Source organism: Caretta caretta, chromosome 4, assembly GCF_965140235.1.
Source record: "Caretta caretta isolate rCarCar2 chromosome 4, rCarCar1.hap1, whole genome shotgun sequence".
NCBI classification, from domain to species: Eukaryota; Metazoa; Chordata; order Testudines; family Cheloniidae; genus Caretta; species Caretta caretta.
Window position 1 is genome coordinate 34668177 of NC_134209.1, and position 233918 is coordinate 34902094.

General features: G+C 40.7%; 1 protein-coding gene, 1 long non-coding RNA gene and 1 other non-coding gene across 24 annotated transcripts; 2 read left to right on the forward strand and 1 right to left on the reverse strand.

Annotated features, from left to right (window-relative positions):
• Nucleotides 1-36313: 36313 nt before the first annotated feature.
• Nucleotides 36314-42780, reverse strand: LOC142071843 (uncharacterized). Its single transcript, XR_012668037.1, has 2 exons — nucleotides 42580-42780; nucleotides 36314-37146 (listed from the first exon to the last, which is right to left on the reverse strand). It is a non-coding gene; the product is annotated as an uncharacterized LOC142071843 (long non-coding RNA).
• Nucleotides 41781-224952, forward strand: PDLIM5 (PDZ and LIM domain 5). Of its 22 annotated transcripts, none has more exons than XM_048847050.2 (22): nucleotides 44307-44357; nucleotides 46017-46149; nucleotides 96570-96721; nucleotides 140536-140578; nucleotides 142518-142633; nucleotides 149150-149167; nucleotides 149521-149693; nucleotides 150652-150688; nucleotides 152967-152996; nucleotides 155142-155198; nucleotides 156615-156746; nucleotides 157599-157700; nucleotides 165052-165180; nucleotides 165582-165788; nucleotides 167327-167476; nucleotides 168049-168183; nucleotides 186788-186972; nucleotides 209728-209902; nucleotides 216214-216394; nucleotides 217767-217887; nucleotides 221385-221500; nucleotides 222442-224952. In XM_048847050.2, exons 1-22 carry the CDS (start codon nucleotides 44329-44331, stop codon nucleotides 222529-222531), a joined length of 2511 nt encoding a protein of 836 aa, XP_048703007.2. In that variant the 5' UTR covers nucleotides 44307-44328; the 3' UTR covers nucleotides 222532-224952. The 22 variants fall into 22 exon arrangements, with proteins under 22 accessions (XP_048702998.2, XP_048703007.2, XP_048702995.2 ...); XM_048847052.2 differs by lacking the exon at nucleotides 142518-142633 and adding an exon at nucleotides 146706-146722 and having other exon boundaries at nucleotides 44308-44357; XM_048847041.2 differs by lacking the exons at nucleotides 44307-44357; nucleotides 149150-149167 and adding an exon at nucleotides 41781-41959 and having other exon boundaries at nucleotides 142191-142633.
• Nucleotides 98899-99001, forward strand: LOC125636307 (U6 spliceosomal RNA). The gene has a single exon (XR_007356545.1). It is a non-coding gene; the product is annotated as a U6 spliceosomal RNA (small nuclear RNA).
• Nucleotides 224953-233918: the final 8966 nt, after the last annotated feature.

Here is a 233918-nt window from a genome sequence, read left to right on the forward strand (position 1 = left end):
GCAGTGTTTTCGGAAACAGCCAAACCCTATTGTCTAAAACTTCCAAATAAAAAAAAATCAGCCTTGGGCAGACAGCAGTGTGGCAAATGTCAGATGGAATGGTTAAAGTTTAATAACTCTCTAAGCAACCAAACCAGGAGTCTACAATGGAAAGTGTTAGGCAACCTTAATTGTAGGTGTCGAGGGTGACTCCACCTCTAATGGGAGACTTGAACAGTAGGCATTCTGTTTGAAGATTCAAGTATGATAAAACTTCTTGTGGTTTCGGAATGAATTTATATCAAGTTATCTGATCAGTCGACTCTGAATGTATAAAGGAAGCTTCTTGATTCTGTTTGATACCTATCATAGTTTAATCTTCAAAGTGGTGAAGATCCCTGCCACAACCAGTAGAATGTGCTGATTACAAACTAATTTCTCCTTTAAATGCTGGAATTGAAATCCTTTCTAAAATGCTCCACAGAGGCTGCAACTTCCCTTGTAAATTAAACTGAGAGAGGGATTAATGAAAGGGACATCAAACAGTGGATAATCTTGGACAGTTGGCACAATAATAAAACAAAACAAAAAATCCCCAAGTAATCCTGCTGCTAGACTCAAAGTTTTGAGCTGAATGAGTTATTGGGAGTTTCAAATACTTTTTGGAGGTTTCTGAGCCTAAATTAGTGGTTGAGTAAAACAATAGGCAGATGTTCTATCATCTGATCTAATAGGATGTCGTGAATTTCTTTCTTAACAAGAAGCACACATCAAACATGTCTAGTTACTAAGGTCCAGATACACCAAGGTATTTAGATGCCTAATTCCCATTGATTTCAATGGGAGTTTGGTGTCTAAATACCTTTGAGGATCTGGAGCCTAACTTCCAGAGATAGTTGGGGAATGGACAGAAGCTCTGTCATTCTTTCCACATGGTAATTTTATGGAAATGAGTTTGAACATCATCATTAAAACAGAGTTCTCTTCATGAAGAGAATTCCTCTCGTGCAATGGATTTTGTAAGGTGGAGAGGGTTCTGCTGCAGCTGATTCTGAAGACTCAGCTCATCTTCTGCTTTTATGTGTGGCTGCCTCTTGCCCACAGGAACTATGTGTAAACCACGTACACGTTGCTAGGTAGGACAAATATTTGTCACGCCACAAAGGCTCCCTCAAGGCTGCAAAATAAAATAACTGCATTGTCTATTAATGGTCTGGTTTGTCTTTCTCCTGAGTCTTAAACTCCTCAGCCTCACTGGCTTTGAGTGATGATCTGTTAGGCCAAGGCAGTTCGGCAAGCAGAGGGTGGTACTGTATTGTTTTATTAGGCTGCCCACTCTGGGAGTGGCTGCGGTGGTTCTTTAAGATGCTCTGGCATGTGTCCCTTCTGGCACAGGCTGCTTCCTCAGGGAGCCATTGTTTTTGTGCTGGGCTGGATTTATTTTCTTGCATGATTATTTTTTCCTGGCACAGCTTCTAAGCACTGTTTTGAAGGTGTTTCGCAGACAGTCTTTCACCATTTGGTGGTAATAGCACATTCGGGTACTGTTGAGACAATGATGTATTTCTTGTTGGGTGAAGTTTACAGGCCACATTGTTCCTGTCAGGCCGGGATAGCAATTGAGCTAGTAGGATATCCAGATAAGAAACTCCCACAGGCCTTTCCCCCACCCCCACCCCGGCCCCGTTTTTGATGGTAGTGGCGTTTCTAAACTGTACTGAAAGAGAAGGGTTCAGGCCACAAAATTTGGAAGCAGATTTTGAACACAGTGTAGTTGAGTGCAGGGAAAAGGGGAGCATAGGTTGAATCTAGCAAGATTAAAAAAATGAGAGTAAAAAAAAATACGCTTTTATTTGCCTTCTGTTTTAGAGCCATCAGGGATCATGTTTTCATGCTGTTCTCTGCGATCAAGAGGGCTAGAAACATCCTGTTCTTGAACTGAAAGGTGAAATTTTCACATTATCACCTGACTCTAGGAGTTGAGGCTTTAAGAAAACCACCCAACAGACACATGATAAAGTTGCAAGAATTGGCAATACTGTAGGTTACTTGGGAAACTTTGTGAATTTAACCATGCAGAGTTCCTGGGTACAGGGGCGGTAGATTTGTATAATTTTTGCTGGTGCCCAGAACAGGTCCAAGTCCCCACGCCCCCCCCCCCCACCACACAAACATACACACACACCTGCCTAAGGCTCTGGGGGGGAGTTTGGGTGTGGGAGGGGTTGGGCTCTGGGAGGGCATTTGGGTACAGGCTCTGGGCTGGGGCAGTGCAGGGGGTGGGCTCTGGGAGGGAGTTTGGGTGCGGGGTCTGGGCTGGGGCCAGGGGGTGGGCTCTGGGAGGAAGTTTCGGTGCGGGATCTGGGCTTGGGCAGCGGGGTGGGGTGCTGGAGAGGGTGAGGGGTGCAGCGCTTACCTTGGGCGACTCACGAAAGCGACCCACAGCCCCCTCTGGCAGCAGCTCCTAGGCAGAGGGCCAGAGGAGTCTCCGCACATCACTGCCCGCATGCACCGCCCCCCTAGCTCCCATTGGCCGCAGTTGGCAGAGTCGGCGTTCCCCCCTGGGGCAGCAGGGACCTGCCGGCCACTTCCGGAAGCGGAGCAGGCGGGCAGGAAGCCACCTTAGCCCTGTTGCGCTGCTGCTGGTGGTGGTGGGGGCCCAGACCCTTTTAAATTTCCCGTCGGCAGTAAGCGGGGCCGAAGAGGATGCTCCAGGGGAGGCAGGCTGAGGTGGCAGATGGGGCTGGGGGAGAGACTGGGCCCCAAACTTTGGTGGAGGCAGGCCCCTGTGCTCTCATATTGGTGGAGCACGGGCACCATGGGCCCATACAACTCGCGGCTCCTGCCTGGGTATTATTTCTCTGGAGGAGGAGTTTTCCATCATCCAGAGTACACAATCACATGTCCCAGGTTCCAGATAGAATCATGGAAGATTAGGGTTGGAGGAGACCTCAGGAGGTCATCTAGTCCAATCCCCTGCTCAAAGCAGGACCAACCCCAACTAAATCATCCCAGCCAGGGCTTTGTCAAGCCTGACCTTAAAAACCTCTAAGGAGGGAGATTCCACCACCTCCCTAGGTAACCCGTTTCCTAATATCCAACCTAGACCTCCCCCACTGCAACTTGAGACCATTGTTTCTTGTTCTGTCATCTGCTACCACTGAGAACAGCCTAGCTCCATCCTCTTTGGAACCCTCCTTCAGGTAGTTGAAGGCTGCTATCAAATCCCCCCTCACGCTTCTCTTCTGCAGACTAAATAAGCCCAGTTCCCTCAGCCTCTCCTCATAAGTCATGTGCCCCAGCCCCCTTATCATCTGCCCTCCGCTAGACTCGCTCCAATTTGTCCACATCCAATTTCCTTTCTGTAGCGGGGGGGCCCAAAACTGCATGCAATACTCCAGATGTGGCCTCACCAGTGTCAAATAGAGGGGAACAATCACTTCTCTCGATCTGCTGGCAATGCTCCTACTTATGCAGCCCAATGTGCCGTTAGCTTTCTTGACAACAAGGGCACACTGTTGACTCATATCCAGCTTCTTGTCCACTGTAATCCCCAGGTCCTTTTCTGCAGAACTGCTGCTTAGCCAGTCGGTCCCCAGCCTGTAGCAGTGCATGGGATTCTTAGTTCCTAAGTGCAGGACTCTACACTTGTCTTTGTTGAACCTCATCAGATTTCTTTTGACGCAATCCTTCAATTTGTCTAGGTAACTCTGGACCCTATCCCTACCGTCCAGCGTACGTGCCTCTCCCCGCAGCTTAGTGTCATCCACGAACTCGCTGAGGGTGCAATCCATTCCATCCTCCAGATCATTAATGAAGATCTTGAACAAAACTGGCCCCAGGACAGACCCCTGGGTACTCTGCTTGATACTGGCTGCCAACTAGACATCGAGCCATTGATCGCTACCCATTGAGCCCGACGAACTAGCCAGCTTTCTATCCACCTTATAATCCATTCATCCAAGCCATCCTTTTTTAACTTGCTGGCAAGAATACTGTGGGAGACCGTATCAAAAGCTTTGCTAAAGTCAAGATATATCACGTCCACTGCTTTCCCCCCATATCCAAGAGCCAGTTATCTCATCATAGAAGGCAATCAGATTGGTCAGGCATAACTTGCCCTTGGTGAATCCATGCTGACTGTTCCTGATCACCTTCCTCTCCGACAAGTGCTTCAAAATGGATTCCTTGAGGACCTGCTCCATGTTTTTTCCAGGGACTGAGGTGAGGCTGACTGGTCTGTCGTTCCCCGGATTCGCCTTCTTCCCTTTTTTAAAGATGGGCACTATATTTGCCTTTTTCAATCGTCCGGGACCTCCACCAATCGCCATGAGTTTTCAAAGATAATGGCCAATGGCTCTGCAATCACATCAGCCAACGCCCTCAACACCCTTGGATGCATTAGATCCAGCCCCATGGACTTGTGCATGTCCAGCTTTTCTAAACAGTCCTTAACCTGTTCTTTCACCACTGAGGGCTGCTCACCTCTTCCCCGTACTGTGCTGCCCAGTGCAGCAATCTGGGAGCTGACCTTGTCTGTGAAGACCAAGGTCAAAAAAGCATTGGGTACTTCAGCTTTTTCCACATTATCTGTCACAAGATGCCTCCCCCATTCAGTAAGGGTTCCACGCTTTCCCTGCTAACTTTCTTGTTGCTCACATACCTGTAGAAACCCTTCTTGTTACCCTTCACATCCCTTGCTCGCTGCAACTCCAATTGTGCTTTGGCCTTCCTGATTACACCCCTGCATGCTCCAGCAATATTTTTATACTCCTCCCGAGTCATCTGTCCAAGTTTCCACTTCTTGTCAGCTTCCTTTCGGTGTTTAAGCTCACCGAAGATTTCTCTGTTAAGCCAAGCTGCTCGCCTGCCTTATTTGCTATTCTTTCTGCACATCAGGATAGTTTGTTCCGGCGCCACTACTGAGGCTTCTTTAAAATACAGCCAGCTCTTCTGGACTCCTTTCCCCCTCATATTAGCCTCCCAGGGGATCCTGCCCATCAGTTCCCTGATGGAGACAAAGTCTGCTTTTCTGAAATCCAGGTCCATATTCTGCTGCTCTCCTTTCTTCCAAATGGGTCTAGAGCATTCGGAAAAAGGGCATAGATTTACGTGAAGGGGCACCCACCCCAGTGCTGCATTCTTATTTTTCCTTCCCTCCTGGCAGTAAGGTTCTCTGACCATGGAGGTGCAAAGCCCATCTCCTTCCATCCCTGAGACAGAAGTGCAGAAGTTAAAACTGCTCATTATAGTTATTAACATGGGAAATTCTGCTGGTGTGGCAGAGGGGGATGGTGTGTAGAGGAGCAATCCCCTGGCTCCAGCCATGCTCTCCTTCCCCTCAAGCAATCCCTCCACAAAAGCTGCAGAGCCCCAAAGGCACCGTGTGTACAAAGGACCTTCAGCAGGATATCAGAAAGATGGATGAAGTGGGCTTCTCTTTCTCCTCGCGGTATATGGGTCTATTCTCTCTATAATGTTTAATAAATGATTAGGAGGCTATTGCTGAGCCCAAGATTCAAAATCTCCAAAACATAAGTCAGGCCCTCCCAATCATGAGACTGGCTTAAAATCATGGTGTTGTAAAAACAGTAGAGTTGGGGTCCTTTTTATTTGCCTTCTACTTCTGAACCCTTAGTGTTCACGTTTTCAGACTCTGTATCCAGAAGGGCTACACCTAGAATTTTGTTATGAAAACTGAGATTCTCCTGTAAGAACTCAACTCCAGGCATTGGAGCTTTAAGAAAAACACCATATATCATGGGCCTTGTGATAAAAGCATGGTAGTTGGCAAAACCTCAGTTCATTCACGAAAGAAGGCCTGACTGTGTTCAACTGTATAAACTTATAGCTCAGTGAGTAGTCACTCCCACATTTAAAACATGCTACCTATCCTTACAATCCCCTCTATGCTATAAAGGTGAGAAAGCAAAGGGAAGTGTCTTTTAATATCTGAATAGAGGACAGAGGTTGGACACATTCACAGATTCTAAAAAGTAAGTTCTAGTATTTACAAGAGAAACGGGCAGAAAACATTTAAAGTATCAGATTTTAAACGAAGGTAGGATTAATACCAAAAAATCTATTATTTTATTCCTAAAGCAGTTTAATTAAATTGCAAAGGAAAGACCTGTTTGTTCCACTACCTTAGCTAGATAATTACAAGGAAATATATATTTGCTGAGGGTAAGATTGTCCTGGACACCAATAAGCTTTTATTCAGGACCTGGAAGAGCTGACTTATGCTGCCTATATCCAGGCATTACCACTGATTCTACCTTCATGCCTTTAATCCTGTGTGATTTATAAAGGTTGTAATAAAAAAATTGTATTTTAAAATCAGGGATGTCTGCCATAACATTTGACATGTTTTATAATTAATTTTAAAAGGGGGGCAGGGATTGTTCATACGTATGTTCAGATCTAGTTAATGTACTTTTTTAAACCAAACTTTCCCTGATTTTGTCCCACTTGCTTTTTTTTTGTTACTACCCACAGCTGAGTAAGTATTCCGCAGCCCCTATTTTAAAATGACAGTATTGTACAGAACTAGTCCCAAGCCTCTTAGCAGCAAATGTAAGCTGTCGTTTTTGGAAATCATAAATAGTGCCATCCTAAACATAGGGAAATATGCCCTCTCGATAAGGTGGCTGAGTTGATAATAGGACAGTAAAAATTCCTGATCCTCCAGTCGGCATATCTTGCACTCTCCACCAGAATATGCTGGCAATTTTGAAAGTCACCACACAATTAAAACTAGTGCAGTGCTTCAGACCATATTTTGACTTTCATGCTGCATGTTTGCTGTACATGGTGCTTGGAATATCTCCAAAACTTTCTGTCCCTCCTCTTACAAAGTTGGCTTGTACTTGTACCTAGAGAGCAAGGTATTTAAAACCATGCAATCTGTTGTTCACATACCTGAAATTCACTGACTATCAATAAGTACCAGTATAATAATGTTTCCACCAACCAACCGTGGCATCAGGATAATGATGATGATGATGATTACCTGCACTGATGTCCTCTGACTGACCTGGGGAAAGCATAAGAATTATCAGAGTTTGCTTACTAGCCTTTAATTTTATGCCACACAGACCAATACTAGCTGACCCTGACACTCTGAGAACAGATGTAGGATAAAAAGTGCTAAAATGTAATCAGGCTAGGAAAGGAACCTCCTCCACTTGGTATTACATCCAGTTTCACTTACCTAAGAAAAGTCCTGTTCCATCCAGAACGTAACACTTTTTGAATTACAAAATGATGGGGTGTATGCCACACACTAGCCCCAAGAGGGCTGAATTGGGCCCAATCAGCCAATTAGGCTGCCAATGGGAGAGAGCTAAGCTGCAGGAAGCTAATTAGAAGAAGGTTCACCTGTGAGGGAACAGGTGGGGTTTCTATAAAGCAAGGAGGCAGGCCCCAAACAGGAAGCTTGCAGTTTTTCTTTCTGAGGTAAGGGAGAAGAAGTCTAGTAAGATGGAATCCAGGGGCAAAAGCAGTAAGTGCTGAAGATGTAGACTTTAATTATTACCTACAAGGCCCTGGACTGGAACCCAGAGAAGAGGGTGGACCCGGATTTCCCCTAATGACCACGGCAGAGTGGCACTGTTTGGGGGTAGTGGACAAGAAGACTACCTGGAGAAATGCTGAAACTCTATTTCAGAAGAGTAACTCCCTTAATGACCTGGGCAGAGGGCTAAGTCATGAAGAGTGGGCAGCAGTTCCTGGAGCAAGAGAGGGATTGCAGGCAAAGATGGAGAGAGTGATGGAGCACAGCTGAAGGAAGGGGCATTGACCATGCAGAGCTACTCCCTAGAAAGACCAGAAGAAAACACCACCTCTGGTGAGTAGAGGTATCCCCACCCCTTTCTGTCATAAGCGAAAAGAAAAGTCACACAAGAATTGCGAAGTGTCTCCTTGGTTTATAAAGATGTTTTTTTCTATCTAGGGAAGCTGGGTCGCAATCCTGGTGGATGGGTCTTGCAAGAAGGCAAGAATGGGATGTCCTGTAGAACACCTTGGGGGCTGCAGAAAGAGATGTAGGCGGAACTCCTCTTCTGACCCACTATTCAGACTAGTACCCCAGCACTGTGATAGAAGGAACTGTACTGTTTTAGGTGCTGTTTGTCTGGTGAGACTTGAGGCCTGACTACTTGTGGCCATTTAAGTTCCCCTGGCACCTCCTGCAAAAATAGGGCCAAAAATTAATTTGGCGAACTACCCTTGCAGCATAAGGGCTTATCTATATGGTGCATTAGTCTACACTAAAGGGTATAAATTCTCATACACATTGGCGTGTCTTGTCCTAACTGACCTTTATGGACCCTGCTGGCCTGCACTAAAGATTCCCTAGTGTGTATTAATGTGGAACTGTTTGAAACCTCACTAGTGCAGACTACAGCACCATGTAGACTAGCCCAGAGGATATAGTATTTCTTTTACATCAGTAATCTTTCTTTTCCTTCTTCAATAATAAACTCTTCTCACACACACTCACAAACATAAGCAAATGAATCAAGCAATTTCTTCTACAGGCTGGAAAGGAAGAAATGGAGGGGAGGTGGTGGTCCTGTTTCTATTTTTAAATACTTTAGAGACATTCAGATACCACAGTGATGGAGACCAGACAAATACCTAGATATAAAATATTACATATTAAGTACATCTGGTCTCTCTGTTATCTCAAGGGTTATAGTAACAGTTCCCAGTGCGAACAGCAGCTATCAAAACAACAGGCATATTTTCCTGGAATTGATTACATGAAATATTAATCCATGTAATGTCTCATCCATATGTTGTCCTCTGTCATAGAACTTCTGCTGTAGGGTACTGCTGTTCTGCATGTAGATTGTGGTTAGCTTTGTGAAACCTGACAGACAAGAAGACTATGGGCAGGGAGGACTCGTCGTCAAATGCTTGTAATGTTTGATTTCTTCAGAATGCACACCCATAATCATCATTCACCGCTCCATAGCAGAATAGTATTCTGAACAATTTAGGTTTCAGAGGAACAGCCGTGTTAGTCTGTATTTGCAAAAAGAAAAGGAGTACTTGTGGCACCTTAGAGACTAACCAATTTATTTGAGCATGAGCTTTCGTGAGCCACAGCTCACTTCGCTGTGGCTCACGAAAGCTCATGCTCAAATAAATTGGTTAGTCTCTAAGGTGCCACAAGTACTCCTTTTCTTTGAACAATTTAGCTTTCTTGTGAGCCCATAATGCCCCACTGAATCATATGCAGCACTTAAAGCTGACAGCCCATGCTTTTCCTGTCTTCAAAGGCATCTTCATTGTTTTGCTAAGAGGTGGGTTGCCTTAATCATAAGCTATTGACAACAAGAAAATTTGCCGGCTTATAAAGCTTTTGTCAGATTTATAAAACTGAAAAAAAAAAAAAAAAACAGGCAATGACTCTTAGGACTCTGTCTGTGTTCTGGTTTCTGATTAAATGTTTTATTCCACAGGTTGAGGATTCTTTGTCCTTTTTTTGGATGTTTTTAATCTAAAAGATGGGAGTTTTCCTCCAGATAATGGAGGCCTAGCAGGATGACAGCAGGGCTGCTAAGGTGAAGAGAAGTGACTGAGGTGGTGATCAGGAGAGCTGCTCTAATGCAAAAACTAATCTATTGATCTTTGTGGCTGCAAAGTCAAAATATAGCTTGGGGGATGAGAGCAGGATTCTGCTAAATTCTTTCTTTCTGTGGGGATCTCTCAAGGTACCTCCATTTTTAATAGCCTTTATGACTGGTTCAACATCCTTAGCACGCTTGAGACTCTGACTGTGGCCCACTGATTCTCTCTTGTGCTCCACAGCATTTTTCATTTTTCTTTGTGTGTAAATAAAAATACAAACGTGGTCACAACCACCTTTATTGATCATCTGTAGCAGGATCTGGTGGGAATTCTTCTAAATACTTGTGGTTTTCCTGTTCCAAGAACAAAGGGACACCATTAGTGGATGGTAGCAACCTGTTTTATAGACTAAAACAAAGGCCTGTGAGAGTTGGAAGGCCACATATGTTAATGTATTCTGAAGTGGTGAGTGGTGATGCTGCTACACTGCACCACATGTGACAGTTGCTCTCTTGCATTTCAGATGGCACACTGCCTATATCTAATGCCTCAATACTGAAGGGAATGAGAATGCATGAGCTTCTAGTCTCTAATGGCATCATTAATGGATGAATTAACCAATCTTCCAGTCACAGGCAATTGGCTGGTAGTCTGATGGAAAAGCAGAAACCCTTTCAGTAAAGGTTTCAGCTAGACCACATATCAATTGCAGTAGTGGAAAAAACAGATGAGGCAAAGGTCTCTCTATTTTTACATGCAACAGGGAAAGTATTAGATATCTACAACAATTTTTAGTTTGAAGGAAGGTGAAACTTGAATCAGGCTGACATAATGAGTGTCTGAGGCATAGTGTGTTCCAACAAGGAATGCAGTCAAGGTTCACGGCAACTTATTTGTATATAGGATCTTGTATTTAAAAAAAAAAAAGCCATAATCATGGCTTTGAATTTAGAGATTTGAGTATGCCATTGGCAACTTTCTACTATAAAAATATGAAGTTTAGAGACCAAGAAAGCAGAGAGATTCAACAGCATGAGCTGACCATTCAAAAAGCAATATGCACTTGCAGAGCTGTGATCAGTCAACAAGAACACAAAGGAGTGCATTAAGTGCAGAAGAAAGTGAAGCAGAATTTAAGTGCTACTCCTTCATGGTACTCAGAGCTCTCAAACCAGGGTGCAGACTCTAAGGGTTTGTCTAAGCTGCCATAAAACAGCTGCAGCTGACTCGGGCTCATGGAGCTTGGGCTGGAGCATGGGCTCTGTGACCTTCTCTTCTCCCCCACCTCCTCCCCTTGTGCAGTCCCAGAGCCCGGGCTCTAGCTATAGCTCAAATGTCTACGCCACACTTTTACAGTCTTGTAACCTGAGCCAGTGATACAGGCCAGCAATCGCCATGTAGACATACCCCAAAGCTGTTCATAGAAATGCAGGTTCCCTGGGTGAAATAATCCTTATGTCAAATGTTTGACCTCTTCTTACAGGTGCAACATAATAACCGAATTTATCTGCTACTGTTAGAAAACGGGATGGATTGCTGAGGCTGGGGCAAGGAAGGTCCTGCATGGAACCCTACCAATAGCCATGCTTCGGGGGGACAGACCTTAGGCAGAGGTTATATATGTGAGTTACCAAAAAAACTACACCCCTAGGAGGAGCTAAGTTTTGAGTGTGACTATTCTGTTTGGAGGAAGAATAAGAACTCCACAGCAGTACAGCTAGATTCTCATTCTACAGAGACCCAGAGGAGAGAAGTAGAAGGGCCAGGAAACTTAGCAAGGCAGACGATGTTGAGCTTGTTCACAGCTGTCCCTTTAGATGGGAGCAGTTTTGAGGAGTGCATAGGGAGTGGGCTCCTAGCCCTGTGTTTCCTGGGGCTCCTTGGAGCAGAGACAATCTAGTCTTATGAAGTCTTGGGTATCCATATGGAGGGCTGGTTTCTCCACACTGCTCTGGTGGCTCCACCTGTCCCTTAGCAGCACTTCTCCTAAGCAGTACTGCCATGGGTGGACTCCTTTTGCTGCTGCCCAGTAGCAGTCATGAATGGGACCTGGAGGGAGTTAATACTTCATGAGAGTCTCTGAGGTCAGCAAGACATGATTACGCAGTGGGTGGCTTGCCCTATGCTCTGCCTAGGTTGACCGGGTGTCTGTTTTTTGACCAGAACACCTGGTCAAAAAGAGATCCTGGAGGCTTGGGTCAGCACTGCTGACTGGGCCATTGACCGGCCGGTTGGTGGCACTGTGCAGTGGGGCTGGCAGGCTCCTTTCTAGCCTCCATGCTGCATAGCTTCTGGGAAGCAGCTGGCATGTCCCCCCTCTGGCTCTTACATATAGGGGCAGAAAGGGCCTCTGTGTGCTGCCCGACAAGCACTGCCCCTGCAGCTCCCATTGGCCAGGAACCACAAGGAGGTTCATGCTGGCCGGAGGCGGGAGATGCTACCGCTTCCAGGAGCTGCTTGAAGTAAGCACTGCTTGGAGCTTGCACCCCCTGCCCCAGCCCTGATACCCTTCCAGCCACCTCAGTCACAGCCTGGAGTACCCTCCTGCACCCCACACTCCTCAGCCCCACCCCAGAACCTGCACCCAGAGCCCATACCTCCTCCCACACCCCAGCCCCCTCACATGCTCCAAACTCCTCAGCTCCACCCCAGCTCAGAGCCCCTTCCTGCACCCAAGTCCCTCATTTCTGGCCCCAGCCAGAGCCCTCACCCCGTCCCACACCCCAGCCCTCTGAGCCAGCCCGATGACCGTGAGCATGTGAATGTTACTTGCTTTCCCCACCCTCAGAGGGATGGGGGGGCATGGAGTGATGCCTTGGAGAAGGGGCGGTGCGCTTCACTTGCAATAATTGGCCTCAATATCAGAGGCTGAGACGAAGGTCTGCAAGTAGGGCCTCTAAGCCTATGATTGCTCTCTTTGGCTGAAGGAAGTGACAAATAAGGAGGATAGAAATGTCTTGACTGCTCTAGCAAACGGTTGCTGTGAGGTGGGTCAGGAGACATCACAGTTAAAATCCCTAATTTAAAGGGGGAAAAAATCAACTGCTGCATTTTCTGTGGTGGCTTCAAAGGTCACTTGGGGAGCATATATTCGAGCATGTGATCACACCCCAAGAAATCGATAAAAGGCTACCTGTTACAGGTGTACATCGGGGCAAGGATGTGTTAACTTCCACCTTGCTGTCCTACTCTGCCTGACACCCACCAAGGTAATGTGTTGATGCTGCATTCATAGGCAGTGAGTTTTATGGGTCTGTGGTACCCATGCTCCACCAATATTCAGGAACATGGGCCTGGCTTCACCAATGTTTGGGCTTAAATTTTCAGAGCCATCCCATCCATAGGATGGACCAGGGCAACTGCCCTGGGCCCACACTTTGGGGGAGGGGTCCATTCTTCAAGGGAGCGCAGGGCCCAGGGTGGCCTGGGGGATTAGCAGGGGGCCTGGCGGCAGCAGCAAGTGACCCAGCTTGCCCCACCTCTTCCCACCCCTGCTTTGCCCTCTGCCCCACCTCTTTCTGGCTTCTGCACCCTCCCGTGAGTGATGCAGGGAGCTGGTGGGGCAGGCTGGGGCCGGGTTGCCCCGAAGTGGCTGCCCCAGCCCATCTGACGAATGGGATGGCTCTGCTTTGACCCATTCTGGGAGCACCAAAAATTATACAAACCTGGCACCCATGGCTGCATTGCCACCTCAATACACTGCTGTCATCACCATCTTGCTGATGATTTCTGGTCACAGCCTTATGCAGGTCTGAGGTGGAAGACATTCTGAGAGTTGATGGAGTGGGGGGGGGGGCAAAGAGTGGTGAAGGAGCGTAATGGGCTTTAGGAAAGTGGATACACTTGGGGGGGGGGGGGGGGTTCTGTGTGTTTTTTTTTTTTAAATGCCCATCCATTTTTCATTACTAGACCTGTTTGTTCAGTGTACTTGAGTCGTAAGGGGACTAGAAGAATGTTCTGTCAGGACAACTAGGTCTAACCAGACGTTAGTGGACAAGAAGTAGCAAGGAATGGCTTTTGGAACAGGAGGTGTGTGAAACATAACTATTAATAGTCATATAACATTTCAGTTCATCTTTTTCAGCACCTCTTTTGTCTGGTACAGGCTGTAATTCATCATTCATCTTGCTGAAAGATGGACCAGAATGTCAAGAAAAGTAATGTGTGAGCAGAAGAGAAATGGGGCGGGGAGGTGGGAACCTTATTTCAATCGGTTTTATATTCACTGGTTCAGAAAAGAACCACCAACTCCTGTGTGTGCTTTAGAAATACAGCAAACAAAAGCAAGGAACGGTTGAAACCCAAAAAGTAATTTTTCGATTAAACACTCGTTTAAGGATGAATCTTTCAACATAAACTGAACATAAATGCTGTGTCAAAATAAGTTGCATTCCCATAGTCACTATAAGCCTCTTATTTAGCGACTTGTTTAATATGTGAAGAAGGGAGCCATTGCCCTAAGAGCATCTGAGGAGCCAGTGTTACCCAGGGCTGAGAGATGGAGGACCTAGAAGTCTCTGTTTAAATTCTGTGTCCTATGTAGAGCTGCAGGGGAGGGGAGGAAGGAAAACAAACACAATAAATGTCCAACTTTTTTCTGTTTTGCCTGCTACAATTTCAATATATTTTGAATGGTTTTCCCCAGTTTCCCTTTTTGTCAAGGAGTTTGATAAAAGGACTGATAGCTGCACCACCTCCCAGATCAATGGTAGCTGTGTCCACGTTACACTCTTCTGTTGGCATGGTTGCATCTAAATTGGGGAGGGTGGGGGGTGTTGGCTAGGAGGTGTGGGTTTATTTTTAATTAATCCTCCTTTTCTCCTCCCTCCCCCCGCCAGACATAGCTGTACTGGCAAAACCTTGTAGTGTAGACCAGGCCCCAGTTCATGTTTGATGTGGAAGCCAAACATCAAACCCTGCAGTATCACTTTTATAGTAACTTTTGCTCGGAGAACAGCACTTTAAATCAGCTCACTTGTCAACCTTATGTCACGGCTAGGCTGCAAATACTCAGTCCTCCCTTCGCTTATGGGTATGGAGTGCTGGTGAGAGAAATATGCTGCCAGATGGTATGACGTTGCAGTCGATAATGTTTTGTGGAAATATGTTTGAGTGTAAATATGATGTAATTGAAATATGCTTCATGCAAAAGGTCTCTTGTAAGGTGTCATTACAAAGCATATGATGTTCTGAGTGTGTTCATCCTTTTCTATGAATCATTCTTGTATCTGAAGCTAGAAATATCAAGTATAACTGAGGTCGTATCGTAATTATACAAAATGTGGGCCATTGATGGTTTAGAATCTTGATGGCTCCCATTGACTCTGACAATTTGGTTGTAAATGGCTGTTTACTTGCAAGCCTTCCCATGTATGTGTAAGCCAGTCCAGGAAGAATGGTGGAATCCATCTTAAATCTGGTCCTTTTCCATTTAGAAGGAGGGGTGGGGATCCAGAGAGACAAGATTCCCACCTTGTGCCAAAGCTATAAGAGGGGGTGGAAGAGAACAAAGGAGGGTCCCAGTCATGAGAGAGCCCCTGCTTTTCACCTAAGATGCCTACTGGAACTAATAAAACTGTACCGGGGAAAGGATTGGGCCCAGACTAGGAAGGAGTCTAGTCTGTGAAATAATCTTATTGGAACACCTGAGATTTACCTGTAAACAGTTTCTTAATGTATTAGGCTTAGACTTGTGTGTGTTTTATTTTGCTTGGTAACTTACTTTGTTCTGTCTCTTATTACTTGAAACCACTTAAAACCTACTTTTTATACTTACTAAAAGACAAAAGTGATTTTATTAAACCCAGAGTAAGTGATTAATACCTGGGGGAGCAAAGAGCTGTACATACCTCTGTGTTATAGAGGGCAGACAACTTATGAGTTTACTCTGTATAAAGCTAATACAGGGTAAACAACGGATTTATTTGGAGTTTGGATCCCACTGGGAGCTGGAGATAGGAAACCTGCTCAGCAGGTTTCCTGGTTAGTCTGCAGCTTTGGGGGCATGATTCAGATCCTGGGTGTCTGTTGCAGCAGGGTAGCATGTCTGGCTCAACAGGGCGGGGTTCTGGAGTCCCAAGCTGGCAGGGAAAATGGGCTCAGAGGTAGTTTCAGCACCATCAGGTGACAGTCCCAAGGGATTCTCTGTGACCAAACCTATCACAGACGGATTCATCCATCAGGCATAAAGGGCCAGTGTGTTGCTGTGCCAGTCTTGTGCTTCTATTGAAATGTATCCATAGGCCATGTGACCTCCTGCATATGCCTTCTGTCTTTTCATCTTCACCCAGTATAGGTCTATTCATGGTCTGAGGTCAAGTTAGAGAGGACAGCCATGTAACTGCACCATGGGAAGACCAAGGAATCTGGCATGAACTGAAAATAGGGCCTTATTCTGCATGCCTCTGACAACTCCATAGGCATAATGGAAAATGCTAAACGGGGCCAAAAGACACACTTTCAGGAGGTATGCAGGAAAAAAAGGAAAGATGACAGGATTGCTTAGGCTAAGCCTTGCGATGAAGTTTTTTGCTGGCCTAGTTATGTTTGGCAGGAGTGTGAAAATTCACAAACCCCTCTCTGACATAATTATGCCATCAAAACCTCTGGTGTTAATGGAACTATGTCCACAGAAGAGTCCTTTTTGTCAGCAGAGCTAATATTTGGGGAGATGGTTTAGATATGCCAGCTGAACTCCTGTCATCTTACACCACATCTCTGCTATGGGGCCCCGTAAGCTATACCTGTACAGCTATGCCATGTCAGCAAAGCATCTGTAATGTAGACACACCCTCACTTGCCTATTCTTCCTCCTCTTGGCTTAGTTTCATCTTCTCCTGCTGCACTTTACAAGTGTTTTCAGCTGACCTTGTGTTAAAACCAATTTGGTGGACCTCATCTGATACCCTACAAAGTCACAAGTATCATGTATTGGCCTGGATACTTTGCACTTTAAATACATATTCCACTCCTATTAGTTGTGTGGGGGTTTTTTTGGTTTGTTTTTTTAACCTGTGTGAGAGGTCCAGTGTCTAGGGAGAAAGTTAGAGGCTTTGTACATTATTTCACACTCTTCCTGCTTCTCCCCAAACATCTGAAAGCATAAAAAAAGGTGGTGGAAGCACATTGATTTTTTTGGAATCCTTTTTATCAGAGAACTAATAGAATCTGCTCCATAACTTCCAGCAAGAATCAGTGGGATTCTAATATTATGGATTGTGCATAGATTTTCTAGTTTCTGGTTTTTTCCTCTCCTAATAGGGGCCTTTCAACAATACTTCATGGCTCTTTATAGCTGCGCAAAAGTCTGGCCACCTTTATGTTACATTAATTATCTCTAGCAACAGGCATAAAGCAGCATCCTCTCACAGAGGCTGACTACCAGTGAGAAAATAATGTACATTAATTTTAGCTGATTTTTTTCTTCAAAACAGCAAACAGGGAAGAGTTGTTTTATGCTCATGTAGCCACAATGACAAGCCTGTTTCCTTTCTGATCTTTAGTAGTGGTGGTCTCTGCACTTTTGTAGTGCTTTTCATTACAGTGTATTTACTAGCATTAATAAATGTAATCTCGCAGAGCTTCTGGTACAACAGTGCTAGTTCATTACAATTTCACAGATGAAGAAACTGAGGCACGAGGGCCAACATTATCAAAGGTGGGTGGGTGCCTGAAGACTGAATACCTGCATGCCCCAGAGGGACTTGTAAGTGTTCAGAACTTCTGAAAATGGGGCTGCACTTATTGACGTGCCTAAAAGTGGATTTAGGAGGCCAACCGTGGGCAACCAGCTTTGAAAATTTTGATCTGAGCATGATTTGCCCATGATCAAACCGTGATTCAGTGACTGATCTGGGAATACAAACCAGGTGTCTTGATTTCCAGTCTGTTCTAGCACCGTTATCACATTAGTGCTGCGACGAATAGTAAACTTTTGCCTATTTTTGCATGCTTCTCTTCCACACACATACTCTGTAAAAACTTTTATTATGAAGTAATTGGCTTGTAAATTCTGTGAAATGCTATACTTTGTGCTACGTTTGCTCCCTACACAGGGGAACTCTCTTGTATGCATACCCTTCGTTCTTAGGGCATGTTTACACTGCTGTTGGAGGTGTGATTGCAGCACATCTAGATCATAGATTCGGGTTGGAAGAGACCTCAGGAGGTTCTCTAGTCCAATTCCCTGCTAAAAGCAGGACCAACCCCAACTAAATCAGCCCAGCCAGGGCTTTGTCAAGTATGACCTTAAAAATTTCTAAGGAAGGAGATTCACTACTTCCTTAGGTAACCCATTCCAGTACTTCACCACCCTCCTAGTGAAATAGCATTTCCTAATATCCTTGTTCTGTCATCTGCCACCACTGAGAACAGCCCAGCTCCATCCTCTCTGGAACCCCCAACAGGTAGTTGAAGGCTGCTGTCAAATCCCACCCACCCCCCGCCCACTCTTCTCTTTCTTGCAGACTAAACAAGCCCAGTTCCCTCCGCTTCCCCTCGTAAGTCATGCGCCCCAGCCCCCTGATCATATATCTGAGCTAGCTTGATCTAGACCTCATGAGTACCAGTGGCAGTGAAGGACTTCAGGACAGGCTAGCCACTCAAGTACATACCCCACAGTCTCAGGAGGGCTTGTACAGTTCATTCTACTGCTTTTGGTAACCAAAGCAACTAGATTAAAGCTCGTTTAGGTATGTGTGCATGTACTGTAGTCACACCCCTCAATTACAGCATAGCCCTATGGAGGAAAAGAGAGTTATTCTATCACAATATTCACCAGCCATGCTAGCTGACCTGAGGCATGGGTAACTACCATGATAACCTTTAGTTGAGAGTCTGAGGGGAATATTTTGGGCAAACTTTGGGTCTTGGAATGGGGCTGCGCTGTCACATATGAATCAGCATGAAAATATGTAACTTGTTTTAACATTATCTCCACCGGCACATTCTAAATCTCTCATAATTCCCCTGAAACTTAAAATGTATGTGATTCATAATCTATTTCAGGGCTCATAGATTTGATAAGCTGCCTTCTGGGAAACTGGCAATGCTTGTACTGTGCTCATTTTTTTGTTTGCAGTGCCAGCGGTTCTTAACTCTCTGACCCTTGTTTTCTTTGCCCACTGATTCTACACTTGTGTGTGTGACTCCATTGATTTCAATAGTTACTCCTGAGTTTCACAATGGTAAGAGTGAGGAGTCTTCATGCCTTACTCATGTGAGCTGTCATCTCTGTTGGCTTCCCTTTGGAACACGTACGCTTAGAAAACCCTGAAATTAACAACACAGTGATTATAAAGCCCACCAGCTTTCATACAGAGCTTGGAAGATCTGTGAGCCCCGAAAAATCTGTCATGTCCAGAGCAGGGAGCTGTAAGTTAGGGCTGGTCCCACGTCTGCTACTGACTGATCATGGACAAGTCAGTGCACTTCTCTGAATCCATTTCCTCAGCTGTAAGAGAGATAATACTTATCTCCTGGAGGCTTAGGGACAGATTTTGCTTCACAGACACAGCCCTGCGTTGGTGGTGCAGAGGGACTGTGCCAGGGGAACTACAGAAGGGAACATATTGGCCTTTAGTTCCACTTTTACTACTATCTCCTGTTCTACTTCAATTCCTTTGTTTTCTTTCCTGTTCTTTAATGTTTAGGGGGACTATTTCTTATATTTCAATAGTGCCCCGCATTTGACATGTGCTGTACAGATAGTATTTTGTCTTACTGCACTCCTTTTCTTTGAAACAGCTCCTGTTATCTTGGTAGAAAGAGTAAAAAGACCTCCTGACAGAGCCACTGAGAGAGTTTTTTTTCCAACTCTCATCTTGTTGCTCCAAAGAGGCCGAACTTGCCATGAAAATTTGCAGGCTTTGGCACGGGAAACCATGGACCAGGTCCTTCGCCCCTGCTCCAAATTCTCTGTGCCACTGTGGAAGTTCACCTAAACAGCCAATTCGGGCCTTTTCTATGTCTGGGAATCCTCCTTTAGTGCACAACTGGCTCTATGGCCTCTACTCTGGACCACCCCTGGCATAAGGGGTGTTTTGAGGCAGGAGGGTGAATGGCCAAAGCTTACTGCATTTCAACAATCCTGGGCCACCAAATAGCCTCTTGGGAACCATTTCTGTGGTGCAAGTTTGAGCAGCCTTAGAACTCCTTACCTGCCCCCTCCAGGAATGCAGGAGGGCGAGGGGAAAACCACCTAAATATGCCTTTAGATGCCCTGGGTACAGCTCCAACCCTGTGTGGCTACTGTGAGAATTAAACATGATAAAACCTTATTGTACTTTAGTGAAACACTAGGTGTCATCAGTGAGGCTTCATTTTAGCAGTAACATCTGAATTTAGAATGCACTGTACAAACTTTCCTGTTAGTCGTTGACTGAGCATTCTTGAGGCAAGAAAACTTTCTGAAATCCCTATCCCAGACAGTCTACTCAAGAATTCAAGTTATCCAGTAAAAATCATGTCCAGACCAGACTGCATGTTTTAAGTGCTGCTTGTGCATGCTTGCGTTCTCTCTTATATGTATGTACTTCCGGGGGAAAAAACGGTCCAACTCATGAAAACCTCTTTCAGATAGCGAGGCAGGAATTGCTTGCTGCAGATTCATTTTCTTTGTCCACCTTTCTGTCCCAGCTCTGTCTCCCTAACAAAAGGGAATGTGCGCCCTCAAAATCAGGAACATCCTTTTCAGGGCCTGTCCCTGTTGGTTTTTCAGCTTTGGGGTGAAGGTAAAAGGGGTGTGTAAACAGGGGGGTGTGAACAGGGATGTGTGGGTGAAGGAGAGGGGACCGGAGCGCACACTAGCCTGTGTGCCCTGAGGCAGCATCACTGGGAAGGTTCCCAATGGCTTCATGACATACTGAGGAAACACTGCTGTGAAGTGCAAGCAGAAATGCTGATACCAGGGACTGGACTCCTCCTCATTCCACCCAGCCTTAGAGGAAGGGCCGCTCAATCCCCCATATACTTTAATACCTATTTGGCACTCTAGATTGCTGAGCTGATGGCCCATCAGAGACCTCTCTGAAGTCACTGGCTTGTTATCTGCTCTTACGGCACAGATGTTTGAAGTAACTGGGTACGTGCCTTCGCCTTGCTTTAGTCATCTCAAGCTCTTAGCTCAGCATTTCTACTTTTGCTGGGCTGATACCAAAGGACCAGTATCTACCTGTAGCTTTTCTGTCTGGTGTGAGGGTCAGGCTGTTGTGACACAACCGCCTCAGCATCTCTGACACTGGCTCAGCAACTTTAGCTTGGGGGGCTGATGTCGGAGACTTTGGGCTTCTGTGGAAATAATTTGCTCAGCAGGTTGAGCAAGAGATGAAGCAGCAGATAGGGCAGGCTGCTCTTCTGGCTCCTGAATGGAGGAAGATATTCAGCAGGGGAAGACCTCCCGGCAGGGAGGAGATTGGTTGGTGAGGCTGGACACAGAGATGGGGTGTCCGGGGGTGCTGAGAGGAGTCTAGTGTTTTTGAAGCCAGTTGATAGAATGGGAACTCAACTGACCATTACAGTCCAGAGGACCTCGTGCTTACAGTCAAGTGCCAGAGACACTCTGAGTACGTGGCCCACAGAGGAGATGGGTGTACCACTGCACTTCAGCCATCCCACAACAAGAGGGTGACTACAAGCACACTGGGCTGATGTCAAGACATCTGCTCTGTTGTTGTCATGGGCTCAGCGCCTCTGTACCTTGTTGGCCTGCTATAAAGGCACAAGAGAGGGCGATCTGGAAGCATCAGACTCTTTCAGCCTCTGCATTTCAGAAGGGAGGGGAACCAGCAGGACAGACATTCCTGAAAAGGATTCCCAACCTGGACACCCTTTTTCCCATCAAGTGGTGCTGGAGAAGGTTCTAAACTGGGGAAGATAGGCCCCCAGCTAGCCAAGAGTTCCCTTTGCTGCTACTCCCAATTCAGTGTTTCCTGCAGAACTCCTCCAAGTACAGGGGAGAGACAGCGTTTTAGCAGAGGAGGTGCTCCATTTTTGGTTCTAGTCCAGTGAAGTCCTTTCTTGCAACCGAGTAAGGACTAAACTGTGCTTATCAATTATGCTAGAAGTACAAGGGTGAGGGAGGCACCTACCCAGGGCTAGGCACAGTACAGAAGTATCAATGTCTCTGCTTTTTCTTTTTCATTCCCAGCTTGCTGTGCGCATGCCCTTGTTACAGTAGCAAATAATTGTCTTTGTTCAGTACTCTAGTAAATGAAACATCTCTCCAGTCAGTGATTAGTTTTGAGTAGTCATAATTGAAAGTGTTAAGAATGGATGAGTCTCATTCATTTTATATTAGCGGATTGCAGTCTCCAAAGGCTTTTTTCATCCTAAATTAAGTTTCTGTGGGTGTCAGCAGGGAAGGCACCAGAGATTGCGATGACTTGGTACCCATAGTTTCCCGTCTTAATATGGGTTCACAAATTCCCTTGGGTGTTTGGACTCTAGGCTACAACAGAGCCCTCCTCACCCCCCCCCCCCCCACCTTCTGACTGGCCTAGAGTCTCAGGTCATGCTTATACGAGGAATGTGTCTTTTAGTGATGCTGTCAGTAGAAGTAAAATGGAGTATTGAGTCTCACAGGAACCATGCTGGTGGGGGGAGGAAAGGTGTGTGTGTTTTTGTTTGTTTGTTTGTTTTTTCTTTTTTTGTGGCTGGCAGGCACTGATCTTTGGTCGGACTAATCTGAGTCTGGGAAAGCCTTTCAGTAGAAACTAGGCCAAGGAATCTCCAAAAGATAACTCTGATCAAAGTCATGATCCAGTCACTTGATTAGGGAGGCCTGTAGAAATTTAAAACCAAGGAAGAAAAGCTGAGATCTTTGGAGACCTGACTCAATCTTTATGAGAGAGGACCTCAGGATTGCAGCCCCATACCAAATAGTGATGTGACTGCCACCAAGGAGACATAGCATTTCACTCACCTTCAATTTTTGTCTTCAAAGATTACAGAATAAATTTAAAAGTGTAAGAAAATCAACAGTAAAGAATGAGGTGAAAATTGTGCAGGAAATTACAGTAGCTAAGGAATAAAATGTCCATAAAGGAAATGGCAGCACCTGCAAGATACGTAAATAAAGTATTCTTAACCTAAGGTGACAATGGGCAAAGAAAGAATAACTTCTTGCCTCAGCCATGTCACTAGTCAGTGCTTTGGACTCCAGGGTCTCTACGATAGCATGGTTCCACTATTAAGGCTCTAAAGATTAGCGCTAGACCTTTAATTGGTCCAGGGAGCAAATAAAGGCAAAGAAGAGCACTAGCATGGTATGCGCTGTGCAGCTACTCCTAGCCAAGAGGTGGGCTATTAGGTTTTGTAGCTGTTTCATAACTAAACTGTTCTGAAGTGCCGTTTCACTGCACCCCACAGTCTCTTTTCCTGTATTCTGTTTCATTTCCCTAGCATGAATGACTATCACATAATTCTCTGATGCTTGTGTCAATGGTTGATTCTTGGAAGCTTCTATCAGAAGAACCTTCAAAATGCCAAACAGCTCGTAGCCCGGCCCTAAGGAAAGGCCACCCAGTCCAATATGTCTGTCCTTGACCGTTTATTTGAATCTCACTTTCCTGCTTTTCTTTTCAATAACTCAGTCCTTTTCCCCAGAAAGTAATCTCCTGAATTAATTTCAGCTCTCTTGCTGCAATCACCTTCAGTAACTAGTTCCATATGTTTTCTACCCTTGGCTTTTAGAAGCCAGCATAACTCTTTCTAGTTACCCCGGATACGTAATACCTACATGGTTTTTTGTCTTTTGTGTTGGTTTTTTGTTTTAGTTTTTGAATCCTTTGCCCATCTCCTCCTTTGATTCAGTCCTCAATACTGTCATGAACCAATATGGTGGGCTTGACCCTGAAAGCCCTCCTGCCATATCTGTAAAAATGCAATTGTCCTCTTAGAAACATTGCACACGTAGATATTAGCTCAGATACATATCTGTTGTTCACATCTAAACCGAGTCAAGATTACAGGAATGTAATTCCCTCCCATTATCGCTCTAATTTTCCAAACTTGAATTTGTCCAAAGGAGGCTGACTCATATCTCCACCCATTCCTGAAAAAAACGCTTCACCCATAACCCCTGAAATGGCCATTAGCTGCTTATCCATTTCAGAAGCTGTTAGTTGGTCCCACAGAAATCCATGGCAAAACACTTATTGACTTGAGGGGGAGCAGGGTTTGATTGCTCAGCCAGTGTTTATTAAGTATAGGTAGGTACATAGCAATCTGGGGAACAGGTTTGCTGCTCATCTTCTGTTTTCAAAGAATGAACTCAATCTTGCCCTTTTATACCTCGCTTATCTACAGCAGATGGACAGTTGCTAAATTCTACCTCGTTAGCACAAACCTTTCATCCTCTCCCTTACTGAGCATTCATGTTTGCTTTTTTCGAAGTATACAGAATATATACTCCAATTGTTTCTAACCCCTGCACCAAGTACTACTTTATCTACTCAAGGACATCTGTATGCAATATTCCAATTATTTCTAGAAGACCAATATTGTTTATCTGGCATTACTTCTAAAAATTTCTGCATACAAAGGTGATGTACAGTTTACTGTAAGCTTGATGTGAGTGCCAAGCAGATGGGTAGCTGGGTTCATAATTAGCATTAAGGGTGGCAGGGTAAGGGGGGAGGAATTATTATATATGAAGGAGATCATTCAGTCTCTCTGATCTCATTTCCTTTTCTGCACCCTAACCCCTTTACTTTACTTCTCTGTACCTCTTCCCTTTCTCTCCAGTCTGTTTCTTACATCCTTGTCCCTTGTTATTTCCATCATCTGAAGTAGCCTTGCTTTGTCTAACAAATCTTTCTCAAGGCCCATCTCTTCTTCTGGCCTGCTGTCTAGTAAAACTAGTCCACTTCTGCTTTGAGCCCCCGCCCTTGCATGGTTAGTCATTCTCCCTGCAATCTGGCCCTTGTCCACCCCCATGACTGCAGATGTATTGGTATAATAATGTAACCATTGTCATTTTCTATATATGTCCATAGAGAGAATGCAATTGCCTGTGGAACGTTCTGTGGCCATTTTATATGAAAGAGCTTCAGAAAAGTGAACTCTGTTGTGATTTTCATCTTCACCCTGACCACGCCAGCAGGCCATTGCTCTGAGAGGCAGTCTAAAAGATGCTGACGTTCTAAAATTTAAAGCATGTTTGAATTGCAGCACATAGGAACTTTTTATTCCCAAAGCACAAACATCCTTTAGCTAGGTGTCTGATAAGTCACCTTCTTGATTATGACCCGCTTATTATCTGAATAACAGTAAATATAGCCCTTTGCACCCTTCACAGAAAACTGCTAATATAACCATCTCCTCCTGCCTTGCTAACCCCTATGAAGTTTCTCTCAAGGCCCAATTCGACGTTTGCCCTGCACCTCGGTCCTTTGCAGCAGTGCAAAGTGAGTGTAAAATGCTACCCTTCTGGTGTAATACAATTTTACCTTCACTTTGCACTGGTGTTAATGACTCCATAACATGCAAGCCAATGGATAATTGAGTCTTCGGCCTAGACACCCCCTCAGACCAAGTATCAAAATCCTGGCTCCAATCCATAGATGAATAAAATTGCGTCAAACCTTAGCTTACGCAAATTGTTTGCCAATCCTTCTAAAAATTCTTTCCAAGCTAAATCCTCTTCCATAAACCTCTGAGATAATCAGAACATAGCTTGTGGTCATTTTATTCCTGACCCCAATCAAAGCGTCTGCAAAAGGACTCTGCCCAAAGCAACTACTCTATTTGCAGACTATGTTCCAGAAAGCTTGTGCACCCGATGCAATGTTACTTTTTTAATACACATTGCTTCATTCAATCTTTTTAATTTAGCCAGAGATAATCTAGATTTCCAAATCCATGTAATCAAGTTTAATGCTAAGAAAGGTCACTACTGGAATGATATCTTGTGCCTCATCCTTAACTAGCGAAATTAATCTACCCCAAAGACCTACATGAAAGTCATCAGATTTTTTTTTTACAATATCTGAAATGTTTATGCACTGAGCTAAAGCTGATGCTTAATACGCTTCCATTTTTAAAACAAATGGAAAACACGGAGCAATGTAAAATAGCTCTGGGCACACCCCTGTGAAAATAACTGTCCTCTAAAACAGTAATTCTCAACCAGGGGTCCAGGAACAAGGAATTAAATTGAGTTCAGCTCTCCCCTTGCCCTGTATAAGTCCTCTGAGCTAGCTTTAATCAAGGTAGGTTGGTTACCCATAGTAGTGACGCCGGCAGTAGAGGCTGTACAAGTTGCCCAGGACCCTGGATACATAGTCAAGTGGCTAGCCGCTTGACTCAAGTCCATGCTCCTGCAGCTTCACTGCTGTTGGTACCTGAGTTAGCTAGATGTGCTGCAATCACACCTCCAGCTACTCTCAGCGAAGGTCTACATTGTGGCTGCTTGGGAGGAAAGAAAAGGGATAATGACTTGGAGAAGGCCAGGCTCCATACCCAGGCCTGAGCTGAACACCAGCTTGAGTTGTTTTTCAGGATGGGGACTCTACTGTGTTAGGTGCTATACAAACACATGGTAAGATGCAGTCCCTGCCCTAAAGAGATCTAGAAGGAGTGTACCACTCTGTCATGAGCTCTAATAGAATCTCAGGTTTATTCTAACCTGAATCACAGTGTTGAGATGATAAAATATGTTTTTTAGGTGCTCAGATACGATGATGATGGGAGATATATAAGTAGACCAAGAAATACTCATTCTGCTATTCCGTGGACCACATCCTGAGTCCTTCTCCAGCAGCATAAATCATCTATAAATGCTGGTGTATTCACTTTGCTAAGGATTTGCCCTCTCAAAGCATCCCCATGCCCTGCCAACCCCAAGCTGCCAAAACAGACACTTCAGTGAAACATACAAATGTTCTAAGATGCTTAAACTTCAGAGTAAGCTTTTGGGGAAAATATAAGGTTTGCTGGGATTTCTCCCTTTCCCCAGAGTTTCTTCCTTAAAGGCCCATTCCGACACAGGAGGATTGGATATGACCCTCTTCGGAGCGCATGAAGGTTACATCTGTGCCAAGTGGAAGGAGTCACTTCTGAACACAAAGTGAAGCTTTACTGCTATCTTTCCTGCCTGGAGGGCAGAAACTACAGTTCTTCCAGGTTCTAGCTATAGAAGCCACATCCCACTTGTGCCCTTTCTTACTGGTTTTGCAAACACCCAACTTTGGGTTGATTTGGCGTCTAGGTCTTGTATATCTGAACCCTAAAACTCAGCCTGGGGAGGGAGCTCAGCTAAATGGTCCTTCTGATTCCTTCTGTGTTACAAACATAGATCTGGGGAAAAAACGGGTATGACTTTTGGTTTTACAAAGCAACATTAGTCTAGAGCTATTTTGAAAAATCAAATCCTTTGAGCATCTTGGGTTTCTCTAGATCCACCCTTTCCTCCTTGCCCCTCCCTACCCTCCCCCCTGCCGGCCACCCAAAATCCATATAACTAGTTCTGGATTTGAGCTATCACTCTTTTTAGCAGAGAAGCACAGCAGAGGCACAATTGACACACAGATATTCATCACATATATGATCCCTTCCGCCTTTTGTATAGTTGAAACAATATTCCAGTTGTGTAAGTCCCCAGTCTAGCTTTAAATCTAAGACTGGTAACTCTTCACTTAAGAAGAAAAAAGCTGGTTGCCTTCACACACCCCAGAAGACGACAGAAATTATCCCCTTACTATTTAGTTTTAGGAAAGAGAAAATAAAGGCCCAGCAGAAGAGCCAGTGTGTTCCATGGAACCCACGTAGCATGTGTATTATTAGAACACATGTCGCCTCCATAGGACTCTGGTGGAATGCTTCTCATTCCCGAGCTCTTTGGCTACCCTTTTCTCAAAACAGAATGAGTGACATTGCTACTGCTACCAGGCTGACTGATTTCATACAGGAAACAGCTAACACTACAACTCCCACTATCCTTCAATTCACTAGCTAGCTTCAAAGGGCAAACAGGCTGAAAGGCCCACAAACTTGATTCAGTGAATCAATGCCAAAATTCTTTCTATACGAACAACGTTCACTGGAATAGGCACAGATGACAAATGTTCTTGAGAGGCATAGAAACCATCTTGGCTACTGCGACAAGGGATATCAAGCTACAGGGTTGGGGAAGATTCTAAATGCAAGATAGAAGTGAATGCCAATTTTAAATTTAGATGCTGGAACTGTAGAAGGGGCCTGCCTGGTTCTAAAAGGCTTCAAAGCCTCAGCCAGGTTAATGGTCCATTTGGGCATGTCAGGCAATACTACATATGATTCAACCCCAACATGCAGTTGCCATGTAGATTGCCAGTGAACACCACCTTCGTATGCTCAGCACTTGTTGTTTGCAACATTCTGTGTCACGCTGAATCGAAGTCCTAGAAAGAATACATGTTGCTGTGCCAACTTTGCCAATAGGGGGTGCTGTTCTGTCTAGTAATTCTCTTTTGCTAGAAGACCCCTCCTCCTTTCTTCTCCAGCTTTAATTCTCAGTGCTCAGACCTCTGATGTACATTTGTCTTAAAACATGGACAGATGCCTGATGTTGTCATGTAACTTGAGTTAATATGTCCTATATACAGAGCCAAAGAAGAGCAGCTTAATGCCACCTTTCTGGCACTGTTACACTTTAAGTTACAAGCTTAGAAAATGTTGTCCAACCCTTTGTATCGCTATGTATCAAAGCTTTCTTCTTGAGCAGGGCACGGAGGGTTAGAGAAAAGAGCTGGAGGCAGAGGCCCAATTTCTATTGTGCTCCAGCCCATTTGTGCCACTCCAAAGTATCTAGGGCTGTAGCAGAGATTTATTTTTTTTTAAAAATAAATGCTTTGCCTCATTTTAGAATTATATTATAACCACCCATATTCCAATATCCTTGTGTCTCATTGCACTCCCTTTGCAAGACCAATTACCGATCACCATGGATCCTGATAAATACTAGACTTAGGTTTCTTGACCAAAGTCAATGTTGGGTAACACTTGGCAGCCACTAAACTTTTCCCAGGTTCAAGAGCTCTTTCCCCAGTGTGTGGGGCAGCAGTGGGGGCCAGTTAATGATATAGATCATGGAAAGCTATTTTTTTTTAACCAGAACTTGCTGAAATACAACTTCTGAAAAACAGAAACTACCCATCATTGGAAATCCGTGTTATAATGTATCAGAATAAATGACTGATAATGAATGTGGAGGTTCAAGCTCACTATCGGGTTTTTAGAAGAAAATATACCCCAGAAGTAACTTAGTGACTATTTATATAGTCCATCAGACCCTGAAATAGATCTCTAGCTCCATGATTCTTTGAAAACTCTCCTGTTCTATTTTATATAAAATTGTGCGTGAATTCAACTCTCCAATCCATACCCTGCACAGGGTAGCACTCTTTCCTCCACTCTTTGTCTATCTTTCACCTTTCTCCCTCTCCTAGGATCCAGTCTTGTCATCACTTACACATATGAATAATTTTACATTGCCATGCCCCTCTCCTCTCTGCTACTCCCTGCCTTTCCCACTTCCTTTGTTCTTCCCTTCCGTGATTGTTGTCTTCAGACAGATTTGCACTCGTTGCCTACTTTGGAAACCTCTTGTGCCAGATCCTTAGCCAGTGTAAACTAATAGAGCTCTACTGACTCCAATGGAGCTACTCCAATGTATGCCAGTTAAGGAGCTGGCCTTGTCTGTTCATTGCCACAGCATCTTCCCTAGTTCTGAAGGCCTGGATAGAATGACAGAGCAAATCTCCTACATTACAGGTGCGAAACTACACCCACACATTACGAGGTTTTTTGTTTTTTTTTTAACTTTAGTTGAATCCTGGAGTTGAGAGAGAGAGAGAGAATTAGAGATGTGCCTGAACCAAACACCCTCGTGCTATGGGAGTTGTTTACAATCTCAAAAATAATTTGGATCTAAATTTTTCAAGTGGATGCTGTTTTTATAATAGGTTGAACTAGACACCTAGGATCTGAACACCTGCTCAGCTTCTGAGGTGGTGATAGTGAGATCTAAATTCTGCAGCTTGAGCCCATCTCTAATGACAATATTGTAATGAACTGGCTCGTGTATATGTATACCCCTTCCTTCTGCTGAATGGAATGAGAACAGCTAAACTGTGTACTGGAGATCCTCCTTCTACTCAATATGGAGGCCTGGTTTTGGAGCAGAGATTTCCTTCCCTGATGATCCTACTGTACAGTCATGCATGGCCACAAATTAGCTCTAATAAGGTATTTCTGTTGAACAGTTCAGTAAGCAAATAAAGAACTAACACATTTTAGTGCAGTCCTCAATATTGAGGCTGGACAAAGCTTTCGGTGAAAAATCAAAAAGACTCAGAGCTTCGGTTACAAAATGAACAGATGCTAGAACAGTCATCAGGAAAACATTTGGCAAACAACTCAACAAATGTTAATGTGTTACTTGTAGAAGACACAATAATGTGAGACTTGATTTCAGATCTGGGCACCTGGACAGGACATCTGAGTTCTGCATTTGGATGTTCAGGTAAACACTGCAGACATGTCAATTCCATGTTGTGCACTGATGTGGTTCCAGCTGCCAATATGGCAGTATAAAGGTCTGCTCAGATTTTCTGTGAGGTAGATTGATGCATAACTCTGTATTTCCCACCTTTAATTGGAAAAGCTGTGCAAATGTGTTTAAAAATGTAAGACTGTCCTCTAAACAGTGGCAACCATGTATAATGGCTCTTTCAAAACAGGGCATGTGTATCTTAACAAAGTCTCATTGCTATATATATATATAGCAATTTGTGACATTTTCAGATTGGAGGTAAGAAAGGAAAAGCTGCTATTAAAAGTGAGCATGTGACCAATAGCACCAGGACCCTTGCATATAGAGGACTTTGAATGAAGCCAGTACAAAAGGAAAAGCCGTGCTTATGGACAGACAGACATGCATGCGCTCACTCTGTCAGGCAAGTGGTTTGGGTAGTAATCTTAGTTGGCCTAGTTCAGCCATGTTTGTGTCTGCCAAACCCAGCAAAAACATGAGTTTAGTTTGGCAGACACAGTATATCAACCCGTCATCACTGGGTCACGCTGGCCCAGAAGTCGTGTAATCTGAAAACCCATTCCCCGAGCACTGCTGGTCGGCAAGGAGCGGCTGTTTTTTCCCAAGCTCTGAAAGATCACTCAAAAGATGGAGGACCGCATCTGATTCACCAAATTCCTGTAGTCAAAAGCAGAACTGAGATCCATGAGCTAACCCCCAACTAAGATATGTTGGAGGAAGGATGTGTGTGTTGGAGAGGGGCTTCCTTCTTTATAAACTATATCCTGAGAACAAAGTGCAGCCACAAAAAAGTCTCTTGTGCTGAAATTTTCCCTTAGTTAGCCTGAGTTTCAGGGGACTCATCACCCCCCACCCCCCCCCACACACACACACACGAGAAATTCCTCACAGGCTGGTCAGCAGGTTAAGCTCTTAAAATTACCTCCTCTAAATGCCGATGCTAGTTCTGTCAATTCTCATTTTACTTAGAGCTCTGTGTGGCATTTGACATGGTGTGACTCAAGCTAGAGCCCACTAGTCTCTGCTTGCAATTTTGATTTTAATATTTTTCTGGGACAGTTTTAAACTGGTTTGACAAGTCTGTGCATCCAGTATGCAACAGTATGGCTCTATGAGCCCTTCCTGCCCTAATGTTAGAGCTGGATGTCCTTGGTGCTACAGATTGAATTTCAGGCTTTGCTATTACCCATTATTTATGTACACTGTCTTTGGGCCAGAAATATTGGCACAATACTAGGTTTTGTTTCTCTGCTGATTCACAGATATATTTGACGATTAACTCAATAAATCTAACTGTACAATAAGTGTTTTGACAAATAGTCTGGCTAGATATAAATCAATCTAATCTAATCTTGGTGCTTGTAATATGTTCATCACTTGTGTATGGAAGCATTGTACAAATTTGAAAAGTATTAAGATAAGCTTCTGTTTCTCTCCATCCTCTCCCCTGCCCCAGTCCAATAGGGTTTCTGTTTTATTTATAGCAGGAATGCAGTTGTTGGGGTGTGGGGTTTTTTTGTGTTTGGTTTTTTTTCCAGTGGCTGCTCCCAGCTGTGAAACAAGAAATCTCTCATGTGAGCTCACAAGTCTCACTGTTCTGATCGATGGTTCCATTTTTTCCAGAGACACACAACGGCCATGGCCATGAAGAGTGAGTGAGAAGGAGCACCTTGGAAGGCCTTGCACGACCGAGACCTTGAACTTAACCTGGTATTTGACCTAGTGCCACACAGGTGGCAGTGGCTTCTTCAAGTGACAGTTTTGATACAGAGGTTATGAAGCACTCCCCTTCCATCTTTCACACTCACAAAACCCTGTTAAAACTTCCACTCCCTTAGATATCCATCCATCTGGTGGTATTCCCGACATAGCTGGCGATCTTTCTTTTTCCCCCCCTCCTTTCTGATTTTTCCTAAAATTTTACCTAATGGTATGAATGCTTGAATGGAGTCGCTCTGCAATCGGCCACCAATGTGTCCACAGAAAGCTGCTGTTCTCACCCAGGGTATCAAATGGTGGTGCTCTTTTTAGAATCGCCCTCTTCAACTAACATACGAACGATGAGGTGATATCTGGCTAACTTTTTAACCTTCTTCCACAACATCAAAACTTAAATGCCCTGAGTCACTTGTGTCCTTTCTAAGCGTCCAGCTCTCACATCCATATTGGAGGATTGACCATATGTGGCGTTTCAGCAATGTGGTGCGGATGTGCAATTTTAACTTCCGACAACACAGAAGTCTTTGGAAGCACAGGCATAGCTGGTGGTGGTAAGGTCAGTGGCTGCTCTCCAAACCTAAAGGAGCTTTAACTAGGAATGGAAACACCCACTTCAGAGTGCACTTCAGTCATCTTTGCATGTCACAAATGAGGAACACCATGGCCAAGTTTGAGTCTAACAGGAGGCGGTACAGTCTTCTGGCCAGCTATTGTTGGAATAGGATATTTTTCATAGTCCTAGCTAGTTAGGGGTATCACACTGAGGAATTGGGAAGAACCTCAAGACAGTCAAGATCATGGGGTGCTGGCAAGTTCATTGAAGTGCTTCCCATTCCCCAGAGCATGACCTCTGCCTTATGCTGGGAGAGCTTAAGATAGTGGCTCTTTTTCTCCAGGTGCCAATGCCTCCTTGGCATTGGCAGATGGTATCTTGTGCATTTGAAGTAGGTATAGAGCTGGGCAGTGTCTGTGTAGTCTCAATTAGTAGCATCACATAATTGATAAACAGAATGGGAAATCTGTGTCTCGTGGTGGAAAAACAGTTGTGTGCTGTGATGCTTCTCACAAGTAACGCAGAGGAAGATCAGCACTATCTCTGAATCTTCTTGTCAGCGGAGAACCCAATTCTTACCAACTCCTGCTATAGCTCTAAGGTGGGAGAACAGCCATCCGTGTATCAAGGCTCCACAGTATCCAGTACAGCAGAGAGATCCACCAAGATGAGTGTGGAAATATGCACCTTCTCACATTACAAGAATGTCTACCCGTGCAACAAGTGACAACTCTATTGTGTCCCAGCTAGAAATGCTTTTTAGAGGGATCCAGGATATTGAGAGTAAAGCCACATGCCTTTCAATGTAACTCTTTGCCAGCTTCTTAGTTGGCGAGCTCTGAAATAGATCAGGTATCCTAGTCATTTTTACAGCTCAAGTCAGTCAAATGAAGGTGTGCATGAGTAAATTCAAATGCTTTGAGTTCAGCCTAAAAAGTTTGCCTTTTAAGTGCATGTTTGACTTATCAGCACTACCAATACCTCTGTCAGTAATGCCAATTTACACCTCTCCTTTGTCTATCGCTTTCAGCTTGTATCTTTTTCTAAGCTGGCCCTGAGGTATGGAAGAACTTTCAGGTTGCAGAAGAGGGTAAGGATATGATAGACTAATTCAAACCCCTCTTAAAGGACACTTCTTCCACAAGACCTTTGCACATACCCAGAAAACCTCCAAAACTAACAGATTAAGGATTTTTAAAAAAAAATTATCCAAAGTAATTTCTTCCTTGGAATAAACAAGTACATCTTGTCTTTCTGAGTCTATGATAAGCTCTCCAAGATGAGGACAGTAGAGTCCTAGAAATGTAAGGCTGCAAAGGACCTTGAAGTCCACAATCCAGCCCCTCAGTTGAGGAAGGACCAATTAACCTAGACAGTCTGACAAGTTTTCTTCAACTTCCAGTGATGGGGATTCTACAGCCTCTTGGAAGCCTGTCTTTATAGTTAAAAAGAGAATGACGATCAATTACTCTCCATGCTCATTGGAGATGGGCACAAGTAGTGATGGGCTTTGATTGCAGAAAGGGACAATTAGGTTAGATATTAGGAAATAATTTCTAACAGCCCTTAACATATTTGAAGACTCAGTTCCCCCTGCAGCTGGCTTTTCTCAATTATAAATATGCCCAGTTTTTTTTTTAAGCCTTTCTTCCTAGGTCAGGTTTTCTAAACCTTTTATCATTTCTTTGCTTTCCTCAGGACGCTTCTCAATTTGTCCACATCTTTCCTGAAGTGTGGCATCCAGAATTGAACACAGTGCTCCAGGTGAGGCCTCACCAGGGCCAAGTAGAGTGGGACCACTACCTTTCATGTATTTTTATATACGACACTTTTGTGTTTATGCACACCAAGAATATTAGCTTTTTTTTTCTTTGCAGCTGATCACCTTGACTCAGTCATTTTGTGATCCACTATAACCCCCATTCTTTTTCTGCAGTACTACCACCTAACCATTTATTCCCTATTTTAGCTGTGCATTAGACTTCTTTTTTCCTTCCAGAGAAGTACTTTGCACTTGGATTTCAGACAAATTTCTCTAGTTCATTAAGGTCACTTTGAATTCTAAGCATGTCCTCCAAGTGCTTAAAACCCTCCCAGCTTGGTGTCATTGGCAGATTTTAGAAGTATACTCTCCACTCCATTATCCAAGTCATTAAGGAAAATATTGAACATACCAGACCCAGGACTGACCCCTCAGGATCCCACTAGATACATCCTCCCAGTTTTAGAGTGAACCATAACTACTCTTGAGTATTGTCTTTCAACAATGTTTGCACCTACGTTTATGGCAATTTAGTCTAGACCACATTTCCCTAGTTTGCTTGTGAGCACATCCGAGACTGTCAGAAGCATTAATAAAAACAAAGCATATCGGATTTACTGCTTCCCCAATCCACTAGGCCAGTAACCCTGCCAAAGAAGGAAATTAGGTTAGTTTGGCATGATTTGTTCTTGGCTACGCCTTACCTTATTATCCTCCAAGTATTTAAAAACTGATTGTTTAATTTGTTCTAGTATTTTTCCAGGAACTAAAGTTAGGCTGACTGGTCTACAATTCCCAGGTCATCTTTTCCCTTTCTTTTTAAAAAAAAAAAAAATTGGAGAATGGCAAAAATGCTACCTGTCTGCTGGGACCTCACCGATCCTCCAGGACTTCTCGCAGATAATTGCTTCAGGTAGTTCCTTAAGTACCCTACCATCAGGCCCTACTGCCTCTAATACATCTACCTTATCTAAATAATTTTAGTCTGTTTTTCCCTGTTTTGGCTTCTGTTCCTTCATTGTTACTTCTGTTAGTTCTTTATTTCCTTTTCTGTCCCTGTGCTTTCATCATGCTTATACAGCGCTGTGCATGCTGATGCTGCTGGTTCATAAATTACAACATTTTTTCAAACTATTGTCATTCTTCATCCATGTTCATCCCTTCTCTGACTGAGAAATTCATCTCAACTTGTATCTACTCTAAACCATGTTAAGTTAGTGTTTGTCTATTTGCAAGCAGAGTGGTTTTCATGTTACAGCTCGTACATTTTCTCTCTTGCCAGGGCAGTATATTATGTAAAGAACTATAAGCAAAGCTTCACCTTATCTCAATAGGAAAATTCTGATGTTGATCTACAAGACCCTTCATGATCAGTGTTCTCAGTATATGGCAGGTTTAACATTCAAGTACAAGTTGTAACAAACCCATCCTAAACTGGTGGGATTATAATTATAACGCACAAATAGATATGTATTAAACTACTCCCTGTTTCCAAGGGAAAGGAAGTTCAAACAAACCAGCTGGCATTATGATTCGGAAAAGAGGATGGAGGTACTCACTCTTGTTACTTGTGGGGCCCTGATAAGAATGCTATATGATTAACTCTGGAATAGTATTCCTTGGCTCAGCATATTCTAAAAAACAAATAGAACAGAACTATGCCTCAGTGAGAGACTGGATGGTTCAGTGGTTAGGGTGCTAGCCTGGGACTTGAGAGACCTAGGGTCAGTTCCCTCTTCTGCCAGACTCCCTGTGTGGCCTTGGACAAGTTACTTACTCAGTTCCCCACCTATAAAATGGGAATCATACCTCCGGGGGGTTGTGAGGTGTTCAGGTACTTGAGTGATTGGACGGGAGGGGCTCATAAATCTTATGACAGGTTATATAACTTGACGGACAAAAAATCTAGTTTGAAGCAGTTCATCACAGCATGCCTGCTGGATTCTCTAAGATTACAAGCTGCAATTATTTCACTCATTTGGATGAGAAAAATATCTGTCCTTTTGCCCTAGGCTTATGTACCATATAAATATTAAAAATATAGGTTGAAATCCTGATTTCATTGAAGTTAGTGGCAAAACTTCAGTGGGGCCAGGATTTCACTAATCCTAGAATGTGGCTTCAGTATTACAGGTTGCAGAGGAGCAGCCGTGTTAGTCTGTATTCGCAAAAAGAAAAGGACGACTTGTGGTACCTTAGAGACTAACCAATTTATTTGAGCATAAGCTTTCGTGAGCTACAGCTCACTTCATCGGATGCATTCAGTAGAAATTACAGTAGTCAGTGCCCTACAGTTACCTGAGGAGGGAACAAAGAGGCTACAACATCGCATATAACACTGAGTGAGCATTGCTCTTGGAGTATGGCCACTGATGGATTACAGGTGAGTGTTGGCAGCCAAGAAGCAGAGAGAGGAGACAAGTCAAACTTATTCATTAATTTGGTTTATGGCAACTGTCTTCCTCTCTATCAATGTGAACTTCACTGCTGCTCACTGGACACAGTGATTGACTAGTGAATGGGAGATGTTGAATTTTGAGGGAAAAGTCAAAAATGAAAAACCCCTTTTTAAAAAGGGTGCAGGTACGAAGGCTGTGTCTGCCTTGGCAATTGAAAATCAACTTTTCTTTTGGTGATATTAACTTTTTGTCTTTTTGGGGGTGGGGATGTGTGCCATGAGCAAGTGCTAGAAAGGGATGGTGTTCCCATGGGGGGGGGGGAACAGTATGCAGAAAAGGCAGATAAGAGACAGGAACATAAAGGCAAGTAGAACAGTTCTGACACTGACTTCGTCAGAAACAGGAATAAAGTGTCTACCCCTTCATAAGTGGATTGTGTGGGCCAAACTGAAGGGTCAGATCCTGGCACTTTCTATAATTGTTTTGTACCAGACCACTTCATCAGCTGCCCTAAATTTCTTCAGGCATCAGGAAATCCCTGCTTCACCAGTGACTATTGTAGTTTGATGGTGTGTACAAATATTCTTAATTCAGCAGTGAATACTTTCAAAAACAGCTGCATTTCCTTTAAAAAAAAAAAGGAAAAGAAAATGTCAGTGATTCAAAGTCAAACAAGTTTTACTATTTGCCATGGCACAAGTGCATCAAATTAACTTCAGTATCTCAAACACTTTGAACTTGCCCAGTTGATCTCAAGGTTTGACCACATAATTTTGCTCCAGCCACACACATGCTATATCTGAGGCGGACTGGACATGTTTGATAGGTTTTAGGCGGATTGGGCAAAATTAGATTTATAATGGAAATATGTCACAACTTGAAGTACAGAGACAGCTCTCTGGTCTACAAAACAATATATTGGCTATTTCATGGTGTCGTCGTCTTTACTGATTTTTTTTTTAAAAAAAAAAGTATTCCAGGATACAGCTGGTATGAAACTTTATACACAGTAAAATGTCTTTTGTTATATTGAATTTTCCCTATTTAACTATGCGAACACAGACCTGCAAAACTCACTCTTACAATGTTGCCAACTAGCAATTTTATTGCTAGTTTTCTGATATTAGGTTTTCTCTAAAAGACCCAGTGTCATGGGATTGCATGAGGACCTCAGCTTACTTTTTCTTGGAAAATGAAAGTTTCTAGCCTTCAGGGTTGTGGAGAAAAGCTTGGAAAAACCTAAGGCTCAAAAAACAAAAGGCAAATTCAACAACAAGCTTTAAATTTTTAAAGCTCTACTGATTTTTAAGCAAATGTTATGATTTGAGGGCCTGACTTGTGATTTTTGAATGCTTGGGATTGGCAACAGTACTGTTAAGTCAGAAGTTCTTTAAAGAGAGGTTCTTCCTGGATTGAAAGTCAACTCTACCGTATGACTTTAAATAATTGCATCAAACATAGTTTCAGAAATAGAAACTAAAACTGAAAGTGCTGATCTGGTACAGATAAAGCCTGTATCGCTGAAATCATAATGATTTGCTAGTATGTATTCTACAGTGCATCATGTCTGTATGTATGCTACTTGATCATTTCACAACCAGAGCTAATATTCTGTCAGAGTTTTCTATTGCAGTTCTCAACCAGGGGTCTAACAACCTGTGGGGGGCTATCAAACAGGACTACCGGTAGACTCTCTGGGGCTCCGGGCAGAAAGACTAAGCCCCACCAAATGGGGCTGAAAACCTGAGTCCTGCCACCTGGAGCTGAAGCAGATGCCTGAGAAACTTAGCTTCTCATTGCCCCCTGTGGTTAGTGGCCCTGGGCAATTGCCCTGTTTACTACCCCTTAATGCCTGCCCTGGCTTTTATATGCAGAAAACCAGATCTTGTGGCACAGGTGGGCTGTGGAGTTTTGAGTAGCATGTTGGGGGGGTGGGGAGGGTGATGGGGCTCAAAGAAAAAGGTTTAGAACCTTTGTTCTATTGCACCATCATTCTGATGTCTAAGTACTTCCCAGGTAAAGGTCAATGGCATTGGTGACCAGCTACTCATTACAATTTATGATAATAAAAAGGGGGAAGGAATGCATGTCAAAATAGGGAGAACAGGTTAACAAATGTCTTAAAAAGTTAGATTATTCAAGGCAGCAGGGCCTGATGAAATTCATCCTTGGGTAGTTAAGTAATCTTGGAACTGTTGGCAATTAGCTTTGAGAACTCTTGGAGGACAGGTGGGGTCCTAAAAGATCAGAGAAGGGCAAAAATAAGCTTAAAAAGGGTACCAGAGAGCCCAGGGAATTTGGACAGCTGGTCTATAACATTGATACCTGGGAAAGGTACTGCAACAAATGATTAAAAAATCCATTTGTAAGCAGCTGGAGAATAAGAGAGTTATAAGGAATAGCCAGCATGGATTTGTCAAGAACACTTCATATCCAACCACTCTAATTTCCTTCAGTGAGAGGCTTGCTGGCCTAGTGGTTGGAGGGAAGCAGATGTGCTATATCTTGATTTTTAGTAAGGCTTTTTGACACTTACATGACATTCTTATAAGCAAACTAGGGAAATATGGTCTAAATGAAATTACTATGAGGTAGGTGCGCAACTGGTTGAAAGACCTACTCCATAAACCAATGGTTTGCTGTTATACTCTCTGTTTATGGAGTGGGGTTCCACAGGGGCCAGTCCTTGGTCTGGTACTATTAAATATTTTCATTAATGACTTGGATAATGGGGTGGAGAGTATACTTATAAAATGTACAAATGACACCAAGCTGGGCCGAGTTGTAAGAGAAATCTGCAGCAAGAGAGATCTGTTAGATATTAGGAAAAACTATCAAACGAGGGTAGTTAAGCTTTAGACTAGGCTTCTGTGAGAGGTTGCGGCATCCCCATGACAAGAGGTTAAGAACAGCTTGGACAAACGCCTCTCTGGACAAGGATCATGTGATTCTAGCAGCACCTCTGAGGAGGCAGACTCTCATTGTGTAACAGCAACAGCCTCGTGTAACTTTGCCCTGCAGGCCCAAGCTATGCTCTTCTAATAATTCCAGGTGGAAGTGATGAATGCATGGATTGTTGGGGCAATATTCTCCTCAGGGAGGAAAGGCTGAAGTTTCCAAGTAAACTGCAAATGGACAAGGGGTATTTCTCATTAATGAGGCTACATGCTATTGTAGGCTAAGTGCAAAGTCAAACAGGACCCTCAGGCTTTGCACTATTTTGATATATTTCAGAGCTGGATGGGACCTCGTGTGCCTGGGGCTGTAATGAGTGACATTTGCAGGAGGCGTAGTGCCAAGCTCCTTTCAAGCTTATAAATAAAACAGCATGAAATTGACCTAAAAACCTTGTGACAGAATGAAAAATAGTTAGGGGGAACTTTTACCTCCCTGAACTAACAATCATGTGATGGAGCTTGTCTCGGCCTGCAAGGGTGATTTTTCTTTTTAGCTTGAGTAGAGATGCTTGGGGGGGAGGGTATGAGAGGAACTATTACCAAAAAAATACATATCTTTATGTATTAAAAACAGTTTCAGTAGAGGAAAAAAATCAAGATTATCAATAGTCAAGTTAAACAAGACCCAGAGCACACTTAAAGCTCTGTGCCACAGCTCTTACTCACAAGTGGCTTTACTGGAGCTAATGGTATTAGGTGCTGGGACCCTTGCATGCCAAAGTAAAAAGCTCTGAAGGTGGGGAGTGGGAGACCAAGGTTACAATCTTGCAAGTTACTCTGTGTCCAAGCCGAGCCCCATTAAAGTTAATAAGGCTCCATTTGAATGCAGGTCACCTTGCAGCATCAGGGCTAAGTTAACTCGAATTGATATTATTTAGTGTAACTGTTTAATTAGATAAATCTTTTCTTTTGCAAGTCATTTTTCACTATAATTCTCTTCATTTTTAACAAATATATTTTAAAAGTGCCTACCCCAGGCTCTAGGTGCTTTTGCCTTAAAAAAAATCAAAGCAAATAAAAAAAAACAAAAAATATTAAAACCCTCCCAACAGCTTCTCCTCACCTCCATGCTAGGAAATAACTAGAGATTAACTTAGTACCCCAGCCCCCACCCTAAAATCCTAGCCTTTCTGAGACTTTTCCTTCCCTGAAAGTTTGGTAGATGGTTGAGCAATGCAATACGCTCTGGGAAAAAAAGCAGTTCTGTCCTGTTTCAGACCAGGATAGGCAGTGAGTTCTAAAGCTGATAGCCCCCATGGACCATACCTACTCTCTTACAGCGAGGGGACTTTAGCTCCAGTGTCACTGCTAACTATAGTGGAGGATGTAAGGTACAAAGTTTACATTCAAACAGGGGGGAAATTATTACACATCTGTGAATACAAGAACTGATGGTCTGTGGACACACACACATCCTCCAGAGGCATATGTCCAGGGGTTGAAACATGGGTCTGACAACCAGAACTTTTCCAGTGACTTTATCAATAACTTCTCTTGCATCCTAGACTTAATCACGTAACTTGTCTGACTCAGTTTCTCCTGCTGTAAAATAGAGAGGCTAATTCTTAATCAGAAATATTGTGTTAATTAGCTTATGTGTACAGTGCTTTGAAGATGAAAAGAACTGTATTAATTTTTCTTTCGAGTCAACGCACACTCATTGGACTAGATCTTAGCCCTTTGTTCTGCCTGGCAGAGAAGAATTTCAGGGTGGGTGTCTGGAACTAGCTGTGGCCCTAGCTCTAGGGTTGAGGGCATGACAGGGGCAGGGAAGCAGGGCTGGAACAATTTCTGGTGATCTTTGGCTGCCCCTATAGCGTGTTCCAGTATTGGGAGAGGATGGGGCACACCTGGCCCGATCACTTGTGCGCCTTCACCCTGCTGTGCCCAGCACAACTTAAGTCGCATGCCTGAGCATTCCAGCCTAAGCGTTACAGCTGCTACTGCAGTACAGATGTGGATATTGATTCTGTTCCTGGTCTTATTACCACTGGCTCTTTCTCCAGGGTAGTTATTGTATCTCATTTAAATGATTGTATCCTAAGGGGAACTCTGCTTTTTAATCCTTCAAGGTCCTGGCAGGTGTCCAGGATCTCTGTGGCGGAGAGGTGTCGGGCAGGGGAACGTGCACTGGGCTGTTAACAACGACTCTGCATCCCCTGCGCCTCCTTAATTAGGCGCTGGCTGCCCTTTCTTGGAGGCCTGGGCCTTTGTCTGTGCGCGTGCAATCTTTTGGGTCAGCTGTCCCGGCCTTTAACCCTCCCCGCGGGTGCCCCCCCGGTGCAGGCTGCCAGGGCTTCCTTCTCTCTCGGCTGGAGCGCGGAGAACTTCCCCATCCCCCCTGGGCCGCGGGGGAGGAGCAGAGCGAGGCGGAAGTGAGAACGAGCCCCGCGGGACGCAGCCCCAGCCTCTCACACGAGCTGCGAGCTCCGTGCCTCTCGCCTGGGCGTCCGGCTCCGCGCGGCGGCTGCAGCCTCCCAGGTGAGCAGGTGCCGAGCGCGGCGGCCCGGGAAAGGGGCCGCCCGCCCGGCCGGGCGCGGCGAGGCATTTGCCGCTGAGCCCCGTCTCCCGGCCGAGGGGGCTGGTCGCTCAGGTGCTGAGAACTAGCCGGGCGGCACCTGCGAGAGGAGCCGGGGGGCGGCGGGGGGCAGCTCTGTGCTGCGGCGTGCCTCCTCCCGGGGCTCAGTGCATGGGGTAGGGGGTGCTCGGGGCAGCGCCGGGCTCGGGGGCGGAGAGCAGCGGAGAGCAGCACCCCCGGTGCCTGAGCGAGACATCCACCCCCGCCCCCGTGCCCGGCGGGAGAAGGCGCTTGGCGCAGCGCGGGGTGGGGTGGGCTGCGGTGGCTTGCCCTCTGGAGCCTCCAGGAGGCTGGGCAGGTCAGAAACGCCCCCGGGGAAGTGGGGAGAGGAGAGTCACGCGGGAGGGGAAAGCGGCGGTGTCGAAACGAGGGTCCCGTTGAGTTGATCAGAATTGCTATTGGCTTCGCGACTGACTTCGATGGGTTTGCCCCCCCCCCGGCCATTGAAAGCCCTTTTTGCCATCTATACCGCGGCGTTTGTTTTAAGGGAAACATCACACAGCGCGCTCTTAATAATATTTACCGTGTTCCCGATTTGTTTTTTCTTTCGAGAACTCGACTCAGAGAACCAAAGAGAATGGACGCCAGAGTCAATCTGGTTTTGTAGGTCCCAGCGCTGCAAGCCTGTGTGTGTCGCTCGGTGCGTGTGCCCGCGCCGGCGTGTGCCCGCCCCAGAGTCTCTGTTTTGGTGTTTAGATGCAACTGCTGCACAAAGTAGTACCAAAAATGGTCAAGAGGGAGAAAAAGGATTTGAAAAGGAAAATTCATAGCTGAGCTGGGTTGGGCAGGTTTAGGGCGTGTAATTGTTTGATCATCATGGCCATGCATTTCCTCCTGCCTGTGGGGACTTTTGTAATCAGATAGCTACACCAACAGTAAAGCCAGCAGTTTCACTTGTATGCCAAGGCATACTTTTTTTTTTTTTTAATGATGTGGTGTTTAATGCTGCCTTTTCTGCGTTCTATGGATGACTTGGGACTGCACATATAAAACCAAACTGACTTTGATGGTTTCATACTGAAACAAATATGTCTCAGATGTCACCTTTGTCACTTTTCTGCACACTGGGAACACTGGAGTCTTCACTGCAGCAGAACACCAGATTTCCCCAGAATCATAGGCCCTGACCACTTTAGCGGAAATATCATCTCGGTAATGTTATCTATTAGCACTGTTGGAGGTATGACCTACGGTTGAGCAATTCTGATTCTGTCCAACAGAGGGCGATGGTATATATACTTATTTATGATTAGATGGGGAAATGCATTGTTGAGCACTTACACAAAAGGCTCACTGAACGCTCATCAACATGAGTGAGAGTTTCACAATTTAGCCTTTAGCTAGTGCATTGCACAATGTTTTCTTTGAGACAAAGTCAATTCATAGACCCCTGCGCAGACACAAAATGTATATCCATATCCGATATGCAAACATGGGCCGTGGATTTGGGCTCTAGATATAAAATTTGGATCCGCACCCATCTGCTTATCTGCAAACATGTCTGCTGATATTTGCATCCACGAATATAAAGCGGGCATCCATGGATTTGCAGGGCTCTGTCTATTCACGTGGTGATACCTCTCCTTCATACCAGATACAGTATCTTTAACGGTGACATAAACAGATCAGTAAATCTGTCTTCTTAGGGTGTTTCTTTAGTTTTCTTTCCCCACATCCCAATAAGTTCTCTAGTTTATAAGATGCAGATGTTTTACTGCAAGCTCGGGGCTGGGGCTGGGGCTGGGGGGGCGGAGGGAAGAGCACATTATACCTTACCATGCCAAATGCCTTCCTTTGCAGTTAGTTACCAAAAAAAAAAAAAAAATTACAGTATCTTTTTTTTTTTTTTTTACGCATACAAGAAAAATTATTCACACGCTTAACTTTTGCTCCGAGTTAGGAAAAAAAATCTTGTCAATTTACTGATCAATCTGGTCTTGGTGTGTCCCAGCAGCTTAGATAAGGTTCCTTTTCCCACAGTCATTAATTTGTGATCGCTTATAATTTTAGTGCGATTACTTTAAGGAGAACAAAATATGTTTATCTGGTAGTATAATCTTTAGTAAACTAAAGTGCATATTTATATGGGATTCAGTGTTTAGTACATAGAATAATTCTTGCTTGAACTAGTGCGTAGGTCCTATAAGGATCATATCTCAAACTCTGTGGACATTCCCTTTCATGTGGGTGAGTGAGGGGGAGGGAGGGAAGGAAGGAACCTTGAACTAGGGAGACATTGGCCTTCTGGGCCTGTGTTTGGTCAGATGTGTGTATGCGGAGGGGGGCACAGGAGATGGAAATGTAAGTGAGCCAGATTCTGTCCTCATAGAATTCAGTGGGAGCAATGGTCCTTTCGTGGCTTCTGGCATGAGGGTGTAAGTAGTTCAGGAACTGCTTCAGTTCTGAAACAATCTCTGTTGTTGGCTTGGAGTAATACTGTAGTTCCTAAAGGTTATCTTGTTAGCCTGCCTTACCCGAATACTCTTTATTTCGTTAAATGGACCTACTGGTGTGAATAAGACTGTTACAGTTTGGCCCTTATTAGGGAAACAAGGCTGTACAGCTTGAGTCTTTTTTGATGAGGTGTATCTGGAAATCTATATAATTACATTATTTTTCCTCAAGCAATTACTTTAGTGCATTGTTAAACTTCTGGTGAGAGATTTTTGTAGAATTTCCCAGGTAGTAGGTTCCCCATAGAAATGAAATTGCTTTAGTCGTACAGTATCCCTAAATCTGTTGCTTCAAAAATAAGTCACCTGTAGTGTAAGTATAGTGAGAAATCATTCTTGCCGTACTTGATAATATTTGAAACACGCTTTCTTCTACTTGACTGAAGTTCCACCTTAAATCTCTTGTATTAAGTAACTATGGAATCTTACAGTGATTTGGTGTAGTCTTACAGTAATCCAGCCCTTAGTGTGTGCACTCTCTCTCCCTCCCCACTTCAAATATATAAAAATAGAAGGCAGCAACTACCTAAGTCGTCATTGTAATATTGCCTATATGTGGTGCAGCTGAAGCTGTTATCGTTGACACTGAGCAACAAAATTAAGTGCACAGCGTGCTTTTTAAAGGTAATCCTTAATCCTTTTTTGGGGAGGAGGGGAAATCATCTTGGGATTCTCTTAAAATGCTTTTTCTTAGTTTAAAGAAGTTGCCTTGCTGTTTGGTACACAACTGTCTCTGGTGATACATTTTTGCATTTCTTTTTGATTTCTTCTGTAACGCCTTTTATGTGCCTAATAGGGAATTGGAATTGGATGTTGGATGTACGTTAAACTGTAGGTAAAAATGCCAAGAAGAAAAAACATCTTTCCCTCTGAGTAACTTGGACATTTAAAATTTGTAGTTTTTGATATTTGAATGTGTTACCAAAATATGCACACTCCTTGGGAATGAGATTTTATGTCGTAAACATACCTGTGTACCTGTGACTAAATACATAATACCACAGGAAATAGATTTTGTGGGAAATTAATGTGCCGACATCTCTTACATGAACTATTAAAGTTTGTATGTACTTAAGAAATTTTTAGGACCACTGTCCATTTAAATTTGGTCCACTGCTTGCATTTTGTAAAAAGCAGCTTAAATAACTTCCAAACAAAAGCCTAGAGGAAATAGTTCCATGTTTTTTTCTGAAGAAAACAATTGTTAAAAAATTATTGCATGCAGTGTGTGAAAACGAAATATTGCAGTGCTAAGAATCAGAAAGTAAAACTAAATTATTTTTTTTTCTTAGCTGACAGGCCAAAAAGCACAAATGGTGGCAAACTAGACTTTTTCAAGTCCATTCACTTTTACTCATATAAGGTGTTACAGAACAGAAAAACATTGTTTGTAACATATATTTAAATGGACAGGGCCCCTTTAAAAAGTTAACGGTGTGCATTTCCATTTCACTGAGTATATATCCTGTTAAGATTTACATTAAAAATTTAATCCTCTCTTCCACAGACACTTACCTGGAATTAGACCTTCAGCATCCAACACCATGAGCAACTACAGTGTGTCTTTGGTCGGCCCTGCTCCTTGGGGTTTTAGGCTTCAAGGTGGAAAAGACTTCAACATGCCTTTGACCATCTCTAGGGTGAGCCATATTTGCCTTTATAGACTTTACAAAAATGTCTGCTCCGTCATGTGGTACCTGAAACCTGCAAAGATGCGTATTTCTGCAATATGATCATCTTGCTGAATGTGAGGGCCGCTCACTTGTACAGCTGGTGTCACCTTGTCCCTTAGGATGATGGAACGACTATTTTCTTTTAAACCTGTTGGGAAAATTAATTTTCTTGAACGTTTGAGGCCTGCCACCGTGTTTCCTTGGGGAGAACAAATGTTTGTAACAGTGTTTTGCTTTTTTTTTATAAGCATCAGGTAGAAGTATTTCCTTTCATCCTTGCTTCCGTAGATGTGTGTGTAAGAAGCCGAGGTGGAAAGTTGCTGACATAAGTTCGATTGTGTCTTGCGCTAAAGTTAGCTTTTGAGCAGCAGGATGCTTAACCCTCCCCCCCTGGTGATGGAGGGCAGAAGTGGACACATCTCTCTCAAGCGGGAGGGGGCATGGATCTTTAATGAGAAAATAGCTCATGTTGCCTCTGTGTATCCACCATATATTAACTGAGTTTATGGTCTTTAAGTATCTATTCTTGCAAAATCCTCCTATTTACAATTAAAAAAAAAAAGGTAGTTAAACTATGTGCAGTACAATATTCCCTCTAACTTTTTACATCCATGTGCAGAATGAATTTTGTTATGTGCACCAATATGGAGGTGATGTTTGGTGGGGGTGGGGCCGAAGGGTTCAGAGTGTGGGAAGGGGCTCAGGGCTGGGGCAGAAGGATAGGGTGCAGGGGTGGTGGTGCGAGCTGGGGGTGCAGGCTCTGGGGTGGGGCCAGTGATGAGGGGCTTGTGGTGCAGGAGGGGGCTCCGGGATGGGACAGAGGAATCGGGTGTAGGGGAGATGAGGGGTTTGTGGTGCAGGCTGCCCTGGGGGTGGGACTGGGGCCAGGGAGAGAGGACACCCTCCAGCCCTCTCTCGCTGCAGCGGCCTGGGGGAGAGGCACCTCACCAGAGCAACTCTGGGGCTGGGGGAGAGGCGCCTCTCCCTACCTTGGTAGCCTTCTGAGTGACCGCGCAGCTTAGAGGGAACTTGGGTGCCTTAGTTGTGAATGGTGTTTCATTAAAATGTGCCTGAATGAACATGCCAGTTTCTCATGGGTCTTGTATAGTGTATTGATCTTAACTGCTATTATTCAAAGGATTTGAAGAGCTCAGTCAAAAGAGAGAAAATCTTTGTACAAATAGCAATGTAGTGTCTAGCTAGAGTTCACGACCCTCAAATAGTGTTTAATGGATATTTTTCTTTGGATCTAGGCTGAGTTTCAAAACCTTCCTCAAATGTCTGAAACTGTTCTATTTGGCGTGTATGACATATTTATACCAACTTTGCAATATTGAGGCTTTCAGAATATTAGGAATCCTAGTTAGAGAAGAGTTCATTTTACTTCTCTAATATGTGTTTCCTCCGTGTCAGCCATTTTTTTTGAAGGGCAATTCTACTATAAAAGTATTTATGTAAAAATGGGATCTTATTTAACAGATTCTCTCACCCTCACTCCCCCAACACTTTCCCTACACCACCCTATTTACTTCAGTGACACAGATAAGTTACTTTTTACACCTGTTGAGTGCAGTGTCTGTACGCCCTGTGAGAGGGATTTGGTTTCTGTTGCATCATCAAACTTCGCTTTTTCAATTGCAGGTCCAAATACTGCTGGTTCATTTAGACTTAGGTAACCTTATTCAGCTGTGGGTTACACTGTTGAGATAAAGGTGACATTTTGGTCCTGTGGCCTATTTTATTTAAATAATACCGAATGGAGTGCTAGAGAAATGACCTCAAATAAATAACAAACTTACGACAGTTGATGCCTGAACCAGAGTGTGTACTGCATACTTTTTTAAACCTAGGCAGAGGTTTGCATGACTGACAGGAGAATCTCAATAAATGATTTTGAGTTACTGATACAGAATAAACATGGAATCTCGGAAGGTTGTTTTTACAGTCACTTTTCAAAGAACCACCACATTTCTTAAAGTCTGGGTTATATTCATGTGCCCCAAGATCCTTCAGCATGGTTGGCTTGCTTTTGAATGGATCAAACTTGTTGTCACTTGAGGCTTTGGATTTTTTCAAACTAGGTCTCAGTTGGGCTTCTAATTTGATGGCTATCAGTTTACGTGGGCAAGAACTATGCTTGTGATTAAACCAGGGGTGCAGCTGGTTGCACCTAGAGATTTAACCTTTTGAGTTGCAGATATGAACTGCTCACGTGGAGAGGAATGATTGTAAAGCTGTTGAAACATAGGTGCTAGACATTTTTCAGTCAGGACCTCTTATTTGGTACACATCCCAAAACCTATCAAACCATGGTAAATGATAGAAAATACTACTTCTGTTCCTGGTGTGTTTGAGAACCAGAGTGCAGCTCTAGCATGAGTGGGTGGGTTTAAACCAGGCGCTTTGCAGAGAGAGGGAACGATATTTTAAGATTATGTACTACACTTATCCTTGACTAGCGTTGCTTAATCCATGTGGTACATACATACACGTGCTGTTGTACTGGGATGAGCTAAAGAAATACGCAAATTGGTCTAAACAATTGAATCTGAAATCCCCAGTCTTCTGATCCCGTGCCAGCTGGCCTAAGACTCCATCTGAGTAGCTCATGTTACAGGATTGGGGCCATAATAATCTCTCTGAGCCAAAATTAAAAAAAATAAGTAAAATCTGGCACTTCTACCTGAGCTCCGCCCCTTCTGGGTTTTTTCTTTTCACTGTAAGTGGGACTGTGTGTGTGTGTTTGGTCTGGAATTAAAATGTACTGAGGAGGATGATTTGCATACCAAAACTATCTGATGATTTGAAGAGTTCTGTCGTGTGTCCCTTATACACTAGCACAGCATGTACAACACGCCATCCTTCTCTTCCTAGTGAAGCATAAATGCCTTTCCTCTGTAGTTAGCCTGCTAATTAAAGAGTTTTGAACATACTGATTTAATAAAAAAGGTAACCAAGCAGCAGAGTTATTTTTGTTCCCTTACAAAGGTCCTGCTGTCTCTCATGACCTTCTTGGGTTTTGTGCAGTCATGCCTGGAATTCATTCTGGGCTGTGATGGTGAATCTTGGTGATTGTGTTGACAACTAATCTCTTGCTGTAGCTTTGTTTTAACTCCTTGCATTAAGTTTAAACAATACTTAACACAACAATATTCTCTGTAGTTGACAAATAGTAAGTTGGTCTCCTGACAGTATTGAAATAACCTGTCAAATTCTTAAGTAAAAGGCTTTAATTTAACAAACTTGCATCTCCCATGACTGTCTCAAGAAAGTTTTTCTTAAAGTTCATTCATATTGCTATTTTAATGGAATTAATCAGTGGTGCTATTACTAGAAAAATAATAGTAGACTGAGTTCTTCCATTGAAATTTTTGCAGTGGCAAGTGTGAATTTAGGGTTTTTTTAGTTTGAGTGCAAATGTTTGAGACCTATTTGACATGATACACTTGTACACTGTGTATTGAAATTCGAATCCCATAAAGCATTTGTAGTGCTTGCCATGACTGAGTGACATTGTTAAAGTAATACCGAAATGTTACTATTCAAAAAAGAGTTTATATATACAATGTTAATCAAGAGTCTGCTCTGAATCTAAAGGGTGACACACAACCACGCAAAAATACAGGGATGGGTGGAAAAGATCCAGGGAGTAGTTGGCAGAGAAATTTGGGTGGAGTATAGGAAGTTTTGAGGGTTTTGGGAGGAGACACACGTTTGCAGGATGTGAGCTTTGGGATACTTTCAAAGTGAGAAGGTTGAACTACGGCTTTGATGCTTCAAGATGTTGCACACTCTGGCTCCCATCCAGCAATGCACTTAAGCACGTGTTTAACTTTAATCTGATGGGGCTGCTCCAAATACTGAAGTTAAGGATCAAACCTGGTATGCGGAAGAAGAAAAGTACAGGTGCTCTGATTTGTTGTTCTGTGTTGTGGCTGCAACCCCTAATAAAGACTGATATATGGGCTTGATCCCGCTTCTTGTGGGCCTCATTGGCAGCAGGAGACTGGGCTGATAGATAAAAAAGAGAGTTTAACAGTGAGTCACACAAATGATATGGCAGTACTTTCATATGGAGAGAATGCAAAAACTATTTGGCTTGAAATAAATGAAAATGGAGATTACTTGATTGGGGATCTTCAAAGATTGGACACATCTCAGTATAACCTAACTAGTTCCATTTGGCAAAATAAACAAACAGATCAAAATAAAGTAAACAAAACTGAGAAGATTAGGAGAATGTAAATTGCCTTTTACCTTGTTGTATAATCCAAAAACAAGACACATGTTACAACTTAAGAGCAGTAAAGTTAGAGCAAATAAAAGCAAATAACATTAGATGCAAGGTATCTGGAAGCTACTGCCATAGGAAACAAAGACTCCTACTTTTGCTGTATTTAAAATAAAAAAGAGTACCTGACTTCATGTTCATCAACAACGTTGGTAGTTAGGCAGACTGACTATATAGCCATAATGAAATCTGTTTCAAGCTTATAAACTGTTTTGTCTCTGAATCAATATACAGCGGTGTACATGTTAGTGTGTACTATTTTCTGAAACGTAAAGAACTGGCTGCTGCCAGATTCAGGATACTGGATGATATGGCCCAGTGCTTTGGCTGTGTTTATGCTTGATAACATCAAAATCTACAATGCTACTTTTGCAGTCATACTTACTGTCTCAATTATTTTTATATAAAATTTCCTCTACTTAAGAAAAATATCTTTTTATAAGTACCAGCCTAGCAAACTCCTCTTGGACTATGACGATCAAGCTGGTTATTTTTAATTTATTTTACTAATCACCAGTAGTAAAGTATCTGCAGGACAAATTAGCCATCACTGATGCGTAGTTAAGGCCATGCTCTCAGGCAGTCTGGTTGACTGACTGAGTGGACAGCTTGGGAATGACATTGATAGATACCATTTAGCCTTTGCCAGCTGGATCATTCCTTTTGGTTGTGGACTTAAGGACAGGTTTCTCTCACCACCACCTGCATTCAGAATTTAAAAGAAAAATAAGAAATTGATGCAATTTTAAGGATGTACAGTTGAATCTAAAGAGGTTAGGTAAGGTTTCTACAGTAGCACTAACTCAAACATCGTCCACATCATGCATAACATGCTTAACAAGGTAAACGTGTATAAGCAATATTTATAACAAAGAAAACACAATATGCTGCATTTGTGCAATGTGGTTAATATTAATATTCATTAATTAATATTGCTGTAGAAATGGCAACTCTTCTATATTCTGACTTCTTTAGATGTTGCATTAATTTATTTGCGTGAAACTTCTGATCGTTCGTTAGAGCTCTATACTTGACTAACAAAACCAGGATAAAACTCAGTAAATACAACTGTAACGTCAGAGTTGTCAAAATTGCTGTCCCCTGCAGGATGTAATGAACAGCAGTGTTTGGTGTCAATGTTGCATTCATTGTGTTATGGTAACCTGAGAGAGCTTCAACCATCTACGCTAAATGTAAGCGTGATATGTTTGTAATGTGCCAAAATAGGGACTGTAAGCTTTCGAAGGTGACAGGATTTTTCAGGCTTTTCTTGTTTAGTGTTGCTATAGAACAACATTAAGCAAAGTTAGAAAAGGATTTTATAGCTTTTTAATATTTAAGCCAATTTTAAAGTTACTTGATAAAGCAGCCCCTTTATGGGAAAAATATAAAATTAATTGTTAGAAAATACTGGTCAAGGGGGTTCTTTCAAGAGAAATGTTTCTGTCTGGCTTGATTCTCCTCAGCTTGTAGGTAACACTGTTTTTGAAGAACAATCTTCTTTATACTTTTTACTTACACTGATAGGTTCTGTGTAAATCTTCCGGCTGGCAGATTCCCAGCTTCTCGCAGTGCCTGAATTGCCTGATTCTGGCAAAGTGTATGAAAGAAGTCAGTGTCTCTCTCTCTCTTCCCCACCCCCTTGCTCCCCCCCACTGTTCCTCCCCCATCCTGCCCATTCAAAAAAAACAAAAACACCCATCCCTACTTATGACACAATGTTCGTGATGTTGCTAAATCAGAATAAAGATACCAAAGAGATGATCAGCACAGTATATACCTAGATAGCATATGATGATATTAACATGGGCTCTAAAGATGTACCCAAGAACACTGGTTTTTCATGGTGCTGCGGTTAACGAGAGTCTTGGGAGGTTTGGGTTCAATTCCCAGCCGTGCCTTCAACTTCCTGTGAGAGGCTGGGAGAACTGAGAGACTGAGAATAATCGAGTCATCCATCTGTAAAATGATGGTAATAATACTTCCCTCTGTCTGTTGTGCATATTTACGTTGTAAGATGTTCAGAGTAGAATCTCTGTGTTTGAGCTACATTGTGCTTGGTCCTATACAGCCTTGTTGGGGCCTGTAAGTGCTACTAGTATATAAATAATAATGCCTATATTTTATAAATGGAGCAAAGAACCCATTCCCCCATGCCTGTAGAGTCAGTGTCAGAGGGTCTTTGTTAGGAAATTCATGCCTCCCCTTTAATCTTGGGCTTTTTTTCCCTCTGTTGACATCTATAAAGACATAACCTTATCCTGTAAGCTGTATCTATGATTGGATGCCTGTAATTTTTTTTTCTGCACAAAGCTTGTGTTTCTGCAGCATCTTTGCTCTTTAAAAACAAACTCCTCTCTCCACCTTTTGTATTGTTAATGTAACTTTGACTCAGGATCTGCATAGGTTGTGCCACTTGTATTCCAAGGTGTGGCATTAGGATTTCTTGGAAGCTATCTATTTTAAAAAAAATAATGCTAACATCTGTGAAAATAATTGTAAAAGAAGGGAATGAAGCAGCAAGACACTTTAAATGTTGACTGAGCTGACGCTTGGGTCTTGGGATTGTCAGTTCCCACTGGGTTGAGTCTGTTTGATTTATTTATTTTAGGCCACATGTATTCTGTCTGGTTTAAAAACAAACAAACCATGATTGGGATGTGGGGCAATCAAAGCAAATAAAGTGGAATTTCACTCATACGAGTAAACCCTGAGAGAAACAGAAGAATAACTTTTGATTCCTCCTGGCAAATACATCAAGAGTAGTGCTGGTAACTATGTGCACTATCCTGCAAGATGTTGAGTTATGAACCTGGGACAGGGCTCTTACTGGCAGCTTCTGGCATTGGAGACCTGGGTTGATTGGCCAGTGAGTTGGGAGACACCTTACCTTCCTCCCCCGAGAACGCTATTCTGAAACACATTTCATTGTATGGTAGCTTGCATTTGAGTGTCCTACTACCACTGTGTAAAACAATGTATATAAAATATTTGGAAGCCATGTCTTTTGCTTTTATAGATGTCCTGTGAAGTCATAAGAGGCAGGGGAACAGGGCTGTTAACTTCCCTTGGAAACATGCAAAGGTAGGGGAGTAGCAGGCCAAGGGTCAGGTTGTGTCACTAGGCTCAAAATGTAGCAGAAGGGTAGACATTTACAGGGGATTAAAAAAAAATAGAAATTTCCTTGCGCAGGCCATAAAGTGGGACTTTCTTTTGAATATGAATAGGAAAGAAATTAGACTTATTTGCTTTCTCTGTATTTGAGCCTGGTGGCCTGCCAACCCCTGTGAACTTCCTGCCATTTCAAGAATCTATTTTTAGTGGAACTGCTTTTTCTCACTATTCATTCCTGATAGTTATCTTTGAGGGCATTGTGAGAAGAGACATAGCCTTCAAAGGTTTGTTTGTTTTGGTACAGAGCCAGGAGGAGATAACATTGGTCTTAGGATTTTAAGAACAAATCTCATATTATCAGGCTATCTGTTTTAAGAGAAAGTGTGACAGAAAACTGTCCCTCGTGTTTCAGGCGATGTGAGTATTGAAAGGGTGACATTACCACAATCATTAGACACAAACTGATTAATATTATAGCTTATATTTTATGTCAAAGTAAGCTACTTTTGTAGGCAAGGAAACATGCTCTCAATCAGTCTTCACCTCTGTAAGGAGATTGTACAAATTGGCTCTCTGGTTGGCAGTCTCTGAAGAGAGGTGAATGGTTGAATGGCCATGAAAACTAAAACATGTTTTGATACTGAGAAGGGATTGTGCTGACGTTGCTTATGTGAAAAGGACCTAAGTCTCCAGGGCTGTCAAACCAGAACCATTTTTATGAGCAATAAAGGTGGATGAAACATGTTCTCACACTCGCACACATCCTGCTCTGCGGCCTCCTATACTGGAGGTAAAATAGAAGTCTCTCTCCTCACGGTCCTTTATCTTGTGTGATCGAGTTTCAGCGGTGATTAGCAAAGATAGGGCAATATTGCATTCTCTGGACTGCAAGAAGCTGTACCAGTCAGTTTTTTGGGGCAAAGAAAGGACTGAGACTGAACCCCTACCAAGAAAACTTTGGACTACCATTACACAGCAGAGCGGAAAGTTAAGCAGAAAGTAACTGATGTTCAGTGGTGCAAGTATGGTGGTACAGTCCGGTATGCCATACCAATAAGATATTTATAGCTGGTATGGAGTACTGGAAAGACACAGGAGGCGCCCGCCCCCAGCCCTTCCACGCAGCTGTGTCTCCTGACTGGGGGGTCTCCTGACAGCAGCTCCACCGGCGGACAGGGCGGGCTGGCAGTAGTACAGCATCCTCGTTGGAGGAGATGCTGGTGTTGGTCTGCCCGGGGCCCCACGTTCCACTCCTTTTCCCCATTGCGGTTCCCAGGAATCGCAGAAGGAAAAGGAGCAGAATGTGCAGCGCCTCCAGTGAGGCTGCTGTACAGACCCCAGGCAGGAGGACTCGGCTGTGTGGCGGGGCCAGAGGCACATTCCGCTGCAGTTCTGGAAAGCCCTGATCTGCTGGGAACCGCAGTGGCGAAAGGATCAGAACATGGGGCCACCGGGCAGCCCAGTGCCGGCCACTCCTCCGGCACGACTGTACCTCCCCCAGCCCTTCCACACAGATGCATCTCCTGAGTCCTCCTGCCTGGGGTCTGTACAGCAGAAGTCTCCAGTGCAGCGGGAGGAGGACAAAGTTGTCCGCCACCCCACGGTAACATGGATGGATGTGGACCATGGGGAGGGGACGGGGAGAGCTCGGGGGACTCTGAGCTGGGGGCAGGGCCTGGAGGAGTCATGTGAGGAGGTCACATGCCCTCCTCCTTTGTGTCGCTCCCATGAGTGCAGCGTATGGACAAGAAATTATTTCTGCTTGCACCATTGCATGTGTCAGTCTGTCTGTAGCTGCTTAATCCAAGATGGACATTTCTTGTTTCTCATCCCTTGTGTTTTCCCACAAACTGGGGCAGTACAGGAAAGTTTCAGCAGACAAATAGACCTGTTACTTTAGTACAGGGGCGGGCAAACTTTTCAACCCCTCTGTTCTCCGCCCTGACCCCATCCACACACCTCCCCGATCCCCCCGCCCTCTATCCAGCCCCCTCGCCCCCTTACCGTGCTGCCTGGAGCACCAGTGGCTGGTGGTGGTGCTATAGCCGTGCCACCCAAAGCACCAAGACAGGCAGCCGTGCCGCCCAGAAGCCAGCCACGCCACCGCGCAGCAAGAGCCCTGCCACCCAGAGCATTGCGCCAGTGGCAACCCTGGGGGAATTTTAGATTTTAGGGGTAACAGTAGTGGAGGGGCCGAGGGCTAGCCTCCTGGGCCAGGAGCTCAGGGGCTGGGCAGGAGGGTCCTGTGGGCCGTAGTTTGCCCACCTCTTCTTTAGTAAATGATAGCTAAAATAGTGATGTGTTTTGTTTTTGTTGTTTGTTTTTTTTTAAACATACGTTGGCTTAATTTAGGTGAGCTCAAATGCATCATCAGGTTTTCAGTGAGCGTTCAGCTCTACATATTTGTGTAGCAAAAATAGTAGGTAGGCGTGGTGTGTTCATTGCACCTCTGAATAGATTTGGGGTTTAACTGCACTTGTTTGGATGATCCTATTTAGCCGCTGCTGGATTAGTAAATGAAGAAAATGGTGCTGGTGGCCACCAGTGAAAAATTTGGTTTGAGTGACTTGTATCTGCCACAGACTTCCTGTGTGATCTTAAGCAAGGATAGAATCCAATTCTCCAAAACTGTATTCTCCATGAGACTCTTCATTCTTTTCCTGTAGCCCCCTGCATCATTAACTACAGAATTTGAAAGGTGTGTCGTGAATGAACCATTGGTCTTACAAACAGCCTCATTGACTACACAATCCTGATTGATTCCCAGAATGCAGTCTGTCCTGTGCACTGAATGAGGCAGTGTACTTGTGGCAAAAAAAAGTATGTGGTCATGTAATTAAAGACTGTATCGTACTGTGTATTCACGAGAGGGCTGAATTAAGATTGCATGGATGGAGCATACTGTATTTGGTGTAGACAGCATAATCAGTAGAAATGGAACGTTGAGAGAATTTTATTGTCAACTCTAACAGACCTCTACTGAGCATGTGGAAACAGCAATTTTCAGAGGCTTATAACTCAGACAAATCTGGGTGGGTTTTTTCTTCTCAAGCAAAAGCTGTCCCCAAAAACGATTAGCAAAACTCTGCTCCAGCGTATGAAAGTGCTAGAGCTGCTCGGCAAAACAGTTGTCAACATTTTTCTTTTAACATTGCCCCCCCCCCATTGTGGTCTCTAAAACAGCTGAACTTCTTTTTGCTAAAACTGTCCTAAAATGTTAACTTGAGGCAGACACCCATAAAGGAAAATTTTGACCTAAACAGTGAAACGTTTAGCGAAGTTAGGAGCAATAGAAAACAGTGTCTTAGAATGGAAAGTGTTCGGCAACCCTAGCTATAGCTGTTGTTCTCAGCTTTGCCTATATTGACACACTCAGATGAATATAATCCATTATTTGAAATCCCAGTAAGCTAAAATATGAATCTTGCTTCCAAATCTCTCTCATTGCTCTGCTGAAAAGGTCAAATGACTCAACTTACTATGGAGGGAGTCTGGCTTAACCTGTTTTATATTAAGGGATATCCTAATGTGGTATCCAGTCCTGTCTCTAACTTTCATGGGTGACCATCACAATTTGATGCATTTATCCTGGAGAGAGAGTGTGTAGTTTATTTTTCATTAGTTATTTCATATTTGTTTTGATAGTTTGAAAAAAAGCTAAAATGAGATGTAATGAGTAGTAACTATTTTTTGAGTGCAAGATTGCCAGCTGAGCTAAAATATGTACACACATACTGCATTTCATGGCAAGCTGATGCCTGGGTTGGGTAAAGAGATCCCATAACCCCAAAGAAATGCAGTGAGGTTGGAAAAAATTGAATGTCTATACTCAGCAGAAGCTCCTATTGCGGAATGTGGTATGATTCATTTGGGCTTCTTTAATAATGTTTTTCAGAGCAAAGGCAGAATCTTCCAGTTATGTAACTTACTTACTTATTTTGACTTACGCACTCCTTCTTCATCCTTTGGTTTAGTGGGCACTTGAGTTACATGGTGTTCTTGTTCGGAGGCTCTTGCAGGAGAGTGGAGCTCTTTTGGTACCTCCTTGGTGAGGTAGGATAGCTTGCTAACTAAGGGTAGTTAGCACAGGTGATGATTTTTTAAAAAAAAAGTGAGGTTCTTTCTTAATCGTGTTTATATTTTGATCATTTTGTGCATATCTGCGTGTTAAAAGTGGGCCTACAACTGGGCCAATATATCTGACAAGACCCTTCCTCTCTCTTGAAGCAAGTTGGACCCTGGCAGCCTAGGCTCTGCTCTCAGCAGGTGCCCCATCTTCACTTTTGACGTGTGGGCTGAGTCACTCATTAAAAATGAAGATGTACAGAGATGGTCTTGTGTGGTTGCAGGGGAAATAAGCTTGTCACAGTGCTGGTGTGTCTAACAATTCCATGTTCCTGCTGACTGCGGACGCTGCTTCCTATCGTCGCCTATATTGTGGTACAGCTTCCATCACTGCAGGAGAGCATCTGTGCTCGACTGGCGCTGAGAGGATTCTGTCAAAATGAGGAATCTACCAGAAGGTGGTTCTGAGGTCAAGGGCATGAAGGTGGGGAAGAGCTATCTCTTTAAGATCTTTGTCCAGGATGCTTGTAGGAGATTCTCTCTCCTCCTCTCTGTCCTGGCCGTAGGGACTCCTGCCTATATGTGGTGATTGAGATAATGCTGTTTTTTTCTGTGTTGGGACATAGTTGACATTGAGAGCAGAATTCCAAGGGGAACACATGGTGTATGTGAAGATTGCATCCAAGTCTGTAGTTGGGGAATGGTGAAAATGCTGATTGCCAAGAGCTGAGGAGGCTCTGTCCAACCATAAGGCCTAGATACTTAATTTTTTAAAATCTAAGTGGAAGTGTAGATGGGGTTCAGAAAAGCTGGTAAAGTTATAACTTTCAACCTGAAATTTATTTTTCTCTCTCAGAATTTTTGTCATTTGGGAGTAGTCTAAAAAGCAAGCTTTGAAAGGCTAGTGATCTGTTTAAAGTATTCAACCACAATGAGTCTATAATTATAACATCTGACATGTTTAAAAATTTTCATATGCAATGGTTAAATTGTAGCAATTCCTTTTAGAAAATGAACTTTTTAAAAATGAGTCGCACCGTGCAATGTATTTCTGGGTCCATTTCTTCTTGAAAGTGGCAGTGTAATTATGATAAAATTACTTGACTAGACTTATTGTATTAAAACTGTAACTAAATTCTTTCTTTCTTCAGGCCTCTATCATCTGTAAGAGGATTCTTCACTCCCTTCACTGAAGGAAAAGAGGCCTTGTGGAAGAACTGGCTGACTTTTATTAGACTAATTGGGAAGTTCTAGGCTTGTAAACATTTCACCATCAACATTGTGTGTGGTAAATCATATGGTTTCCTTCTGGTTTTCTCAACTACTTAGCATATCTCAGTGTTGTGTATTCATCCCAAATAAGGATTTTTTTTTCTTACAGTGCCTGAAGGTATTTTTACTAGCATTTATTCAGGAATGAACAGATATCTACTGGCATCTCAGTCCAAATTGTAAACCGCAAGTAGTGCGTCTATCAGATGATAGTGTAATAGCACTTTAGGGTGGGTTTTTGATTTTTGATTTTTTTGGGGTCTTAAATTTTATCGGAAAAGAGTGCTGATTGGGGAACGGTAATATTTATTTGCACTCAGCCACTTAGCAAAGAAAACAGTAAACATTACACTGAGTACTTAACGGTTATCACAAGTGGCAATCTATCTGCGTTTTGGTTCTAATACAACTAGATTCTGTTGTGTAATATCTGCACTCGTGGGTGCAAGCTTTTATCATGAGCTATTTTCTTCGGTTGGATGCTTTTTGAAGGCACGAGCCAAACATGTTAATATTACAAACAAACTAAATATTTTGAACATCCAGTACTACTGGTCGGCTTATACAAACTCTCTATTCTGTCTCGGCTATAGATAACGGGATTCTCTCTCTCCCATTCTAGCTATCAGACTTCTTGGCAGCTGTTGTCAAATGTGAGGAAAAAGTCATAAGCAGTAGTAGCAGTTTGTTTTAGGCAGACTCAAGAACACGTTCGGCCCGTAAGTTAAAATATTTTGTGTGTGTGTACTAGGTGTGATTCTGCAAGTTGCTGAACACGCTGACCATCATCCTGTAAAGCACTTAAGCATATGCTTAATTTTGAGAAACAGAACACTTCTGTGTAGCTCAAAATCTTGTCTCTTTCAGCAAAGAAGTTGGTCCAATAAACAAAATATTAACTCACTCATTTTGTCTCCTCAATTTTAAGCATGAGTGTCCTCCCCCTGAGAAAAGGAGTACTTGTGGCACCTTAGAGACTAATCAATTTATTTGAGCATAAGCTTTTGTGAGCTACAGCTCACTTCATCGGATGCTTACGAAAGCATATGCTCAAATAAATTGATTAGTCTCTAAGGTGCCACAAGTACTCCTTTTCCTTTTGCGAATACAGATTAACACGGCTGCTATGCTGAAACCTCCCCCTGAGACTACTTAACATGCTTAATATTAAGCATCTCCTTAAGTGTTTCACTGCTCATCCCTTTGCAGGATCAAGTCTATATTCTTACTCATTTGGTTACTCAAGTTTGCAAGAAGAGAGTGGGTTTTTTGCAGGGGGACATGGCCCATGTTCCTAGCTGTGTTGTTTTCAACTCAACTTGGATGGCCTTTTGATTATGTACTGCGTGACCAGCTAATTCTTCTGTATCGCTGAAAATACAGTAGGGGAGAATGCAGTAAATGAAATGGTTTGGGGAGCCTTCTGGATGAGAAAAGTGGCATTCATAGAATCATAGAATATCAGGATTGGAAGGGACCTCAGGAAGTCATGTAGTCCAACCCCCTGCTCAAAGCAGGACCAATCCCCAATTTTTGGCCCAGATCCCTAAATAGCCCCCCTCAAGGATTGAACACTCAACCCTGAGTTTAGCAGGCCAATGCTCAAACCACTGAGCTATTTGTTTAAAGGAGTGTGGTAAACAGTTATTTACTTGTTTGCTTTACTCAGCTATAGTCCTGTGAACACAGTTGAAATGCTCTCATTTACCTTGGTAACTATTTTTTGTAGTATGTGCTCTCAAGTGGCAGACTGGTATCTATCAAGAAGACATTTCCTTTTTTGGTATTGTGTGAAAGTCTCTCCTATCTGGGGCTACAGACCAAATAGTTGAACCAAACAGTGATAGCTGACATTTTTGGCTAAAGCTGGCATATTTTTGAAGAGTCGTGGAATTTGCTGTTTAGAAGAGGAATCTGATGTCTGGAAGCAGAAATCACATTCAATCTCTAGAGTTAACAACAGTTTCTTTGAACTGTTGCTGAAGATCTTAAGTGCTTTTAAAATTCGTTATAGATCTGAACTTTCAAAAACCTTAAATCCCTTTTCACTAGATAATCAGAGGAGACTTTATTCTGTCTCCGGCCTGTTGAACTGTGCACCTTTTCTGGGAGTGTTCCCTTTATCAGTTGGTGTACATTTGAACTTAGAAACTGCTGATCCTTACAAATTTGAGTGTCATGAATTTGTTTTGATACGTGACTGGATGAAAACTGCTACTGTCACAGTATTAAGAGAACAGCCTTGGTCAGCTCCATAACTCTGCTGGATGGTTTGGGATTAAATAAGGGCTCATGGACATCATTGTAACGACTACAATAGTCTGCTAAAATAAAAGATTAAGGAACCATGGAGTGTAGTGACTTGTTGCTTTGACAGATTCCTCTGTTGGATGGGAACAGCGGGTGTCTTCTCCCTGCTCTTCTTGGCAGTGAGAAAGTGCCACTCTCTCACCACAGCGGTAGATGCAACAGGGCATAAGTGTACAATTTTAGAGTACTTGGCTGGTGATGTTGCCAAGTCTCAGCCCTCCACATCATCAGTGCCTATAACGTTCTTATGGGCTCGCCACTATGTAACTCTCTTGTGCAGTAATTAACTCTCTCTGCATTTTTTAAAAATGTGTTCTGTAACTTGTTCTCTGCTGAGACAGTTAGCATCTCAGTTGCATGCCTTCAGCTACCATATTATACTGAAAACTTGAATATTTACCTTTATTCCCAGCGTAACTTCTTCAGTTTAATCCCACAACCTTGCTTGTCTCTCTGACGACATCTTGGAATGCCTTGCCATCAACTCAAACCTGATGTTGTCATAACTGAACTCCTTGATCTTATCTCCACTATTCCTCCTCACCTTTTTCTGTTGCTTTTCACAAGGCCACCACCCTCTCAGTCATTCGGGCCCATTACCAGTGTTTTCTGCCATACATGTCTCAGGCATATCTAAAATCTGCTGCTGCTTCCTCTCTAATCTTTCCAAGAGCCAACCTTTACTCTTAGTCCACATTTGAAACTTTACTGCAGGCCCTTATCTTGACTTCTGCATTACCATCCTCTTAGGTTTCCTGACATTATTAGTCTGTGTTATACACATTTTAAGTAAACAATCTTGCCAGCTGTATACAGCTAGTTTCAACAGCCAAGTAAACACAACGTTACCCTCCTCCTTCCTGCTTTTGTTTGTGTATGTCTACACCGCTTTTTGGAGTGAGCTTCCCAGCTGGGGCTAGCTTGGCTCACGCTAGCACTCGAAACATAGCTGTATAGATGGCCCTTTGAAGTTGCAGTTCGGTTTGGAATCTGGGCTCTGAAGCCTAGGCTTGGGGTTGACTTCACAGCCTGAGCTGCCACTTCAGAGCACTGTTTGTCCAGTTATTTTTAGAGTGCTAGTGTGGACCTCCTAACCCCCCACATCTGTTGACCTGGGCTGGGAGGCTCACTCCACAATGCTGTGTAGACATACCCTCCTACTGTCATTGGATATTTTTTTAACTTTGGGGACAGAACCAAGCTCTTACTATGTGTTCGCTCGGTGCCTAAAACGATGGCGCCCTTCCTGACTTGAGTCTCTCGGTGCTGTTGTCATAAGTACTAATGATATTTTGGTAAATAATGGCTGCTTCACTTTTAAAAAAATATTTTACATTCTTTTATACTTAAAAGGAACTACTTAAGTATTGTTAAATGTTTGTTGTTACATTGTTACTCCCAATGCACTAAGCGAAGTGCATGTAGAAACACGATTAACCCAAAATAATAAATAACTAAATTAAAAGCCCACTTTTAGCAAGTGTGTATTTACTGCACATCTTATTCAAGCCCTTAGAATACATTTCCATTGTACTAAACAAAATTGGGGAAGAGGGGAGATTTGAAGAAAAGTTAATGGTTTTTAACTTTCAAAAGAGAAAATATTATTTTCTAAATTCTGTGGTTTTTCTTTTTAATTTCTTATCAAATTGAAGCAGCTACTTTTGAGTAGGTTGTATTTACAGTAATTGAGGTAGAGTTGCAGGAAATACTCCCATTGGCAAATGAAATGATCTTATGATAAACTTTATGTAATATGAGCATCCTATCTGGGCGAGAATGCAGAAAAACGGAAATCTTAAAATGGGGGAAAAAAACATAAACAGGCAAATACTTAATTTTGCATTTAAAGTGGTCCGTGTAATCCAGTCAAGTGAAATAAGGTTTGGATTAAACTATTCAATGTAAAATTTCAAATAGGAACTTTTTGTTCGTTTTTGTTTTTGACAAGTACAGTCCATTGCTTTCAACTTGGGGACTTGCATCTGGTCCGGCAGGGAGAAGAGGCTAGTCTGAGAGGGACACAATTTGTACTGCTTTAATTTAATTAGCCCCCTGGCTAAAAATGTCTTGCTATCAAAATGAAATCTACCAGGTGTGTTTTTGTTGTTGTTGCTAGCTCTCTTCAGAAGCCGCAATTACTCTGCCTTAGCAGAGTGGAAAGACAGGGACAGTGTACGACAGGACAGGCATAAGGGAAATTGTGAGAGCCCACTATCAAATCACGTTTTTATTAACAAAGATAATTGGCAAAAAGTTTCAGATGGCAACGAATGAAAGCTTAGAGTTATCTGCATAGCAGGTGCTGTGAGAGCGTATCTTTATAGGGCTGATTTATTAAAAGCACTTGCCACTCTAGATCAATAAACTCTTGTCCCCAAGTAGGAATCTAAGTATTCCATTCTCCTTTAGACATCCTTTTTTACTTCCTAAGTCTCTCCCTTTTCTCTTCTAGTCTTTGCAAAAGCATTGCACATATAGGACCAGATCCTCAACTGAGATAAAATCAACATAGCTCCATTGACTTAGGCTAGTGGTTCTCAACCAGTTTACCACTGTGGTCCACAGCTGTGTGCTGACTGGGCTGCAGGTTGAGAACCACTGACTATTGGGCTAGTCTACACTGGCAACGCTAAAGCGCAGAACTCTCTTCCAGCGCTCTAAAAAACCCATCTCCACGAGGGGTGTAGTTACCAGCGCTGGTGTACTGTCTACACAGGCGCTTTACAGCGCTGAAACTTGCTGCTCTCAGGAGGGTGTTTTTTTCACACCCCTAAGTGAGAAAGTTGCAGCGCTGTAAATTGCCAGTGTAGACAAGCCCTAAGATCATCTGAGGATCTGGCCTATGTTTTCATCATTAGGTGACTGTCATCCTGAAGAAACTTCAGCTCTTAGTATTTTGTGTCCTCTTTCCTTTTTTAATCCTTCTATCCCAATTATCTACCTGGTGAAACATGAAGCCCGTTGGGTTTTTTGTTTGGTTGGGAGAAGGAGGCTATAGTACTGAGAAGATGGTTTACACAGTAATCATGGGATGTTATTAAAGCTCAAGTCGACACACCTGAGCTAGCTTTAATCTAGCCTGCTCGGATGGTGAAGCCATGGCAGCATGTGTGTTCAGTGTGGATTAGTCCTGCAAGTGATTACCCCAGGTTATGGGTGGGCTCATACACCCTCTGCAGAAGCAGGCGTTCCCATGTTTTCACAGTTCTGGGACCTGCCTATCTTGAGAAAAGCGAGCTCAGGTATGTCTACTTGAGCTGCAGTGACATCCTGTGATAGCAGTATAGACATAACCCGAGTGTTGCATTTCTTGCAAACAGACCAAAAATTCTGCATTGGGAAACTAATTGTTGGTCTACATATGGGAACTTAACCTTGTTGCCTCGATTTTTTTTATGCTGATTCAAAACATCAATTGACAAAACTAGGATTTCAGGCTTTCTCGTATGCATACTTCTGTTCTGAGTGAAATTTTGTGGCTTGTGTTATGCAGGAGGTCAGTTTAGATGAGCCTAATGATCCCTTCTGCCTTTAAAATCTGTTAAGACAGTTTGACAGGCATTCTTTTTATGATGTTGTGTTGCATTTGTTCTCTAACACTTAGCAAACAGAGGTAACCTACAGACTCTGGCAAGATCTCAGCAACACTTCAAAGCTCACTTTGTAAAACCATTCCGGTTTTTTGCTTGGGCATAGATTTATTTCATTCTTGGTTCAATAGAAAATTTAACTTTTTTGAATTTCATTCACCCTTTATGAAAAGATACTATTCTGCCAAAGTATAGATATGTTGCCTTTTCCGGAAGGTAAGATCTTCTGTGGCAATCTGTGCTTTTAAAAAAAAACAACCTCTTAGATAGTGTTAATTGAGTTGGAAGTAAAAATCTCAAAGTTACCAGTTGAGCATGTCAGTTCCCAGTCCACTCAGTTTGTCAGTTTTGGAAGGGGGATTGGAACTTTGTTTAATAGGTTTGATCTAAGCAAGATTAAAAATATATGCTGGGTCCAGTCAAGAGGCTGCATTGAAGAGCTGAGTTCATTTTACAGGCTAGCTGACTCTTGGAATGTGATGGAAGTAAAACAGTCCCAAAAAAGGCGTAGTTCAATTTACTCAACTTCCTGGGTTTAAAAATCTCCTTTGACTGCCTTTGAAGGGGGGGAATCAGAGGGAAGACAAAATCCTTTCCCAGCCTCCTTGAATAGGTGGGAGGTGCCTAAACTGTGGATCCTTGAAAGGAAAGTCAATGCAGTGACATATTCAGTTCATAAATACAACAGCAATCAATGTTAACTCTTCTGACTTTATTACCAGTTTCACAGCATTTGATGGGGGTCTTTTTTTGGTGTGTTTTAAAAGTCCTAACTCCTGGGACTAGTACAGTTCACGTAAACAGTTTCTCAATTTAAAATAAATAAGCTGACATAATTGGGGAGAAAATCTTGAAAAATGAGTCCTAAAGGCTCAAAAACCAGAAAGCAAGTGAAAAGTCAAAATATATTTGGCTGTAAAATTGTGAGATTAAAAAAATCTCAACTTTTGAGGCCTATCTTGTGATTTTTCTTTCGATGCATGGCCATAGCAATACCAAGTACCATAGTTGGACAGCGTTATAAATATTGCCTGGCTTTAAGTTACAGCCATGGCCTGCCTTGTTATACGTGTGTGCGCGGGGAGGGGGTGTGGTATTTCTTAAAGAACTGCTTGTGATGTTTTAGGTACACATATACATTTAGATGTAAATGGGCAAATTGTTAACATAAGTGTATCTTCAGAGCTCTATCAGAGTTAAATTCATTTCAGTGTGTGTTGGATTAAAATACATCAATTTACTCTTTAAAATGATCAGAACATACTTAATAAAAACAGAAATTGATCAACTGTGATACATGTTATGATTTACTGTATATTGCTGAGAGTAAAATACATTGTGCAGCAGCTGGTTTTTTTTAAGACATTGAGAAATAGTATGTGGTAGAATTTGACCCTGACAGAAAAACAAACCGGGCAAAGTGTCTGGTTGTTGACTCTGCCTTTAGCTTCCCATGACTATATAGCAGAAGAGGAAGCATTTTTTAAAAAGGGGGGAGGGTGGTGTTTGAATGCTCCTTCCTGTCTGTTAGAATTTGATTTGCTGTTAGACAGATTGAACTGCAGTGCCCTGAAACTTGTTTCAGTCAAATCATTTCAGAGGAGCTCTTTTGCTATTTGTTTGCACATCAAGCTAAAACTTGGTTCTGAATCATACTTTGTATGTAATGTATAGGGACTTCTAAGGCGATGTCTACACTAGAGAGATTACAACAGGGTAGCTGTATCGATGGAGCTGCGCCGCTCTTGTGTAGCCATTCTATGCCAGTGGGAGAGTGCTGTCTTGTCAACATAATTAAAATCACTGCAAATGAGCAGCAATAGCTATGTGGGTGGGAGAAGCTCTACCGCTGACATAGCGCTGTGCATACTACGCCGGTATAATTTACGTTGCTCAGGGGTATGGGCTTTTCCCAGTGACATGTTCCCAACATGAGAGGTAGTGTAGACATAGCCTTAATCACTGTATTAAGGTTAGAAACTTACTTCCGAATAGTCCCACTCCCTGCCCTTCAAACAAAATCTCTTCATCTGAATTCTAGTATAAGTAAGAATAAAAGAACAGAGTGGATGGTGCTGAAGAGCTTACTGGACACTGTGTATAAATAAAATACTGCTATTTTCATAATAAGATAGTGCAAATAGAAAAGTGCACATCCTGTGTTTCTAGAGCTGATTTTAGCATCAGGATATTCACCTGTGAAACCATCCTGATTAGTAAATATACGGTTGGTTTTATTTTAAACTAGAGTTAATGCCTTTAAATATTTAAGGGTGAGCTAGATTTATGTCCTCTGTGCTCCAAGAAATCTAGGAAGGATTTGTTTCCTGATGTTTCTAATTCTAGGGGGACAGATCCTCAGCTAGTATAAATCAGTATGGCTTTGTTGTCTTGACTTGTGCTAGCTGAGCATCTGGCCCAAGGTTTTTCTTTTGTTTGCCTTAACAAGGCAAAAAGAAAAGGAGTACTTCTGGCACCTTAGAGGCTAACAGATTTATTTGAGCATCAGCTTTCGTGCCATCCGATGAAGTGAGCTGTAGCTCACGAAAGCTTATGCTCAAATAAATCTGTTTAGTCTCTAAGGTGCCACAAATACTCCTTTTCTTTTTGTGGATACAGACTTAACACGGCTGCTACTCTGAAACTTAACAAGGCAGTTTCTCACGTTTGGGGAATCTGGGGAGTTAGGAAATGAGCCTGGTGGGGAATCCCTGCACATAAACTCAAATTCCTCTAAATAAACTGCTGATAATGAGCAGAGAGGCTATTAAGACTTGCACAAAAGCAGAGCTCTCACCATATTATTTACCGAAGATTAATAAAAAGTAATATTTAAAATGCAGTAAAATTTAAACCTACGGATGTAGAAAATCCCAGTTACAATATACCTTTCCTGAATTTACAGAAAATAGTTTGTGGGTTGGGTTGGTTATGGCAGGTTGTTTTTTGGATTATGGTGTAAGTAAACTACCTGTGTTTATCACTCACAGACAAAAAGACTAGCGAATGTGATATCTTGCACTCCAACCCTTTTTATAAAATGAGGAGGAATGTAAATGAGTCAGTGCAGGCATAAAGCAATATAAGTTCAATATATCATAATGGATAATTATGTTCTAATCGTGTTTGCTTATATACAGATTTATCTGTATGATATGCATAAACCTTTTAAAGTGACGAATTGTGGTAAAGGAATTAAATGAATACGTTTTCCATAAGCTGAAGCACTGAATTTAATAACTTTCCCATTGCTCAGTTTAACTTGGTTAGCTTTCTATAAATGAGGATATGACAGTTGGCATGATGCCCAATTATTTTTTTCTGAATTGTGTAATTTGGCAGTTCTGGCGGCTCTATATGTATGCAAGACTGTAAAGTGACATGAATGTTTTTCATACCTTTTGTGGTCTGTTTTTCATCAGCTAGAAAATTTTTAGCACCCACTACACTTTTTCCCCTTCTCCGGCTCAACCACACCATAATTTACTGTAGCACTGTGTGTTCATTTTCTCCTCCATACGTCAAATTTATATTTTTCTACATTTTTATTTGTTGCAGTGGCCCATTCAGGTACTGTATGGACTATAATGCTCTTTAAGGCATTTCTAACAAAATCTCAACATTCCAAACTAGGTTTTTAATTTTGATTGTATTGTTGGGTTTTCTTTCATCTGGGACGCATTCATTTTTTGTCAATAGAATATAGTTTAATTGGCCTTTAGACAGGGGATTTTTACCTTAAGTTGTTCAAAATTAGGCTCTTGTATTGAATAGCTATTCTAAATAATATTCCAGTATTAAAAGAATATCATTTTATTAACTCTAAATTACATTTATTCTTTAAAAATGTTTTGAGAGTATACAAATCTTATACTGTCTGACCTCTTTCTAAAAAATGTGTTTTCTCTAGTTTACTTGATAAGGGAGACTGAAAACTTATATATTTTTGTTGCTAATTTAACATATATAACAAAAATAATTACTTTCTTTTTATACACCAAAAGACAAATCTTCTGAGAGAGCTCCATGACTGCATCACAGCTTTCCCAACCAAACAGAATTAACTATAGCCTGTCTTTAAACGTTTGTTTAGGCAATGTTTTATGTGGACTCTGGTAGGTAAATTTAAGTGAGTTTCAGAGCCTTCTGAAGACTGACCTTCGTATAATCCATATTTCAAAATAACACCTAAAATATTTTGCTTATATGTGAACAAAAGGTTCATATATTTTCAGGATTTTTAAATTCAGTTTTATTAGTGTCTTTTTGGCTTCAAAGGCTTTTAGATGAATGAAAAGAATGGAATAGAATTGCCGTGGCTCCTGAGTGAAGTTCTGTAGCCCTTGAGGCTAAATGAGTAACACTTGTTCGTGCACCAAGATCCGTATCGATTCAACTCTTGCAACAGTAATTTCCTGCCTACTCCTGGAGGAATTCTGCACCCAAAAATGTAAAAACTCTGCACAGAATATATTCAAATTCTACGTATTTTATTTGTCAAAATAATCATGTCAGATTCAATTATTTGGTAATTTATTTCAAAATGCCTGTCAGCAAGTATGTCTGTAATAATAAAGACCAAAAAAAGGTTCAGGAATTTTTTTTACAAATAGATTATCATGCAAATTAATACAGAACTTTGAGTCATTCATTTAAACTACTATACAGAAATGTATTTCTGACACCCCTCAGTGCAAAGGTTTAGGGGAGTCAGGGGTAACGGAGGGAGCTGAGGAAGAGGGAAGGAACTTGGGAGAAGTATGGAACAATTTTATTTTTTTGGAGGGGAGGGATTGTTAGGGACTGGGGAAGTCTCCCCCATGCAGACACTGGCTGACCCCAGGCCTCTCCCATTCAGACAGGCACATCAGCCCCCATCCCTGACTTGCCTTCTTTCCAACTGTTTTGCCTCCCTTTTGGTCTTTCTCACTTCTCCCTCCCCCAAAGAGCTTCTTTTAAAAAAACAAAACAAAACCCCTGAAATAATCAAGTTGTTTTAAGTTCTCAAACACATTTTTCTCATTCTTTTGGAACACTGCATAAACTGCAAATGTTAAACGTTAAATTGCTCTTCTCCCTATTTCCTCTTATTCTCCTAAGTCTTGGAATCCTTCTCAGACTTCAAATATTTTATGAAAAAAAAAAAAATCTTAGCTATTAAGCCAAACTTAAAAAAATAAATCCAAGGGCCAAAATAAAAACATCCACACCCTGTAGGGAAGATTAAATGTTACATGTTTTAACAGAGCTCTTCCTCACAAGCAGATAAAACATTTTGGTTGTAAAAAATTAAGCTACTAAAGGACGTTGAAACCTTGTGTAGGCGAATGCCCTTTCTCTTTTACTAAGGTGGTTGTGTGACTATCCCAGTTACTGCTTTTCAAAATACATGGTGTGAATAAAAAAAGACAGATTGTTCTACAAGTTTACTATAAACAAAGATTATCAAAAGAGTAAGTCAGTAGACTAATGCTAACATAGAAAATGGTATACCTCGTTTTCTGCCTTTGAAGGTAACCTGGAGAGAGATGCCCTAGTTGCAAACAAGTTTCCAGTCTGGTAACAGTTGTGGAGGGTGTGGCCCTTGCTCATAAACTTCCCGTGGAAGGCAAAAGTGATGTCAGAGTATGGGCATATTTGTAGTGTAACTAGTTTTATTTACGTATTTATACACCAGTCTTGGAACAGAGGTGGTCATAAACAGTGTGCAGGCAATCCTTTCTTTCCAAACTCTCAGCCAAACACCAGTTCCCAGGGAGCTTTAATCTCTCTAACTTTAGCATCAATTCTTGAGACAAACTCCCTTACTGCCTGCTACAGTTTCCCAAAGAACCTGCCTCAGAAATACAACACAGTATTTCTTTCAAAACTAAAAACTTGTTCTCATACTACAAAAAAGAGTGTGTGTAACAGCACCATCTGGAAACTTTTGCCATAACACTCGTGCACAAACAACACGACAAAAAATTTGCACATGGGCAATTAACATGTAAGTGACTATACTTTACTTTGGGCAAATAGAAGCAATTTTGGGGCTTAAGGTGGCCTTCTAGTGTGCACGTGGAGGCTTCAGGGGATCAAGAGGCACCAAGATGTTTTGTCATACTATGCTCTTAAAGATGAACTGCAAAGCCCCTCCATCTTTTCCTTACTCTTCCCCCCCGCACCCAAATAAACTGATTCTTCAGTGCTTTCTTAAGATGCAGTATGAAAACCCTTCCTTTGTTGGTTAGATTCACAGGTCTTCGCTTCCCTCTCTTAGCGGGAGGACACAATGCTGAACTACAAAGTGCGATCTGAGCTGTGTAGCAATACCTTCCTATCCCAAAGGAAACTATTTCTGTTACCTCAAATTAAAAACATGAGCAAGCAGAGAAAAAGCATGGGATGACTTTTATAAGAGAATAAAGCAGCAGAGAACGCTGAATTTGTTTTTGCTTTGCTCTTGTGAAGTTTAGATACTGGTAATCTCAGTGTGAAACATTCCGTTCCTAGTTCTGGGGTTGTCCATGACTGATGTTGGATTATGTACCCAACTCTGTGTACACCATTTTGGAATCTAGGTTCCAGGGTCCGCAAAGAACATTGCAATCGATATGCCATGCAACCTCTCTGCTTCTGTTTGGTTTTATATGTTACTGTTTGTGTCTTGTCTCCGTTTGTTTAAGCAAAAAGCACTTCCGTTCATTGCTAAGTAAAGTGATGTTAATTATGTGGCTGGCATTTACTGGTTTCTTATTTAAAACTGGACTCTTGCTTAACAGCAGAAAAGATGTAAAACTTAAGTTGCAAACCAGAAGGAGCGTTAACCTACTTTACAAAAATGCTAGATTGTTTGCAGATATTCATTTAAAAATGTAATCTTTCCTGTCTAAATAGAAAGCTGCTGCAAATGATGTATTTGAGGGAAAACCTGGCTCTGTTCATTTTATTGTATGATGTACAGTGTACCTTTTATATCCATTCAGTGTAAAACCCTGAGCTGCCAAGCAACTGTTGCCATTTTTCACTTCCTTGGAATAATTTTTGAACATCTGGATTTGGCAGAAGCTTTACATAAATCCCAGGTCTCTTAAAAATATAAGCTGTAGCACTTTGTCTACCATGTTTTGCCAGAGAGCTAGAGATGAATCTAAATGTTCATTGTAAAGCAGAACTGTAATTTAATATGCAAGGCTATGTATTAAAGTGACATGCTACCTTAGTGTGCCAAGGTTTTAAATAACATATGCTCACTCTCCCAAGAGTATTATGTGAAAGTTTTTAGTCTTCCCAAGTTTTAATAACTTATTACTGAAATTAGAGCTCGCTGCTTAACACACAAGTTCTGTGTATAGGTGTGTGTACAACTTTGCAGGGTCTCCTTTTGCATTAGTTCTTTCCTTTCCTCTCTCTTCCCCCTTCTCTTCTCCCGCCCCCCCCCCCCCCCTTCAGTGGAATTTTGTGTTCTTGAATATAACTTAGCTGACACTGGAGACTGAAGTGTCTCATTTTTTACAGAACACGCTGCATGGGAAACAAATGTAGGCTTATTCAGTTACACTGACAGAATTGTACCCATTACTTTCCTCTCTGCCTGTTTTTGTGTCCTCTGCAATCTTGATTTGGCAATGACTATGTATTTTTTTTCCCCAGATCTTAGATAAATATATTGAATAGCATTGGTCTGAGAACAGATCCCTGTGGGAACCACTAGAAAAACTCCCATTTAATGGCTATTGCCCACTTTTGCGACCTATCTTTAACCAGTTTTTTAATACATTTAATCAGGGATATATTGATCTTAATTCCTTTTTTTGTATCAGAACATCATTCAGGACTAAGTCAAATGCCTTACAGAATTCTAAGTCTACAGTTAAGACAATTACCTAAATCAGCCAGTCTTGTGATCTTGTCAAACTTGATATCATTTTTTGATAAGACCTATTTTTCATAAAACAATGTTGATAGATATTGGTATGATGTTCCTGTCTTTTTTTAATTCTTTACTTATTGTGTCCCATATCAGCTTTCTATGATGGTTGTCCAGGATCAATGTCAGGCTAACCATCCTATGATTACCTGTGTCATCCTGTTTACCCTTTGAGAACATTTGTGTGGCATTAGTATTTTCTCCACTCCTGGTACTTCCCCAGTGTTCCAAGATCTGTTTAAAAATCAGCATTAATGTTGCAAAGAGGTCCTCAGCCAATTCTTTTAATGCTCTTTGTATAGGTTACACAGTCCTGCAGATTTAAAAATGTTTAACTTTAGTAGTTGATGTTTAACATCTCTCTAGTTAGTGGTAGAATACAGTGTTAATGAAATACTTTAAGACATGAATACACAATCCCATTTATTTCCAAATATAGAAGAGAAATGTTTTTGTATGTCTGCCTTTTGTCCCTCATGACTGATCGTTTTACCATTCTTATCTAGTTTCAGACCTGTAATCTTTCTAGGATTTAATATGTCCCTGAAATATTTAAATAATTCCTCCTTATTTTCTTTAACACTACTGGCCATAAGCTTTTCATTGACACATTTTAGCTTTCCTTACCAAATGATTACGTTTCCTAACTGCTCATGTCTGTTCATTGCTATCAGTTTCCCCACTTCTTGCATTTGTTATATATTGGGTTTCTTTTATTGCTGTCTTCACTCCCCTCTTAATTGGGAGATTATTTAACCAAGATGCCTTCATTTATGATGACAGAATTAGGTTTTTTGGGGGGCACCTAATAAAGCATTCTTAAACAATTCCCAACTATCATTCACATTGAGATGTAGATACCAGTTCCCACTCAGTTTTCCTCAGCGTTGTTTTCCCACTTTGGAAAATGAGCCCTTTTTAAAGCTTCAGGTATAATATATCAGTCAGGAATACATTCTGTTTCTACACAGAGAATAAAACTGGATCGTGATTAGTTGCACCTAGGCAACCATCAATTTTTAATGATTAGTTCATGTTTATCCATTAGAATGAGGTCTAGGATAACATTAGCCTGAGTTGGTTGCTGTATTTTTTGTGTTAGAAATTCCCTATAAATTTTTAGAAACTAGAAGTTAGTGCCAATAGCTAGTGTGTTTTTTTTATTCTTTTGTGATGTGGATGCCTCTCACGACTGGACAAGGTTTTTCCAACACACTTGATGCTGGGCAGAAAACAGCCTTCCTGGCAAAACTACTTTCACTTCCCGCTGACCTGGGCTGGATTTAAATCAATGGATGACTGGTAAAAGGCTCAGTAACACAGAGTGGTGTTCCCTGTCGCCATGTGCATACACTGACAAGTCTGGTTAGCGGAGATTTGTTTAGGAAGAATGGCTTCTTCTGAGAAGCTGGTCTTTTTCCTCCCCACTTCCTGCTCACGCCCTCACCTACATTCGTTTGTAATGTATAGGAATGCTTCCTTCTTCCCCATCCCCCCACATTAGTATCTAGAAACAAAATTAGTTCCTTACCAGGTTGTACCTAACTGCTGTATTCAGCCTGCCTCTGAAGTTGTTGATTTGCTACTAAAATTTCGATATTCAAAATTGAAAAGAAGCATCTGTCCCTTTTTTTTTTTTAAGCCATTTGTGAGAGGAGTGACAGCATTGTGCTTTCAAGGAGTAATGCATTTAATATATCGTACTTGCTGATAACACTACAAAGAAACAAAGGCCAAATATTGCCCAGGGCAGATAAACCACTTTAAATCTTGACGTTATATTAGCATTATTTTTGTATGTCCAGTTTGTAGCTATCTTTTTATACTTCTGTGCAAAGGTAGTCTTGAAGAAAGAAAGATCATGTTCGGCTTTAAGCTTCAGTTTGTTGAAAAAGTGGGTAGTTTCCTCACATTAAGAGGAATGTGCAGGAAATGCTCTATGCCGCCACACATCACTATATGCATACTCTGCTGTCACTGTTCGTTGACTTGGTATGTTTGAGAGTTTTAGCTTCTTGACTTCAGTTAACCACCATGGGTCAGAAGGCTAAACCTCACATGCCTTAAAAATTTGTCATAGAATCTCAAGGACTTACGCATAGTGTTTAACCTTTTAAATATGATTGATTGTTAAAATGATTTGATGATTATAATTCATTATAATTGACATACAAAACAAAGTATTTTACAGTCATGCCTAAACACTCTTTTGTGAATGTGATTTTAGTTGAAAGGTGTCATAATGCTCTCATTGGAGGCTGAAATGCTTAGTCCACTGGGTGGGCATCGTAGCCAGAGGTTCAGCAAATAGTTCAGTCCTGCTCCTCAGATCACGAGCAAAGGTGCCGTTTGTGGTGCAGGCTCTTCTTCTGATGTGGCCTACTGACACTGAGACTGTCAATTCTTTTCACAGAAGCGACTGAGCAGACGTTAAATAATAAATGATATTTTTCACTGTTGCCACGAGGTTGGGTTTTGACCAGTGGATGTAAAACTTGACAACCAATGCCCTGAATTTTTCAGTAAACATAATTGCTTCAAATTAATATTCTGCTGTGAAGTTCATTTCTGTACTGAGACGATGGATGCTTAAAGGCAGTTCTCTAATTGTTAGTGATTTTTTTCATAGCTGTACTATGAAACTGCTGAAGTGCATACGTACCCCGCGTGCGTTTACTGCAGTGTTCTTCTCCCTTTCCCCTCAAAAGTCCTTATTTAGATCTGGGTCTCTTCCATTCTGTAAGTACAGCAGCAGGCTTTTCTCAAACAAGTACCTTGAAGGGAGGGTCTTGTCGTCTGCCTTTTTTGGAATGAATATGTTTGAAGTACCCCTGTCTTTTATGTTGCTTATCATGGTGGTGAAGTTTCCTAACCACTACACTGACCGTTAGCATAATAGCGCTCTCTGTTCTGCGTGCAGGTAGGTTTTTTCCCCTTTAAATTATGAAAATAAGTAATAACTTCTATAGTATCCACAGAAATATTTTTGATTTTGTATGAGCTGGGGCTGTACAAGTTTTTCCATGCGGATCTACTAATTATAACTCCATTTTGACTTGCCATTCCAAACCCAGAACCCCTGAGTTCAGGTTGCCAGTTATGACATCTCTGTGTCATGGAGAAGCAAAGGCTAGAATGAGACTATCGGTGTCATTTATGCCTGTGACCTAGTAGAACTTGAACCCACATATTCTGAGGTGGAGGGTCAGCTTATTAAGCCACTGTGCTACTGCCAGCTCTTGCTTTATGTGAAGGATTTCTCTTGCCCTTTCCTCTCTGTTCCTTGGAAAGAACGTGGTAGTTTGGGGGGGGAGGAGTAGGGAGTAAAGGTGTGGGGTTTTTTGAGAGGTGTCTGTATTTAAGGTTCCCAGTCCTTATTTATCTTGGCTGCTCATCTCTTAAATAAAACTCATTGATTTCTGTCATTTTTGCCATCTTCATTCAGGGGAGCAGAGCATGAGTAGTGCACCTTAAATGTTAATCTGTCGTCTTCTCTATGTACAAAAGCAAGTATGTTGAATACAGTTTTGTTGCCGATAACCAGACTCGAATAACAGAAAGGGTTATAGCCTTCGTTGTCTTATTTCTTTGAGAGAAGCAGTATTTGAATTCACTATGAAATCCTGCCCCTGTTAATGTCAATGGAAATTTTGCCAATGACTTCAGTAGGGCCAGGATTTCACCCTTGAATTATTGTTGGTTTTGGTGAAAGGAGAGGACCAGGAGTACTATTCGCTACAGGACTGTAGAGCTCTGAGGGCCCACGTTAGGCCTAATGCATGGCAAAAGGGTCCATCAATGCTAATCTACACCACATCTCATTATCTTTATACAGTTCTACTGTCTTGTCATGTAGTATGCAAAGAAGAAAATAGTACACAGCGTGAATAAAGTACAGCAACATCTTCCAATCCACTGTCTGTGAAGACTTGTGGACAACTGTATCTGAAAGGAGGAAAAAACAATATTGGAGAAAAGAAGTATTTGTTTAGAATTATGCAAAAGTAGGTCCAGCTCCCATTAAAATCAATTGCAGACTTCCCACAGATGTCAATGAAATTAGGATTGAATCTCTAATTTGCATATGGTAGTTCCAAGAAAGCTCAGATCTGTTTGTGTAAATGTAATGAAAACTTGAACATGTTGAAATAATTTCTATAATAAGATCAAGAAAGAACAGATCTTCACTCTAAATACTGTTTTCATAACTTGGTCAATATTTAAGCATTCCTTCCAAAGCCTCTAGACAGTATTGGGTTTTATTAGTGTGTAAAAATGTTCCTTTCCAAATGGGGCCTTAAATATTTATTTTGATATGCTGCCTTTTGCAGAGGTTTGGCATTTAACTGCAGTGTGTAAAAAATACGGAGTAGGTTTGGGGAGATACAGACTACTCAAGCTCCAATAAAAAACACTGGACCAGTTCAGTCTCTCTTCTTAAACATTAGAATCCCTCCTACTCATGCCCAACACCAGCACACTTCTGACAGATGTTCAGTAATTTAAGCTGTTTGAGCCCATCTCACGAATACAGTGAAACATCTGTGAAGGCATTTGACTTGGTACCACACAACATTTTGATTAAAAAACAAAACACCTAAATCAACATAAAATTAACGTGGCACTCATTACATAGGTTAAAGGCTGGCTAATTGATAGGTCTCAAAGTGTAACTGTAAACAGGGAAGCAACATCGAGCAGGTCTGTTTCCAGAGGAGTCCAGCAGGTATCAATTCTTAGCCTTAGGCTATTGAACTTCTTTCTTTTTTCATCAATGACCAGGAAGAAAAATAAAATCCATGACTGAAAAAGTTTGTTGATGACACCCCTCCCCCCCTCCCAAAAAAAATTGGGGGAGTGATCAACACTGATTTAGAGTGATCTGGATTGCTTGGTAATCTGGGCACAAGCAAACAATAAGGGTTGTAATATGGCAAAATGTAAATGTATTCATCTAGGAATGAAGAATGTAGGCCATACTTAGAGAATGGGGGATTCTATCCTGGGAAGTAGTGAGCCCAAAAGAGATTTGGGGGTCATGAGGGATAATCAGCTGGACATGATCTCTCAGGGTGCTGCTGTGGCTAGAAGAGCTAATGTAATCCTGGGATGGATGAACAGTCATTTCGAGTAGGAAGGGTTACTTTACTTCTATATTTGGCATTGTTGTGACTGCTACTGGAATACTGTGTCCAGTTCTGGTGCCCACAGTTTAAGAAGAATGTTGATAAATTGGTCAGGGGTCAGAGAAGCACCACAAAAATGATTAAAGGATTAGAAAACATGCCTTACAGGAGTGGACTAGAGGAGCTCAATCTATTTAGCATGACAGAAGGTTAAGGAGTGACTGGATCACAGTTTGTAAGTACCAACTTGGGGAAGGAATATTTAATAATGAGCTCTTCATCTAGCAGAGGAAGGTATAACACAATCCAGTGGCTGGAAATTGAAGCTAGATGAATTCAGACTGTAAATAAGGCATACATTTTTAACAGTGACAGCAATTAACCATGGAACAATTTACTAAGGGTCTGGGATGGATGCTCCATCACTCACCATTTTAAAATCAAGATTGGATGCTCTTTTGAAGAGAGATGCTCTAGGAATTATTTTGAGGAAGTTCTATGGTTTGTGTTGTGCAGGAGGTCAGATTAGATGATCACAGTGGTTGGACTTCTAAAGTACAACAGCTGTGTTGGAATAGAAGTTCTATCTAGCTTTCCTGTGTGTCAGTGCTGAGCATTACAACTAAGAGCTTGTCTAATCTTGGAAATTTACTGAAAAGACATTTGAGTATAGCATAGACAAGCCCTAAGCCACCAAGCTTACCCAGTCCTTTTCTATTCTACTTTTTAAGTTTTAACTATCTTTGTCCATTTTTATGAGATGTTTTGCCACATCCAAATGACTGAATACTGTTGTAGTGGTATTCCTTTGAGTTTGGCTTCTTTCAAGGCACTTTTTTCGTTGCGGGTTAGATTTTTTCAGGTGGACATCGTTACAAATGTCTGCTGAATACCACCCTTACTTTTGGTGCTTCTATCCCATTTCCTGAACTACCTTACCTTTCTTGCCCTGAACCTTTGTTTGAGAGATGCCTTGATCCCTAACATCTTCAGGTTGCTATTATATGCCCCAAATAAAGGTTTCTCCTCCAGATTGAGGCACGCTTCTTGAACTATTATGAGCCAGTGACTTGACTGCATCTATCTACAATGCCACATGCCTACAATTACTCTGTGAAGTGGCTTGCAGAAACTGCAAGTGTATGGGAGCTTTGGAGAAATGGCATTCTCCTGTAAGCTGCAGGTACGGGTAGATCACCACCGTGGTACAGGAGGAAACGGGATGGCTACCCAAGGAGGAGACTAGGTACACATGAGACCAGAGCGTAGGAAAACCTTCAAATGCAGTCCTGCTGTCTGGCTAAAGAAGCATAATTCCTAAGCATATTTCTATAATTGTGATCAAACAGGGGAATTGCACAGAGTTGAGACTTTTCTGACTTGCTGCTGTTAATTTGATGTGATTGTAATATAATGGATTGAAATGTAAAACAAGTAGAAATACTTTACTTGGCACTGAGTTGTCATAGTCCCCGTTTTTCCCCCATCTAGCTTATTTCTTTTAGTGCTTTAGTACTTGCATATGTAAATGTAATATATTAAGGTTAATTTTAAGTCCTAGCTTAGGCTATTTATTCTTGAAGTGCAACCTGTATGTAAACTTCAAGGGTACCCAAAATAGCTGATTAAAAATGTAACTGCCCTGTTGTAGCAGGAATTAAGCAGATTTTTTAACCTGTTGTGTATCTATCTGTTCCATGGCTCATGCTTCTGTATGTGCTTTTAGTCAGCCTTTGTTGCTGAATAGCTTCAGAGATATATGTGGTTATATACAGACTCAAGAGGTTGTACAAGGAAAAGAAACTGTGTAAAGGTCAGTATCTATTTGTGGTCAGTATCTATTTGTAAAAGTGTTGAATATTGTAATATTGCCCAGTATAAAAATGAATGTGAAACATCTGTAAATATTAGGTCCAGATCCAGTTTGGGAGATAACCAGGTTCTTTCTCGATGTAATGATGCCATATTTAATTTGAAAGACATGAATAATTAATAGAATGTGTTTCCCAGTTTTGTCTTTGGATGTGGGTGCATCTTCTTATCCTGTCCTAGTGATAGGACTAAAATCAAGTATTGTACACACAATCTGGAACTTGGAGATTGCTTTCGATTTTTTGATTTCCTTTGGTTAGAAACTTGAAAAGAAGGTTATAAGGAATGTTTTTAAAAATAAAAAGGTCTTTCCTGCTCTTTTTTTTTTAAATTTTCCTCGTGATTCATAGCATGTTTAAAATAAAATACCCATAACTTTAAAAAAAACAAAAAACTCCCCAGAATGTCACCTTGAAATCTTACCAGACTTTTTGATTTGTAACCTTCATTTTTGGTAATATAGGAATGGGAATCATTTGTAACTTTAAAAAGGGCAGGTATAAGTGAAATGGATGGTTGCTGTGCATCGGTACAGTTGCCCTGATATTAAATACAGCCTAATTGTTTCTCCACTGTAAGGGCTTGTCTCCACTAGAAAAGGTTTGCCAATATAGCTATACTGGCAGATCCTCCGAGTGGAGATGCAGCTTGAAGCTACAAAAGCCATAATGAAATACGTTATGCAGGCAAAAGGCCTTTTTTTTTTTTTTTTGCTTCTGTAACTGCATCTGCATTAGGCTTTTGCCAGCACAGCTGTTAGTTAGGGGTGCAATCTGATTTCTCCCCCCTACATATACACCTAAATGGCATAGCTGTGCTAGAAAAACTTTAAGTGTAGACCAGGCCTAGGACATTTTCCTTCCCCCCAGGAACCCAAGGACTGTGGTATGAAATTCCTACCTATTAGGAATAAAAAGTATGGTGCAAGTCTTTGTCAGATCTATAGATGCTTGGAGCTTCGAAAAAGGTATCTTCTTATCGCATTTCAGCTTCATGCTTTTTTCACCTTAGCTTATAATTGGAGGAGAATCCTCCAGAAGCTGGCCTGAGAGATGCTCAGGTTGCTGGGCTCAGACCAAACCTAGCCAGACCACTATGATATTCCAGTGTAGAGGATTCTTCTGTAAGGGCAGACTTCTTATATAGCATGGCAGTCTGTCTCTCAGACAGGGCATACTCATAGTGCATTATAAAGCAAAAATTTACTATTATAGGCAAGTAAGTCCTTGGACTCAGTCCTTTTTTGGTGGCTCATCAGAAACTATTATAATTTGAATCTATATATGTCATACCATGTTGGACATCTAACTTTCCTCAGAGTATTTAGGTATGTGTTTTGAGTTTTGGCTCTCCCAATGTCCAAGTAACAGTAATAGGAAATAGATAATTTTAACATATCAAGCTGATTCTTTTCCATTTTAACATATCAAGTTGATTCTTTTCAGTGTGATTGCTGCCTGCAGGATTTTGAATTGCAGCAGTGACAACAATAAAACTCCGGTTAGGTTTCTTGGTGCTGTAATTTGACAAGGCTATGAGCAGGGGCTTGGGAGTTCACTATCTGCCGACTCAGTAAGAAAAAGCACTACATCAGTTTCCACTTGTGTCATCCTTGTTGAAGGTCATCCTGTCAATCATAAGGGCATGGAACATTATTTTTACTAAGATTTCAGTTCTGTCGAAGATAATGTCATTACTCTTGGAAAGCTTCCTACTTGCTGCAGGCAAATGGATTTTTTCATGTTTCTGCCTAAATTAAAAAATGGTTAAAACCTTCAGCGTGCTTGTCATGGGGACAATACTTATGAGTACTGTTTGTATTGTATGTTTATAAAAAATAAACAGCATTTAATCTGGAACTAGGAAAGTAAACTAAACTCATGTTTCATATTGTACCTTTAGAAATGCAAAAATCAGTGGGCAGTTCCTGTATTTTGCTGAGCTTGGGTTGAAATGTTTCATGTGTTAACTGTAAATAGCTGGGATGAATTTATTAAATAATCTGTAGCTCCTTTAAAATGTTACTCTGTGGTTTCTGTACTTCAGGTATTCAAGCCAATATGTCCATTTTAAAATAAATGTCTGCTAGTATCCCCTTGGCACACAAAAGGTGAGAGGTCCACCAAGAGTTAGCATCTAATTCGCGCTCTCCTCTCCCCACCCAAAAAAAACTTTCTGCTCAAAAGCTTGTACTTGGTTAGTAATAAAGAATTCTGTAGCCATGATTTTAAATGGAAAACATACATATCTATTCTTGTTAACATAGTTAATGAATACAGAATGATGGGCTCTGCAGCATATTTAGTGTGCATAATTGAGTTAAGTGTTACGTTCCATGTGTTTGGAAGCACTTCTCTATCTGTGTTTTATCTCCATTGTTTTATCTTGCTTTACGTGTAACCATTTTTCGTCTGAACGAAGGAATGTGCTAGTCATTAGTGCTTCTCTGCTTAAATAAGTTTGAGAGTAAACTCCAAAGTGGATATATTGCAATTTAATAGAAGTTCCTGCCTCTTGGCTTTTCTTTCTGACACATCCTTGTGGATACCCTGCTGCCAGCTCAAATGAAATTTGAGAGAACTGAGCTCCTCTTTTTCAGCTTCCTGCATGTTTGGTCACTGCTGATGCCAACATTGTCCTCCCAGCCACTCAGGCCTGTAATCTAGATATTGGTTTTTAACTCCATCCTCCTGATGGGTCCTTGTATTGAGGCTATATTCATGTCTTGCTGCCTTTCCCTGCAAGATCTGGTCTTTATTCTCTAACCAGCTTGCAAAAGCTCTCCCAGTCCCTTATTATATTGCTCATCAATGACTGTAATTTCTTCCTCCCTTGACAAGTGCAGCCTTGCTATATGTTGAGTTCTGCTAGGAATGTAAAAGTGAAATAGCCATTAGTGTGTAATAAGAAATTTCTATCCGTAATGAGTTATAAAATGTTCTTGCTGCTAATCTATGTGCTATGAAATTGTCAGATGAGTTTTTAAGAACATAAAAATGGCCCTACTGGGTCAGACCAAAGGTCCATCTAGCCCAGTATCCTGTCTTCCAATAGTGGCCAGTACCAGGTGCCCCAGAGGGAATGAACAGAACAGGTAATCATCAAGTGATCCATCCTCTGTCACTCATTCCCAGCTTCTGACAAACAGAGACAAGGAACACCATTTCTGCCCATCCTGGCTAATAGCCATTGATGGACCTATCCTCCATGAATTTATCTGGTTCTTTTTTGAACCCTTTTATGATCTTGGCCTTCACAACATCCTCTGGCAAGGAGTTCCACAGGTGGGCTGTGCGTTGTGTGAAGAAATACTTCCTTGTATTTGTTTTATACCCGCTGCCTATTAATTTAATTTGGTGATCCCTAGTTCCTGTGTTCTGTGAAGTAGTAAACAACACTTCCTTATCTACTTTCTCTACACCAATCATGATTTTGTAGACCTCAATCATATCTCCCCTTACCCATCTCTTTTCCAAGCTGAAAAGTCCCCATCTTATTAATCTCTACTCATATGGAAGCCATTTCATAGCCTTAATCATTTTTATTGCCCCTTTCTGAACCTTTTCCAATTCCAATGTATCTTTTTTTGAGATAGGGCGACAACATCTGCACGCAGTCTTCAAAATGTGGGCGTACCATGGATTTATATAGAAGCAACATGATATTTTCTGTCCTGTTATCTATCCCTTTCTTAATTATTCCCAGCATTCTGTATGCATTTTTGACTGACGCTGCACACTGAGTGGATGTTTTTCAGAGAACTATCCACAATGACTCCAAGATCTTTCTTGAGTGGTAATAACTACTTTAAACTCCATCATTTTCTATGTATAGTATCCTGTTTTTTCCCTCTCTGCTCACTTTGCCTTCTCATGTCAGACTTTTCGATAAGACATACCATTTCCCCCATGGACGGGGGCAGGGAGGAGAACCTTGTTACACACCCCAAATCCTCCAGAGCTTCTGTCTCTATTCCACTCTGAGGCAGGCAGGTGGCTGGGCATGAAGAAGAGCTCTGAGAGCCAGTGGGGTTCATGCATAAGAGTTGGAGAAGCACTGTCATAAATCATCCTTGGTAACTGTTGAGCTGAACATTTGGTGCCCCTCTAGTGCTGTCAATTCCACAACCACTGAATAATGAGCTTTTGGTTAAATATTAGGGAAAATGTGATAAAATTTACCAGCTGCAGCTTAATCCTACTGCTATTTATTCTGTCTCTGTCTCTGTCTGTCTTATTTTGTCAAACAAGACAAATGCATTTATGTCTTTTAGCTTACCTTTTTACATATTTGTAAACTCTATTTCTGAAGTCCTGAAGTCAACTGTTTCTCCAGATTGAACATGCCCAGTTGTTTAACTTTTCTTCATGGGCCTTCTTTTCAAAGTCTTCTGTCACTTTTATGGATCTCCTTTTGTCCTCTAGCCAACTGTTCTATTAATGGGAATTTATTAAAAATGAGTTGATTTTTTTTTCCAACCTGTGTTCTGGAAACATGTGAAATGGAGGTGGGCAACTTTTTTTCTTTCCAAAATAAGAGAGCAAAGGTATCACTCAGGGTGGGGACAGCTTGGTGAGATAGCAACATGTCGGGCGTACAAAGGTCAAAGTGAAGAGCCTACTCGATTGATGGAGAGATGTTCCTCAAGTCATATCCCCTCAGAATTGGCAAGGCAGGGTGGCACATATTAGGCTAATTAACAAACTGCATCATAGAATCCACATGGGCATTTGCTCAGTTGAATTAGGTTTATCATCTTTAGGGAAAAAAAAAAAAGAGAGAGAATCCTGCAGAGGAAGACAGGAAAATGTGTATTTCCTGCTTACACAATCTTAAACTGGCCTGAGGAGAACACAAGGTGGATCTGTTTGGTTTCAGAGAATAAGTGACTATACCTATACTCCGTTTCCTCTTTTCACACTTGAATTAAATGTCATTGGAGAACAGTAATTACGTTAATTGCATGTCTCTTTTTTCTTTATTTTTGTTAGGAATGTTTATGTATTTCTACTTATGCATATGTTCTTGTTTACAGATAAATATTTCATCTCTCAGATGGAAGATAGATGGTGGATGGAGGGCAGGAAAATAAACCCCCAGGAATAATTTGCTTTTGTAACTTAATAAGCTATTTGTTGGAACATTCCAAATTGCTAAAACCAACAAAAATTTTGGTCTTGCAGATGTTATGCAGCTGCTTGTGGCGATAGCCAGATGATGGTTGAATGGATGCTGCCTGCCAAGTGCATGTTAGATTCTCAGCAGCACTTGTTGCGCTTTCTGCAATAAAAGTGACAGACGTGAAACTTTTTTCATGAAAATTGTTTGTGTTGTAAAGTGATGCCTCTGTAGCAATTCCAAGTAGTTGCATGCTTAGATGTTGAAGTAATTTGTGCTGGCTGTGAAAAAAGATCTGGGGGAGAGAGAGAGAAAGAGAGAGTACCCATGTACATGCACCTCACAAACTCGAGGTGCTGTAGAAAGGTTAGGTTTATTTGATTTTTAGCTTGGTTTTCATTCCACTCTCTTTGCATCATTCCAAGAAATAAACTAGGCAGTCGTCTTTTACCACTTGCATATAGTATCTCAGGCCAGATTAATTGTAAAGAGGGATAGCTCTGTGGTTTGAGCGTTGGCCTGCTAAACCCTGGGTTGTGAGTTCAATCCTTGAGGGGGTCATTTAGGGATCTGGGGCAAAAATAAGGGACGATACTTGGTCCTGCTGTGAAGGCAGGGGACTGAATTCGATAACCTTTCAAGGTCCCTTCCAGTTCTATGAGATAAGTATATCTCCAAATTAAATTACAAAAAAATTAAATTAAATTGGTCACATCAGCAGTCCTGTGGACTTCAGCAGGAATATATCCCTAAGTAAAACAAAAGTTTTGTCTAATTCCAATTTGTCTAATTCTGTCCAATTCACTGAAATGGAGGTTAAAAGTGCTTCTATCTGTAAAGCACGCTAACTGCGTTGCAATTTACAGTTCATAAAGGAATAGTGTGCTGCTCTTAATTTTGTTACACTGAAGTTAACTAAAAAGGATTACTCTGTTTTCTAAACCTATGTTGCTGAAGTTGCAAATAACGGAAGAATCTCGGCCTTATTTTGACACTAACAAACCTAAAATCGATCCTTTGGGAAAACTTGTATGCATCTTTGCTTGCCCCCTCCCACCTCACAGATTGAGTGGTGCCAGGTGAGCTGCTTGATGCCTGTCAGAGTGGGACACACCACTGAAGGGAATCCCTTCAATCAGTGAAATAATTGCAAAGGGTATGTTGTCTGAGAGCCAGTCCAACCTGTTGTTGACCTTGTTCAGCAGGGAACAGTGCTATCCCAAGAACTCATTCTAAGACCAGCACACTGTACAAATGTCTGATTGTCCAACAGCCTATTCTAGGACTGTCCAGTTCAGCTTTCCTTTTCCGCCTCCTTGGATTTGCAGCTGTTAAATAGGGGTGGTGTTGAATTGTAAAGTGACAAAGAAGGCTAAGCGATAGCATACCCGGAAGATCTACTGTGTCCCTATAAAGTTGATCTTCATGTCCAAGCATTAGCTTTGATGTGACAAGTCTGAACACTAGTAAAGACGAGTATACTTTGGGCTGTTAGCAGGTGGCTGTTTTCATTCAGTTTGGGCGACTGGTTATCTTCGGCCCTGATCGTGAAAAGACTTGCGTGCCTGGTTTACGAAAGGAGACGCCCTGCTAGCTTTGTGGTGCATGAAGTGAAGCTCAGGAGTCAGTCTTTGGTACTTTTGACCTCCTAGAGAGCAGAATTATGTTCATATTTCGCTTTCCGCGGAAATGAAACTGACACATATAGAATCTGATTAAAAGAAGTGCTCTTGCTTTTGGGCTTCATACATGGTCACTAATAATCCCATTGCATTCTTCGTAAGAACAGCGGTTTTAACCTGTGCTTCCTGGCCAAATTACAGCTGGGGCAACAACATTCTGCCTTATGTTTTTCTCCTTCTGTTTCAGTGACATACAGTAGAGCCCTGCGCGGGACTATTGTTTTAATCCCGCTCCCATCCTGCCCCGCAATTCCCCCTGCCATTCCCACCTGTTCCCGCATTGTTTGTTGAATTTTTTGTCCTGCTATTATGGCAGTGGGTCCTGGGCTCTACCCTGCAGCAGGACTGGAGTCCCAAGGATCCTGCAGAACCTGCTGCCATAACAGTAGGATGAAAATTCCTTCCTGCATTGTTTGTTGAATGGGAGTAGGTATTGTGGAGTGGGACAGAAGCAGGATTAAGAAAATAGCGTTCATGAAAGTTCATGTTGTGTTTTGATGCAGGAGGCCTGGGGTTTTTTTTTTTAATCCTGCTCACTCATTGTTTGTTGAATTTTTATCCCGCTGTGATGGCAGTGGGTCCTGGATCCCAGTCCTACTGCAGGGCTCTAATACACAGTTTTTTCCTTTCCTCTAGCCTGCTGTGTTAATGTTGCTGTATCTCAGCCCAGAGGTTCCTGGATGTGGCTGGTGAACAAAAGGAATATGATTCCTATGGTCAGTGGGGTTGGTAAAGCTCTTTGGATGAAATGCGTTGCGTAAATGCCAGATGGCTACTTTGGGCATTGACGTCTCAACATTTGCGTGAGCACGGTATATTAGTGGGTGTTTATTTTTAAAGAGCCCCTGTGAATCCTGTTTCTCATAGTCCAATGAGAAAAAGAGCCTGACATTTGCAGGTATTTTAAATGTCATTTGACAGATGCCTTGCTGCACTACGTCAGCTTTCAGCAATAAGGATTTCGGAATACTGTTTTCATGTGTTTGCCAATTGCCTGGGTGCACAAGAAGAAAACAGATTTACAATACAATAAAAGCTAAGCTTTGCAAGGGTGAACTTCCCTCTGAAGTTAGTTTCCAGCCATGAGTTATTCGTGAAAGTGAAGGTGCTTATAAGAGGTCACATAAATAGTTTAATTTGACTGCAACATCACAATATTAATTAAGTGTATGATCTAATGTGGGCTTAAAATGTGCTTGAGTTGACTTTGTGGAGGCAGCAGATGTTGGTTAATGTTTCCCTTCAGTGTTGCATTGAACCTGTCATGTTCTTTGAAGTTAAACTGGGCAATTGGCTGTCAAATGATTTATTAGTGTATCCCTGCCCTCTCCTAGAAGTGCATAGGCAGTGCTTTCTTTAGCAGTGGGACACGAGTAAAAAATATATTACTGTTAGTTTGCCAGCAGCCACATAAACTTAGGCTATGTTCTCATTAGCTCTCTCAAACAAAGCAGAATCCAGGTCAAATGCTTGAATAGGATTCACCAAGGAAAACCCAGGTGCTGCAGGAACTTGTTTGTGGCTGCGTGAGTCACTTGCTATTAGACTATTGCTCTAGTATTGCATAGCATACGATTGACAGGCACTCAATAGTGCCTCTCTTTTAGATGAGCCATTAAATACAGGTCCTGAAATCTAGTGGCCCTTACAGTTAATGGGAGAAATTCAGAGGTGAAGTTCAAAGTTTACCCAGTGATGAGCTGCCAAAAATCTTAACAACAGGTTTCCCCCTCACCCCACGAGGGGGTCGTTGCCCACCCCCAACCCCGGGACCCCTGCCCCATCCACCTCCCTCCCCAGTCCCCTGACTGCCCCCAGAACCAGGAGGAGGGTCTCGTGGGCCACCGTAGTGGGTGCCCATCCCACCCCTAAGAGCCAGAGGCACCTGCCGGGGGGTGAGGTGGGGAGTCCTGGCGGTGCTTACCTGGGGCAGCTCCCAGGAAGCATCCGGCAGGTTCCTCTGGGCAGGGGAGTGAAACTAGGTGGGGAGCAGGGGGAGCGGCCGCTCCCCCACTGATCACATCAAAAGTGGCACGTTAGGTGCCGATTCCCTGGGTGCTCCGGGGCTGGAGCACCCACGGGGAAAATTTGGTGGGTGCAGAGCACCCACCGGCAGCTCCTCACCCCGTGCCTGGCCCCAGCTCACCTCCGCTCCACCTCCGCCTCCTCCCCTGAACCCACCGCCCGGCTCTGCTTCTCCGCGCCAGCTTCCCGCGAATCAGCTGTTCGGCGGGAAGCCTGGGAGGACTGAGAAGCAGGCGGCGGCTTCCCACTCAGGCCGAGGGTGGTGGAGGCGAGCTGGGGCGGGGAGCGGTTCCCCTGCGCGCCCCGGGTTACTTGCTGCGGCACGGGCAGCCCTCCTCGCCACCCCCACCCCCCTGCCCGAGCTCACCTCCACTCTGCCTCCCTGGGCCTGAGCGGGAAGCTGCCGCCTGCTTCTCAGCCTGCCCCGGCTTCCCGCGCCAACAGCTGATTTGTGGGAAGCCTCAGGGGGCGGAGAAGCCGAGCAGGGCGGCGCGTTCAGGGGAGGAGGCGGAGCGGAGGCGAGGTGAGCTGGGGCCGGGGGTGGGGCAGGGAGCTGCCAGTGGGTGCTCTGTATCCACCAAATTTTCCCCTTGGGTGCTCCAGGGCTGGAGCACCCATGGAGTCAGCGCCTAAGGTGCCACTTTTGGCCGGTTAAGTTTAGAAGCCCTTTTAAACTGGTTGTCCCTCGCGGAACAACCGGTTCTAAAAGGGCTTCTAAATTTAACAACCGGTTCTAGCGAACCGGCTCCAGCTCACCACTGGGTTTACCCATGAGTGAGTATGACAAAGGGAATCTGAGTTTTACACTTTGAAAAGCTAAGAAAAGAGAGTAGCAGGAAAAGCAACTAACAGGAGGGTGGAAGAAGTTGTTAAATTCCCTCCTGCCCGCCCACTTCCATTAGTATTGCTTTCTGGGCCCTGCTTGAAGAGTGTCTACTAGCTCAAATGCCTTACATTCACTTACAGGTGTGTAACTTATACCACCTTGTGCATCCCTCCTACAGCTGGCCCATCAAGTGGTGCTTGATTAATACACATTTATAACCAAGTATAGCTCAAAATTCAAGTGCAAAGTGAGTTGAAATCCTTAGGTGTGAAAGGTACTTCATGTCAGATACTGAGGTACGGTAATAGTCAGAAAAGGGAAGGCAGTAAGAAGGTGGTGCCATTCTCATCTTGGGGGCATTTAGTGTCACATTGGCTGAGATCAGAAGGGAAAAGATAAGGCTCTGCTGCTGGTTCTAGCACTGCAGAGCTGACACAACTCCGGAGAGAGAGTTGGTTTCTTTTCTGGTTATGACACGTACAGAATAAACAAGCAAGGTACAACTGCGAAATGTATGTTGGTAGGTGTACCAAGATTTCCAACTCAAGGCTGATCTACCCTGGGAACATCTATCTGCATAGCTATGTCTCTCAGGAGTGTGAAAAAGCCACAACCTTGAGAGATGGGGCTGGTGGGATAGGCAGGAAGGGATAGGAGGAACCTCACTAAATGAAGCACATGATGTTGGGGGGCTGAAATGGGTTTGTAAATCTCTCTTCAGCAGTTCTGGATCCAGCCTGAATCCAGAATCTTAGAGAGTGGTTTGTATCCAAACAGTCGCAAAGTTGGGGTGTTGTGACCTAGAGTTCCGGTTTGAACCTGACTCTGAGCCAATTTGATATGGGGTCAGTGATAGCTAAACTTCACAAATCCTTTTTTGTAAAGTCACTTTTTCTGAGTAAAATCAAAAGACCGGTAACTTGCCAGGAACACACTTAACTTTCAAATTCAGGTTTCGAGGTGTGTGGGGTCGCTCTTGCAGTTGGCCAGCAGGTGGGAGAGAGCCACTGCGTGCACGATGCAAGAGGATGTTGACAGAGCAGGGCCCCAAAAGCACAAGGCCTTTGGGTACATCTACAGAGCAACAGAAACACCTGCATCTGGCCTGGGCCAGCTGACTCAGGCTGCGGGGCGGTAAAATTGCTGTGTAGATGCCTGAGCTCTGGGACCAGTTGTCTTCCAGTATAAATGTATACTTGTCTTCCAGTATACTTGTCTTCCAGTATAAATGTAGCCTGTGGGCTTGTATACACTTAGTTAGAACTTCACCCATTGGTGTAGGTACTCCACCCCCCTGAGAGGCAGTAGCTCTGTTGGGGGCACAAGCCCTCCTGGCGACATAGCACTGTCTACACCGGGGATTAGGTTAATATAATATTCCACACCCCTGAGTGTCGCAGTTATACTGACATAAGTTGATCGTGTAGACCAAGCCGAAGAGAGTGCAGGCTTGGCAAATGCCCAAGCCAAAACTGAGTTGCAAATTATATTGCATTGTATTGTATGGAAAAAATTGTTGACTGTTGAATTTCACATCCAATATAGAAATTTAAGGGTGAGTTCAAGTCTATATAGTTATAAAGGTTACAGTACCATTATATTGTTTTATAAAAACTCGCCAACACAGAAAATAAGCTACTCCTATTCATTTCCAAATGCAGTATTCATCCAAAAGTATCAGTTTATTGGTGTTTTTTTACAGAACTTTAAGAACAATACAATTCACATCAATTTTTAAAACTATCTTTTGTCTGTTAACTGTCTCTCTAACTTGACTTGAAGCATTTATTCCTTATACGTTGTCTGCCACTATTATTTTGTGCATTGTTTACATCTTTAAGGTTGTTTCAGCTCTTCTCAGATTTTGAGAGTAAATTGGTTTCTAAAGACCACTAAAAGTGTAGGCAAAAATGCAGGCCGTTAAACACGTGTAGGTCATAGCTGCATGTGGAAGTAGAAAGTGTTTGAGTTTTATGGCAGTTCCACAGCTGATGAGACAGTGTGTACGTTAATGAATGCACAGCAGAATAAAACCCTTTAGTAACCGCCAGTGCTTTGACCTAAACTCTTACAATCCTGTTTAGATGTGAGGCCAGGGGAAACCTTGAATTTATTTACAGAGCTGCCGCATAACACCTTTTGGCGGTTGGTTGTGTCAGCATTTCCATTATAAACCCCATATTAGAGTTCTTATAACTCAGCTGTATAAATGTGAGCTGGACTTAAATTTGGAATAAAATATCTTGGTTTGGAAGTGAGCATTAAGGCTGGCGAGCTAGCCTGCTGGCCGTGCCAATAATATTGCTGTGTGAAGGGCTATAATAATGATTTGGCTCTTTGCTTCCAAAAAGTGCCTACAAGAAGCTTATTTAGCAAAGATCTGTTGTTTGCATATGTATCTTGCAGTGACTTTTTATTCCTGCAAAAGTAATGGGCCAGATCCTGAGCTGCACCAGAGCCTGTGTGACTCCTATGCACTGCTGTTTTGAGGAGGAGGGAGTGGGTAACACAAAGGTGATTTTAAATAGCTTTTCTTTGGTTCTGGGACTGGCTAGGTGCAACCTCAGTTCTGCTCTAAATGACTCCAGATACAACAGTCCCCAAAGGCCATTCCAGTAGCAGAAGATTTCTGGAGCATAGATGTATCCTAACTAAACATTGGGATGAGGTAGGTGTTAATGATGGTGGGTTATATTGGCCTTACACTGCCTATGGATTTTCCTACACCTGGAGAGTCCCAGAAGAGCTGGATACAATAGATGTCAACTTGAGTGGTACAAAGCAGATGGAAGGGAACAGTGACTTGAACCCAGGTCTCCTTCCTCCCAGGTGAGTGCACTAACTACCAAGCTCTAAGGTGGCCTAGAAGTGGGCTGTGTCTCTCTCCTGTTGAAATTGTTTCCAACTTGTGTAAATAACTAAAGTTGAACACCTTCAACAGGAGAGGCTAAGAGAGAACCAACCCAGGATTCCCCAGCCTGGTGGTTTCTGGGCTCATGTCCCTTCTCCAGGGCAGGGATTTGAACTTTAATCTCCTACATCCCGGGCAAATGCCCTAACCACTACTCTATTAGGTATAAGGGGGAATTGCTGTCCACCTACTATTTTGTGAATGGCAATCCCCTGTGAATTTAACCTGAACTTTCATCTGTTGTCAAATTTGCAAATAGCTTTGGCTGACCCAAAACTGCAAATAAAACTATAGGTCTGAAAAACTTGGCCCGGCTTTAGTTGTAGATGGAGGGGAAGCACATTACTGAGCAGACAGGAGATTGCTCATTCTGTGGCGCTGCTGAGCCCTTGCTTATTTTACATAATGCTCAGGGCCCCTGAATGTAAGGGCGTTTCTGGACAGTTTGTCGTGCGCTCGCTGGGGTGTAAATCTACCCTAACCTAGCCTGCCACTCATTAAGTGCCCATGTGGACCATGCTGCCATCCACTAAAAGTTGCTTTCTGCACATTGACCTACTCCGCTTAGAAATGGGAGTAGGTCAGTGCACACTAGTGAACTTTTGTTCCACGATTGTAAGCTCCACATAGGCAGTTGTGCAGCACAGTAGTGCATGGTAAATTTACACACTGGCTTGCCCCATGCTAACAGTTCATCTAGACGAGCCCTCAGATGAAAACTGAAGAAAATTCAGGGAAGAGCGGTAAATGGTTAAAGAAATATGGAGAGAGCTAAAACTCATGTAGCCTGTCCACTGTCAAAAGTACTTGAGGGGTAGAAGTCAAGGAGGAAGAGGAGTTTAGGGTAGACCAGTGAGTTAGGCTTGGTCTGTTGTACATACTTAATTGAAAAATCCACACTCCTGAGAGACCTAGTTATACCGACCTTCACCTCCCATGTAGACCGTGCTATTTCAGTGGGAGAGCTTCTCCCGCCTGTGTAGTTACTGCCTCTTGTGGAGGTGGAGTTAAGCCAATGGGGATCTCTCTCCTGTCGCCTTAGGGCATCTTCACCAGATGCGGCACAGTTGCACTGATGTAAATTTGTAGTGGAGACCTACCCTTAAAAGTAGGAGTAATGGTAGAAATTGTGAGCAATGGAAACTTTAGGCTGAATATTGTGTATTGGGGGACGGGGGTGGGGGGCAGAGGGTGTTAGACTGTGGCATAGTTTTCTAGGAAAAGGAGTAAAATTCATTACACAAGTCATTTGAAACTAGACTGGGCAAAATATTCAAGAATATACTATAGGGAACAATCCCACATTGACAGGGAGGATGGAAACGATAACAGGTATTTTCCATCTCTATTTTCTATTTTGCTTTTTTGTCTTCTCAATAACTTCCAATTACATATTTCAGTCTCTAATTCACTTGTTATTTCATGAATGCTGCCTGTCTGTCCTTATCTATTTGAAGGAGGAGACATTGGCCTGATTCTGATCACACTGGTGGACAATAAATGATTACATTATTAACTAACCCTTTTTTACTGATTAATCGGTAAAAATCATTGAGGCAAATCTGATCCACTGCCACTGATATATACACTTTATCTAGAAAGAGTCATCTATCTAGGAAAATGTTTTTTTTAAAACACACAATACGGAGATGACGAGAGACTTTTCTCTTGCAAATTTAGCATATTGCATGTTGCAAAATGAATAGGGTACCCGATAGTCTATATAAACTTTAAGAAAGCAAAACAAACGTTTAGCTTCTGTTGTGATGGTTTTGATTTGTTGGTTTAAAAAAAACTGTACTGAAGACATTTTCTGTAATGTTACTTATGAAGTTGGTCCCAAATCAAGAACTAGTTTTTGTTAAATCTGGACTTAGAAAACATTTTAGAGCAATATTCTTACTTCTGGGAAAATTGGCATTATGTTGGATTTAAAAAAAATCGCCTCCCTCTTTAAATACTTGTTTTAGTCTTTTAGGAATCAAACAGTAGCTAAATCTGAAATTTGATGCACGATTTTGCTGTACATGTTAGAAAGTTCTCTGAACACCCCTGTTTGGCAAAGACTAGATCTTTCCTGCAAGCCATGAAGTTAGTCTCTGTTGAGGGGCCAAAGAAAGATTTGCTGATGGGGGGCTGGTGTCAGCAATGATTGGCCTCAGCAGCTGATGGATCTCTCTCTCTCTCCAGTCCTAGATTAAATGACCTATCCAGACTATATGTGGTGTTCTAAGTCTAAGTGGTGGGACATTTTCACTTTTTTCTGTTTCAGATCCTTTCTGCAGTTTGTGATCAGTATGCTTTTTATTAAACGTAATATGGAATGGGAAATATAACTTGGTTTAACAGCTGCAATTCAGAGTTGGTGGAAACGTGCTCTGTATTGTAAATACAGCACTGAAACTAGTAACCCAAGGTTTCAGAGAGAGATTTATGGAAGTACCTAGCTTGATCTGTTGTTTCAATTCCACATACTCTTTCTTCTATGCATTTACATATGGCGTGGGTGCGATTGCACTTATAAAAGCAATGCTTTTAAAACAAAACGAAACAAAAACATTACACGGCTTGGGTTAGGGTTTCCTTCCTCCTAAGGTCTTCGAGTTTCTTGCATTGTTTTCCGTTTCCCTTGCTGATCAGCTCTATTGTATAGCTGATAATTAGTCTTCTGTCATGTAACTATAAATTAGGTACGTTCTGGTTTGACTCTGTATTTAGGGTTGAGAGCTGTACATATTATATACAGCTATAGCCTTTCAAAATCTACAAATGAAAAGTGCTATACAAAATGTAAGAATTATGTATCTCTATTAATGAGATCAGACCTGGCCAAACATTCACAGGTGTGTCTCAATCTCCCTCCTCCCGCAAAAAGTCATCATTTGTAATGGGCACATCTAGGGAAGTAAGACTCCTCTCTGTCACACCCTGTTTGAGGCTGGGGATTAGTAATGCTTTTCAGCAGGTTTTGGGCGAGGAGCTAGAGCTTGTCAATGCTGGCTAGGATGGGCAGGAAGCTGTACGTACTTTTGTCTGGTTAGTGTATAACTTGTGTAGTCATACTTGTCTTCACACATAATGGGCTCTTGAGCCAATATTTTACCGTAACTTGGTTTCTTACTGTACGATGCAGTGAGTGGAGGAGTGTGAGCAAAAGGTTTGTCGACACAGCGATTTCTTGACGAATTACAGCTCCCCTTTTGACGATTGATGCAAAATTTGTTTCTGTACAAATAGCAATTCAGCTGCATATAATAATTTCAAAACTTTGTTGGAACAAGCAGGTTTTCTTTATCCCTTGTCTGCTTCCCCCCCATCTGTCGCCACTCAATATTCTATCTTTCACTCTCCATGTTTCCTTTTAGTTTGAATTGAGGAAAAAAACAGTTGTGCTGGCCTGCAATTTTTTGAGATCGTTGAGTCCAAATCTGATTCAATGGCACATCTCCCTTAATCCCTCCATCAACAAAACGGTTTGGTACCATGGTACAAGCACACACTGTGTACATCTTTTTAAAAAAGGCTTTCAGTGTATATTTTAAGTGCTGTTGGTATGGCAGTACTTCTAACACCAGACATCTTGGTATTTAAGAGACTGGCTTTCTTGACCCATTGCAGGTGTCAAACCTGACAATTTTCACATATTTTTAAAAATTTAATTTCCTGAGGGATTTCCCTTTTTGAAAGAGCTGTGTATTGTTTTTATGAATCAGGCAGAGTCTGGAGTGTCAACACAGAATTTTTTTAAGATGCAAGTAATTGTCGTCTTCTACAGTATGCTACCTCTTTTTAAATGATCTCTCAAGGTCTACAGATTGAGGACTCTCAAACATAGACCGCTTCTTGATAGCGGTTGTTTGGTGGGCAGCTCTTCTGTCAGTCACAGATATGTACCTCACTTGCCCTCCCCTTTGGATTCTGAAATGGAAGTTGCTCCCTGATTTCTAAGCATGGGTGTCTTCAAGTCCTAAATTCCTTTCTCTGTGAAACAGATTTCTCTAGGTGTGCCAGACAGTGGTAAATATGACAATAGTCCCCTTTATTATTTGATCATAAAGACAGAATTCAGTTATATAATAAATAACCTTATACGGAGAGGTGGTGCTCTCCTGTAAGAGGTGTGTGCCTATATCATCTATGTTATGTGTGTGTTTATGAATAAAAAATGTAGGTAGCTATGCATATAACTGTGTGTGTCCTTTATATTCAAAGAATGCTAACATGACCCATAGAAGAATGCTACTTACTCATTGCATTTGTGACATTGCAGTTAAGCGATGGTGGCAAGGCAGCTAGAGCCCAGGTGGGGATAGGTGATGTGGTTCTCACCATTGATGGGACAAGTACAGACGGGATGACTCATCTGGAAGCACAAAACAAGATCAAGGCCTGTACAGGCAACTTGAACATGAATCTGCAAAGGTAAGATTTTTTTTCTTTCATATCTGCTGCTTTAAGAAGGAACACCTCTAAATCATTTAGCTAAATACGTGCATTTGCTGACTATAATTGAAGGATAATGGTATTGTAGGCCTAGATGTATTCATTGAATCTAGCAAATGGTTAGATACAAATGTGAGCAGATGGCTGCATTTCCTCACCTGCGGTCGGACATACAGTAGAACTTCAGAGTTATGAACTGACTGCTCAACCACACACCTCATCTGGAACCAGAAGTACACAATCAGCAGCAGTAGACATCCCGTCCTCTCCTCCACCTCCCCAAAAAAAGAAAAAAAGAAAAAAACAAAAACCAAACACAGTACAGTACTGTGTTTAAATATAAACTACAAAAAAAAAAAGGGAAAGTTTGAAAAAAAGACAAGGTAAGCAAATTGTTTCTATGCTTCTTTCATTTAAATTAAGATGCTTTAAAGCAGTCTTTTTCTTCTGCATAGTAAAGTTTCAAAGCTATAGGAAATGAGTGTTCAACTGTAAACTTTTGAAAGCACAGCCATAAAGTTTTGTTCAGAGTTGCAAACATTTCAGAATTATGAACAACCTCCGTTGCTGGGGAGTTCATAACGCTGACGTTCTATTGTAGTTGCCACTGTGTTAAGCCGAACCTCTCTCCCTTCTTGGAGCTTTGGTTTTGTTCATAATATCTAACTGTATGGGATATGAGCTGAACTTTTGTTTTCCCAGGCTTGCCTGCTCCTGCAGCTCCTCCTTCTGACTGTTCGGCCCACATCCTAGATTTTCTTTTTCTCCAGTCTCTTCTTCCTCCCTTATGTCTGGCTGGAAGAAAAAGCTGCTTGTTTCAGCAGTTCTGTTTACAGTTAGCTTTCCCCCTAAAACTCCACTGGTGCTAGCAGCAACAGTGAGACCAATGTGTCTCCTAGAAGTCCTGCTGTGAGTGGCGTTAGATGCAACAGTCGTTAAAACGCTAGAGGGCAGCCAACACTATTGGACCCACAATTATTAGCACTAGTGAAGAATTTTAGGGGGGGAAGAAAAGTGTAGAGAACGCCTTTGAGTCAGCAGAACATTTTCCAGCTTGATCAGCATCTGCAAATGATGTTTCAGGCAAACAGTGCCAGCCTGTTACAGATGGTTTCTCAGATGTTTGCAATCTTATGTTTATATTGTGAGTCTACACCAATGAGCATTCAAGTAAAAAGCTTTCTGAACAAACTGCAGTTGGAAGGCCGATAATCCTGTGCAGTAATGTAATCTTTTAAAAAGATAAAGCCTTTTTAAAGGAAATAGTCCAGTCTTGCTCTTTTAAACAAGTACTCAGGGCAGGCTATGAAGAAGTGACAGCTGATAAAACAATGTTATTCATGTTGGATCTGAAGCTGTTTTGCTTGAGAAGTTGATGGCCAGGGCAAATAGTAAGAACAAGGGGTAAAATAAAGATAACCAGAGACTATATAAGTGGATTTGGGGACGAATACTCACTGGTTTATATTTCTTGGATTATAAACTTAATTTCAGTTGAAGGAGAAGGTTTTTCTTGAGGGAAAGCTCAGGACTCTAACAGAGTCTGGATCCCTTTCCAGAAATTTTGCAGGAGTAGCAAAAGAATAGGGGGTCATATCACACAGAATTTTTATGATTTTATCAGTACATATTGTTTCTCTTTGAAAGTCTCCATTAGGAGTCCTGAACTCTTACATCATTCTGATGCATCAGGTAGAAGCAGTAGTCAGATTGTGTCAAAGATTCTGATGCTTTTAGGACGCTGCGATGCTTTCTCTCCTGTTTTTCTCATAGTTCCTGTTTTGCATCTCTGCTAGTCAGTCCCTGAAACCTATTCCTACTCTGTCATTCCTGGAATAAGCTGTGTTTCAAAGCATATCAGCAAGTAAACTGAGGAAAAGAGGACAGTACTCTGAACTATGAAGTGAAGTTCTCAGAAGCCATCCATTAATGATGTATCCAAGGAGTAGACAGAGGCAGTACTGGTGACACAGAAGTCTCCCAAAATGTTTCTCTATTCCTAAATGTCTATGGTATTGCTGCAATCACTGATAATCAGCCTGGATTCACTAATTCAGTGGACTTTCTGGAAGCTAAAGCTCAGGCTAGCCTCTCCACTCCTAAGATAAGGAGGCCTAAGGGAATTCCCAAAACTATAGCTACTGTTCTGACTTTCAGGGTCATCCTGTCACATATACCAAAATTGGAATGATACAGAAAAGATTAGCATGGCCGCTGCGCAAGGATGACATGCAAATTAGTGAAGTGTTCCATAACTGGCATCAAACTCTGTTTTGCACCAGGGGAGGTTTCTTGCCTATGCCACTGATGCTTTGGCTTGCATTTCATAAGAACATAAGAACGGCCAAACTGGGTCAGACCAAAGGTCCATCTGGCCCAGTATCCTGTCTTCCGACAGTGGCCAATGCCAGGTGCCCCAGAGGGAATGAACAGAAGAGGTGATCATCAAGTGGTCTATCCCGTCGCCTATTCATAGCTTCTGGCAAACAGAGAGTAGGGGTACCATCCCTGCCCATCCTGGCTACTAGCCATTGATGGACCTATTCTCCATGAATTTATCTAGTTCGCGTATTCTGAGATTAACGATAGCTGGGTTGTCTGTTGATGCAGGTTGATATAATCCTTCTAAATTTTAAAATAATTGAAGTTGGGAATCCTTCCCAAGATGAAACTGCTTGTACTCGAGATATTTCATGAGGAGATAATTTACTGTCTGTGTAATCCACCCAACAAAGTGGAATGTCTTCTTTGGGGCTGGCAATCTTCAAAAGTTACATTGGTCCTGGTGTTGCCATTTTTAATTTGAATGCCAAAATATTGGGCAACTCTCAAAAACCCAGACTCAGTTCCTGCTCTTAAGAGTTTATAATTTTAAATTTCCAAATCTGCACGGAGAATTGATAGATCCCTGAGCCCGTGTGGAGTCCCATTTGAAGTAATTGGGGCTCTACTTGGATGCAGGGGTGTGGTTCTTAGTGCAGGGTTGGCGTCTGTATGTTATTAAACAATGAGGTAAGGTGTATAAACGGAGCAGAGAGGGGGGAGAGAGACTAAAACATTACAGTAAGCTAGCATGGTAACTCCTAAAATACATCACTAGTGCTGTTAACATTTTTCCACACCCTCATTCCTCATAGGCAAGATGGAAGATGTAAGATTTTTTTTGTGTGTGGGTTGACTCAGGGGAGAGAGGTTAGGAGGAATTGAATGACGCAAGGGAGGTGGCTTGCCCAACTGATAGGGAAGGGCATTTTATGGATGGTGGTTCATTGCTCCTTTTTAATGCTGTTGAAATCACGGTGGCTTTGTGATATGCAGAAAGGGATGTCAGGCAAAGGAGATATTCTAGTAAATAAAGTATGAAACTTGATGCTTTTTTATAAAATACTGTTTCCGTTTATTACTGTTGTCAGAAATGCTTCTGCTGCTGTTTGACTACCATAACAAAACTTTGAGTTGTCATTGCAATTGTGTGGTGCATGTTTCTACGGTTAGACATACTTAAATGAAAAATCAAGTCCTTTTTTCTGTTGAACTGTAGACCTGGTACTGCACTGTGATAGACCCAGGCCAGTTGGGTACAACAGAGTAGCCCTATTGGGATCCGGGAAGTGGGCGGGCAACGCTCGCCCACTGCTAAAGGATCTCCCCCCAGCCTAAGAGGGGGATCCACAGGACCTGGACACCAAATGATTACGGGGGACAACTAATGAAATAACAGGGACAGGAGTGTGTTCAAAGGCACTGCTCCTGAAAGGCGTCAAGGGAGTCAGTGGACGCCGCCCAGAGGAACTCTGCCTGGTGCAGCAGAGTAGCAGAAGGCAGATATACTGGCCCCTGGATTAGCAGTTTTCTTTTCCCTGACTGACCAGAACAGGGGCTGCTTAAGGCTAATGAGAACACCTGACTCCAATTAACCTGCAAAGAGTCAGGTGAGGCCATTAAGTTAATGTGAACGCCTGACTCTAATTAAGGCCCTTCTGATACTATAAAAGGACTCACTTTAGTCAGGCTGAGGTGAGCCAGAGGAGAGGAAGTGCGGCTGAAGGGCTGGGTAATGAAGACACTCTCAAGCCACTGGTAAGGGAGCCCTAAGGTAAGGGTGAAGAAGAGAGAAGTGGGAGAGCTGTGGGGAAGTGGCCCAGGGAAATGTAGCAACTCTGGCAGTGAAAGGTGGGCTGCCAACAGCTGCTGCCGTTAGGGTCCCTGGGTCGGAACCCGTAGTAGAGGGCGGGCGCGGGTTCCCCCAACTCACCACTGCAGAAACACCTCCTGGGAGGGGAGGATTAGCCTCCTGTCCTGACAGGGGCCTAAACTATTATGGAAGAAGCCCGTAGGAACAACAGAGACTGTGGGAGTTCTCACCAACCTCCTTGCTGGCTTATGATGAAAGGGGCTCAGTAGACTGTAACCCTGGCCCTAGAGAGAGAAGGGCTACATGGAGGGTCTCAGTGAGCCTCTGAGGCTAGCATAAACTGCCTGGAAGCACGAGACCCATGGGGACAAGGCCGGAGCTCTGCCACAGCACATAAATTATGAAATTTAATGTAATATGTGTATTAAGCACTCTCCATGTGTGAGACGCTATCTGTGCGGACAGGAAGACAGAGTTCATGTCCAGAGAACGTGTAAGGCCTTGTCCTGCGTTGGGATCTGCTAGCATGGACTCTGAAGTCAATGGGACTGGGGTCCGTGACGGTGTGAGGAGGCCTTAGGAAAATGCAATCTTCAAATACAGGTTATTAATGTGTCTCTCTCATTTGGACTTTCTTCAAGTCTTAACAACTTATTATTTAATGCTTACTTTCAATGCACAGTTAGTGTTCATTATGTTCTGTGGAAAACCAGTTCAATTGGCAATTTGCATTCAAATGTTTGCAGAAGAGTATGCCTCTTTCGGGAAAATAAATTACTTTATTTTTCAGAATAAAATAATACCATATATTGGTCAAATGTGTAATTGGTTGCTATCCTGGGAAGGAATCAGAATTACAAGTATCACAGTTAAAAAGGGATCCTTTCCTGGGGGCTTCCGAAGTACAGCTGTATAAATTCATACTTGCCAGATGTGCAGAGTAGTACGTCTCTAATAATATTAAAAGTATTTTCAGGTACATAATTTTTTTTGTGTATTAAAAGGCATGTCGCATAAGGGCATATTTCCAGCATTCTTCATTAGGAACTATAATTTTGTTTTTGCTGATTCGTCATGTAGGAAGTGGCTGAGATAACGGGCTTTTGTAAAATTTGCAGTTCGGTTCCTCAGATCCTTTCTTTTGTAAAAGTGAAATGCCTTTTGTAAGTTCTGAAAACATCCTTTTATGGGATGAGTCCTTTCCTCACCATCTTCTCAAAGACTTTGTAGCTCTTTTGCTCCCCGATATTTTATTTTTCAGTCAAAGTACTTTCTTGGTTCCCATGAAGACGGGTAGAAAGCAGATGCTGGCTTTTTTAATGTATTTCAAGCTTGAGTAAATAATTATGTAAGCTATGGAAGTGAAGCTAGTCAGAATTTCTATTTTAAACGTGTTTGGGGGGGAATATTTCTACAAAATCCTTTCTCCGTGTTTTTACGGTTCTCAAAAATCAGAAGGGTAAAAAACTTGGATATTACCGTTACATGAGGTCATATCAGTCACATTTCTGGAAAAAAATTGTTATTCCATTACTATTAATAGAAGCACACAGGCATTGAGAAGAGACTGTAGAGTACTCTGTGGTCCAGTAAGGTTTAGTGTTCTGAAGTAGCAAGTATCCACCAATGCTGCACACCAAAAAAGTCTCTGCAGTTTTACAATTTTATCTTGATCAGATGCTGAAGTGACTTTTCGGATGAGTTTCCTTTAACTATAAAATAGTGCTTAAGGATGGAATTTTCAAAAATACTCCTTTTGGCTTCAGTGCGAGTACAGTTAGTCCACCGTTGAGCACTTGTGAAAATCCCACATTAACTCCCAAGAATGGTTATCTTGATGTGTGTTCTGGTTCTGTTGGAGGGAGAAACTGATTCCATACACAAAGATTAAGGTACCATTTGTAAAAACCAAACTTCTTTTATATAAGTCCTGCCTGCTGAGTCCCTGATCTTATAAACACTTATGCATGTGAATAGTCCTGTTGAAAATATTTCCAGTCAAGAAAATATCCAGAATTTTGAAGTGGTGTCCCTCCTCCCAATGTGTTTTGTATGTGTGATTTTTCCAGAATCTGCATAATGGCTCATTGTCTAAGCGAACAAGATGAGTTCAGTTTTGTATGGCTTTTTGTTTGTTTCACTTGAAGAGCCAGAAGCAGGCTGTGTGGTGGTTTGCCTTTGCTTTGAGCACAGTTCATCTGTAAGCTCCTTTTAGCAGCTCCCTCACTGGTTCATACAAAATGAATGCCAGGACAGTCTGATTTTAGAGGTTCTGAGCATCCACAGCTTCCATTGGTGAGGCCCAGTTATTATTGATCCCGATTGTCTTTTTAACCCATGTTCCCCTGTGTCAAGTCTGTACTTAGAATGTCAGCTCCTCGGGACAGGCATGGTGTCCGATAGCTCTACGATGAGGTACCTACCTTACTTTTGAGTGAGTTAAACTATTAAAGTAACTTTTAATGATAAAACTTAGTTTTAACTATGTGCTGCTCTCATGGTGAGGCTGGAACCTTGTTCTGACTGGATGCTTCTGAGTCTTGTGCTCTCAGATTGGTAGTTACATAAATCCGGATTTGCCCTGGAAGACGTGGCTCCAATGTCGCCAGTCTCAAGTATTGAGAAATCATGAATAAGGCTTCAGAAAGTCACGATTTTTTTTAAATCCATCTTTATATTTGCTTTCTGGTTTCTGAGCCTTTATTGTGCACTTGCTTCATGTTTTCAAGCCTTTTTCTCCACAACCCAGCAAAACTAGAATTTTCATTTTTGTTGTTTTTTTTTAAAGAAAAAAGATTTTTCTCAAGAGGTTGGAGCAGTTGGAGTTTTAAGGTATCACATGCCTCATGATAAAACTGGAAATTGACAGTACTAGGACTTTTTCCTAGTGGACTCCTCTTTTTTGATATTTTCAGATTCTTTATGTAACCAAGTCACAGCAAGAGGACATTATCCTTATCCTGCTACGCCTAAGAAAAAGGCCTATTGTTACAGCGTCTTTGGCACCAGCAGTCACAGCTAAAATGGCTTCTCCATCTGACCAGTGCAATGATTTGAACCGTGATAAATAAGGAAACCATTCCCATTCCAACTCATTTCAGATAGGGTTCTTTGCTGCTGAGTTAAGACCTTATCAGTACTCTGAATTTGTTGTCGTTTGTCCCATTGTGCTAGGCAAATGCACAATAAGAGACATTTCTTGCCCAGAAAAGTTTACAATCTAAATTAATGATATAGAGAAGGGCTGGGAGAAATAAAGTGATATCCCCAATTTACAGATGGGGAACTGAGGCCCAGCGAGACTAAATGACTTGTCTAAGGCTGCACAAGATTATCTGCTCTTTGTCCCCTATTGCTTCTCTGGTAGTCTCTCTGTTTTTGGTTTTTGTTTGTTTTTTCATACAACAGTATGTTGGGAAGCTGAAGTCTTACGTTTCTAAAGTGTTCTAAAGCTACCCTGTCGTAGAAGGGTGTGAAAACACGCTTAACAGCTGAGTAATACTGAAAGGTTGAGCAAATTTTAATAAGCAACGTGAACGAACATATGAACATATGAAGCTATTGAACAGACTGAAACTATTAACAATATGCATTTCACAGTAGATGATGGTTAAACCTCCTACTGTCAGGTTTGAGTTTTAGGCTGCTGTGTAGGGATTTTTTTCTCCCATGAGCTGCATAAGGGTAATATTTAAAGAAACTTATGATGAGAGGTACTCTTGCTTTTGTCCAGCTTTGGTTTACTTTGGTCCTCTTCCCTTCCCATACATAGGAATTCTTTCTTTAGTTTTAATGACTGTTAAAGTTTATAAAAATTGTTGTGCTTGTGTACATACTTACCTATAGAAAATAAGAGACCGTCCAACTTTGTTTCAGACAACAATTCAGTTTTGAGCATCATCTGCAAGTTGTCTGGGGTTTTTTTGTTTTGTGTTAGTTTGACTGTGCATAGCTAATATCTTCTCTGCCAGCCTTTCCTGGAATCCACCTTTCATTATAATACTTAATACTTTGCACTTGTAGCCCTATTCATCCAAAGACTTAAAAGCTCTTCATAAACATTAATTAATTAGATAATACTTCTTGCTTCAAAAGAGATTTTTCTTTGCAGTGAAGGTTAAGCAGAGGAACAGAGATATTAAAGGATTTGTTGTAGGTCACACAGCACGTTGCTGGCAGTCCCAGGAAAGAATCTAGAGGTTCCAATTGGCAGTCTTGTGAATCTCTCCCTCGGTCACTAGTATCCTGATCTAAATCCAGTATCCAACATCGTTCCTTTGAATGAAGTGGAAGGATGTTGGATATTGGATTAAGCCCCGAGTGTCAGGGCTAATGCTGTAAAATGAATTAACTGAAGAATAGAATTGCTGAAGACTTCTTATAAAATTTAAACATTGCCATTGTGCGTTGAGGATGATGACTTTATTATAACTAGAACTGGCAGCACTGCCTGTTTTACTTTAAGCGTTCAGGGTGAAATTTTCCATGCTGAGTGTCTGCCACAGGCTTTTATGGAATGTTTCAACAAAAACAGTTGAGCCATTTCTGAAAATAAGGTTTAGGAGAAAAAGTTTTGCCAATGTTAACTTCTTGTATTTAATTGGGAAGCTTTAGTTCTTCTGTATTTTGGAGCAGGAACCTGAAATTAAAGAATGCTTTTGCTATCCCTCTGAAAATCCTCCCAGATTTGGCCAAGTTGTAAATCTCTGAAAATCACCATTTGCACGTGTTCATTAGGGGTTTGTCCCCAAAATTTTCCAAAGACTGTCCATACAGAGTATGCTCTAGAGAGTCCAGGGCTTAGGTGCTGAGCTGGACTTTTCCTGAAATTGCTTCTGCTGGTTTCTGGGTGACACTATGGTGCTAGGCACCAGAAATTGGAGCAGAGAGGCTATCTTTTTTTGTATGCTCCATGTTCTGTCTGCCAGACCCCATGACAAGGGGGAAGCTACCTGACTTGGTTGCTGAGAGGTTAGGTGCATTAGTAGGGGATGGGTACAGGAATGGAGTGGGACACGCTGGGGATGTGTCGGGGGACATGGGGACAAGATCAGTCCGGGGTAGGTCAGTCTGGGGTATTGGTCGAGGGACATCTACATAGAACCCATCACCAAATATCGGCAATACCAGGAGGGATGAGCTGGAGTGCCAATGAGAAGCACAGTCAGGAAAGTAACTAATACTTTCCTCATAGATTGTATTTTCTAAATGGACAGCCAACCTAATTCTCAATTACTGAGGGACAATCTCCACTCATTGATATATTTTGCTTTCCACAACCCAACCTCTGTACAACTTTACACAAGTGATGTACCCAAGTATTCATATTCTAATATGTAAACTGTATTGTTAAATCTATTCATCTAAATTTGGGTTATTGCTGATTATATACTCTATGTATCCTATGACTTTTAAAAAAAATTTTGTATTTGTGGAGAATCTAAGCACTATACCCCGATGTGCAGACACTCCTTTCCCAACCTATTTATTATAGAATATTTTTTAACTTTAGCTTTAATAAAAATTTTAAATCTGTATGTTGATTGCAAAATAGCTTTTAGTTTGCCTCCTGCATATTGCAGAAGAATCTAAGGGCAAGTCTACACGTAAAATGCTGCATTGGAATGAAGATGCTCTAAACTGATGAGCGAGCTCTCCCATCAGTTTAGTTAATCCACCTCTACGAGAGGTAGGTATGTTGGCGGGAGAGGTTCTCCTGTTGACTTAGCAATGTCTACACAGGGGGTTAGGTTGGTATTACTGTGGTCACTCAGAATCATAGAATATCAGGGTTGGAAGGGACCTCAGGAGGTCATCTAGTCCAACCCCCCGCTCAAAGCAGGACCAATCCCCAACTAAATCTCAGGTGTGGATTTGTCACATCCCTATGACGTAATTATATAAGTCTGTAGCATAAACCAGACCTCAGCCACAGAAACATCTTTCCACATAATGCCTATGTGAACTATACTCATTAAGCTATTGCATGAGTTGTGTACATGCATTTCCAGTTTTGGTGGAAGAGAGCTGTCAGCACGTGTGAAAGCAAAAGTCTTGAAAAGTAGCTTCTAGGCTTTTTCTTTAGTTTGCTCTTACCAGTCTTGCTGTCTTAAACTTCCTCCTTTTCCAAGCATAGATTGCTATGGTTTAAAAGGACAAGCAAAGTCCTTGACTGTCATGTGACTGAAGAAGAATATTTCTTTTTTTATCGAGGTACTGCGGCACAGATCGATAGCTGATTTGATAAACCTCAGGATCATGCCTGTACATTTCTTATACGAACCAGACTTATTTTCCTGTCCCAGTGGATTTTCTAAAGTCCACAGGCCTTTGTGTTTTCTTTATTCAGTATAACCCAAGAACTTGAATTTTCTTATATTTTATCTATCATATTCTGCCTAGTTTTAAAGTTAAGTTATCTGGGATAAAACACTAGTTACGAGGATACAAGGCTAACTAAAAAGCTGAAGGATTTTTGTGTTTTTGTTTTTTGTTTTTTTTCATGCTAAAGTGTCCTAGTGCATGAGTTTATGCACGTTTCCCCTGAGGTGCAATCTGATGTTAGTGCCATTTAGTTCAACAGCCAAATGGGTTTTGCTGACAATGCTGTGACTTAGAAAGTCTGATCAGCAAATTTAAATAAATGGGAGGGCACAGTTCTTGCTTCCAGCTGGGATTAAACTGTTTTTTGTGGCAAACAGTGTTTGCTTCGTACTAACTAGCAATTTGAAAAACCACAAGACATGCTGCAGCTAAGTGAACTTGACAAACCAAAGGCTTGCAGTTAGGTTCAAAAGGAGACTTGGTAGGGTAAAAATGAAAGGGGTGGGACATGGGCGGAGGAGTTGAAATGACAGGTCAGCAGTTTGATGGGATACTTCTGCGTGTCTGCCAAACAATAAGTGGGAATGAGGAAAGTGGTACCAGCTCATGAAATGTCAAATTGTGTTATGAAATGTCCAGGGTACTGCATTAATCTTTAGAGACACAAAAGATGTAGAGTAGGGATGCCCAAACTGTTGCATGGGAGCTTGATGTTCCATCAATTGACTTCACAACTTCTTTTAATAAGAAGGTGGTATGTGAACTAATAACGTTTGGGAACCACTGATATAGAGTATAAAAGTATATAGAAGATAACTGTGCTGGAGGCTGAGTTAAACTGAATAAAAAGGAGAAAGAGAATGTGAGTATATGGAAAGCACTGAGTACCACCAACTGTGAGAAGAATGTTAACAGAACTGTAAAACTTTTCATCCAATTTCTAAATTAATGTACACAGTTAACTTTACTGTACTTAGGAATATATTATGTTTTCATCTAGCTGTTTCAGTGACTGATGGTAGTGGGGCTGTAAAAATACCAGACTGGTTGTACGGGGTAAAAGAAAGAATGAGTGAATGAAAGGAACAAGTCTTGAATCATTCATCTTTTTGATGAATCTCTGGAGATTTAAAAAGGAAGTCTAAAGAGTGATTTTAGAAAAATCCAAGTCTCCGTAATTTAGACAAGTTTATGGTTTTGCTTCTAAGGGTTCCTCACACATACACTATTCTGATAGGATAGTCGTCACTGATTAGAAATAATTTTGGACAGAGTTAAATCCGTATATGTTAGTTGTATTTACTTGGAAAAAAACACTTCTCAAATTTAGAACCAGTTGTGCATGGCATGCCATAGGAGCAGTGCTTTCATTTCTCTGGTTTAAAGAACTTGTCCTCCTCAGGTAGATAAATGGGATGCAGAAGTTGCCTGGAGTAGTATGTGTTTGTCCAATACAGTGAATGCTTTTAGTCCTATTCATTTGATACTGCAGCTGTTAACTATTTAGTGTATTTAGTTTTGATGAATGCATGGTTATCGCTATGTGTAGTTTCAAACTTGACGCTACAAGTGAAAACAGACAAGCCATGTTAAAGTAACTAAGAATCCAGCAGCCTGTGAATATACATATATTGTATGTTGTGTTGTCTGTACTGGCTTGTCCTTGAATGAAATTCTGTTCTAGATTTGTGCCCTGATATTCAGGGCACAGCCTTTGCTAACTGAGATCACTTCTCCATGTGCAACCATGACCTCCCATGACAGTCACACTTCACTGGAGGAATAAAATTGTCCATGGGGAAGAGTTGAGAACACAAAAGACAGAACTTTCACAAGAGCTGGACATAGACAAAGGATGTTATTCTCTCAAGAGATGGATGATCATGGAACTGGCGACTAGTGGGGAGGGGGACACAAAAGGGGCACCAGCCAAAGGAGGGGCACGTGGCCTTCCCGCTTAACTCCTGTTTGCCCCAGCCCGGGGCCCCCACGCTCTCCCCTAAGAGTGGGAGACTGTAGCAGCCAGGCAGCATAGCCAGTAGAGGAGGCGTTCTGGCCCTGCCTCTTCTCTTCCAGATGCTGGCCTTTCTTCTCTCCCACACCCAATATGTTTGAGGAAGGTCATGTGACACCCCCCCCCCCCCCGCCCCAGTCACCATTCCTCAATACACACAAACAAAACTGTAAACTCAACAAGCTGTTTTTTCAGAACCCGAGGCGGAAGAAAGAGTTCCTTTTTTGTACGTGTGTGGAGGGGTGCTCGGATGTTACCCTAAGGCAGGGATGGGCAAACTTTTTGGCTCAAGGGCCACATCTGGGTATGGAAATTGTATGGCAGGCCATGAACGCTCATGAAATTGGGGTTGGGGTGCAGGAGCGGGTGAGGGCTCTGGAGTGGGGCTGGAGATGAGGAGTTTGGGGTGTAGGAAGGTGCTCTGGGCTGGCACTGAGGGGTTCAGAGTGCAGGAGGGGGATCAAGGCTGGGGCAGAGGGTTGGTTACAGGGGAGCCTCGGGGTGCAGGCTCCGGGTGGCTCTTATCTCAAGCACCTCCCAGAAGCAGGTGCCATGTCCCCACTCTGGCTCCTACATGGAGCCATGTCCAGACAGCTGTGCATGCTGCCCTGTTCGCAGGCACCGCCCCTGCATCTCCCGTTGGCCGCAGTGCAGAGTGGAGAGCGGAGACCCATGGCTGCCCCTACACATAGGAGCTGTAGTGGGGACCATGCCGCTGCTTCTGGGAGCCACGTGGAGTGGCTCCCTGGGTAGAGAGCTGGAGCGGGACAAGCCCCAGAAGACCCTGATCCCCAGTGGGAGCTCAAGGGCTGGCTTAAAACGGCTGGCGGGCCGGATTCAGCCCGCGGGCCATAGGTTGCCCACCCCTGCCCTGAGGGGTGTCATGTAAGCAGCTAGACGAGAACTGAAGAACAGTAGTGTAGTATTGCTAGTCGAAAACTAATGAGAGCTTGTGAGAAAATTAGTGCTAGCCTTCAATACTAATTTTAGGATAATTATTTGAATAGTTCACTTAAAGGTCTGTCTACCCTAGAAGCGTGGTGAAGCACCAAGTTAATATAGTTGTACTCCAACCTTCTTTTAAAATGTTGTTTGCTCTGTAGACAGGAATCAAACATGTTATAACTAATTTCTAATATATTATGCCAAACAGGGAACCTCCGCGAAATTGGGACAGATCCTCAGCTGATCTGAAGTGGCATACTCCACTAACTTCAGTGGAGCGCCACTGACTTACCCCACTTGAGGATCAGGCCCTACTGTATTCTAAGTGCAGGGTGAGAACTAAAAAAAGGAATGTTAATGATAAGCTTCTTTTTAGTTGAAATAACTTTCTGCAAATTCAAATGACTTTCAGCTGTGTTTCAGAATTCTAAAAAGCTGAGTTGGGATAATATCATTGTGGACTGTGGGGAATCATCTGATGTACTCCACATGGATATATTTATTTCTTATGGAAAGAGCCAACTTACTTGCAAGTTGAAATGTAATATAAAAATATCTAATTTAATAGTAACTAGTGTTAGTAGTATTGTGACCACTGCTCAGTACCTCTCTCCAGATTACATACCACTGTAGTCGGTTTTGTTAGTTTGTTGAGGTTGCTTTTACATTCCTGTTGTTTGGAACACTTTTTCATTGGTTTTGCTGGATACAAACAAAAATATGTACTATTACTGGTATTGTTTAGATGTTTGAGGTTCACAGTGACCGTTCCTTGGTTGCTGGTTTCTAAGTGCTCTTTAATTAGAAGTACCTCTAACATTATTGTTGCAGAGTCTTTATTTCTAAAATATTTTTTAAAATTCTCCATTATGCAGATCTAACAAGTCTGTTGAAAACTACAAGTACATAGCAATGCTTCAGAGCCTCTACTTCATAATTAGAAGAGGCAACTTCCTATTCTGAGGAGAAAGTATCTCCTCTCTGGTAGCTGTGGAATGCCAGATGAGCCATTCCATAGCTGGTCTGTTCCCATATATAGCCAGGACACTCATTGCAGTGACCCAAGGACTTATTCACCTGACAGCCTAACACAGAGGCAGCCTTTATTTCCCAGCTGGCTGACATTCAGTCAGCTGCAATACAATTTTGTAAAAAAGTCATGGGGGCTATAGTTGGCTCTTGCTATTTGACTGCCTTCCTCCCCTCTGCCTCCGCGCCCCACCTCCCAACCACCACCACCACCACCACCACCACCACCCTGGGTTGGGGGAGAAAGCAGGATGGTTAAGCAGGGAGATGCAGAGAGAGGCTTTGTGACTTGAAGCCCTAAGGCTACTTGGCATCCAAAATGTAAAGAAATAAATACTACTCAAATCAAAGCGATAGGATACTCAGCATTTTAGCTTCTTGTACTGTTTGTTCTTATTGTCGGTGCAGTTTTCCAGGTACAAATTACTTTAGGTGCTTTTGTTTTGTTTTGAGGAAAACTCATAGCCTAATTGAGTAATTTATGTTGGGTCTTTTCCTTTCATAAAGAATCCTGTAGATGGGTATGTGTTCAATGGTTTATCAAACTATTAAAACATACTCATCACGTTGTTGACATTTTTTCATTTAATTAAGGAAATGTGCCCCATTCTTCAGGGGATGGCTTTCATGGACTTCTGTTTTTTATTTTCTATATTGATTGTGTAGTGGCCGCCTAAGGTAGACAGACTTGTCAGCAATCATGTAGGTTGGTGTGTGTGTGCGCGCTCATTTATTAAATGGTGATTTATACTTCACTACTTCTTAAGAAATCATGGCTAATTTAATTCAGGATTTGTAAAATACCTTGAGGTTCTAAGAAGGAAGATGTTACATAAGTGAAACTATTCTAATAGTCACAATAAGCTAATCAGAGTTGACTGTTATGAGTAATTGTTCCTAAAATCTTCATGGATTAAAACTTACTCAGTTGGGGGTTGTTTTTTTTAGTTCTTCTCTGCACCCTCCATCCTCCCCCCTCCCCCCCCCCCGGATCAGTTAATCTGAATAAAAGAAATAGTTTTGTAACTAACAGTTTCTCAGTTTCTTCTGCGTCTTCCTTCTCAGATTAATTATTGCCTGTATCTTTGTTTACTTTTTAAGAATCATTTACAAGAAGATTTAGATTTTTAGTCTGAAAGCAATATTAGAATCTGAAAATGGTAGAATAGAACATATTGGATCATTGTTCTAACTAGTCTTGTACTAGCTGTAACCAGTTTGGGTACCTGATGATTCAGAGGAAAGAAGAAGAAAAAGTCCATGAGAGAAGAGATGCTGAGTTGCTGAAGAAAAGATTCCTTCCCAACTCTGAACAGGGAAGAAAATATGATGTGCTGAAGCACGAGGCTACTGTTGAATTATCCTAAATATCTGTAGCTAGTAATTAAATCTAGGTGTTGTCAGTGTTTTTTAATGTATTTAACACTACTCATTATCTCAGAGCAATGAATAGCAAATTATACAGGTTGACTACGCTGTGTGAAGAACAAATATTTCCTCTTGATGAAGTTGAAGGCAAGAAAGTTTAGAATCAACAAGTATTGTATTTCCTTTTTCTCTTGTTGTATAGCAAGGTAAACAGGGAATGACCAGTTTTCATTATTCATTTTTATATAATGTAAATAGCTTTTTATGTTTTGTGATGGGTTTGTCCTAGATCCACACGCTATTGAACGAAGGGGAAGTTTGGATTCAAATCTGGACTCCATGGGCACGGATTTATACGAACCGTAATTTAGTCGTATCTGACTACTCTTTAACCAAGCCATTGCAGTTGCTCGTTACGTGCATTTCCTTCCCTTCTTAGAGCCATATTAATTTTTTCTTATTTGAGCCTCTCTCATCATCTGCTGGGGCATGGCTTGCACTTGCACAAAGCTAAGCACCTTCAGAAGTTGCTTCGTTTTGGGAACCCCATACCTAACATGTGGTTAGAAAAGGATGGTCCTTTCCCCATGGCATATAAGCCAACTGAACACCACCTTCCCTGCCCCTTGTGTTTGAAATCAATCCGGTGTCCCTGCAATCCTTCTCCATGGTTATTATTAGCTGAAAATGTAGATTATCACCATCAGACTTCAACAACATGCTGTTCATATACTAATTCAGCAAACCAATACATTAAACCTATTTGATCTTAGCAGTGTAATGGACTTCCAAGGTGTGTGTCTGGGAAAAGCAGAAAATGAGGGGGAAGGTGTGGGTGAAAGCACGGTGATTGAGAATAGATTATAAAATTGGGAGTGTAGAGGTACAGAACAGAAAAAGGGAACAAGAGGGAAAATAATGTAATATGGCAAAGAGCAAGGGACATTGGCTGAACAAAGTAAGAATATGACAGAAAAGGTAAAAATGCTGTGGTATTTTCCCTCTCTCTAGGAACTTACATGGCCTCCCACAAAATTGAAAGTCATTTTTCTTCCTTTTTGCCAACAGGAGAAGGAATTAGAGCAAAGTAGGTATAAAGAGAAGGAAGAAAGGAGGAAAGGCAAGAACATATGCACATAGCTTTTAAATGAACTTGGTAAATTTTGATCAACTGGAGAAACTAGAATGTCAAGAAGTGTATGTCTTCATCAGAATTAAAAACATTTTTATTGTAAACTGTTTTAGTATATAGACCCACAGATCTTTAAAACTTGCTCTTTCTGAAAGTTTTTGACAAGTGTGATGTAAAGTATTGCAAGATCATTTAGAGTGGAAGATGGTGCCATATAATTGAAGAGGTAATTGTCCTTAGTTGTGACCAGATTCAGTCTTCGTGGAAACCAGCATATCTTGTATTGAAGTTCATGAAAGTTGTGCATATTTGACCAGAGCTGAATTTGGATTCTTGTGCATGTCGCATAATTTTACTCTGTTATAAGTAGAATCACGTTTTGTGTGCGTGTGTGTGTGTGTGTGTGTGTGTGTGCGCGTGCATGCATGTGGCTTAGAGTTGAGAAAATTGAAGCTGATGGCAGCAAAACTTTTCATTTTCTGTGCCTCATAAAGTTTTAGAGTAAATTTAGGTCTTGAAGTTTTTTCAGCATTCTTGTAGAATGAGTAACTCAGCTGAGTGTAGTCTCTCTACTAAATGTGAACTTGCAAATGGTTTAAATGTCTCTTCACTGCATTTAAATTTACAACAGATTTACATGCTTTAACATTTCTGGATCTTAATATTCCTTTTAGGGCCCTGTGAACCTTAAACTTGCAATGACTGTTCAGCATTTTTTCCCTTCAGTTTTGACATGCTGTCAATTTGACTAACATAACATTCTTCCCATAAAATGGAATTTTAAACCTAAAAATGTTTAACCTGAACATTGGAAGAACTAGGTTGGTGCATGTGAGAAATGTGGAAGAGGATGAGTCTACAAAAATAGAAATCTAAGGAAAATGGAAAGGAATATGACTCTTACTGTGTGTATTTGTATGTACGTGTTTCACATGTATGCATACAAACTTTCAATCTTATTAGTTACGTGTGCAGGTGTTGTGGTTTGTAAGCAAATGTTTGTTTGTGACTTGAATAATTAACTGTAGTAGGACAATTAAAAGTCTTTCTCAGAGGTGGTTGGTTGTGTTTTTTTCTGCCTGTATGCTGCTGTGGAATTATGACTGACCTCTGCCCTCCAAAGCAGCATGTGTCCACAGCATTACACACTGTAACACGAACAGAATCGTGGAACTTTCATAAACTTTAACACAAGATTCTCAGTCTCACTCTTATTTCACATTAGTGTGCTCTAAGGGGGAAAGTACAGTAGGTTTCAACTTCTAATCGAACTGAGAGCTCAAACATTACTTTATATTTTATCTAGGACTTTTACAACTAATAAGCTTACACAGTGAGAGACTAGAAATTGTGTGTGTGATAGCCTGTTAGAGATGCACTGCTGATTTTTAGAAATCTGAAGAATGTTTTTATGAGCATAACTGAGAGCAGATATAACTCATGATTTTAGATTACTATCGTATTTTTTCTTACATGAAATCTAAAATGAAATTTATATTTCTCATGTGAAACAGCTTTGTGAATTTAGTGAAATGAACGTTACACGTAATAACACATTTTATATCTGCAAACTTAATGTATAATATTTTCACTTCAGTCTTTGAAACACTTGAATTCAGAGATGTGCCTGCAACTGATAGTTAACTTTTTCCCAGCCATATACTAAGATATCGGTTATTCTCTTTCCAAGTGTTGGGAGGAAGGTAACAGCTTTACAAATCAGTCGTTTTCCACAAGATCTCATTAACCCATAAAAGACCAGTAAGTTAATTTGACAGTTAAATGAATACTTGGGCAGGTGTGTTTGCATTTTGTATAGGGTAACTAAGCTTCATAGATACTGAATTTTTTTCCTAATTTTCAGGAACTGTTCTATTGTATTACCTGAGATGATGAAACTGGCATTTTTTCATGATTCCCCCCTCCCCCCCCAATATAAACCTAAAACATCTGTTCCTATTGATGCGCTGTTTAGCCTTAGTAGCACTGTTGGGCTGTGACAGCAGCCAGCCAGAGGGAAGGACACCTGGGTCTGTCCTGGATATATATAAAAAAAATTATATATATTTTTTTTAATTGGACCAACTTCTGTTGGTGAGAGAGACAAGTTTTCGAGCTTACATACCTTGTGTGTCTAATATCCTGGGACCAACACGGCTTCAGCAACACTGGCTCTGGTACTCCACCTTATATGTGAGACAGTTACTTGACAGAAAAGCCTGGAGGAAAGGAGGTCTGGATGGGAGCCAACACAGGCCTGCCATTCAAAAATCTTCCATATCATGTTAGATCAGGGAGAGAGCCTGCAGAACAGAGGGAAGAAATAAGAGAACACAAGACAAGATAAATGGGAGGAGGAGGAAAAATTAAGTAGAATTAAAGCAGAGGTGTGAGGAGGAGATAAAAATAAAGAAGGGTCTACAGTTGGGGCTGGGACAGAAGAAAACAAACAGATACACATGGTATACTAAAGAAGGGAAGATGAAACAATAGTCACATCTGTTTGGAAAATATGGGCACCCTAAGCATCACAGTAACAATGTTAGTTAGTTAACCATTGAATATAAACATAGCTTATTTTGTTACCACCAGCCCTCATGGTAAGGGATCGGTGAGTAGATTTTGTGCATTAGCTGGTAAAGCTTCATAAGTTCTTAAGACCGAATAAGAATACTCGGTTATGGACAGTAGGGGTCAAGTATTGCCCACAGATATATTCATGTAACGCTCACTGAGGTCAATAGGTGAGCGTGCAGATAACGTGATGGCAGAATGTGGCCTATAATTAGGGCCCTACCAAATTCATGGCCATGAAAAATGCATCACAGACTGTGAAATCTGATCTCCCCCGTGAAATGTGTCTGTTGTAGGAGAGACCAGATTTCACAGAGTTGGGCAGCCAGAAAGCGGCAACTGCTGCCCGGGAGCTCAGCACTGAAGGCAGAGCTTGGCTTCAGAGCTCGGTGGCCGGCCAGCAGCTGTCCAGCTCTGAAAGCGGCAGCACAGAAGTAAGGGTGATAATACCATGACCCCCTGGTACAATAGGCTTGCGACCTCCTCCCTCCCACAACGACCACATTTGGGGTCAGGACCCCCACGGTTACATTACCATGAAATTTCCCATTTAAATATCTGAAACACTGAAATTTATGATTTTTAAAATCCTTTGACCATGAAATTTAACCAGAATTGACCATGATTTGGTAGGGCCCTACCTATAGTGGGTGGACACATGTGAAATTGTTATAGTATACCTATAGTGGGTGGACACATGTGAAATTGTTATAGTAAATACAGTGCAGACCATATACTCAGGTACCACATGCAATTGTATTATAAAATTACTTTAAGCAAACTTACTGGTAAAGCATGTTAATGCAATGTTGTGGTGGAGAATGTTGTGGGAAATTATGAAATTGTTTCCTATGACCATGAGGCTGTATTTAAACTAGCAGGTTTTTACCTTAGCAGGAAGGATGGACTCCTATGTCTCTAACTTACACGTGTCTTCAGGTAGAAAATAAAATGCCTTTTTTAAAAAAAAGGCCAAATTTTAGTTTGGCTCATCACCAATAGTGCTGGCAATAAAACAAATTACAAAAGATGAAAATTTAAAATGCTTTGTTCACTACATGTAAGCTGTGTAATATATTCACACAGTCTCTAGTTGGGCATATTAATTAATCTTCAATACTGACATAGAAAGAATTTCAGATGAAATAAGTATTTCACAAATTTTTTCATAATGCAGTGTAAGCTCCTTGTGGCTCTGCTGGTTAGAACTGCTGCCTGTGGAACATGGTAGTCCTCATTAGTCTGGCCTGTAGTGATGTGGAGCAATAGTCTACAAAATGTGGACGTTCTAGAAGGTGCAGAGCTTCTCCTGTGGAAGTACAGATGGCCTTCAGTGAGACACATTTGCAGGTTTGGCCCTAAGCTACTTCTGACATTAGCTGCTATTTTGCAGACACAAAACACATTTGCTCAAGGTCAGAATAAATGAAGGAACCGTTGACTTTTTTCTTTTAAAAAAAATTATAGCAAGAGAGTGCGAAAGTTGCAGTTGGCAATGCCGTTTTGCATGGAGGTGCATTTTACCAATCAGTTTATACTTACTATCAAAGCAAAGTTTTTTTTAAAATGTGTATATTATCTCTGCAGCTTTGGCTGACTTTGTGTACATTTAATGTTTGAGACTGTCTCTCTGTTAGTAAGAGTAATAGAATGGATAATTTACATACTTTGGGACCAAGAGGAATTACAAGGGTGAGCCCAGGTAGCCACAGACTTCAACGATATACCTTTTATTAATCCTGTTCATTGTATGAGTCACCTAAATGATTTTATTTGAAAAACAAAATCAAAGAATTCAACTGCTAATACCTAGGGCAGACCTGTTCCTTTCATTTTTACCCATTCTTTTCATAATGATTCACCAGGCATTTAAGTTACCACTTGTCTCTCCTTCAATGCATTTGAATGCTACTAAAAAAATAAGACAGACACAACGGAAGTACCACACAGGGGAATCTCTGCTTAACTTTATTTTGATATTTCCAGTATTCCTTCTGTAGTCTTTCAGGCTTTTGCTGCTCAGCGTGCCGCTATCCAGAGTGGCAGCGGGCTAAGAATGTGGAAGTGGAAAGCCAGAAACTCTCCATCAGTGCCATCTCCTGTGCTTAGATGCTACTTCGTACTAGCCTCACAGCTTGCCATGGTTTGCTAACAACCAGAGTGGAGGTAGGGTGGACTGGCAGCAGAAGGGAGGGGAGAGAATAGAATTTCTGCTGGCAGAGTTTCAGCAGTTAGTCTGTGACATAAAGCACAATGATGTTCCTTGGCCACAGTTGTGGTGGAGGCTGAGATCTTTCTCCTCCATCATCGCCGCCATCATCGTCAAGTCCCATGAAGTGGACCTGTTCAAGCTGATTAACCCAGACTGCTTCCAATCCATTTGAATCAAGGGTTTGTCAGTCATGCCATTGATGAGGCATCGCAGGTTTTCATCATATGAAACATTGGTTACACAAACTTCTTTGTTACTCATCATTTTTAAAAAGACTCATTTAGAATAAAAAATCCGAACACTTGGAAGGGCCTGAAGACCGAGCAACAGAAAATGTGGGGTGGCAAACAACATGAGTAAAAATTCCTGACTTTTATATGAACATAATGTTTTAGCAAATGTTTAGTGATCAAGCTATTCCCAGCAGTTTGAGACTGGGTACACATTTACAGGGTTGTAGCAAACGTGTGTGCAGCTGATGTAATATATACTCTTTTCAACTTATGTTCTAGAAAACTTGGACGTGCCTAGGATATGTAAGAACTTGAAAATATGAAACAAAACATTGTCTCCCCCCCAGCACCTCACTCTCAAGTTATGAACATCTGAAAGAGCGAATTCAGATTTCTCTGTCGTTCTTAGTGGAAATCTTTCAGACCCTTTCTAAACTTGACTGATTGCGTAGGTCAATAAAGATTTGGAATTTAAGAGACTTGTTAGCAAGCACTTAAAAGGTGGTGCCATTGTTCTTGTATGTTTATTTTAAGCTGTGTCAGTGGCCATGGAGTGAAGGATGCAAGGAAACAATGTGAAGTTGGCTGGAGTTTATCTTCGCATCTTAAAATAACACAGATGCCTCACAGAATGACATGATCTGTAGTGACATTTTAGCTCTGTTGGCACACTGTAAAGTAGCCAACTGGGACACCATAGATAGACTTCAGCTTTGAAGCTTTGCAATTACTGTCTCAATACCTAATTTTTAAACTGCAAAATAAATTATTATAAATAAAACATTACCTCTTCAATCAAAATTACCTCTTGTAAAGCTTAACAGTAATTGTCAGCAGCCACATGAGAACAATACAGCTGTTGTAAAAACTGTTCCACACCCAAGGACGTTGAGCTTTTATTTCATAGTGTATGCTTGTCTAAAGTAAAATTTATCCCTATGCTTTTCATGAGGCTTCTCAAAGGCATCAGGGACATGTACTACAGGAAACAGTGTGCTTGATAATGTTCAGTAAAGGCAATAGAAGAGGTATGCACGCCCATGGAAGTGTTTAAAAAAAAAGTATAAATATGAAACAAGCAGAACTAAATCCCAACTGCTCTTCTGGTTTTTAAAGATCGGCTTGTGCAGTTGTGTAGTCTTTGCTGTAAACAAACGCACACATTCCTGATGATAAAGTCCTTGTTATTACTTATTTGTAATTGCCCATGTTGTGAGTTGCCTCCACACCACTGCCACAGAATGGATCAAGGGACATGCAAGGAACTGGGGCCCATTTATATGTGCTGTTTTAGCCATTTTTTCAGCCACCCGCTGGCTGTGCTGTCAATGGTATGTTTACCTCCTCAGTTTAGCTAGCACCCAACCTAAAGAAGAAGGACAACTGTACCCTCCCTGGATTGGTAGTCTGATGCCTTAATAGCACTTAATAGACCTACTGGAGAATACAGTCTCTCATCACTGTCCAGACATCATCACTGACTGCATTATGGATATAACTCTGTTGCACACTCTGCTTCGCATCCCAGTGAAAAAAGGTGTGAAGTAAGGAGACAGGGTTTCACCGAAACTCTTCAGAGCCTTTTTAGAAATGGTAATGAGGCGGATGAACTGGAAGGGTGGAATCAGCGTCAACGGAGAGCAGTTAAACCACCTCAAATTTGCAGACAATATCGTCTTGATTGTTGAAAACACTATCAAACTACAGAAAATGCTGTAAGAACTCGACACAAAAAGCAGCCAAGTCGAACTGAAAATGAACCGCTCTAAAACAAAAATTTATGTGGTCTGATGCCTTGCCAAAAGCCCAAATAGTCCAGGGACAACAAATAGAGGTTGAACAATACGTTTATTTGGGGCAAGAAATTAACGTGTGTCACAATCAGGAAGGCGAACACTTGTGAAGAAAGAAAGCTGGTTGGCATGCGTTCAGTTCTATCAAGGATGTCCACCAAGGAAAAATCAACAAGGCAACATGTGCCAACCTCTTCAACTCAACAGTATCGCCAGCAATGTTGTACGACACTGAAATGTGGGCGCTGACAAAGATAGAGGAGAACAACTGTCTGTCATGGAGAGGGCGATGGAAAGAAGAATTCTGGGGATTTCAGTCCGCAACTGACTCCCCAATGAAGTGATCAGAGAGCAGAGTGGAGTGCAGGATGTCGTCGTTGAAAGCAGGTAAAGCAAAATGCGATGGGCCGGGCATATAGCTAGGCTCACTGACAACAGATGAACTACAGCTGTCGCCGAGTGGTACCCACAGAACCTGAAATGACCACTCGACTGACCTCCAAAGAGATGGGAAGATTTTTATCATGGAAAGGCATGGCCCCAAATGGAGAAAGAAAGCCACGATAAGAGAAGAAAGGAAGACATGTTGTGATTGGCACAATCTATATGAGGGCTGAAGGACCGCTCAATCAAGGTGATTAGTTGCCTAGCACAATGGGATTGTAATCCCTGTTGGAGCTTCTAGACATATCTGTAATACAAATATTAATGAAGAGTTCACAGAATCTTCTATCTGATTTTACACTGATGGGATTTAATTTTCTTTTTAAACAGTTCACAGATACTTCTCTCCTCCTAAGTAACTTGTAGTCGTTTTAGCATTAAGCTGAGCTAAAACAGGTTTAGGTCAGGACATGGTTGAATTTAGAAAGTTTATGCATAGCTTTTGGATTAGCTGTTGTCAAACTGATACTCTTCAAATCAGGGTGGGGACTGAATCTGATAGACATAACACTTTAATACTCATTGTTTCTTGGATCAACGGCATTAGACGGAAGTATTACCAGTGTATAAACTCTGAGATTTTAGAGAAAAATATCCTTAGTAACTTAATTAAAAGGACGTATATTGCATAGTGACCAACTTTTAAGCCAATCAACATTTGAGTAGGTGGAATAATAAAGGGCAAGGCAGTCAAATATATCCAGATAAGTAATGCTCATCCATTTATGAGGGGATGTTTTTGGCACTGTCCTATGAATTCAGTAACTTAACCTTTGCAAGGGACATGTTAATGTGGTTAGTAATATGTTTACAAACGGAAAGGAATTAATTTGCTTCAAAAGACTATCCACTCCCTTAACTCTGATTTAGAATATAGTAAAATCCTAGGGAATGGAGGTTGTTAGTAATTCTGAAATGTTTGTAACTCTGAACAAAACATCCTGGTTTTTCTTTCAAAAGCTTACAACTGAACAATGACTTAATACAGCTTTGAAGCTTTACTGTGCAGAAGAAAAATGCTGTTTTCCCTTTTTTTTCTTAGTAGTTCAAGTTTAAAATGGTACTGTATTGTATTTGCTGCTTTTTTTCCTCTCTACTGCTGCCTGATTATGTACTTCTGGTTCCAAATGGGGTGTGGTCGACTGGTCAGTTCATAACTCTGAGATTCTACTGTATTATCTGTCACCTATGCTTATCAAATTCATGTCTGTCCACAACGTGCTCATGCCACCTAGGGCTGTGATTGTTATCAAATCAACTAAGCAGGGCTGGGCCTGGTTAGTAAGTAGATGGGAGACTTCCAATGCAAACTCCAGGTGATGTGTAGCTGATTCTGTAGGAGCTGTCACTCCTCCCTTTTTAAGTTCAATACTGAGCTAAGAGAATCAAAATGCTGTTGGGGGGGCCCTATTGCTTCTGGATGTGGTGTCTTTCATTGAAGACCTAAAACTGATGTTTCTAACTGCTTGTGATTGTTAAATTCCAGTGTTTGGTAGAATCAAGGTAGACCTGGTATTGCTTTTTTATATTTTCAGTTACATGGTGTTCTTCATTTCCTGTGCTAAACTTTTGTATAATATTACTGTGCATGTTGAAACCGCTGCCAAGTTTCATCCGCTCCAGAAATGATGCATTTATCTGTGTTGTGGTGGTGAATTGTATGGCTGGAATTTCAAGGTGTTGAGTACCTCCTGTGAGGCATAGAAAACCCTCAACTCCTAATGACTACGGTTGAAGTTGAGAACACTCAGGATTGTGCCGGTTGAAGGCTTATAAAATTGTGTTCGAGATTTTTGTATATCTGTTTTCTTGTTAAATGCAAACCTTTTATATTTGTTAGTGTGAGTAAAAGGTACAGAATTTGCAATGTACATAAGTCAATATTAAAAGAGAGAGGTTAAGTGCTGGAACTTCCCAAGTGTGTTACTTTTCAACTACAACATTGCATTAATGCTAACTTTTTTGCATTTATAAATAGAACAATAAATACGAATACTATAACAACTTTCTTCTGACAGTTTCAAAGTTTTAAACAAAGGTATTAAATCCCATTCTACAAATTGGGGAACTTAAGTAAAGAAATTGTGACTTGCTGAGTGTCTCATAACAAGTCAGTAACAGATTGGAGACTAGAATCCAGGGGTTCCAATCTGCAGTTCCTTGCTCTAGGCATCAGTGCTTAAAGCTGTGGAGCTGTAGAAACTGATGAAGAGTAATCTGAGCACCTGAGGTGTGATCTGTTTTGTTTATATATTTCTTGAAGTTGACAGGGTGAAGGCTAGATTGCAAAGTTGAAGAACCTGTTTTAACCTGAGGGCAATTAGTAACTTTGTTTGGTAATGTCACCATTTTATTATCCCCTGGGAATTTTTTATGTGCTGAACTCCTCTTGGACATTTGAATTTATTGCATAAGAATAGTTCCCAAAGCATAAGACAAGCATTGAGTCAGCCAGCTCTTAGGGAAATAAAACATCAGCAGAGATGGCTAACTTGTGTGATGGCTTTCACACTGGGTGTCCAATAGACAGTGTGCTCCATATCATATTTAAGAAGGTGGAAGTACAAATCTGATTTTGCCCATGTGACCAGACAGATTTAAATTTGGTAAAAAACTGCATGAGATTATTAGTTGTGTAGTGTTTGAAGCACATGGAGATATGGGAAGCACTATAATATTTTTATTCATTCTATAAAAAGTGTTACTGGGGAAGCATCAATGTAGAGAAAATGACTGTGAATATTAAACAAGTCATCTTTGTTAGCTGCCTTTATTCTCTAATGCTAGTCATGTGTACTAAATACAATAGCTTTATCAATTTGCAAGTAGGATATTAAATCTGAAGAATAATTTATCCAGGTCTAAAACATTTCTTATAAAAATGTTTTTAAGCCTGTTGTTTTACTTCCCAAAAACAGAATTAGCTGTGGGATTTGATAATCCTGTGGCAGTCCTGCATGACTTGCTAGTGTTTCCTGTGCTCGGTAAAGCTGTTGCCGGCACCCAGTGCCGAGAGGCAAAATAATAGCAGAGGTTGGTTTGCTACCCGGTGTGCTTCACCCAATAATCACAACGGGGTGGATAGGCAGAAAAGTTTATTTGCAGCTGCAAAAAGGTACAGGGAGAATAGAATCTCAAATCCTGCACACAGAGCAGGAAGTTACACAGGCCTTTATACATCCTTTCTTCAGCATACTTATCCAATAGTAAGCTGCCCTAAATATCCATATAGCCAGCCAATCCAGTTACCAGCTAGTTCCCTTGTTTTTTGTATCATTTGTTAAACTATACATAAAGCTGCTTTATTCAGCATTGTTCTTCCATATCTGCCCTGTTTGGCCTTGTTTAGTTTCAGGCAGTCTGACTCTGTAACATATTGTTGCAGATCCTCAGCATAGCTGCTGCGAGTGCCTCCAGGCAGGGTGGGGGGGGCAAGGACACTTGGGCCTAGTGCGAGGGGGCTTCATCGACACTCGTGGTCTTCCATCCCCTCGAGTTACCTAGTGGCCATGCCCCAGTGTCCCCAACAAAGCCTAGATAAATGGAAATTCTTCAGTTTTAAGATAGACCAAATGTTGTTTGGAATAGGACAGTACTTACTTGTCACATGAACTGTAGATAAATAGATTTGAAGTTGAAAATTTGACGCCTTTTCCAATAATGATGTATCTCCTCTTTAACGTGATTGTGCATTACAAAGAGCTCTACGTTATTTGTTTCAATGCTTGTTTCCAAAAGTGGTTTGCCTTGGTTCTGCATTCCTAATATTAAGAATAAAGGGGGATCTTCATAGCATTGCTGTGATGGGTTGGATCACAGAAACCCCCTGGGAGCTGGCACCTGATGTGCCAAGACTACTTCTGCTCCCGCTTTCCTGCCCTGCCAGTTTAGGACTCCAGCACCCTGCCTGGTTTGAGCCAGACGCGCCAGCCTGCTGCAAACCCAGACCCAGGTCTGAACCACGTCCCCTAACAGCTGTAGGCTTAACTGACAGCAGCTTACAGAAGTGTGCCTGTCTTTAACGCTCAGATGCCCAACTCCCAATGGGGTCCAAACCCTAAATAAATCTGTTTTACCCTGTATAAAGCTTATACAGGATAAACGCATAAATTGTTCGCCCTCTGTCATAAATATAAAGGGAAGGGTAAACCCCTTTGAAATCCCTCCTGGCCAGGGGAAAGCTCCTCTCACCTGTAAAGGGTTAAGAAGCTAAAGGTAACCTCGCTAGCACCTGACCAAAATGACCAATGAGGAGACAAGATACTTTCAAAAGCTGGGAGGAGGGAGAGGAACAAGGGGTCTGTGTCTGTCTGTATGCTTCTTGCCAGGGACAGAACAGGAATGGAGTCTTAGAACTTTTAGTAAGTAATCTAGCTAGGTATGTGTTAGATTATGATTTCTTTAAATGGCTGAGAAAAGAATTGTGCTGAATAGAATAACTATTTCTGTCTGTGTATCTTTTTTGTAACTTAAGGTTTTGCCTAGAGGGGTTCTCTATGTTTTTGAATCTAATTACCCTGTAAGATATCTACCATCCTGATTTTACAGGGGGGATTTCTTTATTTCTATTTACTTCTATTTTTTATTAAAAGTCTTCTTGTAAAAACTGAATGCTTTTTCATTGTTCTCAGATCCAAGGGTTTGGGTCTGTGGTCACCTATGCAAATTGGTGAGGCTTTTTATCCAACATTTCCCAGGAAAGGGGGGGTGCAAGTGTTGGGAGGATTGTTCATTGTTCTTAAGATCCAAGGGTCTGGGTCTGTAGTCACCTAGGCAAATTGGTGAGGCTTTTTACCAAACCTTGTCCAGGAAGTGGGGTGCAAGGTTTTGGGAAGTATTTTGGGGGGAAAGACGCGTCCAAACAGCTCTTCCCCAGTAACCAGTATTAGTTTGGTGGTGGTAGCGGCCATTCCAAGGATAACGGGTGTAATATTTTGTACCTTGGGGAAGTTTTGACCTAAGCTGGTAAAGATAAGCTTAGGGGGTTTTTTCATGCAGGTCCCCACATCTGTACCCTAGAGTTCAGAGTGGGGGAGGAACCTTGACACCCTCTATAACACTGATCGAGAGAGATGCACAGCTGTTTGCACCCCTTCTCGCCGTATTAATACATACTCTGGGTTAATTAATACGTAAAAAGTTATTTTACAGAAAGTAGGAATTAAGTGGTTCCAAGTAGTAACAGACAGAACAAAGTGAATTACCAAGCAAAATAAAATAAAACCCTCAAGTCTATGTCTAATAAAACTGAATACAGACAAAACCTTAACAGTTCCAGTAAGCTTCCTTTTACAGACTAATCTCCTTTTAGTCCGGGTCCAGCAATCACTCATACCCCCTGTAGTTACTGTCTTTTGTTCCAGTTTCTTTCAGGTATCCTTGGGGGTGGAGGGGCTATCTCCTTAGCCAGCTGAAGACAAAATGGAGGGGCCTCCCAGGGGTTTAAATAGACTTTCTCTTGTGGGTGGAGACCCCCTCTCTCTGATGCAAAGTCCAGCTACAAAATGGAGTTTTGGAGTCACATGGGCAAGTCACATGTCCCTGCAAAACTGAGTTCCTTACCAGTCAAGCCACATTCCTGGGAAAGGTTTCAGAGGAACAGCCGTGTTAGTCTGTATTCGCAAAAAGAAAAGGAGTACTTGTGGCACCTTAGAGACTAACCAATTTATTTGAGCATGAGCTTTCGTGAGCCACAGCTCACACATCTGATGAAGTGAGCTGTGGCTCACGAAAGCTCATGCTCAAATAAATTGGTTAGTCTCTAAGGTGCCACAAGTATTCCTGGGAAAGTTCAGATGTGGACAAGTTCTGTTGTCTGTTAAGTGCTTCTTGATTGGGCACTTAACTTGCGCATTCCTTTCTCAAGAAGCTGACCAAATGCTTCTTACTAAGGCTATTTAGAAATGAAGCAAATATACAACCAATATTCATAACTTCAACTGCAAAAATGATAAAGGCATAGAAATAGGAGGAATACATTCAGTAGATCATAACCTTTACAGAGATGTTACATGGCATATGTAACATAAAACATATTCCAGTTATGTTGTGTGTGTATATATACATTCATAAACATATTTCCATAGAGCTTATTTCCTTCATTATACACTGCGTACATCAGGCCAAAGCCTGGGATTCTGAGTCTATTCAACTCTAATTTATTTGATAGACTTGCACTAAAACCTACGCTGTGTCAGTCTTTTGTATAATTTATATAATTTTTCCTTTATAATAACCAATCATCATTGTCTCACTGTTTAGGTGCTTTAAGTGATGTCCTTTTGTCTATTTATACTTTTTATTTCTAAATTAAAGAACATTCCCCGCACCTGTCGCTATACTTTGAAGCACACAAGGTTTCATGTTGCTAACTGGAAGTATTCTTTAATTATCATCGAATAGGTGACCTACTGTCAAACAACAGTTGTCTCTAAATGGATTACAGGGAGTTTGTGGCTTAAAATGGGCTCTGTCCTCCAGCTGCAGCAAATAGTTCACATTAACTATATTGATCAGAATAACTTGTATCTAAAGTACAGGGAACATAAACACTAGTTTTGACTCTAAATTTCAGCTATTTATTTAACTTCTATGGATTAGGGAGGTGAAGAATAAAAATAAGAGGACAAGGCTATGAACCAAGCAGTTAGACAAGCTGTTCAAAAGTGTCAGTGCCATCTGGATATACAGGAAAAATTAGCACATTAAAATGGTTAACTCTCGTATTCAAAGTTGTCTGATCTCATGCAAGATCATTCCTCATGAGTCAGAAATCAGCAGTGCAGTATAGTGTCTTACTCAGGCTGTAACTGCCTGACTGTGGTGGGTGATACTGTGAATTCCACAGCTGAAGAAGTTGAATTTAATTATAGTGCATTGGTAAACGAAAGCTTGAATAAAAGACCCAAGCTAAGAGGGAATCTTTTCATATTTTTGTCATTGTTTGTGATTTTGAGCCAATCACAGTCTAGGAAAAAATTCCTTTCTTTCAAATACTCACCAGCTTGTCTTTCACAAAATCCTACCCAGCACAACTGATTCTTGCAAAAAGATTTTCGTAACTTCATCTGATCTTTGAGCAATCACAACTTCCAAAATGCTGTCAGTGGAAAGTCAGGGCAATGTCACAGAACCACAAACCCACCCAAAGCAATAAAAACCTTTGTTCTAGAGGTTGCTTAATCTTTTTGTCTTGATGTACAATACGAATAATGTTCATGATGTCGTGAAAAACTCCCAACAGGTCTTGTGGTTTTCAAATGTCTCAGTTTTCTTCAGTGATTAGTCACCCACAAAAGCAGTTAATTCCTTCATGTGCTGCTTTGTCATGAACGTTACTTCCATAGCATTTCAAGCAGAAAAAAGAAAAAAATCTCATGCATTTTCTATTATGTAAATGTGGGAAGGGGAAACTCTTTAGCTAAACTAGTTTGTTAGATGAATGGCTTAGTTTGGATGGGATTGTTAACTTCCCCCCCTTTCACCATTGCAAGTGATGGCTTAATTAGAGTAGTATACTTTATACTCCTGTAATTCAAGCCTTGTTAGAATTTTCCATAATAAATGCTTCCCCAGTTGGTTTATTGTCAACAGGAATTTTAGTTTTCGTGGAGGGGTCACTGCTGGCTTCAGTTTTACATTTGCGATGGTTATTTCTTTGCATTTCTTCTTTCTTGCTTAGTATTTGCTATAAACAAAAAAAATGTCCACACTAGAGACTTCTCTGGCAAGCACTCTGACTTTCACATCACTTGCACTTAGACTTGTGGCTGGACATGTCGGTTGTGCTTAAGGGAGGCCATTGACAACAATAAGCAATAGAGACTTGGTATGACTGCAGAATATTCTCAAGTAGAAGTATTCATATGTCTGGAACTATAGTAGGCCGATATACTAAGACCTAAATAACTTTGTCTTTCATATGTCTGATCTGCAATACAACGAATCTTACCACCTTAAATATATTAAAAAAATACACTGCAGTTATAAAGGCCAATAAAATCAAGGAAGTGCAGTGCTAAAGCTAATGTGTCTTTAGGTAGTAATGCTATTTAAACTCTGTAATAAATGTACTGCAGTTTTAAGATTTTTTTTCCACCAGTGAAGTTGGTTTTGGTATCATATGTTTTGATATAAGGATTATGGGTGGACAGAAATAGAAGGGACCATGATTTGGGTCCTTGTAAGTGAGACCACCTCTCTCCCTAGATGAAACTGGTACAGTTGAGATCAGATGAGGACCTGGGCAACTGCTTGTCGTAGCGCTGGAGATAGGGTACCTTAGTGTAGGGCCCTCAGCTGAAGGATTCACTTCTAAGTTTGTTTACTTTGAAGGAACGTTTTCAGGCCCTTCTGTTTTACCTGAAGGGGGATGATATTGGGTGATTGGGGGTGGGGGAAATTGATAGATTAAATTTAATCTATCAACCAGTCAACAAATGTTTTATTGTACACTTAACTAGGAAGAATTAAAAGCACATTTTTCTATGCACTTCATATGAGGCAGGATGCAGTGATAACTTTTTATAAACTATAAAATGTTTACCCTTCTTTACACTTCCAGACATTTTGTGGCTAATCAAGCAGCATCTTGTTTATACCAATATTGTCATTCACTTCCTTTATACATCAGTTCATCTAGAAATTTATCTGCAGAAACTGAGTTATAAGGAAAAAATCTTTGCTTGTCCTGTATTTCAGTATGATTTATTCATGTTGGTTATCTGCTAGTTTCCTTTGGCACAGTGACTACAATTTTTCACTAATCTTGCTTCCTTTTCAGACTGGAAGAATCATTAATTTATTGGAATAAAAAATGCAGCTACTTCTTGCCTAACCTTATTATGATGTTCTGGGCAAGGTTCTTATAAACTCATTTCTCAATTTAATGTGCTGCTGATCAGTTTCTGTTATGTAACATTTTACTCCTAGAACTTTTTGTTGTTTCACTTCATTGACATAAATAAGGCTCAAATAGTCAAAAAGTGTTTACTAGTTTTTGGTGCTCCCTACTGCAGTGCTGCCGCTGTTGGCTGAAAGAATACTGGACTGAAGAACTTGCTCACAAGCTGCCTGATGTCTTGCAAGTTGAGAATTAATTTCATTTGATTAACCATTGTCTATGAAACTTGTTTGATGGTGAAAGGGGGTTTGCACAAATGCTGATGTGCTTTATACACAGAACATTTATTTTAGCCTCACAACTAGAGGGCTGCTTAGGCCTAATTTTTAAGCCAGAACTGGACCCAAGCCCAAGAGAGTTAAGTTGAGTTTTCCCACCTCACCTGACCCCTGATCCTTCTTTCCTAACCTGTGTCAGCATCTCCACTGTTGGCTGCATGCTCTGCTCCTGCTATAAAAAGACCATAAGAATGGCCACACTGGGTCAAACCAAAGGTCCATCTAGCCCAGTATCCTGTTCTTCGACAGTGCCAATGACAAGTGCCCCAGAGGGAATGAACAGAACAGGTAATGATTAAGTGATTCATCTCCTGTCGCCCATTCACAGCTTCTGGCAAACAGAGGCTAGAGACACCATCCCTGCCCATCCTGGCTGATAGCCATTGATGGACCTATCCTCCATGAATGTATCTAGTTCTTTTCTGAACCCTGTTACTGTCTTGGCCTTCACAACATCCTCTGGCAAGGAGTTCCACAGGTTGACTGTGCGTTGTGTGGAAGAAATACTTCCTTTTGTTTTAAACCTGCTGCCTATTAATTTCATTTGGTGACTCTTAGTTCTTGTGTTATGAGAAGGAGTAAATAACACTTCCTTATTTACTTTCTTGACACCAGTCATGATTGTATAGACCTCTATCATATCCCCTCTTAGTCTTCTCTTTTCCAAGCTGAAAATCACCATCTTATTAATCTCCCCTCATATGGAAGCCATTCCATACTCCTAATCATTCTTTTTGCCCTTTTCGGAACCTTTTCCAATTCCAATATATCTCTTTTTGAGACTGGGCACACAGTATTCAAGATGTGGGTGCAGCATAAGATAAGTAAGTAGGTCAGTAGGCTAAGACAGAATGTCTGAGCCAGCTAAGCTAAGAGGGAGAACACCCAGGGAACCATTTACTAACAATGGACAAGGTAAGATAGGAATGGACAGGGCATGCTGCACAATCATTGGTTCCTGCAAAGTAACCAAGCCAATCCCAAAATGTGATGCAGTGTGTCGTAAAAGTAATCTAATGTGTAAATGTATAAAAAAGAGGAGGTTTGCTGTGTAACTGTGGGTGTATGGTACTCTCTGTACCCACCCCCTCCACTTGAGTCTGATCAACTCAGTGTAGCTTTGCTGTCTGCCAAATAAAGGAACCCGCGTGATGAAATCTGGAGTCAAACTGAACTTTTTGGATCCCAGAGAATTGGATGAAGTGTTCTCCCAGAACTGGACAAGGTGTTCTGAATAAGCCAAGTGGAAAAGGTCTTGGAGGGAATCCCAGCAACTTCTGAACCTTCAGCCTTAGCAGATACAGTTTTAAATGTTATCCCCTTGAGCAAATAAATTGTGGCGATCTCAGCATTCTACTACATATATAATAGTTTTTACTTAGATCGTTTTACATTGTTTTAAATAACATATAATAAGACGACATTATTGTCTAGCTGCACTTAGTCTTTAAAAATGTGTTCAGTAGGATTGCCACAAAACCGCAGGAACAGGGCTGTGAGCAGTGGCTGGCTTGAGAGGTCATGAAAACAGCCCATTAGTCTTTGCATGAGGAAATACCAAAGTAGAAGGTGGCGGCGGCAGCTTCCTCCTTTACAGTGTCAGCTTCAACACACGGTAGAGAAGTCCCGGGCCTGCCTTCAATATAAAAAGAGAGCAAGGTTTGGTTTAACTGAATACTGAAGCACCAGCTAAAAAGGACCGTCTCTTGGTTTGCTTCTACCTGGCTTTACTGAAGTAATTATCTCATGTCCTGAGGAATCACACGGTGTGAGACTACGAAGATGATATATAACATTTTCAGATTGTCAGACACTGAAGTTAAGTTTTAGAAATAATTAACCTCATGAGAACGTATAGCTAATGAATTCTAAAACTGTGACTCATGAACAAAATATATGCTAAGTACAAGCAAGTAATTGTTCAAAGGTACTAAGTTTTGTGCACACTTTATCCAGCCAAGAAATGTGTGAATATATTTTCCAGAGAGACTAATGTAAAGATCACACTTCTGACTGAACAAGTTATTCTCTTGTTACAATTAACTCCTAAGATTACTACAGCTGAGATGGACTAAAAAATATTATTTTCTTAATTTTATTTTTCACATGTTAGAGTAGCACTTTGTGTATAGTTGATTTCACTTGTACCTTTGTATAGTTAGTCAGTTCCCCTATTTCTGTTGGTCTTTTTTGCAGAGCAACAAGAACAAAGACACATTTTTTAAAAAAATAGGAAAACATGATTGTAAAACCACAAAAAATAGCAAGATGACTTTTAGGTGTAGTACCTGAAACTGCTTTATACTCATTTAATAATTAACTGGTATGAACTTGGACGGTTTCTTCTTAGACATTTAGTATAACATAGACATTTGGATATGCCATACCTGATAAATTCCCTGACCTTAAAAATGTTAATGTATACATCCATAGACATCTGTTTCACTGAAACTACTGGAATGCACACTTACAGGCCCTCAGTGCTTGTCTTTACAAGATAACTGAAGCAGTGATTTACTTCCAGGGGTAGGCATATAAAACAGCAGGTAAGACAAACGTTATATTTCTTTATTATATGGCAGATAACTCAAACCATGTAATAATACACATGTATTCCTGGCTCTGCCCCTGCCTTGCTTGCTCAGTGGCCTTGGGCAAGTCACGTCCCCACTCTTTCCCTCAGGTTCCCCATCTGTAAAATGAGGATAATGACACTGACCTTCTTTGTAAAAGCTCTTTGAGATCTACTGATGAAAAGTGTTATAAGATCCAGTTATTATTATTATTTTATTAACAGGAAACAAAACCATAACACAAATGTTTTGTCGGTTTCCTTTTTTATGTGGTATATAATTTCAGCCGTTACAGTAATAGATAAAAAGTACCTGAATTATTTGTATAACATAAAGGGGGTTTTGGTCAATAACAAATATATGGAATATTTCTCATTTTCCTTTGCTTTAAATTACATCTGATTTTGTTTTTGTTCAGATAACCCTTAGCAAAAGTCATAGTTTGGCATGCGCACATTCAACATTTTTACCCTGTCATTTTTTTTTTTTTTAGAAGTTACAGCACTTTTTTTTAGAAGTTACAGCACAGTAAATTGGCTATCAACTGACCACTGTCTGAAAATAAAACTGAGTAGAAAATTCAAACCACAGGCCAAAATGGCAAAGCCATTAAGATACTCTAGCTTTTATTACAGTTGCCTTCATCAGTGGCTTCTCAGAGAGATGCTACGAATTGCTATTCGATCATCTGGAAGGACAGGAAAAAATGGGTTGCTCTTTGAGGATGCAATATTTCACTGTTTTTAGACAAAAAAAACCCTGGTTTTATACAGGATTACAATTATGAAACATCCTCAACCCCACACCATGCCAAGGGAGGGCGGTGGGGGGGGGGAATTGAAATAAAGCTCGAATTATGCAGAGAGCTTGCCAGCCTGGTTTGGTTGTTATAAGAAGTGGTAGGAAAGGCCATTACTGGAACAGGGCCCACTAGCAACTTGGAGTAGTACGTCAGCATTTCCATTTTTTTTAAAGCGTTTATAATTTGGCCATTAAAATCTTTCAGCTGGCTTAAACTTGACAGATGCTGGCTGCAAGCACGTTCCCTTGGTTTTGTCCACGGGTTAAAAAAATGGTTCTGCCATTGTCACATTGTTGTAATTTAAAAGTGGGCTTTCTGGAGGCTTAAAATGCTTGACTAAAAGGAAGTGTAAAAAGTTTTGAATAATTATATTTTTAACATTTTGTGTGTATAAACCTTGTTTAATCAGGGGCTGATAAATGAAACTAATCATTGGCAACTGCAAGTAGGAAACTTTTTGCAGAGAAGTGTGGAGTATTTGCCTCTGTTTCAGCAGAGGTCAAGCTTTTGGTTTAAAAAAAAATCTTCAAATGTAAACCTGTGGCCTTCTCATGAATGCGCAGATAGACTGAAAGAAATGAGCTCAGTGTGATGTTAACTCTGAAGTCAGTCTCTCTCTCGCTCTCTGGCTTTTGGACTTTAAACATATGCAATGTTATGGACCAGATCCTCAGCTGGTGTAAACTGACATAGCTCCTTTGACTCAATGGAGCTTGGTAAGTTTATATCCGCTGAAGATCTGGCTCTCTGTTTTGATGGCATCTGTCCAGAACAGTTAAGCATCTTCTCATCCCAACCATGCCTGTGTTTTGTGCCCTTTCAGCAAGAAGGATAAATCTTTGGCATATTGAATAAATGGAGGATTTGTTAAGGGCTGATTCATGTTGTCTAAAATCTATAAACTATATTGTAGATCCAATTTAATCCTCAACCAAACAGCTTGTGCCTAATTATTGAGGTTAGAGACACAATAAAATTCCTCAGTCTTCATTGCCCTTAGTATTGTGGTTTACCTATGCTGCAGTGACAATAGCATGCAATTTCAGCCTTAATTATTCATTTCCTGACTATGGTTAACTGTAGCCAAAACCTTTTTAATATTGTGTTAATCCATTTTTATAAGTTAAATAAATGGAAAGGGAATGAATAAAATGAGAATTTAAAGAATAAATAGTGTTTACCAGATATCATCTACAAGGAAGAACAGCTTAATGGATTTAGCTAATAAGGTAGGGCGGGAAGGTGGAATGTTTTGTATTACTTTAAATGTCATAAAAATATTAATCACATGAGAACAGCTTGCTGTGTGTTTACAGAACAAAGTTCATCTTGTTGGTCTGGTCTAAATGGACTTTTTATACAGATGGAGTATAGTTTCTTCTGAAAAACAACAAACAACTTTGGTACAGAAGTTTGTGTATGCATGGTGGATTTATGATAGGGGTGCAAATTAGCACTGAAATAGTTTTTGTTTAAAAAAAAACAGGAGAAACTTATTTTTAAACTGAATATATTGTTTATGAAAGGCAGAAAGGCTGCCAGACCTGGATACTGAATTAATTTATCCCCTAAAGGAGTACTGTAGTATCACTAGAAGAACTAAACTTCTTGATGGAGATGGGACAGTCCTAACTCTACTAAATTTTGTGGTGTGGATGTCTCTCCACAAATGATCTAGGCTAAAATCACTGTCTGATTTCACTGTGATCAGTGAATTGAGACAGAAAGGTCTGACTTGTTGTAAAAACCTGGCCAAATTTGAACAGGTGCCTTACATATCATCCTTTTCTTGTTCCATTGAGCCACCCAGCCCCCCTGGAAATTTGGAAAATACAGTTTTAGCTTTGGGTCTTCTCAGATCTTTGACATTCGCCCTTTTGAATGAATATTTGAGTGTAAGATTTTAAAAACTTTTTTTCTTTTCGTGCTACATACTCTTCATAAATAAAAAAATCAAATAACTTACACCGCATTTGCAGAAATTCTTGATTTCACAGTTTGTATGATACTTCATTGCAAAACATAAGCAGCACTTACAGATTGGTTGATCAATAGTGATGAGCCAGTTTCCTAAGGTTCATTGTCCTTCTTTAGTATACACACAGTATTTCAGATGCTTATCCAAAACCTGAGTTAATTGTTTAAATCTCTTGCATCTGCAAAAATAGGCTGGAAGTCTCAAAAGAGAATTCTTGTAGGACTGGAAGCACCATATGGCAAAGTCTTTCTCATTGTATTTTGTTGTTTTCTAATTCTGAATGGAATTGGGAAATACTGCAACGTGATATTTGCAAATATAGCTGGAGGGAGATATTGTTCACAAATGCAAAATGAATTTAATAACATTGTTTTTAATGTTTTGGTTGAACGTTAGATTCTTCTTTTATCTGAGCAGGGTTATCTATCCTTACTGACTAATGCATAAACTAGAAATATTATATTGGAAGAAGCAGGTGACTTCATAGATACAAGAGGAATATTTAGTGTAATAGCAAACTTGTTGATGATTTGCAATTTTGCAGTTTTAGAAACACTTCATTACTTAATAATTACCACAAGTCAGACCCAGAATTACAACAAGACTCCGAGCTGTTTAAAATGTGTGTTGGCTACATGGCTTCACCAAGTGTGCAGAACAAATACTTTCTCCTTACCTTAGATTCTGAACTAGCAAAGTCAGATTATGACAGAAATCTGATGTGGTACAGGTGGGTTGTCTAAGTTTATAAAGTCTGAGATTAAACCTTACTTCAAGAACAGAGAGGTGTTGTGGCTCACAAAGGCTGAATAACTGGACCTAGTCTTGGATAATCCTGCTCCCTTACCCTAGGGCCAAAGGCTACATGTCTGTATTCTGGGAGATGACCAAGGTAGTTAGAAGCTGTGGTAATAAATATCCTTGAGCACAGGATTTTTTTCTCCTTTTCTCTTATTTCCCCTTTTTTTAAAAAAATGGTTTTACCAGCAGTACATTCATAGCATTACTTGTGCGGTATCTAGTTATTTTAAAAATATTATTTGATTATTTAATTGTGGACTCCAGGATCACTTTGACTCCTCTCATGTCTATAAACTCTTAGTCCACAATTTAAACATGTGAATTGTTATGAATAATACAGGGTTTTAGCTGTACCTTGTGTAGTTGCATTTTTAATCTCCCAAATAGTAAATGGAGATATGGGTATGTATCAGTGGAATCTAAGTCTAACTTGACTTTTTACGGATTCATACTAATTAATATCTTGAGTGAGGTAAACCTAATTTTGAGGTTAGCATAGGATGAGTAAGGGTCAATTTGGTGGTGGCAAATTTAAAGGAAAATCCCCCAAAGTTCTCTGCCAGTCTGGTAATAGGCCTGCTAATAGTACCTTTACATTATATACATTTTATTAGCTTCCTCTTGGTTTACCATAAACACAAAATGTATATATGATAAGCAGAAATATGAACTGAAGTGTTTCTAAACGTTGATGTATATACATTCGACCATTGCTTACATATAAATTTCAAAACATGTAGAATATGGTTTCTGTCATGCTGAAAGTACAAAACTTTGGAGGAATAAAACACTCTAAGTGTTCTGATTTTATAATTTTTGTTATGGTGACAAACTGTTGTAAGAAAAACATTTTGGAGACTCTGTTTTATGAATGGGTTTTGTGGTCTTTATATTGAATTATACTAAACAAGAGCTGGCATAAATTTACTACTGTTGTGGAAATTAGATTGGTTCATCTTCTGATCAGCTGGTGTCCTTAGTTACACCAAAGGAGAGCAAGAGACCTTCCTTCCAATTAGTACCATCAAGCCTAATAAAGTGACTTTTTTTTTAATGGTAAAAAAAAAAGTATTTCATGATTTGTGAAAGCCCTGATGGTTTGTTGTCCTCCTCAGCCCACTTTACCCACTAAAATCGCTATCTGCAAAACTGGCATTTAAGTCATGACATGGCAAAGTAGGACATAAATCGAGTGTAGCTAGAAGGGACACGTATGATACTGCAGGCAGACAAGCTTTAAAACTATTTTAATACGTTAGCATATGTCACAATACGAAGAGCATTTGTGCTTATTAAAGTACTTAAGGAAGCATTCCATTTGGTCGAAGTGTTGGAAACACTTTGCGTTTCAGCCTAAATTATGAATTTTTCTTTTTTACTGACTTGCATAGCCACCATAACATTTTTCTCATTCTCATCTTGGTGGCTCAGTTTGCTTGGTAAGCATTTTCTTTGTGATCTGAGATAAACCACAGATTTAGCTGGTTGTGGTCTGGAGTTAACAAACCCAAGTAAAACTGTTTTGGAACGTGAAACACATTTATTAGCTAGTCTCAAATGTATTTAGGGTAAAATTAAGTAATGGTATGCTGTTTGACTCCAAAGGCTAAAAGAATATTGTGAACTTCTTTAATGATCAGAAACTGAATTAACTTTTTTTTTAAATAGCATTTTTACATGTTCATTTTGAAGACAAAATAAGTTTGCAGATCATTAGAAAATAACACTTCGCAAGTACTACTTCAAACTACTGTATGCATAAACATATCTCAAACTGAAATGTCATTTAAAATTTTTTCTCTCAGCCTAAAAGTTAAGGACCAGTTATAATCTCCTGAAAACTTTAGGAGAGGGCTGTCAAGGAAAGGATGATAAAAATGTAGCTATAATGTTGAGAGAGTTTGTCTCTTTGCTTTCCCATTTTCCTGAACACCTACTTCCACTTTGGTGTTCTTTCGCAGGAGAGTTTTAGGAAGGAGACTGATCAGCGTGGTGGTGTGAATTACTCCTCACCCTTCGAATATGGTGATAATTCCAGGTCTAAAAATAGGAGATAGCAAAGTGTAAAATTCTGGTTGAATCTTTAGGTACAAAACTCAAACTTCAAAAATGAACATTTTTCATTTTATACTGCTGGGGCAGCTTAGATTATAGCAATTTTTCATCAATAAGTGTATCAAACTATGGAATGACATACATGTTTCATGCTAGCTATGGTCATAATAAAAAGAAATCTTTCCATGCGTGTTGCCATTTGTTCTCTTGTTGCTTTTGTTGCTGTAAATTGACAACTCTTCAATTAGAAGTGATTAATGATGCACCCCAGTGCTTTATAGGTCTTGAGGTCAGTAGTCTCATAGACTGGAAATTCTGTGGGAAACTGGGAAAGCAGACCCGTTCCTCCAAAGGGACAAAAACCTCTCTCTGTTCAGAATTATCGTTGAAGTGTGCATAATGTGTCATCAGTGATGAACAAACGCTGAAGACGCAGGGCAAAAAATGTGTGTTCTCTCTCTCTCTCTCTCCCCCCCGCCCCTCATATTTAGCCAACATATATGGATAATACACATCTCTCCATTTGCACCAGTTAGTAACAAGCCACACTTGTTACCTGAGGACTTTACTCACACGCAGAAATTTTATTATTAGAAGGTGATGTGTCCTGGAAGTTAAATGGAAGGGTAAATATTTTAGCATATAAAAGTTGAGACTGTAAATGAACAGGACTGGAAGCTTCAGTTATATAGATTCAGCTGAAATATCTATTTAACTCCATTTCTTGCTTTCCACACTTTCCTGCTGCTGATACAGTGCTGATCTGGAGAGCCTAACCGATACTTAGTAATTAAAGTGCAACCTCAGTTGTCTGCTCACCAATTAACGGAACTCTTCACCAGTCAGCAGCATTCCAGAAGTAATGTTCCAGCTTCCCTTATTCGAAACCCAATTCCAAATATTTTTGGCAAATCAGGGTTGTATGATTTGGGATGATGTATAATTGCTGCTTCCTCGATAATTTTTGAAGTGCCACAGCTCAAGTACCAAATACAGCCAACAATGTCTTAAAATATGGAGATGAGCCATTCTTCCATATCACCTGCAAAAAAAAAAAAAAGATTAATATTGCTCAGCAACATCTTATATATTTGGTGAACTCAAACATTAAGTAATCTTTAGAGGAAGATGCAGTGTGTATGTGTATATATATATATTATATATATATATATATATATGTATATATGCAAATATTTTATTATGGTTATGTACTTTTTATTTTATTTTGTATTTTTTACGACACAGACACCTTAGGTGAGGCCCTCAGATACTAAAGGCTGCACTGGCAACATGTAGGTATCACAAAGTTTGGGTGGTGTTCATTATGTCCGTTACCATCCCTCCCCTTCTATCTCCCCTCCCCCGCCATTTGCATCTGTTAGGAAGAATTTTTGTTGCTATCTGCAAAGGACTTGGAGTTATGTTAAACTTATCTTGGAAGACCTGAAAGAACACATGAGGTACCAATAATAACTTCATTTGGCTATAATCCTTCAAAAGCAGAACTGCCTTTTTTAGTAATCAAAAGAAGCTTTGTGCTTTAGCCCTGCTCTAAGGATGGTGCTGTGTTGAAACAGAGTCTGACTGGTGCAGTTGAGTTAAATGAAGTAATATCATATAAAGGGAAAGGAAAACAATAAGCAAACTGTTGAGATTATGGCTCATGGCCATTGAAAAGATTGTAGTTTAATCTAAAACTTAAACAGAGATCAAAATGACTTCTGTATATTACTTGTTCTTATTGAAAAACCAAAAGCGTTAAGTGCAGGTATGAGCCCTTTGTTATATGTATACTGAGGTAACATAAAGTTGTTTCTGCAGCAACCTGTGACATTTCTGGCCATACAATTGTCATGGCTGCCATTTAGTGGATCAATCTGAAGGAAACTTAATTGAAACTTGTGTAGTTTCTTGCACTCCTATGTATGGTTGGCTGTTTTGTTTTGGTGGGCCCTCGATGTTGTTTTGGAGTAAGAGAATCCAGTTTGTTCATTTTTTTTGTCATATGTTAGCTGCAATACTGTAGACTCAAATCCAGTAATCTCACTTTCTTTGCAGGAAATAATTAAGCTTAGTGAAAATTCACCCACATTTAATGGGGGAGGAGATAGATAAATATACTTTAACAGGTAAAGAATTTCAATAACCTAGCAATGAAGTACATGTATTTTTAAATTTGTACATGTTTTTTTCTTTTTTAGAGCGCACTCTGCACCAAAGCCCGATCCTGTTCCTGTACAAAAGGTATGTTTTTTAAAGTTAAATAGTGTGTCGGACTAGTTTCTGCACTTCCTTCACTCGATTCTTGATACACACTAGTAGTCAGTCTGTTCTTTTAGCACAACATACTGAGTTTTCCTATGTTACGTAAAGGTCTTGAATACCAAGAAATCAGAGTGCTTTTCTTAGTGATATTGGTCTTAGAAAAAAAAAAAAGTGGGCAAGAGTACAGTGATTAACAATTAAAAAGCAATAAATATATATTACCTTCCAGCTTTTTCATCCCCAAACACCTATTTTCTAACTATTTTTTATTACCTTATTGATTGCCTTTATGGCAGCATTGACCCATCCTGAAGGGAGAAACCACTGTTCTTTCTTCCAAAGAGAAGCTATAACCTTTCTGTGCTCTTGAAAGAAGCCTAGCTTGATAAAGTGTATAGAACAGTTCATCAGAGTTCTTCCCAGTAGTGGAGAACCCTTCAGAGTTCACGCACTGTTGGAAAATACTTTTAGGCAAGACTATATTCTAAATGTTAGAACCCTTGCAAAACATCAGGTTCACATCCTTTTTCCAATATTTTAACCAAATGCAGGCAGGTAGGAAGTCTTTACAGGACAGATGCATGAGAACAGTCTACACCGCTCAGATCCTAAAAGCGTTTGAGGAATTCTATTCATCTCTGAAACATACATCACCAAAACCAGAAAGTAAATAGCCTTCATAGTATATGGCTTGTTCCTTTTCAGCTGTTTGCCAGTTGCTGCTGTGCCCCTTGAAATACCACTTAATGTACCCCATATCCAGTGATGAGCTGCCAGAAGCTCAAGAACCGGTTTCTTCACTCGCTCCGGGTCTTCGGCGGCACTGAAGGACCCGCCACGGAAATGCCGCCGAAGACCCGGTGCGAGTGAAGGACCTGCCGCCGAAGGCTTGGAGTGCTGCCGGGACAGTAAAAATTCACACGGGAGCCTCCCCAGCTGAGAGCTCAGGTGGGACAGATAGGATGGTCCCGCAGGCCACATTCTGTCCGTCCCCTCTGAGCTTCCCCACCCCTTAGCAACTGGTTCTAAACCAGCTTCAAAATTTAACAACCGGTTCCCGTGAACCGGTGCGAACTGGCTCCAGCTCATCACTGCCCCATAGCCTTTGACAAAGCAGCAAATTGCTACATATGATATAAAATGTAATATTCTGTGTGTGTGTGTTTGTGTGTGTGTGTTTTGAATTTGGTTTGAGATGGAATTTGAATTTTAAAAAAACTTAAGGGGATTTATTAAGCAAACTTTCATACCATATATGAGTAATCTGGTGGCCTTTACATCTGAGTGAGTCTTTTGTTTAATCCTTAAACCTTATTGAGGCAAGGATATCTTGCATGAGATAAGAGTAGCTAATATCTAAGGTTTCTAGGTTTGATGTGTATGTTAGGATCCTTCCCTCTCCAAAAATGCATGTGTCATGTATCCATATTTTGCCAATGCAGTACAAGTGAAGTTTTGCTACTGCAAAACATATCATCTGTCTTGGTTTGAAGCAAAGGGAATTCCCTTCTCTGTTTCCAATGAAAATGTCTATTCAGGATTTTGCATGTGGTTGGTGTGCTTTGTATGTTTTTGTTTTTATTTTATATAGGGAGAACCTAAAGAAGTAGTTAAGCCTGTGCCTATTGCATCTGCTGTTGCACCCAAAGTCACTTCCACAGTGAACATGGCCTACAATAAGACACCAAGGCCATTTGGAGCTGTATCTTCCTCAAAAGTCACTTCCATTCCATCACCGTCATCTGCCTTCACCCCAGCCCATGCGACTGTTCCGTCATGTGCTTCCCCTCAACCATTGGCCACTGTCACTCCTCCCCCATTCACTGCATCTGGACTGCATGTTAATGCCAAATCCAGTACTGACCAGCGTTCACCTGCACTGAATGCTGCTAAAGCTGCAGTTAATGTCCCATGGCAGCCTAACACATACAGTACAACCCTGAACACGTATTCCAACGACAATGTCCAGGATGTGGCAGAGGGACAAAGAAGAGGATTCAAAGAGAGCCAGGTTGACAATAAACAGCAAAATGGGTAGGTGGCTTCAGGGCACTTTGTTTGCTATGAGGGACTTTTCTTCCAGACAATTTACTGGGCTGTGTTTAAGGGGACAAAACGCATCTTGGAAGAGTTGGGTTCTTTTCACAGAACATCTCTGTGAAAAAGATAAATGTGAATGGGCTGGCTTTAGGTATAAAGTGAGCTTATTAGAGGATCTTCTAAAAGCATCTTGTGTCTGCAGTATAATCTCTGTAATAGAGTTGAACCATATGAGATTTGTTGAAAAGGCAGTTGCAATCATTCATTTGATGCGTTTTGAACTTTATAGCAAGCTCAGTAGTATATTTTTCAGTCCCGGCATGGTAAAGAAAGCAGCAGGCACCCAAAAAAATGCGAGGCAGTTTGTCAAGAAGGGCCATCTAGAACTGGGGAAAACCAGAAATCGGATGCTAAGGAAGAATAAACTTGGCAATGGATGGCCACATAGTACAAGTTACAGCATTTCATCCAGAGTTTGGGAAAGAAGGCAAAATCTAGAACTTGTTATATTTGCTACATACAGGAAATTAGAATATTGGTATGGGGATAAGATCAAATTTGAACTGAATCTAGTTTTTCATTGGTTCTAATGCAGCTTTCCTGGAAAGTTCAGTTATGCAGAAGTGTGTCCATCTAATTTAAAAAGCCAGCATTAAAATTCAAGTGTTTGAATATTTTTAGCAATTCAGAATTGTCAAAAAGGTAACCTATAGACATTTTGAAAGTTCGAACACTCACTAATATGTCGGCTGAAATTTAACATTTTAAAGACACTATCGGGATAGTTTTGGGCATTGCTGATGCGCCGCAAATCTTTAAATCAAGCACATAAAGCTACATTTTGAAGAAAAAATTGTTTTCATGTATTTTACTTAGTTTGCTTTCTTACAACCTTAACTTAATTTGTGAAGTTCAAGAAGTGTTTTGCATCATTACCAGAGACTTTTAAAGCTAGTTAATACAGGTATTATTCCACTTTTGTTCAGAGGTCATCAGAAGAGCAATAACAAAATGTGGTCCTGATGCAAATCTCTTCTGGTACATTATGAATTTGGTTCTGAACTTGAGTAGTAACATACAAAGAGAGAGTCATCTGTATCTGAACTAAAGTACAGCACTATGGTTTCAATTATTCCACTTTAAGAACAAATAATTGAGCTAATTACATATATATTCCTTTTTATATTTCAGAACAAATTTCTTCCACATGTTCATTCATGTAATGCAGGCCTTATGCATTTTATGTCACACTGTTGTCATGGCAATTTTAAGACTCTTTCAAACAGATGATGGCATTATTCCACACAGCGTTAAAAATGGGAAAAAGCAGGCAGTCCTGAAGACTCACTCCATACTAGGAGGCTCTGGTGAACCATCCATATACTTCCAGGAAGGGTACTTTTGGCAGAATAATACAGGGAGCGGGCTTTCAGCTACAGTAACTAGCACTGAAAAAAACACAGACTGATCTCAAAATCAGCTCTCTCGCAGGGAAGTAGTGCTGCAGGCCTAGAATTAGCACTTCAGCAGTCAAGATAGGATGGCTCCTTGAGCAGCATAAGTGCATAATAATAAATTCAGTGAAAAAAGAATACTATGTGAAGAAAATGTCAACTGATTAGTGAAGAAATTCCTGTCTTCCTGCCAATCTTAGCAGAAAGTTCTAGTGTGGGAACTTGGAAAAGGTTTAGTGAGGTTGTGAAAGTATACTCTCTATTATAATAGAGGGCAACAGTACAGTATACTTGGACTACAACTTGATTAAGCACCACTGTAAAAATCTTAAAGCCTTAAAGTGAAAATGACAAAAGCATATACATCTGCATCTGTCTAGGTAACAGTACTTTCAGCTTGCTTAGTCACCATACTAATTAACAAGTAAAGTTCTTCCTTGCTTAACCCAGAATTGTTGGGTAATTGTTGAAATAACAGAAGGATGCAAGTTTGAAATAATGGGACCATCTGAAATGAAACCCCTTCTGATACACATGTTCAGTAGTTCTGTTTTTTTTATAATAAAAAGGGGTGTCGTGCATCTTGTAGATGTACACTATTGTTGGGCAAGTAGAAAGCTCTACACTTGTTGGACTTTGCTCTACTCAAAATATTTTTGTTTGAAATGTTGAGCAAACCCTTATTCGTATAAGAAGAATTTCTTTACACGTGAAAGAGGTGTAGTGGTGAAGAAACGCTGAGAGAAATTATGCTGTCATTTTTACGAATATATTTAGACTAGAGTAATTCAGTCTGTTTACATCACACTCTACGCGTAGCGAGCGAACTCGGGGATAACTGTCAGCAAGTGATAGTTTTTTGCTGTTGTAACTGAAGAGCAGAATATACTTACAGAAACGTTCTGCTCTCACTTAAACCCACGTAAATCAGGTGGTGTTCCACTGAAGTGAAGGGGGGGGTGGGTCAAGTTCTGATTTTTACACAGGTGTAAATGAGAGCTGAATCTAGCCCATTGTGTTTAAATCAGAGTCAAGTTGTCCCATGGCTAAAAAGTCAGTTTCTTCTTAATTGAAAGCAGAGTTGGCTATGTGGAGTCTTGTGGGTATTTTCTCATTGTATAGTAGATTCAGATTTTTGAAACAATATATTATTCTGGGTGTGTATAAAAACAGAATATAGAACAGTGATTCTCAAACTTTTGTATTGATTCTGAAACTTTCACAAAGCAGCCTCTGAGTGCGACCCCCTGTTACAAATTAAAAACACTTGTTTATATATTTAACACCATTATAAATGGTGGAGGCAAAGCGGGGTTTGGGGTGGTGGCTGACAGCTCACGACCCCCCCATGTAATAACCTCACGACAGCCTGAAGGGTCTCAACCCCCAGTTTCAGAATCCATGATATAGAATATTAAAATTGGGGCAAAGGGAGGAGGCAAGCAAGAGGAATGAGAAGCGTTCAGATTTTTAACTCTGGCACTCCAGTGTGGTTGGGTGAATTGATAGACCTACACATGAGGGACTGATTGCTTTCTCTGCCCTCTCCCCATCCCCGCCCCCAGCCATTTCAAGAGTATGTAAATCACTGCCTCCCTTCCAAACTATAGTTTAAAACTTGTCAGCTGTAGTTCATTGAGCCAACCTGGCAACACAACTGGCAGAGCTGTGCAAATTTTTTGGCCAAAAGCATTTTTTGAGCAAAAAATCTTTACATCGACCAAAGTATTTTGCAAATGTATGTCTATTTCACCCAACTGTTGCAGTTTTAAATTTCAAGAAACCGAGAAATGTTTAATTTCTAGTTCTTTTCATTTAAGAAATTTCCTTTCTTTTTTAAAAAGTTTTTCTTTAGAAAGCTCAAAATCAAAATAAGTCATTCAGTTTTGGGTCAAACAAAACATTTTACTCAACCAAAAATCTTTTTTTTTTTTTTTTCAACTTTTTGATTAGCCAAACATTTCATGTTAGGTCAAACCAAAGCGAACCAATTAAATGAGTTACTCGCACAACTCTTAAATGTTTCAAGATCTGGAACTTCTCCAGAATACTAACTTCTTCTGGATGATGCTGATGAGTGATTTTATTATGTAGGCATTCAGAGACAGCCTTGAATAAAATCACTGAGCATCTCTCTATTTCCCTTTGTGGAAATATTGATGTGGTGTAATGATTCAAAATATGACATTTGGAAACCTGGTGAAAACCTTACTAAACATCAAAACTGCAGCCTTACCAAATAGTTTGCTTCCTGATTTGCTTTGCCTTCACTGTAGGATGGAGAAGAGAGGTCAATTTTCTGTTTCTTAGCCATGGCTTAAAGGGAGAGCTTTTTTGCTTCCTGTGGCTGTATGTAATTGTGCTTTTACCAAGACCTTCTTGCCAGCTCATGCATGAGAATGTGCCTGCTGCTTAAAACAGGAAAGACTGCTTCACGTTCTTACTCCGTTCAAGTGGGTTGGGCTGAAACTTTCTCTTATAGGTTCCTGATAAATTTCAGCTTGACCCTAGATGATGCAAAGCTTTACCGGAACCTGAACTTGGAAGATTCTGCGAAGTATTGGGAAAGGAAATCATTGAGATAATGCTTTAAATACTCTCTTCCTTTGCAGGTAACAACAGTGACAAAGTTAGTATCAACAGCACTGGAGTTGCATTATGGTGGTTTATGTTGTTGAAATAACCAGCATGTATGATTATTGTGTGCAAAATTAATATTTTGTAAAGCAATTTAATCTTTTCAGATAACCACATTTTAATGGAGTAATTTGTTTTGGTGTACACTGAACATGGTGTGATTTTGCTTTTCATCATATTAAGTATTGCAGCATTTCTTTGTCACAAATATCTGTGTGGTGTTCATGTGTGTACTGTTTTTTTTCGTGCTATTGCTGTATACCTCATGGTATTGGTCATATAACTTGCTGCTGTAGTGGGGGTTAATTACATTTTAGAGAAGTGTTTGGCTTGGGGATTGAAGGGCATCAGGCTGTTAAATCAGCATGATATATAGAATACACATAAGTAAATACAATGTATATATAAAATCTGTTGCTATTAGATTGCATGTGTTCAAATTAACTAATGATTTTATTCTGATTTTAAAAATGACATTTCTTCCTCCCCACTCACCTGCCTTCAAATAAATACAAAACGCTAGCCTGAGCTAATTGCTGCATTGCCTGTCTAGACGTCTTTTTCTTTGGCTCTGGCACCCTCTTGTGCCTCCCTGAGTAATTACCATAAAGATCCTCAAACTCTGAAAAAGGGAAGGAGTCTCATCTGTAGCAAAGAAAATGAGGGGGAAAACCAAGCAGAACATTTTTTCATGATTTAGCTTTTAACAAACAAGTTAGGCTACTTAGCTGCCTGTGTTCTTTATTAATGTGCATTTCATCAGCATGTATTTTATCTCTATTTCCATTTTGCAGTTAAATTCACACCTTTTCATATATAAGCTTTCATTTTCCATTTTAATTCTTTCCATTAACTTTCTCTTGTCACATCACTTCATTTGTCTGCATTTCTTACCTGTACTCCATCAACTGGAAATTCCATTGTCTCTTTTGTTACCATACCCCTCTCTCCTTCAGTAACCTTGATGAGGTGTAAGTACATCACTAATATAATTTCTTTCTTATTAAATGTTGTCTTCTATTAATGCCTTTCACATCATTCTGTACTTTGCTGCTGTAACTTAGCTGCTGACTAATGAATTTGTTTAATAGGCCTGGCTCTTATTTTTTTGAGAAGCTAGTAACAAATCGCCGCCTTATCCAATATTTTGCAGCTTTTTTTAATGTAAAACAAATTAAGAAGGACATTGATACAAACACAAGTGTTTTTTCAACTTTTGCAGTTTTGCCGTGCCATATCTAAGGAGTTAATTTGACATTATACATCTCCTATACAGTATGTAAAAACAAAAATAAACTGTTACTATAAGCATCCATTTTAAAAGTATCAGTCCCCTTTGGTACTTTCCCAAAATGGTGAAACATCACCGTGTATTTGTCACAGTTCCTGAAAGAATAGTTTTAAAAACTCCATATCCCTGGGAGACTGATAGCTCAGGGATTGGTAATAGCATATGGAACATTATGGGGGAAACTTTCAAAATACAAGAGAGATACAGTCACTGTAATTCCATTGACTTTTAATGGGAGTCAGGCACTTAACTGCCCTTTGTGCCTTTGAAAAACTCCATCTACACCTTTAGGATTCCCACTTCCAAGCCAGCCCTGATTGATAATGCAAGACATTACTATAACAGATGGCTGCTGGTTGATGTATGTAAAATAAATCTTATCCCCAAAGAGTGCAATGCTCCGCTGTGTAGACAAACCCTTAATATACTTCCTATGGGACCGCAATCCACAGCTCAACAGCCACCACTACAATTGGCACCTTGGTTGGTAAATTCAGTTGGGAGGCATGGCATTTCTTATCTTTTCATCCTTGTGGCTGCAGCACTAAATGTTCCAGAGCAGAGCTGAGGTACACCTACCAGGTAGCGTGCTCTATCTCTGTGAACAAAGCGAGGAATTCATTCTCCAGGGCTGTTTAACCCATTACACTTCACCAGCATTACATATACTGCTTTTCAGAGATTGCCAAAAAAAGGCCACATTTTGACTACTTTTTTCTTACCTGTCGATCTATATGGAATCCAAGAAATCATGGACATTGCACAGAACCAATTTTTTGTAGCAGGACATCAATGTCACTAGTAAAAAGAAAAGGAGGACTTGTGGCGCATTAGAGACTAACCAATTTATTTGAGCATAAGCTGTAGCTCACGAAAACTTATGCTCAAATAAATTGGTTAGTCTCTAAGGTGCCACAAGTACTCCTTTTCTTTTTGCGGAAACAGACTATCACGGCTGCTCCTCTGAAACGTCACTAGTAGTTGGCTTCATTGCACTTCATCTCTTGACATACCCATATCTGTCACTTCAGTTTTCTTACTTTTTTTTACTTATTTTTCTTTTCCTCTCTCCTTGCTGTTCACACTGGAACACTGTTTCTTCTGTTGTCTGATTCCTTCAATTATAAGGAAAAACCCACCTAAACGGTAAATATTTAAAAATGTATATAACATGGTATTAATGCTGAGTTGTGCTGTTTGATATCTTACGATAGTGACTGTAGAAAATATTTTAAATGTTTCCTAGTAAATCTGACTTAAATTACTAAATTCATGGATTTGTTTTGCACTTGAATCTGTGTTTATATCTCTGAGCTCATGTCACTTTGTATGCAGTAGCGTTTACAAAAGCAGATCAGCACCCAAATGCAGAAGCTGTTCTTACAAACCTTGATAGTGCATGATGAAGTCTTCAATGCCATTGTGACAATGACAAAATTTAAGATTTCCTGATGAAATTTCACATTTTCCCCCCTTACAATTATTCTTTGTTGAAATAGTCCACCAAGGAAGCACATTGTGGATACCTATACAGAGTTTTACCACACACCCACTCATAGAGATGCCAGCAAAAAAAGATTGATTGAAGATACTGAAGATTGGCACCCAAGGACAGGAACTACCCAATCACGTTCTTTTCGGATCCTTGCCCAAATCACCGGCACTGAACACAGTGAGTAATCGTTTGGTGTTGCAGCATTAGATAAGGTTAAGTAGCGGTAATGGACTTGCACGCTGTCCTGGTTGAACTTGCTGTACGGTGTTGGACCAATAACTAATAAAGTTCTCTAATCCAATTTGTAACATTTCTTCCCCTGGATCATCAAATCAGTCGTCAATTACCCTGTTTTTCGTGTGAACCCTCCACACAGCAAAAGAGAGAGGGGATTATGGGCAGGTGTAATGCCTTCAACTTTTTTTGATCTGACTAAATTCCAAGCTGACAGGGTCCCTTTAAAACAACTACCATATTCCCCCTAAATCAGCTTGCCAGAAAAATGTCCCTCCGCCACCACCAAATGGAGAAATTTCCACTCAAAATCACACTGGTTTGTTTTACTGTTGAAAACAGGAGCTTCCAGCAGAACAGTACAGCATTTGCTTCTGCCTTAAAAGAGCAAAAGATACCAAATCTTAAAATCATAACATAACATGGAATAATAGGGCCATTGTAAGTTAAGTCATTCTAACGTGATTAGTGAACGTTATTCTTTCCCTGTAATTTCTGTATGTTTGGATTTATGTTACGAAGAGCCAGATTTGTAAAGATATTTAGATGCGTAAAGATGATGACAGGTACCGACAGGGGTTTCTGGAAGTGTGTAGGTGCTTACCTTTCATTGAAATCTCATGGGAGTTAGGCACTTTTGGAAATCCCGTTAGGCACCTGTCTGCAGCTTTAGACACCTGAATACCTTTACAAATCTGGCTCTGTGGTTTTACAGGTTGAGGTAAATGAAAAAATAGTACCTTTTTAGAAAAATTATAAAATTGTTTTTCTTTGGCATGTACAAAATGCACGATAGTATGATGCAAAGATTTTATTGGCCCTGTTTTTGAGGAAGATCAACCTTATTTCAATTGTTTCAAAGTAACCATTTAGAAATATAAAAATTCTTACTTCATTGCAGTGAAAGAACCAGAAACTGAGACTACAAAGAAAACTAAGTAAGTTGATTTGTTTGTATTTTGAATATTCAATATTTTGCATGGCTTGTTTTGAACTGATGATGTAATATTGCAGTTTGGTGCATTGGTGTAACGTTCTAGAAACTTTTACATGTTGTTCTGTGTTAAAATTGTGTGTTATAAATGAATCAGCATGTTAAATCAATATTTTGTGTGCTGTGATTGGCTTTTATTTAGGAGCTTAATACAAGACTGTGAAAATATGGTTTATACAGGAGTTGGAACTTTTCAGTGAATGTAAACAGTTGGTTCTCTGTCTGGTGGTAGCTTGTAAACAGACGAATGTAATGTTTTGTCTTGAATTTAGCCATGCATTTTTGGCTTGTAATAGGAGATCAGATTAACTTTTTCTAAGATTTGAACAGATAGCTGCTATTCTGTTGCTCTTGAAGAATTATGCTATTCAAAATTGTGCTGTTCAAAGTGGTGCTAAAGGCCCAGTCCAATACCTGATTCAGCGGGGGGTCTTTGTATTGACTTCATTTGGCATTGGATGAGGCCTTAAAAGACAGATGAGAAAATATGTAGGCCTGTAAATAGTGCATGGAGATGGCATGTTTTCAGTTCCTGTGAATTGAATTGTAAGGCAGATTTCTTTCCTTTCTTACGTTTCTTCTATCACTTCTTTCCACAGGGAAAAGATTCCCATCCAGATCTTTAGCCCAAAATATACAAAATTACGTGACTGGCACCATGACGTCTCAGCACGTGTCCTTAATGTCCAGTGAATTACCCAAGTTGCAAAAACAGAACACAAACCTTTTCTTCCTTTTCTCTTTTCCAAATGCTTTGCGCAAAAAAAAAACAAAAAACAAAACAAAAGTATTTTATTAGCTTTCTTATGAGAGAAACTCTAGCTTTTTCTATTCTTTTCTAACCATTTCCTACTGATATGTGAAGAATGAGATGAGTGTGGTTTTGTGCTGATCAGTAGTTAACAAACATACACAAATCAACACAAAGTGACTCAGGTGACTGAGTCTTCAAGTGGGTAGAGGAGGTGGCTATTGAGGTTCTTTCTTGACAAGGAGGATTCATTTGTGTTGCTGAGTTTGAGTTCTTGTAGGTTGCTAGAAAGATGAGCAAAAGAGCAATATTCAGTGTTGCTTGAAAAAAGAAGCCTGCCTGTAAACGCTGAAACTCTTGTACTTTCTAGGATAATTTTCTTTAAATTCAATAGAAGTTCAGCAGAAATATTTTAGAGTGGGTTGTAAATGTTTTTAAATGGTAGAGGGAGAAGTCAAATGGCTTCCCCGCCAAAAGGAGTTTTGCTGCTATTGCAAATCTTAGTGCAGTCCAGGTACTGAGCCTGTTAAACAGGTGTCCCATCCACACCATGGGAAAAATTATACAAAAAAGGAGTGAAATGTTGCTGTGCCCATGTAAGAGCTTCAGCATGCAACATCAAATGAGAATAAGATGAAGTCATAGACAGTGATGATTATTTATTGTATGGTGAAACTCTTAGGGTTTTTTGTGTTTTATAGAAGCTTCGGTACCCTATGATGGTAACGCTTATTATCCTGTAATATAATGTATTATAGTAGAGACACTCGTTAACTTAAACTTTTTGAAGTTTGAAGAGTATTTTAATAAAAGCTGCTTTTAACTTGGTTTTTTCTGGTTTTTCTTTGAGGCCTTTTGACTCTGTACATAGACCCTCTCAGACAGAAGTGCTGTATCTCTAGTATTATAATCTAACTGAAATAAGAGACGAGACAATAAAACCAGATCGAGCTGTGCAAGAGCCATCAATATTTGTACAATAAATGAATGGGATTTTTCCCAAATCTCCTTTTAAAAATTGTCTATTACATCTTTTAGATTTGTAAGGGATCCTGCATCAAGCTATGAAGTGACTGATCTTTTTTGCTGTCCCAAGTAGAAGTGTGTGATGCGAGCCTAGAACACATTCGTTTAAACAAACTAATTGTAAGCTTTTAACACCTATTGAAGTACAGAAAGTCCAAACCTAAAAGGTTAATCTTGGAGGAAAATGAAGTACCATACTTATAAGTTATATAGCAGTTTGTTTAAATTTTGAGTATATCAACCAGGGTTTTCTAAAAGTAGAGAACTGGGGGTTCTAGAAATAGAGCCCTTCCTTTGAACAAATTATTGCAGAGAGATTAAATCCTAAAAACATTCTAATATTCTGAAGTTTGCTTTTCCTCTTCAAAAGCATTACTTTACCATAATAAACATTCCTGCAGCTCAGCAAGGCTGTAGCTCACTGTGTTTGTCATCTTATCTTTAGGGAGAGTCAAACAGAAAATGGAGACCCCAGGTAACTGCTAAATTGTCTGAATGCTAACAGTCACTTGTGTGGAAACATAAGAGTGCACAATATAAGGAATCAAATTACCAATAAAACTGCAGAAGAATTCGCATCCAGCACATGGTAGAATTAAAACAGTTATGTCCACTCATGGTTTGGTTTGTTTTACATTAAAACCACATAATGACTTTCAGGGAAAATAATTCACTATCACAGTTTCACTGACGACAAAAATCTGTCAATTGGAAATGAACGGCCTTGGCAGTTCTATCAAATTATAATTTCTCTTCTGTTTCAAATACCTGTTTGTGTGTCACATTTTTACTAAAACTATGCACATTATTCAATGCACATACAGCACACTATGATTATTGATTTGAACTAGAACATGTACGTTCAGAAATATGAATTTTAAGCATTGTATTAAAGTTGTTTTGCCGGTTGAAATCATTTTTTATGTATGGTAGGGCGGGAATGTTATTACAGATTGTACGCAACACAGTAAAAAATAAGTGTGATAAGATGACTTCTTATGGCCCCTTTTGTAATGCATTCTTTAGGAGTAAAGTCAAACAATATCTTCAAAGTATGTATTTTTTTGAAACATTCATATAAAATGAGAATATTTTCCTGTTGATATTTTATTTGCCATTTTATCTATCTTGCTAGCATTTAGCTCTTAATAGAAGGAGTTGTTTCAATAAGAAATGGAAAAAATGATTTTGCAATCATCTAAAACATAGATTTGTTTAGCATGAGTGAAAATAAATATACAAAGCCCACAAGTCTTAAAAATATCCTTGTGGTGTGTCCAGTGATAAGTATATTCAGATTCAAGAAGAGTTCCCCAAAGCATAAAAATTTCCCAGAAAAACTAGATTTACAAATCACTGGCCACCTGGAAATATGTTATGGCATGCCACTGTATAAATATTTGGATGACACTTCATTAAAGCAAGTTACTTTAGCAAAAATGTATTCAGGGCTGTGAAACAAATTTCTAGATCAGCAAAAATCCTGCATATTTTTTCAAAATTAGAACCATATGGTATGACCCTCTGGTGGCTGTTCTTATATTAATAGTTTTAATTTCTGGAACAAAAAATTAAAAGTACTGATTTTTACCTTTGTTAGCTTAGAAAATTTAAAGGGTTGAATGGTGTATTTCATCTCCTAACTTTTTCAGACTTTCTAAATTAGAATTACAACTATGCAAACTACCTATCAATCTCTTTAAAAGACTTCTAATGTTTTTCTTAAAACCATCTGTTGTTTTCCTTCCTGCCTCCATTTAGTCTGTTCCACCTTCACTAGCCAGCAAAGTCTCTCACTCCTATTTTCCACATTCTCCCACTATCCTCTGTTCAAAAGCGTTTCCATAGTTAGTCAACAATAGGAACAAGGGAGCCAGGAGAGCTCATCTTAATTTAAAGTAAGCATCTTAATTTCTCAGTGGGTGAACAGGTTAGTCAGCCTGTGTACTGTCCCTGTGATCAGTTTGATCTCCATTGATCTTGAGTAGCAAAAGTCCACAGTCTACTCATTTAAATGCTCTGTAGCAATGTTTTCAGTGTATTTACTCTTCTCTTTACCCTCATTGTGCGGCTATACCAGAAAAAGGAAAGGAGACACTAGATAGGCCGCAACTTTATTACTAAATGTCTGGGAATGCCTAGTCGGTAAAACTGTATAGCGCAGGTAGTTGCATAAAAAGAAAAGGAGTACTTGTGGCACCTTAGAGACTAACCAATTTATTAGAGCATTATTTTCTTTTTATGGATACAGACTAACACGGCTGCTGCTCTGAAACCAGTAGTTCCATAGTCCTTTGCATATACCCAGAGGTTTGCTGGCAGCCACCCTGCTGCTGTGGCCTCGCCACACACATCCCATCTCAGATTAAGCTTAAGGGCGGGGGGTGGGGGGGACTTGACTCCCTGCCTTAACAGTCATAGGAGCCCCTAACCACCCCTGTTTCCACTCCTATAAAGAATACCTCATTAAATCCTTTCCCAATCCATTTTACGTGATCACCATATCTGTTCCCTATGCAGTACCTTCACTGGGAATCCGCCCCACGCTTATATAATGAGTTGCAACACCATAGTCTAACCCCCTTTATTTCTTCTCTTCCCCCCCCCCACCCCCTGCAAGCCTCCAGTTTGCCTTGGGAAAGGTGAAAAAAGCTACTTCACATTGGCCAATCTGGAGGTGAGGGGGAAAATTCCTCACCAGCCACCCCCACCCCAATTTCAACAGGTGGAGTGTTCAGCCTTGTCCAGGTGGAAAAGGGGCCGCCACTGTACAGGTGTGGACATAAATAGTCTGCTTCTCTTCAAGTCACCTGAGGGGTCGGGTGAGAATGGGTCAGCATCCCCATGCTGTATGGGTATGGAGCTGCCTCCATGCAGCAAGTAACTCTCTGGCTTTCTAGTCTTTAAAGTAACAACACCTTCTCCGACAAACCAACGGGCCCGACCTCTGAGGTCATTCTCTCATCAAATGTATCTGAAGATATTTTGCTCACAGACTTGACTGGCATGATGCATGTTCCATGCCCAAATGTCTCTTCCCTCCGGTCACACTTAAAATGTCATACTTTCATCATTTCTTAATTTAAAAAAAATTGAAATCAGTAAAAACTGTTGGGAGAAAGATTAGACTGCTTTTATTTTAAAATGTGAATAATGTACCTTAATGCCCACTTTGATTCCAAGTGTACATTTAACCTTCAAAAAGACAGATGAGTTTCCAGTCGGAGGTCCCTATGATGATCTGGATTTAGCTCACTGCTTGATTCAAATCAGGCCTCAGAATGCGTTTTGTTCCTGTGATAAGGGAAAATACTTAGTGTCCTGATTTTTTTTTTCTTTAATATAAGAACTGACTGCAACTATTGTGGAGGTAGGCCAAACTTAACAAGCCTGGGCAAAGGGGATGTAATCAAAGAAGGGTGAAGAATTTCAAGAGCTGTGAATAAACTTCAGATAAATGTCCAAGCTTTTTAAACTTTCTCGAAAGCCAACTTCCAAATATTTTGATTTTCATCCATCCCTGTATGTAGCTAGGTAGATAAAAATGCCTTTTCTTTTGGAGAGAGTAACAGTGATCATGGAAAGGTGTACCTAAAGTAGAATACACAAATAACACTTAAATATTTCCATGGAAGCATTCAATGATTTTGTTGGGTTACAACTTGTCATTTGGTAATAAAGTAATTTTCCCATTTTCAAGTATATTCTGGATGTCTTGATGCTGAGGAACATAATTTTGGACACAAATGAAATACTGAGTGAATGTTTTTCACTGTTGTTTTTGTAAATGTAATATATTCAGATCATCAATCACTCCTTGTACTACTGGTTTTTTGGTCAATTTGCTTGAAATTTAAACTTAAAATAGATCTTTATTATCATGCTACTCCCAAATCCATGAAATATTTTGAGTTGGTCACTGTTAGATTTGTTATTAATATTGAGCAGGTTTGTGTAGAGATTTTCTGGATTTTTAGATTAGCAAATCTCTCTATCCATAGTGAAATAGTGATCCCACTTTTGGTCAATTCTAAATTTTCATGTATGTATTCCAACACCATCCATGTGATTTTTTTTATCATTATCTGTAAAGCGTGTCTGTAGATCTACCAAATGGAATAGAAGCCCAGAATTCCTCTTTAGATCTAAAACATTCAGTAGCTACTCAGACCATTGAGATGACGCCTGCATCAGAACCTCCGTCAACACCATTACCAGCTATGAGGTCTGCTTCTCTGTCAGTGCTAAGTCAGTGAAATACACTGATATCACTTAAGACTGGAAACTTGTTAAGATATTTAAATCTGCATGATACTAAAAATAGAGTACATTCTCACGTAGGTAGCTTTACTTGCTCAAAGTTTGTGGAAGACAAATGTGTTGTATGTTAACACGCTCACCTTGTAACTCCTACTTGACTGTTTGTCACAAAATGACATTGCAGTTAGAAATGTCATGTGCATTTCTCTTCAGACAAAAGACCTGTGTTGCATTAAATGTCACATTTGCAGTTACTTCAGTCATGTCTGGGCAGGAGGCATAATATGGAGAAAATGTTAAAAATTATACTTCAAGGTCCAACCCCACGCTGCTCAATTCCTGTAGCACCCAAAGTAAATGGCAGAGTGGTGGCATAAAGCAAACGACTTCTTCTAGTTTTCTAGAATGAAGAAATCACAATGAAAGGGTATAAAACACTTATATGAAGCCCAAATTAGAACTTCTGAGACTCTCATTTTTAGTATTTACTGTAAGTTTTTTTTTTCCCCCATCAGGCTATGCAGAGTGGTATTAAATGTGTATGTCTCATCTCTGTAAATATAATAATGGGCCATCTGCTGATTTTACAAGCAACAGTACACGTTTCTGTCTTCACCAAAGTCAAGAAAAGTCACACAAAAATTGTGCCTCATCTCAGCTCTGACTTTCACTTTAACCCTGATTCCCATTCAAGCTATTGATATTTTTGTTCACGTTTTAACATATCTTTATTATGCCACTTAAATGTAGATTAAACATCTTTTTTTGTGTTGATTTTGATTTTGTTACCTTGAATGACATGCAAACTGTTCATCAGACCAGAATCTACGTCAGACAGTTTGCCGTTAGCCAAGTCTTCACCTGTCAGTGTTCCCTCTCCCAGACTTCCTGATCATGTCTCAAGTTCACCCCATGGGAGGTAAATGATTCTCCGGTGGTACTCTTCCTAATTAGAACAGGAAAATCTATACTAGCCATGTTTCTCTGTCACTCATTTAAATTGGACATCACCAGTTTTCTGAGCATGGTAGGAGGAGGGGAAAGAAGAGCAGAAAAAAATCGATCAGGCCCATGAACACTTCACCGGTACTAGCTGGAATAAGAAATAACATACTATGTAGTAAAACAATTCAGAAAGATCTACTTTGTCAGTGAGTGACCCTTCCCATGACCTGCTATAATTGATAACAATTAAGTGTTAATGTATAAGTTGAGAGTTAATTCAAATGTATTTCCCACTGAGGCAAAACTATATTAAATATATTGAAAAAATATGGTGTGCTCTTTAAGGCATGTTCTGCTATGTGGGATGAAATGAGAGATGGCAAACTTCCAGTCACTGACCTTGGATACCTTAATTGGCATTATTTAGACCATGTTTTCTTGGCAGACTGTAGGCTCTCTTTGGAGGTCATCTTTGGGTTTAGAAAGAGAAAATAAAATTTTGAAAAATGTTGTTCCTTAAAGATAAGTTATATAAGTTACACTGATGTATTGAATTTCATAAGCTAATAGTGTGGGTGTGTGGCTCTGTGTCTAATAAACACCAGTTATCTGGAAGAGAAAACAAACACCAAACAAGGCCTATCATTTTTTGTACATTATCCTAAATTTATTCAATTGAATTATTTTTGTTATCTGTATGGTATGGACAGATTGATGCAAAAGATAATCAAAAGGATAAAAATGGACCCTTTTCTTGGACAATTCCACAGTTCACATAGCCTTAAGTATAACTACTCTTGACCCATAGCCTCTATACAATTTGGATTACTCTGTTGTAAGTGGTAGGGAATTAATTATGGCAGGCTCTTGCTTTTGGAGCCTGATTATTCTCATGGTCTTCTTCCGAAGCCTAAACTTTAAGTCATCAAGTATGACCTCATACAGGCCTTTGAGCTTTAGATTTCAACAGGGAATGTGGTCTCTGTTCTTCAGCTTTGTTATTTTGAAAGATGTGGCTTTTGTCGGTTGGCTGGTTGTTACAATGTGCCTGGGAGTTGATGGTTATGTTTACCTCTAAAACAAACTAATATGAAATATTTTTGGATGACTCTTATAAGACTTACTTTTGAATTGTAATAACTTCTGTCTTAGGAAGCTCATCTCATGGAATCTGTTGGTATCTCAATAACACAGCAGATTTCACCTCCCTTAGTTTAAAAAAACAAAAAAACAAACACCCTCCCCCCCCCGTCCCCCCTCCCCGGCAACACTCCATTAACTGACTTGCTGATTCCATCCTTTTCACAATCTTTTTACAAGGGTTAGCAGCCATAAAACATGTTTTTTATTACTTGTGCTTCTGTTTCTAATATGTCCATTTAACTGCTGTTCCTGTACCATATGCACCATGATGTTGTAGTAAAATGTTTTACTGAAATCGGTGGTTTTGTTGTTTGTTCATTGCGTAACCTGGGCAAGTCACTTAAGTTATCTGCTTCAGGTTAGCCACATGTAAAATAGGTGTAACACCTATGCATGGGACTTATTGGTTCATTAAGTGCTTTTGTGTTCTTGAGTGAAAGAGTACATTATGGTCATTGTTGTGGGAATTATGCTCAGGTTTTTTTTAATTCTGCTGTGTTCTTGCCATAATATTGGCTCTGCGTTAAAATATGAAGGATACTGAGTGCAAACATCCTGAGATTCCTCCACACCCTCTTTGGCATGACCACTTTTCTGACATGAATGGAAATTATTAGCCTTCCCCCAAGTGTATAGGCTGCAGTTAGATCACTCACTAGTAGCTGGCCAGTGTCCTAATGGTGGAAGCAGACGTTGTAGGTGCTGTATGATTAAGATGTGTACTTTGATCTGTTTTGTTACCCTTTTCCTTCTTTTGGAGAGGAAGGAATATCCAGTGGCTAGGACACTAGCGTAGGAGTTGGGATACGGAGGGTCAATTTCCTGTTCTGCCACAGACTTCCTCTGTGACCTTGGGTGAGTTACTTAGTCTCTCTGGGTACATTTACACTTGAATAAAAAGCCCATGGCATAGCCATGGCTGGCCCAGGTCAGCTGACTTGGGTTTGCGGGGCTAAAAGTGGCTGTGTAGACCTGTCGGGTCCCAGAACCCAGGCTTCAGCCCAAGCCCAAATGTCCACACAGCCATTTTTAAAGCCCCACCTGAGCCAGCTGACTCAGGCCAGCAATAGGTATTTAAATGCAGCGTAAACATACCCACGGTGCCTCTGTTCCTCATCTGTTAAAATGGGGGTCATTGCACCTGTCTGTCTCACGGGGGTGCTATGACGATATTTAAAAGATAGTGAAGCTCTGAAACTTAACTGACACAAAGCACTATATAAGCACTATTTTTATTTTGAAATAAATACCGTGTACCATTCTGTATTAATACCTGGATCCAAGTATAGAACGACCATTGTCAAACATTCTATGTGAGCAGCATTTTTGTGGTTTTTATGTTTTTTGTGGCAGCCATTGTTTAAAGAAATAGGTTCTATGTGTTCTCTGTTGTGACTCAAGACTCTTGAAGGGAAGATGCTGCTGCCTGGTATTTATATTATTTATTTACCTAGTGCCAGCACATTTAAATATTTTGGTTTTTTTAAATGCATAAATTACATAAGCCTCTCCTAAATGATCAATCTTAAGCTTCCACTATTATCCCATACATATCTTTATGCCTTCATAGTGGACATAGCTTCAATACAAATTTATCAAAAATAAAGGAAATAAACAGAAAAACATGCCAGTTGTTAAATGTTAATAACAACAGGCTTTGTTTCACTCCCTGACATTTACCACCTCAGACTCTAGCAAATGGCTAAGAGGAAGTGAATTCCAAAGGTTGGACTCCTTCAAATGAGAACCCTGAGCCTGGCACTAGTCTTACCCGAGGAGCTGACAACACATGTAACCCAGCCAATTTCTACCCATTGCAAAGCAGACTCTCAAAAATGAGTTACCACAGTCAATCAGGGCTTTAGAGATAATTACTGACACTATGAATTGGACCTAGAAGTGATGAGGAAACCACGACAGAGTTTTGAACATAGATCTGTGTTTCTGCGAGCACACCCCACTCAGCTACTTTCTGCACCAAATGAAGCTTCCGGCTGGACTTCAAGTATAATGCTGTGTAGAGTCCATTACAATGATTTTTTTACTTGGAAAAGCTACGGGTGTTACTCTTTTGAGGTCAGTATCAGAGCAGGTTTGCAGCTTCCAAGTCTCCTGCTGTAGATGATAGCATCCCTAGCAGCTGTCCGAGAATCCAGGAACAACAATTGATCTAATTTCACCTTTAAGCCAAGAACCATTCTGAATAACAGACAAAGATAGTATTGCCTCAACCCACACCTATAGAAGTTTCCTCCTACCGAGAAGCCAATACAAAGAGTTGAGTTTTAGCCCATTTCCCCTCTGTCCACATGTACCAGCCAAGTTTAAGGAGATAAGACTAGAGTATCAGCCCACCAATCAAATAAACTCCCTTTTCTTGATATTTTATAGGCTGTCTGTAAACCATAGTGACCCACAGGGACCACATAAGGAAGTTGCTCTTTCGGTGCTGGTATGAGCAGATGGTGACAGCGTTCCCCTTAGGGCACAGACATGGGGACTCAGTCACTGAGTGGTAATCTCCGTTTAGTTGGACCACTGAGGTTCCTCTTCACTGTGGAAGTGGGAGCTGGTTAGAACAGCTGCAGCAGCATAGGACTCAAATGGTCTATCAGAGTGGTGTGAGAGAGGGAGTCACGTGATAAAAACATGAACCGTACATTTTGTGACACTGTTGAGACTTTTATACCAAACAAGAAATAAAGCAGCAAAAATAATGAAATTATTTTAAGAAATTGTCTTACCCACCACTGAATTAGATATTGGGATATTAGATGGGGTGGGATCTGAGTTCCAGGAAAGAATTTTCTGTAGTATCTGGCTGGAGAATCTTGCCCATATGCTCAGGGTTTAGCTGATCGCCATATTTGGGGTTGGGAAGGAATTTTCCTCCAGGGCAGATTGGAAGAGGCCCTGGAGGTTTTTCGCCTTCCTCTGCAGCATGGGGCACGGGTCACTTGCTGGAGGATTCTCTGCTTCTTGAAGTCTTTAAACCATGATTTGAGGACTTCAATAGCTGAGACATAGGTGAGAGGTTTTGCGCAGGAGTGGTGGGTGAAATTCTGTGGTCTGCGTTGTGTAGGAGGTCAGACTAGATCATCATAATGGTCCCTTCTGACCTAAATATCTATGAATTAATAGTATCTTGAGATCTATTCATCAGATTACTATTGCAAATATTGTATTTCAATCAGAATGAACTATTTCAAAGTACTAGCCATGGATCAGTGTTCAGCAAAAGAAAACTTGAGTCCCTTCTTATGTGCTACCAACATGCTTAAATTTACTACATTTGCAGTCTTGCCTACTAATTGCCTACTAATTAAAATGAGCCCTTCCCTGGCACATGACATATCATGTATTCAAGATGAATTGCAGAAAGCAGAGCTGCATTCCTTCAATATACATACTCCATGTGGGGATGCAAAGACCCACCCATCTAGGTCTCAGGGAAACAAAATTGACTTCCACATCACAGCTATACATTAAACAGCAGCCTCCTGAGGTTGAATGTATCTTGGAGGCTAAAATCCCTCTGCTGGCCTTTGGGAAGAGAGACCCTTCCTCGGACTAGGTGGATTGCATTTTATAGGATGATACTTTCGTTGAACTTGAGAATGGCAATATTCATTCTCTATTGGGCTTTGCAAGGCTCATCTTTTTGCCGCAGACACTTTAAAAATGAGTGTGGACAGAGAGATTTGTTCAAGGGGGAGAGGGATTGGCAGTGTGGTAATTCAGTAGCTGCACTTTTATTTTTAATTTATCACAAGCATTTAGTGCATAGGACAGGGTGCCCTTTTAGCACTTCTAAAGATCAAAATAAATAAACTTCGCTTTTACCTTTATTTGTGGTTACTGACACATCCACAAGTTTTAAAATTGTAGTGTAACTAAGTACCCTTTGAAATGGATGTTTTTATTTTGAAAGGTTAAGACAAAGTAGTGAAAGAATTGTTAGCGTCTAAAAGGCCCATCAACACTGTTTTCATAGGTTGGACCATCTCCAGATGTGCAACAAGATGAGTTTAGAGCTAGCTTTCATGTTCATTTCTGGCACATACTAAGATGGCTTCATCTTAGAAGAGTGTAGATAAAACTGTCCTTCCCTCTTGTTAAGTTTTTAGCATTCTCTCTTGTAACTTATTTGAAATACCGCATTTAATAAGTGCGTACTTAAATAAGGGGAAACTAATATCCATCCCCACCTAATCATTACTGCACTAGGTTGATCTGGAAGAAATTCCAGGATAGATAACATCTGAAATGGTGGACATGGATGAGTACCTGGGTGTATGTTGTAGTTTGTAGTAGTAAAGACATTTGAAAAAAAATGGCTACTTCTGGTGTTCTATGAACCAAGCTTATTGTTTTCATTAAGCGGTGAATGGCTGTTGTCTCAAACGCTCTTTAAGTAGGATACATCTTAAATGGATCTCCAAAAAAAGCCTATTTTCAAAATCATGACCATTTGAAATTAATGAGTAATTGCTATGTAAGCCATCATATATGTAGCGATGCAGAAAGAGGCTATCCAAGGGTCAGTAGACTTAATTTCATTGCTTAGGTCCTGCATTTATTGTCACTGAGCTAGCGTAGATCCTCATTTTCCTAGTGGTGTAGCTCTTTCCTTGGCTAAAATCAGTCACTTGTGTCATCCACTTCTGAACCCAAGAAGAGGGGAGAGTTTGATTGCCGTTACAGTTTATGAAGAAGCTGGAACTTGTTACTGAATGAAAGCCAGCCTTACTGCCTGTATGGCAGATTTCACAATGTAAAGTATAATGTTTGTAATTGTCGTTTCATTCCTGTAATTAAAGTGCAAATTAGTCTTGAGGCAATATACCAAACTGCTGTATCTTATTTGGTCTGTTGATTATTTCCCCATATAAAATTATTGTATTAAAATGTGGGCATTCCTTATGCTTCCTAATGTTGAAGTGTTTATAACTAATTTAGAAATTACTTTTATGGATTTATCCATTCACTCCTTCAAGGATCACTCATTCAATAGTTTCCCAGGCAACTTTAGCCTGCAGAAAAGAATAGGTGTCCCAGATATCTGGAAATAGACAGACATAATATGAAGCAGGTCAGTGGCAACAAGAGTCCTTAGGTTGTTCAGTTACATCTGTGAAAAGTTACCATGTCTTAATAGTGTCACAAATGTGTTTCTGGGGTTGCTTTTAAAAAAAAAAAAAAAAACCTTTTGAGGCAGGTGTGTTGTCAGTGTGACTGTTCCCATTAAAATGAGGGAAAATACATAACCCCAAAGTAATATGTGTGCAAAGTGGTTAATTTGGAATGTTGGTCTTTACTTTTCAGATGGAAAAAGAAATACTACATCACAAATTTGCATATTCTCCTTTAATATATGGCATTAAATATGAATAGTCAAATCTTGAAGTGCTCTTGCTGATTAAAAGGCAGCCAACAGTATATTCTGAAATAAGTGTAATCTTCAGGTTTTTATTGGGAGCTTCAGCTAGTGTTAAAGTAATTCCCTTTCCTAGCCATCAACAAAGAAAAAAGAATATAAAGTAACTGTTCTACCAGAAATGAGGGTGTAAATCCAAACATGATTGAAAAATTCCCCAAAGGAGAGCAAGCTCCTGTGATGTCAAACTATTTCTCTGCATTTTGGGTCTCATATAGAACCCAGTGAAATCAATGGGACTGTAGGAACTGAATTCAAGGACAGCCCCAGAAAATAATTGGAAAGGGCAAAATCCCTGTGGTTGTCATTGGGGCTGGTCCCCAAAAAAAAAAAAAAAGTGGGGTGGAGGTAGACTGCACAAGTATCATTTTTCTGTATTTTTAGTTCAGCCATCTCCTGGGTTGGTTTGAAAAAATGAGGGGAAAGGTGGATGAAGTGCCCACCCTCCCGCCAAAATCTGAAATTTGATCAAAATTTCTAAATTTACACAACTTCATGTAAATGGGACGGTGTGTGTAAATGGGGTGGAGGGTTGTGGGAGGCTTCTGATTGCCAATGATTTAATCCAAACAAAACACTAGCAGACGTGTGTATATTTTACTGTTAGCTTACCATAGTTCCTTTAGTATGTAACCAAAGTAATTATTTTCCTTAGAGGCTATACACTGTGATACTGTGGGGATTTTTTTATATTTATTTTCTCTGCTTAGTGTGCTACTTACATCTCTGCTTTCTTTTGCCTCAGAAAACTCTTGTTTGACAATCCTTTGGAAGCCTTACCTAAGTGTGCACCTCATCCACCTGCTGTTGTTCAGGTTTTAAGTGTCAGTAGCCAAGTAGCCACAGTGTCTAAAGTGGCATCTACTTACACTAGGTAGTGTTCCTTGTGTCACATGTTCTGTTTCAAGTATATCAGAAATTGCTGGAATCATGATTTTAAAAAAAAATTCTTACATACTTTGCTTTTATCGTTAAATGAGGCTGTTTGTAAGCTGTCAAAGTTAAACCTTGAAAAAAGCTACTGTCATGAAGAAGCAGTTTGTGGCTGGTCCTATTTTTCTTGCTGCATTTTTTGTTCATCTAGAAGATAATACAGTAGAAGAGTCCCTGTGCTGTGCTGCCTTTTACCAGTAGCATCTTGTCACAGATAAAAACCCCTGTTAGAAATAGATAGCAACTATTGTTTATTTTTTATTAAATAAAGAATTCCAGTTGCAGTGCTTCTGTATATCTGGTCTCATAATAACTACTTCTTGTTAAATTAATGTCAAATAGGAAAATAACTCAATCTGCAGAGTTGAGTGCTCCAGGTCCAGCAAGCTTAATGACAAATGAAACTGGTGCAGAAAGTTCTCTATCTGATAAGCACACAGTAGCTACACAGACCTCTGAGCCACCCTTGCTCACAATTGCATCAATGGAGCCACCTTGTACAGTCCAAGATGTGGAATCCATTCCTTCGGTGCTTCCTGTTCCTGTCAGGTACACAAATCTTGGCCATGTTAAAATTGGAATGAAAATAATATGAAATAATGTGGTTTCATCTCCATTTTAGGGCGTGATGCTATAAAATGTGCATTGCCATATTATCCACTAACTTGGAGTTACTGGAGCAAAATACAGCAAAATGCTGTTTTGGATTGTGTGGTGAAGTGCCGTAAAGGAATCAGTCCTTACGAAAATGATATGTTGACCTAGTGGTGAAATGCTTTTCTCCTGAAAAATGAAGTGAAGGGGAAAATTGGAGGAAGTTGATTTTTTTTTTTTTTTTTTTTTTTTTAAATAGCAGTGGTTCAGTTCAATTGTCAAATAGACAAATTTGCAACAAGGCAACTTTGTAAGGCTTACTGCTATTAGTCAGGATCAGTAACCCTATACTAGACTTTGTTTTCTGGAAGGCAAGTGTTTTATTTTCTCAGATTCGTTTGGATTTCGTGATCCTTGCTATTGTTCCCTAAAATATGCTAGATGTGTGTATAATATTCTTTTGCCTCTCGATACTTTTTTGGGCAGGCATGATACGTTTGTGGCTTTTTTTGAAACAAGTCCTTTTGTTAAAATCTCAAGCTCTCGGTCTAGATCATCTTTAAGTCACATGAGGTCAGACTTATGGTGGGCACTCAGCAGACTGTTAGGTGAACGCATGACAATATCTCGATTTAAATCAAAGCTGCAGCGCAAAATGCGGTTGTCATTCAAGTGTTTGGTTTCCTGATTTCTGAAGCAGACTGAAAAATGGAAAAACAAGTGTGTGGAAAGTTTTGAAGTTGTAGTTTTCCAGGGTTCTAAATAGACCTTTTAACATTTTTATTTTTTTCAAAATATTTTTCAATATATTTATCTTTGGGTTTTGTTTTTCTTTGTCTCTCCCCCTTTTCTTTTTATTCTCCTCCCTCCAGGGGACAGTGATTGTAGCGGTGGCGGGGGGGGAGAGGGGGAGAAAAAGTGGAGAAAAAGGTACGGAGGGAGGCAAATAGAAGGAAAACCTGAAAATATTCAGTTTTTTTGGAAAAGTCAGTTTTTGTGATGTGCTCTCGTTACTTGTTTGTACCTTAATGTCTCTTTTTTTAATGCTATTTTTGGTGTAATATTATGCTGATTCTGATTTTCAGGAGATCAGCAGAATAACTTTCAAATTCATTTTGATGCTCTCATGAAGAACTAGACAGAGAATCCAAGACCCTGATCCTACAACAAGCTCTGTGTGAGTGGATCCCTTCGCCCACACTGAGTTAGTTGTAGGATAAGGGCCCAAGGTGGTGAATTGTTGTACTGAGTTAGATTTTTTTTTACTGAAAGCTGAACTGATCACTTAAGAGTCTTGTTCATGAGAAAAATCAGTTTTTCCATATTGGGTTTAAGGGCCCAATGAAGTCAACAGAGAAGTCTTTCCACCAACTTTTGTAGAAGTGGCACCTTAATGATGGCACAGTTTTCAGTGATTACTTCAAGTTGCTTCTGCTGTTTCTTGGTTGAGATCTCTTTCCTTTCTCTCTGTTTCCTCCCTTTTTCGATGACAGCTTCAACACTAGAAAAGCACTGCCTGAAAATCCATTGGAAGATCTGCCAAAGTTTTCTCCCATCCCTGTTCCTTCTCCTGCCCGGCAGAGCTCAAAAGTTATGAGCAGCGCTGCGGCTGCCGTGTCTGCTGCCGTCGCTGTACGGGCCAGGTAGAAATCAGCTGTAAAACGGGAAAAAATGTTGTCAATCCGTTTCAAAAAGCTCGTGCTCATAGAGGAGTTAACTGGGAGAGATGTAAAGTCAGAAGCGTTAACTTCCACGTTCGCAGTACGCGTATGGGGTTAGAATAGAGCCAAGGCTCCTGTGTTTTACTCCCAGCTCTGCTACTGGCTGAGTCTGGGGCAATAACTTAAACTTTTCTGGGTCTCGTGATGCCCATTTTCTATCTGGATAAATTAATACCACCTTGCCTTGCATGGTGGTTAAGGATTAATTGATATTTTTTTAACAGATTTTAGATCCTTAGATGTCATAGGCTATACTGCTACATTTTATGGCTATCTAAACAGTTATTATGTTTTCCATTATTAAATGATTTTGCAGATACTGAAGCGGTTTCTCAAGGCAAGGAGTGATCACTTTCCAGTTATAATTCTTGTCACACTCTTATGGAAACTGTTGGGAAGCTCAGCTCTCACATGTTATTTTAGTAGTTCCTGTCAGTTTTCAAGTTTATGTGGATAGCTAGTGTATTTACCAGGTCTTTCTAAATGCTTGCTAGACTCTCCGATCCTAATGTCTACCGTTCGCTCTTGGATGCCCTTCTCATCACCCCTATCACTAAACCACCGGCTCTACAAAGTGTCAGGCCCTCAAGGAAATCAGCGAGTGCTTTGGAGTTGCAAAAGAAAGAGAGGTATTGTATGAGAATGATGCTCTTTTGACACTGTAGGCTAATAAGACACGAGTTTCTGTATTGGTGTGGTTTCTGTTGACTTCATCTTCTAAGTGATCTGTCTGATGTGCTCTCCTGCATGATATCACCGGTCCAGTATACTACTGAATCCACTTTGCAGAACTAATCTGCACTTTGGTGGTCCTAACATAGTTGATGTCCCATTAATTGAGCAAAAATTTCTTCCCTACAGTTGTGTGATTTTGAAGTACACAGTATTGTTTGTAATGCACAGTCTGTTTTAAGGAGGCATGACCACTCCAGGTAATTTATTGGAGAAGAAACAAAATACGTTTACTTGGGACTTCTAGTATGAGTGAGATATTTGCAACAGTTTCATGAGCAAGAAAGCCACATGTTAAGCTATTGGAACAAAGAACTTCCATTTCTCAAAGGTTGACTTTTCATATATAAAAACAAAGAACTGGCATGTGGTACAGCAAATAAATATTTGTAAACATAATTGCCATTTATACCCTTTGTTCAAGTGCTGGTGAGGTTAGATGTACCAGGACCTTTTGTTCTCAGTTCCCAACTGCAACTATGTTAGAATCAGCTTCCTTGGAAGCTACTGTTATCTAATGGACTTCATCCACAAAGCCAGAAATCTGTATTGGTGTTTTTATATGGCAATGATTCGTTAGTTGTGTTCAGCAAATACCTAACAGGGGAACTTCCAGATGGATAAGACTTCACTTACCAGCACAGTTTCTCTTGGATATAGAGCTTGAAGGAGACAGAGTCCAATTTTTTGGTGCAGTTGAGCTCCACTTGCTGCAAAAACTGGGGGGTGAGGCAAAGGTGCATTTTTTCTCCCCTCTTCTAGGGCTGCTGGCATCACTTGGGATCTCAGCAAAAGTTAAATCAGCCTCAGTTTTTGGGGAAGTTGCCAAATAAATTGTAGGCATGAGAGGAAAAATATCCTGAATCCATTTATTTTTGAAGATTCATATTTTGCCGCATCGACTTTTAAACAGAAAAGAAGAAAATTATTTTTGTTAGGGCAGGCTTCATGTTAGGTTCATATAGTCAATTGTTAAGAACCAGCTCTCTTTTTTCCTTTGTGACATCCTGTAGAGGTTAGTCTTGCATGGGCAGTAAAAGGAAAAGCCCTTTAGAAGTTTTGAAAGATTTTATACTACTATTGGCACATCTGAATGCATTGGGTGAAGTTCTGAAATCAATAATATTGCCATTGACTTTAGTAGAACTGGGATTTCATCCATGTCTTTATTCCCTGCATCAGTAATGGAGTTCGCAAAAAGAAAAGGAGGACTTGTGGCACTTTAGAGACTAACAAATTTATTTGAGCATAAGCTTTCGTGAGCTACAGCTCACTTCATCGGATGCATTCAGTGGAAAATACAGTGGGGAGATTTATATACACAGAGAACATGAAACAATGGGTGTTACCATACACACTGAAGGGAGAGTGATCACTTAAAATGAGCTATTATCAGCAGGAGAGCGGCGGGGGAAGGGGCGGCAGAGGGCGGAAACCTTTTGTAGTGATAATCAAGGTGGGCCATTTCCAGCAGTTGACAAGAATGTCTGAGGAGCGGTGGGGGTGGGAAATAAACATGGGGAAATAGTTCAATCTCTTTGGTCACTCGATTACAGACCTAAAAGTTGCAATTCTTCAACAAAAAAACTTCAAAAACAGACTCCAACGAGAGACTGCTGAATTGGAATTAATTTGCAAACTGGATACAATTAACTTAGGCTTGAATAGAGACTGGGAGTGGATGGGTCATTACACAAATTGAAACTATTTCCCCATGTTTATTCCCCACCCCCACACCGTTCCTCAGATGTTCTTGTCAACTGCTGGAAATGGCCCACCTTGATTATCACTACAAAAGGTTCCCCCCCACAGCTCTACAGATGGAGGAGGAGGAGAGGTTTTTGAATGTTGTGCTACTGACTCACTCAAACACCATGAGAGGGAAGTGAAATTGGGAGTTAGCACTTGTACAGGGAGGGAGAATGAGGGGTAAACCTGGGGGCACATTAGTCATTCTTAGTTGCTTAAGAATTTTTCAAAATTTTTTTGCACTGAAAAACACCACTCGATCAAAACCTGAACTGTTTGTGGGGAACGGTCAGTTTCAACAAATTTCAAAATAGTCCAAACATCCCGTTTTGACATTTTCCAAGTGAAAAGTTTTGGTTTTTCAGTTCAGAATGATTCCTTGTTTTGAAATTTTACTTAATTTATACTAAAATAATTTTTAAAAAGAAAAGTTGAAATTGAAACAGTGTTTTATAATTAGTTAAATAAAACATTTTGATTGACCCAAATTGAATTATTATTTTTTTTTGGTTTGTTGGTTTATGAAAACTTGAGATTTCAACTTTGTTCCAGTTGAGGATGGGAAAGTTTTTTGTTTTTGTTTTTTTAATTTTAAAATTTTTTATTTAATCTCAAAAATTCTTGCAGGATGGGAAAACCATTCCTTGGCCAGCCCTAGTCACTTCAGCTATTGGCCTTCCCCAAAAACTCTTCAAATTAATACCCAGAGAGCAGGAAACCCTAAATAAAACACTTTAAATAGTATCAACAGACTTTGTTTTTAAAGACTGTTTTTTCAGGCATTGAATTATTTTTAATTAGATAGTTTTTAAAAGAAATTCAAACCTGATCATGCCCCTTTAAGGATGTTTCAGTCTCTGGGCTAGCTCAATTCTGAGCTCTGCAGGCAGGTATTGGTGTGGGGTCCTGGATGGTGGTATGACATTTGTGTATTTGTATTCTATTTAGTTGATTTAAATCAACAAAGCCGTTTACTAATTTCACAGATTGGACATGAACCAAAATTTGGGAAATGTAAAATGATCATCTGTCTGAGAATATTATATTTAAACTGCTACCTTGAGGGTTAGCTCAGAACAATGAAAGAGAAATTAGACCATAAATTACCCCCCCCAAAAAGGGGGGGATAGGAGGGACGTGTAACACTTCAGGACAAGACCGGACTTCTCCCTCATATCCTATAATCCCAGTGCAAATATGGATAAAAGGACTGCTTACCAATAGATGGAGCCAAGGAAACAAAACTTTGTGTCATCATTTGATAATACAAGAGAGTCGCCTAGCTGAGTTCAAACCAAATTAGTGTAAATATGCAAACATCTTCCATTTAAGATAAGCGCATATTATGATAAAAATGGTAAATTATGACAGAGGACAACAGCCCTTATTTCAAGGAAATAAATCAGCAGAAATGAGAAATTAGCAATTAGAATGCGTATGCAATACTTGCAATGTACATTGTCTTGAAATAATACATGCATAGGATGTAGCGCTGAAGATGGTTATTTTAAGCAGCAGTCCACATGATTGCACAACTTAATGGCTAGTAATCAGCTGTAATAGGAATTGTGCATCCTTAGCCAAAGAGAAGAAGGCACTAAATTATACAGTAGGAAAACCTTTCTAAAAATGGGACTGTTGCAACTTAGAACATAATGTGGATAATGGAGCATGGACAGCTTTGTTGTTTTCTTTTTCTTAGACCCAGGTTAGATAAATCCATTTTGTGAAACATCAGATATATTGTGGCAAATGCAGCTCATTTATTTGAGTTGCTGGTTGTGGCTACAGCAAACTCAGGGTTCTGGAAGGTAGTATTCCTTTGGGATCACACCATTTTGTTCTTTTTATTTCTCTTCTCACCATCCCCCAAAGAGTCTTAATGTTAAGCTTTTCCATATTGTGCACCTATCACAGGTTAGATGGGCCTAGCTCTCCTTTGGAACTCATTAATACTACTGCTCCACCACCCTGAGGTGGTTTAAGGGAGCCATTTGCTTTCTCCCCAACTACTACCACCTTACCTCCCTGGAGTTGGAGTGTGCTGTTGCTATAGCACTAATCTCTGAAGTGACATTGATTTACAGTGCAGGCATTCTGTTGGCGCGTGGGACAGCACTAAATGTATGTTTTTCCTTGATGTACCAGAATTCTTTCCTAGGTATCTTCCTGCAGGGCTCAGGGTCTAACTGATCACTATATTTGGGGTTGGGAAGGAATTTTCTCCCGGGTCAGACTGGCAAAGATCCTGGGGGGTTTTCATCTTTCTCCGCAGCATGGGTCACTTGCAGGTTTAAACTAGTATAAATGGTGAGTTCTCTGTAGATTGAAGTCTTCACACCATGATTTGAGGACTTCAGTAACTCAGACATAGGTTAGGAGTCTTATAACAGGTGTGGGTGGGCGGGCGAGGTTCTGTGGCCTGCAATGTGCAGGAAATCAGACTAGATGATCACAATGGTCCCGCCTGAGTCTATGTAGAATCATACAAATGTAGGTCTGAAAGGGACCTTGAGAAGTGATCAAGTCCAGTCCCTTGTGCTGTTGCAGGACCAAGAAAACCTAGACCATCCCTGACAGGACTTTGTGCAACCTGTTTTTAAAAACCTCTAGTGATGGGGATTCTGCATCCACTTTTGGAAGCCTATTCCGTAGCTTAACTACCCTTCTAGTCAGGTTTTTCCTAATATCTAACCTAAATCTCGCTTGCTGCAGATTAAGCCCATTGTATCTTGTCCTGCCTTCACTATACATTGAGAATAACTGATCAACGTCCCCTTTATAACAGCCCTTCACATATTTGAAGACTGTTATCAGTAAGGCTAAGATTTCAGTAAGGCTAGGGTGCATGGCCCCAGCTGCAGCCCCCACCGAGCCCGGGACGCCGTGGGGCTAGGGTCCATAGCCCCGGCTGCAGCCCCTGCCAAGCCCTGGACACCACACGACTCGGGTGCATGGCCCTGACTGCAGCCCCTGACAGAACTAAGCCATGGGGCTAGGGAGCATGTGTCCCTGGCTGCAGCCCCTGGCAGAACTAAGCCACGGGGCCAGGGCACGCGTGTCCGACTGCAGCCCTCAACAGAAGCTGCGGGGTTGGGGCTGCAGGGTCCTGGTTCCAGCCAGCCTGTTTCAGGGCAGGGGCACACAGTCCCTCCTGTGCCTCCTGAAGCCCTAGAAGTCACAGAGGACCAGTAAAGTCACGGAATCCGTGACTGCCATGACCTCCATGACTAAATGGTCACCTTAGTTATCAGATCCCCCCTCAGTCTACTTTTGTCAAGATTAAACATGCCCAGTATTTTTGGCCTTTCCTCATATAAAAGGTTTAGAAAACCTGACCTCATTGTTGTTGCTCTCCTCTGTACTCTCTCAAATTTGTCCACATCTTTCTTAAAGTGTGGTGCCCAGAATTGAGCCCAGTGCTCTAGAGCAGAGTGGGACAGTTACTTTCCGTGCCTTGCATACAACATTTCTATTAATACACCCCAGAATGATATTCATCTTCTTTGCAACTGCTTCACGTTGGTGACTCATATTCAATTTGTGATCCACTATAATCCCTGGATCCTTTTCAGCAGTGCTCCCACCTAACCAGTTATTCCCCAATTTGTAGTTGTGCATTTGATTTTCCCTTTCCAATTGAAGTAGTTTGCGCTTGTCTGTTGAATTTCATCTTGTTGTATTCAGAACAATTCTCAAATTTTGTCAAGGTCCTGTCCTCCAAAATGCTTGCAAGCCCTCCCTCTCAGCTTGGTGTCATCTCCATATTTTATAAGCATGTTCTCTGCTTCATTATCCGAGTCATTAATGAATATATTGAATAGTACCAGACTCAGGACTGACCTCTGCAGGACCCTGCTCAATACACCCTCCCAGTTTTATAGTAAACCATTAATAACTATTCTCTGAGTATGGTCTTTCAACCAATTGTGCACACACCTTACAGTAATTTCATCCATACCATATTTTCCTAGTTGAGTTATGAGAATGTTATGTGGGACTGGGTCAAAAGCCTTTCTTAAAATCAAGGTATCACCTCTACTGCTTTTTCCCCCTTCACCAACCCCCCGTCTCCTCCCCAGTAACCCTTCAAAGAAGTCCGGTTGGTTTGGCATGGTTTGTTCTAACAAATCCGTCGTGGCTATTCTATATAAGCACCTGGAGGATAATTGGATTATACACTGATTGTTTAATAATTAGTTCCAGTGTCTTTCCAGGTATCAAAGTTAGGCTGACTCATCTATAATTCTTCATATCCTCTTTGTTCCTCTTTTTAAAGATAGGTATCATGTTTGCCCTTCTCTAGGCTTCTGGAACCTCACCAGGAGTTCTGAAACATAATTGCTAATGGTTCTGAGATTGCTTCAGCTAGTTCCTGTGGTACTCAAACGTGAATTTCATCAGGCCCTGCCAACTTAAATACATCAAATTTACTTAAATATTCTTTAATCTATTCTTTGCCTCTTTTGGCTTGCATTCCTTCACCCTGGTTGTTAATATTACTTGTGTTGAGTATCTGGTCACAATTAATCTTTTTAGTGAAGACTGAAGCAAAATAGGCATTAAACACCTCAGTCTTTTTGATGAAGTCAGTTATTGGCTCTCTTTCCCCACCTGCACTTGGCTTCATCTTTTTCTTGCTCCTGATGTATTTAAATAATATCTTCTTACTGCCTTTTATGTCCCTTGTTAGATGTAAATCATTTTGTGCCTTAGCCTTTCTGGTTTTGTTCCTACATGCTTGTACCATGCTTTTGGACTCCTCCTTAGCAAACTGGCCATGTTTCTACTTTTTTGTAGGATTTCTTTTTGACTTTCAGGTCATTAAAGAACTCCTGATGGAGCCTTATTGGTCTCTTACCGTTATTCCTGTGTTTCCTTCGATTCAGAGTAGTTGGCAGTTGGACCTTTAATATTGTCTCCTTGAGAAAATGCCATCTCTCCTGAACTACTTTTCTTAGATTTTCTTCCCAGGGGACCTTACCTATCAGTTCCGTTCTCTGAGTTTGTTAGGTTCACAACCAGTACCTCCCTGTTGGTCAGTATCAAGTCTAAAATTGCAGTCCCTCTGATTACATCCTTCACTTTCTGGATTAAAAATTTGTCCCCAATACATTGCAAAAATTTCTTGGAAATTTTGTGCTTTAGAATCATAAAATATTAGGGTTGGAAGAGACCTCAGGAGGTCATCTCGTCCAATCCCCTGCTCAAAGCAGGACCAACACCAACTAAACCATCCCAGCCAGGGCTTTGTCAAGCTGGACCTTAAAAACCTCAAAGGATAGAGATTCCACCACCTGCCTAGGTAACCCATTCCAGTGCTTCACCACCCTCCTAGTGAAATAGTGTTTCCTAATATCCAACCTAGACTTCTCCACTGCAACTTGAGACCATTGCTTCTTGTTCTGTCATCTGCCACCACTGACAACAGCCGAGCTCCATCCTCTTTGGAACCCCCCTTCAGGTAGTTGAAGGCTGCTATCAAATCCCACCCCCCCATTCTCTTCTGCAGACTAAATAACCCCAGTTCCCTCAGCCCCCTAATTATTTTTGTTGCCCTCAACTGGAGACACTCTAATTTGTCCACATCCCTTTTGTAGTGGGGGGACCAAAACCGGACACAATACTCCAGATGTGGCCTCACCAGTGCCGAATAGAGGGGAATAATCACTTCCCTCAATCTGCTGGCAATGCTCCTACTAATACAGCCCAGTATGCCGTTGGCCTTCATGGCAACAAGGGCACACTGCTGACTCATATCCAGTTTCTCGTCCACTGTAATCCCCAGGTCTTTTTCTGCAGAACTGCTGCTTAGCCAATCGGTCCCCAGCCTGTAGCGGTCCATGGGATTCTTCCTAAGTGCAGAACCTCATCAGATTTATTTTGGTACAATCCTCCAATTCGTCTGGGTCACTCTGGACCCTATCCCTACCCTCCAGCATATCTACCTCTCCCCCCCGTTTAGAGTCCTCTGCAAACTTGTTGAGGGTGCAATTAATCCCATCATCCAGATCATTAATAAAGATATTGTACAAAACCGGCCCCAGGACCAATCCCTGGGGCACTCCACTTGATAGCAGCTGCCAACTAAACATCAACTTGTTGATCACTACCCGTTGAGCCAGTTTTCTATCCACCTTATAGTCCATTCATCCAATCCAATCTATACTTTTTTAACTTGCTGGCAAGAATACTGTGGGAGACTGTGTCAAAAGCTTTGCTAAGGTCAAGATCTATCACATCCACCGCTTTCCCCATATCCACAGAGCCAGTTATCTCATCATAGAAGGCAATCAGATTGGTCAGGCATGACTTGCCCATGTTGACTGTTCTGATCACCTTCCTCTCCTCCAAGTGCTTCAGAATGGATTCCTTGAGGACCTGCTCCATGATTTTGCCAGGGGCTGAAGTGAGGCTGACTGGTCTGTAGTTCCCTGGATTCTCTTTCTTCCCTTTTTAAAATATGGGCACTATATTTGCCTTTTTCCAATCGTCCGGGACCGCCCCCGATCACCACGAATTTTCAAAGATAGTGGCCAGTGGCTCTGCAATCACATCAGCCAACTCCCTCAGCACCCTTGGATGCATTAGATCTGGACCCGTGGACTTGTGCATGTCCAGCTTTTTTAAATAGTCTTTAACCTCTTCTTTTACCACTGAGCGCTGCTCACCTCCTCCCCATACTGTGTTGCCCAGTGCAGCGGTCTGGGAGCTGACCTTGTCTGCGAAGGCCGAGGCAAACAAAGCATTGCGGACTTCAGCTTTTTCCACATCCTCTGTCACTATGTTGCCTCCCCCATTCAGTAGGGGTTTTGCCCTATTACTTTTCCAATAGATGTCTTGGTAGTTAGTCGCCCCTTACTCTCAGGTCTCATGTTTTGGATATGTCGTCTTTGTTCTAGAAGTGCCCTTATGGCAACTACTCTTGCTGAATGGCAACATTTTAGAGGGAGCATAACAGGAACATGATGCAGCACTATCTGTACCTTTCTGCTTCACGTACGCGGTACGTTACAGCCTGCAGAATTAGTGAAAAGGAACGTGTCATGTCCTCATAGGTTTAAAACTGGTGCGTACTCTGAGGCTTCTGTTTGTTGATTTTCGAGTGCTGCTGATGTTGGGATTATATATGCTCCTTAACAGAACTTGATGTGAAAAACAGCATGAATAACTATTTCTTTTTTAATCCTGGATGTTTTTTCCTTTACAAATCACTGGGACATTGTTACTTTTAGCAACATATAAATATTTATATTCTTAATGTGAAATGTAAACACCTTTTTATAAAGATGAATGGGTTGAGGGGGGGGGAATTGGGAATTGGTTACAATTTCTCTTGACTTTTATCTCCATATTTTTGGCACCAGGTACTTTGCAGAACCATTCTGCAGGCAAATTACAATTATCTACGAACATTATGTAATGGTTTTTGCTTTTTTGCAAACCTTATGCGGATTGTAATAATGTATAGATTTTCGTCATCACCTCATGCTTGGTTTCTTGAGAAGCCACAGCATGGCAAGTCATTTCAGATCACATAGCTAGTCAGGATGGTCCCCAAAAATTTAAACCAGAATTTTAGCTGATTAAACTTGTTGCATATTTTTTACTTTAAAGTTGCAATGGTGTCCTTATATAGAAGATTATCAGATTTCCTGGGGGGGAAAGAGGTTGGGCCTGGCGGAAGAGGACAACAAAGCTTACTTTGGTTAAAAAATTCAAGGAGGTGACTAGCTATCCAAATTAGAGATCCATCCTGAGCTAAAACAGCCATGTTGATAAAGCAAGAAGGGGATAGAAAATGAAGTTAAGACATATGGAAGTGGTGGGAGTGAATTCTGTCCAGCAGTTAAAAATGTACTAAATTAACTCATTCCCTTATATATTTGATGTCTCTCTAGGTTAGGGTGTAATGGACATTTCCAGGTATTCTGGAACATGGACTTAATCCTCCACTTCCCCATCACTCGCCAAAGAAAAACAGTCTGAACTCAATGATGCAGCCTATCGATACAATTAACTACATGTGTTTTTTCTGGAGACGTGCAATGAACAGCAAATGCAGGTTTCCCATCTTCTGTCTTGTAGGCCATCTGCTAGCTTTGACACAATTTGTAATAGGTGTTCTGTCAGAGAAAACAGTAGGACGACATTTGGACAGCTAAGGACGAGTTGGGATACTTGCATTTAATCGAGAGTGCTGAATCAATTGAAGTAAAAGTGTCTTCTTTACTGTTGCATATATTTTCAGTTAATACGTGTTTCCCGTGATACTGCACATGATCTATTGATCTAGTAGGTGCACAGTTGCAACAAGTGATGGAGAGTCAGGATTCTTGGGGATAGTCTCAACTATCCCAATTTCTTGCTGTGTGGCTTTGGGTGAGTCACTACAATGATCTGTGGTTCAGTTTATAAAAAGGTAAAATAATGCTTCCCCACATTGACATGGCAAATTTACGATGAAAATGTCAGATTAAAGGTCCTTTTTCTTTCTCTCCTTCTTTAGTGTAAGATGAGCATTCCTGTCAGTACAAATCTTCAGTAAAATTGTATGAGCAGTTTATTCAAACATCTTTTTGTATGCAGCACAGTCTTGTTCTGCTTGAGATTCATATTTAACTATTATGTGGTAAGATTTAATACAAGTGAAGATTTATGTTTTTATTAAACCATTCAGGTTTAGAAGTAATGAAACTGAATCAAGGCTATCCTATTCCATTTGGATTTGTGAGGCTCCAGGAAGGATGAGGTGCCTCATTTTTTTTCATGTTTTTATAATTCCTTCCCCCCCTTCCCCCATAAGGGATTTGGTATTCTTCAGGGAAATTAACTACACAGGTTGCCGGAGCATATGGAGAAGACATTTGCAGACTGATGCTTAAACTTTCCGTAACCCCTTCTTTATACAAATTTGCTCAAGACTGCTGGGAGCCGTTTCTGGAAAGACACTGCTTCTAGGCGAGGAGATGGAGTTTAAACACACTTCATACAGAATGATGCGAGTAAAATATGCTACTCTGAAGGTGAAGTTTAGTGTGGTGGTCTTTTCAATGAAGATGGTGGTGATGGCTATTCACATCCAATCTCCAAGTCTGGAACAATGTGGTCAAGCAAATGTATCAGTCCCAGATATCAGTGCAAGGCATATTGTATGTTACTTCTCTGTTGGTTGCTATAAGCATGGAATTAATTCTCAATGAAAACTAAAATCAATTTTCTATCGTCTACCCCCGTTCTCCCTAAGTGATGCAATTCCCTGTCATTCCTATTATTGTCAAAGAAATTACAAACCTTCGCTCAGAACAATTTCTTGAACTGAGATTAAGTAGCTGTACATTTCTACACTGATGTTCTCAAAAAGGATGCTTTGATTCCTAACTCACTTGGTTAAAATGTAATGCTTTTTAATGCAGAAACCTGAGATTTCCAGAAGGCCACCTAAGCAGTCACTTAGAAGTGCATTTTGCTTGTGGAAAATGACACTTAGCAAGCTGGTTTAACTGCCCACAAAGTAGTAATTTTTTTAAAAAAAATTGTACTGTACACAATAAAGGAAAGGACGGGATGCATGCCAAGTGGAAGAGATAACAAATGGTACTGGAAATGGGGATATGAAAATTTCAGATACCTTTGTATTTTAGAAGAGCATCTACTCCTTCAAAGCTCCCATTCATCAAGAAACTGTCATCTTTCCTAAGAAGTAGCAAGAAAGTAGGTTTTGTTAATAATTAAAAACAAAAAGCCATGTGCACCCTTGTCAGCTGGTAACAAAGAAGACATTTTTATTTAGGACGTTTTCAGAATTTGTGACTGTTACATCACAGCTCCATGCATTCCAAAAGAGCTTCTGCCGCATTAGAAACTTCCACTTCTTCGTGGCTCTGAAAAGATCTCTCGCTGCTGGAAACATCAGGGAGCACTAACATGTCTATCTACATGCAATTTTGTTTCAGTTCTTTGGAAGTCTGATTTTATTGGCTGCCCCCTGTGGAAAACTGGGGTGTACCAGACTGAGGCATTCCTCATTACACACGTAATTGGGAAAGCCTAAGTCATGGGTGCTTTGAGTTAGTGTGTTTACAGGTAAATCAACTGGCTTCTTATTTCTGTAATCAGAGTTGAGGGGAAACAGCAGTAGATTATTAAAACAGTTAATCCCCACTAAATGACATCCAGTGAAAGGAACATTGTACTGTGTACATTTTTGGTCACTTCTCCCTGTGGGCTTGTAACACATAATTTCTGGAAGTTCAGTCAAGCCTTGGTAGTTCGTGCAGGGAAGTATGTGAAGTTCTACCTTACATTTACCCATTTTATTAGCATTAAATGTTATACAAACACATGACACATTCCTACCTCATACAGGGGCACAGCTCGTGCTTTTTACAACAAGAAATCAGACTTAAGAATCATCTTCAAAATATGTATCTCTAATGTGCAAGTAACTTCCACTGAAGGGTGCAGTCCTGGCAGTTGGATTCCATAAGCATTGTGAGTTTATTTCTCTTTATTTTTCAGTTAAGCCTGTGAGTCAGTCCACTATATGCTTTAGTTTTATTCATATTTCTCAGCGTTAAGTCCCGAAATTAGACAGCAGCTTCTGACACTGGTTCAGTTTTGTCTTCATTCTTCTAATCATGATTTACAGTAAAGATCCAAAAGCAATTTGGGAGAAACTGGTGCTTGTCTCACACCTCACCAATCATTATTTTATTCTGTTTCATTCTGGTTTTTAGATCACTTTCAACTACCATAGATTGAGTGCCTTTTAGCAGTGTTTTAAGCAACATGACTAATATCTGGCGTGCGGTTTGTTCTCTTTCTCATCCTCTTCCCCAGGTGAGAACTCTGTGTGCAGGGTAGTGTTTTGTTTTGGTCGGGGTTTCGTTGCTCATTTAATTTGTTTTCAGTGTACATCCTGTTCTGATTTGCCTAGAGAAGACAAGTCAAAGAAGTGTACCTTGCACTTCAGGCAAAAGATTTGTGATGACTCTTAGTCCCAGTGGGAGTTAATTCCACAGTCTCAGCACAGAAGAGCTTTATCCTTATGGAAGAAAGTTCCATTGTGCCAAAGTAGTGGAATGTCAACCTCTGTCTTGATCGCTGAGTTTTAAGTGCCCAGGCCATTGGACTGAGATCTTGAACTTAACTTGATAATAACCACCCTTTTTTTCCTGGTTTCAGAGTAGCAGCCGTGTTAGTCTGTATCCGCAAAAAGAAAAGGAGTACTTGTGGCATCTTAGAGACTAACAAATTTATTTGAGCATAAGCTTTCGTGAGCTCACTTCATCGGATGCATGTAGTGGAAAATACAGTGAGGAGATTTATATACACACAGAACATGAAAAAATGGGTGTTAGCATACACACTATAAGGAGAGTGATCAGTTAAGATGAGCTATTACCAGCAGGGGATGGGGGGAGGGGCGGGAAGAAAACCTTTTATAGTGATAATCAAGGTGGGCCATTTCCAGCAGTTAACAGGAACGTCTGAGGAACAGTGGGTGGGGGGGAATAAACATGGGGAAATAATGTGTAATCCACTCCCAGTCTCTATTCAAGCCTAAGTTAATTGTATCCAGTTTGCAAATTAATTCCAATTCAGCAGTCTCTCGTTGGAGTCTGTTTTTGAAGTTTTTTTGTTGAAGAATTGCCACTTTTAGGTCTATAATCAAGTGACCAAAGTAACAGTCTCTACGTAAAAGAATAAATGGACACAAATCAGACATCAAGAATTATAAGGTTCAAAAACCAGTCGGAGAACACTTCAGTCTCTTTGGTCACTCGAACAGACAGAAGGAGCAGGAAGAGGTGTCTGAGTTCCATCTCAAGGGCTGCTGAAACCATGGCTTGGAACTTTTCTCTGTTAAGTTTCTCCCTTGGTTACATCTGGAGCACAATATTGTGGACTCTGAGCATTCAAAAATCAGAAAACTAACTTAAAAACGACATTTTTCTTTTTAAAAAAAAGTATTGGTCTCTTTTTATTTGCCTTTTGGTTTTAAATGAAATCTGGGAGTCTCACTTTATCCCATGACTCCAGGAGCTGAAGCTTTAATAAAAACATAAAATATCATGAGATTGATTCAGATAACAGCTAGCTATGACCCGCTGTCATCTATATCTTGAGATGACTTGCAATTGCAGATATTTAACTTCACTATTTCTGTCCTGAGTGCTTTAGGCATTCCAAATTGCACTTCTATACATATTTCAAGTTTAGTATGGTTAAAGATGACTTGTGTATCCTTATATGAACAAAAATAAATCAGTTGTTGCCCCCACAAAATAGAGCAGCAGCTGAAAGAGGTCTTAAAGACCGCAATTGTCCACTGGGTTTACCTCTGTCATCCCATACAAATGTTTTTGTTTGTTTGTTTTTTAAATAGGATATTATAATGCAGCAAGCTGCTGTGTTTTCAGCATCTGGTGCTTCCACTTTGGGAAGTTGCTTTTTCCATTTTTGAGCCAGATTCTCCAATGATGTAAGTTGGGTAGAATGAATGCAAGTCAATGGAGCTTATTGATAGCCTCTCAGAATCTGGCTCCACCTTGCTAATTTTTAAAAAACAAAGCTGTCTTTGTGCAAAGGAAGCTGTTGATTCAGTAGGATTTTCTTACGTGTGCTCTTGTATGAGGGAACATATTTTACTTTAAAGGTGGTTTGTCAGGTGGTGATTGGTTTTTGGAGTGGAGGGAAAGGAAACTGCTTCTATTTTTGCTAATGGAGGAAGAAAGTAAGTCTCTTGAGAAAATCCTCAAGTTATAATTGGGCTCTTGCCTGAGTGGCTGTGATGGTGAGTATATCAGATCAACTTGACAGTCTAGGAGATGTGTTTTGAGCACTCTCATTCAGGAGGTCCTCAGTCTTCCCTAAATACACAACCCCATTAAACAATCTCTGACTGAATCATGGACTCAAATCAGAAAGGGATTTGTGGGGAAAATTAGCACTTGTAAGACTGGTTTCCATATTGACTGAGTTTTTAAGACAAGATGAATGTGATGTAAAGCTACTGGGGTGGGGAAAACTTGGAAGAGCCGAGGGAGCAGAAAAACAAATTGCTGTCAGCTTTGCTGAATAACTTTCATTTTTTTGAGGCCTTTATGGGAGTAAGTTTACTTATATCTGAGGGGCCTGAGCCAAAACCCAATGAAAGGACTCCCATTGATTTCAGTGAGCTTTGGATCACCGCCTAAGTTATTACTATATTAGTGCTTGATTTTTTTTTTTTTTAAACAGGGCCTTAACCTCATTTTTCTTGTGGAACCAGTTTTTTTTTGCAGCACACCTTATATCATTTGGAGATTCTGCCTGATTTCTTGGTGCAATCAGGTGCTTAGGCATTCAGATAACATTTACACCAATAGGTAATTGCACATGCTAAAAGGGAGGCTACGTTCACAAAACCCCCAAAATGTAGGCGATGTCTACACTTAAAACACAACAGCAACAGGAAGGGTTTTCCGATCATGGTAGTCAGTTCTCCTCCCTGAGAGGCGATACCTAGGTCGAAGTAAGAATTCTTCTGTTGACGTAGCACTGTCTACACTTGGGGTTAGGTTGGTATAGCTACACATCTCAAGGGTGTGGGTTTTTCACAATGCTGAGAGACATAGCTGTGCTGATACAAGTTTTCGGTGTAGACCAGCCCTTCGGCATGTACTGTGTTAATGAATTGCAAACCAAATACTGTCCAAATAAACAAGCATGCCGTCACTGTTTGGACTTCAAATTTATCATAAACATACACTGAAAATAGAAAAATGACACCGCCTGGAAAAATAATCTGCTGTTTAAAGGTCACTTCAAACTGTAACAACCCAAGTTCTTACAGGATCTTCCGAAAGAAAGCCAAATGGTGGCATTAAGGTCAAATGATCACGGACTGCTAACTTTTTTCTGTTATTTAATTTAAGTGAAATATAAAATGTGCTTCATCATACTAATGAGATGCACGTAATACAGTTGTTAAGAGTCAGTATAAAAACAAAAGCAGGCACAGACTATGCTCATGCTGTCCTGGGGTATGGCTGAATTACCTACTTTTCTTCCTGTCGCTGTCTGCCACAGAAAGTGAAGACAGGCTATTATGAAAGGGTGCCCCCCGCCCCCCCCACTGGCCTTTGAAAACGATAAGACTGCAGGATATGCTTATCTTCTCTGATGGGAATTTCCACAGCATGGGACTCAGCAGTGAAAGTGCCTCTGTCTCCAGTCCATGAGTTATCCTAGCTCACTGTAGACATGAGCACCCACTGGTCTGGGGATGGTAGTGGATGAAGAATTGTTTGTCTGCTCCAAGATGATGAAAAGTTTTAACTATCAGGATGGGGACCTTGAATGAATTGGACGCTGATCAGAAGTCAGTTGTAGAATCCAAGTCTTTGTTGTGTGCTCTTGGGCTGAGACTCTCTGCTGTACTTTAAGGTGGGGCAGGGGGGAAGGGCACGCTGGAGTGGGTTTAAGCCTCCTTTGTACTCCCTCAATGCTGAGCTGTTTCAGGGCCTAGAGACACTCTTCGGCATAATTGGGACAGCACTGAGCGGCTATTTAACGTACAGCAGCCTACCCAGGCTACACTGTGGATAGCAGCACTGCTCAAAATCTCCACAGTGCTGCATACTGCGGTCCAGACTGTGATGTGGCCCCTCACCTCTTGATCCATGCCCTTGGCGCTCCCCCTATGCCAGGACTTGAGACAGGGTCATTGGAAGACAGGTTTATAACTGTTTTCCATAGAATTTTCCTGGGACAAGCACTCCCCCAGCTGGAATCAGGGCTTTTTGTGTCCCTTTATGCCACTCTGGCCCTTGTACCCAGGGTAAAGGGGCCAGAACAGGCCTTCTCCTTCGACCTCATCTTTGCGATGAAAAAATGTGTTCTGAGTTTGACTTGGATAACTTGAGGTAAAAGCCTTGTGAGGATGAGGCAATTTGTCATTTTCTTGCAAGTTAGCAGGTCAAGTTTTAAGGCCCTGGGGGAACCCAGGGTTTAACTCAACCGACTCACTTATGTGAAAACTACAAATTGGCTTTCGTCACTAGAATTTTGCTCAAGTTAAAAATAGACCTTTTTTCATAGTTAAGACAAGGCCTACGTGTCTAATCCTCATCGGTAGATGGGCTACTATTTAATCATGTCCTTTTTCATTGTCTTCAAATATACACACTTTGCTACTACAGATCCTTAACACCTTCTTAAAGCCTGCTGTTGAAAGGGTGTATATTTTAAGCTTCTAAAGAATCAGTAATCTATGGATTTGTGCCTCCAACAATTTTTTGACAAACATATTAACGCTACAGAACATGGGGGTTTCCTTTTTATGCTCAGTGTGTCACTACACATACATTCAATAAATAGTAAATCAGTCACCATGGCAGCTGATCACAGCTATTCCGATAATTAAAGGTTTGTGTAATTGCAATAACTGCTGTAAATACAATGAGGTGAACTGAGGATTTGGTTTTAACTTAAGTCTGAATTTCCTTGTTTGTGGATTAGGCACATGAAATATTGACACTTCACTGTGACTGGCAAACAGAAGGCGAGGTCACTAGTTCATAATGAGGGATAGCGCTGGAGAGTATTAAAGTTCTTTTTTTTTATAGACAAGTCATTATTGTGCACATGTATTAACTAGTTTTCACTAAAAAGTCTCAGGGATTTTTACGAGACAAACTTGGTATCATATGCTAATACCAAGCATAGCTGTGTTTCAGTACGTCCAGTCAATCCACATGTGCTGTAGAGTTGTAAAGTTTATAGGATTTCAAAGGTGTTAGGATTTCAGATTTCAAGGAGGGACAAAATATGGATGTGGCTTTGGCTCTGTTGTGCCATGTCTTTGTGTTACAGAAATAGTTAGTGTTTCCTGCTGTTTGTGGTTCTATTTGTTAACAAATTACTTTCATTAGCAAGTATAGTATTATTTTAAAGGTTTCTTACTAAAATATTTTTCATTTTTCAGCGATAAATACTAGGGTTTTTAAAACAAGTAACCTTGCACAAATCTTTATTTGAGATGTTTGTGCTTTCAAACATGCAGGTATGAAACGATTAAAGCTCTTTTCAAATACTAAAATAATCAGATATGGGAATGTAGTTGCCCATCACTTATGTGTGTCAGTCATTTTTGTGCTGACATTTTTATGGAGAGCTACAAATAAAACATGAACATATGGACACTTACCCACTATCCAGGAAGAAAATGTTAATCTATTTTAAAAGTCAGAAATGGAATAGTCTTCGAGTCATGCTGAGTTTGCAGTAGAGAATTCTACCTCTACTCCTGTTCAGTGACAAATTTAGGTGTTTAGAAAAGATGCTGTAAAAGGGACTTTTATGTTGACTATTTGTGGAAATTTTAAGAAAATAGCTTTTAAAAAGTATATACCGGTAATTGGTCTTAGCAGGAACATTTAGTTTCTAAATATGCAGTATTCAAAAAAACCAACCCTCAGTAAGAGAGATTATGTATAGCGGAGAAGAGAAAAGATAGGTGGGCTTAGTTTTTAAATAAATCTTGATTTTAAAAGGCGTCTTGAGGGCAAGGTTTTGTAGGATTTGGGACCAATCTGTGACTTTTTGCATAAGAGAAAGTAATTTCAAGTATGATTATGATAAAACTGCTCATGCAACTCGTGGTTTAGTATGAATGGAAAACCCTTTACATCTTGGTCTTACATGTACCATCACTTCAGTGTGTTCCTGTTTTGGGTAAGAAATACTCTTTTTGTCTCTGAACAGTGATTCCCTGGAGGCTTCACAGCCTGTTGCTTATGCCGCTGCCTCAGTGAGGAGCATGCCTGTAAGTCCAGACAAAACTGACACCAAACCAGCTGCAGCCAATATCACATCTGCTACAGCCTTTAAACCAACCGGACCTCAGAGTGCTATCAAATACTCAGGTTGGCAACCTTCGAACCAAGCAGGTAACTTTCAAGAAGCCTTTCTTACTCACTTAGAGAACTTTAGACACCTTATTAAAATAGTCAAGTTTATTTGACTATAATAATTAAAGCAATATTTAAATTCAGATTATTTAATTTGGATTGCTCATCCAATTTTGTCATTTAATAATATTCATTGCTGTTACTTTTTAGGTCAATTTCATTTTAAATGTACTCTTGGGCCTGACCCTGTGTCTTTTTTGTGAACGTCCCATGTATGTAATTGATTTTCTTATTGTGAGTAAATTTGAAATCTCAAATCCTTAGTTTGTTTGTTTAAGTCAGATAAATGATATTTAAAATTTTATAAGTGGACATTTCCCAGATGTGTGTGAGGTATATTTTGTCTGTGAAGAAGAAAAATACATATAGCATGTTGCAACTATGCCCTTCTCCCAGCTGGATTTTATATATTTTGAAAATCATTCATCAGCATTATGCAGAGCTGGTTAAGTGTTTGGTATTCCTGGTTTGTTACGTTTGGTACCAAAAAGGGAATGTGCAATTTTTTTAGTTTTTATAGCGCAGATTTTAAAGGTTGGTTCCAGTAAGAACAAAGTGAAAGATTTTTTTAACTTTGAACGTGTTTTAGTAAATGTTATCCATGTGCACCAATGCTGAGATAGCTTTCTTATGGAGAATACACTCATGGTCACTTTTTAAAAACCAAAAGAGCAAGACAGTGGTGTGATCCAGGAGAAAAGATGTTTATTTTCCATAAGTATTTGTTCTAAGGAATATGCCACATGAAAATTCATCTTCATTTTGTGGTAATGACGTGTAGTATACTGAGATGGTGTAACCCTTTTTAATTACATTGCTTCTGAAACTGAGATTATCTTTGGCCCCAGGCTGTACTTGAACATTCGTTTGTAAATAACCAGGGAAGTTTTTATTGATGATCAAATTATAACAATCAGTTTCCTTGTAAGAATGAGATGGGTTTTCTCTCTTGCGCTTCTGATGAAACATGACCCATTAAGTATCTTTTTTTTTTTTTTTTTTTAGTCCTAATGTTAAGCGAGTTTCCTTTTTTGACAGAAATCCATACAGGCTAGAAGATAAATCTCAATGAGCCCAATGTAAAAATGGGGCGAGAACACATGGTGTTGATGCTGGATGTTTTATAATGGAGTCTTTGGAACATAGGGTATTATTATTGTCTCTTTATTAAAGATGACAATATATTATGGTTTGAACAGGCAGTACTACCAAAGATCCTCATGATGGCAGTACACTGTCACTTCTATACTCATTTGTAGCACTGTCACAGAGTAAGGATTTTCTTAAGACAGCAGAATATGACTGACACAGTTAGGGTTTATTTCAATTTAAGTCCGTCTATATTTTTACTGAAAGCTTTTCTTTAAATTATCGGTCTTAAAAATATCCTCTTAAAAGTTATGCCTTCGGCTCATCGTGCCGTTGTAGCAAGCATTGGTGTGACTGTGGTACCCGTGTATTAAATAGTGACATGTCACATTAAATATTTGTCTAAATTATGAATTCTTTCCCAGTGCTCTAGTGCTTGTTTCCACAAGATGATTGATTTATTTTACTTGCAGAGATCCATTTCAATACTTGGCGTTTCAACAGTGCAACAGTCAATTTCAATATGTTGATGGGGATTTCGTTGCAAAATCCCACTACTGCAGCATTAATGTAAATGTCATGCTTGGGATGAATTTTTTTTTTTTTTGATGGGGGCGGGATAAGTGCCATATAAGCACGGAGAAAGAAAGATGTATAAGGATGAGTTACATCAGCTTTCTTATTAATCTTTGTAAATATCTGAATATACTGTATCCTTTGAAAAATTAGTGTTTTATGTTGGTGACGCAAAGCAGAAACACAGCCCGTTTTCTTTTTTTAAATCCATTGCACATTATCTTGTTTGTTGCTCATGAGTTCAGGGCTTCTGATGGTATTCTGATGGTATTCTTTTTCGTATTCAAGCATTTTCTAAGAATTTCAAGTCTTCGAGACATCTATATAGTGGAGGGAGGGCTGAATATGTAAGTGCTCCAGTTTTACATCATTAAGCCGTGACAATGTTCCTATTAACATCTGACAGTTCGAAGAGCCATACAAACTGATTCTGCCAAATCAAAAGGCTCTATTAGTGTGAATCCCAGCTAGGCTGTTAAAATCAGATATTCTGTTTGAATGAAAGCAACTTCGTTCTGTGGGCTAGCAGGCACAAGAGAGAGGCTGGCGCAGTAAAGCGTTAGGTTGAATAATCAACACCTAGCCCTCTGGACAATAAAGTAACAAAACAAAACAGAAAGCTTCCTTCAACCTAGTTCAAAGTGATCTGCTAACTGTAGAGAAGTTCTATGCCTTTAGCCTATTGTCCTGCTGTTGCGTTTTGGGGTAGATTGTTTTAGGAGAAACAGGCTTAGATTGCCTTAAATGTAGCCAGCTTCCTTGGGAGCTATATCTCAGGTCACTATCTTTTCCAATAAAAATATAACAAAGGCTGGGGAAAAGGTAGCATAAGAGGTGAGGCTTTCTGGCTTTCCTTATCTCATGTTATTTTACTTATCTTGCTGTCCTTTAGAGTGCCTGTATCTAAATGCAATTTGGTTGTTAAAACACTGAGGAGGAAAAAGTAGAATTTCTGCTATTTCTAAATGTTTTTTATTTTATCTATTTTTTTTAAACCATGTGAGTTTCAGTCTGGCAGGGCAGTATAGGTAGGGATACTTGTCACTGTGTTGAGAAATAATGAAGAGGCTGCATTTCACGATTTGATTGAAATGTTAACGGCCGCCAAGGTATCTCAAGCTTGACCAGAGATTATATTTCAGGTTTCGTTTGAGATCTCCCCTTTTAAACCTGAGGTAAGCTCACCTGTGGTTTTAGATAGCATGTGTTACCCAGAAGTCTTTGAAGAAGGTAGTAATGCAAAACCAGCAGATGAAAGAGATCTAGGCATGGTTACAACAGCATTACAGCAGAGATTGGATCTTCTTCTTTTTCTCAGGCATATATTTTACAAAATGGAAACCTTCAAGGTCTCCCTGAGCCTAAACTTACTCACTGAAGTTAAGACCAGCAACTTTTCTCTGACAAGCACAACTCCTCAGGAGTTCAGCGTTTTGGATAAAAGTAATCATGCATTTAAGAAACAACAAAGAAATTCAACCATTTCAAGGCATATTTTATATTCAGTCACTGATCCTATTTCCTGGTTGCATTCCGTGTACCTAAAGCTTTCTGTGTCCTTGTAGTGAAATTCCTGGCACTTCACAGTCTAAAAACAATTCAGGCCAGATTTATAAAGGAAATTAGGAGCCTAAAGGTGCAGATCTATGCTAAGTGGAATTTTCTAAGGTGCCTATTTGTCACATAATGAAAGTAATTCAATGTCTTTCTAAGAAGAAAGCTGGTTCTTGTTTTTACTAACATGAAATGCATGCATACAGCAGTGTTAAAATATATTTCATACTTCTAAGCAGCAAATACGCCCTTCATAAAAGTGGAAGTCTGTCTTCGGAAATAATTAAAAGGTAGATGTCTGTCCATATTCATTTGCTATTAATAGCAGGTTTGTAACATTTGAAGATTATTTCAAGCATTTTTTAGCAGTAGTGATACTATTGTACGCATTTCAAAGTGATAGTATTAGTGGCATTTGGGGCAGTTTTAAAATTGTATGTTATACATCATATCACACTGTATTCGTAACAAAGCTGAACACAGCGTTAGAATTCAGTGTGGTGTCCAAAGAAGCTGCAGACATGTGTGATTGGGTGCATGTCCTATATACATAGCATGAGCATTTTGGGGGGTTTTATTTCTATAACTTCAGACTACACAAATCAATCACTAGTCAAGGTAATGTCTTCTAGTGTGCCTACAGTAAGCAGCAGACAGAGTATCCCTCCAGACTGATTCCCCTCCCTCCCCATCACCCCAAAAAACCCATCATAGGTCTAACTCAAGAGGGTCATCTTCAGTCAGCATCAGCAGGAGGTAGTGCAAGAAATACACAGGCTGATCGATTTAGAAAAATAGAAAAGATTTTCTATGTGAGCAGTGCAGTGTCATGTCTCCCTTTGTTTCTGCTATTCTGGACTACCTACTAACAATGAAACTTTTTTGGGACTGTCTATCAGCTCCACAGGGAGAACACTTAGCTACAATATCTATACATCATCCTGTAGTTCATGGTAAGACCATATTTTCCCCACCCTACAGTTGCTAGATTCCTCAAAGGTCTCATTTCATTTGTTTCCCCCAATCTCGGAAGCCCCCTCCTTCTTGGGATTTCCATATAGGGTCACCTGGCTGAATGGACTCTTTTGAACTCTTAACAACCTGTTCATTTTACTGTTTATCTGTGAAGACTGTCTTTTTACTGGCAATTGACATTGATTCGAAGGATAGGGAGATTCAGCTCTTCATGATGGATACCCCTTATACAGTGTTCCATAAGGACAGGCTCACTCAAAGGCCTCGTCCTATTTGTTTCAGAATTCCACATAAACCAGCTTATTATCTCCTGGTATTTTTCCTCAAGCCTCATTCAACCTCAGAGGAAGCTAAATCGCACAAACATACTACAATAAGGGCAGTTTCTTTTTACATTGATAGGACAAATCCATTCAGAAACACACCTTGATGTTAGTGGCCTTTGCAGAGAGGTTTAAGGGTCAGGCTATGTTCTCAGAAGTTACATAAGTGCGCCTCCAACCTGTATGTAGACATGTTATGAGTTAGCCAGGTTAGAACCACCTAGCCACCTCTGGAGCTCAGGCAGTCTCTCCTTCCTGTTCGAAGAATGTCCCAATTTCTGAAATCTATGGGGCAGCTACATGGAGGTTGGTCCACACATACACAAGTGTCCACTCATTGGTGAAAGATTCCAGATCAGATGCTTGTTTGGTAGGGCTGTACTGCAGTTTCTGTCCTAGTGCTCACCTCCACGCAAATGGACAACTGTTTGTTCGTCACCAAAAATGGAAGCTGTGTAAACGATCACTTGAAGAAAGAACAGTTATTTACCCGACAGGAACTGTAGTTTTTCCACAGTGGAACTCCCTACACCTCTTCTATGAAGTTCTGTTCATCTAGGATTCTGTATTGGCAAAGGAAGCAAGGGCTGGCTCTGTCCTTTATGTCCTGTGGGGCACATGGACATGCAGGGTGAGAATCCATTCTTCTTCGATTGCTGGTCCCTATATGTATTCTGCACATGGGTAAGCATGTGCCCAAGGCCAGAGATTTGGACAGTTTCTGGCCTGCACTTGTGCAGTAGGTCTCCTCATGCTCCCGAACGAGGGTATAAAATGCAGTACAGGTCAATGCCCCCCCTCAGTTCCTTCTTACCTCATATTTCATCTCCTTTTTTCCCATCCCCATCAGCGGACTTTAGGCAATACCAGGATACGAAGAGTGGCTAATGATCTCCAAATATCCCTGGAGAAAGTCCAAGACCCAAAACTTTGTGTGATAGACATTCCGCAGCCACGGAGCCCAAGTAAGTTGCTCTTCCAGTTAATGAGGCCATATTGGCACAGCACAGCGGCCTGCATCTCTAAGCCTAAAATGGCCAAGAGGAGCTATTTCATCCCAGCAAAGGGAGCCGAATTTCTGTTCTCCCACCTGCTCCTACCTCCCTGGTACTACAGGCTTCTACAGCACGAAATAGGTCACAATGCATTAGAACCACCTGACCAGACAAGAGCTCCAAGAGACTGGAGTAAGGTCTTCTCTGCAGTCTTGCAATTCCCCATCGCCAATTACCAGGCTTTACTAGCCAAGTACAACTTGAACTGTTCTAGGCTTGCTCCCTTTCAGGACAAACTTCCCCTGATGACAGAGCCCAATTCCTCTCCCTTCTAAAGGAGGGCAAATTGATGGCAAAAACGGCTCTTCCGGCTGCAGTTATGCAGCAGATGCAGCATCCGGAAGCTTGGCCACTGGTATTGTTAGGAGGAGGGATTTATGCTTGCAATCCTGGGGCTTCCCCAAGGAAGTGCAGAATATGATCAAAGACCTTCCCTTTGAGTCAAACATTTTAAATTAAAAAAAAATATGCTCTCCATCCTTTAAAGGACTCAAGGTCTACCCTCCACTCTCTGGGGATCTACACATCAGCCCCAAGGAGGAGGCACTAAAGGCAGACCTATATACCAAGACCACTGTCGCCTACTCCTCGTGCTCTCTACCACCAGCATCCTGACAAGCCTCCCCACAAGCAACAGAAGACTGAGCCCTGCTTTTCAGCCAATTCTGTCACCACAACTCATTCCCAGCCCACTGCTAGGAGCCACTTTTGACATCTTAGTCAAGACCCACTGAACATTTCTGATGGAACTTGACCCTTCTGTCATCTTTGCGGGCCATCTTACTTTTTTCTCCCACAGCTGGGAGTTAATCACAACAGACAAATGGGTATGGGAGATTATCCTCCAGGGATACTTCGAAGAGCACCCTCTCCTTCCTTCCTCACAAAACCCCTTCCCTGTCCCGCTTCAGGGACTGTTCTCACAAGGTGATTCTTCAGCAGGAATTGGAATCCTCCATTATTCTGAGGGACAACAGAACATGTCCCACCTCAGTATCAAGAAAGAAGGCTCTATTCTCTATACTTCCTTGTCTCCAAAAAAGACTGAGGGTGGAGATCCATTCTGGATCTTTGGCAACTCAATATCTTCATTCGGAAGTCAAGATTCAGGATGGTTAAGTAGGGATGTGGTTCAGGACTCGCAATGTGAAAGATGCATATTTTCATATAGACATTCACCTTTCCCACAGGAGGTTCCTACAGTTTTATGGTGGACCGGGAGCATCTCCAAGTCCTCCCCTTTGGACTAGCGACAGCCCCCAGAGTGTTTCCGAACGTTTTCTCTGTGGTGGCAGCAGCCCAGATTGAGACATCAGGTCCACACCGTCTTTCTGTATTGAACGACGCTCCTTGTAGGACACTCCCAACAGGAGGTCAGGTCAGCTACTCAGTTTCTCATTCAGAGTCTTACAGCCCTGGAAGCTTGCATTAATGGAGAAAAGTCTTTTTTTTTATCCCACAGAAGGGTAATAAACTTTATCGGGCGACATTGGTCTCTGTTTCCGCAAGAGCCATCCTCCCCGCAGAAAGGTATCAAAGGATGTGCAGCGTGATTTCTTTGATTTCCAGCAGATTGAAACTACATTGTGAGTGTGCCTATCGCTGCTAGGTTATATGGCAGCATGTACTCATGTGACACAATTTGACAGGCTTCATCTACGTTGCCTGCCAGCATGACTCAATTCGGTCTACTCTACCAACAAGGACCACATCAACCTCAAGGTGACTGTTACTACCAGGATCATCACCTCCTTCATTTGATGGTCAAATCCAGACAAGGTATGAGTGGGAGTCCCCTTCTCTACTCCCACTCTGTCTCACCATTGTAACAGATGCTTCCATTCTCGGGTGGGGCACCCATCTGAACAGTCACACTGTGCAGGGCAGTGTGGACTCCATGGGAGGCCAGACTACATACCCACATCCTAGAGCTGCGGGCAGTCTGCCTTGCATGCAAGGTCTTCCTCGCACTCATTCACTCCCTCCACATCCAGCTAATGTCAGACCACACTGGTCTACATGAACAGGGAGAAGTAAGGTCTCTACTGCTTTGTCTGGAGGCAGTCAGACTTTGGAACTGGTGCACCAGGTACAAGGTCACTTTCCAGGTGGCATATCTCCTGGGTATTCACAGCTTCTTAGCCGATGACCTCAGCAGTCACTTCTCGGCAGACCACACGTCAGAAATCCACAACTCCATTCTGACAGACATTTTCACGAGGTGGGGCACACCTCTGTGGGACCTCTTTGCATCACAAATGAACAAAAACCTCCCCCATATTGTTCCAGGGAAGCCACAGGCTGCAACTCCCAAGGCGACACTCTATTATCATGAACGCACTGTTTCAAATATGCCTTTCCTCCTATTCCCTGCTTCCACAGGTCCTGAGAAAGAACAGTCATGGCAAGGCCAGCCCCCCCTCGCATAGCATCGTACTGCCGCAGACCGCTTTGGTTCCCAAAGCTTCTGTCAATGTCAGACCACCCTCCAAATAAAGATCCATCCCTTCCTAGAACTCCTGATGCAGGACAGGGTCAAACACCCCAGCCTGGGCTCGCTTCACCTTATGGCCTGGTGTTTGGATGAGCGTCGGAAGCAGAGCACTCTTGTTCAACTCCCATCCAGGCTACACTTGCCCAGAATAGAAAAGATTTGACTAGGACCTGCTATCTGACTTGAGAGGCATTTCTTTGCCTGGGTAGAGCGCAGTCAGTCTTACCCAGTCTCTTCAAGCATCCCGATTGTTTTAGATTATCTCTTGTCTCCCAGGAAATCTGGTCTCTCGATCAGCTCATTACAAATCAACCTCACAGCCAGCCATTAGTGCCTTCTTCCCTGCAGTAGACAGGTGCTTTGTCTTTACTACCCAGCTACGACACAATTCACAAAGTGCCTCATCCAGGCTTTCTGCAAGTCATTAAACCAGCACTACTGTGGGATTTTAACCTCATGCTGTCGAAACTTACTAGACCTCCATTTGAACCCCGAGCAACATGTTCTATGTCCCATCTATCCTTGAAGGTGGCGTTTCTAGCAGCCACCACTTTAGCCAGGAGGTTGAGCGAAGTGGGAGCCCTCTTGGCAGACTCTCCCTTTATGGTATGTCAGAAGAACATGGTAGCCCTTCGCCTTCACCCTTAATTTCTCTCCAGGGTCATCTCCAAATTTCACCTTAACTGATGCATTCACGTATCTGTCATTTTTCCAAAACCACAGACTTCTCCTGAAGAGACGAGACTTCACTCCCTCAATGACCGGCATGCATTGGCTTTTTACCTGCAAAGTCCCAAACCCATCAAAAAGTCTCCAAGAATCTTCGTCGCTATAGCAGAGAGAGCTCATGGTCAAGCTATATTCTCTCAAAAGATTTCCGAGTGGTTTTCTAGCTATATTATCTAGCGCTACAGGCTAGCTCACATCATGCCTCCCAACGGTATAGTGGCCCACTCCACAAGAGCACAGGCCACCATGGTAGCATCCCTGCAAGAGGTCCCTATGCAGCACATATGCAGAGCAGCCTCCTGAGCTCCATATGCAGGTTTGCTACACGATATGCACTAGTCCAGGCCTTTGCTGCAGATGCAGCAGTGAGATCTACGATACTACATGCATCTTTGCTGTCAGCTTCCTTGCATCCACATTGAGTCCGAGCACTGCTTGCCAATCACCATGTGAAATACAGATAGGGACCAGCAATCGAAGAAGAAGCAGAGGTTACTTATTGGAACTAGAAGTTCTTTGAGATGTGGGGTTCCGCTCTGTTTTCCACTACTTGTCCTCTGTCCCCTCTGCTTCAGATCTGATTGGGCTCGCAGGAAGAAGAGGAGCTGAGGGGGCATCGACCCATGCTGCCTCTTAGCCCCTCACTTGGGAGCAGAGATCAACTGTGCATGTGTGGGCCAATGGACACTGCTTGTTAAAAATCTCGACTGAGGTGCATAGTGCTCCTGTATACCCACATGTAGAATATAAATAGGAACCAAACACCTTGAAGAACTTCCAGTTACAGTAAGTAACCTCCATGTCTCATGTGTATGGGGTACATGCACACCAGGAGTGGAAAATGTAACTACTACTATGTTGTTAAACATGATTTAATATCAAGTCTAGCTGATGAACTTGTCATTTTCTGTTCAATGGCCAAGGGGAGAAATTCTTGCCAAGATTTGAATCTTCTTGCAAACAAATTACTCTTGACAGAATTATGACTACATTCCAGTGTCATTTTACTAATCAGTAGCTAAATATTATGTCGCGTCATTCATTCCCAAAGAGCCCCAAAGCACTTCACCACACCACCACTTTATGCACTCAGCACATACACAGGAATTGCTTTTGTTCACCGTTGACATGCAGTCTCTTCTTAGGTGAAATGCAGCAGCTGTTGGACAGCACACAGTAACGGGCCACAGCAACTTGAGAGGAAGTGAAGAATAATGCCATATCAAATTGACATTGCTGGGGCATTTTAAGATAGAATTATTCAGAAACCTCAGTTACCCGAATTGGAATTTGGCCAGGGCACAAACGTGTTTTGTAGACCATCTAGTGGGACCTTTAATAGTCAGAAATGGCGATGATTTCAGTTATATATATTTTAATGAAAGATCACCCTGCTACCTACACTGAAGTTGGGGGGCGAGGGCATCACACAGTGCTGACTTAGGAGGAAAAGTGCCATCCAGAGGATTTCCAGTAGATTTCCTGAGGTTCCTGCTTCGTTTGGGGGGGTCTGAAGTGAAGTGGTACAGGTGCAGCTCCTAAAAATCAATTTTCTATCTGGGAAAGAGTATTGCATTTTAGTCAGCAGCTCTCTTGCCTCCTAGACCTTGTAGCTGAGCAATAGGATTGGATATGGAGGGTTTGTGATGTAAGGTTCAGAAGACAAGCTAATTTTTAAGTGAGTAATACTAAGTGAACTGCTACCAGAGTATATTAACTTTGTTTTTATACTATATCTTCTTTTCATCTTATTTCTCAACCTGATCCCACTAAGATACACAATCCCTTTCCAGCAGAAGCAAGATTGGAATGTCAGCATATTCTTCAATAGCTACAACTGTCAGTTGCCTAATCCTGAGCCAGCAACATGTGTTAAGCACATGCTCTGTTTGATGGAGAGAGCATTTTGGAAGCTGGCTTTAAACATAGACGAATTGTTCCCCGGAGGTCTTTGTCTGAAAAATTCTGTTATTTCCCTGCAGTTGTCCTCATATGTTTGTGAGGCATAAATTTACCATTTATTCTCTGTAGCGTCATCTTTCTGTAACTCTCCACTTTGATAGCTGTTCTTTGTTCTTGCTTGTTCCCTTGGCACCCGTAGGCAGAACCTCCAATGTGTGAGAAAATTTAAACCTGGCACGAACCATGATGGGACAGCCTATCCTACATATGATGACAATGTAACCAAGACAAAAGCTCACTGTCCCCACCTACTGACAGTTATATCATGGGTCGAGGTTTGAGTCTACTACAGCCTTCTTACTGAGGAGCCTGGTTGAAATTTCAACCATATTGAAGTCAGTGGGAGTTTTGCCATTAGCTCAGACAGCACAAGATTGGGTTCAGAGATCCTGAGTTTAATTACTGCTACCAACAGCCCATCAAGAGCTATTACATTACAACAAAATGCTTATCCTTTCAGAAAGGTTTTTCTCTAGAGATCAATACAGAGAGTGACTATGACCTATTCTCTCTCTCCTTCTTTTCCGTTTTTTATTCTTTTCTTGTTTTGCTTTTTCCCCCCTTTCAGACCTGATAGAAAACTGGATAGCCCATCGTTCTTAGAAAGGCTTTAAGCTGGGAGGTTCAGCCTAACCTTACTATTAACGTCACCTTTGTTTTCAAGCAAATCAGTTCAGCTCATCTCTATTCACTTTCTTTACAGAATGGGGAATTTTAAAGTATGGTTAAAGGCACAGTTAATTAAAAGGGAGCGACTGACTATCTGTGTGCAGTGAGAACTCTGGTCTGAACTGGGAAAAGAAACAGGTGTAGCTTTACAGATTGGTGAAGAGTAACCTTATATGTTGGTACACTGACATCTGGTAAAAATGAGATTTTGAATCTAAAAAGGTCCTGCCCTTTTCACTGAAATGAAAGTTAATCAAAGTCAGCCATTGCATCATGCACACCTTTTTTTAGTGAAAACATAAAAACCCTTGTCTCACCAGTTATCTATCAAGAATAATATGACTGATGGGTGAAAACACCAGAACTTCCAGTCTGGTTTATAGATTTGTTTTTTAGTAATTTTTCAGTTGATCTAAATTATTACGCTGTCATATGACAGCAAGCCACAAGAATTTTATTCTTTTAAAAGTTAACTAATGTGAACTCAGACGTAGCCAAGCAAAACCCATTGTGAAACCACAGTAAAGTAATTTGTAAATGTCAGCCATTCAAATTAAACTATTTACTTGCAGTGTGAAACTGTAACTTTTGAGAACATGGTAAGAAGCAGAATGTATTTAGAAATCTAAATATTTGTGGTTAAAAAGGGAATGAGATCACAGGAACGATTCACAGTTAGACCCAAAACTTGTTGGAGATGCATGGTATAATGGACTTGACTATAGGACTTCCTGAACTGAAGCCCATCTCTGCTACTGATCTTGTATGACTTTCGCCAAATTATTTATGACTTGGTATTGCAAAACCTGCACACCATTTCACTTAACTTTCATGCAGTTACAGTGGTGCATCTCTCTGGCTATTAGAAAAGACACAAATACATGATTTGCTCTTGCAGCGTTGTAATTGCACATACAAGTTGGGAACATAATTTTTCCACGGGTGAGCTTTGAAGATGAAGTCTACATTCCTCTGCTTTTATAAGACTTGAATAATATCACAGAGATATTAGTTAATAGGCCCGGTTCTGCTTTGCCTGACACCCTATGTAGTTGCTTACACTAGATCAAAAGAGTAACATGTAGGACTCGCATGTGCAAGATGTACATGACTGTAGAAGGTACAGAACAATGGAGAATCATGCTCAGTGTTTGTATAGCATGCTTCAAAAATGTAAAGCATGATCCATTTACTAAATATTCGCCTTATAATTGCTCTGTTTTAAACATCAGTGTAATGTAAAGGATATACAGGGTGTGTTTCAGTTGCTTGAATATAGGATGTTAACTTTTTCATAAGGTTATATTCACTCTTCTTTCATTCTTAAGGTAAAAAATGGTATGAGTGAAAGTGGTGAAGATGAGGACAAAAAAATACCCTCTACAGAAAAGTATGTTGTGGGTTTCAATATGTGGCGCTCCAGCCAAACAGAACTGTACTCTGTTGTGCAGGGGTGTCTGGCGCTCGCCATGCTCTCTTGCATTCCAGGACCCTTTTCAGTAAACGATGCCAGTTGTGCCAAATTTGTGATGGTATGAGATGTAACAAATCACAAGGAGACAAGCTGAACCAAGCCAAAACCACCAGACTCATTTTAATTAAGATACTTTCCAGCCAGTTTAATCTGAGTTCTTATAGCTGAAAGGCTAGTTGCTAACACAGGAAACTAACCCCCTTAAGTTGCAGAGGTTCCTGAAATTAGGTCTTGGTTGCACCTGTTCTGATTTTTCATGGTGCACATACCAGCATACTCGGTCATTTAAAGAAATGATAATGGTTTAATCCTTCCTGTTCTGCCTTTCATCAGTAGGGGTTTTTTTAGCTTTGATTATTGTCCACAAATTCTGTAAGAACCAAAGGGGGACCACTGAATGCTTTTTTCTGTGCTGCTTATCTTGAAGTTCTGTCCATTTAGCTTGTGCAGTTTCACGCAGGTCTCCTACAGGGTAGGGTATTGCATAAGTTTAACATAACTAGTTGACAGCAGATTTTTTTCAGACCCTTTGCTTCATCTGGCCATCTGTTTGATTTGGAGGGAAAGGGCCTGGAAGAGTTTGTACTGCATCATATATTAACAAGAGTCAGATAATTGTGCATATGAACCTTTATATTCTCCATTCATCATACTGTAGTCTGATAGCATTATATAAATCATTGGATTACAGCACTTTCAAATGAAATTCGGGCGCTCCCACCAATTAAAGTAGCACTGTTATTTATAGATATTACATGAAGTCTGATGTTATGTTTAAGTGAGCGTTAAACAGTTCAGACAGTTGTATTGTTGCTATGCACCAGAGAACCTCTGTCAAAGTGACTTTGGCACTGCTACATATCCGCCTTTTCCCCTTTGTCTTAGAAATCTTTCACTAGTGTTTGTATTCATCCATGTGTTCAGCATTGGAACATACTATTGTTAATATAACCAGGGCAAAGTCACACTGGGATTTTCAGAAAGAAAAAGGCAGTTCTTTACCTTGCTTCAAACCTAGTTAAATATTAAACTAACCGTACCAAAGAGTTTTGTGAAAGTAAATACTTAAGGCCAAACTTAATAATATAGTGCACAGTGTTGTTCATTTTAGAAAAGCTAGCTACAACAATGAAAAACGGCCTCTCGGTTATAGTTTAGAAGGAGTATCATTAATTCATGGCAATGAGGGCAAAGTGAAGCCTGTAGAAATCTGAAATGTGGCTCGCAGGTTCCCTCCTAGCCTTCAGAGACGCTAGATCCTTGCATGCAGCACTTCCAAGATATTCAGATCAAGATGGAGTATTACGTCCTGGGGCTTATCATTCCTCCATGTTCTAGAGTGGCTGCAGTCTGCTCCATTTTATGAAAATTAAGGGGAGCCATTAAGACTCCCTGTGAAAGGACAGTCAAGTCCCTTGAGAGGCTTCCAGGGTTTGTCTGGGTTGTTTCATTTCCCCTCTACACTCAGAGGTCATTTGACAGGTTTGGGAGCGAAGATGTGCACCTCCAAAACCTCAGCAACCTCCCAAGATACTTGAGTGCCCTGTTGTGCTCTCTTTGACAAATTTCAGTCATCTTTTGATTGGGTTGAACTTGTGCATTTCTCCTTTAACCTACACTGTTAGGGTTAAAACGCTGCTTTCTGTTTTGTTTGTTGAAACTTTCTGTTTAACTTCTTACATATTTTTGGTAGTCTAATAGTTCAATTGCCTTCTTTTTTTCCTCTTTAAAGCATTGCAGTCTGATTTGCTTCAGTGGGGGAAATGAGGGTATAAACTGTGACAGATATATATGTCTGACAGCCGGTGAACAGAATAAAACTCATAAAATACATTGTGTAAACTACAGATAGGGCACAAATGGGTGATGAGTTCCAGATCAAGTTGCAGGATGTGCTTGTATTGAATGTGCTAGCTTGGGCCTAGCTCTAGTAGTACTTGAGTGTAATTTAAGAAGGTGAAAAAAAAGCTACTCTAAAAGCTATCTAATTACAAAAAACCGTGACAAAACAATGTTAAATAGACTTTAAAACAGGAGGCAAAAGTATAACTGGAAGATGTTGCTTTTGTGATGGCCGCCCTTTTGCTCCATTGAACCAGGGACTTCTAAAGTTAAAAGTATGAGGTGCACATCTTGAGCTTTGAGTTCCACAGCTTTGTAGGTGGGAAGATGTAACCATTTTTCTTTGTAACACAAACACTCGCCAGTGGGTTACGCTTCTTGTTACGAAGCATTGGAAGTTAGTTTCAGAAGTAAACTCTGTAGTTTTAATGGATTTTTGGTTATCCTTTGAGATTAGAGAGTCAAATTAACCAAAGGTATTTTGTCTATTGTTTTAAATATATCATCTGCCTACCAATAGCTTTAAATTTCTGCTTTGTCTTGATTTCTAATGAGGAAAGCAATTCTTTCTGTTCTAGTTTACATCATCAAATAGGACTGCTGCTGCTGGCACATAATATAAAGATATTAGCCTCACCGAGAGAGAGAGAACGAGAGAGAGAACGAGAGAGAGAGAGAACAGTCGGCACTGAAACAGTGACAGGAATTTTTAAACACTACTTTGGAATTCTTTGTAAAATATTCTTAGGCCCTGATCCTGCAAGGAGATCTACTGAAGTGGACCCCTGTGTCCATGCAGAGTATCGCTGGGGAGAATGCTGACAGTTTGTATTACAGCATCCAAGACTTGTTTATGTAAACACCATTCTCTGAGGGATTACATTTTAATTTCTCAATTTGTATCATGACCGCAATCTCATTTAGGGCCTGATCTACTCCTGTTGAAGTCGAAAAGGCATTTTGCCATTAATTTCAAATAAAGCAGAATTGGGCCTTCTCATTCAGACTGATGTTATGTTGTCTTTTCCTGTCCCCTCCTATGGGCATAAATTGAACTGAGCACCAGTCTGAACTTTGAATTCCCAGCTGTCTTTAAAATTGTTCAGTGTTGTGGTTTTTTTAGTATTAAACTTCCATTCAAGTTATTTTTTATGTCTGTATATGAAAGATGCTGTGTTACATAGGATCAGTATCAGACAGGAGATGTTACCAGAACTGATAATGCTCCTTTACTTCTTTCTAATTTGAATAACTCAGAAATGACCATTAGATTTTTCCCAAGAATGTTGAGAGATTTTTCACATCAGAGATCATGTTTTTGACCAGAAATAATTTAAAGTTTAGCTCAATCACCACAAGAGCGGGCTTTATAATTACTGTGCATTGAGACTAAAGAAAAGGGAACATTGTGTTGGTTCATGAAGTTATAAAAAAAATTAAAGAGCAAAAGGTTTTTCTTAAATACACAATGAAAACAAAGTTAGCAAGTGTGTTTGAATTGGCATTGGTATTTAACAGGCATCTCAAATACACATTAGTAGTATATCAGAAGCTGTGCTGGAATTTGATTTGTGAAGAAAACAATCTTCAAAGAGATTCGTTTTTAGTATGTCTCTTTGTCTTCTCACTAGCTGGTACCTGCAAGTTAGAAGGTAAAGTATGAGGAGAGGGATGGAAAGCATCATTAATCAAAATATTTTTCTTTCATGTTTCTCAAAAGCTTTTTTCCACCTTGTTATCTGCACTTATTTGTAGGCTCAACAGGCATTAATAACCTGAGATAAACTACAATAGAGCAGTGACTTGCTCATGATAAAGTGTTTTGGAGATACAGTTTGCAGAGGTAGCCACTTTCAAGGAACACTGAATGTTCAGATGATGAAGGATTAAGAAGTGTGATTTTTTTTTAAAGATATAATTTTTTGACAATTGTTGACTGTCATCCATTCTGATCTTGTTCTAATAGGTGTTATACATAAAGATTAACAGTAACATACTTGTATGAAAAAAAAAAGAGTAACTTGTATACTTTTTACAGTACCTCAGAGGATGGAAAGGATCCAAAAGAGTGTCAGCCTTATCTCCAAATAACCTGGCTCTTGTCGGTTTATCAAACCTTAGAGTTAATTAGACAGAAAATGTGTGTGGTGTATTGGTCTCCCAATGGGGAAGGAGTAAAGAAAGTGGGTAATGAGGCCATTTTGTTGGATTAACAACCAGCAAAATTGCAGTACCAAAGCCTTGGTGCCAAAAAGAATTTCTCTTTCAGGTGTACTTTTTGGCCCGCAGACATGTGTGAATAAGTCTCTTTTTAGTTCCAAGAAAGAGTTTATTGTGTTACCTCCCTCTTACCATTAGAAATGACTACTTGTTTAATTTTCTATAATATCACTGTCGCCTCCATGAGTGACTGTACTAGCATATTATAGGGTTCATCATAACTTTATGATGCTATTATACCTCTTAAATGCTCTAGAGTGCTAAATATCCATGCTGCTAGTCCACCGGGTAGATCAGCGCACTCTCTAGGCAGCAGGAGAGGGGAGAGACACTCCCATTATTTTTCTTCAGGATTATCAGAAGGCATTAAGACTGCACAAACTAATCGTGACAGAATTGCATCCATATATGCAAAAAGAACAGGAGGACTTGTGGCACCTTAGAGACTAACACATTTATTAGAGCATAAGCTTTCGTGGGCTACAGCCCACTTCATCAGAGGCATAGAATGGAACATATAGTAAGAAGATAGATAGATATACACATACAGAGAACTAACAAACTACCAGACTTCTAAACCAAAAAGGAGTAACCACCTTAATATACTTAGCTTGCCGCAGCAATAGAGAGAGAGAAGTGGAGGACTGCTTGTTCATTATCCTGAGCAGTGGAAGACTGTATCTTCTGTGCCTTTGATATCCCCCTTTCTCTGAATTTTTTTTCTTGAAGAAAATTGTTTGTTTTTTAATTCAGCTCTTAAGTCTCCTTTGCTTTCAAGCAGGAGTGAAGATACGCGCTGCAGTGGAGAAAAAGATCACGTAGGACGTTAGTTTGCGATGATTAGCTTATCAATATGAGAAAAGCAAAAAAGGGAGAAAACAGTGTATGTGACAAGATGCTCTACTTTGCAAGCCTATCCCAAAAGGGAAATACCATCTTTGTCATTTCGAAGACCTATAACTAAGAGCATGTCTATACTACATCCCTGAGTCGACCCCAGGCTCTAGTCTCCCTGCCCCCGGCTTGGAGTCGGGGAGAAGGAAGTAGGGGCAGCTGCCCGGCTTTCTCAAGACCCAGAGCAGGAAGCTGCCGGGCAGCAGCTCAGCTGGGAGTGGAATGCTGAGGGCAGCCAGGCTGTAGCTGCTCAGCTTTCTGGTCAACTTCACAGCTGCAGCATGGAGTTGTGAAATTGACAAGACAGCCCACAGCCTGTGTAAGTAATGCAAGGTCTGCACAGATGCTGCGTCACCCTAACTACGCTGACGTAATCGCTATGCCTCCCGTGGAGGTGGAGTTACTATGTCAGTATAGTACAGCACTTACGTCAGCGGGACAAGGCTGTAGTGTGTACACTGACATAATTAGGTCGACGTAAGCTGCCATATGTCAACCTAACTGTGTAGTGTTAGAGCAGGCCATAATAATCAGGGAATGTTTCATTGCAATAATAATTGGCCAGCTCTAAACAAAGTTTCTTGTCATAGTTTGTTTTAGGGAGATCTGAAAGAGGAAGAGTAGGAACTTCCTTTACACACGACTCCCTCCCCCCTTTGCGATTGTTCCATTTTATTCTCTTGTAGCTCTCCTGCTTTGGTGATTCTTTTTTATATTCGGATGAATATATGTGATACATATGGAGTGTGAATGGTACTTAATTTTCTGCCCCCTCCCCCCCCGCCCACACTCCTTTCCTCTAAATCACTGCAGCATTTGTTTTCCAGCCTTTCCCAGATCAAGGAGAATGAGTATGCTTTGATGCTTTAAAGCTGGAGTTCACTTCCTTTGGTGCAGCCATGTAATCTCTGTAGCCCAGGGTTAAAAGTTGGGCAGAAAGGGAGAAATCCTTTGTCTTTATGAATCTTTATTCCTGACCTCACGTTCCTTGGCATACTTCATGCAAAGCTGTTGTCCATTTTATGGAGCACTGATGTTTATTGTAGTCGGCTACTTTTTAAAGAAGTTTTAAAATGTGGGCATATTACTCTCTCGCGTTGTATTTGCTTCAGGTGTACAGTTGTAAATATATTTTGGTTCATGAGCTTGACTCATTGCTGTGGTGCTGGTTGTTATGATTTATGTGATGCTGGTTGTTATGATGTGGTGCTGGTTGTTATAACAATGATTTGTTAATACAGCAGCTCTCAAAATGATTGTTTAAAGCTTTACAGTCCTGTATGTTTTGTAATATTAAAATGAACAGAAACACAGTATCTGAATCTGCCATTTCAAATATTCAGGCATGTTGTGGCAGTTTCACTTGGTGAGATTTCTCAATAAATTTTTGGGATTCACTTTGAGAAACTTTGTGAGTGGGGAAAGCTGATCAGTTGAGGAACTTGGAAAGTAAGTTTGTTTGTTTTGTGGGAGTATTAAACGTTTCTGGCATCTTTCAATTCTCTTGGCCGTAATGGCATTCTACAGAAAATGAATTTTATAATTCATACACCACTTAAGAAAACAAAATAAATCAGACCTAAAATGTATGTATGTTCTGTTACTACTTTTATCTTTTGTAACTATAAAGTCATTTCATTGGGTCTTAAATAACTGCCCCCAGAGTAGATTTAAGTACAGTTTTTGAGGTCTGATCCTTGTAGTAAATTTCAACAGTAATAGGAGTTCCGTTAATATTTAGAATCCACACATTTAGGCTATGTCTGCTCTTCGAGCTCAGGGCATAATTCCCGGTTTGAGGAAATGCTGCTACGTTAGCTCTCATCGAGCTCACGTTCTAAACGTAAAGGGGAGCCGTGACAGCAGGAGGGGCTAAACACCTTGAATACTACGATCCTGTCTGAGAGGCTAGGTACATAGTCGGGACGGCTAATCCCTCCTGCCACTTGTGCCGTCGCAGCTACACTCTGTTTTTAATGCAAAGGCTCAATCGGAGCTGGCACAGGTATGTCTCTTTGGCTGGGAAGTACTCCCCCATCTTGAAGTCTGCACATATCCTGAGAAGCTAAAGTAGATTTGGGGGTGAGTGGCCCCAGTGAAGTCATAGGTAATCTGCCACTGACTTAAATGGTGCCAAAAGACTTCTGAAATTTAATAAAATTTCATTCTAGAATTCTGAAATTTGATAAAATTATTTTATTAGAAATATGTTATTAATCAGGGCCTTGATCCCGCAAAGGGCTGAGCACTCCAGTCAAGTGTGCTCAGCCATCTAAAGGAATGAGTTCTATTTTGAGTGGAAATTAATTCTTTTGTGGCTCAGTCACAGGCCCCAGCTTTGCAACCACTGTGTTTAAAAAATTAAAAAAAAAAGGTCCAAGTGCTGTCTATCTCATTAAGTAATAAGACTGAACAAAATTAAGCAGTATTGCTAAGCTCAATCCTTGATATAACCCACAAGCCTCCTTTGATACAATGTCTGATCCAACACTAGAAATCATCTGCACCTCCCAGAAGAGAACACTGGCCCAGTAGATTATGATATGTTTGAGTTGTTGGGCAGAGGAGTATTGAATAGTGCTCTGTACAGGCCGAGATCTGTGGATGGGTCTGGTGAAGCAGTGCTAGAGGCAGTTACAGTTACAGTTGATGTCATTACTATATGATGATAATTCTCTGGCTCTGGGTGGTATTTCCTTTGCTGACATGCTATGTTGTGTGTGTAACCTCTCCCCTGTTTCCTATGAGCGCCGTCTCTTTTGCTTTGGTTCTTTTTCTCAAAGCTTTCTTACAACAGAAAGCAGTTAGCAAATGTTACTGGGTGATAGATGAATGTGGCTCTAGATTATTCTTAACACTGTATATTTTTTCTTATCTTACTGTACTTAATATAGCTTTTCATTTTCCATCCTACAATAAGTCACTGTTTTTTAAAGAACTTGCTGTTCTTAAATTTCAGCCACTGTAGGTTTAGTATCGCCTAGATGAAGGAAAGGTATTTCTCCTGGTTTGTTACTTCATCAGTTAAAAAATGTGAACAATTAAAGCATTGGCAATGATCATTATTGATGGTGCACTCTGCCCAAAAAGCACATTATCGATGACATTGGAAAACTAATTGATAGAGCTGTTTACTGAGTAATTTGGCACATTTCTGTAATAATTCAATCTAATTCTGATGAGAAATCTCAAACCAAAATCCCTCAGTACTAAATTCTTTAAAAATTACTCAGATAACACTTGCACAAAAACTGGAGGCTGACTTGAACCTACAAATAATGCCTCCGCCCCATGTCTGTACCTCCATCTACATCCAGGCAGCTAGATTTGCCATTGATTCTCCTTTTTCTCAGGCAGTGATGGAGGGAGGACTTCTGAGACTTGAATTTTACAAGATGAATTCAGGAATAGTGTGTAACTCCCAAACTCACTGAGTTTTTTTTCATAGACCACCACTCACATGGGATCTGTTGTCCCCACCACCTGCATCTCCTCTGCCTGAGGGCCCCAGGATGGAAGAGGTCCATGGAAAAGATAATATTTTTGGTTGTATTATCTTTTCCGTGTAAACTCCACATGGTGGATGGGCGACAATAAGTATTTCCTCACACCCACAGGTCCACCCAGTCTCCACATCCTCCCCTGTCCAGCTTGTAGAGAAGAAGGTCACCCTTAGTGTGGTCTGAAGGCGGTAGGTTGGGGTACGGTATTGCAGCCCTCTTCCCTTTTCACCTTCTGAGTGGGTAGTAGAGATCTGTGGAAGGGTCAGGGGGCATGGGACAATGAATTCAGTGTTTCCAACTCTCACAATTTTATCATGAGACTCCGTGATGCTTGGCATTTTTTTCGTAAAGCTCAGCTTCTGGAAGCAAGTTATGATGTGAGAGTCTCAGCTTTCATGTTTTTAAACACCACCTTGATTTCAGAAATGCCTTAAAACCTGGTCCTAGTACACCTAAAAGTTCAGAAACCTGCTTCCTATTCATTTCATTTGGTGACCCCTAGTTCTTGTGTTATGAGAAGGAGTAAACAACACTTCCTTATTTGTTTTCTCCACACCAGTCATGATTTTACAGACCTCTATCATACCCCCCCTTAGTCGTCTCTTTTCCAAGCTGAAAAGTTCCAGTCTTATTAATCTCTCCTCGTATGGAAGCTGTTCCATGCCCCTAATAGTTATTGTTGCCCTTTTCTGAACCTTTTCCAATTCCAATGTGTCTTTTTTGAGATGAGATAACTACATCTGCACACAGTATTCAAGATGTCGGCGTACCTTGGATTTATATAGAAGTAATATGATATTTTCTGTCTTCTTATCTATCCATTTCTTAATGATTCCCAACATTCTTTTTTGCTTTTTTGGCTGCCACTGCACATTGAGTGGACAGTGTCAGAGAACTATCCACAATGACTCCAAGATCTTTCTTGAGTTGTAAGATGTATGTCATGCTGTTTTGTCACTGCTCATATATTTGTAAGCTTGACTTCAGCTTGACCTGTCCAAAGCACAGTGAGATCTTAACATGTCACATATTCTGTAACCTGATTGCTCCATTAGGTCCAATTTTGTCCACTCCTTTCCCACTTAATTGAAAACCATTCTGTGTTTCCCCAGAAATTTTAGCCTGGTAGGTAATGTTGGTTTGGTGCTTTTGGTGGCTAGTCACCTGCCAGATTGGGTAAAAAGAGTAAACTAGATTCGTCATGTTACCCTGTTGCTATTTATATTTTTTTTTTCAGCATCATGTATATACTGTGCGTATTTTAAACATACAAATTCAGGTATTGAACTGAGCTCTGTTCTTGTATACCTGTTTATTGAGGTTGACATAGTATAGAGACACTATTCAAAATACTTTTTACTCTTATTTTCCCTAGCTCCTGCAAGTGGATGGATATCCAACAATATGACACCGTCTGGCGCGACTGCACCAAGCGATAAGTCTGTGACTCCGCCTCAACTAACAGAGCAAGACACTTTGGTGCAGAGAGCAGAGCATATTCCAGCAGGAAAGCGCACTCCTATGTGTGCTCAGTGTAACCAGGTCATTAGGTTTGTACTCCTTTTAATGATCATTTTATCCTAAAATCTTTCTTACGACATAACCTGGTTTTGTTTTATTTTAATTATGTCGTCACAAATGCTTTTGGGCTGCATTTCAGTCAAACAAGATTCAATGCTTTTTACCACTTTCAGGCGTGAAATCCACATGATTCATTTTAAAAAAGTGAACCTGGACCTGGTGACACAGGAAGCAAATGTGGAAGCCATTATCTGCTCTCAATAGTCATGGGCGCTTTTAGAACCTGTTTTACTGAAAATGGGAATGTTGGCTGGGACTCGGCAAAAATAAAACCTAAACCAAATAAACAAGTTGTGACAAAATCAAACGTTCATTCAGTCAGACCCAGAAGATTAACAAGATTAACAAGCTTTCGTGAGCTACAGCTCACTTCATCGGATGCATCCGATGAAGTGAACTGTATGTCACAAAAGCTTTTGCTCAGATAAATTGGTTAGTCTCTAAGGTGCCACAAGTCCTCCTTTTCAGTTTTGAATGGTACTTGGTAAGCCAGAACAATTAAATGAAAAGAGGAGGAAACATAAGATACTCCCACACATAAGAAGAAATGTCACATTTTAATTATTGCTAGGACTATAGTAATAGTGGTTTTGTTTTTTTTTCCCCCAGTGTCCGATCTTGAAATCTGTCCAATCATAATCTAGGGCTAACCATCATGCACTTGATTGTTACAGTGGCTTTGAGTTGTATAATATGGAGGGAAAGAAATTTCACCCAGATACATTCTGTGACTGAGATTAAGCTAAATACATTCCATTCACTTCAGTGATGTAATGATTGGTTAGAATATATAGGTAGTGATTTTTGCCAATTAGCTGATGGGTCTGTCTCCAAAAGGACAGTAAATGTAGAAAGGACCACCTTAATGTGTGGTGTTTTCTTGGTCAAATTTTAAAAAATAAGCTCTCTTCTCCACCTCCCTCCACCCCAAAAAGCTGTCATTTACCTGGGCTGCTCAAGCTCATAAACCCACGGGAAAATAATTATTTTATTAAATAATCAAGGCATTAAAAATGAGTAATCTGAAAATTTTCTTATAGCAATAATGAATGAAATATGTGCACGTTCTAATTCAAACAGGGATATGCATTCATTCCAATTCAAATTTTATGCTGCACTATAAAAATGTAAAAGGTATGTGCTCACAAGTCTTATGGGTGCAATTAAAAGGGTGTATTGAAAAGCTTAGCCTCTAAAACCATGTATCATTTAACTATCTCATTACCTGGCCAATAGAAATTTCTGAATGGATCAGTATATAGTAAATTACATGCAGAAAGCCAAGCATGCCCGTCTTGCACAGCTGTGGTTATTTTGTCTTTAAGGTGTAGCACTATAATCTCTCACTTGAGAAACTGCAGCTCCCTTTTAAATTATTGCTGGTTTAGCAGACATTATTGTAGCTTTATCTACACCAGTGGCTCTCACGCTCTAATCTGGAGAACCAGATGGTCACATGGTGCTATTTCACCTTGTTTCCAGCTGCTAAATCTCATTAAATGGGTTTAAACATACATTTAATGCTTTCCTAATATTACGTAGCTTGCAGTGTTCTTGGAACAGGGACTATTTGTAATGTGAATATGCAGCTCACTGGGGCTTTGGCATATGATTAGGACCCTTAGGTACTCCTGCAAGACAAACAATAATTTGTATGTAACAAGTTGCTGTAATTACCACACGGATGATGATTGATCACAAATGAAATGGGAGATGAGCTACGTAACTGAACTGGAGAATGTGTGGTCTGTGAAACGGTCTCCGTTAAGATGCAGTCAACACAACAAAAAAATGCCCCGATCAACAGTACTTATACCATCACCTACTAGAGATTTTCTGTGGCAGATACCTCCTTAATAAATTACAGCATAGGTTGCAGAACTGGTGGGGCCATGCAGCCTGTACCCTGACCACTTTTTGGCCAGGTCCAACTTGATTGGTACTGTGAACTAGCATGCCAGGTTGCAACACCAGTCACTCAAATTTGTCATAATAGAGGGGCTGCCTGGCCTGATCTGAGTGGCGGTCGCAACATCACTCCCTCAAATTTGGAGGGGATGGCTAATGGGCCTGGGGAGATCAGGTTGCTGGTGGAGGGGGGTGCCTGAGAGGGGAAGAGAAGGGTCAGGTGGAGTTGCGGGGAGGGGGAAACTATGCCACCCCCACACTTAAATGGTGCTTTGCAGCCATTGAATTATAATGCATCTGAAAGTGATGGGTTCTGTTTTCCCACATGTGTGCAGGGGACTTGCATGTCTAACTTCCTTTTTCCTTAGTGCTAAATATTTCTTACATAAATCCCATATATTCTGGTGGAAGGATTAGTTCCTATGATGCTGGATTAAACAGCCTTCTGGACATGAATAAAAATATGGCAGTTGCAGTTCAGTTTGCATGCCGTTTTAAGCTTACTGCTACTGGGATTTATTTTAATTAGAGGAAAAGCTGGCTAGTCATGCATACATGGCACATGAGTACAGCACAGAGTAATTGTACCATATGATATTTCAGTTTGACCACTATTTATCTGTCTTTCAACAGTCAGTTGTATATCAATTCAGATTATTCGGATGCTTTTCATAGGCCAAGCTTTCATATCTTCAAATGCCAACGGAGTTCTTAAGAACAAGGATAATTTCATGTCAAGATCAACTGACAGTACAGTAATCAGTAAACTGAGTTCACCCAACATTCTCACGCTACAGTGGTTTTGGAAGATTGTGATAGCTTTTGGAGTTCAAGTTTTAACATAATTACAGTTCATGGCCTTACTGGCAGCATTACCTACGAAAAGGTAGGAGCAGTATCAAGTGACATTCCATTGTACGCCTGTTTTGCAGCCAAAATGCACTGTAGCGTTGGTTACTTTACACTAAGGCATAGAGTAACCATGGCTTGTCAAGCCAAAAAAATTGACATCTTATAACTTTTTAATTTATTCTCTTAATTATAGATATGTTTATCTTCCACAGACGTCAACATTTTCCAAGGTTTCATTAGGTTAAACTTTTCTTTCTTTGCAAAAAGATACCCAAACCAAACACAAGCTATATTTTCTGTTTAAAATATGTAATATTTGTAAAGAGGCTCTGAAAGACTTTTAATTGATAGCTCCCAAGGACTTCAGGAACTCAGTAAGTCTCTTAATACCAAGATGCTGAACTGGCTGTCACTTGGAAATCCAAATTTGTATCCCCAGGGTCTCCACTAATAATACTGTATATTTTTGTGTGTGTAAGTGTGACAAAAGATTTATTTTTAAGATCTATTTTCTCAAAGTTTAATTATTCTGAAGGTCAAGGGGCAAAATTAAGAGTACCGTTTTTGTTGGTTTCTTATATATAAGAAAATACAGGTCATGGGGTTTGCCAGTGAGGAAAAGAAGAAATGTTTGTTTTTTGGACGGCCATTCTGTTAACTGTCAAGCGATTGACCAACTGAGCAGATGTGAAAATCCTTTCCATCTCCCCACCACTAAATTCCTCTGTTGGCTTGGTCGTGCAGTACAATGCACATGATCACCAAGATAGATACTGCTGGTGGGCCCTCTGAATATACTGACACTGTTGTGTCTGGTTACAGTGTCAAAATAGGGAAATAATGCTTATTTTCTGGTAAGCCTTTGCTTCTCCTTTTTATACAGCTTATGTATAGTATATTTTTATACTGCTTATTTATAAGCAATATAAAAGTGGCTGCCTTGCAGGGTGCCGAAAGAGTAAATAGTTGTCTGAGTGTAAGTTTCTACCTCCAGCTGTAGGGTTTGCACACCTAGTCTACACAGTCATGTTTGAAAACTGGACCTGAAGTCCTTAGCGCCTCAGAACAGCCTGTAAGGATGGCTCACTCAAAGCAAGCCGTGGCTTGTAGGATTGTCCTTGATTTTCATGATGGAGTGGGTGATGGTTTTATAATAAATACGTCCTACAAAATTTGACTTCTTGCAGGTATAAGTCCCTTTTCGGTCCAGTGGTAAATGAATACCTTTCATTACTGCAAGCTCTCAGTACGGGATGAATGTTTTTTGATGAAACAATTTAATCCATGCCAAGATGAGGAACGCCTCCAAAATTCTGAATATCACATCTTTGTCTACTTTGCCATTTTTTTTCTGTCCTTCGAGGTTTTCTTTTTAAGGTTTTGGGTGTGATTAAACTTCTAACATGTTTAAACAGTGACCCAGTTAAAAGTATGGGGTTTTTTTTAAAGGCATGTTTCTGAACATATGTATATAGCAAGTACAAGCATACTGATGGAAAAACTTGAATCCTAAGAGTCACTGTGCAGTATGCTACCATGTTTGTCTTGGGACTGTAGGGAGGGAATACTGCTTAGATACAATTTTATACCATTTCCTGTCCACCTGGATTCCAGCACGTTATCTGGAATGGTTAGCCTAAAAATGTCAAAACTGTGGAGAGCTAAATACACCAGACGTTGAGGTCCCTCTCCTGCTTTTATTAGAATACTTTCCTTCCACTTTGCAACTATCCAAGCCTATCATTTTAGAACAGACAAACAGAAACTTGATCCTACTGAAGCTAGAAGAACCTCTTCAGTGTCAGTCCTGTGTTAATGAATGCGTTAAATTAGCCTGTGCTGACACTGTGAGAAGAGAGCACTTTGTTGTACACAAGAACTTGTATTGTTTGATCTGTACATAACTGAAAGGGCATTGATGTAAAAAGGTGCTTGTACAGAGGCTGAAGGGTATCAGGTTAGGTCAGCGTTTGCACTATTTAGTCATCCACAAGGGAGTCTGGAGTTTGACGACACTAATTTGGTCTTCCAGGTTCAGGAACAATTTTCCAAATATTGTTTCCATTATTTCTCCGGTTGTCAAATATGGTCAGGCAATAACTTTGTAAATGAAATAAATTCTCTCCCTTTTCCAAGATGATGCATGAGCCATTTTAAATATACTTTCGTCCCATTTCCTTTGCTCTCCTCTACTGTTCGTGTTTCATCAAGAAAACAAATAAATGAGGGAAATGAAAAGAATTATCCACAGCTTCTTTCGATGAATTTCTCCTCGTTCTACTGCCCATTTGTCTTCCCATCCTGCAGATACCCCACCCTAGCAAGCTAGGGAGAACAATGGGGATGAATTCTTCCAACTATTTCCCTAATTACTTTGTTGGTAAGAAAATCTTGCCATTCTATACAAAAAATGTTCTATTCCTTACTTAATTCCCTTTAATATTTGGAATCTTTGTGGTGTGGGATTTTTGATTGTTTTGTGTTTTGGTGCAGGACGGAGTGCTGTATATTGAGCATGATCAGAACTAGGTTAAGTACAGCAGCAAGGTACACGATAATCTTTCAGGGTTACAGAAAATTAAAGTTTTGTTCCAGACCCCAATTTCCTCAAAGTTTGAATATGGTTTGAACTTAGTCTCAAATCAAAACCCTATCTTTGCTAAAATGAATGTGTGAGTATCAAAACAAATAATTATTATAGAAAATAACCACTTTAAATATGTTTCAAAATGAATATAAATGTAACTGTATAAGGGAGAGCTTTATAAGTATAATCTGGCAAAAATTAATTTGCTTGTAGACTGGGTGGTTTTGTCCAAAACCCTGATTGACTTATCCAAATGAATATCTTACAAGTACTTCTGCATTTCTCAAATGATAATGGCTTGACTTTTCCCGTTCTGGATGCAAAATGTTCTTGCCATAATTGGGCTTCCTGGAGAAAACTGCTGTCTCTCACCTGGACTGGTTCATCACTGCAGCAGACTCTCAGGATAAGGAAATTTATTGTATTTTTGTCTCTTGAGAAACTGATCTTATCCTTCTTGACTTCTTTGTGGAGTCAAATCTATGTTAACATTTGTAACCTTGATACAGATATGTACTGAAAAAAAGTTACAATAATTTTAAATGAAATTAAATATATTTTGCAATGGCTAGAAATCATTTGGAAGATCTTATAATGAGGTCTTATAAAATAGTAACCTTTTTTCTAGCAATCACTTCAGTGTTATGGAACTATATTTAATGGAGTTCAAAATAAGATGTGAAAGAAAAGCCATTAGTGTTGTTGTGAACAAAGATTATTCCAGGCATTACTGGAATGCAATGAAATGGGCACAGAATTGTTCAGTGTTTTTTTGGAGATTGTTGTAGGTAAGAGATGTTAACCAGCAAAGGTTTGTCGTTTGTACTAATGTCACATGGGTAATTTGGATAGACATTTACAGTTGTCCGTGTTGCCCCCTGTCCCTTTCAGTTGCACTGCATTGGCTAAACTAGTCCCTTCTCCTTTAACCAGGGGTCCTTTCCTGGTGGCTTTGGGGAAATCCTGGCATCCAGAGGAGTTTAACTGTGCTCACTGCAGAACCTCTATGGCTTACGTTGGGTTTGTGGAAGAGAAGGGGGCTCTCTATTGCGAGATCTGCTATGAGAAGTTCTTTGCCCCTGAATGTTCTCGATGCCAGAGGAAGATACTTGGAGTAAGTAATCAAACTGTGTGTGCATGGTTTAAATTAGTATTTTTAAAGGTGAATATTAACCACAGCCTTTTCCTTATTTTTGTAATGGATTAGTTGCTGTTAGGGAACACTTTATTGCAGATTAATCTTATTTAATTAACAGGGCATCTCACATGTCTCTTCTAGAACTCTGAAATCCCCTTTTCGTAGCCAAGTTCTCATCCTGCAGATTCACTCTGTAGCACCAATACAGCTGTCGGCATATGCACGTAGGCTACAGTTCTATATTCTAGTCCCATGCCAATAATGGACATTACCAGTTTATCTCCAGCACTCTTTGAGGAGAGACATTGCAGCCTCCCCCTTGCCAGAGACCTGGACCCCAGGCCTTGCTTCTGGCTTTGCCTCTTTGGAGTTCATCTTCTCTCTCCAAGTTGCCCATCGGTAACTGCTGCAGTTCTTTGATTGAAGTGAAAGGATATTTTATTGGTGGTTTTTGACAGAATTGACAAAATAATTGTACAATATGTAAAAATGATTATGCCTCGCTGAGTACTACAGAACATGTCATTTGTCTGGTACTAGGCATAAGATAAAATATCAAAATGTTCCCTCGAGTGTGGTAGGTAGAAAAGCCCTCGCTCCTCTCACAGCCTAAAGTTTCCAATTCCAACCCTTTGATCCAGAAAGATAAGAGTCTGTTCCCCGGTGTCGCTGGAAATGGTAAGCATACATCTCATTGCTTTAGCAGTCCAAGTTTCAAGTCACATTTGGCATTACATCATCTTTCAAAACCTAACAAAATTGTCATAATGTCCTTTGTGATGTCCCCTAATTAACTTTTCCCTATCTTCACGAATATTAATTTATATTTGTCTGAAATCAGTGGGACTACTCACACAGAAAGGTACTACTCAGCGTGAAGAAGGGAGACAGAATCTGTCTCAAAATCTGTTTGGGGACCTTAGCAGGGGGCCGTGGTACTGTTAAGCAAGTGGAACTTCAGTTCTGCATGCGTCCTCCAGAGTATTACAAGAGTATCCCTGAAACGATGGAGTCACCAAATTGATCTTGGCTTGGGGATTTTTTGTTGCTTTAATTTTTGACAGCTGCCGGAGACTTGAAATAACACGTTGATAGTGTTGAGATGATAATTTAAACAGTTCTTCATCAGAGATGAAGAACGGGAGAGACATTTTTAAAAAATGCAGTAGTTTATAATGCCTATCAGCAAAAAATTATGCTCATGTTAATTTATTTAATAAGATTCTCGAGTAACATTGCAGAGAAAGCATAAAAACAGTGTTTTTTACAACAGTACAGAACATGATCACTCCTATTCACTCATCATATCAACATCACTTATTAATACCCCTTTTTCTTATCCCAACAGGAAGTAATCAATGCTTTGAAACAAACTTGGCATGTTTCCTGTTTCGTATGTGTGGCCTGCCATAATCCCATTCGCAATAATGTCTTCCATTTGGAAGATGGGGATCCCTATTGTGAGACAGGTGAGCAGCGACAAAATGACCAATGTTTTCGGTAAAACAAACCTTTTCACTTTGACAGAAGCTTTCCCACTAGTTTTCATAACAATGTATTTATTTCATCTTATCCAACAAACTAGCACCTTTGAGTCGGGGGCTGGATTTTGCCACAGTGAAGTCAGTTGGAATTTAGCTATTGACTTCATTAGGAATAGGCTCTTCGTCGTAGTTTCATTTAGTTGCTGTTCTTGCTAAGTTCCCAGATGTAGGTATAGATAACACAATAAAATGCTAATTCTCAAAAGATTTTCATGTTGGTTTTTATGAGAACCCATATCTCTTCATTCACTTGAAATAGGGATTAAATGAGCAAATACTATGCGAAGTAGTGTGTGTTACTATGAGTAGTCTTACTGATGGCAATAAGGCTACTTCTGGTCGTAAGTGATCTGTGCAGGAGGAAGTGCTTTGCAGGATCAAGAATAACATCTGTAGAACACAAGCTTAAGATCAAAAAGGCTGGTAGGAATAAAAATACAGTGATTTGATTCTAGCTCTTGAAAATCTAAAGACCAGTATTAATGTGAAAAACAGTCTCCTTTGAACTTCCCTTTTTCACATTTTCAGCCAAACCATTTCCTTGAAGGAGTGAATAATTTCATTTATTTTCTTTGCTTTCCTAGTTTGTTTAAAACTTTCCACATAGATTCCCTCTCTAGGAAAGAAATGGGATGATATTTATAATAAATATTCACAAAATGTGAAAGAAATAATTGACAAAAGGTTCAATATTATGTGTTTTTCTTCTTGCATGATATTTAAATCCATATTAGAAGTGTCACCAGTGGGGCCTTTTCATGGTTTCCCCCCGCCCTGTAATGTACAGTGTGATTTCACTAATAGGAGTATTAGGGTGAGTAGCTTGGGCAGGAGAGAGTGAAAAGCAGATTGATTGGGAAGAGACCTGGGGTGAATCTTGTCTCCACTCAAGTAGTGGCAAAACTCTCATTGATTTCATTGGAGCCAACATTTCAGCTCTGGTTGTTAGCAGAGTTGTTCAAAGCAATGCAGAAACGGTGAAGGGGAGCTAAAGATCAGCATGGCAGAGGAAGATTCTGCTGCCAGGATTGATTTGGTTATGTGGAGGAGAGGAGTACACACTACTTTCCCCATAACATTGTCAGAAGTACTGCAGTATCTTGCTGCTGTTGAATCATGGGAGTATCCTATGGAATGGAATATTGACAGATGAGTAGACTTGTCAAGTATGACAGTGTTGTTGAAATGTCATCCTCTGGGAGTCTGAAGTCCCTAAACTTAGAAAGACTTGACAGTCTCTAAATAGAGTGATCAAAACTAGTATTAAAGTAATCGATAACTCACCTCGAGGTGGAGAATTCATGACTGCATTTGTTCTGCTAATATTGAATTCTTGCTCCTACTATCAAGTGATCCTCCTTGTTATGGAATGCGTTGATTGGTGCTACTTTACAAGCCTTCCCAGCTCAAATGCTCACTCTTCTGAGCTACAGGCAGATAGATATTGAAACACGATGCCATTACTATCAGCATGACACATGTGGTAGTAAGCTTACTTGTGAGCCGCAAGGTTGTTAGTACAAGTCTGCTTTGACACATCCTGAGGTTGCAGGTACGACTGTCAGAACCAGGGGTGGAAGTGCTATGTAGTAAAAGCACTGGGTTTCTAATGAGATGTTAAACGGAGGGGTTGGCTGAGCAATCGGTATGAACTTGCTGAACACAGAGCACTTTCAGCTACTTCTGTGTGAAAAACGCTGCATAGAAGAAACTGTTATACCACAGTTTCTGGAGGGTGAAAGGGAAAGAAAGCTGAAGCCTTCCATTATGCCTTTGCTACTGCTCTCTTTCTTCCAAAGGAAAGTCTGTAACTTTTTGGCACTGTAAGCAGGAGCCAAGTTAAACAGGGCTCTGACTATTGTAAGATGCATTGAAGCAATATGTTTGTGACACCAGGGTCACAGTCAGGATTTACAGGTCCTGTGAGATGGAGAAGTGCTGTACTATTTGATGTTTTCATCAACTTTCCCCACTACACACACTATTATTGTTTTTTCCCAGCATCGAGATCCTGGACTAATAAAAAGGATACATCCCTCTTGCCACTATCAGTCAGTGAAGGGCTTTACTGCTCCAATATGTTTGTGCTCACAACCTGCTTTTAAGCATCATGTTTTAGAGCACTGTTTCAGGGGATCCAAAGCAGAAATCTGCCCCTTTGCCTTTTCACATGGGAAAAGGCACCTGTTGGCTCTGAGTTCTCCAGCAGGCATTAGAGAGACTCAGCACGTCCATGTTGCCTAGTAGAGAAACAAAATCTACTTTCACACTGCTTGCCACTCCTTCCCGGGTTCCCTAAGAACAGTCCTCAAACATCTCTTCTCCGTCAGTGCCACAATGTTGCCAAAAAGAATGAAGTCTGAAATTCCAATATAGCTGTCACTTTGTCTAATTCATCTCATGGAAACTTAGTGTTCCATGACACATGGTACCTTTGGCATCATGATGCAGTGATCCAAAACCCATTAAAGCTACCTCACTGTTCTTGTTCTGGACCTGAACATTTATTTTTTTCCTTATGCTTGGCTGTTGGGGGTGGGGAGTAGGGATGGGTCTGAAATGAAAGAAAATATAAACTGATTCAGGGTGAAAGTTGGCCCTGTGCAGCGGAGCAACACGACATCGGATGTAAATGATGCATAGCACTTGAGGTGACCTTTGCACAGGGGTGAGTTTCACTCTTTGAGAGGAGACTATCAGAGCCAATACTGACCTTCATACATTTAGAAATGTTGATTAGATGCACATTGTATTGTAATGAACATACAACAGAATACAAACTTAGAGTGAGAGATTCTAGGCAAAATCTGATTTTGTTTTTTTTAAAAACACTCTGCTCAACATGAGCAAACCACAATGGGTGGAATAACTTAAAAGGAAACTATTTAAAAATCCAATTTTGTCAAAAGGGTTGGTCTTTGATTAGAAAAGAACTGGAGAGCAAATATGTATATATTTTTGAAGTGTGAGTGGAGTATTGGAGTGTAGGTTAAAGAAACTCATTTAAGAAGGAAATACACCCAGTGCTGAGGGCCAGTGTGAGGCCTATGCACCATGTAAAGTCTCAAAATAGGGATTGAGGGGGACTTAAGGAGAGCATAGGCCTTGTTCTGGCCCTCTGCATGGGGTGAATTTCACCCTTAACACACTATTGGACTCGAAGTGAAAATACAGAAGTAAGAAAAGAGAGATGAAGAAGGAAAGATTAAGAAATAGAAAGGAAAGGGAGTGAGCATGAGCTGGTGAGAGGAAGGGTATATCATATCTCTCAGGCCCCTATTTAGTTTATCCACCCCCTGAATGCTTTGTCCAGAAACTTGGCAGGTGGTAATATAAACACAGTATCCTCTCCTGAAAAACAAAATGATTTCGAAAGGAAATTCTTGCATTTCCACTCATGCTTCATGCTTTCTGTGGTACAGATTACTATGCCCTCTTTGGTACCATGTGCTATGGTTGTGAATTCCCCATTGAAGCTGGAGACAGATTTCTTGAAGCCCTGGGCCACACCTGGCACGACACCTGCTTTGTGTGCTCGGTAAGTAAAATTATTTCACATTTTAAACAAATCAGTGGCAGCAGTGCTTGTGCTAACCTGAGCAATGTGAGAGTAACAGCTAAAATGTCACTTAATCCTCCTAACCCAAACAAAAAGTACTTTCACGGTTGTTTGGAAGGTGTGTTGCTATTGTGGTATTTTGGCACTCTTAGAGATCTTGGCCATATGTGCTAGCATTTAACCCTTCATGTTGACCCTCCTGGAATATAGCATTAAAAGTCCATAAAGGAAGATGTCATATTTCTAAAATGGCAAGAGTATTGTTTGTGTTCACAGTTTCATATATACCGGAGGTTTTTTAACTCAGATATACGAGTTTACAACTCACTGTTCTACTGCAGTCTCCTTTAATAATACCCCCAGTGTAGATCGTCGTGTATTCGCTAAACATCAAATGCCTCTGTCTCATTTTCTTTCATGTTCTGCTTTATACTGTGCAGATCCTTTATATATGGAAATTCTGCTTCAGTTAAGTTAACCTTTTAGGGGTTTTATTCTTATTTGAACCCTGTTTCAAATAAATTTTGATGTCTCTTCTTTGTATTCCAAAGATAAATGTATTGAGACAACATGACAAACCTATTGCAGCTGAAATGAAAGCATATCTCTGTCTATCATCTTTGCTTGTATTGCACGAACAGGAAAAGTTACAATAAGGATGTGATTTTAAAAAGTGCTCAGCATTGCCCTAATTCTGCTCTTACCAAAGTAAATCAGAAAGTTCCCATTTACTTAAATGGGAACAAGTTTTGACCAACACTAACGCTTTTTAAATATCCCACCCTGAAAGCATGTTCCTGAGCAATGGGTAATAATCCTTATTCCATGATTGTGCACATCAATCACGTGATGATTATTTCACATTCGGAATAATTCACTGAGTGGTTTTTTGTTTTTGTTTTTTCCCAATCCTATTTCAGGTCTGTTGTGACAGTTTGGAGGGTCAGACGTTCTTCTCTAAAAAGGATAAGCCCCTGTGCAAGAAGCATGCTCACTCAGTGAACTTCTGAAGCTTAGGCCACGTATCGTTAACAAACATAAGGAATGGAGAAGGTTGAATTTCATCAGATGTCCATTTTCAATCGGCTAATAAACTATTTATATAAGATTTTAGAATGGAAGAGAAAAGTGGGAACTTTGGGCTTTTTACATAGGAAGGTTGAGAGTGTTTATCAGTGAACATTTTTGAATCAGTAAAAAGAGAAGGAGGGAGATCTGTATTCCAAGAGTAAATTATTGAGTGTAAAAATACACACCTCACAGCATATTACTGTATTGATCTCATGATTTTTTTTATGGCCAAGGTTATATTTGTTTAAATATCAGAAATGGGGCTTCCAGGTTTAGAGAGGTGATAAAATGAAACTTGCTTTTGCTGGTATTCGGGGGGAAGGGGGAAGCATCAGATATATATTCATCATTTTATAGGAAAGAATTTTAAAAAAAAAAAGGAATGAAATCAAAGATAAAAATTGGGGTATGTGGGTCATAATTAATGCACGAAATCTTTGCTGTGATAACCATATTCCGTAAGCCCAGGTTATGTTTATATGGCGTTTTTGTCTTTGGTAATCAAGTCTTGAGCAGATCTGCAAAGAGCATGGCAGAGATTTTTACATGGCCACCAAATGGTGGAATTGCTACTGTGCTGGAAAATAGGCATCAAAAAGATGCCCTTTGAGCCACTAGAGAAAACACATGGGACCTACTCTTCAAAATGTGGCACATACCACCAAAATGCTCGCCAATAAAAGTCAGGGTGTGAAATTGCATCTTAAGGTACTCAGTAGTCCTACACTTTAACTTCCAGTAGTATGGAGGCAATGTTGTAAAGCAGCTTAAAATATTTACAGTTTTCTAGATATTGGTGGGTTGGACTAAAACACCAGAGCGGGGAGGAGACTGGGCAATTTTCAAGGCTCAGAAAATAATTTTAGTAGGACTGATATTGCTTTTGAAACAACTAGAGTCTGAAGAGCTGGGGCTCAAATAAATACTTCTAGTGGAGATACTGTACTCAGCACATGTTTGGGAAGGGGATGGATGCGGACAGGTTTAAAATGTACTGTAGTTTCTGCAAGTGAAAATGTGTATTTTAGAGGAGGAGAGATGAAAAACTTTTCAATAGATTCCCCCGCCCCCTCCGGCCGCTTGGAATTATACTGCAGTTAACTCACATTAAACATTTATTGTAGTGATTCTTCTTAACCTCCTATCCCCCCACCCCTTTGTGGACCAGGATTTGGAATTTCCCAGTTGCTAAGAAATTCTAGACCCACAGTCTGGAGGGGCTAATACTGCTGCGTTATGCAGCAGTTTTATCCTTTAATTTGTGCTTTGTCTATTTGTATTATAAACACACGCGCGCGCGCTTCGAACCTAAAGTCACTGTTAAGTAATTAATATTAAATGGTGAAACAAGTTATATAAACAAGCACACACAAAAAGGAACTATATGATTATTAATGTTTTTAATAGGTGAGATTCTAGTAGGGCACTTTATAAGGAATGCTGTATCTCTCACTGAATATTTATTATTTTGGTTAGGAATATTCCACATTGGTATCTTTTTGATTTCACTTTTAAGGAAGCCTAGCTTATTTACTTCCAGAATTTTTAGGGGTCTATTTTTTTTTTTGACTGCAGGCTTGATGTAGTTCAACTGGGGACTTTACAACTTCCAAAAGTATTTTTCATGTGGGATATCCTCAACAAACAGTGTTCTGCTTTTGAGCAAATGTGAGAATCATCTAGGGTCAATCCTGCCTTCTGGAACATAGCAGATGTATCAGAAACTGCATTATAACTTAGAAAATCAGCAACTGTGCTTTTTACGTGCATGCTCTGTAAGTGATTTCTCAAAATATGCCTGTTGGAGGGCAGGACTGAATTTAAATGTTTTGAGGTGAAAGTGGGTTTAGAGGTGCATAATTGAACCATGATGGCAGACTTTTCCGAGTTCAGTTACATCAAGCCGACAGCTTTATCTGTAAATATAATAATGAATGCTTAATAGAACATTATCACAATTTTAAAGGTAATTGCTGGGTAGTGGGTGCAATATGTGTTGATCCATTCAGTAGTCTTTCCCTGCTGTGTGTGCTGAAACAATAGCATTTTCTATTCATATGAATGGTTTTGCAAACAGCAGTAAAGGGAAAATACTTCCATTTACAGATTACAGTTGCTCAAACCTCTCTGTTTTTTGCCTTGTTTTGTTTAAAAAAAAATGAGTTAAAGAAGCCTGGTGATTTGCTTGCTTTCTTTCTTTATGCTTTTGCTTCTACTTTTGACTTCACATTTGCAAATTTCATAAGACAAACTCTGTTCCTGTTACCAGTTTTGATCCTAAATAAAGATGTATGAAAAGCAGTCTGGAAAGCAATATCATGATGTATACGTATTAATAAACAGCTTTGGAGTTATATTTATTTTGTTGGGTGGTGGTTGTTTTTTGTCTTCGGATTTTTTTTAAGGTCACACAAGAGAAGCAGAAATGTAGCCCGGAACAGTACCACTACCGTATTCATATTAATTGAGCATTCTTTATTTCAAAATACTGGCCAGAGTAGAATATTTTGCAGTGTATTTGCAAGTGTGTTTGGCATTTTTCCCTAGGCTGAGGCTTTTCATAGCAATGCTATCGCCCATGACGAGCATTATCTGATACTGTATTTAGCCTTGGTACAAAGCATTCTCTGCTTTCACCTGGGGATACTTAACCATCTACTGTAACATGGTCAATTACTTCATGATAAAGCAGCCTCATAAGAGTCTCATGAGCTGGATATCTCTTAAATAGGCAAATGCACTGTTGTTTTTCTGTCTTTATTTGTACAAGCAGAAAAAATACTGCACATGGCTATATAAAATTTAGATGCAACTTTACAGGAATTTTGTCTCTGCTGCAGTGTTTAGGCTATGAATGAGACAAATGCAAGTCTATTTGCAAACAGTATATTAAACTCCAGAAGCCAAACTCTTAAAGACATCAAGTCAAAATTGACATTTTAATGGGAGAGGTTTGGTTTCTATCAATCACAACATCATTTAACATTAAAATGCACCGACAAAAATAAGAGATCTGTCATTCATTCATTAAGAAACTGTAATCTAGTGTAAGATTTATAGGCTAAAAACTCAACAGCATGTTTTCACAATAAATCCCCTTTCACTGCTCAACCCAGAACAAGTCTCTCTGTCACTCAAAACGTTTGCCGATCAAAATGCCCTGTATAAGATCTTCAAAGGTTTTCTCACAAAATTGCATATAAATCCTTTTACCAGCAAAAGCTTAGTATAGGTTTGTGTTTTACTTTCTTGGGGCATTGGTTAATTTCTTGTGCTCAGACAAGATCTTGGTTATATCAGAAACACATAGGGCCTAATTTATTATTAGCAGTCTGGTGTTAATTAGGGGGAATTACCAGAAATAGTTTGCTTGATGGAAATTTATTATCGTATCACACTTTACTGATGGCAAAATAGGAGTCACTGAAAGAATGCAGCTCCTACTCATAACCAACTAATTAATAAGGTGCCAAAATTCCTCTGAGAAGGGTTTGGTCCTAACTATGGGAACCTAACAGGGCAAATGGTTCCTATCCAATATTTAAAATTTTAAAGGGGAAAAGAGGGAGGAGGAGAAATTGCTGCCCAGCAAAAGTCCCAAAAGTGGCATGGCTTTTACTTGCACTTATAAATGAAAGCATTTAACTCAGTTCCTAGGCTTATTAGAACACTCGTTTTCCCTTTTATGCAGACAGAAAAACAGCTGCAAATTTATTATCTTACTTGGCGTTCTGAACTTGATTTTCAGTTTTCCTTGTGTATATCATACATTATGGCAATGCTTTATGAATAGGACTTTAGAAATAACAGACTATTGTACTGAATTTTATTCCCATTTAAAAACTCTCCATTTTTTATGTAATGGCTTAAAAAGTAAAGCCCACAGTAAGTTGCAAATTTATATTAATGATTGATACGTAAGGTCTGGCTTCTACACTTTTAATACACCTAAATGTTTGCTATATAAGGCTGTTTGGGAATAGAAAAGCACTTTCAGTTATTAGCAATAACTGTGGTTCAGTGGAAGGCACATTCAAGGAATACGTTTTCTTTACATCTGAATAGAATATTATAATGCAGTGGCATGCAACCAAAACCTTGCTTACTCTGTTATAAAGTAAAGAACAAAAAAATCACAGTGGAATAAAAAAACTGGAGCTGGCTGATCTGAAAAAATATTCTGGGTGAGATTTTTGAAGTGCCAAAGAGATTTAGGAGCACATGTGCCATTGCAAATCATTAGAATTTATGCTCCAGATGGCTTAGGAATTTAGAAGAGTCACGCCCTTCATCTTGTGTGTTTTAAAAGACTTCTGCTGTATTATGAAACCAAGCACTGTGTTTTGAGTTTTTCACACTTTCCAAACACACAGGACCTTTTTAAAACACTCACACCTGTACTTTACCTTTCCTACCTACTAGAAAGCACCATTGTTTTTTTATTTGCTTAAAATACTTAAGTAAAAGATAATCCCATCAGGTGTGTCTTTATTTTTCTTCCCAGTACACCAATGAAATGTCAAATGTTCCTTTGGTAAATATAAATCTGAACTGAGCTTTGGTGAGTCATTCATCATAATGTCATGTTTTTCCTTCCTTGAAGTTTCCATTATTTGATTCAGCTCTTTGAACATAACCTTACCTCCCACGTGAAGTCCTGTGTCCTCTTGAAGTATATCAGGCAACAGGACAGCAAAACTATGTGTTGGGTCAAATTTATTAATGGCACAATTTTCGTGCAGTCCCAGTGAAGCAAATCACCAGTAACTCCATTGTAGTCTCACCGGTTTTATTCTCATGTGTAGCCGTTAAGTGTGATCAGAAGTAGGCCCTTTTGTCTGGATCTTCAGCTGATGTAAATCTGTGTATTCCCATTTAAGTAAATGGAGAGATGCCAGTTTTTACTTGCTAAGGATCTGGCCCATTGTCTTTAACAGGATCTACACTAAAGATGAATTTGCTTAATGAAATCATTTTAAGACTCGGTGACAAAATACAAACAACCGAGCACCATGACACTTAGAGCTCCTTCCAGTGTCATTTAAAAGATACGAGATTTTTCATACAGCATATTTCATCTCCTGAAGCTTTGATTTTTTTACGTCTGTAGACGGGCTCTAAAATATAAATGAGAAGGTTAATTGTGAGAAAAGCTTGTACATAACTGATATTTAATATAGCTAGTGTAGCTGTTTTGGGGATACTGATTCAGAGACATTTAACTTCAGGACCAGGTAAGTATGTACTATTTATGTTTGATCACGTAGTTGCATCAATAGTCTGTGAAAATCAAGTATTAATTAAAACTAGTCTATGCACAAAAGATAATTTTCAGTATTTATAATTTGACTTGCAATAATTAGTGTGACTTTATTCCTCGCATATTCAGACTCTGCTGGTTGTTTCTTTTCAAAACCTATTGCTAATATATGTAAACTCATCAACTGTACACCTTTGAGGGTAGGTGGAGAAACTGTTAAGATATCTGCAAATGAAATTGCTTTTGTAAGCATTATTTGAAATTCACTGACATTTTTCAAGATGTACATGTGAAAACAGTTCCACAAATGATGCAGAAGACCACTATTTGAGTGATGATCAGAAAACACACTGCAATAGTTCAGTCCTGTCTCCCTGGATGTAAAGCACAAACTGGAGTTCTAAGGAATGGTGCTTTATTGTTAGAGGACCTGTTAGTCTTTCTAGGTTCTTATATTACACCCATCCCTGCCTGAGAAGCAGGTTGATCTAGAAGTTAGAGCCCAAATTTTGGAGCCAGAAGTGCCTGAGTTCTAATCCTAGGTTTCTACCACCTTGCTATGTGGCCTTAGGAAAGACACTTTCCCTTGCTGTTTTGCCATCTATATATGGGGAATAATATTTACGGTGGTCATCATTTTTAAAAAAGTTAAACTGCCCTCCCAGTCACTGTATATGTGAGATTTCAGTTATATTCTATTCTAAATAGAGGGCAATACTGCAATGTCTCAGATACCACTGTAGAGTAAGTGGGTAAATGCTGACATTTCCTATTTGCATCAACTGTACCTATTTTACAGGTACAGGGGAGTTGTGCAAATTAGTTGAAATTTAGAAAGGGCTTTGAACAATCCAAGTGCTGTATGTATGCTATGTATGTTTTCTCAGAGCGTAACCCTCCGCCAGTCAATAGAGAATTATTTGGTAGCTCTGACCACTTGTATTTGGGGAAGGAACTATGCAAAATTCCCTCCCCAGAAGCCACAGGCATGCTTCTGTAAATCAGAAGTAACTCCTCCAAAGTCAATGGCAGTAAACTGATGCAAGTCCAATTGCAATCTATCTGCAAATAACAAGCATCCTTGCATTACTGATGCATTCCCTAATTTCTAGCTCCTGCTATTTTTCTGCTTTTACTGGAGGCCTTTTGTGTGTTGGTACTAGAACTTATCAATTGCTGATGCAGCTGTATTTCTTGACTATACCCCAGGGATACTCCCCAAAGACCAGTAACATCACATGCTTTTGTCTAAGGCTGCTTAATATTGCAAAACCTGCAGAATCCTTGATGGGGACCCATAACAATGGCTTCACTTTCCAGAACATTATAAGACTCTAGTATGCGATTGCATTTTGTAATTCATATTTTTGTGCTTAATGACAATTACGTTCATTGCTTGTATTATACTGTAAAGAAACTAGCCTCCTGACTGGGCAATGCTCTGGTACTGTATGCTTTAGAGCAGTGGCTCTCAAACTTGTGTATTGGTGACCCCTTTCACATAGCAAGCCTCTGAGTGCGACCCCCCCTTATCCATTAAAAACACTTTTAAATATATTTAACACCATTATAAATGCTGGAGGCAAAGCTGGGTTTGGGGTGGAGGCTGGCAGCTCGCGACCCCCATGTAATAACCTCGTCACCCCCCTGAAGGGTCCCGACCCCAGTTTGAGAACCCCTGCTCTAGAGTCAGTACCATTAAACCTACAAAGGCATACTTTGGGGGGCAAATAGGTCTAATAATAAGCAACACAACATTTCAAATGCATGCACGCACACAAATTATGCTATGTAATGTATTCTATAGACCATTGTATACTGTCTATATAATGAATTAATGTGTGGGTAGGATAAGGATATGTTACTCTTTGGAATTCTGCTGCTTATACAATAGTGAAATTAAATGTATGCATGCTGTGTCTTGTGCCCAGAAATTACAGGCAGGGGTAAGTTGTGATAAAAGCCCATAACCACCATTAGCAGTGACACCTGCTTCCTGCGCTCAAGGTATTAACCCTTTTTTTACATTATATAATCTGTATTGTAAAATATACATGGGCTTATGAAATTTTTTGGCTTTTATATCTTTATATATTATAGTGTCATGTACTGTAATGAGTTGATACATTGAGACAGGGTGTGTTACTTAGAATCGTAAAGGCTGGATTCAATTACATTTGTTTTTTTAAAAGTGCCGAAATATAGAGGTTTTGGAACAAGTCAGCCCAAATTATTTGAAAACTGTTACAATCAATTAAGAGGGCAGCTTCTACAATGTCCAGAATTTACCAATCTTGCAGAAGAGAAAATTTTGTAAATCAAATGAAGTGGTGGCCATTAAGAAAGCAGGGTTTGCTCTCAGGGGCCACAGAGTAAATTTCCAAGTATTTAGGACTGGAAATAGCTACGCTCGTTCAGATATAACTGTGTGGTGACCAGGGTAAGTGTTGATTTTTCACTATTTTTGTTTTATGGCAGTAACTCTTTTTAAAGGCAGTTAGGGGGTTTTGCTTGTCGCAAGACACCACACAATTAGATTGTTTAGAAGGGGTTATATGTCTGGGTTCTCCACACAGATCTCTCCCATAGTCATTGCCACCCAAGAGTATATTAAGGCTAAACAAAGGCCAGATCTACCAAATCCTCAAATTTCGCCCTACCCTCCTGATGTATACTGCTTCTCAAGCCAGCTCTTAAGGAAGTAAATGGGAGTCTTTCCACTGGATTTAACATTGGGTTGGATTGAGGACCATCACACATTTCTTCCTGGAGATTCTTCCTCTCTGCTACCATGTATGGAGTCTAGTCTTGTCTTCTCACTGCTGAGATACTGATCTTGCTCCCAAAGGGGGCAACCCAATGAGTCCAGTCCATCCCAGCAACTGACCATTTTGCAACAACTGGTTACTGCTGTGCCCTGACACACTGAAATTCAACAATTGCTTCCTCTCACTCGACAGCCCCAGTCACTTGTGTCCAATGATCCTGCCCCTGCAACCAGTGCAAAACATTTCTATTATTCAAGACATTTTTAGTAATTTGTGTTTATGGAAGCTAAAGGCAAATCACTGCTGAGTCCCAAGAATGTATGGAACTATTCTCCTATCAATGAGTCCGTTGAAAAATATGGCAACAAATGTCCCACCAATATCCTCCCTCTTACATCATCAGTGTGAATGATTCCTGTGGAGGGTATGAAAAACAGAGCGCAAGTTGGTGCTTCACAACCGTCCTCCTACAACTGTTCCATTGTTACTATTACTGTATTCTTGCTATTCCATCTCTGACACCATCCAGAAAAGAATCCAGTTTGTGACACATTGTGCATTGCTTTGTGAGATGGACAAGTATGTCTTAGAATAATATTGAGACCCTGACAAACTCACTTCCGCTTAGGATTGAACCCAGGTGGGGTCTAGTAAAAATCCTACTGAAGTTAGTGGAAAGATTCTCATTGGTTTCAATGGACTTTGGATCAGGCCTTCAGCTGTGGTTTTCCAGCTAAAAGACTATTGCACTAGACACTGCTCTTATTTCCTCCCCCACCCCCACCCCAAGTCACTGCCTGTCTTATTGTCAGAAATGCTCTAAAGCCTGGCTGCATATTTAAATGTCATAAGGAAATGCAAGCAACAAAAGGAGTGACTTGAAATGAAGGAATGGATTTATTTAAGCATTATGGGATGGCTTCTCTTTTGCCAAGATTCACTTGGCACAGGAGTGGATGAGTCTGACCTGCAGGGAAACAAGATATCTCCAGCCTGCTCAGCTGCAGACCTGGTTTTGGTGGTGTAGGAGCTACTTTAATCTGTGACCGCTGGCAGTAATCCCCAAGGGACTGTCCACTATCTGAGAACTGTTGGAGCATCATAACTGTTGGAGCATCATACATGCCCCTGCCACCTCTGTTATGCCCCGTGCTATGGTCTGGGTGGGGTGGCATAGGATCCAGTTATGACCGCTTTCTAACAGCTAGGAGCATCTTCAGCAGACCAGAGATGGCCAGCATCCTGCATGTGTGGCACCGACAGATTGTGTTGGGGGAGAGATTCTGGTCCAAGGGCTCCATCTTGTTTGAAGTATTCCATGGCAAATTTGGATAAATAACCCAAATTTCCAGTGATAGGGTGAGGAGGAAAATACCCACACAGCCTGCAAAGCTCTAAATAGTCTTCTGTTTTGGAAGTACAGAACCAGTTACAGTTCTTCTTTGAATATCTGATTACACAGTGTTGGAGAACACCGTGACTACTAGCCTATAGCTCAGCCACCAGTCTTCTCATTTTGTGTTTTATATTCCTTGATCTGCAGAGCTAGTATCAAAGAAGAGAGATGTATTTAGTTCTGGAAGCTTAACATTTTCTCTGACTAGTGGAAAGAAATGATACCTGAGTTTGAGCTTTCCAACAGCTTTGAAGGGTCTCTGCACTCACTTTTCAGAAATCCCTATTGAACGTTTAAAAAAGAAAGTTAGCCATATAAAAGTGAGGCAGACCTAAATAATACCATGGTTTCTTCATTGGAAGGAGGGGTCATTTTAATGCTGACAATAGACTTCCAACAGCAGGTGATCAGTGTGCTACATGTCATGTGACTATAGGCAGAGTTGGTAACACCATTGATAGGGAAGGTTGCCCAACACTTTGCCAGAACTGAGTGGAACTTTGTTATTATTATTTATTGTATTACCATCATGCCTCGGATCCCTACTCCTGGACCCAGGACCCTGTTGTGTTAGGTGTTGTAAAAAAAAAAAAAAAGCAGAACAAAACAACGGCCCCTGCCCCCAAATGGCTTCCAAATTCAATACAAGAGGAGACGACAGATGGAGACAAACTAAAGTAAAAGGAAACTCTGAGACAACACTGGTCAGCATGATAGGCAGTGGGATCCACGTGCCAGCAGCCTAACCTGTGTCAAGTTTTTTTTTTAAAGCCTCCCAGAAAAGGAGAGTTTTAAGGAGGGTTTAAAAGGAGGATTTAATGCGCTTTGTAGCATTGTGCATGAAGAAGGAAGCTCTTCCCAAGCATGAGTGCCAGTGTGGGGAGAAAGCAAGCCTTTTTGAAAACTTAACAAGTGGGCAATGGAAGGCATTGTAGGCTAAATCAGAGGTGGGAGGTGATCCTCTGATAGTGAATGAGATACATGCCATGAAGGGTTTTGACAGTGAAGACAAGCAGCTTATGTCTGATGCGATAGAGAAGAGGGAATCAGTAAAGGGATGCAAGGAGCAATGGCTAAGCTCTGGTCTACACTAGGACTTTAGGTCGAATTTAGCAGCATTAAATCGATGTAAACCTGCACCCGTCCACAAGATGAAGCCCTTTATTTCGACTTAAAGGGCTCTTAAAATTGATTTCCTTACTCCACCCCTGACAAGTGGATTAGCGCTTAAATCGGCCTTGCCGGCTTGAATTTGGGGTACTGTGGACACAATTCGACGGTATTGGCCTCCGGGAGCTATCCCAGAGTGCTCCATTGTGACCGCTCTGGACAGCACTCTCAACTCAGATGCACTGGCCAGGTATACAGGAAAAGAACCGCAAACTTTTGAATCTCATTTCCTGTTTGGCCAGCGTGGCAAGCTGCAGGTGACCATGCAGAGCTCATCAGCAGAGGTGACCATGATGGAGTCCCAGAATCGCAAAAGAGCTCCAGCATGGACCGAACGGGAGGTACGGGATCTGATCGCTGTATGGGGAGAGGAATCCGTGCTATCAGAACTCCGTTCCAGTTTTTGAAATGCCAAAACCTTTGTCAAAATCTCCCAGAGCATGAAGGACAGAGGCCATAACAGGGACCCGAAGCAGTGCCGCGTGAAACTGAAGGAGCTGAGGCAAGCCTACCAGAAAACCAGAGAGGCGAACGGCCACTCCGGGTCAGAGCCCCAAACATGCCGCTTCTATGATGAGCTGCATGCCATTTTAGGGGGTTCAGCCACCACTACCCCAGCCGTGTTGTTTGACTCCTTCAATGGAGATGGAGGCAATAAGGAAGCAGGTTTTGGGGACGAAGAAGATGATGATGATGACGAGGTTGTAGATAGCTCACAGCAAGCAAGCAGAG

What these genes read in the sequence shown, in the direction of transcription:
- PDLIM5 (XM_048847038.2), top strand. Translation starts at nt 44,329, where the DNA reads ATGCGGAGGGGGGCACAGGAGATGGAAAT. An exon ending in AATCACCGGCACTGAACACA is followed by an intron (nt 149,694 to 150,651) that starts GTGAGTAATCGT and finishes ACTTCATTGCAG; the next exon opens with TGAAAGAACCAGAAACTGAG. An exon ending in GCAACCTTCGAACCAAGCAG is followed by an intron (nt 186,973 to 209,727) that starts GTAACTTTCAAG and finishes TATTTTCCCTAG; the next exon opens with CTCCTGCAAGTGGATGGATA.